The sequence below is a fragment of the Aythya marila genome (assembly GCF_965140915.1).
Source record: "Aythya marila genome assembly, chromosome: 6".
Lineage (NCBI taxonomy): Eukaryota > Metazoa > Chordata > Aves > Anseriformes > Anatidae > Aythya > Aythya marila.
In genome coordinates this window covers 23,047,534-23,322,234 of record NC_139047.1, presented here as the reverse complement: position 1 = coordinate 23,322,234, position 274,701 = coordinate 23,047,534, and the positions used below count along the sequence as shown (strand labels likewise).

General features: G+C 54.8%; 17 protein-coding genes across 24 annotated transcripts in view; 7 read left to right on the top strand and 10 right to left on the bottom strand.

The window, feature by feature from the left end:
- The window catches only part of SNX4 (sorting nexin 4), a 33,249-nt gene extending 25,234 nt beyond the window's left edge, over nt 1-8,015 (bottom strand). The window contains exons 1-2 of the mRNA XM_082763456.1: nt 7,667-8,015; nt 6,603-6,718 (exon numbers count right to left, since the gene is read on the bottom strand). Of these exons, the coding sequence (XP_082619582.1) occupies nt 6,603-6,718; nt 7,667-7,753 (203 nt within the window). The 5' untranslated portion in view covers nt 7,754-8,015. The remainder of the gene's footprint in view (nt 1-6,602; nt 6,719-7,666) is intronic.
- Nucleotides 8,016-15,208: 7,193 nt separating this feature from the next.
- LOC309879383 (TGF-beta receptor type-2-like) lies at nt 15,209-42,839 on the top strand (the record flags this gene model as incomplete). The annotated part of the gene is given in 9 exon segments (XM_082762997.1): nt 15,209-15,321; nt 15,323-15,392; nt 15,395-15,455; nt 28,786-28,936; nt 31,836-32,038; nt 34,432-35,246; nt 35,593-35,734; nt 36,808-36,935; nt 40,509-42,839. Coding segments are annotated over 9 exon segments (1,896 nt in total). The 3' UTR covers nt 40,722-42,839.
- Nucleotides 42,840-44,938: 2,099 nt separating this feature from the next.
- On the bottom strand, nt 44,939-78,396 carry OSBPL11 (oxysterol binding protein like 11). The gene is made up of 13 exons (XM_082762996.1): nt 78,135-78,396; nt 64,580-64,648; nt 63,860-64,035; nt 62,948-63,027; nt 61,945-62,127; nt 58,447-58,648; nt 56,274-56,419; nt 54,123-54,263; nt 52,882-53,380; nt 51,134-51,320; nt 48,112-48,294; nt 47,349-47,502; nt 44,939-46,023 (listed from the first exon to the last, which is right to left on the bottom strand). The coding sequence occupies exons 1-13, from the start codon at nt 78,263-78,265 to the stop codon at nt 45,946-45,948; spliced, it is 2,229 nt and encodes a 742-aa protein (XP_082619122.1). The 5' UTR covers nt 78,266-78,396; the 3' UTR covers nt 44,939-45,945.
- An 8,832-nt stretch (nt 78,397-87,228) lies between these two features.
- LOC309879515 (glycerol-3-phosphate dehydrogenase [NAD(+)], cytoplasmic-like) lies at nt 87,229-103,553 on the top strand. Its single transcript, XM_082763270.1, has 8 exons — nt 87,229-87,371; nt 93,017-93,194; nt 94,563-94,703; nt 95,906-96,044; nt 97,908-98,020; nt 99,526-99,759; nt 99,952-100,058; nt 101,372-103,553. Exons 1-8 carry the CDS (start codon nt 87,331-87,333, stop codon nt 101,466-101,468), a joined length of 1,050 nt encoding a protein of 349 aa, XP_082619396.1. The 5' UTR covers nt 87,229-87,330; the 3' UTR covers nt 101,469-103,553.
- Nucleotides 103,554-103,614: 61 nt separating this feature from the next.
- On the bottom strand, nt 103,615-120,339 carry LMLN (leishmanolysin like peptidase; the record flags this gene model as incomplete). Its single annotated transcript, XM_082763268.1, has 17 exons — nt 103,615-107,812; nt 108,784-108,994; nt 109,723-109,853; nt 110,502-110,661; nt 111,297-111,429; nt 112,112-112,222; nt 112,855-112,931; nt 114,521-114,628; nt 115,311-115,428; nt 116,153-116,247; nt 116,480-116,585; nt 117,225-117,394; nt 118,567-118,684; nt 119,158-119,240; nt 119,873-119,903; nt 120,010-120,107; nt 120,211-120,339. The coding sequence occupies 17 exons, from the start codon at nt 120,337-120,339 to the stop codon at nt 107,718-107,720; spliced, it is 1,974 nt and encodes a 657-aa protein (XP_082619394.1). The 3' UTR covers nt 103,615-107,717.
- Nucleotides 120,340-120,672: 333 nt separating this feature from the next.
- LOC309879332 (protein mono-ADP-ribosyltransferase PARP14-like) lies at nt 120,673-142,627 on the bottom strand (the record flags this gene model as incomplete). Its single annotated transcript, XM_082762919.1, has 17 exons — nt 120,673-121,905; nt 123,552-123,726; nt 124,586-124,731; nt 125,274-125,882; nt 125,971-126,177; nt 127,418-127,585; nt 128,778-128,840; nt 129,539-129,688; nt 130,630-130,693; nt 131,176-131,397; nt 131,657-131,893; nt 132,915-135,214; nt 135,705-135,941; nt 136,481-136,711; nt 140,170-140,203; nt 140,295-140,434; nt 142,441-142,627. 17 exons carry the CDS (start codon nt 142,625-142,627, stop codon nt 121,616-121,618), a joined length of 5,460 nt encoding a protein of 1,819 aa, XP_082619045.1. The 3' UTR covers nt 120,673-121,615.
- Nucleotides 142,628-144,906: 2,279 nt separating this feature from the next.
- Nucleotides 144,907-152,545, bottom strand: GLB1L (galactosidase beta 1 like). 2 transcript variants are annotated; one of them, XM_082764005.1, is made up of 18 exons: nt 152,164-152,545; nt 151,376-151,548; nt 151,104-151,254; nt 150,913-150,973; nt 150,697-150,791; nt 150,434-150,614; nt 150,295-150,353; nt 150,084-150,205; nt 149,942-149,982; nt 149,566-149,684; nt 149,378-149,452; nt 149,212-149,301; nt 149,009-149,122; nt 148,659-148,790; nt 148,250-148,465; nt 147,678-148,182; nt 146,881-147,026; nt 144,907-145,264 (listed from the first exon to the last, which is right to left on the bottom strand). In XM_082764005.1, the coding sequence occupies exons 1-16, from the start codon at nt 152,509-152,511 to the stop codon at nt 147,964-147,966; spliced, it is 2,196 nt and encodes a 731-aa protein (XP_082620131.1). In that variant the 5' UTR covers nt 152,512-152,545; the 3' UTR covers nt 144,907-145,264; nt 146,881-147,026; nt 147,678-147,963. The 2 variants fall into 2 exon arrangements, with proteins under 2 accessions (XP_082620131.1, XP_082620132.1); XM_082764006.1 differs by having other exon boundaries at nt 151,376-151,521; nt 152,164-152,534.
- STK16 (serine/threonine kinase 16) lies at nt 152,443-154,117 on the top strand. Its single transcript, XM_082764007.1, has 7 exons — nt 152,443-152,553; nt 152,758-152,977; nt 153,060-153,193; nt 153,272-153,392; nt 153,467-153,562; nt 153,635-153,756; nt 153,835-154,117. Exons 1-7 carry the CDS (start codon nt 152,468-152,470, stop codon nt 153,971-153,973), a joined length of 918 nt encoding a protein of 305 aa, XP_082620133.1. The 5' UTR covers nt 152,443-152,467; the 3' UTR covers nt 153,974-154,117.
- Nucleotides 154,118-154,415: 298 nt separating this feature from the next.
- LOC309879798 (tubulin alpha-5 chain) lies at nt 154,416-158,657 on the bottom strand. The gene is made up of 4 exons (XM_082764003.1): nt 158,597-158,657; nt 157,186-157,408; nt 156,662-156,810; nt 154,416-156,460 (listed from the first exon to the last, which is right to left on the bottom strand). The coding sequence occupies exons 1-4, from the start codon at nt 158,597-158,599 to the stop codon at nt 155,489-155,491; spliced, it is 1,347 nt and encodes a 448-aa protein (XP_082620129.1). The 5' UTR covers nt 158,600-158,657; the 3' UTR covers nt 154,416-155,488.
- Nucleotides 158,658-160,577: 1,920 nt separating this feature from the next.
- LOC309879799 (tubulin alpha-4A chain-like) lies at nt 160,578-164,517 on the bottom strand. Its single transcript, XM_082764004.1, has 4 exons — nt 164,092-164,517; nt 162,251-162,473; nt 161,930-162,078; nt 160,578-161,745 (listed from the first exon to the last, which is right to left on the bottom strand). The coding sequence occupies exons 1-4, from the start codon at nt 164,092-164,094 to the stop codon at nt 160,774-160,776; spliced, it is 1,347 nt and encodes a 448-aa protein (XP_082620130.1). The 5' UTR covers nt 164,095-164,517; the 3' UTR covers nt 160,578-160,773.
- A 5,298-nt stretch (nt 164,518-169,815) lies between these two features.
- Nucleotides 169,816-174,638, top strand: DNAJB2 (DnaJ heat shock protein family (Hsp40) member B2). Of its 5 annotated transcripts, none has more exons than XM_082763398.1 (10): nt 169,816-169,967; nt 170,898-170,987; nt 171,629-171,738; nt 172,159-172,212; nt 172,325-172,441; nt 172,568-172,657; nt 172,765-172,870; nt 172,985-173,055; nt 173,304-173,525; nt 174,448-174,638. In XM_082763398.1, the coding sequence occupies exons 1-10, from the start codon at nt 169,843-169,845 to the stop codon at nt 174,456-174,458; spliced, it is 996 nt and encodes a 331-aa protein (XP_082619524.1). In that variant the 5' UTR covers nt 169,816-169,842; the 3' UTR covers nt 174,459-174,638. The 5 variants fall into 5 exon arrangements, with proteins under 5 accessions (XP_082619524.1, XP_082619523.1, XP_082619520.1 ...); XM_082763397.1 differs by having other exon boundaries at nt 172,322-172,441; XM_082763394.1 differs by lacking the exon at nt 174,448-174,638 and having other exon boundaries at nt 172,322-172,441; nt 173,304-174,441.
- A 424-nt stretch (nt 174,639-175,062) lies between these two features.
- On the bottom strand, nt 175,063-183,492 carry PTPRN (protein tyrosine phosphatase receptor type N). Its single transcript, XM_082763392.1, has 23 exons — nt 183,386-183,492; nt 181,941-181,991; nt 181,673-181,786; nt 181,393-181,498; nt 181,116-181,287; nt 180,689-181,013; nt 180,449-180,565; nt 180,307-180,374; nt 179,937-180,223; nt 179,743-179,829; nt 179,570-179,649; nt 179,416-179,480; nt 177,916-178,128; nt 177,595-177,804; nt 177,359-177,506; nt 177,152-177,225; nt 176,903-176,980; nt 176,685-176,804; nt 176,390-176,556; nt 175,925-175,978; nt 175,763-175,827; nt 175,599-175,672; nt 175,063-175,506 (listed from the first exon to the last, which is right to left on the bottom strand). Exons 1-23 carry the CDS (start codon nt 183,462-183,464, stop codon nt 175,435-175,437), a joined length of 2,826 nt encoding a protein of 941 aa, XP_082619518.1. The 5' UTR covers nt 183,465-183,492; the 3' UTR covers nt 175,063-175,434.
- Nucleotides 183,493-184,047: 555 nt separating this feature from the next.
- On the bottom strand, nt 184,048-188,025 carry DNPEP (aspartyl aminopeptidase). Its single transcript, XM_082763393.1, has 15 exons — nt 187,996-188,025; nt 187,775-187,862; nt 187,598-187,686; nt 187,401-187,514; nt 187,168-187,293; nt 186,921-187,051; nt 186,677-186,761; nt 186,289-186,396; nt 186,025-186,102; nt 185,643-185,726; nt 185,322-185,482; nt 185,194-185,233; nt 184,738-184,839; nt 184,493-184,660; nt 184,048-184,156 (listed from the first exon to the last, which is right to left on the bottom strand). Exons 1-15 carry the CDS (start codon nt 187,999-188,001, stop codon nt 184,106-184,108), a joined length of 1,431 nt encoding a protein of 476 aa, XP_082619519.1. The 5' UTR covers nt 188,002-188,025; the 3' UTR covers nt 184,048-184,105.
- A 5,512-nt stretch (nt 188,026-193,537) lies between these two features.
- Nucleotides 193,538-198,833, top strand: DES (desmin). Its single transcript, XM_082763077.1, has 9 exons — nt 193,538-194,196; nt 195,725-195,785; nt 195,893-195,988; nt 196,080-196,241; nt 196,320-196,445; nt 197,142-197,362; nt 197,481-197,530; nt 197,779-197,861; nt 197,978-198,833. The coding sequence occupies exons 1-9, from the start codon at nt 193,646-193,648 to the stop codon at nt 198,017-198,019; spliced, it is 1,392 nt and encodes a 463-aa protein (XP_082619203.1). The 5' UTR covers nt 193,538-193,645; the 3' UTR covers nt 198,020-198,833.
- Nucleotides 198,834-200,360: 1,527 nt separating this feature from the next.
- On the top strand, nt 200,361-234,291 carry SPEG (striated muscle enriched protein kinase). 3 transcript variants are annotated; one of them, XM_082762995.1, is made up of 41 exons: nt 200,361-201,152; nt 211,785-211,874; nt 212,061-212,253; nt 213,537-215,017; nt 215,356-215,499; nt 216,008-216,190; nt 217,827-218,038; nt 218,161-218,249; nt 218,452-218,633; nt 220,672-220,932; nt 221,783-221,941; nt 222,020-222,209; nt 222,309-222,538; nt 222,623-222,742; nt 222,868-222,972; nt 223,045-223,251; nt 223,385-223,508; nt 223,627-223,799; nt 224,434-224,546; nt 224,738-224,906; nt 224,998-225,091; nt 225,226-225,426; nt 225,537-225,597; nt 225,717-225,794; nt 225,909-226,081; nt 226,173-226,199; nt 226,384-226,536; nt 226,883-226,925; nt 227,020-227,088; nt 227,184-229,428; nt 229,516-229,662; nt 229,742-229,858; nt 229,941-230,108; nt 230,373-230,495; nt 230,675-230,839; nt 230,967-231,585; nt 231,670-231,909; nt 231,989-232,212; nt 232,434-232,509; nt 232,698-232,847; nt 232,988-234,291. In XM_082762995.1, exons 1-41 carry the CDS (start codon nt 200,723-200,725, stop codon nt 233,193-233,195), a joined length of 10,236 nt encoding a protein of 3,411 aa, XP_082619121.1. In that variant the 5' UTR covers nt 200,361-200,722; the 3' UTR covers nt 233,196-234,291. The 3 variants fall into 3 exon arrangements, with proteins under 3 accessions (XP_082619121.1, XP_082619119.1, XP_082619120.1); XM_082762993.1 differs by having other exon boundaries at nt 212,061-212,439; XM_082762994.1 differs by lacking the exon at nt 230,373-230,495 and having other exon boundaries at nt 212,061-212,439.
- Nucleotides 234,292-234,746: 455 nt separating this feature from the next.
- Nucleotides 234,747-238,922, top strand: GMPPA (GDP-mannose pyrophosphorylase A). The gene is made up of 12 exons (XM_082763933.1): nt 234,747-234,861; nt 234,943-235,040; nt 235,519-235,622; nt 235,709-235,901; nt 235,982-236,041; nt 236,119-236,249; nt 236,920-237,054; nt 237,138-237,235; nt 237,343-237,389; nt 237,462-237,554; nt 237,645-237,813; nt 237,898-238,922. Exons 1-12 carry the CDS (start codon nt 234,819-234,821, stop codon nt 237,996-237,998), a joined length of 1,272 nt encoding a protein of 423 aa, XP_082620059.1. The 5' UTR covers nt 234,747-234,818; the 3' UTR covers nt 237,999-238,922.
- Nucleotides 238,923-239,689: 767 nt separating this feature from the next.
- Nucleotides 239,690-243,339, bottom strand: LOC309879637 (rac GTPase-activating protein 1-like; the record flags this gene model as incomplete). The annotated part of the gene is made up of 15 exons (XM_082763561.1): nt 239,690-239,811; nt 239,897-240,011; nt 240,086-240,218; nt 240,324-240,429; nt 240,506-240,707; nt 240,786-240,881; nt 240,974-241,135; nt 241,216-241,403; nt 241,529-241,652; nt 241,904-241,981; nt 242,367-242,420; nt 242,529-242,607; nt 242,759-242,883; nt 242,960-243,162; nt 243,255-243,339. 15 exons carry the CDS (start codon nt 243,337-243,339, stop codon nt 239,690-239,692), a joined length of 1,872 nt encoding a protein of 623 aa, XP_082619687.1.
- Nucleotides 243,340-274,701: the final 31,362 nt, after the last annotated feature.

The following is a 274,701-nucleotide window of genomic DNA, read 5'->3' as shown; positions in this document are numbered from 1 at the left end:
GCAGCTATGACTCAGTTGCACGGACTTACAACAGAGGCTTCAAGAGCACCACTTCTGTATGGGTTATTGCTGACACTTAAGCAAGATTGCTACCATCAATACACCACAGGATTACGTAGACCCTGCCTGAGAACATACTGCACAAGCAAACAGGAATAGGAAGAGAATAAAAACACAGGCCAGGCCAGCCCTGAGAATGCAGCCGTGTTGCAGAAGGGTTCATCCACGTTGCAGACACATCCTACTGCTAGGGCAGCAGTGTCCAGCAGAGACTTGCCTGAAGTTTCTGGTCCAGACATTCCAACACCATTTTCAAGTGCTCTTCTTTAGAAGTACAGCTTCACAAGATGTTTGAAAAGACCTATCCAGAATTCTGGTAGCACGCATTTGGAAGCGGTCTCAATATAGCACTCTCATGCCAATATAATAACATAAATAAGTTAAGTCACTTGTTTTCCATAGCTGATCTGCCTTCACATACCCAGCTCAGGCTTGCCATTCCTCCCCACAGCCATCTTTGCCAAGTCAGCTTTATCATGAAGAATTTGACCCGTGTTTTCCTTAAAACTCTCAATTCCTGCACTTAAGAGTCCCATCATCATTTGTTGTCATTAATTCTAGCACCACAAGTCTAGGAAAAGAACTAAAAAAAGCACTCTGCTACAAACAGAAGAAAGAGAAATGAAATCAAGAAGAATCTATTTATAAAATTTAAAGTTCCTTCATACACTTGGGTCTACTTGATAAAGAGCGTGTCCTCTACATCTGTAACACAGACTGCAGGTCAGAAGAGAACGCACTTATATTCCAGGTTCCCATCCATTCCTACAAATACTGAAGGAAGGCAAACACATCAATAGGATCATCGCATATTTTAATAGCGTAGCACTTCATTTATCACTTGCAATGGCTCAGGTCAACACACCATCAGTAAGCTGTCACTGCAAGAGAGAGCAGCCTTCTGACAGGAGAATGCTCCGGTGTAAATTATGCCCTTAATGCTTCATGGCTGCTTTGCAGAGTTAACTATACACTAGAAGCCACGGAGACAAACCATTTGGAGTCTTAAGCGTGTTTTTTGCTTTTTCAAGCAGCCTGCTACACCAGCTTTCTACCTGTCAGAATTAACAACACATTTGTTATCTAAAAAGGAAAAAAAAAAAAAACACAGTAATCAGTAGTAACATCTCAGCCTACCCACCAAAAGAAAAAAGAATCAAGAGATTAAATAGGAATTAATTTTTTTCTGAAAAGCTGTCTAGAAGTGCAGGGCTTCAGCAGGGAAAGACCACAGCTCTGTAGATACCTAGCCCTAAGGCACAGCCAACTCGTACCACCACAGCAGTGACACGGGGACCCTGATACTTTAGTTTTTTGTTCAAGAGAGGCCTTGAGAACTCAAGGAGGAAGGAAGCAGACTGATGATGCTACACAGATCACGCTGCTCACCACATCTTCCCTGTCCACACTGAAGTCTGGTCAGTTGAAGGCCCGGGCCCAGTTTGTTTTGAGGAAATGGATCTGTGTACAGGAGGCTAGGCTACCCTAAACTGAAGTTAGTCAAGCTTTACAGCTCTTATTAGGGGCACACAAACCTCATTGAAGAAATAGATTAAATTGCAGTTTAGATGACTACTAGAGAACCTTGCAGGACAAACTTGCCTGGGTAGTTTGCTCTTTTTTTGCAGTTCTTTTGCAGTACTTCTTTGCCCGAATTCCCATTGCAAAAAGCAACACCTCAGTAAAAAGTACACCTCAGCAAGAGTCTTCCACGCATGTACTACACTCTGCCTTCTCTGCACGATGGGGATTGCTGATGCCTCTGCCCTGGCAGCACCCACCCCAGTTGTTCTCCAAGAGGCAGTGAAACTTCCCTGGTAGCAGCTGCAGTGGGAAGACAACAGGACAGCTGTGCAACATCCAAAAAAAGCAGCTATGCTTCTCCAATTCACCCATCTGAATACGTTTAAGATGCATTTTAAAGTTATTAATACTAGCTCAAAATCCCCCTTCCACCCAAGCTTTGACAAAGTAAAAGCAACCAGATTTTGCACAAGACTGCACAGCTGAGTAAAGGACAGGAGCAGCAGTTCTTTGGAAAGCTGCGGCAGGAAAGTACTGGACAGCCCTCAATTATAAGCCTACATCCACACAACTGCCTTTTAAACAAGGTTTAAATAAAAAAAGGAGTTTGAAACTGCAAGGATGGATTTGGGACAGGCAAGCACAATGAGAGAAATCCCTTTTTTTTTTTTAATTGCACCAAAAAATGTCCCCACCTGGCTACGTTATGAGACCATAAAATATCACCAATTACAAGAGTGTTTCTCCCCAGGAACACCGCTCCAGAAAGGAAGTGGAAATCCACAAAAGTACTCGTTACACTTAATACCTTCATTACCATCTAATTTTTTAGACCACATTATGAACTCTACCATTAAATACAAGTACTGCAGACCAGTTTCAATTAAGATTATAATCACTTGTTGACGTTCAGTCAAACTTCTCAATTTGTTTTGGTTTTAAAAACACAATATAATACTTGTACAGTCTTCAGGCAGGAAAACCATATGTTTCCCCTCTAAGTACAGTTTTAACAATGCACGTTATTCATTGAATGAACCAACCTGCCTGAAAAAAAAAAATTAAAAGACAAAATTGAAACCTCCAGCTTTTACATTCATAACTGATGTTATCGTAAGCGATTAGAAAATTACATTACTCCAAAAGCCGCGTTCATTTGCCTTAATTTGACGTGCCAATGTGAAAACTTCAGTCCATCTAATTAACCTCTTCCCATTTGCCATTTAAAACTAATTATCTTAAATGAGCCATTAAACAATTCCTAATGCAATAAAAGGAGGAATGGCTGCAAAACATTAAATCAGAAGAGAAGGAAATACATTAGTTTATTTCCCTGTAAAGCCAATCACCGCTTCGGTTGGGGAGGCAGCACCTGAGCTTTCAGCCTTTGACCTTCCAGCTACTTCCACTCCCCTGCAGTGGACAACGTTCACGCTCTGTGAAGACGAATACCATCCAAGGACGCCTTTTCCGTTCGATATCTAAAAACGGTCTATGCATTTCAGCCTCTCAACAAACAGAAAAAGGATCGTTACAGATCGACTCTGTACTTTGTGAGTCACCCAAAGGTACCTGGCAAGCTGTAAGGCAAAGAGGCAGTTCTCCTGTCAGAAGGTGACCAAAAAACAAGTTACCTCATCATGAATATCATCAGCTAAAGAGTGCTGTTTTTAATTAAAATACACATCTTCTAGGCAGGCTAATGATTCATAACATCAATTGAGTAAAAACCAGCAGTAAACTGAGTTTTAACTCTTCCATCTTTTTTCAGCTTCCTGACTCTTCCCTGTTTAAGCCTCATACTGAATTCAGACTTTTTTCCTGTTTTGTTTTGTTTTTTTTTTCCTAACACTTCCTTTGGATGGAGCAAACAATATTCCCGGCTCTCAATGAGCAGAAAACTGCATTTTTGCAGTTATACTAGAAGACAGCATGCCCCTTTGGGCATTTGTTCTGTGCTACCCCCAGGAAACACATGCTGGGCAACATGCAACAGGAGACTTTGGGAAAGGAACTCCAAGAAAGCACAGCAAGGGATAAATTCTTGAAGTCCCATGGTGCTACATCAGTGCCACTGAACTCTGACCTAGCTGGCTACTGGTTTCCAAGCCCATTTCTCTCAGAGTAGTCTTCATGTCGTCAACTACCAAGCTGCACAAAGTTGTGTTACTCTTTCCTAAAGCCACACACACAAAGGAAAAAATAATTACATTCACTATCTTCACCCCAAGGACAAGGCTAGAGATCTGAAAGCCAGCAAGGACAGAAGCAGAGTTAGCTTGATGAAGTGCCCTACTACTACAGGAGAAGCTGTTTATAGAGTATGGGGAAAGAAAGGCATCCCTGTGTGGACCATAATTAAATAAAACAAATTGCAGTTTATCAACACAGAGCATTTAGAGGTCCTTTATATCCTGGTTAATTTTCAGCCCCGTCACAAAAAAACAAGAATGTACAAGCCAGGGAGACAAATGCTCAGTTTCATACCATCTCAGTTCTTGCAGCTTGAAGATTCTGGTATGAGACACAGATGCCTAAATTTCTAATAAGCAAACAATTGTGAATTTAGAGGGCCTGGATATTTGCATTTTCCCTTATAGGAAGGGAATGATACACTGAGCACCTGCATTGCAAGAAGGAATATTTAGTTACACATCTTAATTATAAGAATTTGTATTTCCCTTAATGCCATTTCACACAAAGAGGTGGAAGTGTTCATCTGTTCTCACAGGGAGAATGTAAGAGCTGAGTTATTTTTAAATAACTGTATAGTTTAACGGAAGCTGGGAAACAAACTGACTTCAAGACTAATTGAACGGAAATAGCTCACCACAAAAATCCACTAAGCTAATGCAGAAAGGTGTAAACCAAGACTGAAGGAGATGCTTTCAGGAAGCATGACCCTTGGAATTTGCTGAGACTCCGGTGGTCTACAGCAGTGAAGTTTGTTTTGTCTCATAAAAAAAAAAAAAAAAAAAAAAAAAAACCTACATCGAGGTGCACTATCACTTACAAAAAAAAAATCAACAAAGCACATGAAAATGTGAGAGTAGTAATAAATCTTCTCATTTTGAAAAGAAAAAGGAAGCAACATCATCAATTATATTCTGAAAACAGCTTTGTCTGAGCTAGCAAAACTAACGTGTTAAAAGTTGAAGTAGTCAGCTCCTGTTCTGTAACAAATATATGGTGGTTTTAATTGCACCCATCTTGTGCCTCATTCACCAAGATGCACACAACTCTTCGATTCAAATCAGAGTTAAATCCTAGATAGCAGTAACAGCGAAAACCCAGTTCACACGAGTGTAACACAACCATTAAGCGGTCGTCCTTTTATATTCCTATAAACTGAGTTTTATTCTTCAGCTCCAAAATATCCTATTACCCACAGACAAATTGCTGTGAAGCCCACCTACAGCTACAGGCTCAGCAGGAAGCTCATTTAATAGCCAGCAATTATATTTATGCAAGAAATTTTGCCTTCTCAGCAAAAGGAATAGAGTACCTATTTTATAAGAGATGTGACAAACCCACATTTTCAATAGCGCTGTGACAAACATGTAATTGGTCTTGGTATTTGCTGACCACAGAACAAAATAAATCGTAATGAAAGAAGGCAATCTGGGCAGCAAAACACAGTTTTGCCACTAGGAAGGAACCACTGGGAAAGACCAGCAGGAGAGAGTTTAAAGTAATGTAAGGATGATTGAGAAAGGAGATGCAGTCAGCATGTTCTAGGGCTGCATAAAGATGCCCCCAGAGTATACTCCATATCACAGTTAGATACCAGTGATTCCAATTTCCTTCCCTTCTCACTTACAAATACCAGTAAAGGAAAAATAGCATTAGCTATGTGAGAAGATTTGGTCTTTGATATCAATACACTGTAAAAGTATTTTAAAAACATCTCAACAAGTGTCAAAGAGCTACAGTATTCTAAAAACACAACTAAAATCCAAAGCAGAAGTACAGTATGAAGTTCAGCAAAATACAGTAAGTGTATCCCCGTAGGTCTGCACCATGGTCAGTACGGCTGCTACGACACTTCATCAGCTAAACAAATTGAGAAGCCCTTGAGCTAGCAACTAGAAAACTCAGGCTGCATTTTGCTAAGGCTGTGAAGAGTTCAAACTTTTTTATTTCAGAGAGTATTATCCATACAGCCCATCATTCCTGAGGCAAGGCCCAACAGTTAAAACTGTTAATGTAAAGAAGACACATACAAAACTCCTAATAAAGGCAAATTTGAAATCCTTGCTTCAGCTGAATAACCTGACTCCTGTTGTGCAGGATCATCTGTGACTGTTTGGGAAGGAGCTATAAGAAAGATTTTTAAGCTTTGTTCACTACTCGATACTTAAAATTGTGAGTTGTATTTGGGTACTGGGTGTGTTAACCATACTTGGTATTATTAATCTTACTAACAGAAGAGGACTGAAAGCAGTAAATTCTCCAGTGAAAGTTCAAACTAGTATGAAGGAAGGAAATAATTAACCCTTACCCTAGAACATTTACAAGGAGTTCTGCTTGATCTGATCACCACATACACTTCAAACACTAGTGGAGCAGTAAATTCTGACCACATGACCTAAGTCAAGAGACTTCTTTATTTCCTTGTGATCCCAAACAAGTCTAACCATTACTTTAGACCACAAAGCACAACCTCTCTCACACGCAAGCTGCATATACAACCTTATATATACAGATATAAATTTATCCAACCCAGTTGTTGACACTGCGTTAAAGCAATACCTTCCGAGCACACATTTTTCCACCTAGCTTCAGATGTAGAGTTACAGTGCAGAGTTAGGCAAAACCAGTGTTAGTACTGAACTGCAGACCAGATGCCAGGTTTCTGCAGGAAAAACTCCTCCAGAGCACGTTGTTATCACGTAACAAATCATAAACCAACTAAACCCCCTCATCAGCTGTACCTGAATGTTTTCATGGGGTAAGGAGGGAGAACGGGTTTGGAATGGCACATCCAGGTCAATTGCGAGCAAGTTCTCATCACCCACCTTGTCTCAATGAGGTAAGCAGTGTACGTTTCTTGCATGTTCATGGCATTTCTCCCAGTCCGCTTTTCTGCTTCCGAAACAGTGATTTCCATTTTTTTTGCTAAACAGTCTTCCATCTTTTTAGAGGAGAAAAATAAAGATTCATGTAATATTAGCAACACAAAGCAAAAGCTACTAACCCTACCTCCCCTTCCTCACACCACTATCATTCAGTAGCAGGTCTCTACAGAATAAAGGCTCTGGCAGTGTTTTGTTTTATACATATGTTTTGTGCCACATGTGCAAACAAACACAGAAAACCCGCTTTGGGGATGAAACTAAGTCAACAAACAGCTTTGAACACCTTCAGTCATCAGGAGCCGGGAAGGCAGAGAACGAATAAATATTTTTCCTACAAGTAACAAAGTAACTTTTTTTTTTTTTTTTTTAATGCAAATAGTTCTCAGTACTTCCTACCCAGTCACTTCCCTACCACCAGTGAATTCCTCCTCTGAACACCTGAGATGCACACAGCCCCTACTCCCCTTCCACAGGGAGGAGAGGACATCCTGCATGAGATTTCCCTGTTTTTTCCCTGTTATTCTTTAAATCTCAGCGAGGACGATGGTTATCTCCCACACAACCAGGCAGGAGTGGGTTCGGACCGCATGCCCCCCCGGGCAAGCAGAGAGTACCGGGAACCCCCTAGGCGAACCCAGCCAGGAGACCGATCCCTTTGTGCAATCCGTGGTGTGGGGGCGCAGGCCGAGAAGCCAAAAATAATAATTACAATTAACACCACGGAAAACTGGCACCCCCTGCTCGGAGCAGCAACCGAGCAGGGCTCTTCCCACCTGTAGCCCCGCGGCGAGCAGCGCACAGCCCCCAAGGCCTCACCTCCCCCCCGGGCCCGGCCTCCCCGCTCCGCCCGAGCCCCGCGCCCCCTCCCCGGGCCGGCGGCGCAGGCGGCCGGGCAGCGCGCTCAGGAAAGGCCGGTGCTCGGCCCCCCGGGCTAGGCCGCGCCGAGGCCGAGGGCCCCGCGGCGGGGGGCAGCCGGGCCGAGGCCGCCACCCCCGCACCCTCACCGTGTCCGGGGGCTGGGGCTCGCTGCCGGGCGCGGCGCCGTCCTCCTCCGGGCGGCTCTCGCTCGGCTCGGCCTCGGAGCTCTCCATGGGGATAAGGGGCTCGGCCGCCTCCCTCCGCGCAGGCGCTGAGGCCGGCTCCGGCGGGCAAACTCATCGCAGGTCCTAGAGAGAGCGGCCGGGGCGGGCTCACGGCGGCACCGGGGGAAGGTGGCGCCGCTGCCCCGGCCCGCCCCGGGTGCCGGAGCTCGGGGCTCCAGCGCCGGGCTCGGCGGGGCCTCGGGCTCCCTGCCCCGGCTTCGCGGCCGCCTGCTCAAGTCCCCTCGTGGAGGGCCCGGCCGGGCACCGAGAGGCTTCAGCCGCTTCGCCCTGAAGCTGCTTCGTGCCTCCCCTCCGCGGGGACCGGCCTGGAGCTGTCCCCTGGGTGGTCGTGTCTGCGCTCGTCCTCATCCAGTTAGATGTTTGTACCACGGAGGTGCTGCTTGCCTGCCTCTCCTGGTGCTCAGGTCATCGAGGAGTTTCTGATGCACTCACACGGGTTTTCCATGCAGCATCCATCCTAGCTGACCTCTGTAGCAAGACAACTCGCCACTTTGCTTTACAGACTTTCACTAGCTGTCAACTTTCCCATGAGATGTTTGTTAACATTTGGCAGCTCGATTTTGTTTTCGTTTTTGTAAAACCCACCAGCCGGTTATTTTTCTGCTCTTACTCCTTTACGTCACCTATTTACAGGCACCAAAGGACTCCATGCTCTGTTAGCTTTTACTTAGCCTCTCTTCTGCCCTGTGTTCTCTATGGGCTCTTTTCAGGCGGTGCTGTGAAATCCAGACAGGCTTTTCCCTTCCCATTGTGCCTGAAGCCTGTCCTGTCATGGACAGGCCGCCACCACGCTTACCCGAGAGTTACCTGAGTAGTTAAAATCCCCTGAGTTCACCTTTTGGGAAGTCTCTGCTGTTATTTAATAAAAGTTTCAGCTATCTCCTTTCTTCTCATTGAGCAGGAACAAGCCCTCACCGTGCTTTCATGTGATTCCGTCTTTTCAGAGGGATGTTCAGCAGCTCCTCCTGAACATACATCCATACTATTATTGCAGCCTTTGGGTTTGACAGATCCATACCATTATCACAGCCTTTGGGTTTATTCCCTCAGAACCCCATGGTGCCCACACAGTCCTTGTCCAGCTGGCAAACTGGGCAGAGAGGTTCTTCCCATCTGCCCCTTGTAGTTCAAACTTCATTTCAGACTCTCAGGAGATGCCTCGCCGATCCCCTAAGGTTTTCCATTTTTGCACCAGATTTGTGCCTTGATTCAGGCATATTTTTAATATACTTTTGTAGCTTTTTTTTTTATTTTTCCTACCTGCCCTTTTCAAACCCAGGTTAAAGGCCACTTCAGGGGACTGAAGAACTGATGCTATGAGTTTCTTTATTTTGCTTTCTTGTGCTTTAATGAGGAACCATTTTTTTTTTATCATTGACCAGGGCTGAATTTGCATACATTTTTCATCCAAAAATTAATCTTTCTCTTTCAACAACAATTAAAATAAATCACAAAATCCCCTTTGAAGATCCCATGAATGAATATTTGGCGTCTGGTTTCTATTCTGTTGTCTTCAGTGTTTATTCAACTTTTTCCTCAGATTGTTTGAACTGATACCTCTTTTCCCACCCCTCCACCACTGTAGCTGGATGGAGTTTCCCAAGCTTTTTCACAAAAGGCTTGCCTAGAACAAAAGTTTTTTTACAAATATGTGAACTCTGGTTTGTCCTTTGAATAGGATTGATTTAAGATTTGTTTTCTAAACCCAAAGTCCAGTTTAGATGTAAAAGCATGATTGCACATTGTAAGACAAAGTCTGTTTTCCATTAGGGTATGGTCTTCTTATGTTTACTCAAGATGTACATTAAGATACATACCTTGTATCAATTACACTCGCATTTGCAGGATGTGCATACTGAAATTTTTCAGATCCATATCAGCAACGTAATGGAAATATTTATATGAAGCTCATACAGGATATCATACTTTGCATTAAATATTTTTATTATGGAAACAACATTATCAATAACATACAGTAATATTTTGCAGTTGTAACATCCAGTCATTTCAAAAACTATTTTCAGCTTTGATTTTTCTTATTACTCCTAAAAAGTAGAGACGTGGCATAGCACAGATTTGGACAAGAATGAATTCACTGCATACGTTGGAAAAGGGTACCAGAAAGAGTATCCAAATCAAGATGACCTACTGCCTGGGAAACCCTCATGTACATTATATCCTGGGGAGCATTAAAGGGAAGTGTGAAATGTCCTCATGACAAACTAGCATGCAACAAAGAGCTCTTTGGTAAGCATTAAAGGCCCCACAGCTGTACAGGGTGCTCCTCCTGAGCCACGTTTCTCCCACACACAGCCTGCAAAGTGGGCTAACAGTCTTTTCTTACAGATAAACTGGGACAAAGTGAAAGGTCTCTCCATCTGGGTGATCATCAGACCTCTGAATAAAACTCAACAGTTAAGAATGTCTCCAGGTCTAACAAGCCGATCGCACAACTTTTCCTGAAGGACCTGAAAGGCTGAGAGTTGGTCGGAATTTATCACCAGTGTCCAGGTTGGGAAGGTATTTTTTCAGTGCAGTGTCATGGCAGGGCACCCAAACCTTAGCCAGCTCTGGTTTCAGCACAGTAGTGCTTCTAAGAGTACTTCCAAGACTTCTATTTGGTCAAAATAAGCTTTAGTGTTTCCCTCAAAGCTAGACACAACCACTCTTGCAGTCAGGCTCTCTTTAGACCTGGCAACCATTCCATATCTATTTTAGGGGATGTTTTTTAGGGTTCCCCCAGCCAGCTCCCTGGGACTGGGCACCCTTTGCACCTCCCAGTTCAGCTGCTGCTGAAATAACCCCAGTCTGTGCCTGCCCTGAGCCAAAGCAGGATGGTCAGGAGTTTCCCTTCAGAGGCACATTTCTGATCTGTGCTTCAGGCTCCTGGATCCTATGATAATTTCACAATACAAAGATCATGATTCAGGCTGTCAAACTGTTCATGCCTCCCTCTGCTAGCTATTCCCTCAGAGCTGAAGGTGCTTGCTAACCGGAGGCCTCCAGCTGTTGTTCTTTTGGTCTCCAAAGCCTGATTCTCACTGAAGACCCTGGTGTCTGTCTGCAAATGGTGTCACTGGTATGGATGGAGCAGAAAAAGGTGTTTGTGTAGGTTTCCCAAGAAAACACAGAGGGGAAATGGAGAAAGTACCACAATTGAGTAGCTGCTTTAGCATGGAAGAGTGTGGGAGGAAGGAGGAAAAGTAGGTTCAAAAAGAATAAAAGGGAAATCCTTACCTCATATAGGTCCGTCCTCCTCGTAGACATACTTCTATATCATCTAAATAGCTGTGTGAAATGGCCATTAAACAGTAGAAAAGCAATATTTAGTTAATTATTCAGAGAAAGAAAAACTCATCAAAAAGAAAGTGGAGAGTGGAAAAGAAATTTCGGTGTTCTTGGGGGGGGGGTGGGGGAAGCAATTGAAATTGTTTTCCATTAACTTTACCAATGGCAGAACTGCATCCATGCATACAAGATAAAAAGCCAAAACTAATCCACATTTTTGAAAGAATCTGGACAAGAACATCAGCAGTATGAATCAAAAATTACTGAAAGTAGCTCCAAAAACAGCAAAAAGAAAGCAGTGAGAAAAACCTGAAACTTAACAGGAACAAATACACAATTTGGTTCAGAACTGAACAAGAGTAACAACAACAACAACAAGGTAGTAATGTTGTAAACAGTAGACATAAGCAAATTACGCATTTACTTAATCTTGATGCACCTTTGGTCAAGAAGCCTGTTGTATGCAGCCTAGAAGTTAGGTCACCTCTGGAGGTGTCGCTGCCTATGGCATGGGGTTGGACTGGATGATCTGGAAGGTCCCTTCCAACCCCAACCATTCTATGATTCTGTGATTCTATGATCCAACGATTCTATGACAAATGCCTTCAGCTCTCACCAGGCAATGGCATCTGAATTTATTAAACCCTTGAGAGTTGGAGCCAGTGTCCTTATGAACACAGGATGGGGATGCCTGCTGAATCAGATCTGCATTTCAGGGTGCACATCCTCCTCAGGTGGCTGCTGCTGGTGGCACAGTAAAACTAATGCCATGCTTATAAGATTGAGGAGTGATGACACTGAAATTCCCATGTTTAATTAACTGTAACACAACTGAGTAGTTGTGATGTTTCAATACAACCACACAATACGTGCACATAAATTAAGAGTATGAGCATGGATTTGTGTTCACTAATAGAAACAAAGTCCCTGATCCAGTCAGGTAGCCATTGTGCTTAGGCCTGCCTTTGAAATTTTTGAAGTATAGAACAAACCTCTCAAACCAAAAATACTCATGGACCTTATCCAAAGCCTTGGGACTCAGCATCACCACTGATTTCTACTGATATCAACAGATTAAAAAAAATAGGAGAAAATTCAACAGATATTAGTCCAGTCACACAACATGCAAACAATCAAAAGGGCTGAAGTAACACCTTCTGATGCAGAAGTAAACCCAGCATCTTTTTGGGGGTCTGGCAAAGTCCCTCATGATGGTGCCCTGCACAGGGGAGTTCAGTGTCCATGTTGAGAGCTTCCAATCCATTGATGGATTGCAGACCCTTGCCTCCTGCAGTGGAAACCCAGGCAGTTTGAAACCTTTGTTTAAATATATGCTGTATTGTTTCAGGTGGCCACAGTTTTATTTTACTTCTCCAGTAAATATCTTCCAGCTCCTAAACGAGAACTTAGGGAAAACTGCTCCCACAATGCAACTTAAAAACCACCCTGCAGAAACCTTACATTGCTCAGCTTAAATCCAGCCTTCAGTACGTCTTGAGTTATGAGGTTGTCCAGATCACTAATAGAGAAGCAGGGGAATTTACACCAAAAGGCATAAACAAGTCAACAATAAAAATAACCATTTATCTCTTCTTCCTCCCCAGTGCCTTATTCCAAAGGTCACTGTGTTCTCTTGTTGAAGCAAAGCTCTATAACGTGAGTTTAGACACTTCAGGCTAAATCCCAGAGTTCTTGCTAACTTTGCTCCAAGTAATTCTGGTGGATTTTTAGTTTGCAGTCTTTCCTTGGATAAGGTCTGAGAAACAGGCAGGTGCTCTGGAGAGGAGCTGTTGGCCAGAGAAAGGCCTTGTTTGGTGGGGCACATGCTGGGGGGGCTCCCACCCAACCCTGGGTGACACCACAGCGTTAGGAAAGAAACAAGCTCCCAGCCCCATCTTCTTCCTGTTTCGCAGTTGAGGATTGCTTACAATAACCTCAGCTAAGCAGATTGAAAATGAGCCTTATTGGAGGGTGGGTACAGCTGTTTAGGAAGAGCAGGACAAACATCATTGCCAAGAGCTTCCCCTCGCAGAGCTTCCCATAGAAACCCAACTGTAAATTGTAAAGATACCACCACATGGGGCAGCTGTTGCCTTTCCTCTCATTTCAGTGGGCTCAGGCCACAGATCTTTCCCTAAGATTATTTTGCATAAATGGAGAAGCATCACAGAGGATTTGTGTTGGCCCAGAAGCTGTCTGGGATGCACTGGGCACCTGGAAATCTCCCTGCTGCCCATGGCTCGGGCACCTGGCTGCAGGAATGCTGCTCAGGCTTCCTGCTTCCCAGGTCCTGCGGCTCGACAAATAATATCCAGCACTTCAGCCTTCCTGCACTCACACTTCCAAGCTGTACAGCGTGTTTTCTCAATGTCCACCATTGTTTAAAGCCCCTCTGGGCTCCTGCTGAGGACATTATTTCTCTCCAAGTTTCCCGGCACAGCAGGGGATCCTTCCTGGTTTTAAAGAGGCTCCCATTGATCATGAATAATCTGTGGTGTTCCCAGCAAAGGCCTCGTCCAGCTTCCTCATAATGCGCAGAAGGGCTCCCATTTGAAAAATCCAGCTGGCAGCCTGAGTGAGCTGTGGGCATGCTGAAATGCTGTAAGCCAGAAAGAGAGCTGGCAGGTCACCCAAATAAAACCATCGTGCAAACTGCAATTTCAATATTCTGATTGGAAAATAATGTCTTTCTGAAAGTTGACTAAACATTTGCTTGTCCTTTATTCCTAAACAACCCTACCTCAGCTGTCGTAACTCAGGCCAACCCATCCCTTCTACATTAAGACTACTTAGTGCATACAAAGATGTCCAGCTTGATTTAAAGACAACCAAGTGATGGAGAACAATTTTGGACCTTTCCCAGGATGTGAGCCGATGGTAAGGACAGAAGGCATCCATGAAGGACAGGCTAAGCCATGTCTGGGCACTCTGAAACAACAGGGAGCACACCAAGCAGCTCTCTGCAGAGATGTGCTTCTGTGGCCATGGCATAGCCATGTATTTATTAGCCATATCTATACCCCACCTAACACCCCCCTTTTTGTTAAAAGTACAGATGAAAGGAAAAGATACTGTAACTTAACTCCCTAAGAGCACAATTTACATAAATAATACACAAAACAGTTTATTGGAACGATTCATACAAAGAAAGGACCATACAAATCCCAGCACTCCAATTCCAGCTGAGCAAAATGCTCACGGGTCACGCATCCACATACATGCAAGCACATGTGTATCCACATCGCGTATACTCCACACACTGATTAATGAACTAAAAAATGAAATGTGAAATGGACAAATAGAAAGACGGAGACTCACTGACACAGAATTCTGAACGATAGCTGTATCTATCAATAGCTGTAAAAAATTAGCCGTACCCTAGGGCAGGCTTTCAGCTGCAAAAAATCTTAATAACATCATCTCTCTCTCTGCCCCACTCGATTACATTGATCATTATCTTAACATGCTCTGAAGGATGGGGATAGATCATAGGGCAAGAGTTTGAGGATTTTACTCTTACTTTTGCTGCTGATTGATTGTGTTAACAACCAAGGCCAGTCAAATTTCTGCCATGTTTCACAGTTTCCCTTTTGTAAGTGGGGATAATATTTCTCACAAGTTTTTGTACAGCAGTTTGAGATCTTGGGGAGAAAGCAGCTATTTAAAGGCTCCAAGTTATTATTTTAGGCCCTGATTCAGGAAAACATATAAGGATATGTTTAAATCCTGCTGCTTTAATGGGTTGAAAGCACCTACTTTAGGCTAAGCTCATAGTGATGTGGTCTTTCTGAAGAAGTTGCCCTAAACCTTCCAGTTATCCCTATGAAAAGCAGAGCCCGTTGAAGCTTACTTAAAAGACAGAGTTTATGTCTAAAAGGGGAAAAATCAGCAAATTAATGACAGGTCAAGATACAGAAGCGTTCCCCTCCGTGTTTTATTCCGATGAAAGAGGTGTGCAGCTGTGCCCATGCTGCTCTGATTAGATGCGGGCAGTAGGCATGAGGTCCCCTCCGAAGTTCCCTGGGCTGCTTGAAGCAGCTCAGTGCCGTTGTTGGAGAAATCAAACCCTTTTCCCGGAGCCGGAGCTCTTCCCCCCAGCTCCCCCCCTCCCATATCTGTATATATTTCATGAGGAGAACGGGGCTGAGTTTCTTCATGAGCTGCAGTTCCTGGGCGGACCCCACGCACAGCTGGGTTTGCTGCGCCTGGGTCCGCCTTCCCAGCCAGCCCGGCCAGCAGCCTCGCAAGTTCGGGGCTGCTGAGTTGACAGCAGCGAGGCAGGAGAGCACGGGAAGATGAACGGGTCAACACCGTGAAGCCAGGCTCCTGGTCACTGGCGGGATCCAGAAAATGGGTTGCTGGAGGAGACTGGGTCTGCTTTCCTTGCTGCTGCTGTCCTTCTGTGAGTAGAGATATGTTTCTGCTTAGGCGTCGTTAACCAGCGTACGCAAAGAAGTCGTTTATTTTTCCTTCCCCCAGAAAAATAGCAAACCTTTGATTTGTCCCCTGATGGCAGTTAGCTGGAGGGTTGGAAATAAAGGGGAATTTCGTAGCGAGCTGGTCATAGCCCTGCTCCGACGGCATCAGCTGCGGGTTTGTCGTACAGCAAAGGGCGAGCGCTTGGCTTGGTGGAGATCGCTGCGTGCTCGCCGAGAGCAGCTCCCAGATGTCAGTGTTTACAGCGCAGGAGTATATGCGTAGGTCAGCATGACTTGGTGGAAGTTTTTACTTTCTCAAGGGAGATTAAAGGCGACTAACGTGCACCATTGAATGATCTGGCTTCAGCGGTGTCCAGATGCGGTGGAGTTTTCAGCTTTATCAGCCCCAGTTTATGTGCAAAGTTAATCGAACTGTTAAAGTCAGAAAGAAGCAGGGAGAGGGGGAGGAGAACTGTCTCTGCAACAACATCTGGCTATTCGGCAAACCTTTCCAGCACTTACGTAAAGACTTCTTTGTAATAAGTGCCCTGTTTAGGTTTTGATAGCACTTCTTCAGGACTGTAGATAAAACCCTCCAGCAGCACTTGAAAATGTGCCCATCCATGGCTTAAATTCTCTTGTTTATATCTCGATGATTGTTTCATAACAGGGAATAGATTTGTATATAAGTGAGTGTTATATACACATCTCCTAAGTATGTGTGTGTGTCTTTCTGTATATACAATGCCGATGTATGTGTATACACACATATATCCCTATATAGTATCTATTTATGTATTTGCACGGACAATGGCACTTTTTGCAGTGAGCTCTTTTACAAACACAGACCCGTTCTCCTCACTACAGAACTTTTGATGCAAATAAAATTGCTTTTTGGTCAAAGCAATGAAGTGCTAGGATTATAGCGCCCGTATATTTGCATGCAATTGAAATAACTGGGGGCAGGGATCTGTATCTGCATCCACTTTCCATGGGTCCCCCTATCTACTGAAATAGGGAATCAAGGCATACGGTCAGTCAGTAATTTGCATGTATTAAATACAACCCTTGGTGAGCCTGCTGAAGCAGGGAGACCCAGATGGGGGGATTTACAACATAAGCCGAGGCTGACTTTCCAAAGAGTTGCAGAAATATGTAGTAGTCATTACTGTAGATAATACCCTAAAGTATGGGTTGAAATGTAGGATGCTATACTGATAACATCCTGCTAAATTAATCACATTTGGAACAGCACTGAAGGAATTATTACAAGGCATTATTTAAAGCACAGTCTTGGGTTGTTTTTGGTAAGAAAGAAGACCACTAATTATCCTTCAGAAATACCTAATTTTGGAGTTATTTAACTTATGGTTTCCTTTTTCTGAAAGGCAGGGTTTTAATCTGTAAGAAGCCAAACCAAAACATATCATGATTACTAAGTTCATCTGAAAGGTTACGTGAATGATATGATGACAACATTTGTCTTGGTACGGTGAAAAAAAATAAGCCAAGGCGCACTCTCTCACTGTCTGATTCAGCTCAACTGTGATAAATGTTTACTGGGGTTACCTCCCATCCATCACATATAGTGTTAGTATCAACCCTACAGTGACTCTGAGACAATAGAAGTGCCTGGGGGGCCCACATTGCATTGGCATTAAGAGAAGAGGAAACAGCAAGTTTCCCAAAATGGCAGAAAATGCACATTTGGTTGTTCTTCACGCAACAAATCCCACCAGTCATTCAGCAAAGAGTGACAGCGGTGGGTTGGTGACAGCAGCAAAGTCACTCGTCCTAGCACAGATTTAGGAATTACTGCAGAGAAAATGGCCATGATGGTGTCCCAGCTATCCCAGAAGAGCTCCCTCAGCACCAGCTGGGTGTCCTCAGGGACCTTGTTGTTCTCTCTAAGGGGTCACACCAGGATGGCTGAGACAAGGTGGGCTCTGTGCTGTCTGTCTCTATCCTTTCAATCACCAGCAGAGTTGAGCGGTCATCAAGCAGCGTCTCCAACCGCTTTGGTCCATACATGGTGGAAAAAAGGGCTATAGCCTGACCACAGAAATTTCAGCTGCTGGATTTCCCTGACTCCTCCAGTCACCTCCAGCAAGTGGCTCTGGATTTACCTAGCAGAGGGACCTGCAACAAAATAACACAAAGATCGTTCAGGATGGGAAAACCTGTCCTACCATAGGGACTGAAAGCTTTAAGTGCCTTTAGTTGTTGCAGGAGGGAGCTGGGAGGTGAGGTAGTCATTGCTCACAAAAAATTCCCAGAGAGATGCTTTCTGGCAGAGGGTTTCCTCTTCTATCGGACAAAGGAAAAGCAAGATTTACATGCTGGAAGCTGAAACCGGGTGCTTTTGTGTTAGATCACAAAATAGCAAAGTTGTTCCAGCAGGTAATTACTCAGACTCAGGATGTGGTGGGGTTTTGTTGCTCAAAGCCTTCAGTGACTGCAAGACTATCTGCTAGATGGACTACAACCCATCCAGAAGTCACAGACTGGATACGGAGATTACTGTACTGAGCACACAGAAACACTCTGGCCTCATAATTAGGAGTTTTCCTGTCCTGTTTTGCATCAGAATCTGGAAAGCCTCCCTCGTCACCACTGTGACGACAGCTCAAGGAACCCAGCAGCTCGCCTTTGGGCATCCAGCCTCCAAAGGAGGATATGAAACTCAAAGCCTGCCAAGGCACGTAGCACTCGCCAAAGGAGAGCTGTGCCCCGTGGGATATGCTAGAGCTCCGAGGAGAACATCTGCCCAGGAATTTCAGCAAGTAGTTCACTCAGGACCTGCGGTTGTACCTCAGATCTGTGGTGAGGAGCACAGTGATGGCTGCTGGATGAACACCTCTGCACTGCGATGGCTCTGCAGATGTGGAGATGGTACTTCTTGGTGGATGGTGGCTCTCTGAAGCCACACACTCATTCCTGCTTGAATAAACAACCCATGTTCTCCCTCTGAGTCTCTTTGGCTAAAGATGTGGAGCATATATAATTCATAAATCATGACAGGGAGCCCCAGGGCTGTTAGAAAAACATCTCTGCCTTTTGATCTGCCCAAGAATTCTCTGACCTATCCCATGCTCCTCAAGCAGCTTGTTGAAGAAGTTGGTCTCTTATTTCTAAGATCACCAGAGCTAAAACTAGGGGCTGCACTGTCACCAAAAGACCAGCCTGGTCCTCAGGCAGGAGACCTACCAGGATTACACCCCAACAGCAACACACAATAACTCAGAGGCAGAAACCTGGGTGAGAAGATAAGGGAAAGGAGAAGAAGTCACCTGCTGCCTCACAAGCAGATTCATCCGTATGCAGAGAGGGTCTTTGTGGCCCAAGGCTCTTCTCCCAGGCCATGTAGTGTGTGAACATGGGCGCTGCCCACCTCAGTGGCAGGTCTGGCTACACCAGTCCTTCTCAAGAAGCACTGTGTTCTGCTTTGACTTGGTAGCAATATATTTTCCAGTAAATAAAGGGGAAAGCACAAGGAAAACCCTGACAATCCCAAACCAAAGTCCTCTGCAATGTTTTAACTGGCATGAGACTCAGCAAGAGCGTGATTCATCCACCTTAACACTTCTCCAAGCCTGATGCTGCTTTTTCGGTTGCTGGTACAAGTTGGATGGAGACTCAAGGCCAAGAAAGTTTGCAGCGTACAGCTGTGTCAAACTTAGGAAAGTGGGCTCCTTTCTCCTTGCTTCTTAAACTTTTCTCAGACTTGAGGCAGGCCAGTCGTCATTAGAGCTGCTCAAATCTACATTTTAGTGTTGTTTTTTTTTTTTTTTTTTTTTTTTTTTTGCTTGTCTGTTTATTTGTTTTCAGGGGAAAGTCCTTTTTGAGATATAATCCCATGGCACTTGGAATTAAAACACACTTTAAAAAAAAAAAAAAAGCAAAACTGATTTTTGCTCTTGGTGCTGTTGTCAATATTGGACGATGATCACAAAGACATTTTTGTGTAATGGTGGTAAAAAAAGTTCAGTCAGCTGCAGTCGTGATATTTGCTGTCCTATTAGAGGCGGAGTCCTGAACAGATGTGTCCCACGTATTCACTGAACAGGCAGAGAGCAATCATTGGCATTAAAAACAGATGACTGGGGGCTTTCACTCTGAGGAAGTATTCAACTCTAGTGCCTGTCCTCTATAGCTTTATATTGTTCCACTTTTTGCTCCATCGAGTTTATTTCCTTGGGACATGTTTTCCTCTCCCCTTAGTGATAACTCCTTGCAATAACATTTGCTTTCCACCAGCTTCCTCAGTGCTGCAACTTGCCACAGACTAATGAACTCTCCCGTGGATTGCCATGTTTTTAGGGAAGTGCCACATCTGATCTCACTATGAAAAAAAACAAAAGAACCACCAAGAGTCCCACCAAGGCGATGAAACCAGCAGCTCCCCCACACTTTGCTCTTTCCACATCTCACACTTAATGCTGTGTGCCAAGTGGAAGCCTCAGGTGGGAAGAAGCTCTCTTGGCTGACAAGGTAACACCACAGATGGCTGCCTACCTTATCAGCCCTGGGGGGTGGAGCGACATCTCCTCGGTGCTGGCCCCCAGCTGTGGGATGGCATTTCCTTAGGGACCTTCACGGGAAATGAAGGGGTGGCTGCAAGCTGCCTCGTCCCACATGCACATCCCTGGATTCGGAGAAGACCACTGTGATCCTGCTTCCAGAAGGGCTCTGTAAGGTCCATCAGAGTCGTATTTCTTGTTCTCCTGTTGGTTCGTCTTCTTATTACAGCCCATGTAGGGCTGGAATTCTCCTGCCAGCTGCTGGTAGCTGTCTAGCTTTTAGGAGAAGTGGGAGAGCCTGCTTATCTTGTAATCCCCTCTGCAGCCTGTGCCCCCACCAATTGTGCCGCTCCAGGACATGGCCTTTCATGGAGCTGCTACGCCGCAATGTTTTGCTTCCCATTGATAAGCCAGGAACATGCCTGACAAGCGACAGCTGATTTATACCACAGCAAATGCATCTCATCTGTGGGGCAATTAATTCATCCAGCTGTGCCCTGCAACCTTCCATCTACATTGAACGCAGGGCTACTGCCCACACGGGCTCGAGAAGCTCTGGGAATATACCTTAACCCAAGTCTTACCCTTCATTAGACAGGATTATTTACAGCTGGATTCAAGATTTAAAAGGAAAGAGAAAAAAAACACACCAACCTTTTGACATTTCCAGTGTGCAATTTGCAGCTATCAGCAGAAAGGAGCTGCAGAGGAGAGCTGTGGGGGTCACTCTGCAGAACCCCAGTTTGACCCACACCTTGGCCGGGACCCCCAAAGTGGTTGGAGCAGTGTCATGCTGGACATGCTGGCCCTGCTGCTGTGCCTTTCACCTTGCCACACTATGGATGGAGGTGGTCCCTTTAACTCCATGGTTCCAAAACTCCTTTTGGGAACAAGAATCTTTTCTTACACCTCTTCTTCTGGGAAGCCCAGAGGCATTTGCTGAAGTTCCTGGACTGCTGGTTATTACAGTCCTGTGGGGCGTTTTCCTACAAGCAAAAATGCAAACACTGAGCATTGGTCCCCTCAGCTTCAGCCATCCCAAACCAGACAGCTATCCTGTGCCCGTGCAGAGCAAACCCCCGTGTCCCTTTGACAAGGGTCTGATGCAATGGGTCGCTGCTCGGCGCAGCTGGGACACGACGTGGGACATCTGCCTGATGTCGCTGGATAACTCTCACTGCCTGGGAGCATCTGAACACCAGCATCCAAAGTGGAAGAGGCTTAATCAGCTGCTGCCTTGCTGCATAAGCTATTTTTTTCCACGCTAGATCTATCCCAAAATTAGCCCCAGCCAGTCCACGATAGCAGACAAGACCCCTCGCCCTACAGTGGGAAGTGACACAGAGCCCTAAGCAATGAGAAGCCGAATGAATCATTCTGTTCCACATAGACCCAGGGTATGGGCATCCACAGAAATCAGACCAATGGATCCCTCGGGAGCCCAGTTCCTGTTGTGTCTTTAATATGTCAAAAGACACTTGGTGGTGCTGGTAGAAAATGGTGGCAGAAATTCCCACCAGAGGCACAGAGAATTTCTGGGGGGCTGGGCTCATCCCACAGCACACAGTCACATTTTCTGACTGCTCTTGGCTCTCTCCTGAGGCAGTGCACACATGTATGAGCTCCCACTGCTTTCATGTGCAGGAAAAATGCACCTCAGGCCTCATCAACAGCTCTCCTGCAAAGCCCTGGTCCCACTCCTGCAAAAATCCTCACAGTCTGCATTCAGCCCAAACCGCATCCCCTGCCAGGTTGTGAGTGGTTTCTTCTATTTCGGAAAAATATTCAGGTTGAATTCAACCTTATTGGACAGTGTTTTTCAAGAGATTATGATACTGTTGTCATAAAAGAGATTTTTTTTAAGTCTTCAGGAAAGAGATGAAAGAGGAGACCAGACCAATTTACGTACCTACATGCTAAAGAGGAGATGCCTTCAGAAAAGCGAGGAAGATTTTAGCATCTGTATCCAGGCTACCCTCAAGTTCAAGTTCCCTCTGACAGTACAAATTACTTAATTACTGTCAGATCCGGTCTAAATGAGGGCATAACTTGACTATACATAATAATGTTAGCAGACATAAAGAACAGTCAGTGCTGGAACAAGATGATGACAGCACACTGGCGGAGAACGAGCAGCACATCTCTGCTCAGCACCCAGCCCCCTGCACGCCCCGCTCCCTCCAAGCACTCAGGGAATCAGAATAATGCAAACACAAAAAATGCAAACTGGTCAGTCACAGGAGCCCACACGAGATATGAAGTGCAGCTCCGGTCAAATGTCTCTTTGTGGGCTCATCAAAATCCTCCTAACAGATGGCAAATCGAACATGTGCCAGGAATTTCAAACACTCTTCAGGAAGTTCAGCTAAACCATCAGCAAACCATTTGCACTTAAAACAGAGTGAGCCCTGTCACCCAAATGTGACCCAGATAATGTTTCTGACACATTTACCTATTTGGATGATATCTTTAAATTGGGCTTTGATCTGCTCATGGAGATCCAGGTTCCTGCAGAGCCTGTAAAACATACACAGAACTAAATTTTAAGGCATAATATGATGATAATTGTAAAAAAAAGAAAGAAAGAAAAAAAAAAAAGCTGTGCTTTTTCTTGGATAGCAATAGTCAAAGGCCGAGCAATGTCTGCAACAGACTCACAGATTTATCTTGCTGTCGGCTTTGTCGCTGCTGCTTTTTCTGTGTAGAGCGGGGACTCTCTGCTGCATCTTCCTGAGGGAGGGGTGCAGAAGCTGCAGTTAAATAAAGCAGACAAGATATGCTGTTGATGGTCCTGGAGAAATGAGAACAACAAAAGTGATGACAACAACGTCACACAGTTGGTTGGCTCTTACCTTCCACCACCTAGCTCCCAAGCTAATGCTCTTATGTCCTCAGCGGTCTCTGCGGTGGCTCGTGACACGGTGAGCCCAAACCAGCCCTGCATGGCCATGCTGTGCCGGGAGGCACCTTCTTGTCCTGAAAAATCTGCTTCCATCTGCCTCGGGGAGGCAGCTTCTTGTCCTGACCTGCCTTTACCCATTCCACTTCTCTGCATGCAAACTGGCTTTAGTGGCAGGGACGATGTCTGTGGTCTCTAACAGCAGCAAGAAGAGCCCCTGGAAGAGCTCCATGCAGATACTTGCCAGTACCAGCAACGTTTTTGCCTCACCTGATGCTTTTGGAGGCATCATTATTGCCTCACCTGCTGCTTCTAATCCTTCCAAAGCTGAGCAATGTAGAGTGCCTCCCTGCCACTTTGGATGGGGTCCTGCTGAGCTCCAGGACCCGAGGACTTCATTTGTTTGTTTCTTTTTGAAACTTTAATGCCAAACCTTCTTTGGTGAGTGATTTTCATATTCAGAGGAATCGCCCAGCTGAAAGACAAACAACACGCCAGCACAACCCATTTCAACGAGTATCAGAAAAATCCACAAAGATGCTTAAAAATAATTAAGTGAAATAACCTTTATCTTAATCACTTCGTGCGGAGAGTGACCAGAGAGGATTTGTTTATAACACCCTGTTGTGTGCAACACGCAATCTTTCCATAACTCTTTTCTGATGGGTTGCAGCAGAGCCAGGATGCAAACTGGTGGTGAGGAGATGGGGAAAATCCTCCACGGGTTGCTTTGAACGTGGAAATGAATTTCAGCCCTGCCACTTCAGAACACTTTTTGTTTACTTTCCACTGACATGAAATCAGCAGCGATTTTGTAGCATGCGGGATCGGTTAGCTGGTTACATAATGCTTAATAAATCCAAGAGAAATAATATAAAACACATCGCCCAGTCTGGGAAGAGTAACGGTATCTCAGCTGTGTCACCAGCCCGCCCGGCCACTGGCTTTTGGCAAAAGGCCTGACCTGGTGCTGGGGGCCACGAGCTGTATGAGCAGGAAAAGGGGCTGTGCTGGGCTTGGGAGCCCTGGGGACGCACAGACTGCAGGCAATGCTCAGGGGGCATCCCCGTGCTGCTCACCCGTCCTGCTCTCCCAAGCACGTGCTTGCATGCCCAGCTCCAGCTGCATCTGCTGCCCCTGTAAGCGGCACCACTGCCCCCACTGATTGTCCTCAGGGTGCTTTGTAAAGGGTGTAACAGCCCTGTAAGCAGCAAGAGTGGGATTTGGTGGTTGGTTAGCGCAGGCTGTGGCCGCAGGGTGGTGTGGAGAAGAGGGGACATTTGGCCAAGGTGTCAGCACTGGTGTCATCTGCCTTCCCCGAGCTTCCCTGCCCGTTCTGTGCCCTGCTCTGCCTCCTGCCACCTTTGCACCCTGGACATCACCCCGCAAGGTGCTGGGGCTGGCGTTGCCTCTGCCCTGCGGTGGTTTCGCAGCAAAGAGAGCAGAGCTGGGGACGCAGGGGTTAATCCCAGCAGGCGCAGCGCTGGGGCCAAGTCTGTAAGTGACTCCCTTTGCTATTTCGAAAAGAGGCTGCCTGGAAAGGGAAAGGAAAAAAAAAAAAAAAAAAGAAAGAAAAAAGAGAGAGAGAAGGTTTACTTTACAGCCATCGTTATTTCATCTGCACAGTTTATACAATGGAAAATAAAAGCCAGGGTATGCGAAGGCAAGTCATTTCTGTTTCATTAATGGTATGGAAATCGTTTTGTTTTTATAGGGGAAAAACAAATGTGAACTTGATGTGTGTGTGTGTGAGTGTGCATGCAACTCCCCTCATTGCAAAGGGCAGAGCAGTGAAATCCAGAAATAAGAAATGACTCAGAGGCCGTAGGATCTATGAGTCAGTTGAGCTGTTGTTGTTTTTAAACATGAGCGAGAGCACAATATGGGCGACGATCGCCCGCGCAGCCCTCCCAGCCGGCCCCAAACCCAGCTCCAGCAGCCCCGGGGGTGGAGAATGGGGTCTGGGGCAGGGAGCTCGAGGTCCCCCACAGGGAACGTGCCCTGCCCAGCTCGGTGCCTTGGGCAGGAACAAGATGGATGTGGAGGTGGCCAGAGGAGATGAGCAGCTCCACGAGCCGATGGAGAACCGCTTGCCCTGTCCTCACCCACAGGCAAGACACTGGCTGACCAAAATTGAAGAGAAACCTCTCCTTGCTGGCTCCAGGTACCTCGCCATGATATGACCCAGCACCCCAAAACAATACAAGGTCGCTGTGCCAACACATCGCTGGTTTGCAAAAGGTACCCCAGCAACACCGGAGACTGCCCCAGCAGAAGGACAGACAATATTCGGCAGAGCTCGTCTGTCCCTGGGGAGAAGTTTGATCATGATGTAATTCAAGCATCTGAAAGAGATTTGAGAGGTCAGCTGGTACAGTCCATACCCAATTTACTTTGTAATAGGACTAAGCATTATTTGCTAAACACTTAATTTAAGGGGTTATTTTTACAAAGAAAAAAATAAGTGGTAGAATAAGTCAGTTACCAGCCTGTTTGAAGAAGGTCCAAATAAACCAGAAATGTATACTGTGTGTCTTTTTGGCACGGGGAAGCACTGATGTCTAATGCAATCAAAATCAGCCCCTTTTTATTCACCAGGAAACGTTACTGGCTCGCTCCTCGCTCCACACGTCCGCTGCCAAGTACAGTATTTGTTCTGTGGGACTGTGCAGGACCACAGACCTGAGGGCAGAGCTGCTCCCCCGAGCCCAGTGTGTGTGCTGCCGCTGTCCCCGCAGAGCCTCATGTGCAGAGAGAGGGGTGTTGAGTTCTCTCAACTCAATTTGGGCTCCCCAAACGAGGAAACCCAGGGTCCTTGCTGGGCAGATCACACCGGACAATTGCAATGGGGATGTCTGGCCCTGTAGGGATCCCCTGGAAATCAGGGATGTAGGAATTGCCCTGCTGCATCCTGCCCGTGGCAGCTAGGAAGTAATGGGGGCAGATCCTGGAGGTCTCACGTGTGGGTCAGCGAGCAACCACAGCACATCAGCCCCGCTGCTGTTCTAATCTCAAAAACAAGTACTGTATATAATAGGGAAGGAATTTGTTTGTTCTCATAATAATTTTATGAGCGGCTCTGTTATTATGCAGTCATGTCATTAGCTGTGGACGACAGCCCGGCAAAAAGCCTCGTCCTGAGCTGGGAGTGGATGGAGGACTCGTGGCTGAGCCTGGCATCCTGTACTGCACCCACGTCTCCAACTGCACCCGCCGATCTGCCCGGGGGTCCCTGCCCCATCCCAGCCCTGATATGAACCCCCAAAACAGTGGGCATTCCCACCGGGTACACCCTCTGTGCCCAGCCCTCCAGCTGTGGTGCCAGCTGAGATGCCAGAGCTCCAAAATCCCACTGGTTAGAGTGGGATCTGTCTCCCCCCAGCACAAAGTCTGGGGCTCAGGGCTGACCTGCTGTAGAAAGAGGATGCAGAGAGCTCCTGGAGCAGTGAGGAAGCCTTGTACAACTGCTGGCTGAGCACCAGCTGCGCCCCAATGCACACAGACACGCAGAAAGGAAGAGGCCAGCCTCCCTGCGAAGTGCTTATGACCCAAAATGATCAGTTGTTCTTTGTCCTTGAATATTAAGTGCAATTTAAGTGCAATTTAGTACTGAAAGATGGAGCGTAATGGGCATAAGGAGGAGACCTGAGCAGGTCCTGCCTGGCAGAAGCCTTGGTCCCTTCCACCTCGGGAAGAAGATGGACAGTGTGTGCCTCAGCATCTCGCACTGAGTGCCTTTGCTTACACCCCTCTGCTGTTGGGTTGCCACAAAACAGCTCAGCAGACACAATTTGAGAATGAAAACCACTCATTCCACTCTGCAGTGAAGCGAATTGCCTGAGCATGCCATCACTTTGGCTAGAAAGCGCTGTCTCCTTCGCCGTAACGAACATGCCGTGCTTCCACCTCCTCACACCCAGGCTTGCTCCTCGCCAATACCACTCACATCCCAGCATCCATGCTTCAACTGGCCCTCCAGGAGAGCGTGGATGCCCTGTGGGCAGCAGCAGGCAGGAGGAAAGACGTCCCGACATGCTTGGATGGTGGTATCAGCCCTGCAGCTCTCGCAGGCACTTTTGGTGTAGTTTTTCCCTTCTTTTGCCTGCTTGAAAATTGTCTTGTATTCCCCCCGTCGCCTCTCCGGGGTCCTGGTTATAGATAGCAGGAGATTTGATGCCGTTCTCGTGCACAGGAGAACAAGCCTTCCTATTGATAAGAAGCCAAACTCACTGTGAGCCCACCTCATCGGTGACTTCAAACCGTCTTTCCAACCCTTGTTCCACAATAACTTTGACTAACTGTACTATTTATTGGCTCACATCACATCCTTATGGCTTCAATTTATTTTTGGAAAACTCAACCCACATTTAATTAGTTTATAGTTTGTTCCAAGTTTTGCTTATCCAGCTCTTTTTTTTTTTTTTTTTTTTGAAGTTTATATTTTGATGTTTAGCATTTGCCTTGGCAACATCTGGAACCCCTTTATGGAAGCGTATTGTTACTTTTACTGCTCGTGCAGCTTTATTAAATCATCCACGTATTAATATTGAAAGTGTTCATCTGGGTCTAATCAGGGCCAAGACGAGTGATGTGGCAGCTAAATTGTACCTACGAGCTCGTGGTTCAAGGACACGAAGTTCTGAGGAAACTCACAGTGGGCTTTGTGCACTTCTGTTGAGGAGAATAAGGAGGGGGGGGGGGGCGGGGAAAGAAAAGATATTCCTGCTCTGACCTTTCTCGCAGAGCAGATAACAGCATCGCAGGCTGAGCTCGTTTAGAACAATTTGTCTCCAAAGAATTTTGTCCAGTTACTGCTGTATTTCTGGCTCTTATTTCCACATTTAACTCTTTCATCAGCCCTTGCTCCTTGTAGTGCAGGTGATCGCAAACCCGGATCCTCACCGCATGCCGGGCATTGTGCTCACACCCTGAGCCCTCCAACAAAGCCTCACATGGGGTGTTAACGGGTAAATGACAGCCCCATGGGTGTGAATAAATGAATAGCAAAACCCTAATGGGCATCAAGCAATAAGGGCTTTGCAGGCAGGGGAGGAAGGGACTCACCAGCGGGCATGGATTTGGCCACGGCCATCCCCATTATGCCACCAAACCTTCACGCCTTGGCAGTCCAAAATAAACCCCAGCAGCAAGGCCAGTGGGGAGCAGCCCATTTTTGCTGGGGCACTGCATGAAGGAAGCCCTGGAGAGAGCAGAGGTGCTGGGCTCCATCTCTGCATACAATGACTGGGCACCAAAAGTTGTCTTTCTGGACAAATCCAGATGGAAAATAACTTTCTTTCCCCTAGACCAACAAGATTTATGAAGCAGCAACCTAAAGCTGGGCAGACTTTCTATAGAAATGACTATTTTTAAGCCCTGTTTGTGGTTAAAACTTCCCATGCAACCCTTCTCTGCGCACAATAAAAATTCTCCATGAGGAGTACAGGTAGCCCACACCTCTGAAAAAGAGCTGCTGTAGTTCAGGTTCCCACCTGTGCACTCCTGCATGTATTTCTTAGACTAAATGTTTATTAGTATGTACTTCTACATAAGCCATTTAGTGGCTTCATTTTTCTTTTTTTAGTGGGAAAAAAAAAAAAGACATTTAGCAGCCTTAACAGGAAGTTTAAATTTAGCTGGGATTTATTCCTTAACTGAGAATAGTTCCTATAAAAATAGAGATAACTTGCTCCCGTCCGGTGGGAGCTGCTACCGTGGGGCCAACAGAGCAGCATCTGCTTGCTGTGAGCTTTGCCACCAGCTAGAGCACGTTGGACTGAGCAGCTGGGCAAAACAAAAGCTACAAATCCACGTGGAAATAGTCATTTTGGGCAGCTTCCCCAACAACGTGTGAATTGCTGAAATCAGCTGGATGCTGTCCTCTGTGCCCCGCAGCCTGGTGTGCTGGTGCCCGCCGCAGCCTGAAGACCAACCTGTGCAAGTGGTGCGACTCCACGCCGCCGGCCTGCGAGCAGGAGGTGTGCTACAGCAACTGCAACCTCAACTCCTACTGCGAGGACCCCTACGAGATCTGCGTGGCCATATGGTGAGCTGCAGCCCCAGGGAACAGGGGGATGTGGGGAAAAAGGAGTTGTGGGAACGCGCTCACGGGGGTGCTCATGCTTGAGCTGTTGGACATCAAAATCATTCAGGGCTTTCTATTTCTCCCCCGTCGACTCTGTTGTAAGCATAATTGCAATGTGATTTGATCTTTCCCATAATTAGTACTGGTTTATTTTCTAAATAAATTATGCGTATAAATGCCTGATGCAGTGCTGCAGTCAGGACCTCTGCACGCATGCAGACCTGAATTGAGCTTTGCAGGCTGAGCCTGTTGGGCAAAGCCAGCAGACCTGACCCCAAAAGCCGTGATGTCCTCCTGCATCAGGCTGGGAAAAGCCCGGTTTGGGGCTGCAAATCCTCATCTGCACCCGAAGGTCTGTCCCCATCCAGTGAATTGGGAATTGGAGCTGGTACAAAGCTGCTGGTATCATCCCCAGGGAAAAACCCTTTTTTGCTTTTCCTGGAAATGCCTGGAAAGGAAACACGATCCAGCATTTGGGTCAAACGTACACCCGGATGAGCGCCTCCCACAGCTTTTTGGTCCCCATGAGCAAAACTAAAACAAAAGTCCATTTTGGGTCTACCCAAAGTGATTTTCTTCTCCGTCCCTTTTAATTTGGCTGCCAGAGTGAGAGCCAGCTAAGCACATATCACTGGGCTTTATCTCAACCTGCTAATTAGTGTGATCACTGGACTGCCCCACTTTCAGCAGGGTTTTGCCTCAACGTAATTGTTGCATTATGGACTGAAAAAAAAATAACAAAAACACAAGACCAGCAAGAAACCCAAACAAACAAACAAAATATGCCCCTTACCACCCCCACCCCCAAAACTAGAAAAATCTGCCACTCTGCCCCAACTACCCCTGCACACAGATGGGGAGCAGACCTTAACCCCTGCATAGATGAGCCAATGTCTTTCAAATTACCTGGGCTTCCCAAGAAAATGCCAGGAGCACTAAGGCAAATGTTTCACTCACTTTAGTGGGATGAGGATGACAAATCTGGGTTCTTCGGTTTTATTTCCAGTTTCCCAGCTGACCTGTAAGGCATTGTGAAATCTCCCTGTACCTCCATTTTCCTCCAGAAACAAGGGTCACACCCTGGTGTTCTGCCTTGGCAGCTGCTTTTAGCTCCTCATTAGCCCTTAATTACACACTGGCTCTAGAGGAGTACCCAATGATCCTCCTTAGGTGAAGGTCTGCTGGGCCCAGTGTAGCTGCCACCCCTTGCTCACCATGCAGACCACCTGGGTTAGCTCTGCTCCAGCTCTCCATGGCAGCTCATCCCATCTCCTGGCTCCAGCTCCTCACAGCTGCCACCAAAAGCTCTGGAGGGAATATACTCGGCTGTTGGGGGAAAATTGTCACCCAGGCTGCCAACAGGACTGGCCTCAAGGTGCCCAAAGAGCCATGCAGTTTGAACATGCTCCTTCCCTGCCCAGCTGGCTCTTCTCTCCATCACCCCGTTGTCCGTGCTGCCCGTGGTGATGGCTGCTGGTGGTGCTCCATGACCTTAACCGAGGGGTGGAGATGAGCTCGCGCCTGGGGTTTGGATGGTGATCTGCATTTTTCTGGATCTGTGGTGGGAGTTTCACAAGTGTGATTCTAGCTTGGGCTTATCTCCCCATAAACTAATGCAGAGGCCAAATACCACAGGCCCAAGACAACATTATTAAAAATAACATGTGCTCTGTACCTTACCCCATCTTGGCCGTCAGAAGCACGCATCCCCACAACCCCCACACCCGAAGCGAGCTGCCTGCCTCACGTGCTGCACCACTGCCAAAACCCGCTCAGGGCACGGTGAGCGTAGGAGACCTCACAGCAAAGCACTTCCCTGATGGCTTTTCCGGGCTGCTAACCAGCAAGGATGGCTTCACCGTGCTCTGAAATAAGGGGCTCCCGTGTGCCAGGACACAGTTGGGTTGGACCCTCTTGTTAAGCCAATGCAGCGACAGGGAGAATGGGGGATCTCCAGCAAATGAGCAGGAACATACATGTTATACATTTCCCTATACATGTGGCAGCTTTCCACAGCTTAGAAACAGACACAGCCCTACAGTTCCTACGTGCCCAGGAGCCGTATCATCATCACGTTATTTCTATAAAAGTTCTGACCTTTGGAGCTGCTAAATTATAGTCCCTACCAGCTACCCGATGGCTCTGCTCCTGCAGGTGGGCATAAGTGGTCACCCAAGGACAGTGCTTGAAAACCAGCATTTAGCCCAGGAATTCATCAATGAGATGGGGCCAACCAGCTCCGCCAACACGTGTATGCCGAGGGGATGGAGGCACACAGCCAAGCCATTGCTCGAGGGCAGGCATCGCAATCACCGTGTCCCCTGCCTCTCTCCTGCACAGGTGGTGGGGGTTTGGAGCCCTGCCAAGGCAGGGATTGCAGCAGAATAATGCGCTAGTTGGGAAGAGGCTGTCCTTGCTTTGGAGGTTTCCCTTGGACCGTGCAGCAGCAATGTGGAGGGAATAATTCCACCTGCACCTGACCTGGCTGCTGGCGCTGGGAAAGGAGGGATTTTGCCCCAGATCCCACGCAGGGCACTGAGCCTTAGGGCTGGCACTACCTGATCCAACACCTATTAACTTGTGAATTATCTACAGGAAACAACAGAGTCCCTGGCTCAGATCCTACTCTTGGCATGCATTACAAATTTCTCTTCCACCATTTGGAAGAGATAAAGAGATTTAACAAAGCCCCCCACAGGCACATATAATAAGAATTATACCAGAGTCACCACAAACAGGTCATTCAATACACAATTTAAAACTGATGCTCGGGTGATGTTGGGCTGGAAACCCCGTGCTGCCTGCTCTCTGAAGGCTGCACCACTAGGCTAACCCTTGTCGGTTCATTTGGCACCTGCAGGAGACAGGACAATGACAGCATCAGGATCAGCACGCTCTGCCACAACCCACACCGTCCCATAGAAAACCTCATGGTCCCAAACTACAACACTTCGCGCTGCATCATGACCCACCAGCCCAGCGAGGAGGGGATCATCTACATCTGCGGCTGCGTGGACGAGCAGGAGTGCAATGACAAGCTTATATTTGAAAACCACACCGATGGTGAGTAGCTTTGCTAGTGTTATGTAAAGTGGGTAGGAGCACTCAAAGCTAACAATAAATAAGTCATGTGTTGGGCCTTTGCATTTCCAAGAAATGGGGTAGCAGATGCAGCGTCTTCTTTGACCTTCTGTGTGAGGTAGGTAAAGTTTGTACCCCCTCACTGAGCCCAGCAGTTTGCCAGTGGCTCAGCCATCCCTCCAAGAAACACGTCCTGAGAACACCAGATGGAAAATGCACCGTGTCCTTCAGTAGGCTGCGCCCTTTGACATGAGGCAAATCAGCCAGGGAACCCAAAAGCTGACGTAACCCAGAGTGAGTCAGTCTAAAAGCTTTGAGAAAATCACACCAGATCAGATCCTGCACCAGCCTGTGGCCAAGCAGCGTGGTGGTGCTGGGGAGATGGGGCTCAGCAGGCAGTGGTGCTGGGCATCACCTTCCCAACCTCTTCTGGGGCTTCTGCAGCAGGATTCTCCCTGCACACAGCTGCAGGCCCTACAGCAGCTTTAAATGCACGCTGGGGAAAACAAAGAGGCAGCTTGTGTCTGTTGCTCAGGAGGGTGGTGTGCTTTGGAAAAGCTACCAGCTAGATCGTCAGCCTCTGGAGCCTTGTCCAGACCTCCAGAGCTCCAACTGGACCACGTCTATCCAAGCGCCCATCAGGCATCTGACCCATAATAGAGGCAAAGCAAATCCCCTCTAATTTTCCATAATTCATGAGATGCTGAAAATGATACTAAGTATAACCTACGATCCAGCAGCACAGCTTCTCCCACAATGCTAGAGGGAGAAAAAAAAAAAAAAAAAAAAAAAGCATATAAAATGCAAATTCTCAGAACAAACAAGCCACTTTTAATGAAAGTAAATGATACTAAATTTGGCAGTCCTTTGCTGCTCGCTGAGCCAAACATAACAGGTACACACACTTCTAAAGAGAGATAGTCAAATCCCAGAGCCGATGCTGGGATATATAATTTCACACCAAAATGACAACTGGCTCATTGGAAATGCCGCCCCCAGCGAGGACTTTCACAAACAGCCTCCTTTTGCCAACCAGCACGTAAAACACTGAAACCCAGAGCTGGGCAATGCGTGGGCTGAGACCCAGGGTATTTTGCAGAGAAAGCAGAGCCACTGCCTCTACTCTTGGTGGCAGGGGTGGGAGCCGTGCTGCAGCCCCCTCATCGCAAGGGGTTTGTGTTGGGAAGGGGCATCCTCACAAAGGAATTTGCTGAAGCTGTGGTAACTCACTGCTTTCGGGACAAGTCCACAAGTCCACGCGACGCCCTTAAAAATATCTCCTCTTTCTTCAGCGTTTCAGAGATGGGATCTTAAGCATCGGGAAAAGCCATTAAAGCAGTAGGTGATATCCAGGCCTCGCGCTTTCCAAAATAAACATATTCCTGAGTTAGTTATTGATTTATATCAGTTTAGGTTGATCTTGTGGTTTGAACCTGATGCCTATTTTAGAAACGCTTTCACAGCCTCGCAGAAATTAGCTGCAGCACGTTTTTTGAAATTTGCCAAGTAAAATAGCGAAACGCTCTGTTTTTCCAGAACCTGAATTATGATCTGCACACACTGAGGTCAAGCAGCAAGAGTTTTGCTTATGGAATGATTCTTATCCCTCTTCCCCTGGGTTATTATACTTGGCAGAAAAACCTCTGAGTAAGATTTTACTTGAATATCTCTACTGAAGTCAGCATGTTTATTCCAGGAATTGCGAACATCAAAGCATCAGACATTTACACGTTGCGCGAGGGTTAGGGTTTTTCCCCCCACACTCCAATGAGCTGAAGGCGGACAGGGGCTTAGAATACATAAAACAAAAGCGAGCGTGCCCAGGGTCGGTCGATGGGTGCCAGTGCTGCAACGTGATGATAAACACCACACGGACAGCACTGAAGCGATGCTCCTTTACGGCAGCATCGTTCGTGGTCCTCCATGCCATCCCGTCCTCCCCTCTGGCATCCCTCCTCACCCTCCATGCACAGAAGGGCTCCAGAAAAAAAACTAAAAACCTAACAATCTCAGATATTTGATATGTTCAAGCCTAGCTTCAGCTTTACCATCATTATTTCTGCCCCGGCACACAGAGGCCGTGGCTGCAGTGGGGTCCGGCACCCCCAGCCCATTGAGTGCAGGCCGGCCTCCCGAGCCCTTGCTTGACAAACAGCCCTGAATTCGAGACCTAAAATGAACAGCCCTCGCAATAATTGCATACATCTGGGTTCTTACCCTTTGCTCAGATGGGATTTGTGTGCAGCCTGCATTACCGCCCCGCGAACGGCTGCGCCTTATTAACCGCTCCACATATTTTCCTCCTACCCGCGATCAAAACAAGATGTCGCGGGCCCCTCACGGCAGCGCCTTCCTCTCCGCTTCCCTCCCCGCAGGCTACTCCATGCTGCAGAGCAAGGAGGTCATCCCGGTGGCTGCCATCAGCCTCCTGCCGCCGCTGCTGGTGGCGGTGATGATCACCGTCATCTTCTACCTCTGCCGCACGCAGAAGCGCCGCAAGAGGGCCAAGGCGTGGGGTGGGAAGCAGGGGCAGCCCCCAGCGCTGCCGGAGCCAGGCAGGGCGGCAGAGCGGGATGAGAAGCTGTCCGTGATGATGGACGATGGCCCTGCCGGCTTGAGCCCAACTTGCGCCAACAGCCTGAACCACAACACCGAGCTGCTGCCCATCGAGCTGGACGAGATGGTGGGCAAAGGGCAGTTCGCCGAGGTGTGGAGGGCCAAGCTGAACCACAGCAGCTCGGGGCAGTACGAGACGGTGGCGGTGAAGATCTTCCCCTGCGAGGAGTACTCCTCCTGGAAGAACGAGAGCCAGATCTTCACGGACGCCAGCCTCAAGCACGACAGCGTCCTGCAGTTCCTCACAGCCGAGGACCGGGGCTCGGGGCCCCGCAGGGAGTACTGGCTCATCACAGCCTACCACAGCCGGGGCAACCTCAAGGACTACCTGTCCAGCCACGTCCTCAGCTGGATGGACCTGCAAAAGATGGCGGGGTCGCTGGTCAATGGGGTGGCCCACCTCCACAGCGACTACACCGCCTGCGGCCGGCCGAAAATCCCCATCGCCCACCGGGACATCAAAAGCACCAACGTCCTCGTGAAGAACGAGCAGGAGTGCGTGCTCTGCGACTTCGGCATCGCCATACGCCTCGACCCCTCCCTGACGGTAGACGACTTTGCCAACAGCGGGCAGGTGAGTACGACCCCTTGGCACCCCCCTGGATGAGGCCCCTTGCAAGCCACGCATGCCATCAGACACGTGGCACTGGGTGGGAGATGTGGCCTTTACAGATGGGACCTGGGGTGGTCAAAGCTTAAACCTATGGGATGAGCCCCATTACACAGGGCAGCTCTGCCAGGTGCTGCTTTTGGGGCCATTAAGGGAGCGCTCACCTCCAGAGCCCACAGCGAGGGCAGCCCCACAGCCACAGCAGGCTGGTGGAGGCAGAGCAGTGGTCTCTACACTGGACCATCCACACCAGGAGACCTCACCCGCGTGCTCCCCTGCCCCTGCTAACCCTTCTCTTCTTTGTGGGCAGGTGGGCACCGCCAGGTACATGGCTCCTGAGGTGCTGGAGTCCAGGGTGAACCTGGAAGATCTGGAGTCCTTCAAGCAGATGGATGTCTACTCCATGGCCCTCGTTCTGTGGGAGATGGCCTCCAGATGTGAAGTGGTGGGAGGTAGGCTTGTCTTGTCTCGCCCAGGTTTGTCTTGTACATCGTAGCTCCCTTCCCACACATACAGCGACCATCCTAGCCCTCATGTCCCTGCTGGTGACACTGTTCCACCTTGACGCAGGGCTGTAGGCACAGGGTGTGGTGTCAGGTGGGATCTGCCACCAGCTTTGATGACCACCAAGGGCTGGCATTTGCCCAGGCACTCACTGCATGTGTTGTGGCTCAAAAGGGATGGCACTGTGGTTGAGGAGCAGCAGAGGGGACCCCAACACCTCCAGCTGCAGCTGCAGAAAGGCTTAGCGGGGGTGGACGGCTCAGGGAGGTCTCCAGCTCAGGTCTTCAGGACGAGGGGGTGGTTGTTCCAGGGCTCAGCATTTCCTGGTAATGAAGTGTTACAAAGCAAAGAGAATGGGAACAAGGGGGGTAAATTCAGCAAATGCAGACCCAGAACCCAGAATTTCACTTAGGGGATCAGAAAGCCCCCAAATCAGGCTTCAGCTGCTGTCTTTAGAGTATAAACACTCCCCCTGTGCAGCTGCATCGTGCAGCTGCCGCAATGTAAGCAACCGAGCATCTTTGCTTGGCCCACAAGGTGCTGGTGAGTGGCCAGAAAATTAAAGCTAATTAAAGCTATTGGGGTTGGAAAAGACAAAGGGTGGCCTCTCACCTCTGCAGTGCAGGGCTCCTCAGTGGCCTGCCATGACTTGGGGCTGCTCTTCTGCAGGGGCCATTTCTCCTCTTGCCCAGCCCCTGCCCACAGCCCAACTGGGGTTGCCTCTCCTGTCTTTCACCCCCATGACACATCTTACCTGCTGAAAACACGCTTCACCCAAAGGAAGACCAAGTCCTTTGCAGTACTCCTACGTTCAGAAAAGTGGCCAGGCAGATCGACCAACCTGTCTGAAAACCACCTTTAAAACCTGTCACTATACTTTTGTGTTCAAATCCTAGATTGTTTCCAGAATGGTTTTTGCAGACTGATAAAAACACATTTATTCCCATCCAGTAGGCCACACCAAAGTAAGGCAGTCAGTGTGCAAAAACCGTCCTATTACACTGCTGTCGCTTCCTTGCAGAGGTAAAGAATTACGAGCTGCCTTTTGGGTCAAAAGTCCAGGAGCAGCCCTGCGTGGACACCATGAGAGACATCGTGCTGCACGGCAGAGGGCGGCCTGAGATCCCTAGCAGCTGGCTGGTACATCAGGTAAGGCAGGAGCAACCCACCTTGCCCCACCTTGCTGACCCAGCCTGAATATTAGTAAAGCTGCAATCAAATCAGCACAGCTGCCTGGGCTCAGATAAGTCCCCTAGACCCACTTCAAACCATCAACAAGGGGTAGAGAAACATTAGTTGGTGAATAAATGGCCACAATCAGGAACTAGGAACACCAAGTGATGGCATTCAGCTATCCCACGGATGCTGTAGTGCAGCAAAACAGAGCACTTCAGCACAAGTCTCCTGAAACAGCCACTCCTGTGCGTCTGCTCCAGTTCTGCCATCACCACTGCATCCAGAAACCCGTGGCTCAGGGAACATGCCATCCCTCTCATCAAGCCTTCCCACAGCAGGCAGGGCGGGGAGGAAGGTGCATCCAGGCCTCTGCCCTCAGAGGGTCTGAGAGCACAGCATTTTAGCACAGGAAGCATAGTCCAGCGCTCTAGAACAGAAACACTTCAGCAATAACGAGATACGCTGTTAAAGCCATCCACAAACACACCCAGAACAACCAGCTCCAGAAATATTGCTCCCGCATGGCTCCCTCCTGGCCCTGACACGGTGTCCTCTTCCCCACACACAGTACTCTCTTTCCCTGCATTGAGGACACGAGGGGTAACAGGCACACTGAGTGACATTTTCAAATCTTGGCCAAATCGGCACTTCTTAAATTTCACGTCTTATAGAAGAACACCATAAACTCATCAACATTTCAGCTCATCTGCAAAACAAGCTGAAATATTGGAACTGCTGGCTCACAGAGCCCCACAGCGCTCGGTCATTGATCATTGCAGATCGTTTTGCACCATCTACCCCTAAAGCACACTGCTTCCACTGACTGCACAGCACACAAAGCCAGATTTTTGAGAGGAAAGATACAGTTTCGTGATTTTAGAAGGCTGCGTATTCCCTACGTCTCTCTCAAAAAGGTGTTTGTCCAAAGCCCCTAGGTACCTGGCTGACCAAAGCTGCAGCCAGCATCAAATGAATCCGTGGTTTCTGTTGGACCATCGGTGAGTTTATCAGTCAGCAAGTTCACAGCTGAAGTTCACCCAGCCTTTTCCCTTGAAGTAGTAAAAATACACGACCTTAAATCAGCAGTGCTACATGTTTGAAGCCTTTGAGTATTCATCTCAAACATTCACCTCCCAGGGTCTCTGATAAACTCTGAAACCACAAGAAAAACATACAGAGGCTTGGGTTGTCAAAAATCACACTCTGATAGAGCCTAACCATAACTGCGCTGTTTGCGGAGCTGGAGAAGGGCTGACTGCAATTACCTCCGAGAAATAATGCCGCTGTAGTTGGGTCGGTCTAGCACGTAAACAGAGCGAGGTTTATAAGTCAGTGACTTTTATTAGACCACCTAATAGCCACTGGGGAAGAGGAACAGAAAAGCCACGTTGTGTTCCTGAAAGTTTGCCTCTGACTAATATTAGCTGGTCTAATAAACATCTCCCTACAAGCCCGGCTTTAAGAAATACTCCCAGCCTTTCCCAACCAGCCTCCCCAGGATGCAGACAGGGCAGCACCATCTGCTGGGAAACAGCAGAAGTCCACCAGCTCGTGCTGCTTGGTGCCTCCAGCCCCTGCTGCTGCCTCCAAGCTGACACCAACATTGGGGAGACAAGGAGCTCATCTGCAGGGGAAGCACCCGCAGATTGTCCCATCAAAGCAAACCAGTTTCTTACATTGGTCTAAAGGCTGCTTCTGCATTTCAGCATAGGGCTCCCTCAAGTGACTGCTAGCCATGGGTTAGGATTTTCAGCTGACATTGGGGTCACAGCACTAATTTCCCCAAGAGCTGACTCACCCAGTGTGCTGCACAACTGCTTGCAAGGCTGCACAACAAAGCCCATTAAAGAACGTTATCCCCGAAGTATCCCATACAATTTGTAAATGCCCACGCTTCTACCTCATTTTGCCATTAAAAAGAGTGATTATTTAGGTCAGGTAAATTCCCAGGGCTGGGTCATGAGGCAGCTGATCAGCCTGCTGTACTGTCACTGCTGAAGGGCTGGTGCAGGGCAGGAAGGAGCACTGGGAGCTTAAGTCAATATTGCTGCTAAAAATACACTTGTAAAACTAACTATAGCCAGACAGAGCAAGCAGCATCCCTCAGAAACCCAGGGTATCAAGCACCAAACCCAAACTAAGCCCACTTCACAAGCGTTACAAAATGCAGCAGTCAAAAGAGCATCACCACATTTATGAGGCAAGCTGCAAATAAACGTCCTGATTCCAGGGTAAAGCAAGCACAGGGAGAGCTGGTGACTGAGCAATCTAACAGTGCCATCTCCTAGCTGAGGAGCTTCAGCTAAACTAGCTCATTTTCGCATGTTAATCAATTATCTTCAAATCCTCCCAATTAGGCTAGCAAATGAATGATGTCAGGCACACTGAAATGCACCATCTGTCAGTTTTAGTGCATGAGCCCGTTCCCTCTAATCTGGGTCCATTAGGGAAGATTTAGTACAACATTTAGTACAACAAACATTGGCACAGAGCAGCGGGTTCAGAGGAAGGTGCAGGACAGATGCCACTTGTGGCACACCGCCGTGAGACCCACGGTTTTTCTTTCATCTTCATGTGATTTTCTTTGTTGTTCTCTTAATTGCAAATTAAGAAATGCACAAAGCCACTGAAAAACATGACGCTTTATTTAGAATAATGATTTTTCCACTGTGGTGCAAGCTCGGTTGACAATGATGAGAAAAGCAACAGCACATGATAGGAGTCAGAGTCAAAGGGAGGTGCAGTATGGCTCCTGGTGCAGCTGCACTACTGGCTAAAAAAGGGGAAATACCAGCAGAACAGTGCTGTTTAATTAAAAATAGTGGGACTCTTCACATCACTACACCAATGGAGAAAAAAAAAACACACGTTACTGGGAGTTGTAACCACTGCAGCCAAGAGGAACTGAACGTGTTCTGAAGCACGCAGAAAAGCCCCCAGCCCCACGTAAGACGCTGTTCTGTGGTGAGAAAAAAAAGTTCAGCTGCATGCTACAAGGAGTATTTGGCATGGCTGGCCCTCTGAGGAAGCCGCTGAAACAAGAAGTCAGTTTGAAGAAGTTTAATTCTGAACTTTTAATTCCAAACTTGCCTTCAAGCTGCCCCTGCCCATCCCCTCCGCCCAGCTCTGTGGGTCACCACCTGCACCTCCCCTCGCCCTCCTGGTTTTAGGGTGCTCGGCCAAGACTGAGAGCAGATGGAGGGCGTAAGTCCCTTGGGGCCCTGGTTAAGCCCCGCAGTGATCGCACTCCAGCTTTCAGGGAGGATTTCCTGGCAGGGTGAAAAATGCTTGGGACCAGACCCCATGTCAGCAGAGGATGCTGCTGCGACCCAAGTGGTGCCAGTACCAGTACAAACATTGGCACTTGCCACGGATTTCCAATGCTTTTTCCTCCTGTGCTTAAGCTTAGCAGAAAAAAAAAAAAAAAAAAGAAAAAAAGTATTTCCGCAGGAAGCTGTCAAAAGCCCACTAAAATACTGCTTTACTGAGCTTTTAGCTTCTCTCCCTCCTGCCTTCAGCCCTTAATTTCAGCCCTTCTACCCACAGGGGATGCGTTTTCTGTGCGACACCATCACCGAGTGCTGGGACCACGACCCCGAGGCTCGCCTCACCGCCCACTGCGTGGCCGAGCGCTTCAACCTGATGGCACAAATGGATTGCGACGACATCCTCAACAACAACACGGACAGCGAGGCCGACAAAACGGCCTCCCCGGGCGGGGAGCACCAGGACAGCGATGGGAGCAGAAACGTGCAGTGACCCAGCAGGCAAGAAGCCTCTGGAAAGAGAAGGATGCACCAGGAGCGTTTAGCTCACCGGGAAAAAGCCTCCCTTTGTTTTTCCAAACAGAACTAAGATCTAGTACATAACTTATTTATGAGATCTGTTTCCTCCCACAGATAGTGAACTGTGGAATCAATACTGTGGTTAAAGTGCAACAGTGTATATGAACTGATTTTGTACTTACTTTAAATGTATAATGATGCAAAGCATTTCTTTTATTATTTTTTAAAATAATAATCTTTTATTAATAAGCACCTGAACTCCAGGTTCATCTTTTGAAGTCCTTCCATTCAGTCACCACGAGTTTCTCCTCTAGTTTCTCCTCTAACTGCTTATTCCACAGAAGTCAAAACACTTTCACTGTTTTTAATGCCCCTTCCCCCAAAAAAACAAAACAAAACAAAACAAAACTGTTGTAGCAGCAGTAGAAAGATGAGGTAGTGACTTGAAATGATTCTCAGTGGAACAAAAGCCAGCACCCAAGAAGTAGTTCAGTTAATCGGGCAGTCCTTAACACATTGTGAAGATACCCGATAATCCAGTTCATCAAAGCCTGATTTGCTGCAACTCCCACACACACTTTTTTGTCTTTTCAAATGGGGAATTCCTGGGTGTCCTTAGTGATTCAGGTGGCCACGTGAAATTTCTTCAATAGAAGAAAAATGTGCATGCACAGGCACTGCTGCTCCAGCCTCAGAAGCCTCCATGCAGGCTGTCAGGACAGTTCTGTGCACCACCACCCCTCCCACCCACCGGTACCCAGTCTGGTTTCCAGCCACCTCCAAGCAGCAGGTCGGTACCACAGCAATCCTGCCAACACAGGCACCTTGGCCAATTCTTCTTGCAGCTCTTTCACACACGCCCCGCCGCGTTACTCAACCTGAAGAAACATGATCAGGCAGGGCTGGGACCTTTCTTTCCCATAACCACTGGACCAAGCCAGATGGACTCTGCCGTGGAACGGCAATTAATCCAATGCGAAAGGTAAGTCACTCCTCAATGAACCCTGGCATTGCAAATCTTAATCCTTGCAAGCAAAAGGCAATAAAAACCTCAGCTGCTACCAAGAAGCCCTGCAAGCCCATACCTGACACACACCTACACAGAGGTTCTCCCAGGAGAGCAGGAAAGAAGAGCAGTTTGCTTGCCAGCACGGCATGGATCAACCTCCAGACGCAGGGGGAAGGGACTAAAGCACGTAAAGGCCATGAGCAGCCTCCAGCCAAGGCTCCCTGATATGGAGCAGCAAAGCAGATCTGCAGGGCTGCTTTGGTTTCTCAGAACACACAGCTATGACAGCACCAGCCCATACAAAAAGCTCTTCTCATCTCACAGTTGTTTCTGCCTTTTTGGGCCATTTCCACAGCCCCTGAATTAAAGGTAGCACAAAAATGTCTCTAATTCCCTCAGAAGGGGAATGAATTAGGTTGCATCAAATCTAAATAACAAAAAGCTGTATCAGCTGTGATGTACAAGTTTCCACCCGCAACTGTTACCCTACCTGTCATTCTCAGCAGTCACCCACCTGGTTGCTGCCTCTGTCACCTTACAATCTCCAAGTCAATCCTTTCTCTTGAAGCAGATCTCTTCTGGTTCACCACAAACACCACCCTTTCCGCCCACCCAACTTCAGTCTTATTTATTTAATGCATTAATCACTGCTCTGTGTGTATGCCCAGGAGGAACAGAGGGCATGATGCAGCTTTTCTAATAGTGACAGAAACTGAGAACACACCAAACTCCCTCTACGCTGTCAAATCCTTCCTTCCTGCAATATTCAGTGCAAAGTTTCCCACTGATGTTTTCATCGAGCTGTTTGGATATAGCACTGGTAAATATATTCACTTTTTCTTCCAAGTTCAGTTCAAGAGGCTTTAAAATGCACTCTGACCTGGTCTTCCTCCAGAGGCGACCAGGACCAAGAGGGGATCAGCCTGTGTGAACTGAAAGCTGAAGGCTGCAGCTCCCATTCTGAAGGCTGGAAATTCTCCCAGGGAGACAGACTTTGCCCTAGGCTTGACAGCTTACACTGTAGATACTCCACTCAAAAGAGTATTTTAAGAAATGCCTCCTAATCTATTCCCCTCCCCATGCCTGGAAACAAACTCTCCCATTTACACATTCATCCCCCCACCCCCCAATGAAAAACAAGCCAATAACCAAGCTTTCAGGATCATACACTCGCATTCCCACATTAAACAGTGACACACCACACTCAGCTCTCCATGAGCAGCAGGACACCCAGCACCTCTGAAGAGGGCCAGTTAACCTCCAGGATCTACTTACATCTCCAGGAGCCCAAAACCACTAAGATCAGTAAGAATCTTGCTCTTAAATTCAGTAGCCAAAAAAAAAAAAGGGGGGAGGGGAAAAAGCCAAAATCCTAAATTTTGCCATGCTCCCCATTTAACGCGCTGTGGTTCTACACAATACCTATACAGTAAGCAGCAGCAATCCCTTGCCTTCACTCCAGAAATCACACAATGGGAACAACAGTAGTTATGCAAGAGAATCAAATCTGGGCAGTGTGAAAATACATGGCAGTCTGCTGAGTACTTGCAACTCTTAGAAGAATCAAATAAATGTCACATAATTTATGCTGGATATTGGGTGGCTACATTTAAAAAACAAAAACAAAAAACTGTTTTCATCTAAACTGTTTCCAGAAATAACAAGAAATCTGCATCATTACTAAACTCACACCATGAAGCCATTCCAGTTCTTGTGATCATCTGAGCAAAGGAAGATTTTTCCTTTTCCCCCCCTAGCAGCACTCACATGTTAAAAGGATTCATCTCATGTTTTAAGACTACTACTTCAGCATTGGTGTATTTTTTTACATAACAAAATTAGTAACAGCTTTCTCAATGTGAAACCATAAGCATCCCAGACAAGGGTGGAAGAGAAATAACTTGACTTACATTATATAAGGAATGCAAATGAGTTTAGGGTCAATACGTGAGCTTTCCAGTCTGCCTCACAGCTATCACCTTGACGCACTAACAAATCAAAGTTTCAACCAGAGCTCAGCAACTGAGTCATGGATCTCTATTTTAATAAGCACAAGTTTATCAGCTGAGCATACACCAGGGGAATAGGTTTGGACCTTGCACCAGAGCCCTTGCTGTTTATTTAAAGAGCATCCACCATGTGACAGAGATAAAACACCTAGGAAACATACAAAGCATTGTCAATCTATGTTCCTCCCCTCTGCCCACCCCCAGTTTGGCACAGGTACTGAAGAACTCCTAGGCAGAGGAAGCCCACATGCTGCCACCATGATTCCTACCCCAAATCCTTGAGTTGCCTGAGAAGCATGTCCCAAACATGCTGCAGAACCAGAAACAAGGAGGAACTAATCCCATTGTTTTCATTTTTATTTTTATTCCTGGTTGAACATGAAAATGCCCAATAGATAACCAAAACTAAGAAGACAGGGTAGTTGTATAGAATATCACAAACAAGACAGCAGGGTCTAAAACACATTCTTCTGCTGGAGAATAGAGTTACTACTGAAGTGCACAGTGCCAAAATATCTCGCTTTAAGGGCCAGTGAAAGCCCCAACAGACAGATCTCCAGCATAAAAGACACCAATCAATTCTTCCTGGCCACCTGATCTCTAGGAAAGCAAACAGAACAAATTTTTTATTTTGTAGTTTTATTACCCCCACCCCCACCTCTCACAAAGGGACGGTAACTCGCATGGAGATCTCAGTGCATTTCACAGAAAAAAAAAAAAATCAACATAGTTGTGCATAAATCCAACTTTTTCTTTTGCACAATTTACAGTTTGTGTGAAAAGTTAACATGGTTATTTAAACCTTCTGATGCATTCTTACACTTGTATCTTCTCCGCAGAAAACATCTTACCAGATCACAAAGATGTGAGTTCTCATGAGGATGGATCAGGTGCAGCCATTGCCATGGCTGGGAAGTGGCAGATAATGTTATATACACTGACTGGAAGACTACATCAGAAGAAAAAACAGAGTAAGGCACCACTGTTGGAAAAATTAAGGTAGCTTGTAGTTACAACAATAATGAAAGCCATAATAGGTACTATTCTTAATTGCCAGCAATTCTTAGACCTCAATAAAATAGTTATAAAAAACAAAGGATGTTTGTACCTGAATACAGTTTCCTGATATCTGATTGTGTTTCAAATCAATACCCAGTCTTCAGCATAATCAGCTTTTTGCTTTTTTTTTTTTTTTTTATGGTAAGATGAAAAACCAAAGCCTACAGTCCATGTATTCACAGGTCACATTTCACTGCTTTGTTCTGAGTAACACCACAGGAGAAAAACCAAAACAATCCAAAGGATAGTTTGTAACACTGATACTTCACCTTTGCGATGATTTGATGGGTAGAGAAGTTTAAATACAAAATTGTGTAGTTTCTGTTCTGTTTGAAAGCCTTAGTCCTTAGAAGGGGAAGGTGGAGGAGAAAAGGCCAAACCTCAGTACATTACAACGTGAGAAAAAAATCAAAGTCACTCAAAGATTTAATAAAATTAGGAGTTGAAAAGTGTTCAAATTACTTTTCCAATTCAAGTCAATTATTTCAAGTATATTAAAATGTTTCAGAGGAAAAATTTCTCCATGGTTACAATTCTAATTGCTTTTATAAATCCATAAAAAAGAAAGGTAGTCTCTACGTATATTCCATATTCCTCCGAAGCATGCACGCATTCTCTCTGAAGAAAAAAGTTGTCACAATCCAGTTGTTTCTTAACGCTGATTTCAGGCGTGTCTTCCAAACACCTCTCCAGTTTTTGCCAAAAAAGGTTTAACGCCGGGCATAAAAGCAGCAATTTGTTGTTGCTGTTGTCTACATGGGTACTGAGCATGTTTCAGTTATTAGAGCTTGATGTAGAAAAGGGTTCCCACGTCACTCCAAAAACCAAACAGTTCTTTCTCTTAGGCAGCTTTTGCAATCGCACCTACTTAGAAGAATCTTATAGAAGTTGGATAAAATCTTCTGGATCATACAAAAAAAACAAGTTGGTTGGATGTATCTGGCAAGTTTGTCTCTACCACCTCATTTTGAATAGCTTTAAAGTGCCCTAGTTTATTTCTTTATGCTCATTTAAGCTTTCACTATTACATAAAAAGGGGACACTCAGTGTGATTACTGTGTTTCGAGAGACAGGGAAAGAGAGAATATCAGAAACAGGAAACTCATCTGTAAGCAGCTTTTCTAGTTAGTGTCCGTTTGCTGAGCTTGCACAGCAGAGACTGCTTTCCAAAGGGGTTTATGATAAACCCAGCCATCTCCCTGCAATTTAAAGAGAAAACACAGTCATAATACAGACACTGCCTCGGTAGAAGTCTCTTCACAGAACTAGTAGACTGATAGCTGTGAAAACTAGAGGGACATAGCTTCTAACTTTAACTCCTACAGACTAAGACAGATCAACTCTGCAGGCTTCTGAGACTGCTTCAGAACATGCACGACTCCCGCTGAGCTACAGCGCACTCTGGGAACTGGCTGCACTCGCAATTAACCCAGATAGAAAGCCATTCTTCTCAACTCCACGATCCAGATTTCTTTAAAAAGGCAAAATAAGGCACCAGCAGAGGGGCAGCTATCCAGTGATTATTAACTCTAATACAGCCCGTTTTCTTGGAAATAAGTGGCTCTGGACTACATTTAAAGTTTTCTGGCTAGATCTTTCTCATATTAGTGACAGAAGTCGACCTCATCTAAATCTAGATACTAACAGCATAAACATCTAAATCAGAGCTGATCATGCTAACATAGCTTTATGGAACAGAAAAGTTTATTGGAGCTAATGGTCCTCAAAAAAACAAAAACAACCACCACCACACACACCACTTTTCTAACCTATACTTTAAAACCTTGCTAGACCAGATACCTTGAAGAGAAAGGCAGGGGGGTCACACTACTGCAATTTAGTAGGTAAAGGTTTCACAGTTAGGTTTTAGCTGAGTCCTAACCTCTTGCATGGGGCTCAAAGATCTTGATGCAGTTCCATTATCACCTGGATCACTAGGAAAGCCTATTTTAAAGTTACCACATCAGCTGTCTCCTGTCTTCCTGGGCAGCCTGCAGTTCAACTCAAGTCTTACTATATTATTACTACTACCATTACTGCAATGCAGGATAACAGGATAAGCCGCTGAACAAATAAGCTCCATCCAAAACGTAACATGCAAGAACAGGAAGTTCAAAATACAGAATAAATTTGTTTTCCTTCCTAACAATAATATTTTGCGTTTACATGGATGCAACATAAGCACATTTAGTACAGCTGATTTTTTTCCTCAGGTATTTACGGTGGCAGTCTGCTTGTACAGCAGTGTAAAGCCATTTTCCACACGCCATGGGGAAGAGCTCAGTAAAAGGGAGAATCACAGAACAGGCAAATATCTCATTGCACAGTATTACAAAACAAGAGCATTTGGGAAATGAAAGGTAAAGTCACACTTGGCAGCTGGTATGTCACCTTACTCCTCTGGATCCCATGGAGCTAATCTGTAAGACCCAAGGCCAGATACTCTGTTCTGACAGGACACATACCCACACATTCACTTGCTTTGCCTTTACCTTCATCAACAGCTATCTACTTCGGGACTTACTTCTTTGAGGAAGTATTTAGTACACCAAGGTGTTTCTGTTTCAGCACGAAGCCTCTCTTCATTCCTCTGTCGTTCTTCAAGGGCTCGCTTGTGCTCTGTAGCTTTATCGATGTCTCCATCCCGCAGAGACTCTGTTACATGTTGCCACAGCCTCCTACAAACGAAGTTTATAACTTTAGTTTTCAGAAGTTTTCTCAGTCTGCAGCCTCACACTGCAGAGCAAAATCACTGCACGCTCCCCTCCACTTACACAGGACAAAACATAATGGTGCAGCACAGATGGAAGGGCTTGTGGCCAAGCCTTACATCTGCAGCAGCAGTATGGAACAGATAGAATGGCTCTGAGGCTTTGGCTGTGCCAGTCTAATGTCTGTTTGCCTTTAGAAGCTGCTGTGGAAGTGGAATTCAACAGGCAGTTTCTTGGGAGGACCTCCCTTGGCAGGAACTGCCCAGATGCATAGCTGATGGTTAAAAACAGAGCAGATAACAAGGCTTTGCTCTAGCAGCACTTCAACTCATAAGACTCTGTCCATGAACAAAAGGGACAAGGTAAACAACCACATGCCTGTGCACACTGATTTCTCATCACCATTATGCACTTAATTTGGGGGGCTTCGTTGTTGTTTTGTTTTTTAAAAGCAAATAAAGATCAGTGCTGCTAAGCATTATTCACAAATAATATCTCCATTTGTAGGTCTTCCCAGAGTATTCACCAGACTGCTCAGGACAAAAAGGGTCAGATGGCAATAACCAGATATTTTACCTAGATTCAAATGGTCCTTGCTTCTCGATGGGCCGGACTCGCTTTCTTGTCACCAACAGTTTTGTCAAGTCCACATGTTTTGTCTCCCCGTTGCTGTAGGTGAACTCGAGCATGCTGTTCCACTCTCCTTGCACTCTGCACACCACTGTGTTTGTCGTGTTCTGCTTCACTTCACCCGTGACTCTAGGGAACGTTAGTTTTTATTCTTAAAAGGCCATGGCTAAAGCCACCTTAAGACTATTCATTGCATTAATCACAGCTCCATTCTGAATGAGTTTGTACACTTGTCACACTGCCTTTACAAATGTCAGTTACTTGAATTGCATTTGCATGGAGAAGCTCAAAGAACAAAGTGACTTTCACTCATTGCTCCAGTTCTCTTCACGTTACTCAGGAAACTCAGTTTTTGGCTTCAGCTTAAACTTGTTTCAAACCTTTTAGCGGGATTTGAAGTGAAAAAGGAACTAACGCAACGTATATCACATGTCACAAGGAATTGATCATTTCCACTTGAAATACCACATCAGGTATATAGTTCAAATTTTAAAAATACAAATAAAAATGCAGCTTTTTACCGGGACTATCTCACTACCTGCTGGCACTTTATTTTATGCCACTGTCCTCCATATGTAAGTGGTCTCATATCTATGTTGCTCATATAAGCATCACACACACAAAGGCAGAAGGCAAGGTAGGAAATTCCACACTACCGGATGAATCAGGATAACAAGGTATTAAAAATGTCTTTCTAATATCCAACATCTCATCCAAAGTCTCGCTCAGATGAAGTTCAAGTATTGCCATAAGCACACACACACATTTTTCTTTTCAACATCAAGACCTGTCCAAAGGCCACCTGACACCCATTTCATCATGAATTAAAGAGCAGAAATGTACCGAGCATATTGCAAATTGCCACGTTCAAGTAGAAGTTGTGATTCTTCCTCCCAGAAAGAGCAAACTAGTGTGTTCACAAACTCTGCAAACAATGCTTAAGACATGCTCTCACTTGTCAGGCGCTGCAAGTTTCAAAGGACACTATCTCCAGCTTCAGCTAAACTCCAATTACCTTTGCACAGCTTCTATAATCATATCCAACTCCACACCACTGGTCTGCTCTCACCCTTAACAGCTGCACACAATGGAAAGCAGCTCCTCTGTGCTCCCACCTTGCCCACACAAAAGCACCAGAAACTCTGAGGAAGGAGGAGAGCAGCACACAGCTGTGCCACGTTCCCTCTTTCATATGCACTGGTCACCTCCATCTGTATCTACCCATGCCCTAGTGCTCAAGCACAGTTTTCTATTACAAAAATTTAAGATTCATTCATGAAAAGAGGACTGAGTTAGTGTAACATGGGCAATAAGAGCACATTTACATTCAGCTGTTTTTTCCTGAAGTTAACAAATGGTAACAGTTTCTGAAAATAACTGAAGGAGCAGGCCACAAGCCAGCAGCCTTCATTTTGTCTTGCCTTCTCACCGTGGGGCTCTCAGCCCTCGCTGAAGCCCCTTGTCCTCCTTCCTGCAGATCCGCATATAGTCTGCATCCACAGCATGGCAGAGACCTGCACGTCCAGGCTTTGCACTTACACCTCCCCAGGACTGAGCTCTTCATCTTTCCAAGTGCTGTGTGGTGACACTGACAACCCAGTACTTTAATAGCAGTCATAAAATTGTTGCCTCTACTTAGCTTAAAGCAAATAAGGTTTTATCACTCGTGCAGCATTACAAGGTGCAGCGCTGAGCAGCTAAATGAAACTTATTGTGACCTCTATTTCCTCCTGCTGTATTACTCTATGGCATACAACCATTCCCAGCATTGCAGATGATGATTATCTGCCTGAACTAATGGTGATTAAAAACCTGGTAGCGTTTATTTGCTAACTTGGCATGATTGCTATACGCCTAGTTATTACTAAATCCTCAGTTTCAGCAAGCTAAAGGGGTGCAGGACCAAGGAGCCGATACCTAGCTGAGCTCTAACAAGGGTCACTACAAAAATCTGTAACATTGCCATGGCAACTCACTCACGTTCTGCATAACCATGACAACGCTGCTGCCTCCCCATCAAGAGGTTCCTTTTGGAAATGTCCAGTCATAGCCATGTCACATTTCCAGGAGTTCCAGCACCTTGAACAGATCTGGCCAAGAAAGCCTCTATATCCATGAATAATTTCATCGACACAAATAACAAAACATTTTCCGAAACCAAATTATTAAAGTGAAATTTATGGCTTATTTTTATGGCATAAGAGGAGCTATTGAAAGATGTAAGGAATAGTCTGAACAGTGGAAATAAGGATCCCAAATGATACATTTTTGCTCTGTTTCAATCATGATGCTTTTTCATCACACAAGCTTCAGTTCTCCAGATGCCACTGGGCTGGGGAGGTATGTCTACCTGGAGGTTCTCCTTAAGTTGCTTAAATTTGATAGAATTTCTGTATGAGAAGCATAAGAGGAAGACCACTAACTAACAGAAGACTATTTACTCACATTCTCTGTAGTGTTTTTACCTTTTCATTAAATGCCAGCTGGGGACTCCTTCCATATGACAAGTAACACTGCTGAGGTATTCAGCGAAGAAATGCAAGGGAATACAACTACAAAGCACGTTACAAACACACAACCCTTTGTGGCGGTAGGATCAGCCTCATTTCAAGCAACATGCAAATGGAAAACCAAGAAATACTAAGTCAGCATTAAGAAATCTGCAGCAGCCAGGAAGAAAAGTCAGGAGCCCTGTTTTCCCAGCAGTTTGAACCAAGAGTCAGACAAACATGGAATTCCCTTACTGCCTCTACAAACAACCTAACTTTTCCTTGAGGATCACAAGAAGCAGGGATATTAAGACCACAGCGATACCTACCTCAAGTATTCATGAGCAGCAAAAACAGCTAACTCTCAGACTATCAAAACACTGTTACTCAGCACCCAGAACAGGGCAGTTGCATAGCTACCGGAGTTCTAGAGCACAAAACTATGTAGAAAAATAGGGAAAAAAAAGAAGCGTCCTCACCGATGCAATTTGCCACCATACAAGGGCTTGGTGTGGAAGTTGATACTTGCAGAATAGCCAGTCTTTGCACAGTTGATGTTGACTTTTCCTCCCAGTTCTACCCAGGGAACGGTTAAAATTGATCGAGCGTATGCACAGGGCAGAGAGAAAGTATATTCCTCCTCATGTTCCAAGAGACTTAAGAGACCTGTGTGAAGAAATTTAGGACACCTTAAATTAGCACCATTTTAGAAATGATCAAGTTAGTGATTGAAATATATCCAATACTGCATCTGACTACATTTCCTCACAGACTCCTCACACAAATGACATTTATTACAGATTCAGGAAAATGTTTCTCGATAGAAAGTACTAACCTGAGTACCACAATATTTCAAAAAAGAAAAATGCATTTATCCTAACAATATTGATCTACAAAGTACAATACTGTGCTGTGCAACATACTTTTCAGTCGTATGTGAAAGGGCTGTTGCTGTCTTAAAAGCAGTTCCAGAACACAGCAACACAAGATTTACGCTGCCAAAAGGAAATAATGAGTGAGTACCCTGAGCTGCAGTTCTTGAGGGAGGGTAATATTCCTGTTCCATTTCCTCTCTACTTAATAGATCCTACCCTATCTGAAGGCAGATAGCAGAGAATCTTCCCTGCTACACTTACCTGCCAAGATAAACTCAACTCTTTCCTGACAGTAGCTTTTGCAATAAATGTCAAGAATCTCATAAAAACTAGAATTTTTCTTTGGGCTTTAAGATACATGGTTTTGTTTGAGTCCTACCAAAAAAAAAAAAAAGACACCACACAAAATCTACCTCTCAGCATTACAAAATCATAGCATAACAACTGACTGCTGTCTGCATCGACCATGCCTCTGCAGCATGCCATCACTGTGCACCTCTGACATTACTTTTCTAAGTTTCTCTTGTTTTTCAGACTCGTGACATGATTTGAGAAATACCCTAGAGGAGACATGAGCTTGTGAAGTTACCTGCTACAGGCAAAGCATCGAGATGTGCCTTCCACATCTCCTGCCGTGCTCACTCCCTTGTCAGGTATGCAGTTTGCAGTTACATGCCTGTCCCCTCACGCCCCCGTGGCTGTGCAATATACACGAGGAGCACAGAGTGGGCAATGCTGTCTCATCTCTTGCAGGAATTACTAGCACTAAATGGAAATTACAGTTACCCTCCTCTGTCCCTAACAGATCCAATTAAAACTTAAACAGTAAGATACATAAGAGCAATACATGCAAATGAATAACACTTCTATTTAATAAATATCTGATGGAAGTTAATTTGTCCAATGCTTGGGAACATTCACAAACACCGATTTGCAGTAACTGCTCTTTGGTTTGAAATTCAACATTTTATTTCCAAATACAATCCTGATTTTTGGCAAAGAGTAAACTTATGTAGTGTGTCATCCCCCCTCTCTCCCAGTATGAAAACTGCTGCTTATAATGAGAGCTTGCAGTATCTTCTGTGCTTTGTAAAGTACTAAATCACCAAACGACTGTACATTAAGGCTCTCAGATCTGAGATTAAAGGAGAACCAGAAGTACAAGAAAAAAATGAAAACCCACAACAGCAACTGACACCTCCACAAGCAGATTTTTCTGAAGAGTCTTTGAAACAAAACTACCAAGCAGCATTCACTTGTTGTGTGCCTCTGGCAAAAGTACATCAAGTTTTTCTCTCAAATTAGCATTTTTAACAATATTCTAAAGTGAAAAGGAAAAACATTATGCTTACCCTCACCAACCATTGTCACTCCTATTGACATTCCTAAGAATTTACTTTTTGTCCAGACGTGAGCATTGACACACATCTTCCTCTCTACACACTCAGCATAAAACCCTGAGACGGGAGGATGGTGGGACACTTGCTCAGCCACAAATTTTACTGTATAGTAGTCCGACTCTGTTTGGCCTTCCAGATCTTTAGACAGAGTTACTTGCTCTGAGGGGGAGTGAGCAGGTAAGTTACTGCCAGTGTCAGCAGCTACTTCACTCTTCGGCATCCTCCAAGAGCAGTGAAACGTTTCCCCGATGATGGGATTGTACGGTTTCTTGGCGATAGCTCCTTTGCGACCTTCATGAAACGAAGTGAGATAATACTCAACGAAGCGGATCATCCTCTCCTCGGGGGTGGTGCCGTTTGTGATTGCAATGAAGAGATCCGGGTGGGACATGAAGTCCGCATACATCTCCAGCAACGATCGCTTCTCTAAAATAAAAGTAGGAAGAACCACCTGAAATAAAACAAAACCCCAGAACACCTCGTAAGTGAAATGAAGAGGCAGGCATTTTTATAAGGGAAGTTTTCAGGTGTCAGTTTTCATTCCGTCTTGCTTTGGACACTGCACTTTCAGACTGAACCTTATTGTCCCTCTTCAAAGGTATGAGGGAAACAGAGCTGATCTGAGGTCTCAGAATTAATTTACAAGGAAAAAAGAACATAATAGGTACAATTAGGACAGAAGTGTTTGAAAGGGACTGAGCACCCCTAGCATAAATAAATCAACTGCAAAGATATAATGTGTTCCACATGTCTGCAGAGGAGAAAACAAGCAGGAAGGAGCTCAAACTATAGCAAGGAAGGTTCAGAATAGAAGTTATGAAAGGTTTTGTCTAATGGAGAGAAAAGCATGCAAGCTATGCCAATACGCTTGACAGCCTGCAGAGTCTCTCACCATAGAAAATAGGACAACCATCAATCAGAAATTAAATTAATCCTTTACCTTTGAGCAGAGGATCTTATAACTTCCTCATATTTATCCACCATGACAAAAAAGAAGTGGTATCTCTTGCTGGGCCATGAAAATATTTTAAAGAAAGAGGCTATATCAGTCTTTTCCTTCCCCATAGTGGCAACTAACCTCATGTCATTTACTGTGTTGTAATGAGCAAGACAGAGTGTTTCAACCATGAGATCCAACAGTCCATTTAAATCAGCTGCATTCAAAGAGGTGTCTTCACACTTCAGTTACTTACTCTTGTTAAGTCCATGCCAAGTTTCAGCTGAGACAAGAGATGCAAGATAACACTGCGCTGCTCCTCCACTGCTCCCACGTTATCTTCTTTATCATCACCGATATCCTCCAGCTCCTCATCTGGATTTATTTCTTCAGGTTCCTGCAATAAGAGCCATAAACATCAGCTCAGAGATGGGACTGTCCACACAGTATCCGAAAAAGGATTTAATATTGTAACTATCCCTGCATGATAAAAGAGACTAACCAAATCCCTGCAAAGGCCTACAGAGTAGGATATTCTCCGAGGCTGCTGAAGAACTCAAAAGGCCATTGAGATCAGTCAGTGCAGATTTTACTCAGAATATTCTGGCTAAGATTTCTCATCATCTCTCACACAGGTCAGAAAAGAGCATAAAAGCAAACATGACTTGTTTTCCTGTAGCTTTGTGAACTAATAGAATGGCAAGCCTTTTACACATACGAAAATAGTGAAGCAAAAGCTAGCAGGAATTCTGGCCACCTTGATGACACCCTTCCACCTCTACACTACCACCTCAACTCCTTCCAGTGTTGTTGCCATCATCGTTTCAAAGGCTGCATCAAAGAGTAGTTCCTAGTTACCTGCTTCCTGTCATGCAAGATGACAATTAACGTATTTACAGGCCTCTGTTAGTACAACTCAAGTGCCCAGACAGACTAGCAGAAATAAAATGAGCACCATTTCAACAACCACCATCCCGCAAGCAGGAAAGATGAATGCTTCAGTGGAAGGGAGGTGCATTTCCAGCTCTGAGTAGCGTCTTCTTAGGACAAACAGCTGGAAGGAGGCAGGTGCAGAGGGGAGATGAACTGAATGCCACCAGAGGGCAGCGATATGCATCTGCCCAAAGGCAGACCTTCTCCCTTGGTCAGCCGCCATCAGCTCAAGGAAAATTTTTGTCACACCCAACCACGACAGAAAACACCAGGGTCCACAACCTTGTGCAGAGCCCATAACCTGACGGAAGACACAGTATCACACAGGTGAGTCCTTGCCAAGGATGCGACACCATTCTGCTATTGTAAATAACAGAGCTGAAAATATGGAGTGTGATAATACTAGGCATACCTCAACTACAGACAGGAGCACACATTAAGCACTTGGCCTCATAGAATGGCTCAGGCCGGAAGGGACCTTAAGGATCATTTAACTCCAACCCCTGTGCCATAGGAAGGGATGCCATCCACTAGATCAGGTTGGCCAAGGCCCCATCCAGCCTGGTATTAACTCCCTTCACTATTATAAGAAGGAAGGAATCAAAGTGATAAATTTGAAAGCTCTTGGTTCGTTTGCTTTTTGTTTGTGGGTTTTTTTTTTTTTTTGTATTTCATGAAAACTAGTCTGAATTATTTAAAAACATATAAACTATGGCAACCGAAAAATCTTCAGGTTTTATATTGCTAAAAGACAGCAAAGTGAAACATGCTGCTGCAGGGGCATACAGCACATTGCCTTTTCATAATGATACAGTCTTATGCAAAGAACTGTGTGAAAACAACTGGTATAGAAATAATGTAATTACGATTTTCTACCTCAGTTGGGAAATCATGTTCTTTTTAAATAATCCTGTTCTTTTACTTTAGTATTTTGCACTTCATATTCTTTTTGACAGTTATAATGATATAGGCTATAGCTGTATTTCAAAACAGTAAGCCATCCTGAAGTCAAGTGATGAGAGTTGCTCAGATTAAAAAAAACAGATGCAGTAAGAACTGGAAAAGAAGGACAGGGAGATTTAATAGCTGGAGACTGGCAATTTTGTCTCTCATCTACTTAGGCAGTTCTTCTTGGGTTTATTTTGAGAGCATCATGAATTCCAATTAGTTTTTTTTTGCACTTCAATTTCCAGTTGTTTTAGATCAAAATGCGAAGGAATAGTGACTATTTCAACACCTTACATTCCCTCCCAATTGGCTCCCTCTTTTTGACAGCTTGTTCCAGAAAGCAGCAAAATGTATTGAAAAAGCAAGGTATGCAACTTTAATTTACTGCAACTCCACTCACTCGTCCTCTAAACCAGCTAATTGAAAAGCATAAGAATTGTATTTAAATCATATTCACATAATATGATCAAAACAGATATTCCTCAAAATAATTCCCCACAGAAAGAGGATTTTCACATTACCTTACCCTTGTTAGCTGGCAGGGCTCTGCGATGCACTGCTCTTCTCTGACAGATGCTGGCTTGTTTATCTCTGCTGGGAAATTCTGAGCTGCTCCATTTTTGAAGTGGTTTGAAAGAGGTATCTTTGGTTCCAGCCAATTGATCGTTGTTCCTGAAGCAAAAGAAAGTTTGCGCTGAAACTTGTTCATCCTCCGGAAGGTCAACAAACAGCAGTTTTCACAAAACAGCTTTTTGAAGAAAAAGCTGAAAGCAGATCGTTCCTTCTGCAGCCAATCCCTTCAGCAGCCACCGAACAAAGGTGGTGCAATGAGACACCACCTCCAGCGATCATTAGCACAAACCCTGCGATTGGCGAGCTGTAATATGTGCAACTTGTACTGGAGGAACTAGTTGGTGTCAGGAAAGGTGTAATCAGACACTTCAGGAAGAACCCAATATCACCCGAACGTAACCCTGACAGTTTTCTTGAACTGGAAGTAAGCGGTGCACTTTTTTGTACCTTCTCAAACCCAGCTCGATTCTAGACTAAAAAAAGTTGGAGCAGGAAAAGTTTCACTGCCAATGTTTTCTCTGGAGAGGGCAGTCGCCTTTTCTTGGCTGCAAAGGAGGCAGGCACACGCTGTTGAATAAATAATAGGTGCTTAAAAAAAGCTGCAGGGCTTGGAAAGCTATTACCCACTCAATGATTCCAGCATCTCTAGTTACTCCCGGCTAATTTATCACAATGGATCAAGTTCCTCATCAATAATGCAAATGTTCCATTCTTTTTCAAAGGCTAATAAGTGTACAGGTGACTCCAGTAGGGTTTGATGAAGAAAAACAAACTGTGACAAGCCATCTCAGTTAGGTTGCAAACGCAGAAGTTATTAGGAAGCCAGAACTTGTAGCACCAATAGAGCAGCTCCCTGGGCTTAGGAACCAACACCAGGAAGGTTGCTGTCCCTTCCTATCTTATCCACAGTCCGTCCTTTCCAGATCTTCTGCTTTTAATGTTCAGTTTTTAACTCCAGCCTCAATTATGCATCATCCTATTTGCTGGTCCTCCCCTCTCCACCCATCTCTAGGATTTACCTAGATAACTTTAGCTTTAACTATTTAACAATATAAATCCTTTATTTCATGGTAAAAGCTAAATTAATTACACCTTTGAACTAATATGCACTGGCAAAGCAAGTACTACAAATACAATAAGAATATGGGAAAGGTAAGAGACTAATTATGAGTGTACTTTTTGGCATACTTATGTCTGACATATCTGTTGTATAATACAAGCATGAGTATCCACAAATCTTGTTTACAAAAAGGCACTGAGTAAGCTCTTGTAAATTCTTTGCATCTTATTGTGATTTTTCAAATAGAAAACCAGATGCTCAGTTCCGTATGCTGCACACAAATTTGGTGGAACAATTCTAGTAAGCACCTATTCACTTTAAGCTATTTGACTGTGCAGGCATAGCAACATATTAGGCTTTGGGTTTTGTGGTGTTGTTTTTTGTTTCTGTGTTTTTGTTTTGTTTTTTGTCATTTGTTAGTTGTAGTGTGTTCTTTTTGTAGGTGGTAGGTAGTTTTTTTTTGTTGTTTTAAACTTTAGCCAATTTGCATTTGCCTACAAGGCTGTCCACACCTCAGAAAGGAATTCAATATTTATTTTAGTTTGTGTTTTAGACAAGTATGTTAAGCCAAAATATGAATATTGATACCTAAACAGTATTAGTAATATCCCATTCAAATTCAGAGTTTTGTATTTGAATGCTTAACTAGAAATGAAAGCTACACGCATGTAAATGCTTACAACAGGCATTAAGTATGTAAAAAAGTCATAAGAGCATGAGATTCAGCAGAGCTCTGCTAGACAACACATATCCTTAGAGTCTTCGACCCCCATAAAGTTCCCCCTCCACTATTACTGTTCCCAAGCTGCCAGTTACATCCCAAAGGCAGCCACCTTTTCGTTGTGCCTTAGGTACTTTTTTCTGTTGTGAGATGATCCACAGCAATTAGAAATAAAGAAATCCAGAGAAATCAAACTCTACAAAAGCTCAGAAGAAATGAGGCAGCCAGCAGTTTTATCTGCCCATAGGAAACTGGATTTAGTGGAGCAAGCATTTTTCACAACTGAAGAAGGAACGGCTTCTTGTCTGTGATAGGGTCCAGCTCTCTGTGAACATCTATACCCACCTGCTGGTAAGGATCCCTTTTGTTGTGAAGCATGTTGTAACTGGAGAATATGGAAGCAGTCATTTAAGCAGTTCATGGTTGCCATGGAAGTTGCTTTGAGCATTAATAGGTCTTGATCCAAGGACGTAAGGTGACCGGAGACAGGAAGGCATTCTATGCTCCTGATCAAGTCTCTCTGCTGGCCCTCAGCCTGAGACATCATCTACCAAACAAAGTAGGTATTTATCAGAAGGTGCTGGAAGCATGCTGTGTGATGTGGCAGACACACACAAAAGGAACCCAAATGATTTTACAATGATAAAACTACCTGGTAACAGGTGTATATAAATTTAACCATACTTTGTTTCTTCTTGAAGCCACTAAAACGTCATTAAATACATGACAAAATAAGCACTAAAATACGTGGCACCTTGTTAACGAGCAAAAGAGTATCACAGATTCTTCGGTAATACATGGAAGTGAAGAGGAATCTGAACACAGTACTTGCTACAGTAAATAGCAAACACTGTCAGGCTTGGCTGGTAGGGACACACACCAAAAAAAAAACACTTCACACACACCATGTGAAGAATAATTAAGCTCTGTGACTTGCTCAGCCTGCAAGAGAACCTTAGATCCTTTCCATGGGTACCCAGATCTTTTCATTCCCTACAAGAACGGATCCAGCCTTCTAAAGAAAAAGAGCTCTACCACTCAGTTCAGTTCAAACTGCACAGGATTCTCCTTTATCATCAGCACTGCCATTATGCTTACAGGACCACTATCTCACTGTTTACTTTGCAGAGGGAGTAAAAAGAGTGGCAGAATTGTCACCTTAACTACATGTTGAAATTACAACTTTCCTCTTGTCATTTTTGCCCTTGTTCTCCCTTCAGTCCCTTTCCTGCTTCCTCTGGAACATCACAGAACCTGCAACAGCACATTTGCCTGCAAGAGGTAGAGCTGTAACGCACACCAGCTATCAAGCATTAGTCTTCAGAAGAAAATATATTATTTGAATTCCTCTTTGAGCTTACAGAAGCAGAAGATTGCCTGACTTTGAATCATAGGGATGAAAGCAGACTCCTCTACCTGCTAGTCACTCTTCCGAGGAGGAACAACAAACAGCATTAATGCAACTGGATACCGCTACCCCTGTGAGCATTATGCATTCTGGCAGGTAAGTTAAACATAAAAACAGATTGATTAAGCAGAGCAGAAGAAGGATCTCTTGAAAGAATCCAAGATGCATTCATGCATTTAACTGCTACAGTACTATTTAGGTTTTTAATTTAGCAATTCTGGCAGTATTTCACTATTTTTGCTGTACCATTGCCTGCAATCTCCTCCAGGAACTGCTTTTATGCTTTTAAGGTTTTACACTACTCAAGCAATAGGTATTCATCCAACTTCACGGTATGTGGTATTTGGAAAATTTATGGGCTTGGCTACAGAGCACGCTACGGCGTGAATTTGCATATCACTTGGCTCTTTGGAAGTGGAGTTCACTGTGCACATTCAGACTGAGCCTGTCCCAAGTGTCACAGTGCAGAAAGCTAGCAAAACAGTGATGTTTTGCATGGACAAGGCTGTGTAACTAGCACAATACTTGCCTTTTTTCCCAGTCATAAATGCAATTCAAGTCTTTGTCTTTCTTTCTAATGTTTTAAAAACTTCTGCTGGGTTAACAAAAGGACACAAAATTGATTGACAAACAACCACAGCCCTTTTTGTGACCTTTGCTCTTAAGTCATTCACCATGCAGTAGCACCCAAGTGCCTGATTCCAGGATCAGGTCACACAACAGGACAACCCATGTCATATTCAGCACTAACATCCAAACAGACATCTCCCCTTCCACAGAGCATACTTGAAGCAATCCTAAATCCTTCCTGCTTATTCAATCAGATCTGTATAAAAAAAGAAATGGTGCTGGGGGTGGGAGAGAGAAGCACGGCTGTTGAAAACTGGGTGTCAGAAGCATGCAAGCTATAGCTCTCATTTTACAAACGCATGCACCTGTATTTACTCAAAGTCAGCACAAAGATCCTCTCAGAACTCCTGTTTTGCAAGGTGTTCTTTTCAAGTCATCAGCATGACATGTACTCAGTCAAGAACAAGGGAAAGAAGAAGGGAAAGGGACTGACAGAAGAACCAGCTACAGTGCAACTCATGGGCAAATTAAAGAATCTCCCCGCAGCAGGTAATTTGAAAGAGAAGGGTTCTTCCCATAGCTTCTCAAACTGCATTTGCAGTATTTGTGCTGTATGATGCTCAAGTGTAACAGGCACGCACCTGCCCTTTGTAATTTCAAGTATTTTAACTGCATCTAAAAAAAAATTGTGGGTGTTGTATCCAAGCATTTTATCTTCAAAATGGTAAGCAAACTAACTGACATTTACAAGGGGTATCATTACTGAGCGTTGTCTCTACAGGTCAGAAATTAAAACTGATACATAATGATATTGTGTCACTAAACTCAGTAACAAAGTGTTCTGCACTCTTCAATGTTAAGAAAATTCACTCCACTTTGAGAAAACCTCCATGGTGAGAATCCCAATTACAGGACACAAGGCACTGCTTCAGTGTTCCAACTCACACAATCTCCTCTTTCCTCCCTTGAATCTAGAAAGCTGTATTGCCATCTGAAAAGTGAAAAATGTATTTCTGAAGCAAGTCCTCACCCTTCTAATTATCCATGCTTGCCAGACGCTTCTTCGCTAAATTAAAAAGCCTGCCATTAGAGACTTTTTGTTTTACCAAGGAATGTATCATGCTATGCTAATTACACTGCTAACATTAAAATATGCATTAATAGCAAAACTGCTACAAAATCACACAGGTCCACAATTCAGCAACTAACTGTTTTAGAAGGAGCTTTATATTTGTACACTGTCAATACTCATGAGTTAAATCAACCAACAGTCAGTCCATTCTGTCAGACAAGATGGACAGGTAATCTCCATTCCCGGAGGAATGATAATAATCAGGTAATAATCCCCAAGAGATACTACATCTGAATGTGAAGTGGGGAAAAATGTGTATTTCTAAATTGCTCATTTTCTTTTGCTCTTTTTCAAATCATATCCATCCCTGGACGTGAATTAGCATACCAGATAGCAGTACTAGTATTCTTAAGCATCAGTCATGACCAATTTCTCTTTAGCCACACAAAGTACAAGAACAGCATAGCCAATTCTTCTGTAACTCCAAGGAAGAGCTCAGTAATTGACGTAACAGTTAAACCCTCATTACCTACCCTGCTAGGACTTGCAAAGATCAGAATACACAAGTCCATTTTGAGCACAAGGATACTATTGCAGTGCGTGAAAGTCACAGACTATACACCACATACCACTACAAGCCAGGGCAAGTTAACCTCACACAGCTATGCAATAATAGTTTGGGACATACAACTGACAATGTAAATGTCCAACTAAGAATAGCAGGCTTCTCCACAATCCTAAATATAAGATGATAATTCCTTCAAAAGATCATTAGGTAATTTAGAAGACAAACCTCTCGAACATCTACAAGGTGATCTGGCTGCAGAATAGGAACTCTTTTTCCAGTTGACAATCTGTGATGTCCAACATTGAAAAAAGAAACTGCATTTTGACTGGGTCTTCTTTGCACACCAGGAGAGCTGCCACTTCCTTGAGATGCAAGAGAGAAGCTGCGAGATTTCAGAGGAGGGTTGTTCTAGTGAATAAATAAGCACATGAAGAAAGAGTTACTTCCTAATAATCAGCAAATATTCTGATTTGAGCTGTACAGCAGAACATTTAATTCTAAATTTGTATAGAGCAAGGACAGATGACAAAGTCATAGTAATGTACTGGCAGCAATTTCTAAGCAGAGTATTTTGAATCATCTGTTGACAGTTGCCCTGTTTTACAGTCTAATTATAAACAATCAGTGAAATGAGATGAATCAATACTTTTCACTTCTGACTGGAAAATTAGCCCTTGATCTGCAACAGTTCTAGAAACTGACAGCTAATGGATTCTGCCAGGATAGAGTTCACATTTGAGAGAATGGAATTTCATTCACAACTATTAATTGAAGTAAACATTAACTCAAGATCAACCTCTTGTAGCTTGCTCTATCTTAAAAGCATGATTTTATACAGCTACAATATAGGTTTTGTGGTTACCAAGAGTTTCTATAAAATGTATTATGTTCTCAACCACCAAAAGTCTAGTCTAGTCTAGGAAAACACTGGACTAGTTCTCTAACCTTTAAGCTCCACTTCCTTATCAAACACCAGCTGACCAGTACCCGGTCAGGGAGGGTTAGTCAGCTTTTCAGTGCAAAGTGACTTCACTTTGTCTCATTCCTAAAGCATACTTCTATTACAAGTTAGCTATTACTCAGAGAATTTTTTCTTGTCATGAGTTTCAAGCAAAACCACACACCCTTTTTCTAGTATTTGTCTTAGATAACAGAACAGTTCGTTTGCAACTACCTCTACCACCACCCTAAATTATTTTTGCCCGAGAAAATATCAATCGTACAATACCTTTCCAATAGCTTCTGTGTGATGCTGTGTGCATATTTGTAGCCTGCTAACCCAGTGTTGCCGTTCTTTAGCATCAGTAGCTGAAAAAAGCAAACCAAAAGAATTACCTACATGAAGACATTTTAAAGTATGTGCAAAAAACTGCTTGATACTCCAAAATAGACACGGACATTAACAGTACAAAACTTTTTTTGTTCTAAAATTTGCTCAGCTGATCTGTAATTAGCTATGACATTAAATCACGTTCAACAGAATTAGCAGGTACTTTTTTTTTTTTATTTTTGTAACATAGAAAGAACTGTAACACAGAAATAACTTCTGTATATAAAACTAAAATAACTTCAACAATTACTCCCTACACACATTTTAATTTAACAACGTGCCATATTTTCCTGGAAGCAGAATAAGGTGCCCTGAATTTAAAAAAAGACAGCATATCTTCAAAGAAAGAAGTACTAAAATATATTAGCCCGGATTTCAACAGCCTACAAAATCAGAGAATGGGCTTCTCTAACTGCCACAAGAAAACTAACATACAGAACATTAGGAATAACATAATCCTTTACAAGTGTCAACACAGTAATGTTACCTACAATGAATTAGAAAACTCTGTATCAGTACAGTTTAAAGGACACTATACATGAAGATTAACCCCCCCACCCTACATGTCTCAAATTTGTGGTCTTCTGGACATCATCAAGCCCAAAGAGTATGGAACCATCCGAACAGAAGGACAGCTCTTAACTAACTGAAGAGCAGGCTGAAAGTTTCACACACAACACTCATTACAGCAGTCAGTCAAACAAATTCTTTTGCTTTTGGACAGGCAGCCAAGCCCAGAGCGGCAACCACAGGTGGGAGCCAGGAGTGCCTCTAGTGGAAGAGTCCCCTGGCCAAGAACAGAGGTCCTACCTCTTAGTTTATACTGCTCCCCGCTGGCAGCATTGACTGTAAAGGTGTGAGAGTCTTCATCACTGGGCGAAATTACAGCTCCTGCCAGCTGCAAGGTACCCCTGGGCTTCAGATGTCTTGACTGCTCATTCACAAAGTACTCCAGTAGGCCAGCATCATTGTTTAAAACAAAAAATCTGCAATGGTGATAAAGCAAACACACAAAACAAAGTCAGCATTTTCATCTTCTTTTAAGAAGGGATTGTGAGAACAGATAAAATGGAAGTCTTGATTTCTCACAAGTTCACAAGAGACTGGACTGAGACTTAAAAGACTTGTGTCAGTACAACCCTAAACACATGAAATATTTTCCCAACATGTCTGCAGACAAATTAAGTTTATACTAAATTTTTCTCAAAGATTGGGATGGATTTCTATAGAACAAGAGAACAACTGTGCTCACAGAAGAATACTACTGCAAGATTTTAAGACTTAAAAGAACATTTTTTAATAATTTTTTAACTTCTTAATCATACTTTAATACAAATATTATTCATCTGCATGACAGCTCAACCTATATAGAGAAAAGGATTAAGACACTTTCATCAAGTTTGCCTAATAACATTGGATTTTCCCATTTTCTACTTAAAAAGACTGAAATGCACTCATTTAGGCAATGCCAAGAGTCTTTTTTACTAAAAACCACCAGGGAAAAAAAAAAAAAAAAACAAAAAAACTTACCGATATTGCCAACCAGTGACAAGATTGGTGTATTTCATTAAGTAGCCATAAATATTTTCCATGTGATCACTATCACAAAAAGAAAAAGAAAAGCAATCAGATAATATCAAGTAGTAAAGCTTCAGTTTCTAAGCATCATTATCTATTCCCTGAAAACTAATTTTCACCTTCATTTTTTAGAGCGGCGCTATCTTTAAAAAAAAAAAAAAAAAAAAAAAAAAAACACACACAAAACAACTACCAATACTTAACAGATTTGAATCTAATTTCTGAGATTATTTCATAAGACAGTTTAAATGGACTTACTGAACTCCAAACAGTTTCCAGGCATGATTAGTTTCACCAACACTTAAGATTCATTCAACAGTCACTCTGGCCTAGTTTCAGGTAAATATAAACTATGCATGCATACTTATTTTGTGTTCCCCCATTTAAGGAAGCTTTGTAAACAAAATTAACTTTCTTTAGCTTATTAAGAGAACCTCGATCATGGTCACTAGCCAAAACCCGCCGCTGGGTACTCCTATGGATGGTTCTGCTCGTCCTTAATTTCCAGAATCCTTCCAGACCATACAGGTGCTGTGCAGAAGACAACATGCATGTACAGGCCATATCAAGATATTCTGAAATATAAAGCAAGCCTGAAATGTCTCCTTCTCCGGCCTGGCAGGAAAATCCAGTTGTTTCGAAGCCTGAACTTGCAACACCCACCAGAACTACGAACCCACAAGGGGCACGTAGCATGGAGACTTAACATCGCTACAGACAAAATACATTAGCGCTTCTGAAAATCCATTGTCCAAAGAAAGGTTTACAAGTCTTACGGCAACAAACTAATCTCCTTAAAACCACAGCTTGAAACTCAACTTTATACAGCACATTCCCGTAACTCTAGAAATGCTGCTGGAATGAACCCAACTGGTACAGCGGAGCACAGTCCTATAGCAAAATGAGCAGTCTGAGACAGAGCGCTCAGGTACAATGTGAGAAGTTCCTATTTTATCCCAACAAAGAACTGAAACAACAACCTAAACATCAGATGTTAACCATTTGCTTTTTAAAAGAATCTTACATTTAAGCTATTTTATTAGATTTTAAATTTTCTGTAGTTTGCAGTATATTGAAGATTAAGGGAAAATTATTTCGAGTCCATGGGAGCAGCAGCCTGTGCCAGTCATTAGGTGGTCAAAGTGCCCCCCTATCAGGGAGAGTGGAAATGTGGGGACACACGGGACTGCTAGAGCCAGGGGAACACCTCCATTCATGGATTTTGGTCCCAACAAAATTGGGCTAAGTATCGGTGGACGCGTTACAGAACAGCTGAAGCTGCTGCCCATGCTTCATTTCTAAACAGAGGCAGTATCACCAGAGTACACTTACTGAGTCGTCAGGTTTTTGAAGAAAAACCAAGTAGCTGATTTTTCACGTTACATTTAAAAACAGCAAAACGCATCCAGTAGCTGTCAGTATGACAGTACTGCCCTGCAATGGAAAGCAGCCAGTGGGACTAGCTAGGAATTTAATTAGGAATAGCTCATTAAGCAGTACTATGCAGACAAAAACAAACCGTAGGAGAGCAGAGAGCATCTTAAACTCATAAAAATGCTAAGGAGACATGACCAAACACATCCCCATCGGCTGTTACTGCGTACAAGTGAAGTGCAGTTTAGACTTATTCATTGTCACAATTATGCCGAGAACTGTGAGATTGCAGTCATAAAAGTGCACAAACTTGTCTTTAATGTTCTGAAAATCGTCTCTAGTCACAGCTAATTGCTTTCCATTTTGCTTAGCCGTCCAAGCTTCACCCTTGCTCTGCGATCACAGCCCACAGAGCTCAGGGAAGAGCCGCTGCCCCGTCCCACTGAGGGACCCAAAGCAGTGGCGCGCTCAGCAGCAAGTGCACGCACGTAAAGCCTTAATTTTGACCCCACATCCCAGGCATGAACTGTTAACTCAATGCAAAGCTGATTTTCTGTCAGACTAGGCAATATTGGTCACATTGTCTCCCACCTTAACTGTGCCCGCCGACAGAGCTGTGAAAATCATCGGCACAATGCTGAGGTTTCACCCCGTCAAAGGCCGAGCAAACTTTGAGCAGCCACGCATGCCACAGATTAACCTGCCCAAAGGGCATGAGAAACTCGGCCGGTATTTAAAACATTTCCTTGACAGTGTAAGAGCCTGGAAGCAAACACAAACTAGTAGAAGAGCAAGAACATAGCCCTCGTAGGCATCAATCACACTCTCCCAGCACAAGTTCTCCAAGGCCCATGGTGTGTGTTTTCAACACTTGAAGTAAGGCTTATTTCAAAATCAGTAACACTAAAAAAAACTTCAAATCCAGACTGAAAATCATAATTCACAAAAGAGAGATGGTTACTGTCTTGTAACTGTCCACCCCTCTTCCAGGAGCAGAGCTAACCTCCTAATCTCCTTTTGTGTAAACACGAGTACTTCCCTGTAAACACAGCAAAACATGCTCAACATTATTAACAGCAAGGCCACAGAATTGTAACCAGGGCATTCCCTTCAGTAATGTTAAGGTAAGTGCCTCCAGAGCAAAATTAAATGTTGTAACATCAGCTAAAGCAGTGTCATAAGGCAGAAAAAACCCTGTTTAAAAAAAAAAAAAAAAAAAAAAAAAAGGAATATTACACAAGAATGGAATAAGCAGGGCTCTTCTGGGAGCTACAGAAAGCTTCTGAGATGGCAGATTTTGAGAGCAAAGTGGTTTGGGTGCTGGCTCTGCTCAGACAACCACAGCACCAGCAGTGGTAAAATTAGTAACTTCCTTAGAAGTTACTTGCCAGCATTTATTCCAAGGAAACAATAGTGAAACTTGTTTAAAGTTGTCTGCAGAACTTCGGAAGCCCCTATCATACCCCACTTTGGGGTTTCTGACTTTTAGAAAACAGGTTTTGGAAGTGACCAAAATCACTGAGCAGCGTTGCACAACGCTCACAGCAAGGCCTGGCTGCGCTGGGATCCTCCTCCCTTTTAGCAAAACCTGCTGCTAGCTAGGTGCATGCACATGTACCTACGGGTAGTGTATCTTTCAGTAGCCAACTTGCTGCTGCTGCTACTCAAAATGCTCCCAGCAGTTTCAGATTGTCAAAGGAACAGGAACAGTTCAGCCACAATGAGTCAACAACTTCATAAAAATTTGTGTCCTTCTTTGAAGTGAAGGCAAAAAATGAGTGCAAGTGTTGCACCAGTTAGGCATGTTAAGAAAAAATAAAGTTGACACTTACTGTACTGCTTTAAGTAATGACTCCTTGCAAATCATAATCCAAGAAAAAGTTATGCAGGAACTTGTGGTACAGCACCCGAACCTCAGCCCAGCACATCTACCCCTCAATAAATACATGTTTTTGGTTGTTTTTTTTTTCCCCTGAAGGCTGAGCACTATTGAACTTTGCTGCCCACCTATCTCACTTTTTCAGCCCACTCGACAATATTTATAAACTAAAATTGTCCCTGTAAGCGAGTGATTAAAGTTTATGAGAAATTACAAAATGGTCTGTACTCTTCTCAGAGGACAAGCCCGCCCCATCTCCAGTGATGTCTCCCACAAGCCATATTTTTAGATACCCAAGCACCACTCAAAGACGAGAGGAATAAAACATTCAGATGTTTTGCTTTTGGGTTTCTGCTGTGATTCACCAAGGATTACTGTTGATTTATGTATCCTTTCTCCCCTTACTTGTCCTTTTCTGCTACGCCCCTCAAGCTGCAGCAGCTGTCGGTGCCTTGCAGGCTGGTTTCCTCCTCGGAGGAAAAAGAAGAGCGGGTGATGGCAGGGCCAAATTCCTCCTGTATCCTGTTTACATGCAGCACCCAAGTCTCGAACACAGATGCTGAGGCACAGCAGCCCCACGGTGACGTCCTGCAGGAGCTCCAGCCAAGCCAACCTGCACCTGACAGGCACAGGGCCAACATCTTCGCCAAGAGGCAGGCTCTGCGCAGGCACCTCCCCACCTCTTCTCAAGCAGGGCATTGCCAACAGCAGCACAAAAATTCACCTGTCCACCAGGACAGGGCTCGGAGCACGCTTCAAGGCTGTCCCTCTGCCAATGTTAACTTTGATGGGGCCCGGGCAGCACCATGGAGGACACTGAAAGCAGCCAGGCTTCTGCAGCTGCTTGAGGAGCAAAGCAGCAGCCAAAGGCTTCCCTGCGGATTTCCGTAAGCTCCAAGCAGCTGCTGGCTGCACATGGATCTGAAGACAGCACGGTCATAACAATGCAAACCAATGAATGGCTCTGACTACACAGTTTGAAAAAACAGCAGGAACCATTTTTACTGAACTTGGTCTGTAACAGCTTGCTTATTCCCCATATACCACTGCAACATGCTTGTCTACAAGGTATTAATTCCCCTTTTCGTTAAAAGGAGGCGGGGAGAAGGAAGAGAAGATAAAGGGGGGAGGAAAAAGCTATGTCAGCAGTGGAAACTGTGCAAATTATCTTCTGTGACTGCAGAGATCTTGCCAGCACACCCAGCAAGGCAAGGCGGAAGCCTTCATCCAGCTCACAGCAACACATTAGCTCCGCTTTTCCAAATGATTTTGGAAGAAATAAAAAACTGACCTGGCCATGCAGCTCACCACCAAGACCATGCAGTCAGCTGTGAAGTAGCCGCAATAGCTCCTGTTCGTCAGTTCATCTGTTTCCACCGTGTTCGACTGTGAGTTTAGAAACCAACAAGTGCAAAGAAGAAATGTCCAACAACATGACAACACTGACTGTAAACCCCGTGAACAGAATAGCTGGCTGCAAGCATGAAAACATGCTAGCAACACACATCTTTGTTAAATATAAGAACTTCTCCGCGTGTTCCTGTAAACCTTTAGGAGTGCACATGAACTGGAAGAGAAGCACTGATCTGCCATGGAGGACCCAAAATGAGCCCAAGCCCTGCAAGCCCAAGTTATCGACAAGGCAGTTGCATTTGCACCTAAATTTTCTCCTGGCACTAAGTTCTCCAGGGGAACATGACAAATCTAGCTTACAACATTTTCTGCTGTTGTTGTTTTGTTTTTTTAAGGCATACTAATTAGACTTTCAATTCTTTTTTCTGCATTAAAAGGCCATGGATCAATTATACACAAATGAAACAATACTGTAACACTTCTGCAGGGTAGCAATGGGAAAAAGAAAAGGAGAGAGACCATTTAATGAATGAGAAGCAAAATACTGCTCTCACTGGGCTACTGTAAAGCTGGTAATATTTAACTACTTTATCATTTAAGGAGCTCTTTAGCTCTCATCTGCCTGTAAAAAAAAAACTGCAGTGAGTTTCAGCTAAGCAATTTCTCTTGCATGTATGTGAAGAGCTCGAGTCAGCATGAACTCTACCCACACACAATTTATTTGTGGGTTTGCATCAGCATAACACAAAAGAAGCTGGACCTGAGAGTCAGCAGCCAGCCCTGCAGATTATTCTGCAAGGATAACCAGTACTCAAGCTACTGCTGAACAATTAACTGTGGATTTAACTCACAGCAATATCTTAGAGGTGAAAGGTACAAAAACCAGGCAGCTCAGGAGGTATGAACTCTCCACCTTACGCCCTTGGAGCACGGCTATTGCTTCCTGTAACTAACAGCATTCACGTTGCCAGTTTATGGCTGCACGCCATAACGCACAGCTTCATGTATTATTGTTACCAGAAACCAAACCATTCCCTTCCAGTCCAGTTTCATCAAGCTCAGGCAGCTGACAGTTAAAGCTGCTCTGCTCAGCAAACAGCAGCAACGTAACATAACAATGCAACGCAAGCTGGGCAAACACACTGATGGATGAGCACCTCTGAAATGCTGCAGTATCTGCTGTCTACAGCTCTTCAGAAAGTGGCAGACCCTGGCAAGTACTAGTCACAGACACTGGTGCTAAAACCAGTTAGTTACTCTAAGCACCCTCCAGCATGTTTTAGCTCATCAACTGCTATGCATACTTTTCCCTCAGGCATTTTGGTCTGCTTCTAACCTCTTCTAACCTAGGAGCTCTTAAAATGTAGGTATGGACACTGATTAGCTATCCAGATAAAAAGTAGAGACTTTTTTTTTTTTTGAACAATTTTTGAGACATTTTAGGTTAAATGCAGGATAAAAATTACTATTTCCAAGCAAGCACAAACACATCCATCGCCGGATATGCTCAAAACTCAGCTGGAGAAGGCCCTAAATGACCTGTTATAACTGTGAAGCTGGCCCTGCTCTGTGCATGAGGCTGGACTAGAGATATCCCAACCCAAACTTATCCTATAGCTTTTAGATATATGGAAATGAACCCAGAATATTCCTACATTAAACTTGAGGCATGAGGTACTCAGCAGGTTTAAGCGCTAATTAAGAAAGCATCTGTGTTAGTTTAACCACTTATGGTCATCACAACAAACTAAAATATCAGGACTACTTCCTTGGTCAGTGCTTTAAGTGGACAGTGATCCCCACACAAGAAATTACTCAAAACCTTTCCTGTTCATCGCACAGTGAACATCAGGCGTTATTCATTTGATATTCATGCTCCCACAAAAAGCTTTCCTATGAGTTTCTTCTCCTGTGCTTGTTAGCGATGTTTATGAAGGAGTGATGCACCAAACAATAAAGAAAGAGGATACTGTCATTCCATTTTACTGACAGGGAACGGATGTACAGTGAATTTTCAGCCCTTCTAGCTTTGAGCTCGCTGCGGCCCATTTTTTTCCCTACCATATTTTTGCAGTTGATATTTTCAAATCACAGCTTCTGGTGATTTCAGCTGCAGCTGTGACCCTGCAACAGTTCTGCAAAATCAGAGCCAACTGTTCCAAACTAGGCCTCTGAGAAAGAGGAACATACAATTAGTGATTACAGAGGAAGAACAGTTTAAAGAGCGTGACTGTTAGCACAGAGGAGGTCAGAGCCAGGGTGAGAAATGAGCACATGAACACAGCATCCTGCAGCTATACCTTGAAGACTTTTGGCTTTCAGTTGCAGACCACTCGCTCATTGCAGCTCCACTGCAAATGAAGTCAGCTTCAGCAAACTGAGCTCTGTTGGAAATTAACGTCAGTGCCTAAACACTAAGCACATTTTTAAAGATTTTCAGACTCAAAAACTTAGAAATTCACACGTGAAAGACAAAAAGGCACATCCAAGGCAAAAAGCCTTCCCCATGACACTGATGTTCCTGCTCCAAAGCAGAGAGGCATCCCAGGTTATCAAACATGAGGTTGCCAGCTTAACACACAAAATACCAGCACTTCTCCCCCCCCATTTCAGCCTGCTGCATTTCATCATTAGATGTGCCATATAGAAAACCTGAAACCACATAAGCTTTGCAAGCACCCTAAAATGAAAGTTGCCAGACAGCGTTATCAACAAGCAGTGGTCCCTACAATAAAAACACATCAGCACCAGCTGATGATGGGCATGTGTGTCAAGGCAACATCCCTAAGTAAACAGGGTGCTGTGGTTTTCATGGTACTGTGAGTACAGCATGAGAACCAACCTAGGACAATCTACCAGCAGCAGCTGGCACTTTCTGCTTGTACATTAAGCAGTGTGATTAGGTCACACACAGTTTGTTTTTCATCTTCTCTCTAGGGAGAGAGCGTGTGTGGCAGAGGAGGATGTTAATATTGTAGGCGATTTTAATTAACATGCTGCTACACGATTACATTAGAAAAGGCAAGTTGAGAAAGTACCCTTTGCACTTCCAGGATTGGCGCTTGTAATGGCCATTAGCTCCTGGAGAGATCTGTTCTAGGGAAAGCACAAACTGTTGGATGGTTAAAAGCTATTTAGAAGTTTCTGCTTCTTCAGTTCAGCTTAATTTTTAACTCTGAATGAATATTCCAGTATTAAGAAAAGTATCCCGCATGTCAGAACCAACTCCCACGTTTGTTGCTCCTGCCCCAGCAGCTTTTACAGCCTGCTCTGGGAAGCAGGAGAGGGATACGGCTCTTGAGAGCTGCTCACGGAGCAGCCACAGGGCTGGAGACAAACTCAGAGCTCACCGCCCCAGTTCAGGTCTCTGCTAGAACACCAGCCATCACCACGACCTATTTAAGTTGCCCAAACCTGTTTCCCCAACTCTACCCACTTATTACACGCTCGCACACACACTTCTCTCAATTCACAATGAATCTGGGCTGTCATCTGCTCTATCTCCTTTCTTCCAGTCTGTGAGCGCCAACGCTCACCTGCCTTTTGAGAAGTGCTTGGGGCTTTATCAAGGACAAAAATAAGTGCGATAAATAACAATCTTAACATTTTATTAACAATGAACAGATCGGGGGGGGGGGGTGTGATATAAGCAGCTGAGCATTTTAAACATGGCCTTCTTGTGTTGTGAAGAGACAACTACGTTGAGTGCAGTGTTTCTCAGTCAGTGCTATGAGTACAGTATACTCGTTAAGGAAGGCCTCAGATGAGGATAAATAAATCCAGGCACGGGGCTTTTCAGCCACTTCCCACCATCATGGTGAATGAACGTGACATCCACCCGTGTCTGACTGCTGGTACCAGAACGGAGGGCAGCTCGCACGACCACTGGCACCGTGAGATCCCCAGCAGCCAGGGCCTTCCACCACCAGATGGCCTGGGCGCCATCACAGGCCTCCAGAAACAGGCTGAGGTCACCGTGACACAAGCGTGACATCAGATCCATCATACAATCAGCAAAACCCTCCATAGAAACGTAATTAAGTAATAAATGGAAGCTGTGGGTGCCGCCCTGATGTCACAGAGCCGGGCGGCAGCGGGAACCTGAGGGAACGCCACAGGAGCTGAGGAACCTGAGGTAACACCACCTTACGGCCTGGAGGGGGTTTGGGGACACCCAGCACCAAAACCCCACGCGTGACCCCAAATAATTAGCTCCAGACAGCACAGGAAGAAACCCCGGGACGTGGGAGATGGGGAATAAAAGTGCTTGCGCTCCTGGTACTTCCTTACTGGGAGCTGTCCCAGCATGACATTTGCGTAACATTTCTTTTTTTATACTTTTCAAGTGATAGGGACTTAAACTCCAGCCTGTTCTCAGGAGTCCAAAGTTAATTAGGCCAGCTAATACACCGTATGGCAGCCTAAGCAAGAATTAGATGCTTACATTAATGCTATAATGAGAAACGCTGGTCAGAGACAGGAGTGAAGGATCAGCAAGGGAGAGGCTCTCCGTAGGAAGTGCTGTTAGACATCGCATTGCCATTACCCAGTTTATCTGCTTCTGCCAAGCTGCTTTCAGCTTTAAAGGGCGAAACGCATGAAATTTATCCTCTGCATTCCAAGAATGCTTAATCTTGAACAGAAAGACACAGAAACTAGAAAAACTCTACATATTATCCTCACAACTAAGACCGACATTAACTCCACCCTCAATAAAAAGGGCTCTTATCAACATCTGCTCAAGACGATGGTATCAGTTTCAAGACACTTCCCTTTGTTGGAGCTAATTAATTCATTTCACAAGACAGCATGAAAAAAAAAAAAGTAATTAAGTACTTCCACAGCCTAGCTCAGTCTCACACACTTTGCTTCCACTTGCCTGAAGTGCAGCAGATTGTCACCCCAAGTCAACTGAGATCAAACTCACAAGTGCAACCACCACCCTCTTTAAAACATGTTTCCCATGGTATTATTTTATGGGGAAGGGACCACAATCATCTTGAAACACAGAATTAAAAATATACCCATGTGTTTCAGCTGCCTGTTCTGTTGCACTACTGCATGCTCATCTGCTCCAATAGAAGACTGATTTAAGGTCAGTAACTCTTCACATTTTTTTGGTTGGTTGTTTTCAGGGGAGAGCCTTTGTTGTGGGTGTGGGTTTTTTTTGGTGTGTGTGTTCATTTATGAAGAGCAGTCAGTGTCAATTGCAAAACAAAGCCTTTCAAAGACAACTGTCACCCAGCATTCAATTTCTTAGATTTTTGAATTTGACTTTTAAAAGAGTTATGATGCTATAATGCTGCTCTTTTTGCCAAAGCCCTCTGTCCACTGTTTGTTTGCATTGCTGTTTACTCACTCTCAGCCTCTTTTACTCTGGCCCAAAGGCCTGTGGAGTAATATAACAAGAGAAACCATCTTAAGCTGATAAACTAAGAGCACACAGAATGCATCCAGCATGAGGAACTCGCTTTCCTGTCATTGCCACCCCTAGAGGAAAAAGTCTAGGAAACCGACTCCCTGCCTTAGAAACTGCCTCCACTGAAATGTTCTGATATACTAATTCACAGCCCGGCAGCATTTAGTAAACTTTCAAGAACAGATAAAGTTAACTTGCTTCCTTGAAAAACAGCAAAAGACATCTGACCTGTAACACTTCACAGACATCTGTGGCAACATCCATAGTGAACAGATGCTTAAGCTGTTTAAGAAATAAGGAACAAAGATAGTTACCAAAAAGAAGACATGAGGAACTAAAAAGCAAATAAGTTTTGAAATATAACTTGTAATCTTAAAATCAGCTATCACTAGGAAATTAATGAGCATGTACATATATTTCTACCAGCAAGGGAAGAAGTGCTGTGAGCCCTTTTAAAAGAAACTGAATTGATTTATGCATTTGAGAAAAGAACCATGAAGAAAAATGTGAGAGGACGGCACATTAGCACATCTCCAATGGAGAAAGACAATCTCATTTCTCTAGTCAACTGCAGTGCCTTGAACTTTTATCTTCGGAGATAAACGAGAACCAGTTATTGCAAGTCATTTCTCTCAAAATTATCTGAAATTCCCTCAAGGCAGGCTGAGAGGATTTGTTATATTTCCTTGGCAAGTACTCTGACCAGCTTTCTATTTAGCTCACAGATACAGATTCTGCTTGTGAAATTTTTATGTTATTTGAATGACTATGATTCACACATCATACGAGTACCTGCCAAGGCTGTCGCCTTTCTCTCACTGCTTCCAAGCTACTCTGTTCACTCAATCTAGAGCAGTGCAAAAATTAATGAAGATGATCAAGACTAAAAGTAGAATAGCTGAATGCAAATGGGCAATGCCACTTCCTAACTTGATAACTGCTGAAAATAAAGCAGTTTAAAAACAAGAAGTTATATATCACTTTGCCAAGTAAACTTCAGTAATTTGAGGTTATTCAGCAGTCTCATCTCATGTTAGCTTTTTTTCTAAATGGAAATAGGGATAAGAAGTTGAGCATGCAGCACAGCCTCTCAGGCTCTTTCTTATCTACTTCACTGTAACGTAATGTTCACACTGTTACTGCTATCAGTCAAGAAAAGGCAGCTCAGCATTGGCTGCTCTCAGACACACTCTGAGACTCATCACACATCCATAAGTAAGCAAAATAACTTCCTGTCAGATGTCTAGAAGCGCAGTTTCTCCAGACTCCCATACTCAACAACTAAGTCAAAAAAATAAAAATAAAAATAAAAGAGTACCTTCCTTCACTCCAAAGAAACAGAGCCATACAAGCCACAGGAGGCACTGCTGTGTGGGCTGCCCAAACTCATCACACACAGGCTCTGAGTAGAGCATGTCTGCAAAGAGATTTATCTGTACTTCTACATAACTTGAAGCATTCATCTGCCTCTGGTGGTTTCTTCTCCACTGAAAAACATTAGGCCTAACCCTTTACTACAGCTCTCTAAAAAACCTCCATACTACTTCCCTACAAAAACATAAAGTTAGACTTTCTGCTCCATTTTTTAATATTCTCTGGACACGCACCATACAACAAGGAAGTGTGACTTTCCAACTCTTTGAGATTCAGTTGTCATTATTTCAGGTTCCAGCAGTGCTGAAGATTTCTGTCCCCTTCCCCACACACACACCATCGTGATTCCCCATTCATAGCAGTGAAGTATGAAGTACTGGCCCCATTTGTCTTGCAAACATGCTCCAGCTGCTTTGAAAAGACACTTCACCAAGTACAGAGTTACACTTCTGCACCACACAGTCTGTGCTGACACAGTGCTTTGGGACCTTACTTCTGCTACAGTGCATGACCACGCATTGCCCACGCCCTGTGCCAGGAAAGTTAAAAAGAGAGAACTTCCACCATCAGAAATGTTTCTAAACCCACTATTTTAGGTACTGACCCATTTATTACTAGAGAGATCTTCCTTTACTTGACAACGTTCCGTAATAAAAGTAAGCATGCAAAAACTAAACTGCAGCATCCCGACAGGAAACCATCCTAGGGAGGCAGGGGGAAAAGGTGATCTTTTGTCCCTGATTAAACATAAAAAGTCAAACAGAGCTGTAAATAGATTCCCAACAGAGCGGAGATTAACAGCAAGGTAACTCAGTGTAGATCATAACACAATTAATATATTAAACTCGTCCCAAAGACCTACAAAATAACAAGCTTCCACTAGAGCAATTTCAGCCACGTAGTGGTAGTCGCAAGGCATATCCTGCTGGCTGCAGTGAGGCTGGCAAGGCGCGAAGCAGGCAGGCTCAGCACAACCTCTGCCCTGCGAGCCACAACAGCGAGCATGAGCAACAGAAGAGCCGGGTGGGTGATCCTGAAAAGGGGTCATTCAGAAGGAAGTTACTTAAGACCTAGGTGCTCAGAGACGCCTGCACCGCCCACTCCCTGTTAAAATCATTAGGCACGAAGCACCCTTGCCAGCTGGGCCTAGGTGTTTGTTTCTACAAGGCAAGTGGGTGACCCCCCAACATCCCGTGCAGAAGCACAAGGCGCCCCTTCTCCTGCCCCCAGGAGCAGGACACAGCAGAGTGTCCACTGACTGCTCTGGAGGGTCTCCATTAGCAGGAGAAATGCACAAACTTCCCAGAATTGCACTACTTTCAATGGCAACACAGCCCAACTCCAGTGGAGGATGAGAGCCCTAAAGCAGTCACAAGTCCCTCGAACCTTAGACGTCCTTGATCTGGATGGGAGCAGCGACTCCTTGAACCAGAAAATACATTAGGAAAAAAAAAATAAAATAAAAAAACAACACACAGAAACTCCTAAATCCCCTTAAAACGCAGGCGGATGGCTCGCTCACAGGAAGCGTTTTAATTTGAATCTATTTCTAATGAACCCTCTGTGGCCAGCTTTCCCCACGCTCCCCTCACCCTAGCCAGGCTGGCGGTGAGCGGCCACCACAGCACGCCAGGCAAAGCTCGGGGAGCTTCTGGCAGGGACCGAAACACGCCAAACAGCGAGGTTACGGTCCCAACGCAGGCAGGCCACGCTAGAGTTCAGCACAAAGTTTATTTTTTTATAAGTGCTGGAGGGAGGGAGGCACATCCCCGACAACTCGGAGTGTGTGTCCGTAGCCTACCGGGGGCAGCAGCAGCCAGCAGGGCGCGTCCCCCCAGCACCCACACCGCGCGGCTCTGCTCACCCCCGGCCACACGACAGCCGCCTCCAAGCGACGGCGCACACCCCCCCCGAAGCAATCTAAGCAAACAAATAATTAAAAATAATACCAATTAAGAACTAAACCACGCGGCGGCTTGCAGCTGGCAGCCACCCCCGGGGCGCTGCCCGAGCTGTCCCGGCGGAGGGCACCGCCACCCGCCCCGGGCTCTCCGAGCACCGGCGGCTCCCGCAGCCCCCCCCCCACCTCCCGGCCCCGCCGTGCCCACCTGTAGTGCCAGCCCTTGGCTCCGCGGCCCCCGCCGCTCTTGCCGCCGCTCTGCCCCGCCGCCGCCGGCGGCTCCGCCTTGCCCTCGCCCTCCGGCCCCTTCATGGCGGCCGCGGGGTCGGCGCACTGCATGGCGCCGCGCCTCCCGGCCCCGCTCAAGCCGGCCCCATGCGGGCTGAGATGGGAGATGGCGGCGGCGGCGGCTGCCCGCGCCCCCCCGGAGCCCCGCTCGGCCCGGCTCGGCTCCCCGCACGGCCGGGGAAGGCCGGAGCGCTCCGCTCTGCCCCGGACCGCCCCGCTCCGCCCCGCGCCGCCCGGCCGCCCCTTCCGCCTCAGCGTCGCCGCCATCTTTGGTGCGGGCAGCGCCCGGCGGGGGCGGCGGCCGCCATCTCCCCGCTCCGTCACGGGCGCTGGGTAGACCTGGCGTCCCTCAGGAGAGGGCGAGCGCGCCTGGGCGAAAATAAAGGAGTTTAAACAAACATCGAAGTGCGCCCGCCCGCCCCCGGGGATGTGGGAGGGTTGTTACAGGCAGCACCGTGACAGACAGACCCCATACTGCTCCTCCAGGTGGGTTATCCAGGAGGAATGCAGCTCTCCTCTGTGTGCATCCACTGCAAACAGAAGAGAGAGAATCACTCCCAACTGGGCAAAGCCAGCCTATTTGGTCATTACTGACACAAAGAGTTTCGGGCTGTTTAGGATATCTCGGTTTAAAGGACGTTTCTGTGGTAGCCTGCCAAACAAGCTTCTGTCAAAGAGCCGGTGAGCAGGCTCAGACACCGCTCAGGTACCAGCATTTCTTTTCAGGAAAAGGTTTTCTGCCCGTGGGAGCGGTTCTCCCGGCCGGCTGATGCCCTCTAGTGAAAGATTTCGGCAGTCCTGGTGGAAGAATATTTCATTTCAAATCAAACGCCAGACTTGATGCCAAGTTTGATACCAAATATTCAGAGAAACCCACATCTGTCCTCCAGTTCAGCTTCTGCAGAGACCCATAAAACAGGGCCAAACTCAGAAGTTCCCAGAGCCTTATTCACCAAGCAAAGCCTGACCTTGAGAGGAAATACGCACTTCTTTCTGTTTTGCCACTAGATACTGCATGTGGGCAACAGTTAAGCATTTTTTTTCCTTCACAGAATGACACAAAGCTAACTGGGAAAAGTAGTTTTTGGTTTGTGTATTCTTTCAGGCCAGGCATCACTTTTGCAAAAGCAAAATGCAGTCGATTGTGGCTGCATTACTTCTTAAAATCAGGGTTGAAGGATACTTGCCTTGGTTAGCGAGGCTGTGGCTCTGCTCCACATCCCATTTCACCCCATCACTTCTTCGTCCTCTCCTCTCCAGCTCACAGGCAGGGTGCCTGGACACACAGCCACCTACCTTTTTGTGGTCTCACTTTCAGCACTGCTATATTACGGTAAACAACTGTTACACAAAAGATGCTGAAAGTGCCCTCCCTATATGACAATATGTGTAGGTCAAACAGAAACAAAAATGCAACGTTATTTCAAACAGTTCGTTTGGCCAGTTGCATCCCTTCAACACAGCAGCTTCATAACCCTGGAGGCTCTCTTGGTCTCTCCCATCAGCACATTCCAGATTTCCCAGCAACATTCAAAACATTTTTGCCTTTGGCCATCAGATGAGGATAGGATTTTACAAGTATCATGTCTTTAAAATGTATTTATAAGTACCAAGCCAGCTTTAAGTTAGCCCATATTATTCCTCCTTGCCAAGCACGCACACAAAATCTGACTAACAGACCACAGTGAGGCAGTGAGGACTGCCTGTTGCACCTACAGCTATAATATGTCTTACAGAGACATAATATATTACCACTGCACAGGCATAAAATCCCCCACTTCTGCCTTTTTACAAGCACACTCATCACTGCAGGAAAATAAAGGCTTTTTCAGCTGCATGTTTCTCCCATGGAACCAAAAGAGAACAGATCAGCAGAGTCAGATTGTCCATTGAAGAACATTTGGGCCAGAATTGCATTCCTCTTGTCCTCTAAACATGTTAGTTCCTCTCCTGCTGATCACTTGCAACCATAACTGGAAATATAATACCATTGTATTGTATCATAATGCATGCCAACACCACTGAAATGTTCCTGGGAAAATGTGAAGCAAAAGCAACTCAGGCAAGAGTCCCATGTGTGTCTTTTATTTCCCCTTGCTTGAGGACTACTGGTCCCAGCAGAAATGTAACTTTACCTGTGCCAGACCTGTTGCTGTCAGACAGGCAGCAGGACATTACACCACCTACAACCTCCCCAACACAGCAGACAGGCTGGTGTTTTTACTGTGTGTTTCTGCAGCCTCTCAGGATCTAACCCGAGAGTACAGAGAGTAAACTCTGATGGCAAACCCCATGCATTTGCATTTTTCTTTTTAAAAAGTGCTGCACTTGTAATACCAGAGATTATCGTAAGGTGGCATTGACAAAATGCTTAACGACTGCATAACCAGTTTTGCTAAGAAGGCACTGTTAAAGGTGTCTTTTACCTTCAGTTTACATTTGTTACTAGTTATAACCTGTGGTCAGGTTCACTGATCTTAGTCTCCTTCCCCACTTGTAATTTAGTGGCTCAAAATGACTAAAATCACTGCCGAGCACCCTGCCACGAGTACGCCTGGCCCTTACCCATCACTGTGATTTCTGGTGCTGCCAGTTTCTTTCCTGGAAGAACTCAGAAAGAGTTGCAGCTTTGGGGGAGGAAAGCATGAAAAGGATAATACATGTTTAGCACTATTTGCCTTTGTAGGCCTGATGATGGCTACAAACTGAAGTGAATAGTATTTTATCGTAACTCATGTTAAGAAAACTTGCCATATTTTCCATACTTTATCACTCTGATACTCTTAGAAAATTGTCCAGGATCTGATGAAAACCATGTACCGCTCCTGCAGATTTCTTCCAAAGCTTATAGTCTGGCTATATGCTCCACCTTTCTTCACATCAGAATCATTTCTTCAGAGTAGCAAAATCTATCCATGTTCAAAGACTAAAGCTCTAAAACCCAACATATTTTCTCATCACTTGTATTCCTAAATATATGTGTGTATATATATTTATTTATTTATTTTCCAAATAGGAATGATAAGAGTTTTCTATCACCCCCTTGTTAGTTGGTTAGCACTTTTTCCTGTCCTAAAAACTATCTTTGGATAAGACCAAGCTTAACATAATTTTAAACCTGTATCCTAGCCGGTAGGCGGTGCAGGGGAGATAAGCAATCACTGCTGCTATCTGCTAGGGGAACTACATCCCCTACAGGCACATAGAGAAATAACAGAAATCCTGGAGAGTACCGCCTGCCTTTCTTGCACGAGGAGTGCTATTTCTCATAATCATTGCTGAACTGGAAAAGCTTCAAACTACTGAGAAACCGCCCCAAAAGATACTGTTGCTAATAGTGCTTCATATCTGGTTAATTGTACAGTCAATGCTTCTTAGGGTTAGATTCTTGCTCAAGGCAGACCCTTTGAGAGAGTCTCGATTCTGGAGCTTTACAGATATCGCTGTGTTACTGGATCCATGGCTTCGCTGTAAGTGAGCATGTATGTGAAATGCTGAACTGTTTGATGTGCAGAATCACTGGTGCTTGCATTTAATAGCTATTCATCACTCCTGTAGTCTTAATGAGTCAAAACCTTTATTTGTTTGGGCTTTTCAGTCACCATCAATCATCTCATAATTTCCTTCCCCTTCTCCATCCATTACTGTGCATCGTATTCTGCTCTACCACAGCTCCACTGAATCTCAGATGTCCAGCTGAAAGGACCAGAGTCACAGACGGCAGCAGCTCAGGCTGCCTACAAAGTTTCCCTTGCTGCCTGCATCCCCCACAGTCACATTTGGCACCATTTCCAGTTCCACGCAGTGTGACTTTGCATTGAGTCATGCTCCAGCCTCCCGCGTTACATCACGCAGCACAGCCCAGACTTGGAAATGCAAACTGGGGCTCAGTCTGGCTGGAAGCCAGGAACCCGGGCTGGAATATTGTGTAATCCCAGCAGGGCACCCTCTGAGGAAAGGATGGTGCTCTGGGAGCTCGGGGAGGACAGGACTGAGGGGCCCTGATTCTGACTCTGGAAGCAGGCACTGCTGGAAGCAGGGTGACCTCTTGCACACCTACGGCCTCCGTGTGGGGAGGGAGGAGGCCAAGCACATCCCCTTCTCACCAGCGTGCTCACCAGGCGCAAGGGAGCGAGGGCTGTGGCTGTGCCCCAGGGCTTCCCACCCATTTCAGCCACCTCATTCACCTCTGGCCTTTTTCCAGAGGCTTTTTCTGCCCTCCCCTATGGCACAACATGGCATCGCTGCCTTCTGCAGCTCACCGTTAGGACTCCTGCCCTCCATGGCTCTCAGTCCCCTGTAAAACTAATGTGTTTTTGTTAATGTCTCGAAAAACTGAGTGAGTTCAGTTCTTCAGTCTCTAACCCCTTCTCTTTCTGTGCCTTGCTCCACTCCTACATGCTTTTTCTGCATGGTTTCTATGGCAACCTGCGTCTCTCTCCATCTGCCATAGATCTCCATTATCATGGTTTGCTTCTTGTTATCTCAGTCAAATGCTATTTCCAGGTGCATCATGATAACAAGATCAGTTTGGAAACCAAGCCAAAGCACTCAGTAATTTTGGAAGACAAAACTGTCCTTTGTAATCTGACTGCTCCATCACTATATATATAAGATCTGCATATGGGAGACTGGTACTGAGCTCTTCTTGCTACCAGTTGTCCTACTTGTACCTGCACACTCCTCTAATCAATTCTGCATCCACTTCATAATTTCCAGACGATATCCTTCCTTCTCATTGCAGCCTCTGCTTCCTACAGAGGAGGTATATTTGGATTCTGGAAAGTCTCTGTAGGTCTGCCGTCTGGGGTTTGATGTCTGTTTTGAAGACAACTAACAATAAGTTACCAGTACAGTTTTCCTTGCAGCAGAAGCATTTTTCACTTCTGTTACAGTCCTGTAATATTTTACTTCTCCTGAAAACCTTATCCATTGAATTGCAGAAAGCCCTAAACAATACGGACTGTTTACAGCTGGCTTCTTGATCCATTCTGCTTGGATTATGAAAATTGCTTGGAGTTGACTTAAGATTTCTATACGGCTAAAATTCAGTCTAATTTTCTGCTAAGTACCTTTTTGGAGAACTTATTGAAGTGTGGAAAAACAAACAAACAAACAAACATTCTTGCTATCTAATCTAACCAGGAGGTGCAGCAGAGAACTCAACTGAATAAAATGAGTGGAGTAAAAACTTCACTGTTGATTTATTTTCTGTATCCTGTGAGCTGGTAAAGCCAGACTGCAAGAAATCCATGTTGAAGCTGGAAGTGACTTGGACTGTGAGTTCTTAAGGACATGAACTGGCAGTGTTTGTTTGTATCCAACACCCTGGAGGAGCTACACCAAGCTACAGGCTGCCTCAGTATAAATGGCTACTACTTAATGCCCACAGTTAATAGCAGTTATGCATACAATAATCTAGTGCTTATACATACATTTTAAATTCTGCAAACCTTCCATTTAGCATATAATTCAGGGAAAAACTGTGCCCACAATTTTTCCACTGGAAAACAAAGAGGCCCGTGTTATATTTGTAATTTTGATGCTAATGCCAGCCAGCAGGCTGTCTGCTACAAGGCGTGGGGCAGGTGTGGTGCTTGCAGTTAGGGTAGAGGCAGAGTATTAGCTCGAGCTCCATATGCCCAGCTAGGATACAAACTGCAGTGCAGACAGAGCTGGACATCTCAGAAAAATACGGGAAGCCTAGTTTAAAAAAATAAAAATAAAAAGAGAGAGAGAAGAAGGGAATGATATACAAATAAAACTATCCTTCAAACATCAACAGTTAAAGGCACAAACTTAGAACTGCTCAAAATCGAAGCAAATCAAAAGGAAGAAGATCAAGAGGAAAAGGTTTTTAGCTACATCAGTACAAAGCAAAGGAAAGGATCACCAACAATGACAGCAGGGTAGAGAGCTGGATAGCTAGAAGCTAAAGGGATGTGTTGCTTCAGTTCCATAGGGAAGATAATGCAACCCTGGAAGGCAGAGGCAGCACTGTCAACAGGCTTGAGGGCACGGGTATGGACATTGCCACGTGTAACACAGCCACAAAACTCAAAGCTCCTCCCTCACCCTTCAGTTCTGAAGGCTGAATAATCGCCATCAGCAAAATCTATAGGCTGCTTAGCACAAAGTCTATAGGCTTTTTAGCACAAGGGCTGTAGGACAAATGAGTAACAAAAGTCGTGGAGGGAAGGAGAAAATGGGTTAAAGTGCAAGATAGGCATGTTATGTGCAGACCAACCCAATATCTTTCTTTGATAAGATAATTGCTTTTGTGGCCAAAGGAAAACTGGTAAAATCTTATCAGTGTGGACTTTGGTAAAACATTTGATTTAGTATTACTGGGAAACTTATTAGTTAAACTCAAGAAGATGAGGAGTAACATAAACACTATAAAATGCTGAAGGAATCTAGTACAGGGGTGAAAACTGCTGATGGTGCTGATAGCAAAGTTACGGGACTGGAGGGATCTGTCTTACTGAATAATGCCATTAAGTCAGCTTGGTGTAAAAAATGACAAGTGGGGTAATGAAGTTTGGTAATGACAAAGTTGGGAGATGTTTTCAATGGAGAAGAAGTCTTACAGGGAGAACAATATGGTTGCTATGCCCTGGGAACAGACATGGGATGAAATGTAACCATATAAAATGCAAGGACGTGCACTGAGAGACTAACAACCTTTCTGTAAAAATTAAAATTCATCAGCTGTGAACAGAAGAGGAAAAGCCACATGCCCAATGTAGTTATTAAAATAATAAATGCAGTCTTACATGTAGCAAGGCGAGTATTTCCAGGAACAATAAGTAAATACATACAAGGCACAGGGTGAAATTCCACTGAGATTTTAGGGTATCATCCAGGCTATCAGTGCTCAGCAAGCCAGGGTTCGTGCTGGAACAGGTACAGAGAAGCATCACCTGAATAAACAGAGAAACAGCAAAGAGGTGATGAGAGAGCATGAGCTTAGCAGAATGAGTGCTGGGAAGGGATCTGATTCCTCCCCGTAAACACGTTTGGGGTGGGCAGAGAGGGAGGAAAAGCACCCGTGGGTTCTGCACTTTACCCTGCCCTTGGTTTGCTCCCCACAGAGCAGCCAGCCCCACATCTCCTCCCTCCCCACCTCCTGCCCGGTGCCTGCCACGTTTGGCATTTCTCAGTCACATCTCTAGGGACGTTCAAAGACCACATCGTCCCCACAGAAAGAGTGCACCACTGACAGCAAGTCTGTTTTTTTCTTTTTTTGTTTGCAGCAGCTGTTCAGCTGATGAAAACCTGCCGGCTTTGTAAACTCCCAGTGTTGACATGTGCACAGCCTGTTAGGTGCTGAACCAGACCAGGTGAGCGTGGGAGGGGGTGCCTTCGGGAGGGTTGTCTCTGTCCTCCCTGCTAAGCGGCCCAGGCTTTTATGTCTGCTATGCACTAATGACTCACACTCCAGGGCTCTCCTGGGCTTATGTGGAAAACAAACACTGTGCCTACATCAGCAAGCACAGATCCTTCTTCTCGCCCGAGGAAACAAGTCATCAGCATCCACTGGTGCTCCATGGCTCCAGGGCTCGAATCTGAGAAAGGCCCCATTTCTCGTGGCAGTTCTGCGTCCCCGGTTAAAACTGTTCGCCCGCTGTCAATCACACCCCTGGTCAGTGCAAACCCCATGTGAAGGCCTCACAAATCAATTGATCGAGAGGCTACTGAACTGATACGGCAGCATTTTGTAATTAAAAACTTTAATTTAGATGAAAACATTACAGTTTGCAGTACTCAAGTACTCCACAGACCAGGGACATCTTATGGGGAGGGACTCTTTATCAGGGAGTAGTGATAAGACACAGAGTAACGGTTAGGTAGATTTAGATTAGATATTCAGGATAAATTACTGTGAGGGTGGTGAGGCCCTGGCACAGGCTGCCAGAGAAGCTGTGGGTGCCCCATCCCTGGAGGTGCTCAAGGCCAGGCTGGATGGAGCTTTGGGCAACCTGGGTTGGTGGGAGGTGTCCCTGCCCATGGCAGGGGGGTGGAATTAGATGGTCTTTAAGGACCCTTCCAACGCAAACCATTCTATAATTCTGTGACCTTCAGTTGCATGGATTACATCCAGAAGACAGGGCTCTGGTGATTGTGCCCACACCCCAGGGCTTGAGGACTCACCAGGACTGAAGAGGTTATGACAGAGAAGTGTCAGGAGGGTTGGTGGCTCCTCCTCGCCTCCACATGAGATCTTCACAGAGAGGGGATAAGCTAAAGGGAGAAGAAAGCCACGAGGCACAGAGGAGCTATCCAGCCAGGGGAAGAGCTAACTGTGGTGAGCAGGCAGGAGAGTGAAGGAAGGTGCACCTAGAACCTCACAGAACCCCCTGCAGGCCCCACACGTGCCCAGGGTGGGCTTTACCTTCACCTTCAGGAGGTTGTACCCCCAGTGCATCATTCTGTGGTGTTTTCTGTGAGCCCCCAGGCACTCTCCCCACCAGCAGGATGCACCAGGCAAGCAGCTGAGCTGCTGGAGCTGAGAGCAGCAGGCAGGCTGAGCCGATGCCTCCCTCCATAAACCACCCACAGGCTCTTCTCAGGCTTTGGCAGCCAGCCTGCCTCTCCAGACCCCTCGTCGTGGAGCCAGGCGCCGCCGAGTCGGGCCCGGTGGGTGCAGGGCACAGAGGCTTGGAAGGGTGGGAGTGCTCTTGGGCTTGAAAATGGGGGAGAGGGCTGCTTTGGAGGGCAGAGAGGAGACAATCAGCAGGGAGTGATGGATGGTTAGACCATGTAGGGAAAAAAACAACGCTCTGCTTCGTCCTGAGGACTTGGATTTGCCGTGCCACCCTGAGAGCCGTGCTGTCGGCTGGGTTTGGCTCTGGGAAGGCGCTCCAGGGTGTGAGGGATCCGTGAGCTCCCCACCGCGCCCGGGGCTCTCCGGGTGCCCACCCGGGGGTGCCGCAGCCCAGCCCCCGGAGCCGGCGGGGCGCAGGGCCGGGCCGGGCCCTGGCAGCTGCCTGACGCCCGTCTTCTCCCGCAGGGGCCGGGCCGGGGGCGGTGCTGGCAGCCCTGCCGAGCCGTGCCGAGCCGTGCCGGGCTGTGCTGTGCCGAGCCGAGCCGAGCCGTGCCGCGGGCACAGCAGCATGTCGCCGCTCCGCGTCTGCATCGTGGGCTCGGGGAACTGGTGAGTGCCGCAGCGCGGGACCCCCCTCCCTTCCTTCCTACCTCCCTCCCTTTATCTGTCGCCTTTTTTTCTTCCCTTTTTCCCCTTCCTTCCGTGCCCTCCTCCCCGCTTGAGCCCGGCAGGGTGTCCCCTCGCTGCCCGGGGGGCTCCGCAACAGGTGCCCGGGGGTCTCCATGGTCCTGAAACCTGGCCCTGCCCGCTGGGGTCCCGCCTGCACCTCGGCCCTCCCCCGCTCCGTTACAAGCCATAACCCCGCCGAAAGAGAAGATTGGGAGCCAGGGCAAAAGCTCCGCTTGCTTTTGGGGCCGGGGGCTCTTTGTTTTGTAAGCTAAACGGGAACGGTCAGGATGCTCGCATCCAGTAAATGCCAGTAACAAAGAGCTGCCTGAGCCAATGGGAACTGCACAAGCACGAGGCTACAGTTCGATTTAAGTGTATCACAGCTTGATTTAAGTGTATCACAGCTTGATTTAAGTGTAGCAAGCATGACCAGCCTGGCACCAGGACAGCTAGAGCCCAGAGAGGACCCGAGCTGTGCCTCTGTGGTTGTGTTTGTGGCAGAGCCCAGGCACCTCTCATACAGGCATGGAGCAGAGCGGTGATGCTGCTCGCACTCCTTTGAAAGAACCAGGACACGGGTTTCATTTAAAACCGTGACTTAAACGTACCCTTCACTTCTGTCATCTTCAGCATGTAGTTTTGCATCCTTCTGCAGCATTATAAAAGCATTGAGTCCCCAGCTTATCCCTGCCCACCTTTATAAGAATATACTTGCTACTGCCTGGTTCTTTCTAGCCTGGACAAAAGCACTGCTTGCAGAAGCTCCTTGGCTCTGGCAGACTTCAGTGAAGTCAGTAACCCTGGCTGAATGGACTTCGCATCTTACAGTTTATATAACCTAAGCCCAACCAAACCGAACAACATGTATATGCATGTGCTTGTGATTAGCAAACCCAGCCTCCAGGTAGTTCTTTGATTGTTTTTCTACAAGGAGGGCAAGTTCTTTAAGATTTTTTAAATACCTGACAGCTATGTGGAAGCAAATACCAAAAAAGTCAATAGGTGAGGGAGTGGTTGGTTGCGAGCTTCTGAGAACACAGTGTAGTTACGGTGCGGCTCTGGACCCTCCTGCCTTGCAAAACCAGCCCACAGCTTTTTGAGTCCCCGCACCTGTGACATGCTTCCAAATCATGGGTTCCCCGTGCACATCTCTAACATATGGTCTTTCACAAACAACCCTACAGCCAGGCCTTCCTGGGAAGCCACCATCACACAGCTGGCTCACTGCAGCATCCCCTTCCTTGGCCCTAAGGGACCCATCGCTCCTGCACCCTGCTTCCCTGACTGCCACTGTCCCCAAGTCATTCCAGCGCTTGCTTCCCTCCCTTGCCACACTCCTCTTCCTCGCCTTAAACACAGCCTGCACGAGCTGCTTCTTATTGCTTCCAAGCCCCTCAAGAGCCACGGCTGAACATCTGGGAGTCAGCTTTTACCTTTGATCCGCCAACAATTAAAGACTCAGTTACTCTCTTGCTCTCATCCTCAAGCAAGCATCTCCTGCCTTTTCCCAAGCTGTTCCCTTTCCATAAAACATTCTCAAAAGCCAGTTGGTTGTTTCTTTTTTTATTTTTTTCCTTTTTTTTTTTTTTCTTCTTTTTTTCCATAATGTGTATCTACAAAACTGAAAAGAGCTATGCCCTGGAGATACCGAGACTCCAGCCCAGCAAATCGCTTAGTACTATCTGCTTACTTGTACTACCTGTCTGCCTGGGTTCATCTCTTACTTCCTACCATATGGACAGACTGTAAAATCTTTGTGAAGTAGATAAATGTTGTTCTCTAGTGTTTAAATTACATCTATTCATAGCCTCTATGGCAGTACAGGTAATCTTAGCACAACACGGAAATATGTTTTTCTTTGGCAAACATTGTCTCCTTATATTCCTCCCGAATATTTGTGCGACAGCTCAGATAACTGCACGTGAGGCTTTCCTGCAGCTCAGAAACGTGGCCAACATGTGACACAACATTTTGCAATAGCTAATGTCAGCTGCAGAAGTTCAGCAGGTCACACTGGCTTACTAAGTCAACACTGTCAGGAAACTCATGACTGATGTGGTTAAGTAAAGCAAGTGCCACATTGCATCTTGTAGTTGTCAGCCAGGTACAGGAGGCTTTGCGTTTGTTAATTACGGTCCAGTTATCTGGTTTTAAAAATACGGGTTTATTTCACTGCCTGACCCTTCAGAACCCAAAAGCTCTTCCAATCTAATTAGATTCATTTGGACTCTCCTCAGTGAAGATTCAGCTTGAACTAGGCATATGTCCTTACCCTGCACAGATGGCCAGGCTTTTTACTGAGGTGCATGGAAGGAAAATGAGTCAATGGCCATAAACTGAACTGGGGAGGTTCCAAATGGATATACAGAGGGAGGTGGAAATCTATGAGGATGATAAAGCAGTGGGACAGGTTGCCTAGAGAGCAGCTGGTCCTTGGGGAGTTTTTAAGACTTGAGTGAACAAAGCCCTGAGCAAACTGATCTGAATTCAGTGTTGTTCCCACTTTCGAGACCTCTCGGGATCCATTCCAACCTAAGCAATACTACAATTAAAAAAAAAAAAAAAAAAAAAAGAGGTGGCTGGCTAAGAGAGACTGAAGAAAGATATGATCCTCTTCAAGTACCTAAAGTAGAGAAACAATATCTCTCCCTCTTAGAACAGAAATTCTTAAACTGCGGTAAGATTTCGGTTAGATGTAAGGACAATCTTACTAATGCTAAGGAGAAGGATAGCAAAGCCCTAGGAGGCTGTTGAGGGAAGGGAAAGTATCGGCAGTACCTGAGCTCTGTAAGCCCTCCTCGGAACAGCTCCTGTTAGGAATGGCACAAGTACATTTCCTATGCAAGGGGCAGTTGACAGGGATTAGCTGGTTTCATGGAGGCTTTCAGCTGTTTTTCACCAGTTCCAATGTATGCCACAAATACTTTCATATTTGCATATATAAATCAATGGGTCTTATTTAAATTATTCTTCACCCCTCCCCCTTCCCCCCCAAAAAATTCCCATTGTACCAACAGGAAACCTCCACATAAGAAAGCTTTTTTTCTTAGCAATATGTAAATCAATTCCACCCTGATTCAATGTAATTGGAGAAGAAGAATGATTGGCAGTTTGCACTTACATTTAAAAATGATCCAAGCGGAGTTCTCAGCCATCTATTAATCTTCACTAAAGAGAATTTTGGAGAAATAAAATAGAATGGCGAAGTCTTCATGTGTGTGTCCTTGGTTTTGTTTGCATAAGCAGAGCTCCTCTGCCAAGCCTGTGTAGTCTACTGAGCACTGGCTTCACAGACAAAGCAATTCTTCTTTCCAAGGCTGATTAGCGGTGACTGCAAATTTTAAATGGACCAAATGAAACAGTACGTCAGTTTTTGAACTGCTTAATTGTTTCGTAGAGAGAGTTTTTCCCTGATAACCAGTGAATGCCTTTTAAACATTACACCTTGTCTCCCCAAGATTCCTAGGGAAACCAATCAAAAACAAGGTGATTTATGAAGCTCGCTTTATGCGTGAGATACCTTCATGGGTATCTTGTCAATGGGAGGATGGTTGGACAGAAACATCCAAGCACATTGGCAATGACAGCTCTGCAGAAAGACAAGCTTTACCTACTGAAAGTTGCAAGTCCCAGTCAGGATTTCAGAAGTTAGAGCTGGAACCTGCATCTTTCAACAGAAAATCACAAAAATTTGGTACAGTCACAGGCTATAAAGCACCACCCCCAAAAAGTCACCTTGATGCACATTCTATACACCTTCTAAACGTTTCTACATTGCAGTCTTTTTAGGTTTGTCTTCAGCTTTTCAGAGTGAAAGAGAATGTTGGGGCTCCACTGAGACTGAAGCCCCTTTTTACTCTCCTAAGTGCCTTGTAAATAAATAGCAAAAAAAAAGTCTCTACTTTCAAGAAGTTCTAGTCTAAGGAAAGAAAGAAAAATGGATAGGTGATGCTGGGTGTAAGCGGGGAAAGTTGTTACCATTTTGTAGATAATAAGCGGGTAAAACTCACCTCTCACAAAAGAAGACTACAGCACAACCTGGAAAACGTATTTAGATCTCAAGTCTTAGTGTTTATGTGTAAAAATAACTTTTCTTATTATATTTATGATAGCAAGCCATAATTCCTCCTCAGCTCAGGCCTTGATTGTGCTCACTGTTGGAGAACAGGGGAAGCGAACCAGAACATAAGAAATTTTACAGATAATACAAACATGTGATGCAATTGTACACCTTTCAAAAAATAATAATAAAGGTTTACCCTGGAGATGCTTACATATTTTACACTTACAAAGGACCAGAACAAATTATCCCCCTCCCCCCCTTTTTTTTTTCCTTTATCAATTTGAAAGAAAGCATTACAGCAGCTCAGGATATAGCAAGCAGTCAACGCTGGGAAAGTGAAAATTGATCTCAGTAGGATTTCTTTGTAGTTAAAGATTAAGATGAAACCCTTATTCTTTAATTATTTATTGAGCAATTAGCCTTGTGCAAACCTGTTGCATCAAAAATCGAGTTGAGCCAAGGAAAGCCAGTTACAACATGGCTTCCCTTTGAACCATTCACAACACAGACCTCACTGGACTTCGTCTTGGATGTACTTAAGACTTTTATCTGTTACAGAAAACAACTAAATCCTGTTCATGCTCCTAATTGCAGGTATATCACAAGTGAGTCAGAGAACAAGAACGTCATAACTGGAACCCCTCTTTCAGTTATGTTAGCAAAACAGCCAGTACTTTAAGGTAGTATTAAAGCAAAAAGAAAGACGAGAGAAAATAAAAATCACGCTTTTCTACTCCCGAAATAATTTAAAGTGCATCAAGCGATATTCTCAGTATTTTTTCCAGATTTTTAATTTTCCTCTTGTTAAGAGAATAAGTGAAAGTTCACAAGGCTGCAGTGCTGGATGGTGTAATAAAGTTATTGCCTAAACTGAGATAAAAAATGCTCAGCATGACCAAGAGTAAATGGGATGGTTCAAATATCTTCAGATATTCTGGATCTTGTTACACTGATAATTAGAACCACATCCAAAGAGAAACCACCAGGTTGATTTTTTTTTTTCCTAAAGATAATTTCTTAGTTTTTATATCTTACATAAAATCCTTACTGCAACCGTTTGGTTATTGGTAGGAAATTGGCATCCATTTGTTTTAGATGAGATGCACAAAGACTGGCACAGCAAGATCATTCAGGAGTACTTCACTGCCTGGATTATTTTGGAGTTGGTTTTCAGAAAATCTCAGGATGAAGAGATATTCAATTAGCCTCAGAGTATATTTTTAGTGCTGTTGAGGGCGTATCACACTTCTACTCTGTAATCTTTCTTATGACTTCAGATTCCTTATAACTGTAATGTTTTACCTGGTTCTACTTTTTGTGATATTAAGCTAAGGCTTTTTTTTTGTTGATGTTTGTTTTTTGATGGAGGGTAGTGGATAAAACTTTCGGATAAATTTAGTAGGCAGATGAAGCTTTGTAGCACAGGCCTTTTATGAGTTATTATGTTGAAAGTAACTTGTGGTTCCAATTGGCAAGGAAAGTTTGTGTCCTATCAGTTATTTCTTTCTTTCTTTTTAAAAAGGGGTTCAGCCATAGCAAGAATTGTTGGCCAAAATGTCCAGATGTCCAACAGATTTGATCCTACTGTCAAGATGTGGGTATTTGAAGAGATGATCGATGGAAGAAAACTCTCAGAAATAATCAATCAGGAACATGAAAATGTTAAGTATCTTCCTGGATACAAGATACCTAAAAATGTGGTAAGTTGGAAAAAAAAAACACTGATTTTATTTATTTTAATTTTTGACAAGGAAGGCAACAACTGGCAATCTTTAAACTAGGAAGTAATTCATCGCCTTGTTGTGGTTTGCCACCTAACTCACTCCAGTATTTTAAGTATGAAATATAACTTACTTCTGGGACTTCAGCTCATCTCTTGTCATGCAATTTCAAACATCCAACTGTGTCGAATACTGATACATAATATGCCATCCTCCTCCCCAGCATAAAGCAGCATCTCTCTGTTTGCTATTTCTAGGGCTGTGTATACACAGAGCAGAGAGATTTTTAAACCCACAGCATCTTCTGGATAAAGAGGGGAGGCTACTGCTCTCCCTTCTTCTAAAAAAGGGAATCAACAGCATGGCTAACAAGGAGATGAACAGTGAGCTACCGGTTTTGGGTGATGTCAGGATAGCAACACGTTACTAAATAATAATGCTGCAAGTTCCACCAGAATATAGGGTATTTAATTTTTAATTCATTTACATTTGAAATACCAAATTATACCTCACTATTTAATCAGCTTGGATCATTTAGAGCTACTGAAGCAAGCAAAGTGAGGCTTTTGGGCTGTTCAAGACTTTACCAAACGACAGAGCTCTGTGAATTAAAGAAAGTAGCACTGCATTTCTAGAATAGCCGTAGTTGTAAAAGGAAGTTCAGATGCCGCACGTGGTGGGTCTCCTTGCTTGGAGAGTGGTTATATTTAGAACCACATTTAGTGCTGGGATTGCAGTTTTGCACTCCCATGGCTTGAACTTGGCATGCAGCTCTCCTGGGTTCAAACTGAATTGCCGCTGTTATTTTCACAGTCCTGTAACAGATCAACAAGCTTGTTTTCCTCACTTGAGAGCAGCCTCATCCTACCTATAACAAAGCCTCTGAGACTTTACCAGCTGAAATCAGCTGGTTGCAGTAAGCCTGGAGGGAGGGCCCCTCACATCTTCAGCTCCGAGGAAAAAAAATATTTTTCCTCGTATTGTTTTTCTACATTTTGGAGAGACAGAAAGGCTGTCTGTACAGTGCTATGGGCGCGGTCCTGGCCTTGCTTTGCTATTTGCCTTTAGAAGCAGCCTTGCTGGTAGCAGCACTGATTCTTCTGTAAGGAATCATACTTGCTCTAAGGCTGAGACTAAGGGCAATATTTTCTGATTTTAATAGCAAACTTAAATTCACCTGCCGTTTCCTTTGTAACCTGGCTTTATTTGTTCTGAGTCACACTAGCATTGAGAGGAAGCTACAGCTTGCTGATTATTAAGGATGTCGCAGGAATGGTGTAATCCTGCAAGGTGTGAGAATTGTTGCCTGGTGTGAGGGGCTCATTTCCATTGTTCCACTTGTCCCAGGTGGCGGTACCAGATGTGGCTGAAGCAGCAAAGGGGGCAGACATCTTAGTATTTGTTCTACCACATCAATTCATCGGACGGGTCTGTGAACAGATTGCAGACCAGATAAAACCTGGAACATTTGGGATTTCACTGATCAAGGTAAGTTGTTCTCTCCACAAGAATCAATGTGTAAAGAGTAAATAAATACGTTCAATTTAGGGATAGGAACTCCAGCCCTTGCTGCATGCTCTGTGTGAGTATGAGCATTTCTTTCTGCAAGAGTTAAAGCCTCCAAGCCTCCAATAGTCCTTCCACCATTCATGTGACCGGAGGGGAAAGGATTGGGCAACCCTACTGGGTTAAGAGTAACCATTCTTGTCTCCCATCTTTAGCCTGGATCAGTTCCCACTTGGACCAGCACAGGGGTGAAAATGCACAGAGAGAGGGCTGCATAAACTGGCGCAGCTGCCAGAAAAAAATATTCTGACTACAGCCTCAGTTAACTCATACCTGGGCAGAGCACTGGGTCTGAGCAACCAGCCTGAGTACATGCAAAGCTGTTCATGGCAACATTAAAACTGCACCGTATCATCAACAGTTTTGCAGAACTGAAGCAATTTCAATTTGTAATGAAATGAGCAATCTGTTTTTGAAGGTTAGAGATGCCAGGTTATCATAACTTTAAAAGGAATTAATATTTATAAGAGAATCTCAAACTAAAAGCTGGAGGCAAAGTGTAGCAATATAGTCTACTGCTTCTTCTGTTGATTGTGTTACAGGAAGCATCCTATTTAAAATAGGAATGAAATAAATTTAATTCAAGTTTTCAGATTGGAATATTGGCTCCTCCTTTTTTTTTCCCCCTATAGAAATGATATCTTGCATGCAGCAGTACGCAGAGGAGGGGAGGGGAAAGAAAGGAAATTCATGGAAATTTACTTCTTTCTTAAGCTCCAAAAAAAAAAAGTGACAGTTCAGTATACCTTTTAATACCAATGAAGCACTCAGATTAATACTTAAGATCTTGCTAAAAAGCCACTGCTTGTAAGCTTAATTTAAAAGTATGGTTCCTTACCACAGGCACTTAACACAAGGGAAAAATGCAGCTTAAAAAAACCCTCAGGGCAGTAGTGTTGGGTGTGAGGCCTGTGGCAGGGTTAACTCAACTGCACCTTCTCCCTGAAATTTAGTTGAGTTTGCAGAACATTTGTACTAATGGCTAACGCTAGTGAATATAAGATCTGAATTCTTCCAATTAGAACCAGGGAGACCTGCAGGCAATAGGACACCTCCTGCTTTACCAGTGCTTTGCTGCTGTTATTTTCCTGTTCTAATAACTTTGACTATCGTCTTTTATTCAGGGGATTGATGAGGGTCCTGAAGGCCTGAAGCTCATATCTGACCTCATTCGAGAGAAACTGAAAATAGAAATCAGTGTGCTTATGGGGGCCAACATAGCCAAAGAAGTGGCTGATGAAAAGTTCTGTGAAACCACCATTGGTAACTATTCCAAAGGGCAAATTATAGCCGCTATCTTCAGTTTGGCTTCACCTGGGGCTGGGAAACACGATAGGGCCTAGAGACAGCCAAGGGACCACACTGCATGCTGAACTCATTCAAGGAGGCAGCACAACTTCCAGGGAGTTTGGTGCTGGCAGGGTCAGATTGCAAATGAGAGCAGGTTTCAGTACTGAGAACCGTTCGCTAATTTCATCCATTAAAAAATTGCAGCTTACTCCTATTCCTGTAGGAGTTATCAAAAGCCACCTGTCTGCACAGCCCAGTGCTGAGTAACTAGGCAGTGATACACTATGTAGTTTAGCTAGAAATGCGTAATCAGAATCTCCTATGTGCTCACACCCCCTGAGGTGTATTTCTCCATCTTCAAATGTCCTTGTTTCAAAAAGCAGCAGTAACATTCTGTTCTTCCCTCTCATTCGGGCTGCTTGCCAAGGCACAGCCTCAGATGCTCCCGGAACTGGGTCTGACCTGACTTGGAAAGTTTGGCCAGCAGCTTTTAAAATCCACTTGATTTTTGACTTGCTTTTTGAAGTCGGCAGATATTAAAGTTACATTCTTCAATAGCTAGCGAAGATAAAGGTTGTTATTGCAATACTGCTCCATTGCTGTCCAGAGGTTATAGGGAAAACCATACCATTTGCTGCTGGCAGAGAAACTAGACACAAATAGGACTAGACATGGTTAGGGGAGTTGAGCAATATTCATTTTCTTGGGGATGGTTCAGTTTCTGCTGGCCCAGTTTTAACCCATGCCATGATGATGACTTTGGAAAGAGGCATGCTTGCCCCTTGGCTTGTGGGGCCTCAAAGTGTTTCTGCATTTGGAAAGCAACATAGCCCAGAAACAGTCACCTCAAAGAAAACCCTACCATTAGTTATTTTTAAAAGATGAGAAACAAACACAAAGTTTCTCATGAGGTGGGGCAGAAACCCCAGAGCCACCCACAGTGGTGTTACCCTAGAACCCCTCCAGGAGCAACAACTGGAAAAAGCTACAGAGCCTTGCTGCTGAGCTTTCTCTGAAAGAAACAAGACTGCCTCGCATAAAAACAAGTGAAACTCCATTCAAAAATCTTTGCCTGTTGGCCAAGGGCTCTTTGGATAAAGTCAACCTTAACCACTTCATCAGTCAGGGCTTTCTACCCTTCCTCTCACTACCTAGGGCTAGCGCTGTGATGACATGATACATGACCCTGGTAGAATTGGTAACAAAATTGCTCCAGCAGAGCAAACGTTCCACTTCATTATCAGTGGATCTCCTCGTAACTGGGAATTAATTTGGCATTAATCATTTTCTCCCCACAATAATACTTAGCAATTATAGCTTTTTACATTTTCAAAGGAACAATTATACTGGGGTGCTGTACAAAGCAATCTGTAAATATTATCCTGTTAAACCTGCAGTAGGGTGGTGCAAGGATTGTGGTGACCAGCTCATGCTCAAAGTGCGAGTCGCAGTAGCCCCTGTGGCTCCAGGGCAGGGCAGGGCAGGGCGAGTTGAACACCGGTTGGCGCAAAAACCCTGAGGAGTCTCATTTTTAATTAGGTCCGCCTCAGTTTAATCACTTGCAAGGTTTGTGGTTATACAAGCTCCCTCAGGCAGACATCTGCACTAGGGGCTGTCTACTTTTAAGCTCTTCAAAACATTAGTAAGCAATACTCAGTCCATGTACAAGGACTTCAATATATTCACCCTGGCTTCCAGCAGCAGTGTTATTTCCAGTTACTGGGACCACAAAACCTAAGTGGTCCCTAGGACCTTACTTCGGGTTTCAGTTAGTTGTGCATACTAATGTCACTTAAACATTACAAATGCTCTAACTTTCATCTTTCCTTCCCGCAGGGTGCAAAAATGAAAACCAAGGGCAGATCTTTAAAGAACTAATGCAGACCCCCAATTTCAGGATTACCGTGGTGCCTGACGTTGATACAGTGGAGATCTGTGGAGCCTTAAAAGTCAGTGATTTCAAACTATTTTGTTTTTATTAGGGCTAAATTCTACCCTTACCTGAGTCTTCTGTAAGCCATATGGTCTAATGTTAGTCCTACCATTGTAGGATTGAGTGAGCACAGACAAGACATGTAGTTCACAGGCCAGCTTTCCAATCTGAAAAAAAAAAAAAAAAAAATTGCTGGCAAAACATTTCAGAATAGCCATATTTTAACTTATCGCTCACCTCTGCTTCTGAGGGCATAATTTAATCCCCTATATTTTCTTATGTTGTACATGCATGGAACAAAGTCTTTTACTATGTACAGTAATTCCGCTAATAACTTATTTTCACAGTTCAAGTAGCAACCCACTAGCAAGTTTGCCTTAGAAGCACCATTCAGTGTTGGAAGCACACCCGTACAGTGTTTAGCCACGTCCACATACAGATCCCAGACTAGGTCAAAAGAAATACCAAAACCATCAAGTTTCCATGGCAGGGGCACTTTAAGATTTAGGGGTTGTTTTTCTTAAATGTGTCAAAAGTGTCTCCAGGCTACAATCTTTGTAGTTTGCATAAGTTCAGCCATTTGTACTTTAATGATTCACCTTTCTTTGGAGGAGGGATTACCAGCTAGTAAAGAACAGGTCCCATTTAACCCAGATATGAACAGATTATTTACATAGAAATAACCAAAGACTTTGCTTTCATCTACAGACTGGAACTGGGAGTAGTGGAGGGCATAGAGAGATGAGAAGTTGGTTCTGTTTTGTGGAAAATGTTTGTTCTTCCTGAAATCATTCCTTTTGCTAAAACAAACAAACAAAACAAACCTGCACTGGGGCACATGCATGCCTGGGAGTAAATATTTCAATGGCAGTACTACCAACCTATAACTCAAATGAAATGAGCTATGCTTCTTCAAGGGACTGCAAGCTGGGGGATGAGGAGGGACGTATGCAGGGCAACACAAGGATGTTTAGGATCTGAAGACAGTTGTTTAGATCTGTAGAAAATGTAAATTCTACTGACCACTCTTGCAGGCAAAAACAAGGTTTGATCTATTACAGCATCATTATGTGGAACCAATAACTGTTTAAGCTACAGGCCAACAGAAAAAAGATAGAGGCATGTCCTCACTGAGAATGGTTTAAACAGTTAAAACAGAAAGGTCAGCAAGCTCCAAGTTGGAAGTAGCAGAAAAACAAAACATTAATTGCATGCATGCTACATGATTGCAATGTTACAATATTAAACAAGCTGCTCTGCCTTTTGCCCACTGGAATAACTTTGCAAAGTGGATACTTTATAAAATCTTTTATAGTCTAGCAAATTTTCTTCAACTGTAATGAGACATCTGCCTTCTTCATAACAAACTCATAGCCTCTGCGAATTGAACCTGGGGTCTTATTCCAGTGAACAAAGTGCAGACAGATTGATGGAATTTTCTTAAAGTTTGATGTACAATGATGAATTGCATGTCTTATCTGACAATTTCCTTTCATTCTCTATGCACTAAACTGTTTTTAGAACATTGTAGCAGTAGGAGCTGGGTTCTGCGATGGACTGAATTATGGTGATAACACAAAGGCAGCAGTTATACGTTTAGGCCTTATGGAAATGGTGGCCTTTGCCAAGATGTTCTGCAGGGGACCAGTATCAATAGCCACTTTTCTGGAAAGCTGTGGAGTTGCTGACCTAATCACTACCTGCTACGGAGGACGCAACAGAAAAGTAGCGGAAGCCTTTGCACGCACAGGAAAAGTAAGGAGGATTTTGAAATATTTTAAACTAAAAAAAATGAATTCCTGTGTTTTAAAGTAAAAAAAAAAAAAAAAAGAAAGAAAAATCCTGTGTAACGATACAAAGGCATCATTAGCTTTTTACCTTCTCAGTAACTGCTGGTATGGCAGCAGGATTTCCTCTGATGCAAGTAATCAGTCTCCTCTCTTTTAGTCCATAGAGCAATTGGAGGATGAGATGCTGAACGGACAAAAACTACAAGGTCCTCAGACTTCGGCTGAAGTCTACAAGATTCTGAAACAGAAAAGTCTGCTTGATAAGTAAGTGTTTTGATTTAAAAAGACAAACAAGGGAAACACCTGACTCAACAGGCATCACCAAGAATTATGAGTGATTCATAAACACGAGTCCCATTAAGGTTAACTACCCCATCATTTCCGCAACAACCGGTTGCTACATCTTGGGCCACCATTAAACTTAGCAAGACTCCTCATTACTGTGATCAGTAGAATGGGATGAAGGCAAAACAGTGTTAAAAGAAACAAGCCACAGACGTATAAGACACCAAGAAAGTCCAAGGGAGCTACCTAGATATCACTGGTCCACCCTGAACAAGATTGATGCACGCTTACAGAGTAAGTTTAGGAACATGATCAAAGGGTTTCTCATTCTCAGTATGTCAGCACTGCAGCTTGCAGCAATACTGCTCTCAGTGCAAATACGAACTAAATCATCTCAGTATAAAATTCAGGAGTATGCTTACAATCAAAAAAACTGTATACAAATTGATGTCAGCACATATTATATATTCACTGCTCTGGTTCCACAAAAGAAGCTGAAATAAACTACTTCTAATTGTTTGGGGAGAGAGGTAATAAGATTATTCATAATTTGAAGCCTTTGTCTCAAGTTATACAAAGGAAAGATTAAACTTTCCCTCCATCTTCTAGCCTGATCTATGTTAGTATTATATATAGAGGTCAAACACTACTAAACAAATACTTTTAAAAATGTTAGAATATTAACAGATAAAGCAGAATATAAAAAGAAAAAAAAAAAAGCTTATTTTGACAGGATGTACACCTATGTCAAAACTTAATCTAATGAGTATCCCTGTAATTACTGCCAATTACAGACTCAGCTCCACGTCATTCAGTGATATCATTTATACCACATAATAATGGTAAGACAGCTTACAAGTGTGCTGTTGTTTTGTTTTTTTTAAACACCTTCAAGCCAAGAAAAGGAAATCATTAAGACATTTCCATTGTTTTGAGTCCTTTTTAGCCTTTTAGATATCAGTTATGAATACAAATAATGCATGCATTTTGCACACAGAAGGGAAAGGGTGATATCCACCTCGAGATTTTTTCAGTGAATGAAAACACTAGATAACAATTTTGTCTCCAAAACAGATTTTCTGTTGTCACCTTCTCTGTGCCCCTCCCCCCAAATTGCCCTTAAATTCCTCTTCATTGTCCTAACTTCATTCCTACTGCTTTTTTTTTTTCCATCTACAATTTACAGTCTTTCAGTCAATGCAAACAACAAAAAAGAACTATTTTTCCCCCCACTATAAACAAAATGGATTTTTATGTAAACTTGAAAAACTATTTTTACATGCTTCTTTTAGGTTTCCATTATTTACAACCATCTACAAGATCTGCTACGAGGGTAGATCGATCCAGGATTTCATCTCATGTCTGCAAAACCACCCAGAACACATTTAGAAGTTTGCTCTCCTCATCTGGTTGTGCTCTCATCTTTTCAGGACTTCTATCCACTCCACAGCAAATAAAGTAGACAAATAGGTTGTGTGGCAATGCTTGCTGTAAAAGCAACACAGAATGTATTTCAGTATCCTCTTTCTGGGGGTGAAAATCTGCCTTTCAGTACCATATCCGAGAACAGAAATTGAATGTAGAAGTGTAACAGACTTTGATTTGAGTTAGCAATTTAAGCATTTGCCTACAGTTACTTTCATGTTGATTTCCAACAGTGCCCATCGTAATTTTCGTAACAGGAGTTAATTAACGCGCATGAACCTCAGCATTGTGCCTACTGATGTTAGTTACAGAACAGCACAAGACGCTGAAAAGTTGAAGATCAAAAGAATTACAGATAAAGTTCTTACAGCAGTAAGATCCAGTCACATAGGCAAATATGGGTTTTCATAATTCTTCTCAAACACAAATAGCATAATATTTTGTATTTGGTGACATTTAGTCCTTCCTTGTTTTTGTTTCAAAGTGTAAGCCACTTTGGAAAAATAGGTATTGTTACTGTGCTCAGACATACGTGAATGTTTAGCAGATGTATAAATAAAGCAGTTTAAGGGGTTGTGGTGGGGAAGGAAAGAAGGGCTTTTTAAATTATTATTATTCAGGACACTAGGGATTTTCAGTAGTGATCTGACTTTCATTGTACTTACTGTATTCTGTTGAAATACACAGAAAAAAAATGGAATAACCAAATACATTTATGTGAGCGTTAGGATTTCTGAGCAAGCATAACCCACTAGTATTTATACTAGCTTGGGGAAAACTGAAGAAGAAAATGATGACTAGTATGCACGCACAGCTCAGCTTGTATCTTGTATCACACTTAAGGATGTAAGAAGCAGCAGTGAAACACCCTCTGCATTACTTGACTTTTTATACGTACATGAAAATGACCGCTACAGACGCACAGAATTCCTATAAAATTGTATTTGAAACCTGGCTACATTTCAGCGCTACCAGGAAGCTCCACTGGACTGACATCAGTGCAACTCCAAGCATCTTTCCACAGACCGCAACAAACAGACTAATTCCCTGATCCTGCTGTCGCTTAAGCAATTTATCTTACACGCTGCACTCCTGAAGGGAGAGACCTCTAACTATGTCTGAATTTTACACACAAACTGGTTCCTAGACCAGTTTAATTTTGCTACCAATGGCATTAATTTTAGAAACATAAAAGTTTTTAAGCTAACTATATTGGGTAATTTTACATACCTGATGTTTTTCAGAGTTAAAGCCATCTATGAAATAAACAGTGTCACATTTTCTAAGCTTTAATACCCTGTTGAAAATACTTGTATTTAGAGAGAATGCAAGCAAACAGGAAGAGTAAGCTACTTTTGTTTCATCTGATTTTCCAAAACAGCAAGTGTTTTTTTAACCTCTCTGTATTCACTGACATTGTTTAGAAAAAAGAAACACATTATAAAATCCTCTCCACTCTATATGTTAAGAGGAATGTTGTTGTCTTTCACATTTATCAGTTCTATATATATATGTATAAAAATATTACTTATAAAAATAAATAATTTTTAAAATCTGTTTTCAAGCTAGCAAATCTAGCTCTGGTACCAGAAACAGTGGCTGTAGCATCCACTGCTCTTCAGTGGAGATCAGGAAGGTAGCCCACGTGAAGACTCAGCTGGAGGAAGAGAACTGCCTGTTCGTGGCTAACAGCTCAGGGCTCTGCAGGGCAACGGAAACATTCCTTCAGCTGAAATGGGAACCACATGGCCAAATCCTTTATGCAGAATTAGGGGAAAAAAAGAAAACAAAAGTCATGACCTTTCATTTCAAGTAAGAAAGCCAGATATGTAATTCTTAAATATCAAATATATCAGGATGGGATAAAGAATTCAAAAACCCCCTTGCTTCCCAGGCAGGCTGAAATTCTCATAAGTGATTTACGAGCTATTAATACAGAACATTTTACATTAAAGGTATCAAACAGTTTAATAAAGTGGTCAACAAATGCAGGTTTGATGTAATTTCATTTTCAAAGTTCTCCCAAAATAAATTACTGTTCTAATAGTGGTCCGTTATTGTGCTTATTCCTACAGCTCTCAAAGAAAAGGACAAGAAGAGTCAGTTTTCTACAGACATTTTTATTGATTAACATAGTTTTTTCTTCTGTATGACATACTTTTACACAGTAAAATAAGACAACTTTGACTTCATAAATAACAAAATTAGCCCTTATATCTCAATCCAGTCAAAATCTAAGTAAAATAGTTTGTTCTATATTTACATTCTGTACCAAAATAGGAAGCATATTCAAGGTCAGCCAGTTCTCTCAAAACAGTTGTTTTATCTCCAAGGTAAGCTTCACATTAAAAAGGCAACATTTGCACTTGGAACCCTGGTGACATAAGATCACATCACTTAATATACAAAATAGACCCCAGTCCCAAAGAGCGATACGTGCAAGTGTTCACCCAAGCACTCAGCCAAGCAAAAGCTGGTTGTTAGATCTTGCAGGGGAAAGATGTTGACCTGCTTGGCTGAAAGTCATTCACAGGAAACGTGGGGAAGAAAGGACACATGCGTTCCTCTCTAATGAAAGCAGAAAGATTTACAGGACAGATTTAAAAACAACTGGCCCTTGCAAGCAAGGAATTGTTGGTGTGTCTGCTCGCAGGTGACATCAACCTTCCTAATTTACTAGAGCACAACAAAAATAAAGAGTTATGTTACACCAGCAGTTAATTAATGGGGGGGAGGGTGTCAAAGTTCCATTTTGGTAGTTCACCTATATCTGAGGCCTTAACAGTCTCCCAAGACCTCATTTCAAAAAGAAATTAATTGCCTGCTTTTCTGTGTTATTTCCTCACTGCATACTCCAGCCAAAAGCAATCCTTCCTTCTTGTAATTGTTTGAAACACTAGAAATTTTTTTCCTGAAGTGTTAATAGCCTTGACTTCTAATTGAAATATTAGAAACGTGAACTGATGGAGGGGGGAACAAAAAAAGTCTGCAAGACTAATTTACTTCCATAGAGAAACATGGAACATGTTCTCACATTAAAGCAGTGGGCATGGTTTGGCTGCAGATAAACGATTTGTTTATTTCTTAGGGCAGCAAAAGTCCTGGGAATAATGCTAGATAGTCTGGTGAACACACAAAAGCCTATTTGGGCTTTATTTAAAAGATTTCACATATAAGAGGTTCAATATGATGGACTTGCCCCTATATGTTCAGGAAACTGAAAGTAGCTGCCTGCAATCTTTGTTTTTATTTAAAACTGGTGTTTACTTTTACTGGGAAATTGCGCTTAAGGCTATACAAATGGTTGCTTTAAGCTACAATTTTAGCTGCGTTCTACACTCAAAAATGGCTTATGCTCCCTACTGTTTTGCTCTTAAAAACCTGAGACATATTTTTACTTAATTCATCTTAAGACTTGGAAGTTCACAACAGCGGGTTAGAAGCTTAAGTGAAAGACAAACAGAACTGAGGTAGGCAGCTTTACTCGAACTTGTTTGACAGTCACCAATTCATCCGTACCTGAAAGTGAACGTGACACATTTCTTGGCAGTTCCTACAAGGCTACAGCTGCTAGCTTACTGACAGAAGGTAACCCGCTGGATTTTGCAAACCTTAACCTTCCCTCCCCAGTCCCCTAAAGTCACTTCCAATTCTGCAGTTCGCAGCCAGTTTAAGGACTGCATGACAAAGAAATTACAACTGAAATCTCAGATTATTAAGGCTTTAGTAGTTTTACTTTGCTGGACTCACTAATGCAGCTATTCAGCAGGTACCGGTAAAGCTGACTACATGGACGCTGACAGCCAGACAGATTTTCCCTGTAGGTACAACGCATTACAGCCTCTTTCTTTAATTGAATGTATACAATTCAGAAGTAGGTAAGCATCAATGTTTCAAGCCATCTTTCAATTTTCAGTTAATTCTCAGGAAGAGAGAAGAAAAGCCCTCAAGATAAACAACTGTGTAGAAGATAAAAAAAAATTCACTTAAATATAACACTTCACTTATACAGACAGGAGACTAGCATATCGAATACCAAGCACAATAAATAAACACCATTTAAAAATGTTTAACAGTTATAAATTTAACCAGAAAGTTCAGACAGTGCAAATATTCCACAGTAAGAAAAAATAACCAGTAATTTCTTTTCAAGTATAAAAAGCGTTGTTGTTGAGTGATACCATTTAACCTGTATTATTGCACACCAGACAAGAGACAATCACAACCTCTGGGACCTAATATATATTCTCAAACCTTTACGCTTTCAATGAATCCATTTATACTGACTGTTGATTGTGCATATATTAAAATTATCAGTGTTCACCTACTAATCTGAGTGTTTCTTAATTCAAACTTGTACACGTTTAAAGCATTTGATCCCTAATTTGTATTGCTTCTCAGAAACACCTATTTAAGGCTAATCTAGGCCTTGTTTAATGCAAAGCAAACTGTGCATAACCTGCAGTTAAGAAGGGGAACTAGCCCAGTGCAAGGTACTCTCTCAACCATGATGCCCTCAGACAGTTTTATGTTGCAGCTTATTCACCTCAGCAGTGTCATAAAAGCGTCTTTAAAAAAAATCTGGTAGGCACAAAGATTTTCTTCAGTGTCCTTATGATTACAATGGTAGTTCTTATTAAACAAGCTTAATTGTAGCTACAGAAATTTTACTCCCTACCCCTTCCGTATTAGAAGGGGATCAAGCCTTAAACAAGTTGTGTATCATCATCCTTCTCCCCACCTTCTCACCCACATTATCAGTGCACGTGGCCCATCTGCTCCCTCAGGTTTAGTACCTTCTCAAGAATGAAATTGGACAAACAGGACAGACAATGGATTGGACCACATAACTTTCTTTTATGCTAAGCAGGATTATTTGTAACATGTCGTCTAGGGTCAGAAACAAAGAAAAACACCTTCACAAGTGTTGTAGAGAGCAGCTGTCCTCAGCAAGACAGATTTTGCTCATTTCCTACCTCAGGTAGATTTTGTCCTCCAAAAGATGACTTTTGTACCAAGGTGTGCCCTTGTGTGGTTCAAAATGTCTGATTCTCTAACATAATCTAAATACTATGAATTATTTGAAATAATCAACTGTATGTCCAAGAAAAGGGGGAAAAAAAGACAGATTAGACATTTCTTTACATACTCATTTTTGGCCTAGAAGAGTCAGTATAGTTCTATAACATTATAGCTGCCATAGCTACTGGCTTGGCCTTCAGCAAAAAGTGAAACAAATGTATTTATGATCATATTATTAAAGAAATAATGCCATTATTAAGAAAAATAAAATAAAACCTACCCCAATTTTACAGACTGGCATCAGTAATAAAATGCATTTGCCTAGCAAATTGAATTTCTGAATATCCTCAGAGTAATGTTATTACACTGTACAGTAGAACTGGCACATGCTAAATGAAAATGTGATTTCTAGACAGTTGTCATGGTTATCAGTCTGAAAGTCTACTTTGTGCATTCACTAAGGTTTACATGAACCTCAAGAAGTAAATAACTTACTGCAAACTAACATGAATTCTGAGAAGTCTCAAAGCTACAGAATCCAGTTGTGGAAACAATTCCCAACAACCAGTCTATTCCATTAAATTAATTTTACTCATATACATTGTAATATGTTAAATAATAATAATTGTAAGAATTGTAATTTACTCATATACAATGTAATATACATTGTATACATTGTAAGAATGGACAAAACCCAAACAAAAACCTCCCACACCTGTTTGGGTCTGAGTTATTCGCAGTAACAGTAACTGATTTTCACATGGCTTTTGACTAAACCACTGAGGTATATTTCCAGTTTGAGGATGCTTTGCTACCGGTCACACAGAGAACATAACAAAAAAACAACCCAAGTTCTACTACAGAAGAGTTCTCATTTCAAATCTTGATCAAGTTGCCAGGTAGTCTAACAGAGCTGGCACAGTGGATCTCATTACTGTGACAAAATCAAAGGTTGCAATTCAGGAAAATACTGGCACTTATTGAGATGACAAGGTAAATTTTCCTCCTCTCAAACTCTGGCTGCTTTTGTCAGTAACTCCCCGACTACTGTCTGCACTGATACTTGCCAGGAGAGATGAGGTTCAGGAGAAGACAGCTGCCTGCAGAGACAAAAAAAACTCAGTGCTCCACAGTAAGAAGTACAACACTGTGGTATACCATCTTGGAACATCTTCTTGCTCCCTGCTGAAACTATGCGCAGAGAAATAATCCCGTTAGCAGGGGAATTAAGTTAGCCATCAACAGCCAAAGGGTTACAACCAGGTTAGATGAGCAGGAGCACAAATCTAAAATAAAAAACAAGACAGCATGAAGCTTATATTTCATATTTAAGAGAAAATAACCAGAGAGCAAAAACATATTTGTAGTAATCTGAACTGATTTACTTTTAGTTTTCAAGGACAGCAATTCATAAAAGCTGAATAACATGATTTATTCCCTTTAAGATTAAATTAATTTCTGCAATAACTAATAATAGTTAGGAGAACAAATGAGCTGAATGTATCAGTATGGCAAGAAAAGGACAGGAAGTTTACTAATGCATGACTGGGGATAAGCAGCATTTCAAAATCACAGACTCAAAAGACTAGATACATAAGCATTTTATATATTATGTTATATAAGCGTATTATATGTATGCACATATATAAGCATATATATTAATATATTTTAAAAATACCCCCCATCTCCTAGGATGTGAATCTGTTTGAATTCACACTTGCTGTTTCTCTGGGAGAGGGAGATGTCAGTCTCCTATATTACAGCTTTCTCATGCTAAAATCTGATCTGTAGGAGTCATTCCACCAACCCCTGAAACGTTCCCATTTCAAAGACTTGAAATGGTACACACAAACCCCAGAACATGTTGAAAAAAAGAATTAAATGTACAGGTTACCTACACAGGTTTATTTTTTTCCCTCAAAACCTGCAGTAGAGACAGCACATCAACAATTACAAAATTGATTAAAGGCTTAGAAATTAGCCTCTAGAGAAAAATACTGTAAGGACTGTTCTCTTTCACTAAGTGGCTTTTTACACAATCAACTCTAGACAAAACAGTAACTGGTAGTCAGCAACTTAAGGTTCTTTTCTTCCTTCAAAAAGCAAAGTGACACCTGTCATTTGTGTCCTGGATTACTGCATTAATATTGCCAATAGGAACTTATATAAGCGAATACTCATTTTGCACCAAGGTGATGATTCTGAAGGTTATTAAAATGATATGTTTTCCAGAACAGGAAATCAGGAGCCAACCTACCAATTGGTGCAACTCTTGATAAGTTAGAAGCTGGAGGATCCCGCTCTGGGGGACAGGAGTCACAGAAGTCCCAGCAGGCTGGACAAACCAGATTTCCAACGTGGATCCAGCCATTCATCTGAATGCTCACTGTTAATACTTGACCTGAGCGGCTGCACAAGTACGCAGTGTCCTTGACCCAAACGTGCAGTCCTTGTGGAGAACAAGAAACCTTAAAAGAAAGGAATAAAAGTAAGGTCTGTATTATGATTTATTGGAAATATGCCTGGGGGGTTGGAAGTTCTTTCAATAAGGAAATAAAATATTCAGTAAACAGCCTTCATACAGCATAGATTAAGTGCAGCTATTTTAATGCACTCAGAGCAGCTACTCGTTTAAAAATGCTTTAAAGCACTGACTGTACCCTTTTCATGCAATTATATAGATAATCAACTGAGACAGAGTAAAATTCTGTTTCTGCTAATGAGCATGCTTTTAGAGTTGTGCTGCCTTTGAAAGAAACAGCTTTAAGTGAGATAGCCCTGAGAGGGAGGATAATGAAAAGTGACACGTGCACAGTGCTTTCTACAGCAGGAAAATCAGAGTGATTTAACTAACGTAAAACTTCAACAGAAGATTCCAAAGTATTCTCACTTATCCCTGTGACACTTAGTCCTCAGGTAAGACAGGTAAGTCCTAGCAAGACTGGAAGTAACACACAAGTCTGCCCAGTGGCCACGCGCTTGACTTGATGCATGATCTGAACTACAGACTCACAGTTGGAAAATACTTATTTCCAAAGCATGTCATAATCTAGTGACTTTCAGGAAGAGAATATCATGTACGGTGTCCAGGTGCATAGTTTTAACAGCCATAGCCTGCATTTTATATTAGATTTCTCCCTTTGGTGTTACTACAAAAGTGAAGCAAGCAAAGAACCCACACAGCACACATACTTACTTGGTAACACCCACTACCCCAGTCAGGGTAACTGAGTTTCCTCCTGCATTGTTCCATGACAAAAGCTGACTTCTGAATAAGACATACAGAGTTTGGTCCATATTCTTCTGCACCATAGTTTTTGGTAGGATCTAAGGTGGAAAGAATATATTGAACCTCAGTTTACCAGGCGAAAAGGAAGTCCACACTAAATTAATTTGCCATAATTAGTCAGTCTCTACAGGCAATTCCAGGTTTACTTTTGGAATGTTTCAGACCATTAATCATTATATTCAAGACAATAATTCTCAGACTGAGTAAAGCATGAAGAAAACCAAGGTTTTAAAAATACACTATCCACACGCTTCTACAGAAATGTTTGCTCCCAGGGAGTGCCAGCTGTGGTTGCTGGCTTGAGGGGAGAGCGTGTTTGTTCATTTGGCTTTGAGAGAATTGCACACACAGGTAATATCCTGCAGTGTCCTGGAGCTCTGCTATATTGAGACTTCATGTGCTATTCCAGGAGGTAGGCCCATGCTCTAGTAATTTGCCAGGCTCCCTGCTTTGGATGGAAGACTACAAAGGTGAAAAGTAGATTTGTTTCCAGAGAGACTCAAAAGCAACTGAACAACACTCCCCCTGTAACCTCTGTCTTGTATTTGGATCATTTGAGGATAATTTCTGTTCAACTCTTATGCCATTTTTGTATTTCATATACACCTAGGAAGCAAACGCTCACAAGGTAATCCAGATAAACAAATACAGGCCCTTAAATACAACACTAAATTCTGGAAGCTTACCTGGTTGGTTTTCAATTATTCTGCAGTCTGAGCTGCGTTGAAATTCACCACTTAAATGCCAACTGAATTCTTGACTGAACGGACAATAGTCAGCAATTTCTACTGAGCCACCATAATAAGGCAAGTCTTCTGCTGGTACTCCATTAAGATTGTCAAAATACTGCAAAAACAAAATAGGCAGTGAGACAGCTGGTGCAGAGAAAAGGGTACAGCTGTTATTTTGTCGTTATTGCTTTTATTTATTTAATTTTTTAATAGAACCAATCACTAAAGCTGTAAGAACATCCATTACTTCTCAGGAGCGCTTTTAACAGCGACTCAGAATACCCCGAACAGATGAGCATAGACTATTTAAGAATACACAAGTAATGCACAGAGATCCATATTTACATGTATGGTTCCCTAGCCCTGCACTGCCCCCTGTCTCCTCTTGCAATCACAGTCATCTCTGGGAAGCAAATGTTTCAGTGCGCAGTAACACGAGGGCACAGATTAGCTGAAGAAATACCTCAGACAAAACATTATGGGGGACTTCTGTTACACAGCAACATTTTCAACTGAAACGTGCTTAGACAGTCAAGCAACATCCCTATTGTTTTATTAACAATCACAAGGCTTTTTTTTTTTTTTTTTTTTAAGCCTCCAGGCTTCTTAGAATAGAGTAAGCAGACATTTTTCACAACATCTACTCTCATCAACTAGTTCAGAAGAAAAAAAAAAAAAGAAAAAAACACATCCTGGCTGCAAAACACAGTAATGCAAATACTTAGTTATTTAGTAAATTACAACTCATACCTGATATTCCTGAGGTAACCGCTTTGGAAACTTCTGTAAGTTGCACACTGCTACTGCTCTTTGGTCCTGTCTGCAGGTTAACTGCAAAGGATTACTTCTCAAAGTGTCACAGTACGGACTGATTAATTGCCTCCTCAAAAAAAAAAAAAAAAAAAAAAGTAACATAAGTTTACAAAAAGCAGTTAACCTAAACTATGCAGTTTTGTTGACTATCCCTGCTCTTCCTAATACTTGAAGCACATAAAGAAGCAGCAATATCTTGTCTGTAGGCTAATTATTGTTATTTGGTTATAAACTTCCTAGTTTAAAGAATATCAGATCAGCAAACAAAGTCACAACCTGCTTAGTTATGTAGTTTCAATAACATTGTTTTGTAAACTTTAAAGAAAAAAATACAAACAAAACAGGGCTGCAATGGAGCAAATTTACAAGTACTGAAATGAACAAGAAGTATGATAGCTAAAACAAAGCCTATTTCTGGAGCTTTGGGTAAAATCCAGTAATGTAAATGCAGCCAATAACATTTTACAATTAAAAAGGACAAAATAAAAAAGCAACACTTAGACAAAGTCCTTCCACCCAACTCCAAAACACAGTTCTCTTAAAGAGCAAATACATTCCTATGCTTGTCTTTGTATTTATTGGGTAAAATAGTACTGTTCCCAATACATTCGGTGTGCTCCTTCTTGGGTGCACTCTGAAAATTCTTACGAGAGCATTCCTTGTGTATTACTTTTTACTGAGTTGCATTTGAAAAAAGGACAAATGTGAACAAGCACAAGTCTTCCACCTCCTTATATAAAAAAATGGCTTACTTTTGTTTCTTTTGGTCAATCCAGAACTTACAGCTCTTCATTACAAAGTCACAGCCTTTATTACGTCCCCAGTCTAATTTCTCCGCCATGCTATAATTTGCTTTATACCAACTGCAAAGGTATTTTAAAATGAGAATACAATTTAAAAATTAGAGTTATAATTAATAAAAGAGCAGTTCAAAATAGTTTATACTATGCCTAAAGGTTTTCAAATGATAGAACAGGGAAATAACTCCTTGCTGCCTAATAATAAAAAAGTATGATAATTTCACTATTTTTCAACTCACAATGAGCTAAATGAAAACTTCATTGTCTATTTGTTTGACAGCAATGCATATTGGTCTACAAAGGACTAATGCATACAAAAAGATGAAATTTTAGGCAATTTTGCTTTTCTTCCATATATGCTTCCTGTCTACAAAAAAGACAAAAAAAAGTGCTATGTGGAACTGACAAAAGACTTACATTAAGAGAAAAGAGAAAACAGACTCTGCAAACAGAACTATGCATTGCAGCACATGCTTTTATGGCTATATTAAGAGTGGATTTTTTAATATATGTGAAGAAAAATTAACATACAAGGTATAATTCCTTGTTTAATGTCACGCTGGTTATGCCAATTATTTACTGTGTGGCAGATGAATAAACACAAGTGCATCAATTCCAAATAACATCAAGTGCAACAAACACACTTGAACAAACAGAAAAACCACCACACCATTATTATTCCTATTAACACTTACCCCGTGTCTTCCATTAATGCTAAGGTAATCCTGGAAAAGACTCGGTTCTGCGTATGGGATCCAGTCATAGCTTCATTCTGAAAGTTACAAGTTACTATTAGTAAGCTCCTGAAAAATCAGGAGCCACGCATTCAAGGGCATAGAAGTTCCAGTCCCTTCTTATTATAGACGTTCCATTTCCAATCTCTTTCATAAAAGGGATCAAAAGGTATAACGCCCTTTTCCCAGTCTGCCCTACAAAGTCTCATGAGTCAGAAACCTTATGCCAAATTCCAGCTGAACCTTATTCATGGCCAATCTATACTTATTTTTTCTTTAGGTAAAAGAAACTCCTCCTTGCATATTTATTTATAGCAATCATGCCCCCTTTTCTGTCCCCTTTTCTGTCCTTTTTTGGGTAAGTTGAAAGCCAAGCTCATGTAGTGGTGTGTTCTTTTGGGGGGTAAGACTGACTTTCAATTTTCCCAGTATTTCTAGAGGTCCTTTTCAGGAGAGAAGAACACAGGACTAAAGGAACACAGAACTCTACGTGAAGATTTACTAGTCCAGCAGTGATATTTTCCACCTTACTTTAAAAGCTCACAACATCCTCAAAGAGTAACTCTGGACACTTCTGAGTTTCCTAATCATCAACTGACAGTTTTAACACCCATGTGTCTTCTTCCAGCTCAGTCATTTCCAGCTAATAAGCTTCTGGCTTACAACAAAAGTTGCTCACCCTTAATTACACAGCTCTGGGATTCCTACTACCAAACTTTTCTCACTTACTATTTCTTCAGAGTGTAGTCTTCCAGCCTTCCCTCTCCACTAGCATGGCTGGGAAGAGTTACCATCTGCAGACAGCAAATTTGGTACTATCACTAAAATATTTAATGAGAGAATGATCAAGACCAAAACCAAACCATACGGGTTACTTTCCAGATACAAACTTTCTCTGGAAACAAGACTGCTAATAGTGTCCCTTGGGCTGATCTTATTAAATCCTTTAGATTATCCTTACTTTAATGGCAGCCCTTCTAGCTGACCCTGAACAAGAAACATTACCAGATGTTTCTACAAGAAACACTACCAAAAAGCAGGAAAAATCAGCTGTTGTGGTCTCCTGAAATACATATTTTTTCATGTTTACTTCCATGAAAAGGTCTGTCCTGATGCATTTACCTTATGGTTTACCTCACTTCATACAATAATTAGAAACTATACTGCTGCCCAAAATATCACATAATGTTATAAATAAAAATAAGCTTAAGCGTCAGGAGGAAAATAAATGTTTCCTTGATCAGATGAGGTTCTGGAATAGGGATGGCAAAACCTAACCCTAACAAGACATGCCAAAAGATGAAATCCAGACAGTAAACAGACAGAACAATCAAGAAGCATGACATAACTGAATTTTCATTTTTTTCAAAAATCAAGAGATTTCATTTTCCAGCAGTCATCTTATCTGAAACTCATATTCTGAGATTTAGCAAGGAAGTAAAATAATATTTATCTAGCAATTGGACATTTAAGTGTTTCCAGTTTAGCATTGTATGTGATATATTTCAGTGAGGTATTTCTCATACCTATGTTTTCAAGGCTCTGGTGAATACCGCTATAAACCTAAAAATAAAGACGGGGAGCAGGCTTTTCCAAATCCCCCTCCATTCCTAATATTAGCACCAACCTCCAACAACCTCTTCTCCCAGTGATTGAGCTCCGTACCCATGCCACCTTGATTTTCAAGCTCCATTCCCTCTAGGATTGGACAATTAAAATGTTTACGAGCTTCTTCCTAGAAAGAAAACATATCAACACAACTCATAAGTATTCATGGACAAATATGATTAGAAGTTATTTTCAATACCAAATATATTACACTTAGTATATGTTTAGTTGGGGTAAAAAAAAAAATTTAGAGGTGTGGGAATCAAGAAGGATTTCCAAAAATATTTAAGTACTCCCTTTTTAAACATTACAAAATGTTCAATGCATTATTTTGTAATGCATAAAACTACAAAGAAAAAAAATAAAGAAAAGTTTTAAAAGAAAAATATTAAATTGGATGAAATTAAACTAGAAAAAAAGTAGCAGCACTATCTGTTAAGGCAACAGGAATACGAGGTGCCTAAGTCTGCAGGAAAGCCTCTGAAGAGTAGGATTAAGGCAACAATATCAATTTTGCTCAACCGTTTACAATTTACTTCCCAATCCCTTCATTGTCTCTTTTATTGAGTTATTTATTTCAAACTGCCAGCCATTTTCCTTCACTTCTTTTTCACCTTGGATAGCCCCTTCTCAACTAATTAGATCATCATAATTATATAGTCTTTGGGCCATACATTCAAAAAAATAAAAAATAAATAACACAACACTATTTAAAGTTAACTTATTACTGCTTAAAAAGAGTGAGAAATAATTGTGACTCAAGAATGTTATGACATACATAGTGTACAGCTAAGTTAATCAACACTTACAACTACACGAGGTGTTACCAGAAGGTGAACAGTATGGCGAAGCATTTGGCCACCACGTACATCCCATAACCTCACTGCTTTATGAACAACCTTATCGCTCCATTGATACAAACCTAGACTGTAAGAAGAATGTGTTAGTTATGGATGTTTTGATAAACACACGCTACTGTACAAAGCTTTATTTCCATTAAAAACCAGAATTAAGAATTTCCATTTCTCTTTCTTTTAAATTGACTGTGCAACACTTCTCCTTTGTAAGATACGTTATAATCTTTGTAAGATTTATTACATAGCCAGCTCTGATCTAACATGCTAAAGTAAGATTACTAAAAAGATGTCTGTAGACTCAAGACTTATTTTCTACAGTTATCAAAAACGTACTGCAAATTGTTTATTCAATAACAAGGGAGAAAGATCAAGCAGCAGACTACAGGCATTGCCGTTTCTGCACAATTATAGACCTCAAATGATACGTGCCTGAAAAAAAATCTAGCTCCGCTGACGTTACACAGACTACAGAAAATATAAGTGCCAGTTGAGTGCGGTGCTCAGAAAACCTCTAAATTTAAGCAATGGTTGTTGCAATGCTTAACTTCAGGCTTCCTGACAAAAATCGTTTCTTAAATCATCTCCGTGCATTACAAGGTAAGTGTTTAATGCCAATGTAAAGGAAGACTAAAATAAAAATAGAACAGTGTTTGAACATAACAAATACAAAGAATTCTAATAAAGCTATTAAGTTGGATTTTCAACAGGCTAACAGCAAGAATATATCTAAAAAGGCAACCTGAAGACATCCCTTCAGCACTGAGAATACTGAGAGGTCCAAAAATATGAAATACCTTTCATTAAAAGGAGGGAGTCCATCTGCATATCTTGTTGTCAAAGGTTTTCCATCATCATCACGATAAAATGCAAACAGTCCAGCAGAGAAACCCTGCAAGTTCAAAATCAAACAGAAACCTTCGGTAAGACATTTACACACCATGTCAAATGCCATGAAAAGTTCTTGTATGCAGCAGGTAGACTATTAACACACGAGTTGAGAGAGGCAATGCAAGAGCTTTACCCTCACCAGACACGCTTCTCTTGCAACAAGCAGGAGAGATGTGAGGGGGAAGGCACAAATTTCAGGGCAGGGAAATGTGTTCTATAATACCAGCCCTTACCAGTGCATGGATAATCTCGTGTTTCACTGTAGACAACATGCCAACAAATTCCTGAGCCTGCGTTGAGATCATGTTTGGACACAAGTTAGCATATCCTGCTATTGGCCTGGAAGACAGTTTTAAAATTATATTGTTTTCAGTAAAATACTAGCAAATTCAATTCATATTCACTTGAAGAGGCAGAAAGCAACACTGGAAACTAAAGACTAATGTAAATATAAGTGCTTCTAGATAACTTCCCTTAACTAATTATAACTAGTCTGTTAACAATCCCGTGACTTTATTGCTACAATAGGGGAAGAGGGATGGGATCAGTCTGTACACCAACATGCAGCACAGATATTACTGACAATAGTACAGGAGATCTGAATTTCAGGTGTAGTCATTACAGAGGTACAACATGTCTGTTGAAGTGACTATAGCCAAATGAGAAACAAAAGCCATGTAAGCAGGGGCTATTTGCCTTTTTCTTTGAGTTTTTGGAAGTACGACCTTTCCTTCAACAGAAGCAGGATTGTGAGATAAAATTCAGGCAGTAAAAGCAGAAGATTACTTTTGACTTAGATGTCTCAGTTTTATGAGTTAAGTGTTATTCGATTGTTCTGTGCTTTTATGTGAATACAGCATTTGGCATTATTTCAATGATTTCTGTGTTAGCCTATACACAACACAGGCAGACAGTTCAACTCCATATATACAATTGAAAGTTTAACTAAAGAAAGTTTGTACCAGACAGAATACTTGCCTGTCCATTTCAGCTTCCAGTTGGCAGTAGGCTGCATATGCAATGATGTTTTCATGGCCACACCTTTCAGTAGTGAGAGCACTGACGTAAAGCACAAAGTCAGCATCTCGAACCCCTTCTTGGTCAGGTAAGCCAAAGTGCCGTTCGTTCTGATTGTACACCCTGCATTGCTTTGACAATGTTCAAAGGAAACAGTTAAAATACATCAGCTATGATAGAACTTCTGTAGAACAAAACACAACTAGCTGGAAGCCAAGAATAAACCCCAGCCTATGACAGCTGAAGATGAGAAAATTCCCTGTGACAACAGTAAACAAACCCAGAGCCAGGGAACAACTTTCAAAAGATTAGCCATTTTGATTAAAAGCTAGGAAGGTGGCAGCTGTTGAAAAAAAGGTGCTTGCCAAGCTAGATTAATTTAAAAGTTTTGGCTCACAGAAATAGTATATACATAAGCAGACATTGCATTTCACATTTAATGCAATATATTTTTAATGCTGAAGTTGAAATGTCAAGCTAAAAGAAATCTGGTGATCACATACTGTAGTCGATTCAAAAATTCATGCAAGAAAATAAGTTAGAAGCATTTCCTGCACCGTGCTCCTTGTTCATCAAAAACCACTGTTTTGATTCAAAATTTATGATTAATTCTGTGAAAATCTGACTCACTGACCAAGGAGAATAATGAAGCAACTAGATGACATTTCATAAGCTTTGAATGTCATTATGTGTGTACTTTTCTATATCACAGACTTAAAGAACAGTAAACATTACATTTTTCCATGACTTTTAGTTCAACATCATAAACTAAAGACACTAACTACATTGACGCTAACTAAATTTGAGTGACAGAATAGAACAACTTAAGCTATCTCCTGCAAAAAGAATTGTAGAATCACAGAATGGTTTGGGTTGGAAGGGACCTTAAAGCTCATCTAATTCCAACCCCCTGCCATGAGCAGAGACACCTCCCACCACACCAGGCTGCCTAAAGCCCCATTCAATCTGACCTTGAGCACTTGCAGTGATGGTACAGCCACAGCTTCTCAGGGCAGCCTGTTCAGTGTCTCACCACCCTCACAGTGAAGAATTTCTTCCTTATATCTAATCTAAACCTACCCTCTTGCAGTTTAAAACCACTACTCCTTGTCCTCTCACTACACTCCCCGACAAAGAGTGTATATACCTTTAGGTATCAGAAGGTTGTCATAAGGTCTCCCCAGAGCCTTCTCTTCTCCGGGCTGAATCACTTGTGAGTGTACTAGCAGTACTAACATTTTAAGTAGTTTCCACAAACTGCACTCCTCCAAAGGTTAAGAAGCACCTGGATGGTTCAGCTTACCTGGAGGTGTTTTTCAGGAACTATAACTGGTCCACACCTCGTATGGTTTGCACAGGCCACTCGGCAGTATCTGTGAGGATCAGCTTTCCTCCTTAAATATTGGTTTGTTGCACACTGCCTTCAATCAAACATGAAAGACAGTTAGCATTGTTTTAGAATTAAAATAAAACTAGCAGAATCTTACAGCACCCAACAACACTGTAATACACGTTTAATATAGCACTGTTGTAACTTCCATGCTGAAAAACGTTATGCTACTCTGGAAGACAACACTTCCAGTTGTTAACGGAGTATCTACAGGTGCAAAAAAAAGATTTGGAACAGGTTCATAAACAGGGATACACATAAAAGGAAATAAGCAGCATGATACTCTAACATCTCTGATAAAACAAACATAGGTGTTGATCATGGAAGGTCAGCAAACTTGTGTGTTCTCCTTCAATAGCATCTCCCAACACTGGGCCAGATGGATCGCTGGTCTGACCCAGGAGAGCATTTCTTATGCTCTTATTCTATTCTTACTTTAATGTCTACACAATGCAATGTTAAATATTGAATGCAGTAAGTGATTTTCAACAAACTTTCACATACCTGCTTAGCAATATAGTACCTGCTGATTTGCGCACTTGGAAAGTCTTCTCCAAGTAAGATATAGCTTGTGGAAAAAGCTTGTTCTAAATAGAACAAAAATAAAAGTCACCCAGTGGTAGTGCAGACATAACTTACAACCACTAACTGCCTAGGTACCTGAAACTTGCTAATGCTGTGGTATAGCAGAATAGCAGAGATCCAGACTTCCAAGTTCGGAAATATTTAGTTCCAACATTTCTGTATTTTGTTATTGGAATGACAAAGCAAGATGGAAGTCAGTATTAATTTGGATGTACAGCTTCAAAGAGGCTGACTTCATTTCAGCCCCGATCTTACAGGTCACTGGGAACTGCCCATCACAGATTCCCCTGCAGCTTGTCTCTGCGACCTCCAAGCCTGGCTGCTGCCCTCTCTTTTACTGCCTACTTGCACAATAAATCAAAAGACGCCAGTAGGCATATTTAAAGTACTCCTAAAGAATTTTAATCGTTTCTTAGTACTGCTAGAAGCTATGTAGGTCCTGCTCATCGACAGCTTTGTGCGCTGGGATATAGCAAGCACCTATTAAATAATATTTAACATAGCAGTGGGAGGATTTGGGAGAAACAGTCTGTACCCAAAGCCTCGCTTCCCTGACCAGAGGATATGGAAGCGCCTTAATCACATCAGTAAAGTCTTGACTTACGTATAAATAATAAAGAGAAGGAACCCATACCTTTATAAGGTGCCTTTTCTCCGGCAGCAAACTGTTTAAAAAGAAAGAAAAAAAAAAAGAGCGTTAGCCACTAGGGTTTGCATTGCGGGATGAGGACAAAAAGGGGTCACCGCCACAGCACAGCACACCGTACTCACTCCTCCACGCTCCTGTCGTACACGATCTTAATCCGCAGCCGCTGCCCCACGTCCCTCCTGACGAGGCGATCCTCGGCCAGGGGCACCCCGTACACCACCTGCCGCGGGGAGCACAGCCGTGGGCGCCGCCTCACCCTCCCTCCCCGCCCGTCCTCCTCCCGACCCCAGCCCCCGAGCTGCCCCCTCCCGGCCTGGCCTCACCTCCCCGCGGCCGGGCGGCCGGTGGTGGCAGGGCGAGGAGCGGGGCGAGGCGGCGGCGCCCAGCAGCAGCAGGAGGAGGGCGGCCGGCAGCGCCCTGCCCGCGGCCCCGCACCGCCCGCCGGCCGCCATGTTGGCTGCCCCTCCGCCGCGTCGCCATGGAGGCGGCGCCGGCCGCCAATCGGAGAGCGCCGAGCGGCCGGGAGGGCGGGGCGGAGGCGGGAGGCGGGGTGTGATTGGGCGGCGGCGGCCGCCTCAGGGCTGTGGTGGAGGGGTTGGGACGGGGGGGGCAGTGCTCGGGTCTGTCACGCAAATTCCCGAAAATTTCTCTTTTAAGCTTCTTAAGCTTCTTACTAAGTATAGCACCGCTATATATATACCATCAACATATTCCAAAGTAACGCAGCACTTCTACCCGAAGCGCGTTCCCTCATGTAAAGCACGACCCGCCACATCAGCTATTTGTATCTACCTTTATTAAAACCGCGTATGCAAGGGGGGTGGTTGGCAGCTGTAAGGTTAGAGCTGGAAAAGTGCAGGTTGCGAAGAGTTCAGGTGTGCAAAGATCCCTACTTACTTGCTTTACAAAGCTTTAAAAATTTCCCTACAGTTTGGGCAGGGTAACTAAGTAGTACGTCCCTACAGGTGAAAGTGCAGAGTTCTACAGTGGGGTTAATGGTGCAATACTGTCCCAAAGAAATTACAGTCTCTCTTTACTACCTCGAAGATTCCAGGAGCAATGACTTTGTACGTGGTTGTACGTAATGCAGAGAATACGTAATGTCCATAATGCCGCTAAGAAACAGGTATGAATTCAGGAAGTTCTATCTAGGGAATCACAAAGTATGCCATGACAAGATAAGGCAGCAGTGAAACAATGAGTGCAAATTCAGAGTTCCACCTTGGATTTTTGTTTTCATGACTTTTAGCACCCACGGTCAGTGCATCCCCAAGAATGACTGAAAATTCTGCTGGAGGACAAGGTTATTCCCACTGACACCAAGAGTTTTCAATAAATCTTCACAGGCAGCCACTTGGTGCTTTCTGGTGAATAGCAGAAGTGAGGGTCTGTGTAGATGCATCACCTACTTCAGGCCATCGGTGAGGCAGAGCAGCTGCCTTTCCCACCAGTTCCCATCTGCCTTGCCTCGGAAGAAGTTCAGGCTGGTGTCACAGCTCTTGCCTACATCTCTGCAGAACTGAATTTCAAACGTGAGTACTGAAATAGTGCATTCTAAAATATTTGCTTGCCCTGGCCTCATTGCACTGATCATTTGAAGACTTACTTAAACACATGGATAGATTAACAAACATTTCAAAAAAACTAAGTGTAGAGAACAATCAAGAATGGCCCTGTTACTTTCTACACATAAAAGGCACCACAATATTCCAGACTATTAAGAATATTCTATCTCCTGAAAGTAATAAGGTATTCTGGATATGCCTGAATGTCATTAAATATGACAAACATCTTTGGTGAATTGATGTTATCAACCACGCTGTCATAGAGGTTGGTAGGATCTGCTGAACTTTTTGGTGGTGGAATGATTAGTCCTCCACTCCCAACACAATATTCTCCAGTGAGGACACGAGCCTGGTACATGTATTTTCTGCCATTCGTATCTGGTCTTGAATAAGTATCCTGAGCAGAGTAACTTGCATCAACAGCAAAGTAGGTTCCATTCCCAATGCTTGCAGCTGTTTGAAAAGACATTTTCAAACACAGTTAGTATTCTTATTCCTATAAGAATAATAAGAAATATTCCTATTTCTCCCCTATTTTTTTTTTTTTTTTACTCTGTAGAAGTTATACATTGGCTACAGTTTACCAACACAGGTCTAGTAATAATCCTTTTTATCAGAATCAAACATGAAGCCCCTTAGATATCAGGTAAATATCAACAGAGCTATCAATAACCAGGTTTTCACTGCCCTTTCCTAAGGGTAGAAGAGTTCTTCTGTCTGTTTAGCCTAGTACAAGCTAACCAAATCACAATTCTTCAGAGTCTTTTCAATTTAAAGTGACTACATAATTGTAATTACGGTTTTCTAGTTACACTTCACAGCAGGAAGTGAGAGGAATCATGTTGCTTTGTCTGATCTGGATTTCATTTTTCCTGACATTGATAGAAAGCTGTTTAAGCCAGGTAGGTCCGTCCTATCTGGGTGCTCTAATCTTTGGTAATTTTAGATGGCTACCCAGTCTGACAGAAGAAGGAAAGCATGCCTTTCCTATTGCAGGTCATGGCTGAGATGGAGAGGTAAATGTCAATACTTGCAGGCAGAGGGAGGACATGAATCTAGGTCTCACATCCTGAGTTAATCTAAGTTCCTGGCACTAAAAAGCAGGAAAACAAAACTGTGTTTCCTCTGGTTGTGTTTTGAAAAGAAATGGTGGCAGCTATTTCTGTCATTCATTGTGTGCATGTCAGGCTTCATTTTCTCAAGAAAATTTCAGCGTAAAGGATCCAGACAGAGAATAGCTACTTTTTAACACTTCAGCCTGGTCTGAGTCCATCAGATCTGAGTTAAGCTGTCCAGGTCTCTCAAGATCAAGTCAGCCCTAGGTATCTCTTAGGCTGAAAGTCTAGTCTTATGGCTTTCTAACTAGTTTCTCCTAATGTCTTAAGGCAGAAAGCATTACAAACAAAAAGTAAGGACTTTGGAAGTAAGGTTGCAGAACCTTTAAGAGCAACTGGCACCTTGTAGGCCAAGTTCCACTTCCTTGGGTCCCATCCTTCATCTTTGAATGCCACCAGATTAGAAACATTACATGACTGTACTAGAGGAACTGGACAAGACAATCTTTAAACTGATGCAGACAGTCTTTCAGCTAAAGGTTTAATAGCTGCCCCGAGCAACTATTAAAGGGGACTAATTAATTCATTAATTTCAATTGATTTAATTTGCATAGAAAAGGTAGGGGAATATGATCTTCCGACTGCTTGTGCTGTCATCTTTGGAAGCAACAGAAGTATCTGCACCTCTACTTTGCTAGCTGGATTTGTCTAAGATGAAAGGAGATACCAGCAGCTAGTTGGTATCTTATCCAAGGATGCAAGACAACAGTCCCCATTCCTCTCTGCAGGTAGATAATACAAAAGATTTCTCAAAAGCTGCCTAGGGTTGATTTCAGCATGGGAAAGTCTTCTCTGATACCCTGTAAACAGTGAAATTCACAAACAAGGGGTTAATTGAACAGGTTATTTCCTCTGTCCATGCAGACTGTGCTCTGGTGTTTATTTTGCTCTCCAACTTTATTTAGTTTTCATGTCATGCTGACAGCACTATAACTAGCACTGCATACAAATTTAGGAAATTAACTGCTTTGGATAATGACTCACCATTCAATCCAGCAAAACCACGATTAAATCCATTGTAGTTGATTGTGCTCAATGAGGATACAGCTGTCCCATGGAACAGCAACTTCTCATTATCTTCCTTTTTGTTCTTCAAACACAGAGATTTTTTTTTGATTTGGTAGCTCTGCCAGAGGAAGGGATTTTGTATTCTTTCAATCTGCAAAGTTCCAAAAAAAAAAAAAAAAAAAAAAAAAAAGAGCTATATTTTTGCTAGTAGGGATCAATATTTATCATGACAGCAAAACAGTAAAAGCAAACCAAACTGAAAGTACAACAGTAATTTTCACTACACCCCCTTAGTGCCATTTGGGTTAGGGGACTGAATATATGAGCCTGGAAAGAAGAAAGGGAAGTAGCTTACAGAAGGGCTTTGAGCTTGGTAATTTTTGGCATACATTTGTTATGTATGGTAGATGTGCACTGGTATTTTTAGAATAGGATGCTTTACCTCCACGAGAGGAAACAGGGCTTTGATGTGAGATGCATCCTATACATCCTAGTCATCTGTACTGATGAAAAACACTTCAGTTTAAACCAGCACCCTAGCTTGAAAGGCTCTGTCTGGGACCGACAGAGAAGAAGTCTATTCCTCCAGCAGTAAAATAGTGAAAAACTTTATGACCAGCCTGCAAGGACAGTGCTGCAGAGAGCTAACTGGGCAGCAGGCTCTCCCATTAGGAAGAAGACCTGAAGAATGACCTCTCTGCAGCCCCAAATGTTTCCCAGATCTCCCACAGGACAGATTCCCACCCTACAGATTGACAGGCATATGTTCTGCATTTGGTGATTAAATCTTGTCAACTTCTGGCAATGACATGAACTGCAGAAGAGGAGGCAGAAATGGCTGTGCAACTCTTAGGAAATTTCATTTGATTTATATCCACACTGTACAGTGTCGAGGAGACTGACATGGAAGGTGGTTTAGGTTGCAGACACTTTACAAACAGACATTTAGAAAGCATATAGATGTTTTTAGCCCCAAAGTTCACTTTTTTTTTTCCCCCAAAGGATTTCACCTTCTCTATGACAAGGTTGTGACAGGTTCTCTGAAACCTGGTCTGAACATCCACATATTCCTGACACGATGGCTTGAGGGTAACGAGTTTGACCCGTTCATCTTTCATATCTTCCCACTTTGAAGGGAGCTCTATTGCCTGCGCATCTGCAAAACAGGACTTGAATTATTATCAGAAATACGTAGCTTGGTTTAGTAGGTGTCTTACAAACTCGATTGCTTGCAAGGAGCTGAGAGGGCAGTACATTATGCAATACTTCATTCCAAAAATGTTTTCTCTCTTCAGTATATCATTGGTACCATTAAGATTATATTTTTCTAGTCTAATTATCCCTATACCAATACATAACTAGAACAAGTTTGAGAACCATAAAAGAATTACACTAATTCTTCACGCTCTACCTCCTTTGTCAAACTTTAGCATGAAAACTATGCTCACCAGTCACATACATGTGGATAATTTTTGTATTTAAAATAAAAGTTCTGATTTGGATCATACGTACCCCTACGAATTACGAAAATAGAACTGCTGGCTATGGCATGCCCAGCAAAATAAATAAATAATAACTGAATAAATAAATAAATAGGGAGTAGCCTACTTCTTTGGAATACCTACATTTGTAATTATCAGAATTATCATTCAATAATCTCTATTAAAGGTTTTCCTGATCAACAAAGCTGTAAGTTACCTTCATTCTTTGGCACACGTTGAATGTTTATAGTATTTCCTTGGTCATCACTAGCCTGTAGAGTATTCAGATCCACCACATAGTTCTTCTTGATAATTTTGACAGTAAGATGTGTTTTTTTAGCTATTTTGGCATCCTCCAGCTGCATATTTGTCAGTTTATCAAAAGCAACATATTTATCATTGTTTCTTTGATACCTCCATTCTACTAGATTATAAACAAGTTCTGACTTGGACTGTTCTTCTTGAGTATCCTTTATCTTTTTGATCATTTTCTGAATTTCCACAGAAACAGCAAAGACATCCCTGCTAAGACCAGAAATTTTAATGCAAGGGGGAGAACAATTCTTCTCAAGCTGAATGGTAACATGTTTTCTTCTCTGGAGATCTGTCAAAGCCTCAACTTGTTGATCAGTAAAACTTTCGATTAGCTCATCTGAAATACAGTTTTCAAATTGCTCCTTTAAAATTAATTTTATTATCCAAGACTCAGTTGCATTCACATCTTCTTGGCTTTCTCCACAAATTTGAAATGTAACGATGTCAACTTTATTCTCCAAAACCAAGGGCTTTTTCTTCTCAACAGATGTTTTTCTGCCCCAGAAAAATGCTGCAAAGAAATATATGTTAATTATTAGTTTCATTTAAAATATCTTTAGTTTTGTGAGCCCAGGCACATGGAAAACCCACCTACTTACATTTTAACAAAGAGATCAGTGATTCTGGCGTGGATGAACTTGAATCTTCTCTTTTCTTCATGCTTTCATAAAAGTCCTTGAGCATATTTGTCTGGAAGATGACTATTTTAATTTCTTTCAAGTGCTGTACTGTTCTTTTGGTTGCAAATTCCACTATAGCATCCAACATCTCATCAGCTACCTTGGCTGGACTCTGTCCTGCCTGACCTAAACAAAAATAAAAGACACATGTCAGACAGTGAGCGATATTTAAATCAAGGCAGCACTCAGAAAACAGATCACATCCCCAGCTCACACAGATCGGTGTCACTGCTCTCCCACCATGCTTTCTGACTAAAGCCCAGTGCCTGACCTCAGCATTACATCTAAGTCTGGGAGCTCCAAGAGCTGACACCCATCGCACACTTGGGAAGACATTCTTGGACTCTCCCTCAGTTTACTCTGAAGCTTCAATGAGCACTTCAGCCCTAGTATCCCCTAGATTTCTAAGCCCCACCTTCATCTCCTTCATCACTGTCTCTGTCTGCATCTTTAAACTGGGTACCAAAGCCAAGCCATATTAAATTCAGTGGAGGATTTTGGCACAAGCCTGCAGCCTATTTCAATGTAGAAATGGGAACATAAAGCTTGAAACTTTCCCTCTCACTCCCATACACCAAACCTGAAATGCAACCTAAAGCTTACCCTGAAACATTGCTGGGATCCTTGCAAATTTCAGCCACAACATTCCTTGGAGATCCGCTGTGGCACCAGCACACAAATGATGTTGGAAGGCCAGGGGACCTGCTGTAACCATTACTGTGGAGTCCAAACACTGACCCACAGACCAAACTCCTACCCTACACTAGAACACTGAGCAAAGAACAAGTCAAAATTTCTTTTTCCAGTCAAGAGAAACTTTGGGCTGAGAAAGACACCCTACTTTCTTCAAGGCCTGCTTCCTAAACTAACCACAAGCATGAGGCCAATAAGCTAGCCTGCCTTTAGCCCTCTGGTGGAGTAGGTAGGCTGAAAGAGAGCCTGCAGGTATTCTGCACCCAACTCACTGTTTCTGTAGTCGGACAGGGAGGGTTCTGGTCTCAGAACTCCATCTCTCTTCATATACAACCACCAGCCCCAGACCTTCTGTGGGGCTGAAATCCCAAATCTCTATGGGAAGTTTGAGGAAGGTAGCCAGCTGAGGCACACAGTCTCTTTGGGGGGCAGAATGTCTTTTCTGAAGCAGTATCTTTTCTTTGCGTGTTCATTTTTTTAAAAAAGCAGCAGTTTTTAAATGTGCTGGTGAAGTTTGAACTGACCACAATGAACTTTCACAAAATAACAGTTTACACAGTTGTAAAAGTCTTGTAAAAGCCTACATAACACCTCTATCAGAGGTGTTAATTTCATCCCATTTCTGAAATATCCCCCAACACAGCCCTGATCAGTTTCTCAAGAAAATACAAACCTGTTCCGATTGCTGGGAAGGCAACAGATGTGTACATCCTTAGCTCACACTCATTAAGCACTTTGGAGACCTGATTCTTCACGTTGTTATTGTGAATCAAGTGGATGATTTTACTGCACGACAGTTTGCCAGAATTTGTAGTAATAAAACCATTTTGAACCTGCCCAGCTGGATGAGAGAAGATAAAGAAGGAGACACAACATTTTCAAAGGCTATTTTCTGATAAGACAACTGTTTATGCTGATGCTAGTGTACAGTGCAGTAATAAATACTAGGAGTGGAAAAAGTAGAAAGAAATCCACTGCGTGCTTTATTATCCTGGTTTTAGTTGCTTCAAGTTTTCTCTGTAAATACTCTGTTTTCAGATTTTCTTCAGACAGTAATTCAAGTGATTGTGTGTTTTCTGTTTGACTGCAATATCCTGGGTTCTTTCTTACAAAGTAGTTTTCTATTAAGTATGACTTAACAATTCACGTTCAATTTAAATACAGCTTACTTTTATTTAAAAGCATACCAATGGAAATGTGCACAGTTCATTTATAGGTGGAACTTTTTCTTGTGTCACTTATTCCTTGAAAGCTCAAACTGTTATTCCGCAGAAGAGCTGAATGTTTAAAATACTGTCATGAAAATAATGACCAACTGATTTAAGAGTCATGGTATGGAATCTTTAAAAGACTTTTGTGTTTTTGAGAGCGATAAATTTGGTTATGAAAACCTACAAATGGCATCTTATTATGAGGATGAATGGACCCATGAACACCGAGTTACGTACCACTTCACTGGTCACAAAGGCAATGACTGACTGTAAGATGCTCTGCATGTACTGAGATCAGACTGACGAACAGGGAGAGTCTGCAGAGTCAAAAGTGGGGAAAAATATCCAAGAAACTCCATCCTGAAAGTTATCTTCTGGACTCGCAACAGGAACATTTTGTTTTTGCAAGCAGAACACAGTTTTGCGATCATTATTTCAATTAAAAGTAACTGTGTATTTATGAATATAAAACCAGATTTGCTATTAACTCTTAAAGAGCAAGTCCTGCACCTGCTTGTCAAGGGGGCTTTTTCTGTTCTTAAGTGAGGAACATGCCCAAGTAATTTAAGAGGACAAAAACTTACATTGTGTTCTTTTCCAAGCATTTATTAGCATCAGAAAACTGTATTGAACTTCTGTTTAGTTGTGAAAACAGAAATTCTCAAAGTATGTGTAAGGGCAACAGGACTTTTGACAATTCCTAGAAATGCAAACTTATCTTTGTAAGACAAAATAATTATGTTATCAGTATAGAATTATAACAACAACATTAAGTCTTTGGAGAGAATATACAAATTTAATTTAAAAACGCATTTAACATACCACACTGAGCACATTCTTCTTTCACCTGGGAACCAGCAGCATCCATAACCGCTTTGAAAACCCCTTAAATTATACCAAAAAAAAAAAAAACATACACATTAATTAACTGAGCTAATTCTACTCAAAACTCTAGCCAAATTCTGTATTCTATGAACCCCCCCAAATTCTCACAGTTCAAGATCTACCAAAGTATAAAAGCTTGTCAGTTCCTCTGAATTCCCTCTATGACACACTGTACTGAATGCAAAGAGAACACTGCCTTCATTATTAATAAGAAATCATTAAAAATGACTCGTTTCATTGTTCTACCAGACAACAGTATGCCCTTCACCAAACCCTCCAATTGCTTTGAATTGTATCATTTGGTGTCCTTCATTCTCACAATTCACAATGTCACCAAAGAATCTTCTGCTTTTTACAAGTGGATTTACTAAAGCAGAGCTTTGGCTTATAATGAAACATATTAGAACAAGAGCATTTTTACAGAATTATATCTGATCTCAATAATCTCTTTTTTAACCATTTTTAGTTTTAACTAGAAAAATCTCCACATACCTCTTCTGTGTAGTTTGGAATTTACATGGAATATTCAGAATATGCTAAAACATTTTACTATCTATTTCCTGACAAATCACCACTTTCTATTTCACATCTGAAAAATACTTCAGAAATGTTTCATATATGGACAATTATTTCCCTTTCCCCCTCCTAAAAGCTACCACAAATTTAACCACTAAATAAATACATATTCAGTGCAATACCTGATGTGGCATCAAATGTCGGATTTGATATATTTACAATAACCTCTGTGTCCTCCTTTGTAATATCTCCACTATTTACTTGGAGCATAATGGGACCAATCTGCATTTCATAAACTCCCAATTCTTCAGTTGAAACAGACTTAATGAAACCTGCAAGGAAAAGAAGAAAATCTTAAAACATTTCAATTCTAGTTTGGGGTGTTATTCTCATTCATTTATGGAAACTTTAACTTATCCTTTTGAGGAGTTTACTGCCTACTTCTCTTTATTCCATTTCTGAAAGCAGGAAGGTGCAGTATGCTTCCCATTTAAATACTGTGATAGCAAAACCAGTTTGATTCCTGTAAGTTCATGCAATATCAATTCAGAAAGGACTGTTGGGGTTATCTGATCAGACCAGCTCTGTAAGAGACTTTCCTGCATGAACTCCTAAATGACACAGAGCATCCAACTTAAGCATTACCAGCAGTGGAGATCCTACCACACCACTTTTCTACATTATTTCATCTTTACCCTTACAGAAAGAATACCATTCCTTATTTCTAGTCTGAACTTATCCAATTCATATTTTATCTGCACACTCTTAACATTATCTCTCTGATATTCCCAGTAAGCGAGAAAAAAAAGAGTTATATATTCTTAAGAATAATTGTCTGGTGTTGATGCAGTTCACTCCTATGATTTTGCTACTGTGTCATGCTACTGTCAATTAATGAACAGAAAGGAAATTATCCATTCTGTATTATCCCTATACAGGAGAAAAAAGGTACAGAAATACATGTTATTTATGGCTTACTTAGCAATGTGATGCCAAGTTCTCATACCCTTTGAGTTGGAGTATTATTGGTTCTTCTACCAGGATATCCTCTTCCATGTAAAAAGACTGGTCTCACTAAGGGATAAGCGTGCCCTCAACAAAATAAATTCCTCTTCAATATTTTAACAATTAGAATTTAAGAATGATGGTCCATTAGGAGGAAAAAAACACTCTACTTCTGATGACATTTTGTCTGTTTCCTAGTAAGAATAAAAACACTTTGCAGTATTTACATTCTCCCCTGTGTCCCACCTTCTGTCCCTACAAAACTTACTTGGCTGTGGTGCTGCATTACTGCAGTTCTCAGTTGCCCTATGTTCTAGTTCTCTGGTAAAAGCCTAGGAAGAGAAAAAAAGGTACTAAAGATAGTATTTCAGGGTTTATATACCAAATATTTCTAAAATTAAAATTAACAGTCACGTATCTCTTGTTGCATTTTACAGTAGTAAACACTACTCTTATTATTAATTGTTAGGTATCATTAGCAATAGTGGAAGCCTCAGTGTGGACAGCGTGAAAACAGATACGGTCTTTGCATTGCCAGAACTGGCAATTGCTCCGTGAAGAGATTAGTGAGCATCTTCAGGTGTTTACAGCGCCAACAGTGAGGCAAATTTTATCTGCAGCTTGTGCTTGCTGAGAGTTTACAGTTCAGAGATGCAGAATGAGACACTGGAGTGCCATCCCCTTTTCATTGGCCCAGAGTAGTAAGAAAGTGCTAAGTTATTACCTTAAGAAAGCAATATATAACTAAAATACATTGTTAAGGTTGGACTAGAACAGTGTGTAACACAGATGGCTTTGCCCTGAGAAGACCTACCTGAATGTTATCCGTATCATCTGGGTGCAAGACAAAATGAACTTCCTGCAGTGTCTTCAGAGTGTGACTGCTACTGAACTTGAATACCTCATTAAACATTAACTTAGAAACAATCGTTTTAGGAAATCCAAATCCTCCAGTTCCAATAGCTGGGAAAGCAACTGAATTCAGTCCAAGTTCTTCAGTTTTCCTCAAGCAGTAATTGATTATGTCTTCTAGGATCTGTAAAACACAGCAAAGACCAATTTTTTTTTATTTTTTAGGAAAAAAAACAAACTTGTTTCATGTGTTATTAGATCTTTAGAGACTATGCTGGTGTAAGAAAATGTTTTTAGTCCATTAGGGCATCTTTAGGTTCACTGAAAAGGAAGTAAATGGAGTCAGTTTGCCTAAAATAACTTTTAAATACTGAAACTTCAGGATGGGGTGCCAAGTGAATCTGTTTTCTGAATCAAATATTGTAAAAATAATTAAACTGTACCTTCAGAGACTTTCCTTTTCCTCTGTCCCACCCAGGAAGTACAGCATGAAGCACAAACTTGCAAGCCAGAGCATATCCACTGGTGCAGAGCACATTCACTTGCCCAGATGTATGTCCTTGTATTTTCTTGTCAAACTCTGCATGGAGTTTTGGTCCAGCCTTTTCCAGCAAGGCTTTGCAAAGAGGCCCTACACCAAACTGCAAATCTGTGCCAACGCTGTTGACGATAACATCCGTCTGCAACAAAATCACAACAAAAATATCTATAACCAGGAGAGATCAGGTCGTCCATTGCCAGTAAATGCCAAGCCAAACGCTGAGCAGAGGTTAGGCTGTGACTCACCTCATCTCGAGCAGATGCCTGTGTCAGGGAAGGTGAAACAAACCCAACCCCTGCACTCTGCCTTATCCCCTCTCCCCAGAGCCAAGTCTTTCTGACATTTCCTTGTTGATGAACTGCGGCTGCACTGCTCCTTCTGCAGCATCTCCACAAGATGTACGTATCGTATAAAGCACATGTAACATATAAACTTTAATGCATCTTTCCTTCCTTTCACTGAAGTGGGATTGTATAGTCCTGGTCAGAAAAGCAGCATCTCACACACATAAAAAAGGTGAAAGAAGGTTGCTGTGCCTTCGTGAAGTAAAATAGACAGATCTCCAAAGTCTGTTGTTTGCTTTGCAGTTCCACTGGAGGTGTTTTATTTACAAGTTATTTAAAATTTATGTCACATTGAGATTTTTTTTTACATCTAGTATTGCTCTTCTGTTGGAACAGGCTTTTACAGACACCAAAATGACAGGGGAAGCAACCAATATTGGAAAGAAAAAAAAAGTCTAGACTTTGGCAAACAAGCTAAGCATGGACTCTTCTATGGGACTGCTTTTCTGATTTCCCTTAATATCTAGCCTAGCTAGCTACAGGTCACATAAATACTCCAAGAAAGTATTATAGTATTTCCCTTTTAGGAAAAAATCAATCATCTGTTTTACATGTTGATCCTATATCTGGAGAACAAATAAAACCTGGCTAGGAACTTAACATTCTGAAATTCATGGCTGCCCTCTAGAAATGGCTTCGGAGTCTGAAACCTGTCAATTCTGCAATCTCGATTCCTCATTTGGCAGGCATGTGGTCTCTGTTTCTCTACATAGCAATTATTGTGTAAAACAATATAGCCTAATGTACTTCCTCTTCTACTAACATTTCAAGAAAATCTTCACATGAAGTTAGAGAAGTGGAAAATTAAAGACCTACCGTGGCGTCCTTAATGTTTTTCTTCTCCACTCTAATGAGCAGTCCTTCGTTTGTTGTGACCACCTGCTCATTGTCTCTAGCCTCCTGAAGAGCCTCTTTTCCCTTCTCCTTCTGGCCTTCCGGCAGTCTAGGACTTGTAGACTGTGTTGGCAGCACGAACAAGGAGGATGACTTAGTTGTAAATACTTTTTTTACAATCATACTCAGAACCTGTACCTTATCCTCTGTGATATCCACAAGATGAATCTCCTTCAAGCTGCTTTTCCCCCTGGCTTCTTCCAAGGTTTCCTTGATGGATGACACAATTGAATTTGCAGACATCTGCAGCGGGAAGCCAAGGATCCCTCCACTTACAGAAGGGAAAGCTATAGAACGATGATTATACGTTTCAGCTAGTTCTAGGCTCTTTTTGACCGCTTCTTTCAACAAATGCGTGCACTTTCCTGCTTCGTCCGTCCTCCACCTGCACACAACAGCATGAATGATGTTTTTGCAGGGGAGTTTGCCAGCACCTGTGATAACCGCACACCCAGGCTGCAATCCCTCATTCTTCCTCACCAGCTCGTCATACTCCATTTGCAGCTCTGGACCAGCCGCTTGTAGCAGCGCCTCAGCAAGGCCACTGATGTGTTTCAAGTCTTCGTTTGATGCATTCACCACAACATCAACTGGGTAATTGCACAAGTTACCTTTATACACTGCTACTTCAACTCCATCTGGCAGGGTTTGCTTGTAGTGGAGCTTTCTCTCCTCTTTATCATCATCAACTTTTTCACTCTCTTGTTGATGTTCTTTTTCTTTCAGAGTAATCAAACAGTTAAATTTCTGCTTTGCCTCTAAAATGAATGAATCTTCCCTCTCAGTAAAGAACTCTTTGGCTCCTGGTTTATCAATTGGCACATCCTTCCAGTAGAGGGATGAGAGAATTTTTTCAAATAGGGTGGCTGCTTTTGGCACTTCTCCTTTTGGTCCACTCAGGGAAATACACAGTGTCGCGCTGTGAAAGTGCACTGTCACACCTTTTTTTCCCAGTTCTTGATAAACACCAGATTTTTCCTTCTCTACAAACTGCAGTACAGCCAGTGACTTAGTTGGGATTACTTTTTCCACGTGTGTGTTTCTATCTATAAAATCATAAAGATTCTGATAGACTTTTTCTACGGTCTCAGAAAAGCCAATAATAATCACTTTATTTTCTTTTCCAACAGGTTCATCAATGACTAGAGTTTCCTGGGAAGAATTGTACTTCTTACGCAAGAAGGCAAGAAGACGACTCCACTCCTTCTTTTTCATGACTGCATGGTCTTCCATGTCAATGCTTTTATATGCTAAGCCTGTCTTTATTTGCTTTTCTGCTTCTAAAAGATCTTTAGGAGAATCCCCATATAGCACCACAGCATCATCTTCAAGCTCATAAAAAGCATTAATATTTTTCACAGTAAATAATGTCTCTGACATTGCTTTATTATTTTCACGCTGTAGATACAAGAAGACATAGCGGTCGATGTTAATTGATGTGCATGGCATATTCAACACCCTTTCCAGTAAGTCAGCTTTGATTTTATATACTTCTGCAGGTAATCCACACAACTGAACAGTTTTTTTTGTGTCATCATAGAAGATCTTTAAGTGCGGATATTCTTTGTGAATATTCTTTTCCAGCCCAGCATTGCGCAAAAGTGCGTATTTCCCTGGGATCACCGACACAGAAATTTCTATACTTCGTTTTTTCCTTTCACTTTCCTTCATTGCTTTTTCCATGCTTTTTCTCACTTCTTTCTCTGCACTGTCCACTGCTGCTCTGGTGCCTGCTATCACCACCATCTCATCAGAAATATCAGTTTTGATCAAAACGCTGCCTTCCACCAATTTGTGTTTCAATTCTTTCCAGTCCACTGAATTTACTTTACACTTTATAGCTGTGTAATGTGACATGATACGTGAGAATTCAGTGGTAGCATCTTGCTTCCATGTCTTAATCAACTTAACCATTAGCTTCTTCTGCTCAGACATAGATGATGATGGACACAACATAATTTCCGGGTTCACGCAATCTGTCTGGGGCCAGTTTATACAACAATGGCAAATTGCCATTTCCTGGTTTATGTCTTGTATCAGTCTATCTTGCCGTTGTAAAAATTGCCAGACATAGGGATCTAGTGGTACCACAACAGGGTCTGGCATCTTGATAACTGGTCTTTCTTCTCCATACAGAGCTGTTCCCAGGGAGTGGTAATATGGATGCACAGAAATTGGCGTCTGTTCAAGTAAATGCTGCTTTTCCAAAACAGTCTTGAGATCTAAAAGTTAAATAAAATAACTCATGGGTTCTTTGCATTAGAAGAAGCTGTTTTTATGTCTTTCTAATTTCCCAACCACTCTCTAAGTGTGGCTCCAAGTAATGTAGTAAATATGCTTATGCCTTTATTTTCCTGTATAGCTGTGCCTGGCTTTCATTTTCTAAGGAAATCCCAGAACAGAGCAGGGCAACTCAAGTTATTACTACGAAACGTACCTTACGTTCAGTCAAAAATAAAACTCATTGTCCCAGTACTTCTTTTTTTTTCCCCAGTTGGAACAGACAAAGAAAAGGAATTATAAGGTTGACAGGGAATTAAAACCACATTACCACAAGCCAATTACATATTAACTTAATGTACAAAATATTCATATACAAATACAGAATGTCAGAAGAAAAGCAATCACCTGGCATTTAGTTAATGCTAAAGGAATTTACTAAATCAGGAGTCAGCTTTCTCAGCTTAGTTAAGAGACAGAGACAGCCATTACCTTTGTGATCACAGAAAGTAATGATAGCTGCGTTCTCCTCGGGGAGGAGCTGGATGTCTGACACAGGCCCACCTCCGCTTCGTGCACTCTCGAAATAAACTGTGATATAGTCCGTGGAAATGTTATCTGGTATGTTTTCAGCCTTGATGCTGCAGGTCACTTCAAGACGCCTGGCAGTCATGTTTAATTTTTTGAATCTTTTGTTCTGCTCACATTTGTTGACGAATTCTTGAGTATCTGTAGACAGAAAAAGCAGTATTAACTGAACGTGTTTTCCTGAACCATTATCAGTCCCAGCTATCACTTTCTGGCATGGGAATGAGCTGAGTCTACTTCTCCTGGTATGTGAAACAGAACTGCCTTTGGTGCCAAATAACTCTGTGTTGCAATAAAAAAGGGGAAATGGACAAAGTCACATTACTTTCTGCTATCAATTACTGCTATGTCTCTGGTCCACTCTTACTCATCTCTCCCTATACAAAGCACTTCTCACTGTTTCATTGTCCACTGGAACTGAGACAAGGACTGAAAAGTAAGACAAAAACAGTGAAACTTCCAGTTTCAGTTTATGAAATTGTCGTAGTCTTTTCTTTGTAACATTTGGAGCACAGACATTTTCATGGAGCTGTATATAAAACTTCCATCTTCCTTGAGAGACTACAGCCCACATTTGTTTTTGAAACTGTTTGAATCTCTAACAGGATAGGAATTAGGCTCTTAAATCTACTACCCATACTCATACATGGAAATAATTAACAGAATTCACAGTGACTTACCAATATTTTTTAGAAAAGTAGCTACAGCAACATTTAATTCAGGTATCATTTCCACAATGAACTCATCATCTACAGCTAAGCCGCTGATGTTCTCCAACAGCATATTTATGTATTTTGCAGTGCATCCTTGCACATTTTCAAGCACCACTGAAGACGACATCTCTGCAGACTTTTCTGCAGTAAGGTCCCTGTCTGGAAGAGAACTCTCCGTCTTCTGCAAGACTTCTACATCTTTTTTAACAGAAAGAGAAATAAGCCATATTACATATCAGTTCACACTTCCAGGAATAAATATATGTTACTTTCTCTCCTTCCCATGAAGAGATATTGTCTAACCAAACATATACTGCAGGGCACCCTGGGACATTTTGGGATCTAAAATAGCCTAGAGGTGATGTTCTCTCTAGCCCCAGTCATAACTGGAGGTCAAGGTTGCTGCTGAAAGGGATCTGAGTGAACAGATTTTAACAGGGATACACGAACACCAGAATGGATATGGAGAATACACAGAAGCTGTAAATGAAACATAACCAGACTAACCCAGGCCACGATTTTATATGGGTCAGGTAATAGCAGTTCAGCTTAGAAGAAGGTTGCATCAAATGAATGCGTACACCAGACAAGCAAACAGAGTCCTCAGCATCTGCTGACATCTAGCTGTGGAGTGCTTGTGAGCAGCCTTTGCTTTTTCCATCTGCTCCCAAAGGGAAAAAAAAAAAGTCTACGCTGCAGCTGCTCACAGGAGTACTCAGGAAAACCCTGGAGAGTCACCACAGTAGGTGGGTGATCACAGAGAAGAAAACCACACTGCACATAAAAAAGGGACCACTGTGGGGAAGAGGGGACACTGCTAGTACGGGCAAATTCCACCAACCGTAGCAGGGGTACCCAGTCATCGTGGTGGTAACTGAAATACCAACGGAGACACTGCACCATCTGAGGGGCTGCAGGCAGCCTCCTTAGTGGAGCAAAAAGATCCACGAGTAAATGAGTCCACTGACACAAGCACTGCTGCGTGCCCCCAGGATGGACGCAAGTCTAAAATCTAATGCAGTAATTTGCCACAGCCCCTCAAGCATTGGTGAGGGCTGTAAGAGACCCTGCAGGTTCTGCATCGCCCTCTTGGCCCAGGTGCAGATGTAACAAGCCCCAACACAGCTCAGTGAGTGTGCATGCACTACAGGCAGCTCTGTGTGACTGGATGCAAAGCCTCCCGGTGAGCACCATGCCCCGCTGTCAGCACAGCACAACAGCACTGAAGGACCTGTGGGCACAGCATTTAGCAGGGACGTACAGCTGCTCATCACAGCACACCCAAACATCCTTTTCCTGCAGGTCCTCCGAAGTATTCCCCGCCCCAGCCTGCACAGTCAAAGGATCACCAGCCATCACGCGACACACAGAAATTAAAAAAAAAAAAAGCATCAGCTGGTGCAGCCACAACAAAATTTTGCAGAGAAGAAATGATAGGGGGGGGCAGATTCGCCTCAGCAGCTCTTTCTGGGGCTGCTTGATGTTACGGGGCGTGCACCCCACCGTTCTGTTTGCCAGGGCTATCCGCAACAGCAAACAGGAACTGAGGGAGAAAAGGTGCCCCACGAGCCTACAGGGGGCAGAGGGGCTCTTCAGGTTGCTGACACACTCCCGATTCCAGCAGTCGGTCCTAAAGAACCGAAGATGGCTCAGCAGGACCCACCAGAAGATGCTTCCACCCAGCAAGAACCCCTGGGGCCACCACCCATGCAAATGGAGGCAGCTTTCCTCTCACCGTCCCGACAAACAAAAGCTGCTTTGCTTATGCTCAAAAGCATCCAAAAAACATCCTAAACCCCGGGACAGTGCCTGACAGATGGCTCCAGGGGCTGACCAGAGCCCCACACCACCACTGCCACAGGCCCCCCCAGGCCCCCAGCGCCCCCACCCCTCAGAGCAACCCCTACAGCTTCTCCCTTGCCTCACCCAGCACAAGTCCCGGCCCTGCAGAGTCTTCTGCCCCTACACCCGCTGTGGGGGCAGACATCTTCGCCCTGCGGTCCCCTCGGGGGTCCTTGGTGCTGGCAGTGGGAGCAGGCCGCAGGCAAGAGGGAGAAATCCAGGGTGATGGGGCTGGAGCTGGCGGACGCGCCAAGAGGCTGCGCCCTGCTGGCTGGGCGGTTTTATTCATGACCCTGACGTACAGCAACAAGTGATATCACAGCCATAACATTTACAGAAGATAGTCTCCTTCAAAGGCTTACCAGCATAACCCTGACAAGAGGAAAACAAAAGGCACAGCTGCAGAAGCCACAGCTCTGTGCACGTTACTGTGATTTGGTCACTGACAGGAATCAACCATGCCACCGGGCCCGGTGTGAGGAAGTGCGAAAAAAGTCGAAAACGAAAACTAGGCTGATGCAACCAAAGAATTAAATGCAGCATCTGGAGTGTTTTTGTAACACTCATACCGACTTTAAAGGTCCTTTATGTTATATAACTTAAAAAAAAAAATAGCAGATGTCAACTTTGACATTGAAAAGAGAAGAAACATACAAAGCAGCTTTGAACAGGAAGCAAAATGTACGAGCATAAGCTCTGAAAAACTTTCTGATGAACTCGTCTTTCTTGGTGGCCAAGCATTTACTTTTCACCAGTGCAGGTGTATTTTGATGTGCAGTACTGTTTTCTAGAAGCACAACTGCTTCTAGAGCAATAAAACTTGCTAGAATATTGCTGAAAGAGGATCTAGCCAAGCTCACTGAGGTACTGGTGAGATGCTCCATTTTACAAAGCCTCCTAACTGCAGGGAGTGCAAAGACATCAGGTCTGGGATTAAGACCTTCCATATAGGTGCTTATATGTATGTCTCATTTTAGAGAAGTTATGCAGGATATGAGGACTAAATCCCTCTCTAAAGATGCTCCTCTGGTGAAAATGGCTAAGCCTGGCAAGGTGAACTCCATCCTTGGTGAACATGCCTGGCTAGTTATGCTTCCTTGTATCACATGAGCCAGGTTGCCAAACTCAGAAATAAATATCAGCACAATTCCTGCCCCAGTTCTGGCTGGGATAGAGTTAATTTTCTTCCCAGTAGCTGGTATGGTGTTGTATTTTGGATTTAGGATGAGAATAATGTTGATAACACATCGATGTTTTAGTTGTTACTGTGCAGTGCTTACACTGAGTCAAGGGCTTTTTTGCTTCTCAGCGAGGAGGCTCGGGGCGTGTGAGAAGCTGGGGCGGACACAGCCAGGAGAGCTGACCAAAATGCACCAAAGGGACATTCCATACTACATGATGTTGTGCTCAGCAATAAAACTAAGGGAGTTGGGCAGGGGGGCTAGCATTGCTCAAGGACTAGCTGGGCATTGGTCAGCTGGTGGTGAACGATAATGTTGTTTAACACTTGCTTTTTTCTTTCTATTCCTCTTTTCTTTGTTCCCTTTCTTATTAAACTGTATCTCAACCCACAAGTCCTCACTTTTACGTTTCTGATTCTCCTCCCCATGCCACTGGGGAGGAGTGACTTGAGTGCTGTGTGGTGCTCAGCTGCCTGCGAGGTTAAACCACAACACACAGGGCCTGGGCCAGGTTGCCAAACTCAGAGAGAACATTTCAGCACAACTCCCCACAGAACGGTAGATCTTTGTAAAGAAAAGCATTGTTTTTGTTTTACAAAGAATCATCACACAAAGTGATGGATAACATTTTACCTTTTCTTTGAAGGTTGCTCATGGCATCTGGAGTCTAAAATAAAATTAAAGCAAATTATGAATGACTGATTTGGCACTCACATCATTGTTTCAAAACTCTAGTTAGGATAACAATTTGTATTCACCTGTTTGTGAACTATTTTTTCTTCAAATGCTTCCTCTTTGGTAGCTACTGCTGTTTCAAGCTCCGTGACAATCAACTTCAATTTTCCTTGTGTTCCCAAATCCAGCTCATGAGTCTGTCTCTCAAGAACACGTTGCTTCACTGAGGAAAATCAAATAAAACAGTAACAATGTGAATAAAAATACAATTTTACACTTTAAATAATGTGGCACACTGCTGCATGTTTATGTTTTATATTTCATATTTCTAAAATATATCTGTAATCATATGTTAACTTCTATTAATAGTTTTTTTTTATTCCAACTACAATTCAGGGAATATTACTGTGCATCAAATTTAATAAACGTGTATCTATGGATCTATATAGAAGATTCATAGAACCACAGAATCATTGCAGTTGGAAAAGACCCTCAAGATCATCAAGTCCAACCATCACCTAGTGCTACCAAGTCTATCACTAAACTGTGGTCCAAAGCACCACGTGTCTCTTAAATACCTCTGGGAATGGTGATTCCACCACTTCCCAGCTTGTGCCAATGCCTAACCACTCTGTGACGAAATTCTTCCTGACATCCAACCTAAACTTTGCCTGAGGCAACTTGAGGCCATTTCCTGGCATCCTGTCGCTTGTCACCTGAAAAGAGTCTGAAACCCACTTTGCTACAACCTCCTTTCCAGTAGTTATGGAGAGCAATGTGGTCTCCCCTCAGCCTCCTTTTCTCCAGAAACAACAACCCCCTGCCACTCCACATACATCATTTGCCAGTCCCTTCACCAGCTTCCTTGCTCTTCTCTGAATGTGTTTCAGCAACTTCATATCTTTCTTGTAGCAAGGGGCCCAAAACTAACGCAGTACTCAAGGTGCAGTCCCACCAGGGCCGAGTACAGAGGGACTATCCCTTCCCAGGTCCTGCTGGCCATGCTGTTTCTGATGCAGGCCCGCATGGCATCGGCCTTGTAGGCCACCTGGCACACGGCTGGCCCACGTCCTGCCTGCGGCCGAGCAGCTCCCCCAGGTCCTTTTCTGCTGGGCAGCTTCCCAGCCACTCTTTCCTGAACCTGTGTCGCTGCATGGGGTGATGAGCCCCAAGTGCAGCACCCAGCCCCCAGCCTTGTTGAAGGCCGTGCAGCTGGACGTGGCCCATCAGTCCAGCCTATGCAGGTGCCTCTGCAGAGCCTCCCTCCCCTCAAGCAGGTCAACGCTCCTGCCCAGCTTGGTGTCATCTGCAACCTTACCGAGGGGGCACTCGATCCCTTCATACAGATTATTGATAAAAACGTTATGCAAAAACAGCCCCAATACCAAGCCCTACGGAACACCACCAACGAATTTAACTTCATCCACAACAACTCTTTGGGCCTGGCCATCCAGCCACTTTTTTACCAGCAAACACTACATCCATCCAAGCCATGAGTGGCTGGTTTCTCCAGGAGAAGGCTGTGGGAGACCATACCAAATGCTAAGTCCAAGACCATGACACCCCCAGCCTTTCTGTCATCCACTAAGCGGGTCACCTTATCATAGCAGGAGACCAGGGTGGTCAGGCAGGACCTGCCTTTTGTAAAGCTGTGCTGACTGTGTCTGATCGCCTGGTTGTCCTGTATGTGCCATGTGATAGCATTCAAGGTGATCTGATCCACGACTTTCCCTGGCATCAAGGTCCAACTGACAGACCTGTAATTCCTTGGATTTATTAATTTGCAGGCTACTAAGCATTAACCAAGAAACCACCTAGAGGATAGTACTAAGCACTAAATTTAGACGTACGGATTTATGTAAATCCATATATTGTATAGTCTATATTACATGTTATAGGGTCCATATTATGCATTATACAATATATATCTCTGTAGTACATATGAGATGGTGAATCATGGAGTGGCTCAGGTGGGCAGGGACCTTAAAGCCCCCTTAGACCCCAGCAGCCCAGGCTGCCCAAACATCATTCTGCCAGGCCTCAGGCACCCCCAGGGACGGGGCACTCCCAGCCTCTCTGGGCAGTGCCCCACAACTTACAGTACAACCTACAGCACAACTCAGAGCATGCACGTACCTAAAAACCCTGCAGAAAGCCACCGCTCCTGAGCTACCCCTCACCTCCCGGTCCCCTCGCTCGCCCCCGGGCCCCCTCAGAGCAAACCCTCACCGTCGGGGTGAGCGAAGCAGACGAGGAGGTGGCCGGGCCCCCCGTGCAGCTCGCACTCGCCGCCGCCCGAGCGCTTGTGGCTCTGGAAGTAGAGGAGCAGCTTCTTGCGCAGGGCAGCTGGCGGCTCGCCCGCGCCCCAGTCACCACGCACCAGCAGTGGGAAGGTGGCCGCCGGCAGTCCCGCCATGGCCACCCCACGGCCCCGGCCCCCTGCCTTTCCTGCCTTTCGCTTTCGTTTCTCCCCAGGGCGGGCCCCAAACATTTCCCGGCACGCAGCGGAGCCGCCGCTGTTGTCCATCCGGGCGAGGCCTGAGGTGGGCAGCGGCTGGGCAGGGACCACCATGGAGCTCAGCCCCTCAGCGACCCTGCGCCTTCACCCACAGCGTGCCTCAGGCATGGTCAGAATCACAAAACTTGGGTTTCTCCACCATAAACAAGTTGCTCCAGGGCTGCTAACCCTGGCACCTGTCACGCTGCTGAGACAGCGACCGCCTGCATTTCTAAGAGATCTTCCTTTAAGTCTCTTGGCTTTGAAAGGGAAACTTCAGGCATTTGGGTCCCTGGCACTTTGCCCTTGGTGACTGCTCAAGGGGAGCTCCTGAGCCTGCACCTGTACAACCCCCCACAGCCTCCCCCTGAGAAAGGGGCATGCTGCTCCTCGCTGCTACGCTTGCAAGGCTTTTCCTTCACCCGGACTTGTTTTTCTTCACTAATGCCATAACCTCCCTCGCATCGCTACAGCTGGAGTTATCTTCTTCAAGGTCCCACACTTGGGCCTTGAAAAGGAGTGTTTTCCAGTTAAGAGCTGCTGAGTCACTGCACATCCAGTAATGGGCAAAGTTTTTCCAGTCTTCTGAAGTGCAGGAAGTGTCCCCACTTCTGCAAGTATAAAAAGTGCAAGTTTGAAAGACTGAAGAAAAATTGCAACGTGAAAAGAGTTTATATCATGGCCAAGACAGGCTGCAAGTGCTGGTGTTGTAAGCCGCACTCACTTGAGGGTTTTTTTCAGCACTGTTTAGTTAACTGCATTACTCTCTTTAACCAGAGATAAATACATATCCTTTCAACCTGCAAAACAGTATTAATTCTTAATAAAATCTTAATAAGCCCTTAATAACACTGGAGGAAAGCTAGTCACTTTCAGAACCCCAGGTGAAGCTTCATTTTTGAATGACTGCTGGGGGCATATGAAAAATATATTAGCAAAAACTTTCAACTAGTAGCAACCTATTAAAAAGAAGTAATTGATAATTGTCTCCTAATCATCCAAACGAATAACAAGACAAACCTGATAAATTCAGCAGAGCCAAGAACTGCTAAAAAGTTGGAGGTGCTGCAGCACTCTGCTTTCTCAGTTGACCTCATGACACCTGATGCTGTTCAAAGTATTTATTTTATTGTCAATATGCTACAGAAATTATATTGCTCTGATTCTCCCCCCACTCCCAATGAAACTCTGAACTTTGGCTTGGTTAACGATTACCTCTTTGAAATAAACTATTTCCTCATGCCTTGTCAAATAGTCCTTAGCCCAACTAACCAAACACACAAACAAACCTCCCCCCCCTTTTCCAACACACGCACCCCTTGCCTTTCTTTGCCCTGTTCTTTTCTCCTTAAGATCACAGGAAGGGCACTACAGATAGCATACAAGAGCAGGGACACCTTCCTTACACTTATTTTCATGGCTCTCTTAGGCTATACCTTATTAATTTGGGTATTAACTAATTGCAGAAGGTTGGGTGGGGTTTACAAATCCTCTTACTGACGTGCCCGGAAGGGCTATCGTATTAAAATTAAGCAACACCATATTAGAGAATTCATTCCCCGGGTAGCTGCCTGTAAGTGAACTTTTGAAAACCAATGCTAAATATCTCGAGAGATTGTTTTAGATAAACACAAGCCATTAACTACAATTAGTTCATTTATTGAAACCCACAGTAAATGACAGTCAGCATTATAATTTATGATAGCTTCTCATACTCATCAGAAATGCAACACCATGCAGTCAGTGGTTGAGAGAATGTCTTTCAATCCCCCAACAGCACTACCCACTCTTTATTGCAACTAGGATGGCCGGGATGCTGCATGGAAAGGCCAAGATATTATAAAGGGGGTGGACAGGTGTAGGATTTCTACTGAAAACTACAGTTAGGTTACATGTCAAATTGAACTCCTGTTAGATAGGTTCAACTGCTCCAAGTGGAAAAAAGTAGTCTATGGCAGTGCTATCAAAAATTGCCAAAGGTTGCTTAAATATAAACAAGCTTTAAAAAATGAATTTGATAAAACTATTTGTTTTCACTGATATATATATATATATGTATACACACACATATATACATATATACATATATGTATATATACATATATGTATACATATATATATACACATGTATATATGTATACACACACATACATATATACATATATATATACATATATATGTGTGTGTATATATATATATATGTATTAATGTGCAGGACAGATTTATAAAATGAAGAGACATGCAAACTTGGCTGCAGTCAAAATGCTCATCTAGTGAAAGTGATAAGGTATTCTGGGTAAGCTTGAATATCATTAAATATGATAAACATGGATGGATTGTTTACGTTATCAGTTGAGCTATCAAACAGATCCATGGAGTTGCTAGCACTTTTTGCTGCTGGAGTAATTGATCCTCTTGTCTCTTGAGAACATTCTCCAACAAGTACTTGAGCCATGTGCATGTATTTCTTTCCATCCACATCTGGTTTATAATAGATGTTGTGGGCAGAATAGCTGGCATTAACAGCAAAGTTCATTCCATTTCCAAAGTTTGCAGCTATAGTCAGAAAAAAAAAAAAAAAAAAAGTGTATTTCATTAATAACAATCACTTATCTACCAAGAGATTCACATGCTCTAATGATGGCAATAGGGAGATTTAACAAAATAGAACATTTTGCATACAAGGCAAGACTACACAAAGAACATGAGTTACTAGCCCTATTCAAGGAAATGAGCAGTTTTGAAATTCACATTATTATGCATTTCAACATAGCTCCGATTAAATCCAGAGTTGTTAATTAAGGTTAATGACTTGTCCCATGACACAAAAGCTTCTCATTATCTCCACTGACATTTTTCTCAGCCATTTGATGCTTTTTTATTTGTTAGGTCTTCCACAAAAATGGGTTCTGTACCCTTTCAATCTGCAGTTTGAAATTAAGACTTTTTTTTTAGCTTGTTGTCATAAAAAGCATCCGTGTATCAACAATTCAATGTTCCAAGATTCTACTCCTAGCTACAACACATGTAGGCTACCTTATAAAATAAGTTAGGCACATCACTCCAGACTTCAGCACAACAGACAGCATTACCCAACCCAAAATGCAACAGGGAAATAATGTGGGATAGTTTTGTGTATGACCCAGAAACCTGAAAAACACCCACCTGCCAAGCACATATGGGTTAAGGCAGCAGATGCTCTGCTCTACTGTAGCAAAAGTGATCTAATGAAACTTTAGAAGCAATTGCTTAAGACTTGCTCCAGATACCTTAACTTGATGCAGCATCAAATTGATGCTGATTAAAATTGGTAAAACAGATGGCATTACTGCCACTGATCTCTTATTCTTTGGGGAAACGTCCTGAATAACCTCTCATGTAACTTGACTGCTGAGTAGTTGATGCCTATGCAAAAGTGACACTTACATGCAGAGGTATGTAGCCTTGTCACTTCAGGAGTAGCTAATGCTTGAAGCGAATAGCTTGACTGCAAAAAAATTACTGGATACCAACATAATGTCAAAACTGGCTTCACATAATCAAGCCAGCTCAAATCAGGGGTACCCTCTCAAGGATTAACACACTGGCAAGCAGTCTGGCACATGCTTCTACACTACCAGAAGCAAACAGTCAGTAGTGCTCAAACAGAAAGTTTTCTAGGAAGAGTATTTATGTAGACCTAAGCAATAGCAGCCTTCATTAGCAAATTGCTTTTCCCTTGTTTCTGGATAGGGAATCCCTGCTGCTTGCTGAGTTTTGACACTGGAATAAGCAAAAGAGAAAAATGCATAGTAGCTACCAGAACAGAGACCATACATGCAGGCACTTCCATTAAAATCACCTTACTTGGCATGTTTTCAGCATCCTAAGTCTTGGTGTCAGAAGCAAGCAGCTTCTTCTTGAGAGTGGAGATATTTTGCAACAAGTTTGAAGGTCATAAGCATCACATTAAATACCTGTGCAGGTATTGAAAGTTTTGTGCATCCTCTTCAGACAATTAATTATAAACATATTATAAGTTAATTAGGAAAGCAGATAAAACTGCGTCTGCTTCTTTTCTCATAGTCTTGTCCCACAGGTCCTAACAGGATTTATTTTTCCACTATTTACTAGTCGTTATTCATGAGTTGTTATCAAAGTGTTTATGCTTAGAAACAATAACATACCTTTACCTTTTCATGTTTTAGAAGCCGAGTGGTCTTCAGAAACCTTTCTGCCGCCTCTCTGTAGTCCTTTGTTTCTGGTTTTAGTTCCACTACCTTGAGTTGCTGGGTTTGCATAGCATCCCACGTTTCAGGGAGTACTGTGGCTTCTTGATCTTCAGGAGAAACACAATCAGTTACTCAAATCCCCTGCCTAAAGAGAAACATGCTCTGCCACAACCCCCTATGAAAAGCTTATCACTAGAGCCTGCTGGCTTTTGTCACCCCAGAGTACTTCTTTTAAAACCAACCATCCAAAGGAGCAGGGTGTTTCAGCTTCCAGGTTGTCATTGCTCTGGCAGTTGATATGCCTGAACGGGCACATGTCTTCTGAGTGGACCTCCACAACAGACTCTTTCCTACTTGCCTTGTTTTGCAGGCTTTCAGACCACATACACGTAGTTTTTCATCCTTAACTCTCCATTCACTGGGTTTGCTGTTCACTAACTGAACTTGGTCTACAGATAAATGCCTCTTCTGAGGCAAGAACCCAAATTCACCATTTTTCCCTCTTGGTCACACAGAGAATATGGTAGTGGGTTGCTAGTGAAGACAGCAGTAAACGTGTATTTTCTCCCTCAGGGCGGAGGAAAGTTGCAGGTAGAGCGCTGCTCCTGATGAGGGAGCTCAGCGTATGGGCTGATCCCCTCCTGGTGACCGGGCAACCAAGTTTTGGGGTGAGGAATCATCCTGACACTTACACCTGCATGGCACTGAGGAAGCAGGAAGGAAGCATAGCAGCAGCAGCAGCAGTGCTCAGCACACGCCTGACCTGGCAAGAAACCACTGCAGCCGGGGGGTTACTGGCAGACACGGAGGCTCTCAAACGGTTTATTGCAAAGGGCTCCTGCAAAGGGAGGCCCGCGGAAAGGAGCAAGGTCCTGTCGGGCCGCGGCGCCTCTACTCCTCGCCCTCCTCTTCGTCCTCGTAGGAGTCCAGGCCCACCTCCTCGCAGTCCTTCTCCAGGGCAGCCATGTCCTCGCGCGCCTCGCCCACGGACCATGGTGTGCACGAGACGCACCAGGAACGTGACAGCGCCCGGCAGCCCCGCGTTTATCCTGCGGTCCAGGTGCTGGGGCTGAGGGTGCTGTTGAGAAGGGGCTGGTCGAGGAAGAGCAGGAAGGGGCTGGGAGGAGCTCCCTCCAGCTCCAGCACCGTGATGTTGTTGGGGCAGCCGACACGCAGGACTGAGCCAGGCACAAAGAGGGTCTGCTGGGGCCCGCGGCGGGGCCAGTAGCGGCCCAGGTTGAAGCCGTTTATCCACAGCTGGCCCTGCAAGAGGGAAACAGGACTGAGCCCTGCCCCTCTCCACCCCCTCATCCGCCCTCCTCGACCTTACCTTGCTCCAACCTGGGAACTTCACAAAGGTGTCCCAGGCAATGCCAGGGGTCTCAAAGGTGCCGGTGTAGAAGGCTGGCCCTGATCTGCCCCTACCGCTTGGTTGTGGCAGGGCAGCGTGGGGCCAGCCCTGCTGGATGGCAGCGTCTATGGCCAGGGGGTAGATGAGCCAGTTGCTGAGCGGGCTGGAGTCCAAGGAGAGGTTCCCCAGCAAGCCCTGAGGTGGAGGAAGGAAAATGAGGCAGTGGGGTTTGCCCTGGGAATGGGATAGGATCCCATGGGAGGGGCTGCACGATCCTGGCACCATGGGATGGGTGCAGAGGAAGGGGGAGATAGTGCAAGGTTAAGCAGGGAGCAGGGCTCAGGGTGCCCAGATGGGGTCTGTGTGGGGTTTGGCTGTTCCCCCTCACCTTGAAGTCGCTGAAGTTGGCCCCGAAGCTGAGCCTGCCCATGTTCTCCAGGAGCACGTCCAGCGCGTCCCCTGCCCTGCCCATCACAGGCAGCGTGCTCTGCCCGTCCCGCTCCAGCGTCCCCTGGTACTCCTGCAGGCACAGGGTCAGCGCTGCACCCCAGCCCCACCACCCCAAACGCTGCCAGCACACCATCCCGCTGCCTTCTCCCCCCAGAGCCAGCACAAGGCTGCCCCCAAGGGGACATAAATGGGACATTGGGGTGCCCTTTGGGGGCTCAGTGGGGCTCTCAGCACCCTGCCTGTCCCCGAGGTCCTGGCCCAGCAGGTCCCTCCGCAGAGGCACCCCACCTTCTGCAGCATCACGTAGCCGCGATCGCAGACACCGTGGGGAGGAGCGCTCAGTGGGGTTGGGGCCGGGACGTCGTGGGGCAGCTGCGTGTGGTACAGCACGAAGCCGTGGGTCTGCGGGGCAGCACAGACAGGGGAAGGGGGCTGCCGTGAGCCCCTTTCCCCCACCACAGGGTCTCCCTCGATGTGCCCCAGCCCCTCACCTGCTTTATGGCCTCGAAGGTGAGGGGGAACTGGCTGCAGATGGGCCCGGAGGGGGACAGGACATCCAGGACGTCCAGGAGATCAGCGTACTGCAGGGAGGGAGGGCAGCTGGGCAGCTGAGCAGCACCGGGCAGGGGCCACACAGCCCCCAGAGCCCACACTCACCTTGCGCAGATCCACCCGGCCGTAGGCATACTTGGGGGTGGCGGGGGGCATGGGGCCCACGGGCAGGGGCTGGAACTGAAGGGCGGGCTGTCAGGGGGCCCGTGGGGCTGAGGGACCAGCAGGGAGATGTCCCTGCCCCGCCAGGTCCTCCCGTGCCTGCTGCTTCCCCCTCCTGCCCTGCTCAGCACCTGGCTGATGACCGTGCGGATGGCAAACAGCTTCTCCGTGGGGTCGCCGGCCTCCGAGAGCGGCGCATCGTAGTCGTAACTGGTGGTCACTGGTTTGTACTGGGCCTTTAAGTCAGCACCTGGCCAGGGAAGCGATGGGCGCTGCAGGAAGGGGCTCTCCGGCACAGCCTGGCCCCCAGCCCCGGGCTGGCCGCAACGCAATGGGGGCACGACCCAGCACTGGGGGGCTCGGGGTCCCTGCCCAGGGACAAAAGGAGTCCCCAGGGGGACAAGCTGGGGCTGGGGGCCAGCCAACCCCACAGGGGTCACCTGGAGCAGTGCCGAGGAAAGCCCCCCACCCCAGCACCACTGTGCCCCCTGGGCAGCCCCCACTCACCGCTCCAGTAGGCGAAGTTGGTGCCCCCGTGGAACATGTACCTGCGGGACACCAAACGAGTGCACTCAGCACCCACACCGACCCAGACCCCCCACAGCCCCCGGGGCCCATGCTGTGCCCCCCACCCCAGCTGGCTACTTGCATGTTGACGTTGGCTCCCAGCCGCAGCATGTTGGCGAGTCCCCGGGCCACTTGCACGGCACTGGTGCTGGCGTGCGCGCCCCCCCAGTAGTCCAGCCAGCCCGTGTAGTACTCGGAGTTCACCTGGGGGGGCACGGGGCTGTCACCAGGCCTGGGGACCCCCTCCCCAGGCAGCCCGGCTCCCCAGCTCGCCCCCTCCCGCGGTGCCTCACCAAGGGGCCCCTCGGCTCAACGCCGCGCTGCGCACCGAACGCCTCCGTCAAATTGGAGCCTGCACGGGGAAAAAGAAGGGAGGTTGGAGCAGGAGGGGGCCAGGACCCCGCTGCCCCCTCTCCTCCACCCTGGAGGCACCTGGCCCGAAGTCAACGGTGGCGTAGAGCCCCTGCAGGGTGCCGCAGCGCAGCTCCTCCGCCTGCGCGCCGTCGGTGGTGAAGAGCAGCACCTCGCCGCCCAGCAGCGCTCGGAAGGAGCCCAGCAGGTGCCGCAGGTAGTTGTAGTCGCAGGCGTAGTAGCTCCCGTATTCGTTCTCCACCTGCGAGCCGGGCACCATGCAGCCAGGCCCCCATGGGCACCCAGCTCCCCCCCATCCTGGGGGCAGCCCCGCAGCACCCCACCTGCACGCTGATGATGTTCCCCCCGTTCTGGTAGAGCCGAGGCTTGATTTTGGGGAGCAGGACGTGGAGCCAGGAGTCGACGGCTGCCAGGAAGGCTGGGGGACAGGGTGCAGCTCAGCCCAACTGCAGCCCCCCTGGCCCAGCAGATGGAAATAATCCGGGGGGGTGCTGGGAGAGGGGGCAGCACTGCTGCTCCAGCCCCATACTGAGGCTCACCGGGGTCGGAGGAGCGCAGGACGATGTCTGATTGCCACAGCAGCCAGGCAGGCAGGCCGCCCTAGGGGAACACCCGCGGCAGAAGGAGAGACAGACAAACTGCTCGGAGAGCCCCAAAAGTGGGCATCCCCCGCCGCGCTCCCCCTGACCACCCCTCAGCCCCAGCACGGGGCCATGGGGCCGGGGCTCACCATCTCCCACTCGGCACAGATGTAGGGCCCCGGGCGCAGGATCACCAGGAGCCCCAGCTCCGCCGTCAGGTCCAGGAAGGCTTCCACGTCCCGATCCCCAGCGAAGTCATACACCCCCGGCAGCGGCTCGTGGTAGTTCCAGGGCACGTAGCTGGGGGAGACGGGGCCAGGCAGGGGAATCCCAGGGGTCCCAGAGCTCAGCGTACGTGCTGATCCCCCTCCCGGTGACCATACAACCTGGTTTTGGGGTGAGGAGTCTCCCCGGCACTTACACCTGCACGGCATTGAGCCCGCTCATGTACATCTTGAGCAGCCGGTCGCGCCAGGCAGGGCGCGGGACGCGGGCGTAGTGGATGCTGCCCGAGACGTAGCGGAAAGGGACGCCGTCCCTGCGGAAGCAGTCGTGCTCGTAGTCCAGCTGGAAGGAGCGCGCCGGGGCGGTGGGCTGCGGGGAGAGGCAGGGCTGTGCAACCCCAAAACCCCCTGCACGGACCCCGAGGACCCTTCCTCGACACGGGGTGAGCGGCAGGGCCATATGGGAGAAGATGTTTAGGGGTTGGGGTGCAGGGGGGCGGGGTGTAGGGGGTTGAGGGTCAATGGGATTAGGGTGCAGGGGTTGGGAGTCTATGGGATTAGGGTGCAGGGGTTGGGGGTCTAGGGGACTGGGAGTCTAAAGGGCTTGGGGTGCAGGGGGTTGGGGTGGAGGGGGTCGGGGGTCTATAGGATTAGGGTGTAGGGGGTCTAGAGATTGGGATTCTATGGTGTGGGGTGCAGGGGGTTGGGTGTCTATGGGATTAGGGTGCAGGGGGTGGGGGTCTAGGGGACTGGGAGTCTAAAGGGGTTGGAGTGCAGGGGGATTGGGGTCTATGGGATTAGGGTGCAGAGGGTTGGGGGTCTATGGGATTAGGGTGCAGGGGTTGGGGGTCTAGAGATTGGGAGTCTAGGGGGTTTGGGGTGCAGGAGCTGGGGTGCAGAGGGTTGGGGGTCTGTGGGATTTAGGTGCAGGAGGTTGGGGGTCGAGGGGCTTTGGGGTCTGGGGGTTTTGGGGTCCTGCACCGACCTGGGCACGCAGCAGCCCCGCGGCCAGCAGCAGCAGGACGAGGCCCGGCAGCCCCATAGCGGCGGGCAGGGCGCGGTGCGGAGCCGAGCCCCGCTCCCCGTTCCCCGCGGGGGGCTCACAATGGCGCGCCCACCCCGCTTGGCCACGCCCCCTTCCCCACAAACCCCGCCCCCTCTCCAGTATCTCCTGCTTTAACAAACCACGCCCATTCCGTGAGGCCCCGCCCCCTTCCCCACTAGCCCCACCCACCGCGGGCGGTGGCGCGCCGGTGACGCGCGGCCCGCGGCGATGACGCGCGCGGACGATGGGGCAGGCGCTGTGCGTGTGCGCGCGCGGCACCGTCAGCATCGGGGGCGCGCGCTACCTGCTGCTGCACCGCCTGGCGGAGGGGTGCGCACCGGGGGGGGAGGGGGGGGGCTGCGTTTGGGGGGGTGCCGAGCCCGCAGGGGGCCGGGGAGGGCTGCGGGGAGGGGGGTACCCCATAAAGGGCACCCCATAAAAGGCACCCCAAAAAGGGCACCCCATAAAGGGCACCCCCTGCTCCCCTGCCCTGGGGGTTGCCAGCCCCAAACGGTGCCCGGGTCCCCCCCGCAGGGGCTTCAGCTGCGTGGACCTGGTGGAGGGGCTGCGCGACGGGCGGCTGTACGCCCTGAAGCGCATCGCCTGCCACGACGCCGAGGACCGGCAGGCCGCCCTGCGCGAGGTGGAGATGCACGGGCTGCTGCGGCACCCCAACGTCCTGCGGCTGGAGGCGCACTGCCTGCTGGAGAAGGGTGCCAAGCACGAGGCCTGGCTGCTGCTGCCCTACGTGCAGGTGAGCAGGGGTGCAGCCGCCGCCCCCGGCCCCTGGGCGCACGGCGGGGCGGTGGGGGCGAGCGGCTGCTTGCTTTCGGCAGGGGGGGACCCTCTGGGGTGAGGTGGAGGCGCTGCGAGAGAAAGGGGTCTCCATGCCGGAGCAGCGCGTCCTCCGCATCCTCCACGGCATCTGCTGCGGGCTGCAGGCCATCCACAGCAAGGGCTACGCGCACAGGTAGGGGCCCACAGCCCTGCCCCGCCAACAGCTGGGGGGCTGCAGGGTGCCCGGTGATGTCTCCCCCCCTCCCCGCAGGGACCTCAAGCCCACAAACGTGCTGCTGGATGAGGACGACCGGCCCGTGCTGATGGACCTTGGTTCCATGAACAGGGCCCGCATCGAAGTCAACAGCTCTCGGGAAGCCATGGCCGTGCAGGTGGGTGCCCCATAGGGGGGGAGCAGCCCTGCCCCGAGCCCTTCATCCCTTCACTCCCCTCTGCCTCTCCGCAGGACTGGGCTGCCCAGCGCTGCACCATCTCCTACCGAGCCCCGGAGCTCTTCACGGTGCCCAGCCAGTGCGTCATAGACGAGCGCACGGATATTTGGGTAAGGGTCCGGCCCCCAGCCCCATCCCCATGCCGTGCGGTGTGGGGCTGCCCTGACCCCGACACGCTCCAGTCCCTAGGCTGCGTGCTGTACTGCATGATGTTCGGCGAGGGCCCCTACGACATGGTCTTCCAGAAGGGCGACAGCGTGGCTCTGGCGGTGCAGAACCCCATCACCGTGCCCCCATCTTCCAGGTGAGGCAGCAGGGTTTCAGGCCAGGTCCCGCTCCCCACGGCAGGGCCGTGCTGAGCCCTCTCCCTCTCTCTCTGCAGGTACTCGGCCGCCCTGCACCGCCTGCTGTGCTCCATGATGGCAGTGAACCCCCAGGAGCGGCCCAGCATCGACGAGGTCCTGCAGCAGCTGGAGGAGCTGCAGCCCGCGCCGGCCGGCCAGGTCACCACGTGCATCTGAGCACAGCCCACCCCGCGGCGGCACAGGCCGAGCCGGGAGAGGAGCAGCTGCCCTCGGCCCTGCTTCCCTGCAGGGCTTGTTTCAGAGGGATTTCTGCACCCTGCACCAGGGGGAGAGCTGCTCCGTGCTGGAGGTGTGTTGGACTTGAAGCGTGGCCTTTGGCGGTGTGCTGGGGGCTCGCACAGCCCAGGGCTGAGCCCCAGGACTGGTACACAGGACCTGCTGCTAAACACAGGTGCTTCCAGAGGAGCAGGGTGTTCGGCATGGCACCCCGAGGGGGCACTCCTGCCCAGGGCAGAGCCGTGGTCAGGGCCCAGCCTGGTGCTGGAGCGAGGCAGGGGGCAGGCGAGACACGGCACCTGCTCCACCGCCGCCCTCAGCGCCTACATTGCCTTGTGTTTTGAGTAAAGGATGTTTATTGCAGAGGTGTGGATGGTGTCCCTTTTCCTGCCGGGGCATGGGGTGAGCATTAGTGTGTTCTGGGTTGAGAAGCCAGCCAGAGCCCGCAGGCACTGCCAGAGGGGAAGGGCACGGGAGGACAGCCCTGGCGGGTCGGCGCAGCCACAGCATTAGCATTAAGCAGGGAAAATTAATCTCCAGCCGCAGCGTGCCTGATGGATGAGAGTTAACACAAAGCTCCCATCCACAGCTGGGGCCGGGCACTGCTGTGCAGGCCCTCCGAGGCAGCACCAGCAGGGGAAGGGGGCTCAGCACAGCGTAGACACAGGGCAGGGAATGGGCAGAAGGAGCAGCAGCCCAGCTTTACGGGACAAGGACAGCCTTGGGACAGCAAGGCCTGCTCTGCAAACACCCCAGCGCTACGAGCGCCCGCAGCCGAGCAGCTGGGAAGGCTCACCGGGACACAGGGCAGGTGCAATGCCCACAGGCAGGGGGGAAAAAATAAAAAATAAACAATGCAGCCAAGTGGTTTCCACAGGGAGCATTCCCCTCCTTTAATCCTCCACCACAACACGGCAGTAACGCAGCCACAGGGACTGACAGGCTGGATGCCCTCATGGCATGCACCTGATGCACCGCAGAGCTTGGGCACGGCCCTCGCCCTCTGCTGTGGCTGCAGGGGCGCAGGGGTGTTCCCTCCTTCCAGCCCAGCCCACCTACCCCTCTGGCTGCACGTGGGGGGATGGCCCAGCAGCCGCAGATGTTTTCCTCTCAGGCTGAATCTGCTCCTCTGGGTTCAAGGTACGATGCAGGGCCATCCACAGGGGGAAGCGGTACCCACCCTGCCTGGACCAGGGAGTGGTACGGGATGTGCAGTGCGGCCCTGGGGACACTTACCTGCGTGGGGAGCGAGCTGGAGCAGGAGCAGAGCATGGGGAGCAAGCATAGCAGCAGCAGCAGCAGCAGCAGCGCTCAGCACACGCCTGAGCTGGCAAGAAACCACTGCAGCCGGGGGGTTACTGGCAGACACGGAGGCTCTCAAACGGTTTATTGCAAAGGGCTCCCGCAAAGGGAGGCCCGCGGAAAGGAGCAAGGTCCTGTCGGGCCGCGGCGCCTCTACTCCTCGCCCTCCTCCTCGTCCTCGTAGGAGTCCAGGCCCACCTCCTCGTAGTCCTTCTCCAGGGCAGCCATGTCCTCGCGCGCCTCGGAGAACTCGCCCTCCTCCATGCCCTCACCCACGTACCAGTGCACGAAGGCGCGCTTGGCATACATCAGGTCGAACTTGTGGTCGAGGCGAGCCCAGGCCTCGGCGATGGCCGTGGTGTTGCTCAGCATGCAGACGGCGCGCTGCACCTTGGCCAGGTCCCCCCCCGGCACCACGGTGGGCGGCTGGTAGTTGATGCCCACCTTGAAGCCCGTGGGGCACCAGTCCACGAACTGGATGCTGCGCTTGGTCTTGATGGTGGCGATGGCGGCGTTGACGTCCTTGGGCACCACGTCCCCGCGGTACAGCAGGCAGCACGCCATGTACTTGCCGTGCCGAGGGTCGCACTTCACCATCTGGTTGGCCGGCTCGAAGCACGAGTTGGTGATCTCGGCCACCGACAGCTGCTCGTGGTAGGCCTTCTCTGCGGAGATGACGGGGGCGTAGGTGGCCAGGGGGAAGTGGATGCGAGGGTAGGGCACCAGGTTGGTCTGGAACTCGGTCAGGTCGACGTTCAGGGCCCCGTCAAACCTCAGCGAGGCGGTGATGGAGGAGACGATCTGGCTGATGAGGCGGTTGAGGTTGGTGTAGGTGGGGCGCTCGATGTCCAGGTTCCTGCGGCAGATGTCGTAGATGGCCTCATTGTCCACCATGAAGGCACAGTCCGAGTGCTCCAGGGTGGTGTGGGTGGTGAGGATGGAGTTGTAGGGCTCCACCACAGCGGTGGAGACCTGTGGGGCAGGGTAGATGGAGAACTCAAGCTTGGACTTCTTGCCGTAGTCAACAGAGAGTCGCTCCATCAGCAGCGAGGTGAATCCGGAGCCGGTGCCACCTCCAAAGCTATGAAAAACCAGGAAGCCCTGGAGGCCCGTGCACTGGTCAGCCTGCAGGGAGAGAGAGAAGCATGAGATCGCTCTGGCACTGATCTCCCTGTCAACACCTGACTGTCCAGAAGTCCTTCAGGCCCTGCTCCACCCCTGCCACGAGTAGCTGCAGACCCCTCCCAGGGCACAGGGGGCTCTGACCCCAGCAGGACGGCCCAGCCCAGCCCCGGGAACACGTCCCCGCCAGCAGCAGTTACCCACCAGCTTCCGGATCCTGTCCAGCACTTGGTCGATGATCTCCTTGCCGATGGTGTAGTGCCCACGGGCGTAGTTGTTGGCAGCATCCTCCTTGCCGGTGATGAGCTGCTCGGGGTGGAAGAGCTGCCGGTAGATCCCAGCCCGCACCTCGTCTAGGAGAGATCGGGGAGAGCTGAGCCTGGTGCAGGCTGCTGGTCCCTCATCCTCCTCCCTGCTCCACCTGCCTGGGGCACAGCCCAGGACCCGGGGCCACCGCAGGCAGCAGGTTTGTGTTCCAGACGGAGGTGGCTGCCACCTCCCCACGCAGGAGCTCGGCTTCTCCCACCCATGGGAGCTGCTGTGCCGGTTGGGCTGGTTTCTCTCCGCACACACGTGCAGAGCGGAGGCTCCCAGCACCGCTGCCTGCAGGACATTTCGGTAATCAAGCCTGCGTGGAGCTTTGGGGCTTCTCCTGGGGTTGCGGGTTGCAGGGTCGCCTCTGGTTGCCCACCCAGCCCCGTGCCACACAGCCCAGCCCCAGCACGCACCGATCACGGTGGGCTCCAGGTCCACGAAGATGGCCCGCGGGACGTGCTTCCCGGCACCGGTCTCGCAGAAGAAGGTGGTGAAGGAGTCGTCCCCCCCGCCGATGGTCTTGTCGCTGGGCATCTGCCCGTCGGGCTGGATGCCGTGCTCCAGGCAGTACAGCTCCCAGCACGTGTTGCCCATCTGGACGCCGGCCTGGCCGACGTGGACCGAGATGCACTCACGCTGGGGAGGGGAGGCAGGGTCAGAGCCTGGCACGGCGCCCTCCAACCCACCCCATGGGGTCCCTGCACAGTGACGGAGCCCCACGGCCACCTGCCGGGGAGCACCTCTTCCTCTTGCACAAGCTACGTGCTGCCGAGTGGCCCCACTCTGCCCTCGGGTTGGGACCTGGCGTTCCTCCCAGTGGCCCCAGCACCGCTGCGTGCCGCCAGCCACGCTCACACTGCCTCAGGCAGCCCCGGCAGCCCCAGCCCCTTCCCCACGTCGTGGCAGCCCGACGAGCTGACACGGGCACATTCCTGTTCCGGAGACACAGCCAGCCCCAAAATATCCCTGCTCCAGGGCTGGGCAGGGGGCTTTGGGGTACGGGGGGAGCAAGGGGACTCCCCTGGGGTCCTGGGGTCACACAGCCCTGTCCCCAAGCTGCAAAGCCCTGGGGTGGGCAGCGGGCAGGGGATATGCTGGCGGCTCCCTGGCACCCCTGCCCCGGCTCTGGCACAGTTTTGGGAACGGGGACGGTGCGGCACCACCACAGGCACTCCGGGGAGGGCGAAGGGCTCCAGCCCCGGGGCACGGTGCCGGGGGGAGCCGGGGCCGAAGGGCAGCGGGGCCGGCCCGGGGCAGGGCGCTGCGGCTGCTGGCACGGCCCCGGCCCCCGCCGGGACTCTAAATATAGCCCCGGGCCCCCGGGACAGGGCGCAGGCGGTCGCCCGCTTTGGCCAGCGGCCCCTGCCCGCACCGCCACCGCCACAGCCCCCTCGGTTGGGACGGGACGGGACGGGACGGGGCGAGCCCCCCGCTCCCAGCCCCGACGGGGACCCCCCGGGGCAGCGGGGGGGGACCGAGCCTTGCCCCCCGCCCCGGAGCCCGGCTGTCGCCTCCCCCCGGCACCTGTCCCCGTCCGTCCACCGCCACCGCGCACCGGGCGCCACCGGAGGGGTCGCGGCCGCCCCCTCCAAACCGGAGTCCCCCCCGCGGGGGCAGCGGGGACGGGACGGGACCTGGGGGACACCGGGGGGACCCCGGGGGGACCCCGGAGCGGCGGGGGGCGGCTGCCCCCGGGCAGGTCCCGGTGGGGCTGCCCAAGGTCACGGTAGGGAAGGAGGGGACGCGTGGCGGGGGCTCCGCCGTGCGCCCCCGCCGCTCCCGGGGCGCCCCCCCTGTGGTGCCCGGTGCCCGGTGCGCACTCACCATGCTGCTGGGGGGGCCCGGGCTGTCCCGGCGGCTCGGTGCGGCGGGGCTCGGTGCGGAGCTGCGGCTGCTGCAATCCCCGCCGCAGCGAACTTCTTATAGCGGGGAGGGGTCTGGTGCCGCCACGCCCCCCTCATTTGGGTACATTTGCGTGCGGGGAGGGAGGAAGCTCCCCCGGGGCAGCGGGAGCCCGCCTGGGTCCCTGCGCACCCATGGGGGGGGGAACTCAGGGTGCCGGGGCTGTGGGCATCAGCAGGCAGGGCTCAGCCATGGGGCAGGGTGCAGCAGCCCTATAACTGCTCGGCCACCAGCCCCCCTCACCCCAAGCTCTGCTGGGAGCTCATCCCCCACCCCCAGAACTCCAGGGCTGTGGCACCTGGGTCCCCAGAGCAGGAGAAAAGAGGAGAAACAAGTGAGAGATGAGGACTGGGTTTGGAGACCGGGGTGCCCCAAAACAGCCCTTGGCCATCTCAGCACTTGGGGATCCTCTGGCCAGGGGCTGCCCTTCCCTGAGGGTTATCAGAGTGACTCCTTGTGCCTGCACACAGAAACCCCTCGGGGGGAGTGCAGCCCCCCCGGGGCCAGGGCTGGTGCTGCTGCTGGGGATGGGTGAGCCGCCGCCAGCCCGGCTGGCTGGGGAAAAGCAGAGCCCAGCACTCCAGCCTGGTGCACTGAACACTGCAGGGAGAGGGCTCTGTCCTTGCCGCCAGGACACGGTCTCACACAGCACTCCCCGCCCTTGGAGACAGGGGCTCTGCTACCTGGGAATGTGCCAGGATAAACTGCTGGGTACCCCCTGCAGCGGGGTCTAAGGCAGAGGCGCAGGCTGGCCTTCAGAAAAAGAAAAAAAAAATAAAAGGAAGAGGAGCTGTGGTTGTGTCTTTTGTGCTTCTGGCAGCAGTCAGGTCTCTCCGAAGGCACGGGGAGAAGTTACCGATGCAGTGGGATCACTCCTGGGGAAGCAGGGTCCTTCCTCGCCCCACACCCAGACCTTGGCAAGGAGCTGTGGGGAGCAGAGCCCAGCACGAAGGGCAGCAGCTCCTGCCCTGGCACAGCAGCCGGCACCGCTCAGTCTGAGCCTGGCGCTCCGGACAGGGGGCACAGCGCCAGGAGCCACGGGGCTGCCCTGCGCACTGGGACGTGCGCCTGGCCCCGCTCCAGGTATCGGTGCGGCCCGCTGCTGGCTCACACTTTCCCCTCCAGCGGACACGGGTGCATGCCGGGAGGAGGAGAGCAGCGGAGGACAGCCCCTGGGGGTCAGCGTAGCTGGAGCGTAAGCGATAAGCAGGGAAAATTAATCCCAGCATGCTGGATAATGGGTAACACAAATCTCCCGTTTGCAGCTGGAGGAAGGAGACGACACTTGGATGTTCTGGCACCAGGCAGCACAGGGAGAGGTCTCAGCATGAGGCCAGTGGCAGAGCCAGGCTGGGGGCAGGCAGAGGCACTGCGTGATGGAGAGCCAGAGCCCGTGGGTGCAAGGAAAAGGCTGGCAGCAGCACTGCCCTGTGCTGACAAGGAGGGAAGAAGGGAGCTGCTCCATCAGGATGTGCCTATGGCACCCCCAGAAGCTACCGTAGGAGAGGCATAAAATGGAACCGAAAGTCATGGGGGCTCCTTTGAAACCCTCTGGCATCAGCTCCAGCACAAGAACAAGGCCAGGCTGTTCCTACTTTAATCCTTCTTTCCAGCTGAGTTCAGCCTCCTGGGGTGCCTTCCCAAATCCCTGCTCACAGAGACCAAGAGCGCACTGAGAAGACTCAAAACTATTGCAGGCTGCTCCAAGGGGAGACATTTCCCTCTTCTTCCTCGCCCTTTGGATGCAGGACCAGAGCTAGGTTTCGTTCCCATTAGAGCATCAGGTTTCCTCCTGATCCCTTTGCTGGACATGGCTGGGTTTTTAACCAGAACATGCTGAGTGTCCTGTCCTCATCCCCCAGCTACGGGGCTCTGAGCTGCATGGGGAGTGAGCTGGAGCAGGAGCAGAGCATGGGGAGCAAGCATAGCAGCAGCAGCAGCAGCAGCAGCAGCGCTCAGCACACGCCTGACCTGGCAAGAAACCACTGCAGCCGGGGGGTTACTGGCAGACACGGAGGCTCTCAAACGGTTTATTGCAAAGGGCTCCCGCAAAGGGAGGCCCGCGGAAAGGAGCAAGGTCCTGTCGGGCCGCGGCGCCTCTACTCCTCGCCCTCCTCCTCGTCCTCGTAGGAGTCCAGGCCCACCTCCTCGTAGTCCTTCTCCAGGGCAGCCATGTCCTCGCGCGCCTCGGAGAACTCGCCCTCCTCCATGCCCTCACCCACGTACCAGTGCACGAAGGCGCGCTTGGCATACATCAGGTCGAACTTGTGGTCGAGGCGAGCCCAGGCCTCGGCGATGGCCGTGGTGTTGCTCAGCATGCAGACGGCGCGCTGCACCTTGGCCAGGTCCCCCCCCGGCACCACGGTGGGCGGCTGGTAGTTGATGCCCACCTTGAAGCCCGTGGGGCACCAGTCCACGAACTGGATGCTGCGCTTGGTCTTGATGGTGGCGATGGCGGCGTTGACGTCCTTGGGCACCACGTCCCCGCGGTACAGCAGGCAGCACGCCATGTACTTGCCGTGCCGAGGGTCGCACTTCACCATCTGGTTGGCCGGCTCGAAGCACGAGTTGGTGATCTCGGCCACCGACAGCTGCTCGTGATACGCCCTCTCGGCCGAAACAACCGGGGCGTAGGTGGCCAAGGGGAAGTGGATGCGAGGGTAGGGCACCAGGTTGGTCTGGAACTCGGTCAGGTCAACATTCAGGGCTCCATCAAACCTCAATGAGGCCGTGATGGATGAAACGACCTGGCTGATGAGGCGGTTGAGGTTGGTGTAGGTGGGGCGCTCGATGTCCAGGTTCCTGCGGCAGATGTCATAGATGGCCTCGTTATCCACCATGAAGGCACAGTCTGAGTGCTCTAAAGTACTGTGCGTGGTGAGGATGGAGTTGTAGGGCTCCACCACGGCGGTGGAGACCTGTGGGGCAGGGTAGATGGAGAACTCAAGCTTGGACTTCTTGCCGTAGTCAACAGAGAGTCGCTCCATCAGCAGCGAGGTGAATCCGGAGCCGGTGCCGCCTCCAAAACTGCGAAACACAAGGAAGCCCTGGAGGCCCGTGCACTGGTCAGCCTGCAGGGAGAGACAAGGGAGAGTCTTCCACGCACTGCTATCGCTAGGGGGAAGTTTCAGAGTTTTGCTTGGGCTAATGCTGACCCCTCCCAGCACACAGCAGGGCTTGCTGCACGCTCCCACCTCCACCACAGTGATGGATCCCAGCCCAGGGGACATATCCCCGCCAGCAGCAGTTACCCACCAGCTTCCGGATCCTGTCCAGCACTTGGTCGATGATCTCCTTGCCGATGGTGTAGTGCCCGCGGGCGTAGTTGTTGGCAGCATCCTCCTTGCCAGTGATCATCTGCTCAGGGTGGAAGAGCTGCCGGTACACTCCTCCCCGAATCTCATCTAGGAGAGGTTAGCACAGTATCAGACACCCTGGGGAAAGGTGGCAGGAGACACGCTGGGGTGCTCCTAGCACTAGTGACCGCCATCACTGCCCACCTGGGGTGCGCAGAATGGAGCAAGAGAGCAGTCAGTGGCTGCCCCCCGTGCCACACAGCCCAGCCCCAGCACGCACCGATCACGGTGGGCTCCAGGTCCACGAAGATGGCCCGCGGGACGTGCTTCCCGGCGCCGGTCTCGCAGAAGAAGGTGGTGAAGGAGTCGTCCCCCCCGCCGATGGTCTTGTCGCTGGGCATCTGCCCGTCGGGCTGGATGCCGTGCTCCAGGCAGTACAGCTCCCAGCACGTGTTGCCCATCTGGACGCCGGCCTGGCCGACGTGGACCGAGATGCACTCGCGCTGGGGAGGGGGAAGCACGGGACAGAGGTCAGCAGGGACCATGAATGCAGCTGCTGCAGGCGTTGAGGTGCCCGAGCACCCCAGTGTGATCTTCATCCCTGCCTGCTGACCTGACCAAAACCCCGAGCTCTGTCTCCCATCACCGCACTGCCCACCTCAGTGGGATGGAGACCCATCTGCTGGAGCCGCTACACCAGGCCAGCACATTCCCTGCTCTGCCCCAGCCAAAAGCCCTGGAAGCACCCAGGGCGCACCTTCTCCATTGCACGAGCGCTCGTGCAGCTGAGGCTGGGGTCCCGCAGCAGCTGGCATGCCCCCAGCCATCTGCTGCTCCTACAGCAGGGCTGCGGGCTGAGGTGGCACAGCACTGCCTGAACCCCAGAGCTGGGGGGTGGCAGCGTTGGGAAAGGAGCCCAGCACAGGGGGAATTTGCAGCAATGAATGGTTGCCATGCTTGGAGGCTCCGCTTCCCTAAATTAGCTCTGGAGTGGGAGGCGTTAGCTCACTTTGCAGCTGAGCTGAAGGGCTGATGTGGGAGGGTCCCCTGCAGCACAGTGCCTTGGGGCAAGTGCAGCCGAGGTCAGTCCTACAGCCTCCTTCCTCCCCTCCTTCCCTCCAGGTGAGGCACCGCGGAGGCTGCAGCCCTCTCGATGAGCACCAAAACACTCGGTGCCTCGGTCCTGTTGTTGCCAAGGGTTGGATGCGTCATCAGGCACAGCCGAGGCAGAGGAGCATCCAAACCAGACCGGATTTCCAGAGCAGCCAGTGCCCCGCTGTGAGTCAGCTGGCAGGAAGGCGCTGGAGCCATTTTGTGCACAGGGGTACGGCAGCGACGGCCGCCCTGGGAGGCAGTGCGGGTCACGGCACGCACAGCCAGGCTCTGAGCATCTGGGGAGCTGTCTGAGCTGCTCTCCCGAGGCTGCAGTGGCAGGGATAAGCCTTGGTACCCTTGGTGAGGACCAGAAGTCCATCTCTCCTTCCTTCCCAAACCTGAGGAATGAGGAGTTCCCCTGTACCCCCCGGCAGGTCCATAAATGTTTGGTATCACAACAAGCCAACGGGGAGGAAAGTCCAGGACCCCAACAGAAGCGTGCAGCCAACACCAACACCGCTGTAAGCACCCTGGGGTGGCCACGAGAAAGAAGACACGGGACAAGGCTCCTCGCTCTGCCTTCCCTCCCCAAAAAGTCTGGGGCAGCAGGCAGGGCACCGGGGCACCCCGCATGCCCTACGCTGGCACCACAGCGGCAGGGCAGGGGGTGAAGCCGGGGCTGGATCCCAGAGCTCAGCTGTGGGGTTGCAGCCTGAGCCCGGCAGCTGGGGCGCAAAGCCAGCACGCCGTGGGACCAGGGGCTGTCAGAGGATGGAGGAGGAGGCACGGTGAGGGGTTCGGCCAAAACTCGGGGCTCCCCGCACCTTGCCCAGCAGCTCTCAGGGCTGCAGGGGGTGCTCGGAGGAGCTGGGGCGCGCCTGGGTGCGCGCAGGAGCTGGGGACAGGATGAAACCCGGCAGGGGCAGGGGGGGCGCGCCGGGTGCGGGACACCCCCGGCCACTGCCCGGACACCCCGGGGGGACCCTGCCCGGGCTGCCCGGCTCCTCGGGGCGCCCCAGCACTCACCATGCTGCCGCTCTGCTCCGCACCGCTCCGCTCCGCACCGCCTCTCCCGGGGCTGCCGCAGCTCCGCACGCCCGGCCCGGCCGCGCCGCCGCCTTATACCGGGGGCGGCACCCTGGGCTCGGGGCGGGCGGCCCCGCCCGCAGCTTTTGCATAAATTCGTGTGCATCGCCCGTATTTCTCATCGGTTTGCATAGGTGAGGCTGGGCGCAGAGGCAGGGCCGCCGAGGGGCAGCATCCCCAGCTCCCCGCCTGGGGAGGGGACACGGGAGGGCTGCGAGGCTGCCCCTGCACCCATCCGGGCTGCTCCTGGCAGGGGGGCTTCCAGTAAGCTCATGGGGGGGTTATTTACTGGGTCTTTTCTTTGCTGGGACTCAGTGATGTCTGCTCCATCCTACCCCCTGCCAAATATTTGCAGCATCCACCGTGATGCAGAGCCAGCCCCGCCTCTGGCTTAATGAGTTTTCACTGAAAGGCGCTGTCATCTCGCAGCTCAGGCGGAAAGCCGAAAGCTGGACGTAAATCACCCGCTCACAAGGGTCCTTCTGTGTGCCTGAGTCACCTGCAAGGTGTCACCTTCGCTGCTGGAGAGGTGCCGAGTGGCTGACGGTGGCGGTGCGGCTGTGAAGGCTGTGCCAGTGCGTCCTGAGCCCTGCTGGAACGGCTGGGCCAAATGATCACAAGAAGCCAGCAGGAAAAGGTGTTTTTCCACACATACCCTTGGTTGTGAGCGCTGCTGGAGCTGAGCAGGGCACTGTGGTGACTGGGTGGCTCTGGAAATGCCCCAATCCCCTGTGCTATAAATGTCCTTTGAGTGACCTCAGAGATCAGCAGCTAACACAGGGCTTGCTGATGCACACAGTCCAGGGGCGTGAGGCAGTAACAGCAGCGTTTGAGCCCAGTAAGTTAACTGATGTGAGAAGGAGCAGTGGGATCATCTTTCCCCATGAAAACCTCTGCCAAGGCACTGGCTGAATTACGTCCTAGATGCCAAGGCGTCGGTGCCGGCTGGGTGTCTCCTGGCACTGTCCCGACTTTTGCCAATTAAATCTGGGGCGTTCATAGCGTGAGTCTTCGCAGCACAGGTTGGAACACAGGCAGCAGAGCTAGGCAGCGAGCAGCCTTTCAGGAGAGCAACAGGACTTGGGCAGTTCACCCAGCCTCGGAAGATTTGTTTGATAATCCCCTGGCACCTCGGGGTGTTAAATGATGCGATACGTCTCCGAGAGGTGCCGGGATCTGCTTCTGGTAGGGAGCTGGGGGTGAGACTACACTGATTCATCATCGCTGTGAGTGTGTGCTCATGGTGAAAAAATATCATTCAGCTGCTGTTCTGTTAGGAGCAGGCTGGCAGCGAGTGACGAGGGAGCCATGAGTGATTCCGAGCCACGCACGGCCACGCACCTCCCATCTGAGAGCACCGAACAGATGTCTGAGCCTTTCGGAAATGCTGCAGAGCAGCTGGATAAAGCCAGGCAGCAGCGATCAGCCGGATCATCGGGGCTGTGGAAAGTCACCAAACTGACGTTGTGTTTGACTGGGAAACAAGCAGAAGGTGTAATGACAAGCCCAACAAAAGGCTAACGTGTATTTATCCCAAGGATGTATTTTCAAGGAGCGAGATCCAGCAGTGGAAATTTTTTTCTTTCATCAGTGAGTCAGAATTCAGCAAGCTCTTGATGGAAGAATGAGAAAAACAGGTTGGAGGTAGCGCAGGTGGCAGAGCCCCTGCTTGCTGCTGCCCGCGGAGCCTGGACACAGCTATGTGAGGAGCAGGAGGAGGAGGAGGAGGAGGAGGGGAGGCAGCATAACATTTTGCAGGTCTGCAGTGCCTCCAACAAGGGCAGACACTGCCAGGGACTCGCCACTCGCAAGTGCCTCGCAGTCCTTGCAGCAGCCCCCCGTTGTTTATGGCACTACATTTAGAGAGTAACCGCATTTCTTAGTTCCTGATTTACACTAAACAGCCCTTTGTTGCAAGTTATTATGAAAGGTTGTCTCTTGGTGTGAAAACACACTTCTCACCAGAGGAGAAGTGTTGCTGCAGTAGAGGAACCGCTGCCAGCAGGGCTTGCCGGCCCCAGCACAAAACCTCTTCCAGAACTCTGCTAGCTGATCCAAGTGGACCAAGCTGAGACTCAGCAAAGGCCTTAAAGTATATTTAAGGCAGATGCAGATAGGAAGGGACCTGCTCAGGTGAGAAGATAGGTGTTTAAGACCTGCTGGCTGTAAGGGTATCAAAGCACTATCATGCCCGGGGCCAAGGAGCCGTCCTTTGTGGATGTCCTCAGTAACCAAGCGTGGCTTCTGCTGCAGAGGAGCGGATGGGCTGCAGAGCACCGAACTGATCCGGGAGGAGCTATCTCTGCTGGGGCTGAGCTGGAGCAGCGTAATTGCTGGTTCAGATCAAATGAAGTCAGTTGTGAAATGCCTGCTGCATGGCCCGCAGCGTGTGCCGCGTTACAGGAACAATAAAGCTAATTCCAGATCTCGCCGCAGTCCTAAGCCCTGAATCACCGGGCGGCAGCGAGGGCAGGGAGGCGCTCCCAGGGCCGCAGCCTCTCACCCGTGCTCGTCCCCAGCCTGCAAGGCTACGAGGGCCGGGCGGACGAGTCGGGACTGGCCGTCCCCGGGGTGCACCAGCCCTGCGTGAGCAGCCTCCCTCGCTCAGAGGCTGGCTGCGTGTCACCGCCTTGCCTCACGTCCTGGGAAAAGCGGCTACACACCCACGGGAGTGAAACAAAACCCAGGCTGGCTAATTGCTGTGACTTCATGTTGGGGCTCTGAGCATGCCTGGCATGAACCAGCTGCCCCCGGGCAGGTGATGGAGGGGCTGAGCCCGCCCAGGTGCCCTGCGCTCATGGGTATGGGCAGCAAGGAGGAGTCAGCGCTGCTTTCCCCTGCCCTCTCACCACTGGGAATAGGAGGGCAATGAATCCTGCACGGCCAGGTGATGCTAGAACCCCTGGAGGGGCTCATTGAAAGGGGTTTGGACAGCTGTGTGTAAGGGGTTTTTCACGCTGTGTGCAATGCAAGCAGCTTGTCAGCCAGCGGGCACGCTGCGAAAGCAGCCTGGAGTCCCAGGGATTGCTGCAGAGTCGTTAAAAGCGGAAGGATGGTGCTGGCGGCTGGCCAGACACCAGAGGATTTCAGAGGGAAACAGTTAAGGAGATAAAAGATGCATTTAATAACCGGAGCAGGCAATGGCTCCCGGGGCGCTCCCCTCTCCAGCACGGCTCCAGCCCGGGGTGTCCGACTGGGTCTGTGTGGAGCCAGGAGCTGGACCCCGTGATCCCTGTGGGTTCCTCCCAGCTTGGGATATACTGCCACCACCTCACCAAGCTGTGTTATCCCGTGATTTTCTTAGCAGCCACTTCCTTTCACTGTGGGCCGTGAACCCTGGGGACTGCCCACTACAAAGGCCCCAGCAGTCCATCTTCTGCCTGACAAGCACAGATTTGCTATTGATGCACCCGGTGCATCCTTAGCAGTGCAGGATAATAAACAGGCTGGCTTGGCATGTCTAGTAAATCCTCTGGTAAAACACAGAAACCAGCTCTGGAAGGTGAGGATGATGCCTCCAGCAAGCTGCTGTGCTCCTCTGCTACCTGCACCGTCCGAAAGCATCTCCTTGAGGAGCCTCTCCTGCTGCAACGTTGTCCTTTGCTTCTTCCGTGGGACAGGAAAACAGATTATTCTAGTCCTCTCTGCAGCAACGTTGGGATTTATTTGATCTCTGTCACCATCATCTCCTGCCAGCTCCCAAGTAAGGGTGTTGTGCCAGCAGTGCTGATCTGCATCAGCCAGACGTGTAATCATGCTGGAAAAAGACAACACATCTGCATTGCAATACCTGCCCTCCCCGGGACAAGACTGCTCAGTATTAAACACATTTCTTCAGTCTTTAATTCTTTGCTGACACAATCCAAACTAATTCTTCTGCTTTTTTTTTCCCCTCTGGCTTTATCAGTAATCTAGAGTTTTCTGGTTTGACTGGCTTATTTTCCTAACTCTTGCAGTGATGTCAGATTCACTTTCTGATTTACTAACAGCTCTCCAAGACCCTCAGTCAGGTCCATTAATAATCCCAGTGTGGCCCTGATGAATTGGAAACATTAATTTTAGCAGGTGATGCTTCACTTGCTGTTTTGTGACGGGTGGTATCAGAACTACAGCCTTCTCCATCGCACCCTCAGCATTGCACTGATGTTTAGGCACCAATGGCTACGGAAAACAGCAGAATGCTGAAAATCCCCCTCACCTCTCCTGGCCCTTTAGGGATTTAAGGATTTGAAGGGGCTTGGGAGCATGTGGGCACGAGCATGTTGGTGTGTGCATGAAATCAGCTGCGGTGCTGCCTGGGCACATGTGTGCGCTCATGGCAGATAACCTACTTAATCACGCGCTCCTGCCACCTCCGCCTGCCGCAGACTCTGCTGATTTAAAATCTGCAAACACCTCAGTTTTGCCTGGGCTTGGCTCGGGCAGCAGCCCTGGCGTCAGCGCACACGAGCAGCCCCGCGGGGTGGTGCCTCGCGTGCACAGCCTGGGTCTGTCGGGTTGCTGAAGCCAGCCCAAAGCAGGGCCCTGCTGGAACAAAAGTTGCCCTGCCGCAGCTGTTTCTTGCTTCTCCATCCTTCTGCACTTGCTCCTGCTGAAAGCACCAGGATGACTTTTCCCTCCTAGGTTTGGGGAGAGCAGGGCATCGGGAAGCATGGGCACAGCTGGCTTAGGGTGCTGCCATCAGGATGGGTGGCACTGCCTCCTGAGATGGCTTTTCTCCTCTCCTGGAGCCCACCAAACTGCTGTGGCTGTGCTTCCCAGTGCATTGCACGTGGAGCTGGCAGAAGGGAGGGGAGATGGCTGGATGCGATGTGGGACCCTGGGCATGCAGCTCCCTGCGCAGTTCAACCCCTCCCGACTACAAATGCTGCTTTGCAGCCTGCAATAACACTGTGATGTAGCACATAACCGCCCGTTTTGAGGAGGCTGTGGAAAGGGTTGTGTTCTGAGGCAATCACAAGCTGAAACGTTGCGCAGTGCTGAAAAAAAAAAAAAAAAAAAAGAAAAGAAAAAAAAAAGTCTCTTACCGTGTGGCTTGCACAATTATTATAGCAAACTTTCTGATGCAATTCAGCTGACTTCCTGAGATAAGGGGCGATCGGGACTACACAAAAAAGTTCCGTTGGGGTCAGGCCCCACTGCCCCCCAGCCCTCCCTCCCCTCTCCTTTTCGCGAGGGCAGGCAGGGTGCTGCGGCCGCAGCGGGGCGCACAGCGGCGGCCGGGTCCCGGCACCCCGGGCTCCCGTCCTGCGGCTCCCCCTGGTGCCCAGGCCGGCCCGGTGCCGGCGCTGAGTCACCGCAGCTGTCCCCAGCGCTGTCCCCAGCGCTGTCACCTCCTGCCGGTGCCAGCAGGGGCTGCGCCGGGCGGTGGCTCGGCACCACGGGCCGCGGGGGTACCGCGGGGGGTGTGCGTCCCGGCGGGGCGGCCGCGACCCTGCTGCGGGACAAGGCTGGGGCAGCAGCACCGAGGAGCCCCGTCCTCTATCCTCCGGTCCTCTGTCCTCCGGTCCGCCCGTACAGCGGGGAGAGCCGGGGCCGGAGCCGGAGCCTTGCCCGGTGCCGCCCCGGGGGCGCAGGGACATGGGGATGGGGACAGGGACATGGGGACATGGGGACGGTACGACGTAACACCCCGAACCCTCTCCCGCACCAATTCTTCCCCATGACCTCACCGACGTGAAAGGCGGCCCCATGACGCCACAGGGCGGCGGCGCTTGGGTTGGCTGCGGCCGCTGCTCGTCAAGCAGCAGGACCCGCCTCCAGCCCCCGCTGCGGCCCGGGCCGGGGGACGCGGGACGCGGGGCGCGGGCGGCCCGGTACGGGCGGGGAGGGCTCGGCTGCGGCAGCGAGGTGGGCACGGGGACGGGGGGACCGGGCTGCGGCAGGGAAACGGGGGGCCGGGGGCGCACGGGGGCACCGGGGCGCACGGGAAGCGGGGACGCACTTGGAACAGGGGCGCACGGGGAGCGGGGCGCACGGGCACCGGGGCGCACGGCGGGCACCGGGGCGCACGGCGGGGAGCGGGGACGCACGGGTCCGGGCCCTTCCCGTGCAGCCGGTGCGGCGGTCCTTCCCCTGCCGGTGGCCTAGATCCGCTGGCCGCAGCCCAGGGCTGCCCGCCGGTGGCGGGGGGAGAGACGGAAACTTCCAGCAGCTGCGCAGCGCCCGTCGCACCGGGCCGGGCCGCTCCCCCCGCGGCTAGCGGGCAGGGCGCCGTGGTTACAGCCCGGCCGGGGGCGGGCCCCGTCCCGGTGCCGGTGCCGGGCAAGGGGGAGACGGAGCCGCCGGCCCCGGTTGCGGCTGTGCCGGGGCGGGGGGGCACCGGCTGCTGCCGTGCCGATCGTGCCACCCTGCTGAGCCCCTGATCCGCTAAGGCCTAATAGCCACTAAGCGCCTTATAGCGGGGGGGGAACAAGGGCAGCCTCCACACCACCCCCAGTCGGGGTGCAGTGCACCGGCATCCCTTGCCTGGGTGAGCTGCGGGGCTGGGGGGGGCACCCGGGGGGGGGCAGGAGGGTTTGGGGAGGGCACAGCTGGGGACAGAGGTGACACAGCTGCTGGGAGCGGCGTGTCCCCGGAGCTGATAGGGGTGCTGCTGGGTTAGGGGGTGACAGGGGCGGTGGGGAGGGTCCGTATGGGACCTGGGGCGGGCAGCACAGCCCGTGCGTGCTTGTCCTGGTTTCAGTTAGAACAGAATTAATGTCTCTCGGTGCTGTGTGCTGCCTGACCCTGCCGTTCCTCCCCAGCGTCCCCGCGGGACGGCCGCGCGCCATGGTGGACTACTACGAGGCACTGGGCGTGAGCCGCACCGCCACCGCCGACGACATCAAGAAGGCGTAAGCCTGTGCCAGGCGTGTGCCGAGCCCCGGCGCGGCCCCTGGCCTCAGCCTCCATCCGTGTCCCGGCGCGGGTTGGCGCTGCCCGGCCGTGCAGCACAAAGGCTGCCCTTGTTGGGGCCTGGTGCCGCTGGGAGAGGGAGAAAAGTCGATGTGAAGCCGTGTGGCTGGGTGCTGGGAGAGCTCGCAGAGCCCAGCCGTGCCCCCGGCACTGCCATGGCTGCGTGCCCAGGCGCCCTGCAGCGAGCAGAGCCCAGCACGGCTCCGGGGACCCATTAGCCCCCAGGAAGGGACAGGGTGTGGGGACCGATGCCCGAGCTGGCGTGCGCCATCGACCCGCTTGTCCTGCCCTGCCAGCGGGGGGGAGCGGGATGCCTGGGGCCAAATGAGGGGGTGGGGATAGGAAACAGCTGCGGGAGGGTTTGTGGCAGTGCGGGTGACATTGCAGGGAAGGCAGGAGCAGCGAGGCCATCTCTGTGTGCACGGGGCCTGGGACAGAGCTGGGGCAAAGGGCTGAAGGGAGAGGCTGTGAGTCTGAAGGGCACCAGGGGCTGGTGTAAACCTCGGGGATGCTCAGAGGGGCTGGGCTGGCGCTGAGGCTGTGGCTGTGGCGTGCCCACCGCTGACTGTCCCCTGTGCAGGTACAGGAAGGCAGCGCTGAAATGGCACCCGGATAAAAACCCAGACAACAAGGAATACGCCGAGCAGAAGTTCAAAGAAATCGCCGAGGCCTACGAAGTGCTGTCGGACAGTAAGAGGCCACGATGCTGCGCTGCGTGTCCCCCCCTGCCCTTGGGGCCGCTAACCCTGACACCCCGCGTGCCCTGCTGGGCTCACCTGGCGGGCACCCCTGGGCTGTGTGAATGCCCCCGTCCCCAGGAGGCAGCAGGGCTCTCCTGCAGCCTGCGGGGCTGGGCTGCCTCCTCAAAAAAAGCCTCTCGTGAGCGATGGTGCCCAGGGGAGGTCTCCCCACTGGGGCTGGCGCAGCCTTGAGTGGTGCTGGTGGCTCAGGGGGAGCAGCAGGGGCTGGTGCCACCCCCCTTCCCTCGCTCCCCACTGCTCTGCACCGCCTTTGGCTGTGGGAGCATCACCGCTCCGTGCCCCTGCTGCTGCTTTTGGGGCCATGCCTGGCTCCCGGCTCCCCCCCAGCCTCCCTCTCTTCTCTTTCCAGAGCAGAAGCGCGATATCTACAACCGCTATGGCAAAGAGGGCCTCATGGGGGCAGGTGAGTGGGGACAAACGAGGGCTACAGAGGGCTACAGAGGGCTACTGCACCCCCTGGAGCTCCCACCCTCCTGGGGGTCCCCACTTAACCCCGTGCCTCTTCCCTGCAGCAGGACCGGGGGGCTCCAGGGCCGACGCCGGGGCCCCCGAGTTCACCTTCACCTTCCGCAGCGCCCACGACGTTTTCCGGGAGTTTTTCGGCGGGCGAGACCCCTTCGCTGACTTCTTTGGTGCGTGTGGGGTGGGAGGGGAACAGGGGCCGGGGCTGGGGTCCTGGGGCGGCCGTGGAGCTCGGGGACGGTTGGATGCTGTGGGGTCAGGGAGCTGCTGCTGACGGGGGGCTCCCTGCCTTGCAGACGAGATGCTGCCCTTCTCCGAGCTGCGAGGAGCCGGCCACCGGCACCACGGAGGGGGCCACTTCTTCTCCCCGTTCCCCGGCTCCTCAGGTAGGGGAATCACCGCCTCCTGGTGCTGCTCACGCCTGGGCAGCACCCGGTTTATCCCCGTGTGCCCCAAGCCCCCCGGGCGCTGATGCTGTGGCTCCTTTTGGCAGATTTCTTCGCCTCGTCCTTCAGCTCCGGCGCCGACGCGGGGCTGGGTTTCCGCTCCGTCTCCACCTCCACCACCTTTGTCAACGGCCGGCGCATCACCACCAAGCGGTGAGGTGCTGGGTGCTGCTCGCACCCTGCGGCTGGCTGCCGGGGTGCCGGGGCTGCCGGCTGACTGTCTGTCTGTCCGTCTGTCCGTCTGTCTGTCCGTCTGTCTGGCTGCAGGATCATCGAGAACGGGCGGGAGCGCGTGGAAGTGGAGGAGGACGGGGAGCTGAAGTCGATCCACATTGATGGTGAGAGGCCGCCTCGGGGCTGGCCGTGCCGCCTGCCCCCTCCCCTTTTTGGGGACCCCCTCCTCCTTTTGGGGGGGAGCTGCGGGGTGCTGCGTCAGGGCTTGGATTCGGGCAGGTTCGGGATTTTTGGGGCAGGCGTGGACGCGACCCGGCTCTGCGCTGGGGCGCATCCAGCAGCGGGGGGGACACCGGGATTTGGGGAGGTTGGGACCCGCTGCCAGCAATCCCCCTTCCCTCCCGCCCCGCAGGCGTCCCGGACGACATGGCGCTGGGGCTGGAGCTGAGCCGGCGGGAGCAGCGAGCCTTCCCCAGCCCGCGCCCCCCCTCGCCCCCGCCGCCCGCCCCGCAGCGGCCCCACAGCTCCTCGCCCGTCTGCCTCTACACGGACAGCGAGGACGAGGACGAGGACTTGCAGCTGGCCATGGCCTACAGCCTGTCCGAGATGGAGGCCGCGGGGCACCACCCAGCAGGTGGGCACGGCCCCAGTGCCCCCCCGGCCCCGGGGGGCAGCCCTGGCCCCCCTGCCGCCGGCACGGCCCGCAGGAACCGGGGGGGACCCGCGCGGGAGCCCCCCAGGGCTGGCAGCCCCTCGGCAGCGGGCCACGAGCCCGTCCCCAAAGCGAAGCAGTGGCACTGCCACCTCCTGTGAGCGTGGGGCTGGGGGCTGCGCCCCCCCAGCAGGAGCAGGGCCCTCTGTAGGGCACGGAGGGGAAAGGGGTGCCGGGGTTCAGCGCGGCCCCGTTACAGTGGGGTTACCCGTGGCTCGGCTCCTGCCTCCCCCAGCAAGGGCTGGGGGGCTGTGCCCTGCCTCCTTGCTCTTTTTTTTGGGGTGGGGAGGGGGCTGGGGGCGCCGCCAGGGTTGGCCTGGCTGCTGGGTCCTCAGTGGGGTCACAGTAGGACGGGTGAGGTGAGTGCCTCCTGCTGCCTGCAGCCGGGCAGGGGCTGGGACAGTGCCCCCCTGCTGCTGCCCCCCCTGCCTGGCCTTGGGGGGGGGGGCTGGGGAGGGGGCTTCGGGGGTCTCCCTGCTCCCAGGGAAGGGTGTGTGCGTGCGTGGACTCTGCTTGGTGCCTTGTGTCCGGCTGGATGCCACCGCTCCCCCTGCACCTCCTGCTGCCGACCCTGCCTGCCCCCCGCTGCCTCCCCACCACGCACCCCCCTCCTCCCACCCCCATGGAGCACTGGCACCCCCCTGCCTTGGCCTTTTGGGGGGGGCACCCCAAAGCTGTGCCCCCCCGGCGAGGTGGGTGCCAGCTCGGCTGTTCTGTGCCTTGGCTCTCCTCATCATCCTCCTCCTCCTCAGACCTTCCTCCCTCCGTCCCCGTGTCCCCCGCGCCCCCCGCACTGGGTTTCACGGGTCGTGTTGTGTCCCCCCCCCTCCGCTTGTCTCCCCAGGTGTGTTCTGAGGCTGCTGCGCCCGGGGGACCCGCGCACACCCAGCCAGGAGGCTCCCCGAGCCAGGACTCCGCTTTGCCCCTGCACGGCCACCCCCTGCCACCCCCTTCCCCGGCACCCCCTGCCTCCGTGGGGTTTGGGGGGGCTATGGCCGAGCACTATACCTGCGGGATTTTGGGGAGGGGGGGGACCTCGAGGGTGCCCTGGGGAGGCAGCGAGGGAGCTGCCGGGGGGGGCTGGAGCAGGGGGGCTGTAGCTTAGCCCCAGCTGGCTGCTGGTGGGGTGCACCCAAGGGGGTTGGGGGGGGGTTATGGGGAGCAGGGGGGGCAGGCAGCGATGGGCAGCAAGGCAGCAGCACCGGGCTGTGCCCCCGTGGCCCCCCCAGCCCCCGTCTGCCCGCAGCAGTCAATAAAGCTGTTTGCAGGAGCTGCCGCCTGTGGGGTGTCTCTGGCGTGGGGGCAGCCCCAAAAAGGGGGCGCAGGGTCCCCCCCCGGCCCTGCTGGGGGCAGCTCTGGGCTCTGCGGCACCGGCTGTGCTGCTGGGGGTGCTTTGGGGCCCGTGTCCCCCGTGTGTCCCCCCCCCCCCGTACCCACACAGAGGGAGGCCAGGCCGGGCTGCAGCTGCACCAACGCGACACGAGAACTTTATTCACAGCCAGATACAAAATTATATTTCTCTAGAAATTTCTTTCTGCTCGAGTGACGAGGGGGGAACCACACGGAGGGGAGCGGGGCGGGGGGCAGGACCGGGACACCCCCCCTCGGCTGTAGGGGGGACACACACATATGTCCCCATGGCACCATCCCAGCATCGCCCCCGCGGCCCCTGTGCCGTGGGGCTGGGGGCTGTGGGGCAGGCAGCGGGGTGGGGGGGCAGCGAGCAGCACAGACAGCATCCTACAGGGCAGGGAGAGCGCTGGAAGCCGTGGGCACGGGGTGGGGGGGGGGCAGAGGAGGAGACGAGAGGGAAGGGGGGGTTTGGTGGCCGTCACTGCGGCAGCGCCTTCAGGATGGCGTTCACCTCCTCGGCCACCGCCGTCAGCGCGAACTCAAACTGGTCCTGGGGGAGCAGGGGACGGGGTGAGCAGGGGATGGGGTGAGCCTGGGGGTGGCCCCCCCCTCTCAGGGAAGCCAGGGAGGGTTTTGGGGTACCTTGGTCTGCACCATGCCGGGCCGCTGGTCGCGGATGTGCTCCAGCGTGGCGGCGATGTCGATCTCCTTCACGCCTGGGGGAGAGGCAGGAGGAGGGGGGGGTCAGGGCTGAGCCCCCCCCCCCCACCACCACCACCACCAGCCCCCCCGTGGCACCGCCCTACCTTTGGCCATGCGGTTCAGGACCATGTCCACCAGGATGTAGGTCCCGGTCCTGCCCGCGCCGTCACTGCAAGAGGCAGGTGCTCGTTACGGGGTGGGCAGCTCCGGGGGGTGCCCGCCCCCACCTCACAGCCCCCCAGCCCCGTCCCCATCCCCAGGGGTACCTGCAGTGCACGATGATGGGGCAGGAGCGGCCCCGGTAGCACTTGTTCACCTTCCTGCAAGGACAAGAGGCGGCAGCACGTCAGCGCCCTGCCCTGCCCTGCCGGGGGGCAGCGGCGTGGCACGGGGTGGGGGGTCCGGCCCTCAGCTCCCTCCATCCCCCCCGGTATGGGACGGGGCCGGCAGTGGTGGCAGTGGGGTGTGGGGGGCGGCTCCGTCCCCGGCTGCGCTCCCGGCACGCTCCATGCGGCAGGCACGGCTGCCAACGATCACTTTTGTGACTATGCAACTGGAGCCAGATTACTAGCTGCAAATCACAAAAATGACGCCGGCAGCTGCGAGAGAGGGACGGACACACAGACACACAGACAGACAGACGGGACGACCTGCCCGGACACCCCCCTGTGGCACCCCGAGCCGGTCAGCGGTGCCGTGTCCCGTCCCCACCCCGGGGGCCGTCAGCTCACCTGCGGAAGTCGAGCAGGGGCCGGGTGGTGGCGGGGATGCCGTCGGCCGGCCAGCTGAGGAAGTGGAACTGCGTCAGGGTGCGGGTCTCCTGCGACTGCACGTTCTTCAGGTAGAAGCTGCGCACCAAGAAGTCCTCGCACCAGATGTGCTCCGACACCAGGTTCACCTGCCCGGGTTGGGGGGACACGGGGTGGGGTGACAGGGGACGTGGAGGGGGGTTCCTCGCACCCCACAGCCCCACGCTGGATAAAAAGGACGGGGCGGTGCCCCCGGGAGCCCCCGGCCCTCGCTTGCCTCGTAGATGTGGTACAGGGAGGAGCCTTCGTCCGGCCAGTAGCGGTCACACTGCTTGACGCTGTCCTCGGCCAGGGGGCTCAGCATGACGATGACGGTGCAGCCGTGCTCCCACACCATCTGCACGCACGGCACCCTGCCCGTCACCGCCCGGGGACAGCCCAGGCACGGTGGCCAAGGTGTTTTGGGCAGCCCCCAGGCTGCTGGGGGACGCTCACCTGCCAGAAGTCGGCGATGGTGTGGGACAGGGGGCCCTGCGTGGCGATGTACGCCGGCATCCGCGGGTCGTGCTCGATCTGCAGGGGACAGGGGGGTCACGGGGCTGTGCCAGCAGGAGGGGCTCCGGGGGGAACAGGGCTGAAAGGGGGCTCCCGCTGCCACAGCTTGGGGGGAACGGGTTTTAACACCCGGGTGCTGGGATGACTGTGTTGTGGGATAGCCCCCCTGGGACCCCCCGTCTCACTCACGATGGGGCTGGCGTTGATGAAGTCGCTGCGGGACGGGTTGCTCTCGGCTTTCAGCTTGATCCGCACGTGGTCATCTGCGGAAAAGGAGCCGGGGAGGCCGTCAGCACGCGGGGCAGCACCCGCCAGCTCCGTGGGGCGCAGCGCAGCCTGCCTTGGACCCCCAGCATCCCATTGCCCCCCCCGGCAGCGGGTCCCCGGGCTGCTCACAGGGCACGTAGTCCGGGTTGCGGTTCTTCTTCAGGTTGGCTTCGCTCTGGGCGATGGAGCAGACGCTGGGCTCAGCCTGGTACGCACACAGGGCCTGCCACTCCTTGGCCAGCCGGTCCCGGTTGCGCAGGTGGTCCTCCATGTAGGCCTGGCACGGGGGGTGTGGGGGTCAGCGCGGTGCCAGGGGGGGTCCCCGAGGGGTCCCGTCCACGCTGGAAGGGTGGTGGGGGTCTCACCAGGATCATGTGCCCGGTGGAGATGTCCATGTTGGACTGCACGGGCTCCTCGCACCAGGAGGGCGTGCTGCTGTGCGAGCTGGGGCTGTGCTGCGGGGCGTCGCTGAACTGCGACGAGACGCTGCTTACCCGCGACGTCTCCGCCGCCGCTGCGGGGGCCTCGGCGCGGCCGAACAGCGACTTGGTGGCCATGTGCTGGCGGCACAGCTCCTGGGGACGCCGGCCAAAACCACAGCCCTTAGTTACAGCGCACCCGCTGCTCCCCTCCTGGGGTGCCCCCGCTGCGGTTTGGCCGCCTCCCGCGGCGCCCAGCACCCCTACCTGGTACTCGAGGGTGCTGTCGGCGGCCCCCTCGGGCCCCAGGGCGGCCAGGCGCTCCTTCTCGCGCTGCTTGGCGTGCTGCCGCAGGCAGAAGGCGGCGGCGGCCGCAATGGAGACGCCGGCCACGCAGGCCAGGGCGATGAAGGTGAGCAGCACCGAGTGGAAGCCGTCCCCGAAGCGGGAGGGGTGCGGGTAGGCGGCCGCCTCGTTTCGCTGGGGGCAGAGCCGAGCAGGGGTTAGCGGGGGGGGCATGGGCACGGGGGGCAGACCCCGTTCTGCAACGTTTTGGGGGCTAAAAGCTGAGCGAGGGTGGCTGGGGCTGCGCTGCTGCTCCCAGCACACGGCTGGGGCAGAGCTGGTGTCCCCATGGGGACACTTGTGCCACTGTGCACCCGCCTCACACTCGTGTCCCGGGGGGTGCAGCCTGCTTCCTACTGCTCCCAGCCCCCGGGGGCTGCTCCCCAGGCCCCCCCAGCCCGGGCTGCCCCGTTCCTGGCCCTTCTCCCCCAGCTCCTGCCCACCCACCCCACGAGGCTGCACCTCCTCATCCCGCACGCTGTGCCAGCAGGGTGCTGAGCCCTGGCTGGATGAGCCCCCCAAGGCCAAGCCCCCCTCCTGCCCTGTCCCCCTCCAAAAAAACAAACCCCAGACACCCAATGCGGCGCCGCAGCCCGGCATTACCTCACTGCCTCGGGCTGCCATTGGCCACGTACCGCCGGGGTTAGCGGGGGGATGCGGCGTCACCGCCACCACCACCCTCATCCTCACCGGCCCCACGGCATCCTGCATGCTGCCAGGGATGCCCCCACACCAGGGGACAAGGGGGAGGCCCCGGGGGGACCCAGCTTTTTGCCACCCCCTCCCCAAGGCTGCGGCGAGCACGGTGCCCGCAGCCCCACGGGAGGCCCCCACCGCTCATCCTGCCCCGTCCCCGAGCCCACAGCGGGGCTGGGGACCGAGAGGGGGCCCAAGCTCGGCCAGAGCAGGGGGGTCCCCACAGCAAAAGCTGCTCCAGCCTCCTGCGAGCGCCGCTGCCTCATCTCCCTCATCATTGTCACATCCAGTGGCGTTGCCATAGCGATGCTGATGGAGATGCTGCCTCGGTGCCCAGGGCCCCCCTCCATGGTCCCCAAATCCCCCCCACCCTACCCATGGGGCAGGAGGGTGGGAAATGGGGACCTGGGGCTGGCTGTCCCCCACCTCTGGCCCCACTCCCCTGTCCCAGGAGATGGCTCCCGAGGCCCCAGAGGAGCACGGGGAGGGGGTGCCCCCTTCTCAGCAGATGGCTGCTGCTCCGTGCCTGCCCCCCGCTGTTCCCTGGGGGGATGGCATTTTCCCTGCCTGGTCCCCAGGGTGCTCGGGGCACAGCACAGGGATAGGCAGAGCCTGTAGCCCCCCTGACCCTAGAGGACGCTGTCCCCTGCTCCCCGGGGATCCCCAGAGCCCCACGCTCCCCGCTGCCCACCCCGGCCCTGAGGGACGGCCGCGCCGTGCCCCTACCTCTCCCACTCCCGTCTGCACGATCTTCAGGCCCAGCTCTGCCTCCAGCTCTGCCTTCATTTGCTCTGTGGATGGAAGATGCTCAGATAGAGGGGAAAAAGAAAAAAGAGGGGGTGGTCAGGAGCAGGGGAACCCCATCCCCGATCCCACTCACCTGCCCTGCTGGCCACGTCGGCCAGAGAGAGGTTCTGGGCGTTCTGCCGGACACGGAAGGTGAGCGCAGGACCCACGACGCTGCCGGGGGACACAGGGTGAGACCGGGGCGTGCAGACCCCATCCCCATCCCCTCCCCTCCCCAGGTGGCCACACAACGCCCCGCTCCCTCACCTGATGTTGATGAAGCTGGCGGTGGAGAGGTGCACGCGCTTGGCGAGGAGCTCCAGCAGCCGCACGCCGGCGGCCAGCCCCAGCGGCCTGCGGGGAGCAGAGGCAGGGTGAGGAGGGGGCTGCGGGGGGGTACACAGCCCCTACACCAGGGCTGGGGTCCGCACAGGCTCGGGGAACCCCGACATGGCTCTCACTTCTGGTCCGTGACGATGTAGCCGTACTCATCCGGTGGCCGTGTGCTGCGCTGCGCCCCACCGCCGCCCTTCGCCTCCGTGTAGCTCTTCTTCTCCACCGCCACCAGCGACCCGGGGCCGAGCACATCCCCCCCGTGCCCCCGCTGTGGCTCTGCTGGGGGGGCTGGCGAGTAGCCTCCCCGGCCCCTGGGCACCTCCACGGGGGAGCTGCTGGTGGTTTTGAGGGGTGGTGGGGTGGAGGAAGGGGGCACCGGCTCCTCTCCGTGCTGCATGTCCCCTTCTGTCACCTGCAGGAGAGGAAGGGAGGTGCTGGGACCCCCGAGGAGGGCTCTGGGGGGCTGCGCCCCCTCCCCGTGCACGCACACCCCACCTGGGGCACGGCGGCGCCCTGCTGCAGGCTGACACGTTTCACTGTGGGCGCTTCGGGGCTGGCAGCACCTGGGAAGGAGAGAAATGGAGATCCTGAGAGGAGAGGCAGCACCCCACGCCCGGAGACCCCACGCCCTACTCACCAGAGCTCTGGAGCAGCTGGAGCAGGGCGGAGAGGCTGCTCAGCTGCTGGGGGCTCAGCTCGGGCAGCCCCAGCCCGTAGCTGGCCAGGAGGGAGGCCAGCCTCTTCAGGGAGGCGTCTGCAAGAGGGCACTGCGTCAGGTGGGAGCCCTGCAGCGCCCAAGGGCTTGGGAAGCAGCAGGCAGGGGGTTGGGGTGGGATATGCTGCACCAGGCGTGAAGGCAAACGGGATGGAGTTGTACCTGTCTGCGCAGGGTTTGGCTGGGCGGCCAGGGGTGCCGGCTGCTCCCGCTCCTCCACGTCCCTGAAGTCCCCGGGGAGCCGCAAGCCGTGCGGGAGCCGGGTGCCGGCGGGGTCCGTGCGGCCGTTCTTCTCCCGGGGCAGGGAGAGCACGGCCAGGTCCTGGAAGAGATGCCCCCCGTCCGCCCCCGGCTGCCCGCCATAGGAGGGCACGGGGCCGGCCCCAAAAAGGGCCTGGGCAGGCACCCGGCCCAGCAGCGGGGCAGTTTCGGGGCTCTGCCTGGCCGTGCCGCCGGGGAGCTGGTGCGCGCCGTCCTGGTAGCCAAACTGCAACCAGAGCCGTGCCCGAGGGTCAGAGCCTGCCACGCTCCCACCGCCCCGTCCCCAGCACTGGGAGCACAGCAGGGGGACAGGAGAGGGGGTGCGCACCTTGTGGTAGGAGTAGGGGTGCAGCACGGCCTCCTCGTAGCCCAGCTGGGGCGGCGGGGGCAGCAGGAGGTGCTCCAGGTAGCGCTGCAGCAGGGCGGCGGGCAGCCCCGCGGGCACGCCGGGCTCCGGGGGCAGCGGGGCTCGCCGGGGGGAGCCGCGCGGGGGCAGGAACCTGGGAGGGAACAGCACCGGTGATCCACCCCGCTATGGGGTGCCCCCGGCACTATTTGGGGTGAAGACCCAGCGGGGAGGAGGCTGGAGGCTGGCCCTGCCCTACCTGTCCCTGGCCGCGGGCTCCAGCGAGGGCGGCGGGCGGAGGCGGGGGATGCGCTCCATCTCCTGCGAGATCACGTACTGGGTGACGCCGTCCTGCCACGACAGCCCTGGGCACGGAGGGGGCCGTGAGGCACCACGAGGCTGCCCTGGGATCCAGCCGGCCCTGCCTTGGGCCCCGTTCCCCCCAGGGTCAGGCCAGCAGGACCCCAAACGCTCCCGCGCCCCACAGTGCCACTGCAAACGCGGCCCGGTGCCCTGTCCCCGCGGCGCTGCCCCTTCACCTTGTGCCATGAGGTGCCGCAAGACATCCTGCAGGCGCTGGAGCACCGGGGAGGTGACCTGGAAGTAGGGCCTGTCCTGCGCCGAGCCCGCCTGGCACTGCCCAAACAGCCCATCTGCAACACAGCGGGGGCAATGGGGCACGGGGGGCAAACAAACACCCCGGGGCGGAGAAAGGGGGCACCTTTCTCCTGCCGTGCCCCCCCAGCACACCCCGAGTCGCCCAGCGCCTTGGAAAGGGCAGGGACACGGGGCCCCCCCGGCACTTACCCTGCACACACACCTCCTGGGGGGCGCACAGCCTCCGGTCAAACAGGCAGCCTGGGGCGGACAGACAGACAGACAGGGGCAGGGCAGTCAGGAGGGGGGGTCCCAATGGGGTTTGCTCCGCAGCAGCGGGACGGACACCTGCCTGGGGACCTCTGCTCGCCGCCTAAGCGCCACGGGGACGCAGAGGTGTCTGGGGGGGCAAAACCTGGTGGCACAGGGCCTCAGCGCATGGCTTCCCCCGTCCCCAAAGCCACGAGGGGAGCTCTGGGGACTGGGGGAAGCCTGGAAGGTTTTGGGGTGCCCGGAACGGTTGGGAAGGGACGGCTGGGAGCCGCGAGACCCCGTCTGTCGCCCACCCACACGTGGCACTACGAGGCGGGGACCCCAGGCACACGCATATGGGGCGGGGGGGGGGCAGAGGGGGGCTCCACGCTGGTTTCGGGGGGCAGCGCTGGGGCGGGGGGCGGCTTCCCCCTTCCTCCCCCCCTGCATCTCGGTCCAAGACCGTCAGCAGCGAGACGGCAGCAGGCGATGACTCAGCCCCGGATGGCGAGGAAGGAACGAGAAAACAACCGGGGGGAGGGGAGGGAGGGGCCCGCCGAGCCCGCCGCGGGGGGGACGGGGGCGAGGGGGGGGTGCAGGTGTAAGGGGGGACCCCAAAAATACCCCAAACCCCGGCACCCGCCGGCTGCACCGCGCCAGCTCCCCGGGGGGGGGGGGACGACAAACGGGGGGACGGGGCAAGGAGCGGGGAGGGGGCGGCGGGGGGCGCGGGGCTGTGGTCCCGGAGGGGTGAGGGGGGGGCTGAGAGGGGGGGCTCCGGGGGGGGGTTCCCGGGGCGGGGGTCCCCGGGGGTGGCGGTGCCGGGGCGGCGGGGCCGGCCGGGCGCTGTCCGCGGTGCTGAAGCGGCGGCGCCGCGTCCCGCCGGGGGAGGCTCCGGCCCCGGGAGGCCGCCCCGGGCACGGCAGGGCTCGGCCGCCGCCGCTCCGGAGCCGTCCCCGGTTGCTCCCGGGGCTGGCGGGACCCCGCGGGGCGGCCCCGGGGCCCGGCACCGGCGGTGAGTCAGCGGCTGCCGCGCTGCCGGTAACGGCACCCGGTGCTCGGCAGCCCCGGGCGGGCAGGGGGGCGTGCAGGGCGGCCGGGCGGGGGCACCGGCAGAGGGCGGCCAAAGGGCGGGCGCCGGGGTCCCGGTAAGGAGGAGGAGGGGGGGGGGAACCGGGGAACCGCCGCTCGGTACCGCTGCCCGGCCTCCATCCCGGCGGCACCCCGGGGCCCGACCGGCCGCAGCCGCGGGGCTGTCCCGGTGCCGGTGCCGGTCCCGCCGCGCAGGGCCACCCCCGGCGGGCGAGCTGCCCCCGTCCCGTCCCGGTGCGTCCCGTCCCGTCCCGTCCCGGTGCGTCCCGTCCCGTCCCGTCCCTGTTTGTCCCGGTGCGCCCCGGCCTCACCGTGCGCGGCGGTGGCGGTGGCGCCTCGTGCCAGCAGCAGCGCGCAGAGCAGCGCGGGGAGCAGCCGCCGCCGCCCCATGCTCCGCTCACGGCCGCACCATGGCGCGCCCGCCGCCAGCCCGCGCCCCCGCCGCCAACCCGCGCCCCGCCGCGCCGCGCCGCCGGACACGCCCCCCGCCGCCGCCCCGCCAATCGCGGCCGGCCCGCCGCCGCGCCTCGGCCAATGGGAGCCCGCGACTTATTTCTCTCCCCCCTCCCCTCCCTTCCCGTCCGGCGGAGCGGCGCCAAATCGGTCGCGCCCCGCGCCGCTGCCAATCGCTGCGGCCCCCGAGGCGAGCCACGCCCCCCTGGGGGTGTGTCCGCGCGCCGCGCCGCGATTGGCTCCCTCCCCTGACACGCCCCCCTGGGCTGGGCCAATGGGCGGCGAGCGCCGGGCCACGCCCTCACACCCCGGTCCCGCGGGAAAGCCGGCGTGGCGCGCCCGGGGCTGGAGCGCGGGAACGCGGCACGGGGGGTGCGGGGCCGGGCGGGAACCCCCTGCCCTGAGCCCCCCCTGCCCTGAGCCCCCCCTGTCCCCTCCCACCCTGCACCCCCACTGCTGACCCCCCCCGGCCCCCCCCGCCCCTCCTTTCACACCGCAGACACAGGCAGGGACACGCTGCTGAGACCAGAGGAGCTTTAATCGGGGCTGAGCCCCCCCGGGCAGCCCCCGCGCCGCACTCAGTCCCCCAGCAGGCTGCCGCCGACCGATGGCAGGAGCTCGAAGAAGGCCTGGAAGGAGGCAGCCCATCAGGGGGAGCCCCCCTGCCATGGGGGGGCACGGTGGCAGCGCAGCCCCCGCCACGCAGGGAGCAGGACCGCGTCGCCATGGAAACCCAGCGCTGAGTCAAGGCAGCGCCGGTTGCCATAGGAACCGTTTGGGGATGGCAGGCAGCGGGGAGGCCGGGATGGAGGGGGGGGAGAGGGGGCACCGCTGGAAAGGGGGGGGCACGGCAGGGTGGGACCCGAGCCGGGGGGTGGATGGGGATGCAGGAACATGAGGACATGGAGCAGTGCGGATAGGGCTTTGTGGGGTTAAGGGGTGTGTGTGGGGGGCACCGGGCTCACCTTGAAGAGGGTGATGCTCTGCAGCACCCCCGAGGTGCAGCACATCTCGCGGATGGAGTGCATGGCCAGCTGCGGGCAGCCCATGTCCAGCACGCGCAGCCCCAGGCGGGACGCCAGGATGGGGCCGATGGTGGTGCCGCAGGGCGTGTCGTTGCGCACCATGAACTCCTGCGGGGGGACACGGCCTCGGCAGCTGCCCCCGGCGCCCCGCAGCCCCCCTCGGGGGGCTCGGCAGGGCCACTCACCTGCAGGGGGACGCCCACGCGGGCGGCGATGTCCCGGATGATCGCCTCGGTGACGGCCGTGGAGGCGTAGCGCTGGTTGCTGTTCACTTTGATCACGGGGCCCTGAGCAAGGGAAGGCACAGTGGGGTCTGGGCTCCGACCAGGAGTATCCCGTGCATCCAGGCTTAGGAGTGCCCAGGAGAGATGCCCAAACCCATGCCCCTGCGCTGTTCCCTCCTCCCCGGGTCAGCCCCACGGGGCCAGCCCCAGCTCTGAGCCAGGAAGGGCTCCAGGGCGAGGGCTGCATTTCCAGGCAGCTCAGGATAACTCAGGATAAATGGCACAGCCGGGCCGTGCGGCAGGACAAAGTACAAACACCAGAGTTGGACCCTGGGGCTGCACTCTGGGGAGCGGCCGGGTGCCTCGCGGTCCTGCAGGACAGCAGCGGGTCTGGCACGAAGCAGAGGCTGCGCTCACCTTGTGGAAGGCTGGCCGGTGATTCTCCTCGTGCTTGTCTCTGCAAAAGAGCTTCACGCTGCAGCCCTCCCTCCTGCCGCGGGGAGAGAGGTGCCCCCCGGCGAGGGGCAGGGCTCCCGCGTACTCACACGTAGTTGGGGTGCACGGCGTGGGCCATGTCCGCGCTGATCATGTAGGACTTGGCCACGGCCTCCTCGAAGGCCGTGAGGTTTTGCGGTGTCGCCGAGATCCGGCGCAGCACCAGCTCGGTCAGCAGGGACTCCGCGCCCTGCGCGCTCTCCGACCCCACCTGCCAGGACAGCGTCAGCACAACGCAGCCAGTGCCACCCCAGGGGACAGGGTGTTGTGGTGGGGTGAGCAAAGCCCGTCTTGCCCCTCAGACATAGGCGAGGGAGAGCAAAGAGGACGGAGCCCCTCTGTGTGCCAGCCCCCCCCGGCTGTGCCCTCACCTCCTCGTTGTCGTAGAGCGCAATGAGACGCACGTTGGGCTCCTGGGAGAGGGAGGAGGGAGCTGTGCACGAGTCGATCAAGGCCTGGAGGGACGGAGGAGGAGAAAGGGCACCAGCCTGAGTGCTGCCCCATCCTGGGGAACTCAGCGTGGAGCTGGTGGGGATTTCCCCAGGAGAGCACAAAGCACCAGGGAGAGGAGCTGTGAAGCTGGCACCCTCGGGAGCTGCTGGGAACACCTCGCACACAGCACAGCTCCCATCCAGCCCTGGGTCCTCTGATGGGCAAAACCCCTCTGGGAACCAGCTCATGGCCCTGTGAAGCCAAACCGAGTCCCACGGGGGACTCACTGCAGTCCCAAGGCTCCTTTCCCACTCCGCTCACCTGCAGGGCACAGTAGCAGCTGTGCAGGTTGTCCAGGCGCGGGGAGAAGATGAACTCGTCAAAGGCACCACCGAGAGTCTGCAGGCCGAGAGCGAGGAGGAGCAGGACATGAGGCAAGACAGGAGCGTGGGGTCACCAGGAGAACGCTGGATGCGTCCCAAACCCGGCCCCTCGCGAGCCACCTCCTCGCAGCGGGCTCTGCTCCCAGCGCAGCCTGTGCAGGCACGCTGCGTGCGGCCAGGGGAGGCTCCTGCCCCGACTCACCGCCGGCTGCGTGTCCGCCAGGCACAGCTCCAGCTCCACGATCTGCTCCGGTTTCACCCCCAGCTGGGAGCAGAGCAGGGAAAGCAGCACAGGGCTGTGCCGCTCTGTCTGGGGAGGAAGCAGGGCTGTGGGCAGGCTGCCGGGAAGCCTCCCCACCGAGCCACCTCCCCTGGGAGCACAGGGAAGCCACCCGTGAGAGCTTTTTGGGGGCTGCCCCCCTGTTTTTTTGATGGCTGGGAACAGAGTGGAGCAGGTGTGCAGTGTACGTGGTGAAGCTCGGGGTAACCAGCAGGGAGTGGGGAGAAGGGGAACCTGAGTGCTGGTGACCAAAAGGTGGCACATGGAGGTGCTGGCAGGAGCCTCCTCCTGTCCTGAATGCCTGGCTCACCTGGGCGGCAGCGCTGCATGGCGTGCCCTCCATCAGCACCTCCTTTTCCAGCTCCTCCTGCACAGCAGTGGCCAGAATGGGGACCCTGCGGGGAGACGGTGCCATCAGCAAACGGGGCTTTGCTCGGCCCCCCTGCCCAGGTGACACACCAGCGTGCCCTCCCGGCGTGCCCGCCCTGCTCCCAGGGAGTCGCTGCCTCACCGAGGGCAGCCAGGAGGCACCGAGTGCTGAGCCCAGGACTTACAGGTGGTGCTCGGTGTTGGGCCCGAAGCTCTCATTGACGCTGCGCTGCAGGTGGATGGCCAGGTGGGGGATGCGCAGGACGGGGCGCTCCACGTGCACCAGGCGCTGCTCCAGGTGCCCCGTGCTCGGCTCCTGGAACACACGGAGGGAGCGCTGCTGGGCCGCCCTGTGGGGCCACGGGGGCGGCAGCGGGCCCCACTGGGGGCAAGGACACACACCCCAGCCACCACCCCCGTGCCAGGGCTCACCTTCACGATCACTCTCCCTGCCACCGTGAGGTCGCGGTCGAACCAGGTGTTCCAGATGCCCCCTCCGTAGGTCTCCACTCCGACCTGCACCGTGCCCACCTGGCCCCGCTTGGAGCGCCGCTTCACCTGGGCGAGGGCAGAGATATCACCGGCACCGCAACGCCCCGGGGGGCTCGGGGAGAGCTCCCCTTTCGCCCACCAAACGTGTCCGGGCGCTGCTGGTGCTCGCTCACCCTGAGGCAGGGGCTGTCGGTGTGCGCCCCGAGCAGGCTGAAGCCGTTCCCCGGCTGGAAGCGTCCCCCCACGGCGAAGGCGATGAGCGTCGAGTGGTTCCTGGTGACAAAGTACTGCGGGCAGAGGCGCACGGGGAGGCTCCCCACCTCGCCGCCACCGCCACGGCTCCCCCGGGGGCTGCGAGCCCCCAGCCCACCTTGCTGGCGGGGCGGATGTCCCAGTGCTCCGTCTCCTTCAGCTCCTGGAAGCCAGCCTGCAGCAGCCGGCTGCGGCACTCGGCCACGGCTGCGGGGGGAAAAGGCGCCGTTACCGGGGGGCTGGGGGGATTTGGGGAGGGGGATGCGGGAAGAGGGGGCGGTTTAGGGTTCCTTACCATGGTAGGGCGAGGGGCTCCGGTTCACGAACCTCACCAGCTCCTGCGCCGCCGCCTGCACGGCCTGCTTCGGGGCTTGGGTCGCCGCCTGCGGGGAGCGGCAGCGGGGTCACCCCGGGGCTCGGACACCCCCAGACCCCCCCCCAGCCGCGCCCCGACGGCGGCTGGAGCCCCCCTCCCGGGGGGGGACCCCGTCCCCGCAGCTCCCTCCCGCCCGGTACCTGCATGGCCGCCGCCGCCCCGGCCCGTTCCGCCCCGCGCCCGTGCGCCCCCCGGTGCCGCGGAGGAGCGGAGGCAGCGGGCAGCCCTGCCCCGGCCCCCCCCACCGCTCCCGGGCAGCGCCGTGCCTCCTGCACCGTGCTCCCTGCACCTTGCACCGGGCACCGGGCACCCTCCCCGTGCACCTTGCACCGTGCGCCCTGCGCCCTGCGGTGGGAGCCACGGGGCAGGGGTGGGGGGGCCCCCCCCGGGATGTGATACCCAAGGGTGCTGCAGCTCCCGGCAGCATGCGAGCAAGGGATGCCCTCGCTGGCACCCCTGTGCCCATCCCTGTGCACGCTGGGTTGCTCTGGGGTCGGTGACTGGGGGCACTGCTCCCCGTGGCGCTGCTTCAGCGCTGCCCTCGGTGCCACATCCAGCAGGGGACCGTGGCGGTGCTGCCCGCCGTGCTGTGCCAGCTGGGGCAGCCCGGAATGGGACCAGTCAGGGTGGCTCCTGCCCTCACCTCATCCCCCGGCACAGGTTGGGGTCAGCAGCATGAGGGATCCCCCCAGCACTGCCGTCAGTTCCCGGCAGGGCTCCGTTTTCCCTGAAAGCAGCGTGGCCCAAGGTGGGACACACGTGGCAGCCTGCGAGTGGCACGCAGGGGCCAGGAGCTGGGTGCCAGCCGGATTCCCAGCTCCTGAGTCACCAGCACGGGCACCGTTAGCCTGAGACGTCGTCCGTGTCTGGGGGACTGGAAACTGGCGGTGCTGCTGCCCCTGACCCCGGGACCCGCCGTGCTGGCAGCTCACGACAGCTCCGGATTTATGCTCCCAGCCCCCAGCACCTGCCTCTCCCCCCCCCGGAGGGGAACAAGTGCCCCCACCTCCTGGCACCCCGCGAGCAGACAGCTGGGGGGTCTCCATGTCAACCGCAGCCACCACAGCAAAACACGGGGCCCAACGCTGCACCAGGGCAGGGCTGGGCGCCCAGCACCTTGCCCTTCACCCTCCTGCCGAGGGCACCCTGTGCCACCACCCCCTGCTCCTCCTGCCACCATCGCCCCCACTGCTACGGGCACCCGGCTGCTTGGGGCCCAGCTCTGGGGACATTTCCGAAGTGGGTGCCCGGATCAGGTGTGACCCCAGAACCCATGGGGATCCCGGGATGGGGGTGCCTGTAGGGTGCGGGTGCCCTGCATGGATGTGTCCCCAGTGGCTGGGTGTGGGATCGGGGGGTGCCTTGGGGTTAGGGTCCCCAGAGTGGGGGTCCCTGGGGGTGGGGGTGCCCGGGGTGGGGGCGTGGGTGAGTGGCAGGGCCGGGTGTGGCCCCTGCCCAGCCCCAGGAGCGGCGAGCAAAGGGCAGCGCCTTGGCATGCGGCAGCTATTCCCGGAGCCACGGGGGCTTCCCGAAAAAGCTCCCGGAGTCTATTTCTGGGCACTCTCTGACTCACCCCTGGCTGGGTGCTGGGGTCTGTGCCGCACCTGCCGTGGCCACCCCCCACCCCATCAGGAGGATCTGCTCCTGCCCCCGAACCGCCGTGTCCCACAGCCCCCCCGGTGCTGCAGGAGCCCCAGGCAGCCCCACCAGCCCCCCGGAGCCGGCTCCGGCTCCTCCTTGGGGTGCTTGCAAGGGCTCATGCACGTCCCCAGGGGTGGCTGGCGGGCAGCAGGGTGCTGAGCAGTGCAGGGAGCAGCAGGGTGTGGGCTGGGCACCGGGAAGCCTTCCCCGGGCTGGCTGGTGGCTCTGGGAACGGGCAGGCAGAGCTGAGCCCACAGGAAAGAGTTAAGGGAGAGATGGCCCGGGAGGGGTGTGTGAACACAGCGGGAGCTCCGGGAAGGGGAAGGGAAGGGGAAGGGGAAGGGGAAGGGAAGGGGAAGGGGAAGGGGAAGGGAAGGGGAAGGGGAAGGGCCGCCCCTGCTCCTGCAGCCCGGACCCCTGCTCTGCCAGGACCCGGGCAGGGACGGCACCCACGCAGCGCAGGCCACGTGCCCGAGCATGGGGAAGCGCCGTCACCGCCCGGCATTGCTGCGGGCTGAGCGCACGGCCTCTGCCTTACGTGAGCCGCCAGCCACGCGGCGTGCCGGGCAGCAGGCACTACCTCATCTCACTGGCATGGCTGATGCCAGCGGGGCCGTGCAGGCACCCCCAGCATCCTCCTGGAGCACCGGGGCGGCCGGTTATCGTGGGGCCGTGCGGACTGAGGGCAGCCGGGCTGCGTCCCCATGGCCACGGGGGGATGGGACCACCCCCGAGGACTGTGGGGGCAGTGGGGTATCCACAGCATCCCCACGGGATGAGGGTCAAGTGAACATTACCAGTACCCATGCGGATCATGAGGGTGGCTGGGATCACTGCAGGCATCCGCACGGGCCCTGGGGGCAACAGGTCCTCCCCCAGCATCCTCATGGGCCACAGAGGCAACAACTGGCCCCAGATACTTATGTGAACTACGGGGGACAAGCGAACATGCCCCAGCATCCCTGTAAATTATAGGGGATACCTGGCCATCCCCAGCATCCACACGTGCCGTGGGGTCAGCCAGGCACCCCCAGCATCTCCGTGGCGCTTGGGGCAGGCAGTGACCCCCAGCATCCCCAACCCTGGGGGCAGCCGAGGGGAGCAGCGGGCGGTGGGCTGCAGCCTGTGGTGCACCCACAACCTCTGGGGACCCCGGCACGCTGCCTGGGCCGTGGTCCAGGCGGGGCAGGAGCGCGATCTCCTATTTAGACAATAGCACGCGCCCCGGGCCTGTCAGCGCCGGGGAATGGGCGCACGGTCCTTCCCTCTTAGGGTAAAGGCGCCGGGGAGGCTCGTGGCTGTAAAAGGAGCGGGACGCAGGGAGAGGGCCGGGGGCCAGCAAGGAGGGGGTGGACGCCGCCCTGGTGCTTCATTCCCATCCACCCGGTCACCCCTGCTCGCCGGGGGCACGCACAGCCGGGCGGCCCCGGTGGCACGCGGCGCCGCGCTCGGGCACCGGGATGGAGCCGGCGCCCCGACCCCGCACCCTGCCCAGCTCCGGGCCCCCGGTGCCCGCAGCCCCGGGGAGGCTGTGCCCGGCTCCCCGCGCTCCTTAAATCCTGGGGGAGCAGCGGGGAGGAGGGCCGGGGAGGAGGGGCGGCTGCGGGATGCAGCTGGCTTGGCTCACGGGCCTTGTTTGACGTTCCAGCTCCCGACGTCTTCCCGCTGCGGCCCCGTCCCAGGGCCCTGCGGGAGCTGGGGCCAAGCCAGCAGCGAGGCTTGGGGCCCCGTTCCCAGGCTCGGGCTGGGTCAGCCTGGCCCGGGCTGGAGCTGCACGGCCGCTGGGTGATGCTGGGCATCCTCCCCAACAGGAGGGACCCCACAAGCCCCTGCCATGCCCCTGGGGTGCAGAGAGGAGTTAGCCCCTGGGTGCAGTGGAGGGTCCCTCTCTGGGGGTGCCAGTGCACCCCGACCCCTCCTTCCAACTCCTCCCCGCCCCTTTCCTGTGCCTGCTCCTCGGGGAAGGGGATTTCCTAAGAGGCGTCCGCCTGTCCACGCCAGCCGCGGGGCCTCTGCCCTCGCAGAGATGTCCCGGAAGGCTGTCGGGGCGGCTGAGGAAAGGCCACTTCAGAAAGCTTCTCCCACAGCAGGATCAGCGCCACGCAGCTCCTTAACCCCTTGGAGCCGCTTCCCCTGCACCCAGCGGCGCCCAGGAGCACCCCAACCCTGCAGGGTGGGGTGAGGGGAAGGGGCAGCAGAGCAGTGGGGCAGGGTCCCCGTGCCACCGTGGGGTCCCCCGTGCCCCTCTGCGCCCGACCCAGGGGCTGGCGTCCCACCCTGCCTGCCCGAGGCGCCGTGGGGCGGGCAGGGCGCACGTGCGGGGTCAGGGATGCGCCGGGCACTCCGGGAGCAGGGCCAGGAGGAGGAAGGATGCTGTATGTTTTTCCATCTTCCCCCCCCCCCCCCCCCCACTCACCCCGTGCTGGGATGAAACAGCCCCATCTGGAAATACCTTCCCTTTTAAAGGCAGGCTCCGCCAGGCAGCGTGCACCGTCCGGGAAGCCACGGCATTACGCTGTGTCTAAGCAGCCTGGAGGGGCTCCAGAGCTTGGGAGGGCTTGGGGGGGGGGGGGGCACAGCCTAGATTTGGGGCCTCCAGCTTCTGCCCACCTTACGGCCACGGCACCCAGACCCTCGCTGCCCCCCAGGCTGGCAGGGAGCCGTGGCAGTGCAGGATGCAGCCTCCAGGCCCTGGCACCGCTCAGTGCCCATGCTGCAGCTGGCACAGGGGGCCAGGAGGTGTGCGGTGTGCGAGGCTGAGCACTGCTCCTGCTGCTGAGTCACCACGCGCCCCGTGGCACCGCGGTGTCCACCCCCAAGACACCCCAGGGACGGTGGCACTGGGGCCGTGCCAGCTGCTGCTGGACAAAGCAGCCTGGTGTGGGCAGGGCAGGGGGTCAGCGGGGCTTGGAGAGGAGGGGGTGCCCCCAGCACAGCCCCACCCTGGGAAGTTTTGGGGAGTTAGGCTGGGCGTTCTGCTCCCCAAAGCACTGCAGGGTCAAGGGGAAGGCTGAGGAGACGGGGCAGAGCCTGCTGCTCCTGGGGACCTCGCCCTGCTCGTGGGGTGACGGGGACCACGGTGTTGGGGCTGCTCCAGGCAGGGTCCCCGTCCACGCTCCCGGCACAAGCAGGGTTAAGAGGGTGCCTCCCCCGGCTATAAATACCACGCATGTCCCACGCGGATGAGCAGGGAGGCTATTTTGGTTGGGTGCCTGCTGCTTCGGGAATGTGCCGGGGCCGGGACCCGCTGATGTCACCGCCAGCGAGCGCTCCGCACCCCGGCACCTGCTCGGGGTCACTCAGCACCTCCCCATGGGTGCCCAGCCCCACCCCGGACCCCTCTGTGTCAGAAAGGGGGGGTCTGCCCGGGGGGGTCGGCCCAAGCACACTCAGGGCAGGGCCCCCCATGTCACCCCCTCCAAAGGGACCCCTGTGTCCCCCTCTCTGTGGGGCAGGTCCTCGAGGGGGGTCACTGTTATCCAGCCCCAAGCAGGGAGCCGAGCCTGCGCCTCTTGCCATGGGGCAGGTCAGGGTGCTAATGCGGACATTTTGGGGTGCCCGGGGACATTTTGGGGTGCACAACACCAATTTGGGGAGTGTGCCCACTGGGGCATGGGGTCTGGGCTCCAGGAGGGGCAAGTGATGGTGCGAATGGCTGAGCCCCCATCCTTCCCCCCCGCATCATCTGTCTGCATGGACACCCCTGTGGGGGGGCACTGCGCCCCATTGGGGATCTGGGGGGGTCACCATCCTCTGTCCCCTGATCCTCTCCTTGTTCCCCTGGGGACATTGCCCAGGGTGGGGCAGAGCAGAGGGGGACACGGGGGCTGTCACTCCAACGGGAGGTTTTGGGGTGCCCGGGGGTGCCCAGGAGGGGCTGTGAGCTACTGGGGGCTGTGGGGGGGCCGTGGCCCGGTGGTGCCCGCAGGTGAGCGCCGGGGGGCGGGGGCTGTCGGCCGTCCCCCCCAGCATCCCCCAGCTGTCCCGAAGCAGGAGGGGCCGGTGATGTCAGCAGGATACAAATAGCGGCGGCGCTGGTCCCTTCCCGACGCCTCGCCGAGCTCCGGCCGCTCACCAGCCCTGCTCCTGCTCCTGCTCCCTGCTCCCTGCTCCAGCCTCGCCGCCGCCGCCGCCTCCACCGCCGCCACCATGAGCCAGTCCTACTCCTCCAGCCAGCGGGTCTCTTCCTACCGCCGCACCTTCGGCGGCACCTCCCCGGTCTTCCCCCGCGCCTCCTTCGGGAGCAAGGGCAGCGGCAGCTCCGTCACCTCCCGCGTCTACCAGGTGTCGCGCACCTCGGCCGTGCCCACCTACTCCACCTTCCGCACCACCCGCGTGACGCCCCTGCGCTCCTACCAGAGCGCCTACCAAGGTGCCGGCGAGCTGCTGGACTTCAGCCTGGCCGATGCCATGAACCAGGAGTTCCTCCAGACCCGCACCAACGAGAAGGTGGAGCTGCAGGAGCTCAACGACCGCTTCGCCAACTACATCGAGAAGGTGCGCTTCCTGGAGCAGCAGAACGCCCTGATGGTGGCCGAGGTGAACCGCCTGCGGGGCAAGGAGCCCACCCGCGTGGCCGAGATGTACGAGGAGGAGCTGCGGGAGCTCCGGCGCCAGGTGGATGCGCTGACCGGCCAGCGGGCACGCGTGGAGGTGGAGCGCGACAACCTGCTGGATGACCTGCAGAAGCTCAAGCAGAGGTGAGGGGGGCCCTTGCCTCTCCGCCCCGTGGCTCCGTCCCTGGGGACGGCTCCAGCCCTGGGTACGGCTCCCCGGCACCCCCTCGGGTGCTCGCTGCCGTCGTGGCCCCTTCTCCATCCCCGTGTCCTTGCCCCATCTCCCTGGCCACAGCCCTCGCTGGCTGGCCGCCTGCTGGGTCTGCACCACGGTCCTGCGAGTTCTAGGAGGGAGGAGGGCACCAGCACCCCCTGTTCTGGTGCTCACCAACCCCTGTGAGGTGCCCAGGGAGCACCCAGCGGGGAGGACGTCCCCGGCAGCTGGGGGTGTCCCCTGCGCCCTCCCTTCCCAGGGAACCGGGCTGCGATGGCACGGGGGACCCCCAGAGCTGGGGGATCGGGGAGCCCTGCCCTGCTCCCGCCAGGAAGGGGCAGCCAGCCCGTGAGTGTGCTGAGCTCTGGGGGATAGACAGATGGAGAGATGGACAGACGGACAGGGGCAGCCGGGCAGGCGGAAGCAAGACGGGTGTGGGGGTGCTCCACCGGCTCCGGATGCGAAGGAGGGAGCGGAGGAAGCGGCCATGCTTCCGCAGGCCGGGGGTGCCAGGTCTGCCGTGGGTGCCCGTGGTGCCAGGGGAGCTGCAGGGACCCCCCGGCCTCCCCAGGGATGCTGCAGGCCCTGCTGGGGGGGCCAGCCAGAGGCATGGCTGTGCTGAGGGTCCCCCATGGGTCCCTGTGGCACCAGGCAGCACCCCTGATGCTGGGCGCAGCTTCCCCCGGCTGCTGTGCCTCTGGGGGGACGTGGGCGAGGGGGCTGGTGTACCCATCTCCTGGGTGACCCCCACCCAGAGCAGCAGCCCCTGCCCCACACGGGCAGGAGCAGCAGCCGGAGCTGGGACCCCTGTTGCGGTGAGGCTGGGGGCCGTGGGGCTCTCCTGCCACCCTGCTGTCCCAGCTCCTGGAGGGATGACCCCAAATCTCAGGGGAGGAGCAGGGCGCAGGGCAAACGGGTGTCAGGTTCCTGCTGCCCTCTGTGCCAGCATGGCTGGGCATCGCTGTCCCCCTGAGGCTCCGAGAGCCACGTCCTGGGGCACCTGGACCCCTCCCCGGGCACATCCCAGAGCTGTCCCCAGAGCACTGAGGAGATCCCCAAACCCAGCGACCCTCTGTGCCTCCCCCCGCTGCCCCGTACCCCGAGCTGCGTGCCCAGCTCACTCTGCTGCCGTCCCCACGACGGGCTCAGCTGGTGGCCGTCCCTCAGGCCCCCCGTGCCCCCGGCTGCCGGCCACTCGTCCCTATAAGGGCCGGGGCAGTGAGTGTGGCACCGAGCTGACCTCATGCCTTTGTGCTCCCGCTGCCGATGACTATAATAGGGAATGGGAGGAAGAGCCCCTGGCCCCCTGCCAGCCCCCCCTCCGCCTGCCGGGAGCGCAGGACAATTCGCCCTGTTCCCACCAGGCCTCGCTGGGCTCGGGGACAGCAAGCAGGGACAGCAAGCAGGGGGGACGGGGCTCCGGCCGGGTCCCCCTAATGCCCCCCTCTCTGCCCCCAGGCTGCAAGAGGAGATCCAGCTGAAGGAGGAGGCTGAGAACAACCTGGCCGCTTTCAGAGCTGTGAGTACCCGCACCCCGCAGTGCCCTGCCACTCGGCACAGCTGGGACCCCCGCCCTCCCCGTCCCCCCGCTGGCACTTGTCACCACAACCTCTCCGTGCCCCCCAGGACGTGGACGCGGCCACGCTGGCACGCATCGACCTGGAGAGACGCATCGAGTCCCTGCAGGAGGAGATCGCCTTCCTCAAGAAGGTGCACGAAGAGGTAGGTCCCGCGCAGCCCCGCTTCCCGCGGGCACCCCTGGGGCTGGGGACACGGGGAGGGTGCCCTGACGCCTCACCCCGTGTGCCCCCAGGAAATCCGGGAGCTGCAGGCCCAGCTGCAGGAGCAGCACATCCAGGTGGAGATGGACATCTCCAAGCCCGACCTGACGGCTGCGCTGCGGGACATCCGCGCGCAGTACGAGAGCATCGCCGCCAAGAACATCGCCGAGGCTGAGGAGTGGTACAAGTCCAAGGTGCGGGCGCGGGTGGCGGCGGGTGGCGGGTGGCGTCCTGCCCGCTGAGCGCACCCGCTGAGCCCTGAATCTCCCCAGGTGTCCGACCTGACGCAGGCGGCCAACAAGAACAACGACGCGCTGCGGCAGGCCAAGCAGGAGATGCTGGAGTACCGGCACCAGATCCAGTCCTACACCTGCGAGATCGACGCCCTCAAGGGCACGGTGAGCCGCGGGCAGCGCAGAGCAAAGCCTGCCTCCCGGGAGGGAAATGCAGCTCCGGGGTGCTCAGGGACCTCGGGGCTCCTCCCAGCCCTCAGAGCTGCTGCTGTGGGGGCTCATTCCTGAAATTTGGGGCAGCAGCGCCTCGCCTGGCTCTGCAGCGGGTTTTGGCAGAGCCCTGGTGTCCGCGCACGCACTGCAGAAGGTGCCCCAGCCCGGGAGGCTCCAGGCAGACCGGAGCAGGGCACGGGGTGTCTGGTTGCAGGGTGGGAATTGCAAACAAACAGGGCGCAGCGGTCCCGGTCTGGCATGGACACGGTCACAGGAGCCAGCCAGGAGCCACCAGGGTGGCAGTGCCCCCCCCCGGCAGATGTCCTGTGCTCCTGCACCGCTCCCCACCCTCCGAGGGTGGCCTTGCCGGGAAGCTGGGCTCTCCTCCCTCCTTGGAGCCCTGCGAGGGGTTATTTTGGCACCCTGGAGGCTCTGGGGCACCCTGGGTGGGACTCTCACCCGCCCCCTGCCCAGCCTGCTGAGGGTGACAGCCCCACATCAGCTTGACCCGGGGGCCCCACTGCTTGGGGTACCCCAAAAGCCAAAAAGCCCCAAAGACTCAATGCCCAGAGCCCCGGCACCGAGCCCAGCTCCTACCCCAGGTGCCCCCCAGCCCCCCCCAGCCCGCTGACCCCGCTGTCCCCCCAGAACGACTCGCTGATGCGCCAGATGCGGGAGATGGAGGAGCGCTTCGCGGGGGAGGCGGGCGGCTACCAGGACACCATCGCGCGGCTGGAGGAGGAGATCCGGCACCTGAAGGACGAGATGGCCCGGCACCTGCGCGAGTACCAGGACCTGCTCAACGTCAAGATGGCCCTGGACGTGGAGATCGCCACGTACCGCAAGCTGCTGGAGGGCGAGGAAAACCGGTGAGGGGTGCAGGGGGGCAGGATGAGACGGGGCAGCGGCGGGGTTGTGGTGCCTGGGGGGCTGCCACCCCGCTGTGAGGGCTGGCGCTGAGCTCTCCCTGCGTCTGTGTCCCTGCAGGATCAGCATCCCCATGCACCAGACCTTCGCCTCCGCGCTCAATTTCCGAGGTGAGTTGGGGAGGGGGCTCAGCCCCCCCGTGGGGATGCACTCGGGTGGGTTTGGGCAGGTCCTCGAGGGTCCCGTGGGTGCTTGCCATGAGCTGGGGGTGAGCCTGGGCTCCCGGAGACCCTGTTGGTAGCAGGGCATGTGGAAAACGGCCCCACTGCCCCCAACCCAACCACCCCCCCCCTGTGCCACGCATTCCCCACGGTGGCCGCCACCACCCTGGTGCCACCCCCTTGTCCCCTGCCTGCAGAGACCAGCCCAGAGCAGCGCGGCTCCGAAGTGCACACCAAGAAGACCGTGATGATCAAGACCATCGAGACCCGGGATGGGGAGGTGAGCACGGGGCCGGAGGCGAGGCGGGGGCTGCGCTCGGTGCCTGGCCCCCTCGTGGGGCTGGGGGCTGGCGCCGGGGGGGCCGCCTCAGCTCCTCACGCCGCCTCTCCCCGCAGGTGGTGAGTGAGGCGACCCAGCAGCAGCACGAGGTGCTGTAGACGACGCTGCCCAGCGGCACCTTCCATCCCTTCCTCCGTCCCGCCGCCCCGGCGCCCAGCCCCTGTCCTGACCCCTTTCTCCCCAATCCTATCCCCCCATCCCCCCCTCCCCAGCCCCCCGGGCACGGCCCGGGCTCCCCCCTACACCCCCGGGCTCTCTCCTTCGGCTTCGCAGCGCTTTGCAGCTTGGCAGCCAGCGTCAGGATCAGGGCCGGGCCGGGGGGCGGCAGCAAGGGACGGAGGGGACAGGCAGGACGGGGTGGGGGGAGCAGGTGGTGGCCTCGGCCAGCTCGCCGGAGAGCCGGAGGGTCCCAGCAGCGGGTTCTGGATCCCCCCGCGCCCCGCAGCCCCCTCCCAAACCGGGCACAGGCTCGGGGTCGGTCCCGCAGGAGCAGGACCCGTCTCCCCGTGCCGGCACCGCCGCCCGCCCCGGAGCTGGCGTTTCTCCTGGGGGGGCCGCAGCGGTGCCGGGGATGGGGAGAGGCTGGGGTGCACCCAGCCCGCGTCGCCCCCCCCTGCCCCAGAGGCAGCCCCGAGGGGCTGAGGGCAGCGCCCGGCCCCCACCCCATGCAGGGGGTCCCCGGCAGCAGGAGGCTGCGCAGGGACGGCCGGGCTGGGTGAGCCGAGAGGAAACCCGTAGGTGGACACGGGAGAGAGGAGGAGTGAGTGAGTGGGAGAGAGGGGGGAGAGGAAGAGAGGAGCCGGAGAGAGGCCCGGGGGCCAGGGCAGGCGCCCCCACCCCTCGCCCCACTGCACCCCCACCCCACCGCGTGTACGTGACTCTTCAGGCGGCTGAAATAAACAGCGGAGCATCGCCCGGCCTCCGAGTGCTGCTCTGGGGGGTTGGACGGGTGGGTGGGGGGGTGGCGGCACCCGGGGGGCATCGCCGGGCCCCCCATGCTGGAGCAGAAGGGGCGAGGGCCGGCCTCACACATCCCCCTGCGCCATCATCCAGGATCTCCCCAAAAAAACGGGTCGCTCACACTGCAGGCACCCCAAAACATCTTGCTGCTCATGGTTGTGGGGTCCCCAGCCCCACTCCTGGGGTTGTCCCGAGGGTGCTGAGCCCTGCACAGGTTCGCAGGGGCTCTGGGGTCCCCGTGGGGACCAGCCAGCTGCGGGGTGCTGCTGCCAGCAGCAGGGACAGGGCTGCCACCAGTGAGGCAGCGCAGCCCCACGGCCTGGTGCCAGCGTGGGGATCCCCAGATTTGGCCATGGGGCCAGCGAGGGCTGGAGGGGGTCGGACCTCAAGGGCTGCGTCCAGCAGGTGGCCCTGTGGCATCGGGCACTGTCCCGGGGAGGGATGACACCGGGCAGCCCCGTCCCTGCCCGGCCAGCAGTGCCCCAAGGCTCTCCAAGAGGTGCCCCAAGGCTCTCCGGCTTTTCCTCCAGCCCCCAGCCCCATGGAGGTCTGGATGTGGGTAGCAGGGACCCCCACCCCGGCACATCCCGGGGCATCCCGGCTGCCCGCCAGCCCCCCTGGCACTCTGCACGCCAGCCCTGGGGCTGTGCCACTAATGACAGTGCCCTTGGGCTGGTGGCCGCGGGCTGTGGCGCAGCCAGCCAGGGGAAGCGCTGTGCCACGCTGCTCCCGTCCGCTCGCCCAGATTTACAGCCCCTGGCGAGGGCGGCCGGGGCCAGGTGACGAGGTTGGTGCCATAAATCCGCCGGCCGGGGAAGCCCTGCCTTGCCCGGGGGTGGCGAGGCGCCACACGGGGCTGCTGGCTGTAGGGAACCCAGCTTTTGGGATCCCCAGGGGCACCCCAAAATCCTGACAGCGGGGTGCTCCTCCTCTGCTGCGAGCCAGGGCAGAGAGGCAGGGCGCAGAGAAAAGGGGTTTTGCTGCATGCACAGGGCTGGTTTGGGGACAGGAGGGACTTGGGGACCCTCAGTCATTGTCCCTCTGCTCCCCATGCCCACGGCCCCCTTGAGAGCCCTGCGGGGCCGGATCCTGCCCGGCCTCACCGCCAGCCGGCCCCCGGCTCCCGCGCGGGGTCTCGCGTTGCAGGAAGCATTAGGGTGTCCTTTCCCTCCGCATGCCACCAGGGTCTCTCTGTCCTGATCCGGTGACACAGCCGGCGATGGGGAAGGCTGCTGCCCTCCCCCCCGGCCCCGCTGCTAATATGGCAAGGCGCTGGCCCCTTTCTATCTTTGCAAGCGGAGCTGTGCGGCAGGGCCGGCGCGGCGGGCGCGGAGAGGGGGAGCCCGGCCAAGGAATGTGACATATCAGAGGCAGCTGCCACTTGAGGAGGGGGGGCAGAGGGAGCGCAGCTCTGCGGGGGCCGCGCGGGACAGGCGAGGGGGGGACGCCACGGCCCCAGCACCGGGGCAGGGCCGGCACCCGCGGGACCCGCACCGGGGCAGGCGGCGGAGCAGGTGCCGAGGCGCGGGGAGGGCCGGGGTCGCGGCGGAGCATGGGGCGGGGGTGCGGCACCGCCCAGGGTGCTCGGTGACCGGCGACGCAGCGAGCAGCAACCTGAGCCCCCGGCCTAAAAATAGCCCCCAGCTTGCCCACGGCGCTGCGACCTTCGGGGCTGCGGCCGGCCGGGGGGAGGCACCGAAGCGGACGGCACCTGGAGCGGGGAGCCGCCTCAGCACCGGCACCCCTTGGCAGGCACCCAGCGGCCCGAGAAGAGGAGAGGGGCGCGGGGCTGTGGGGTCGGGGCTGCGGGGCTGCCAGAGCGCACCGGGGAGCCGTGCGCCATGCACCGGGCGCGGGCACGCGGCGGCACGAGCGGGGCCGGTGGGGAGCCCGGGCGGCCGATGGGGAGAGCAGGGGCGGCCCCGCCGAGCCCCGGCATCCCCCCGAAGAGAGCCAAGGTCACGGCGGAGCAGGGGGCGGCCGAGGGGGGCCCCGCTCGCCTGGCGGCGCCGGCCTTCGTGCGGAAGCTGAAGAACGCGGCCATCGGCACGGGCTGTGACATCCGGCTGCGGGTGGTGGCGGTGGGGAACCCCCGGCCCAGCCTGCGCTGGTACAGGAACGAGGAGCAGCTCGCCCCGCGCGAGGAGGAGTACGGCACGCTGTGGATCCGCGACAGCAAGAAGGAGGACGCCGGCGTCTACACGTGCATCGCCGAGAACGAGCGGGGAGAGGCCATGACCAGCGCCGTGCTGGCCATCATTGACATGGAAGGTAAGGGCTGCGCCGCCCCGGCATCGCTGCTCCGGCTTCCCCACGGACACCGGCTGCCCCGTGCCGAGTGTGGTGGCTGTGCTTTGCAGATCCCCCGTGCTGCATGCCTGGGAGCCAGCCGGGGCTGGGCTCCGCCGTGCCTGCCCCGACGCAGGCTGGGGTGGCGGTGCCGGTGGCAGCGGGGCAGCTTGGTGGCTTGGGAGCGAGCATGTGGCTGCAGCACCCGCTGCCAGGACAGGCAGGGTGCCAGCGCTGGGCATGCGGGTGGCACGGGCACGTGGTGGTGGGCCTGCGTGGGGCAGCAGGAGAGAGAGACAGAGAGACAGAGAGACAGAGAGACAGAGAGACAGAGAGACAGAGAGACAGAGACCCCACGGTGTGGGCGCACGGCACCGGCGGTGCCACCTCCCGTGGCCCTGCCACCCACCCGAGCCACCCCTGTGGGCACAGGTGGCCGTGGTGTCACTGGGGGAACTGGTGGGACTGGGACACGAGGTGTGGGGAGCTGGGGGAGGGGGCTGATGAAGGGGGGAGGAGCCTGTGCTGTGCAGTGGGCGGGGCCTGGTGGTTAATTAGCAGTGGGAGGAGCCTGTCATTGATGAGTTTTCAGGGCCCCATGGCTACCTTGTGCTCGTAGATGCAGCCCCTGCTGCCTGGGGACAGATGCCACATCCCTGGGGTGTGGGGAGGCAGCGCTGTTGGGGAGCACGTGGTGGTGCTGTCCTGAGACGTGCACTGCTGTGGGGACTGCGATGGCACTGTCCCCACGTGCCACTGTCCCCTGCTGTGAGAGGGCGGCCGTGTGAGCCTTGGGGCTGTGGGCGAGGAGGGTGCCGGGGTTTTGCCACGGGGAGCATCCCTGCAGGACGGAGGAAGGCGCTCCTGCTGCTGCGGAGCCTGCTGTGGGCACAGAGGTGCACAGGCACGGCCCTGCCCTGCAGCGGGGAGCTGTGGGGTCACTGCATGCTGCACCACTTTGGGGATGGTGCTGGGGGACATGGAGTGCAGTGCTGTGTGGGGGGGTGCCCGAGGCTCTCTGCACCGTGGGCTTCACCCTGCTCTCGTGCTCTGACAAGCAGCGTGTCTGCCTGGTGCCACCAGCCCTGCCTCTGCCTTGGGCACTGCCTGATTCCCCTGGTGCCCGTTCCCGTTGTGCTGACGCACTCCTCCCTGCTCCCGATTCCCAGCCTCCGGCCCTGGTGGCCACATTTCTGGAGCAGCCGGGGCTGCGAGCTGGGTTAATGTCACCCTGCCCCAGGCGCTCCTCCGAGCCAGCACTGGGGCTGCGGGCATGCTCTGCCTGGAGCAAGCAGCCTCCAAAAAGCCACCCTGGGGTGGCCACCCTGGAGGTGGCTGAGCCCTGCCCCAGGGCACTGCGCTCTCTGTGCCATGCTGCAGTGGTGCCCGAGGTGTGCCACATCCCCAGGCTTTGCTGGGGAGGCTTCAGGAAGCAGTGGGATGGAGTTCAATGCCCAGGTGCAGAGGGACCCGTGCTGGGGAGGCCGTGCTGAGGGGGTTTGGTGGGGGTCTGCAGGCGCAGCACCCCCAGGAGGCAGCAGGCCAGGCCCTGGCGCTCGGCGTGCTGTTCCCCTGAGTCCATTTTGTCCGTGCCGGGAGCTGTGCGGTGAGACGGGGCGTCCTGTGAAATGGAGGAGCCGTGCCATGGCCCTGCAGCCCCTGCCCTGACACCCTGCCAGGCCCCGGCGCCTGGGCTCGCCAGCACCCAGCACCGAGGCTCCGGCTGCTCGGGGGGCTCCCCTCCTGGGGACCTGGCTCTCCAGGGGCCGTGGGTGTCCCACTGGTGGCAGGGCCAGGCAGGGACACCCTGTCCTTGTTCCCTGGGTGCTCTGTGGGTCAGGCTATGGCCAGACGGGTGCAAGGTGCCCCAGCAGGACGGGGTGCTGCTCTGGGCTTGGGGGCCCTGTCCCCGGTGTCTGGAGGGTGCAGAGGTCTCCGGTGGGTGCAGAGCCCTGTCCTCCGCCTCCTCCTCCTCCCCCTGAGCTGCAGCTCTCCATGGGGCTGACGCTGGCTCTCCCAAGGTGGCTCAGGTCACGGCTGGAGGGGTGGGGGGGCTCTGTGCTGCCCGGCTCCACGCTCAGCCCCGGCAGGTCCTCCTGCAGCGGCTCTGCATTCCCCCTTGCTCGCACGAGCCCGATTTAGCTCTTCTAATCCCTTGCCCTGAATCTGTCGCTCCACCCCACTAATGATTTTCTCCTGCTCTTCTCCCTGCGTGTGTCAGTGCCTGGCGTGGGGATCGGGGAGCACACGCGTGGGGCTGGCCAGGAGGGGTCCCCGGGGTGGGCTGCCCCCCCTGTGTCCCACCTTTTTGCCCCTGCACCACCAGTGCAGGTTCTCCCTCGTTTCCTGGCCCTGTGGGTGCAGGTGGGGTGGGGTGGGGTGGGGTGGGGTGTCCCCTCTCCCACTGGCTCCAACACCAGGCTGCTCTGGGGTCTCACGGGTCTGCAGACCCCAGATCCTTCCCAGGTCCCCACCATAGTTCCATCATTCCCAGGCCCGCTAACGCCTGTATCACTTCTCGGCTGCATTTCCTGAATTTTTCCCCGTAAACCGGATTAAATCACCTCTCAAAAACTCCAGCTAATCTCCTTTTCAAGAGCCGAGCCCCCCCTCGCCGTGCCAGCGCTGGGGCTGCGTCTTATTTCAAGGTTGGCTTTGCCCGTCCCGGCTGCAGCGCAGGGTCTCTCCGCTCGCCTCCACCTGCACTCAGCAATCAAGGCGCCCTGTAACCTTTCCTCCTCGGGGAGCAGAGAGGCTGGGCGCAGGGGCAGGGGCAGGGGAGGCACACGGGGCTGTCCGTGTGCGGTGGCCCCGCACGGCCCCTTCCCTCTGTCGGTGCTGGGGGTGAAGCCTTCCTGCAGCGTGGGGGACGCCCTGGGGGCTCCGTGCGTTTCGGCACAGCCCGTGCAGCTCCGTGGCTGCAGTCCCAGCCCCCCCAGTGCCCCCCCAGCCTCCTGTTTTTTTCCCCAGCAGTGGGGCCTCTGCGGTTGGCGTTGTGCGGTGGTGGGAGCCCGGTGGGGACGGCCATGCTGACAGTGTCCCCGGTGGCTCGGCACCTCTGGCCGTTTATCTCGGTGCCTAATTTTAGGCCCTTACTTCGCAGAGCTGTGTCTGCGCCTCGTGCCAGGTGCCCCTTCCCTCCGGATCCCCTGCCAGCCCTGCAGAGCGTTTTGGGGCCGCACGCAGTCCAACGCCTCCCTCTGCCTTCACCTCCTTCCCGTGGCTCTCTCCGGGGCTGCCTCAGTTTCCCCTCGGAGCTCTGCCCCATCTCCCCTCCGTGCCCACCCCGGCCCCACCGTGGGGTGTGCACCGTGTCTGCAGGGGCTGCCACATCCCACCTGAGCCTGGCACAGCTGGTGCCACCTCGGTTTCAGGGACAGGTCCCCAGGCTGGGCCGTGCAGGGGGAACGGGGCCTCGGGGACCTCCCCGAGGTGGCTCTGCCTGCAGCCACCTGGGCAAGGGGCTTGCACGGTGCCCCCCGGGGCCGGGTCCCCTCCTGGGGCTGTGGGGACCGGGCAGGGGAGCAGCGTGTGCAGCTGTCCAGTCAGTCACCTCCACCCCTGCCCTCTCTCCCGCTGCCGGGGGGTTATTTTTGCTGAGGAATGTGCCGTCCCCTCAGATTCTCGCGGGCTGCAGGGCTTGTGTTACATGCGAGAGGCCGAGACCCGGGCCCGCATGCAGTAAATATAGCACCGCCGCTCGGGGCTGCGTGTGGGACCGCGGCCCCTTCCTCCTCCCGGGGCTGCCCCCCGGCTCCCACTGCTCCCTGCGCTGGTGGCACTGGGGACAGCTTTGCTCCTCCTGCCCCACAGCCCTTGCTCCTCCGGCAACGTGTCCGCTGCCCCCTGTGCCCTCTGCGCCCTGTCCCCCAGCCACGGGGTGCCGGCAGGGCGGGGAGGAGATGTCCCCTCCCATCCCACCCCATTCCCAGCACCCGCAGCCAAGGTCACATTGCTGTCCTGCGTCCCCGTGTCCTCTGCCTGCAGCGGGCACCGTGCACTCGGCATCCTTCTAGTGGCAGCGATGGGAGGTGATGCTGGGGAGCTGGGGTGTCCCTGCCTGTCCCCGCAGCCAGGCTGTGCCACACCGTGCTCCATGGCGAGGGGACAGCCAGCAGAGCAGTGGTCTCTGGTGCTGCGAGCTGTCCTGCCCTGTGGCAAGGGCAGGGGGACAATGGTGACAGGTTATAGCCTGGGGGAGTGTGTGGCACACTCAGGACCTGCTGCCTGCTGCTGGGAACATGGGCACTGCTCGTACCAGGCGTGGTGACACCTTTTCCCAAAGGTCTGTCCCCATGGAGATCTTACCTGTGCAACGCCTTCGCATCCCATGCTGGCCCCAGCCTGCAGGATTCCCCTCTCACAGCCCATGAGCAGCCCCGTGCAGAAGCCTGCTGTGCTTATTTCCCCCTGGGAAAAAAAATAAATCTCACCCCCTCCTCGCATCCCAGCCGGCTGCGTGCACCCACAGCCACCAATTACTCAAGCACCCAGCGCCACCGAGGCCATGGGGCTGGTGGCCACAGCCGGTGGCCGGTCGGTGATGCAGCGTGTGGTGGGGACAGGATCCGTGCTGGGGAGTGCAGGGGAGACCCAGCAAGGAGTGGGGTTTGCAGCTGCCTCTGGAAAGGGGATTTTGGGGACCCAGCTTCTCCCAGGGGCTCCATTCCTTGGGGATGGCCAGGCAGCAGATCCTCAGCGGCAGGAAGGGCTGCGTGCCTGGGGAACCAATGGGACTGCAGGTGCTGGGGGGCTGTGCGGCAGCAGGGTGGCACCCAGATGTGCGGCCAGCCCCCGTACCCGGGGGCTCCAGCTCAGGGGTGCCAGGCTGCGGGGGACAGCAGCGTCCCCCGGCTCTGGCAGGAGGTTCCCTTTGTGCCAGCTCTGGCGTTCGCGTGACTCGCCTGACGTGCGGGGTCTCCGTGGAAACCCCGCAGCATCACTGGGATCGTGGGGCTGTCAGAAATGTTGTATAAACAGCTCCCTTTGTGCTGGCTAATTTGCAAGTTATTATGAAGCCATGAAAAGCTTCACGTTGGGAGGCAGGGGCTGGGAGGAGAGCTGCCGTGCGCCCCGGTGTGCGTGATGCCCGCCTGCAGCGCGGCACGGGGGGGCTCCTCCCCGGGGGACAGGTGAGCAGCACGGGGACAGGGAGGCTTCCAGCCGTGTCCCCACGGGGGTCCCGCGGTGGGAGGAAGCAGCGTGGCCAGCTGCTGGGCTGGGAATTTGGCAGCCTCTGCGGGAACCTGGCGGGCAGGGCTGGGGAGGGCGCGCAGGGGTGGTGTGGGCACCCTGGGGACGCTCAGCAGTGCCGGGACCCAAACCCACAGCGTGGAGAGGGGCCTGGTGCTGACACCCGTGGGTGGAGGGCTTGGGGGGTGCTGAGCGGGTCTGGGCTGGGCACCAGAGCTGGCCTGTCTGCGGGCACACTGGGGACGGTGCGTGGACATTATCTGCCTTGGGGTGCGCGTGGGAGCCCCGGCGTGGGCTGCGCCCCAGGGTGCTGGGCGCAGGAGGGCAGGGAGGGAGTCCGTGCCCCGGGCGGTGGGGCAGGGCGCAGCGGCACGGCAGGGCACGGAGCAGGGCAGGGGGCTCGGCGGGGGCCGGGAGGGGGGCGCGGGACGCGTGTGTCCCTCGCCCCCCGCCACCTGCGCCCCGCCCGGCCCCCGCCATGCCGCTGCGTGCCAGGGCTGGCGGGGAGGCGGAGGCGGAGGCAGGCGGGGGAAGGATGGAGGGAGGAGCGCTCGAGTGATGCTTCATGCTCACAGCCCCAGCCCTCCCGAGAGCCCGACCTGGCGAGCCCCTTCCTCTCCCTCGGCCGTGCCCGGCTGCCGCCGGGGAGGATGCTCGGAGGGGCCCCGGCCCCGCGCCGCGCTGAGCCCCGGCCCCCCGCCGGCAGCGGGCGGGCGTCCTGCCGGGCCTGAGCCGCCGGGGCCGGGCCGCCGGGGCTCTGCAGAAGCATGAAGAAGATCTGGGTGAAGAAGCGCTTCCAGGTAAGGGCTCCGGGCTGCCGCGCCGCCGGGCGCCCGCAGGAGGAGGTGGCGCCGGCGGGGAGAGGGAGCGCGCCCGGCGCACGGGGGGTCCCCGGCCCCCGGGGCTTCGCCGGCCCCCGCCCCGCCTGCAGAGCCGCCGGAGAACGGGGCCACGCCGGCGGCGGCCGGGAGGAGCGGAGGGCAGGTGCTAGGCACCGCTCCGGGCACGGCCCCGGGCCCGGCTTGGCGGCCGTGCCCCCCCGAGGTGGGGTCCCCCCCGGGCGGCCGCTCCCCTCCGCGCCCTCCGGAGCCAACGGAGGCGGCTCGGTGCCCCCCCCGGCCCCGCCGCCGGTGGTCACGGAGCTGGAGCCGAGGCTTTGCATGCGTCATCCCCTCCGCGTCAGGAGCATGCCTGGCACAGGCAGAGCTCCTCCGCGGCCTCGCCGCACGCTCCGCCGCTGAGCAAGGAGCAAGGACGTCACTCGGCCTCGGCGGGGGGAGAGGATGGGGGGCATCCTTCCAGGGAGCCCCCCGTGGGGCACGCCGGACCACCCCGCTCATCCACCCGGCGTGGGGCACACAGCCACCCTGCTGTCACCCCGCCCGGTGCCCCGCAGGGGCCGGGGAGGGGATGTCACCGCAGCCCCCTCCGAGGGGTGCAGGATGTGTTTGGGGACGTGGATGCCCCGTGCTGCAGTGGGGAGGTGGCAGCCCTGCCCAAAAGGGGGCATCCTTCCCCCTGGGGCACCGCCTGGCTGCCCCGTCTGCCCTAGAGGGCAGCGAGCCCAGGGCCACCTGCATGGCAGGGCAGGGTCCTGGCTGTGCGCTGGGGACACCAGGAGGGCCACCCGCTGCCTGTCCCTGCCCCTGCCCCGTCTGTCCCACAGCCGGTGGCACCGGCACCGCATGGTGCTGGGCTCCACATGCCCAGCTCTGGCAGGCTCCGAGGGCCGTGCTCCGTGGCCCCAAGTGCCCCTTCTCCCCCTCCAGTCCCCATAACCCCATAGCCATAGCTAGGGATGGAGAAGCCCCCCCGCCAGGCCCCCCGTGTGGGCAGGGGGGGTCTGTGCATGATGTGGGGAGAAGCGAGGCAGGGCCAGGTCTCACCCCACTGCACAGCAGGGCAGGGCTGCAGCCAGCTGCTGATCCTGCTGGCTCCTTTCCCCCTCTCCGTGGGCACAGAGCAGGCTCTGGGGGGGCTCCCCCACCCCTTTGTGCAGGCTGCAAACGAAAATCCCCGGCAGGGCACACAGCCCCCGCTCACCACTGGCCCATTCACCCAGATCCTGGCCCCGTGGGGTTTGTCCCGAGCTGCTCCTGCCCCCTTTCCACCTCCTTCCCGGGGCTGCTCCCCTCCTCGAAAGCAGCAGGGAGGTGACCCCGCGTCACCCGGAGCGGGGCTGGGTGCTGCTCCCTGCCGAGCCACGCGGGGCTGCTGCACCCAGGGGGGCTCCGGGTAGGGGGGGACCTGTTGCAGGGCGGCGGGGGGCACCCCACAGCCCTGGGGTGGGGAGCCCAGCCCGGCCCCGCTGGGTGCAGCCACCAGACCCGCTGGGGAGCCGGTGGCGCCAGTCCCCGGGGAAGCCAGGAGAGCACCCGATAATGGCACTCAATTGCATTTTCATTTTTTAATGGGGGAATTATCCGCCGATGGTGCAGTTAATCACTCATCTATCTTTCCCTGGCCTGGAGGACGGGCTGCCAGCCAGCACCGGCACAGTCAGCCGAGGAGGGGAGGTGAAGCCTGGCTCAGCCTGAATACAAATGTGTCTCGTGCAGCCGCTGCCCTCCGGCCAGCGCCGCAGGCAGGGAGGGGGCCGGGGGAGACCCCTCGGGCTGCCCACCACCAGGGGCTGCCGCTGCAGTGGCAGCAGCCCGGGGGGCTTGCAAAATGAGCCTGCTGCCCTTGCAAGGACAACTGACTGCTGGCCATGCCTGGCTGCCTGTCCCCGGGGGCGTCTGTCCCTGGGGCTGTCTGTCCCTGGGGATGTCTGTCTGTCCCTGGGGCTGGCTGTTTGTGAGCTTGCTTGCGAGCTGTGGAGAGGCAGGAGAGCCTCGCAGAGCTCCAGGCAGGGAAACAAGGGCACGGGGTGTTAGTGTCCCAGGGGGACCCCGCTGCCCAGACTGCTGCTGGCAGCCCAGCCCTGCCCGTCTGCACATCCCCTGCCCCGCCTGCTGTGAGCTCGCCGGGCACGGCAGAGGGTGGCCCGGGCTGGTCTCTCCCTTGGCAGTGTGTGGCCAGCCCCGAGCCATGGTGCAGAGGAGGGCAGGGAGCTGGCAGGGAGCTGGCAGGGAGCTGCTGGCACCTTAGCCCTGCGCTCCCATCCCTCCTGCCCAGACAGCGCGGGTGAGCGTGGCTCCCACGCCTCCGCCCCTCGCAGGCTGGCCGTCCCGTGCCACTTGTGCCAGGCGGCCTCTCACGGCTGGCACGGCCACCGCCAGGCTGGGGACGCTGTCCCCGTGCTGGGCCCATGCCCGGGGCTGAGTCTGGGCCAGCGCCTGGAAGGTGCTTGGCTGGCTCGGGCCCCGCGCTGGCACAGGCGGTGGCTTCGAAGGGGCTGCGGGGCGTTTGGGCACCCGGGGCACGCTGTCACCCCTGGGCACGGGCAGCGTGTGGGGGCTGCCGGGCACCCGTGGGAGCACAGGACAGCCTATAGGGTGGGCTTCGGGTGGGCAGCAGGGCCGTGTCAGGGGCTGTGTGTGTGTCCTGAGGGTGCCCAGGTGTGTGCCAGGAGGGGAGCAGCACCGTGGGGTGTGTGTGTGTGTGTGGCTGTGTGCACAGCCGGGCATGCGCCGCACGTGCCCACCTACACCCGTGCAGGGCTGCGTGCGGGGGGTGTGCGCCTGGGGGCGTGCGCTGCAGGTAGCCCGGGGGCGTGCGGCGTGCAGTGTGCGAGCGGTGCCGCGTGTGCCCGCGGGCGTGCGCGGGGGGCTGCGCCACGCCGTGGGTAACGCTCTTTTCTCTTTTCCTTTGCAGAAGACCGGCCACTCGCGGCGCTTCGGGCGCTTCACGCATGGTGCGTTGAGTTACCAGGAGCTGGCCCCGCCGCCCTGCCGGGGAGGGGGCGGCAAGCAGGGGCTGTGCGGGGCAGGGCACAGCCCCTGAAATGGGGCTGGGGGCTCCTGGTGTCCCCCCGTCAGCCTGCTGGTGTCCGGACACATGCTGGGGATGCGAGCCGGTGGCAGGCAGCCTGCTGCAGTGGCAGTGCCGGGGCAGCTGGGGGTGTGCTGGGCTGCAGGCGGGGGGAGCAGCGTGGGCCCCCACGATGAGAGCTGTGGCAGGGCAGGGGACGTGTCCCTTGCCAGAGGGCTCTGTTTGGCAGCTTGTGGGGGCTCGGGTGGTGGCGTGGAGGAAACACCAACCCTCTGCTCCTGGGATGGGACATGGCGGTGGCTCTGAGCTGGCATGGCCCCATCCTGCCTCTGGGGGCTGCCACTGATGCCCTGGGGCACACAGCAGCACACGGCCTGAACCCGAGAGCAGCGATGCCAGAGCCACGCTGCAGGGCATGGCAACGCCTCGCAGCATTTGCTGCACATGGCCTCAGGGATGGACGTGTGTGTGCGTTTGCACGCCAGCCCCTGGACACACACGTCCCTGTGCACCAGCACCTCCAGGAGTGCCCAGCAGGGCCCCGGGCTGCGGTGCCCTGCAGAGCACGGGAGGTGCAGGTGCTGCAGCACAAAGCCAGCCAGGGGCAGCAGGAGCAGCAGGGGCAGGAGCTGGCTGCAGCACGGGCAGGATGTGACCGAAGGGTGGGGAGGGGTGATGCCATGTGCTCCGCAGGGGGGATGCTGCACAGGGGGGGGGGGGGAAGGCAATGGTTAGTGCTGGAGAGGCGTGTGGTGGCCGTGGGCATACAGCAGGCGTGGTGGGGAAGGCTGGGGGTGCCAGACCTGTCTCCATGCCCCGTGGGTGCCTGCCCCCTGCCATAGCGAAGGGCAGGGCGTGGGGTGCCCAGCGTGGGTCCTGGGTGGGGCAAACGCCCAGCCCCAGCCCTGGCCCCCGAGGCCAGCACACGGTGCCAGGCTCCCCGAGCCGTACGGCCACCCGGCTGCTGCCCTGGCAGGTCAGTGCCCCGCGGCAGCGCGGGGACGTGCTGGGGACAAGGCCCTCCCCAGCGCCCCACGCGTCTCTGCAGGCCGGGCCGATAACCGGGTGTTGATGTCTCTCTCTCTCTTGCTGCCCCTATGGAAGCGAAGTTTTCCGCTCCTGCAGGAAACAAAGCTACGGTAGGAAGACGCCCGCCTGCTGCCAGCCCCGCTCCCAGAACGGGCCCCGGGCCCCCTCCCTGCCGCGATGCCCCCCCTGTCCCCCTGTGCCGCCTCCTCGTCTCCGCCACCCCAATTTCAGCCGCCTTCCCCCGCATTGCAACCCCGGCACCACGTCCCCTCCTGCCTCCACCCCAAAGCTGACCAGTTACTGCTGCTCCTGCCCTTGGCCCCGCCGGACTTTCCAGCCTTGGTTCTGCCTTTCCCCGCTGGCAGCTTGTCCCTTCCATGTCCCCAGTGTCACAGTCATGCCTCTCCCACCGCCTCAGCCTTCTGCTGCCTGGAGCTGCCCGGGCGCTGCTCTGCGAGGAGCAGTGCCAGCCTGCCCTGTCATCCCCCTGTCCCCTCACCCCCTGCTCTCCCTCCCCAGACTCGGAGACCGGCGAGGATGAGCCCAGCGACCCCCAGGTGACGCAGCGCAGCGAGCTGCAGGATGAGACGGCCTTCAGCACCCCCACGGGTGAGCCGCGGGGACACAGGTGGCACCGGGGGCTCGGACACGGGTGGCACTGGGGGCTCGGACACCACAGGTGGCACCAAGAGCTCTTCCAGCACAGCCCTGGGGGTCCCCGTGCGGTGAGGGTCAGCAGGGTGCTGCTCGGGACCCCTGGGGGCACCCGTTGGCGGCTCACCCCTCTCCTTCCAGGTGGCTCCGACACCCTGGTGGACGCCTCCATGAACACGACGCCGACCTCGGTGCTGGCCCTGTCGCAGGCGGAGGAGCGCTCCAGCTGGTCGGGCAGCCAGCAGACCGTGGTGGAGAAGGAGCCGGATGCCAGCCTCCCCGCACGGGGACCCTACCTGCGCCCCAGTGCCTGGCAGCCGCAGGGAACCCCAAGGCAAGCAAACGCGCCGGCCCCGCGCGGCGCCGAGGTCCGGCACCTGGGCGTGGAGCCGCTGGTGCGGGCATCACGGGCTAATCTGGTGGGCACAAGCTGGGGGTCGGAGGATAGCCTCTCGGTGGCCAGCGACCCGTACGGCAGCGCCTTCAGCCTGTACCGAGGACGGGCGCTCTCGCTCCACGTGTAAGTAGCCCGGGGAAGTGCGCGGAGGGGACATCGCGCTGGGGCCATCTCCTCCCCGCTGCCATCTCCTCCCCTCCGCCTGGGCTCCCTTTGCCTTCTCCACGGCCGGATGAGGAAAGGAGGCTCTGAGCGGTCGGCAGCCCGGCCCCGGTGAGGTGGGGACAGGCCCTGGGGTTGGATACAGGGCACGCTTTCCGTGGGGTGGGAGCGGGGACACCTTGTGCCGTGGCCAGTATGGGTTTGGGGTAATGCCCGTGCCGCTGCACCTCCAACCTGGACCCTCCTCCTGCCTGTCCGGGGGGCTCTACACGTGGATACAGGGGTGCACAGCAGCCTGGGGCACCTGCAGCAACCCGTCCCCACCACCCATGGGTGGCAGCAGGGACGAGGGACGTGCTCCCTCCCCAGGGCCCGCTGACATGCTCAGAGCCCCCGTCCCTCCCCACCGCCTTTGGTCCCCCCCCCTGCAGGCCTTCTCCTTCGACCTCCATCTTCCCCTTTGTGTTCGAGGCTGCTTGTTCCACCAGACCCTCATCTCCACCCTCTGATTTCTGCACCGTGCACACCGAGCGGGGCGCTGCCACTCGGCTGCGCTGCCCGTGGGGGCGGGTGGGGGTCTCGGGGGGGTCGGGGGGACGTGCTCGCAGCAGCATGTGCACGGGGGGTGGCTCGTGGCCTCGGGGACCTCTCTGCCTTGCAGAAGAGTGGGAGTGCACTGCGTGGTTCCAGCATGCTGGGACACCACAGGCAAACTGGGGCGTACCCCTCTGCCCTGTGCCCCAGTCCTGTCTGCATGGTGGCCCTGGGAAGGGGGCTGGCTGGGTATCCTGGCGTCACAGCCCCAGGTGTCGCTGTCCCACTTGGGTGTCCCTGGGGAAGGGAACCCCCAGCAATGAAGGCACGGCTGGGTGACATCAGCCAGCCAGCTCCCGGGGGTCTTAGGGTGGCTGGATCCCCCTGCCATGGCCCCTCGAGGGTTTTGGGGCTGCCCTGGCCACCTGCCCCACAGGGTGCCATGGACTGGGCTGGGAGCCCTGATGCAGCACGGAGACAAGGACGGGCTCTGACCCGCTCTCCCCTGTCCTCTCCCCTTGCAGCAGCATCCCCCAGGGGGGCTACCGGAGGGATGACCCCCACAGCGGCCCCGTCTCTCCGAAGCCCGGCGCTGAGCCCCCGCGGTCCCCCGCTGCCCTGCCGCTGACCACCAAGCCGCCCATCATCCGCTCACCATCGCCTCGACCCGGCGCGTGCCCGCTGCCTCCCTCCGGAGCCGCCCCCCAGCCGGCCGCCCGCAGCCCCGGCGTCCCCTCCTGCACGCCCGTCACCCCCCGCAAGAAATCCTCGGTGCCGACCGAGTACCAGGACACCGTCCCCGAGGAGTACGAGGAGAAGATCAAGAAGCCCAAATCCTCGGGGTACTCGCAGGGCAGCACGCAGGACTCCCGGCCCCCCACGCCCATGAGCGACACGTCCGGCCGTGTCTCCGTGCGGGCGTCCCCCAAGCTGGTGCGCGCGGGCTCCAGGATCTTGGAGCGGCTGCAGTACTTCGAGGAGCGCCGCAGGAGCCTGGAGCAGGCGGACAGCCCCTTCCCCGCCCGGCCCTGGCTGCCCCTGCGCAAGACGCGCTCCTTCGACCAGCCCGGCTCGGAGGCGCGGCGGCCGGGCACGCCGGGGGGCTGGCGGGACGAGGCGGGGGGCAGCAGCGCGGCGAGCCGGCGCCTGGCCTTCCGGCAGAAAGCCGCCTCCTTCGACGAGCGGGGCAAATTCGCCGGGCGCGTGCAGGACATCGAGCACAAGTTCTCGGAGGAGCTGACCCGCATCAAGAGGACGGTGTCCAAGCAGCAGCTGCGGCGCTCCCAGGAGCTGGGCAAAGCCCGGGCGCCCTCGCCCCAGCCGGCCAGCGAGCCCCCCGCTGCCCGCGCCCCCCGCACCCCCTCCTTGCCGAGCACCGGCGGGCGCAAGGTGCAGCCGCCCAAGGTTTCTGCGCCGGCGGAGAGCACGCACGTCATCCAGCACCTGGCCCTCTCCAGCGTGGCGCTGGTGGGGCCCAACGGGGAGCCGGAGCCGGGAGGGCAGCGGGGGCGCAAAGCCCCGGCACGGGGCGGCACGGCAGCGGAGGAGGCGAGGAAGAGTGTGCAGCAAGAAGGCGTCGGGGAAGTGAGGAAGAAGGAGCAGTGGCCGTTGGCACAAGCCACCCCGCAGGGGCGGACAGCCCTGCCCCAAGGGGGGGCCGCCGAAGGGACCCCGTGCCCGGATGGGGGCCCTACCGGTGCAGCCAGGGCCCCTGGGGCGGCGAGCGAGGGCCTGGCCGCCAGGCTGGCCGTGCCCCACGGGCTGTACCGGAGGCCGGAGGCGCCCACGGAGGTGCGGTTCCTGCCCTGGGCGAAGCCGGGGATGGAGCAGGAGGCCCGGCTGGAGAGGAGCTGGGCAGGGCAGCACGGCACGGGCAGGGAGGCGGAGAGAAGGCAGACGAAAGTGACGGAGAAGAAAGAGAGCGTTCGGACAGCGGCTCAGGAGGGCAGGAGCACGAGGAGCAAGGGGAAGGGGCGCCGAGCCCGGCCCACCTCTCCGGAGCTAGGTAGGGCACGGCTTACCACCTCCTGCGGGCACAGCGATGTCCCTGAGCGGGGTGCGGGACCCCAGCCTGCCCCTGGGGGGACACGGGGGCTGGGGAGCACCGAGATGGGATGAGGGGATGCAGCGTGATCTGGGGGCTGGGGGCTCTGGCAACAAAATGAGCCTTGGGGTCGCGATGCTTGCTGATGCCCCTGTCCCTCCTACCCAGCAGGGGAAGGTGCCGGGGGGGGCTCTGTAACCCTCCTGCTCCCACACCCCGGGGACGGGCAGAGGGCTGCGTGGCACAGGATGTGCCTTCTGCGCCCCCTCACAGCCACGGGGCCGTCTCTCCCTGTGCAGAGTCCTCCGACGACTCCTACGTCTCGGCGGGCGAGGACCCCCTGGAAGCGCCCGTCTTTGAGATCCCCATCCAGGACACGGCGGTGGCCGTGGGGGCGGAGGTGCTGCTCAAGTGCATCGTCACGGCCAACCCCCAGCCAGAAGGTGAGCGACCCCGCGGCTCGGGAGCATGATGGGCTCTGGCACAGCCACCCCCTGGCATGTCCTTGTCCCTTGGGGCCACCCGAGCTGGGTGGCTTGGGGCTGGCAGAGCTGTGGCTGTGCTCCTCAGAGAGATGCCGTGCCCACCTTGGGAGCATCCCCAGACAGGCAAAAAAAAAGGGCTGGGGCACTGCATGCTGGGGCAGGGTGCAGAGGGCAGGGGGTGGGCGATCCCCCTGCATGGGGCTGGGCTGTGGGGAGAGAGGGAGAAGGCACCAGGCACGGCACAGCCAGCAGAGACAGGGAATGAGCAAAGTGGCTCTGGTTCCCTCCTCCATCCTCCACTGGAGGGCAGGAGGATGCCAGGAACCAGAGAGGGGCCAGCTCTGCTCTCACCAGGGGCCTTGGGTACGTGGGGCAAAGGGGTCCCCAGGCTGGGCAGGGACGAGGGGGTCAGCGGGGGGCTCTCGTGCCCTGGGATGGTCCGGAGTGACCCCGCGTGTGCCCGCAGTGTCCTGGAGGAAGGACGGGGTGCCGCTGCGGAGCAGCACGGCGCGGCCCATCAAGGCGGAGGGCGAGCGTCACACCTTGCTGGTGCGCAGCGCGCGGGTGGCCGACGCCGGGCTCTACACGGTGACGGCGGCCAACGAGGTGGGCGCCACGTGCTGCAGTGCCATCCTCAGCGTGCGGCCCGGTGAGTGCCGGCGGCCGGCCCGGAGGCGGCGGGGGACGGTGGGAGGGCCGGCGGCAGGCAGGCAGGCAGGCAGGCAGGCAGGCAGGCTGCCAGCTCGGCCGCTGCTGTCGCTGGGAAGAAACCGGCTTCCTTACCCTACAAGGCTCGGTCTGAACCAAAGCAGCTGACGCGCTGCCGGGATCCTGCCGTGGGGGGAGCGGGGTCAGGCTCTGAGCATCCCTCAGCGCCCTGCGAGCGGCCCAGAGGCTGGATGCCCCCCAGCCCCCCAGCCCGCCCCAACAAGCCTGCCCCGGCTGCGGGGACACCCCAGCTTGCCATTTGTGGGGTCACCCTTTCCTCCCACCCCAGGGGACGCCCGGCGCACCCCGCACCCCTCCATCCGCGGACACCCTTCCCACGCATCCCCAGGGCTCTCCCCGCCCCATTTCCCCCGGGGGCAGCGCGCAGAGCCCCCCCAGCTGCCCCGGGGGCCGGCGGAGCCCCGTGCGCCCCGGTGCCGCGCCCTGCGCCCCGGAGCCCCCTGCCCGCCGCCGGGGCTTCGCGCCCCTGCCCCCGGGAGGGAAGGGGCCGGCAGCCCCCGGCCCGGCTCTGAGCCCTCCCCCGCGCTGCTGGCCCAGCCCCGGGGGCCGGGCGGTGGCGGCAGCGGGCCCGGGGCGGCGCTCGGCCGGGGAGGGCGCAGCGGCTCCGGGCTGGACGCGCGCCCGGCGCCGCAGCGGCCCCGGTCCCGGCAACGGCGGCGGCCGTTCCGCGGTGCGCTTCGCTCCGGCTCGGGGCGGGGGTCGCCGGGGTCGCCCCCCCTCCGTCCCCATCCCCCGGTGAGTGCGGGGGGCACCGGGGGGCTGCGGGCGGAGGTGCGGCGGGGCGCCCGGCGCCGCCTGGGGGGGGACGGGGAGGGATCCGGGGGGTGCCCCCCCCTCATCCCCCAGCTGTCCGCCCTGCTGCTGCCCGGGGGCACCGCGGGGGCCGGGGGGGGGCGAGACCTCCCCGTGCACCGGGCAGCCCGCCCGCCTCCCCGCTCGGGCAGCGCCGTAAGGGGATCCGCTGCTGGCTGGGGGGGGCACGGGGAGGAATGGAGCACCCGGGCTGGAGGGGGGCCAGCCCCCCCACCTCGGGCAGGGCTCCGCACGCTCACCCCCGGCCGCTCGCACCCGGCTCCGCGCGCATCTCGCCCCCCTCCCCGCTTTTCCTCCCCGTGCCGTGGCCCCAGGGCCCCCCTGCCACCCGCGGGGGCTCGCTGCAGTGCCGGGTGCGGGCCCCCCAGGCCGGGCTGTGAGGGGAGCGCAGCTGCAATGTCACCTTCAGCCCTCCGCCGGCTCGGGGCAGGGGCAGCCATTCCGGGAATCCGGGCGGCTTAAGGATGGGAGCGTGGCCTGCTGCGTAAGAGCCACTTGAGCCCTGCTGTCGCCTTGCGGGATATCGCGTCCCCTTATCGGCCCCGTGGTGTGCTTCTCACCCCCTCCCCCTGCACGGCCCGGCACCCCTTCGCTGCCGGCCGCCGTGCCTCTGCCCCGTGGGATGCGCAGTGGGGTGGGTGTCCCCAGGCACCCCGGGGGCGCAGGGTGGTGGGGAGGGGGCTCCGAGCCCCCCACCCGGCTCTGGCTGCTGCCAGCTCCTTACCCGGCCTCTCCTGCGCTAGCCCCCGCTGTGGAGCGGCATGGGAACCTGGCACCCCCCCTGGGCCAGGCCAGCCCCATCACGTCGGACGAGGAGTACCTGAGCCCGCTGGAGGAGTTCCCCGAGGCCGGGACGCCCCAGCACCGACCGGCCATGAAGCTGCAGCCTCGAGCGGAGCACGGGGCTGCCCACGGCTCCCCGGAGAGCAGCTTCAAGGCTGCGCCCACCTTTGAGGTGAGCTGGCAGAGGGGGAGCCCTGACCCGTGGCCGCAGTCCTGAGGGGCTGCCCTCATTTTGGGGGACGTGTGGCCCTGGGGTGGCGGGTGCCGGCTGCCCCCTGACCCCTGCTTCCCCAGGTGGCCCTGTCGGACCAGTCGGTGCTGGAGGGGCAGGATGTCAGCATGAGCGTCCGCGTCCGCGGGGAGCCCAAGCCCATCATTTACTGGTGAGTCCGGAGCTCGCTGGGTCGCAGCCGGGCAGGGAAGGAGGGGACGGGCACGGGGAGGGACCTCCCCGTTTGGGGTCTGCCAGCTCGGAGCGGCACCAAGGCGCGGAGCTCTGCTTCTGAGCAGGGGTTGGGGTAGAGGAGAGGGGGCTTGCTGCGGGGCCGGGCGTGACCGTGCTGCTCCCCTCATGTCCCCGGGCAGGCTGCGGAACCGGCAGCCGGTGAAGTACGGCCGGCGGCACCACGCGGAGGAGGCGGAGGGGGCGCGGGGGCTCTTCACGCTGCACATCCTGGCGGCCGAGCGCACCGACACCGGCTTCTACACCTGCAAGGCTGTCAACGAGTACGGCACCAAGCAGTGCGAGGCCAAGCTGGAGGTCAGAGGTAAAGCTCCCATGGGACTGGCCGGCTCCGGCACCCTGCATGAGCTGGGCGGGGAAGGGGCCGCTGCAGACCCCTTCTCGGCGGTGCTGCTTCTCACCCCTTCCTGCCGCAGAGCAGGAAGGGCCCAGCAGGGCCGTGGACCTGCATGCCTGGCCCTGCAGAAGGTGGCAGGGAGGGGACACGGAGCAGCCGTGGCTTGGCCGTGCTGCCCGCAGAGGCCGTCCCTGCAGCAGGAGCCAGGCTGTCCCCCTGTCCCAGCCAGACGTGCGGCCCCACAGCATGGGTCCCGCTGCCCAGCTGTGCCAGGGGTCCCCGGCCTGACCCAGAGCCTGCTGCTCCCCCAGCCCAGCTTCACCCTACGTCCCCCTGACCCCGCAGGCACCTGTGCTGGGGCCAGGTGCTGGCTCTGGCTGCGCAGGGAGGGCTTATGCCCTCGGTGGTCCTGCAGGGGACATCTCCCCCCAGCACACCCACAGCTCCCTCCCTCCCTGCCTGCAAGCTGTGCCCAGCCAGCGGGCAGCTTGGAGAGGTCTCCTCCCTGCTTCTTCCCAGCTCAGAGCAGGTCCCACATTAGCCCAGGTGCCCGGGGCTGGGCTGTGCCTCCCCAGCCCTGCTGTGGGCTCAGCATCCCCCTAGGTCCCCCGAAACGCGCGCGCAGACGGGGCGGGCGGCTGGGGACCACGTGCCAGGAAGGAAGGAGCCCGCGGGGACGAGCGATGCTGCCTCCTTTCTCTTGCCCTTTGCTTTGTGTGCCCTGCTCCCCCCAGCCCTCCCTGCTGACGGCTGCCTGAGCCCCCCGGGCTGTCCCCCCCCGCCCCAGCCTTCGCTGCACCGCTTGCGTCCTGCCAGACCCCGCTCCAGCCTCCGGCACAGCGCAGCGGCGCGGGGGCGGCCGCAGGAGCCGGGCACGTGCCCGACGGACGGACGGGCACCGGGCTCAGCGTGGCCCACGTCTGTGCCCCGGGGCACGCGGTGCTGCGTGCCGGCGTGCGCTCACACCCCTCGCGCGTGCACACCCCTCGTGTGCGCGCCGGCCCCGTCCCCGCCGCACTAACCCTTCCGCTTGCTGACTGCGGTTTTTGTCTGTACGCAGGGGGAGTACGATAAGGGGGTGCATCTCTCAGAGCCGCGGCCGCGGGGCTCTTAGTTGGACACCTCTTAGGCAGTGGACCTCACCTTGTGTTATTACCTTCTGCTCCATCCGCCGCCTCGTCCTGGACGCACCGCGGGGACGCGCGGGCCCTCGACGGCGGGCGCGGGCGCGTCGGGTGGCCGGGGGAGGCGGCACCGAGGCCGGGGGGAGCGGGGGGAGGACGGCGGGGTGGCGCCAGGCACCCCCTCAGCCGGGCCAGGGCGGCCGCACGGTGCTGTCTTGTCTCTCGCTCCGTCCGTCTGTCCGTGTCCGTGTGTCCTGCTGCTCCTCTCCTCGCCGCCCAGGGGACGGGGAGCGGGGAGCCCGGCCCCGCCGTTGGCTCAGCTTCCATAGGGAAGGGGACGCGGCGCGGTGGCGGCTCCGCAGAGGTCACCTGGGAGCGTGGGGGACGAGGGATGCGGGGACCCTTGTGCCGGGGCGGGGGCTGGTGGCACAGAAGTCCCTCGCAGCCTGGCCGCGTCCCCAGGGTCCACCCGGCTCCTGGCCGCAGAGGCAGCCCCAGCTTGGGTCTCTTCTCCCCGGGGGGGGGGGGGCTCGGTGGGGGGTGGGCTGCGAGGCCGTGACCCTTTTTGTAGCTCTAATAAAATCTGTTTGGTAAAGCGCTGTGTGGTGTGTTCCTGGCACGGACACCTCCCCTCACCCCCACACCCCCCGGCCCCCCGCCCCGGCTCAGCTCCGCTTTCCACATCTCGCCCCCACCTCCTCCCCGCTGCACCCCCTGCCTGCGCCCTGCGCCCTCGCCCGCGGCGCCGGGCCCCCTCCCCGCATGCCCCTGCCCCGCACGGCCCCCTCCCCGCCACCTCCCATGGTTGCTTTTCAGTTGCTGAGACGCGTCTCTCTCTCTCTCTCTCTCTTTCTCTCTCTTTCTCCCCCCTTCCCGGGCAGCTCGCCCCGAGTGCCAGTCCCTGGCCGTGGTGGTTCCCCTGCAGGACGTGGTGGTCGGGGCGGGGGAGCTGGCGCTCTTTGAGTGCCTGGTGGCTGGCCCGCCAGACATGGACGTGGACTGGTTGTCGCGGGGCCGGCTGCTCCAGCCCGCCCTGCTCAAATGCAAGATGCACTTTGACGGGCGCAAGTGCAAGCTGCTGCTCACCTCCGTGCACGAGGACGACAGCGGCGTCTACACCTGCAAGCTCAGCACGGCCAAAGGTAAGCGGCGGGCACCGGGGGTCTCACCTGGGGGACGGCCCCGGTGTGGTGGTCGATGAGGCCGTCACCCCCGGGGTTTGGGGCTTCAGGGTCCCCCCAGCGTGGCTGTGAGTGCTGGAGGGGGTGTGGGGATAAGAGAGGGATGTCTGCCCCCCGTAGCTGGTGTGTGCCGCTCCCTGGCTCCCTGTGGGAGCTCTGGTACCCAGGGAGCTGTGTTTGCACTGCGGCAGTGCCACGCACCCTGAGCTGCTGCCTTCATCCCAGCTGTTCTCAGCCCAGCTGGCTCCAGAGCCCCTGGGCACCCAGCTCTGGTTACCAACGTGTCCCTGCTGGCCTGGCAGGGGCCATGGGCAGGGAGCAGGGCAGCTGCCCTCTCCCCACAAGCTGGCAGCTGCGGAGGGGCAGCAGGATCCAGCCTGCTGCATGCTGCCCTGCCCTGTGCCTCTGACATCCCGGTGTGCCCTTCATCGGGCAGGGACATCCCTGTCCCATTCCCCTCCTGGGGTGGCCGAAGGTCAGTGCAAAGCAGTCCCTGCAACAACCTGGAGCACTGCAGCTGCACCGCGCCCCATGGCACCGTGCTGGCACTGCCTGCTTCAGCATCACCTCCCTGTCCCCAGGGCTGCGCCCCCCTGCCCAGGGGAGGACAGGGCACCCTCCCATCCCCCTGCATCCCCAGCATCTCTGCTGTTCGAGGGGAGGGAAGAGGCACCCCGCTGCCAGCAGAGCACCATCCCTGTGCACGGGCACCTTGCACGGGCACCCCATGGCACCCAGGGGTGACACCCCCGGTGCGTGGCTGTCCCCCCCCGTGCCACCCGGGGCCCAGCCCTGCCCGCTGTCCTTGCAGACGAGCTGACGTGCAGCGCCCGGCTGACGGTGAAGCCCTCGGTGCAGCCGCTCTTCACCCGCAAGCTGGAGGACGTGGACGTGGTGGAAGGGCGGACGGCGCGCTTCGACTGCATGGTCAGCGGGACGCCCCCACCGGCGGTCACCTGGACCCATTTCGGTAACCCCCACGCCCACGGCCCCCTGGAGCCCCCCACGGCACAGGGCCGGGGATGCTGAGGGCCGTCTCTCCGCGCAGGCCAGCCGGTGCAGGAAGGGGAGAACGTGCGGATCCAGCGGGACGGGGGGCTGCACTCCCTGGTCATCGTGCACGTGGGCAGTGAGGACGAGGGGCACTACGTGGTGACCGCCAGGAACGCCCACGGCCACGTGGAGTGCTCCGCCGAGCTCTACGTGGAGGAGCCACGGCCGTCTGCTGCCTCCCAGATGTAAGACGGGTGTCCCCCTGCTTGCTGCCCCCTGGGATTTTCGGGGGGTCCCTCCCCTGGGGCCGGGCTCCCATGGTGAGCACGTGTGGGTGGTCGCAGCTCCAAGCTGGAGAAGATGCCGTCCATCCCGGAGGAACCGGAGCAGGCGGAGACGGAGGCGGAGTGCTTCACCATGCCCGACTTCCTGAAGCCTCTGCACAACCTGGAGGTGGTGGAGTCGAAGGAGGCGGTGCTGGAGTGCCAGGTGGCCGGGCTGCCCTACCCCTCCATCACCTGGTTCCACAACGGCACCCGCATCGACAGCACGGACGACCGCAAGATGATGCAGTGTAGGGCCCCCCGCCCTCTCCATGGCACCCGGGAGGGGAGCTCGGCACCGTCCTGCTGACGGGCTCTTTCCTCTGTCCCCCCAGACAAGGACATCCATCGCCTGGTGTTCACGGCCGTCAGCCACGCGCACGCCGGCGTCTACAAAAGCGTCATTGCCAACAAAGTGGGGAAGGCCACGTGCTACGCGCACCTCTACGTCACGGGTAGGTGACGGATGGGGCTCGGCGTCCCCGCAGCACGGTGCTGGGGTGGCAGGGGACGGGACCACAGGGAAGTTCAGCTGGTGAAGAGTGGGGGGCTCACGCTGCTGCCCACCTCTCCCATGCAGACGTGGTGCCCACGCCGCCCGACGGGCCCCCCACGGTGTCCTTGGTGACCGGCCGGGCCATCACGCTGACGTGGAACAAGCCCAAGTGGCTGGACACTGCCATAGGTGAGGGGGCAGGGGGTGGGCAGCAGCCTGGTGGGGTGCCGGGGGCTCCGTGCTGACCCTGTCCCCACGCAGACCCCAGCTCGGTGACCTACGTGGTGCAAATGCAAGTGCTGGGCACAACGCAGTGGGTGGTGCTGGTGAGCGGCGTGCGGGACACCACCTACACGGTGCACGGGCTCACCAAGGGGGCCCAGTACCTCTTCCGCGTCATCACCGCCACCCCCAAGACCAACAGCAAGCCCTCCCCGCTCGTGGGGCCCGTGCAGCTCCTGGATCGGGGTGAGAGGGGCAGCGGGGCCAGGGTGGGGTGCTGGGGTGGGAAGTGGGGGCTCTGCGTGCCCGGCGGCGTGGTGAGCTGCCCGGGGCTGGGTGACGCGGGGTGCTGAGGTGGTGGTGACGATGTGCGTGGCAGGTCCCTACCTGGAGGAGGCCCCGGTCATCCTGGACAAGCCAGACGTGGTGTACGTGGTGGAGGGCCAGCCGGCCTCCGTCACCATCACCATCAACCACGTGGAGGCCACCGTCACCTGGAGGAGGTAGGTGGGACGCGGCGCGGTGCCCCACGCCCGGCCTCACCCCTGGGGCCGGGCACGCACCCGAGGGCGACATGCAGAGCTCCTGGGGTGGCCACAGGCTGACGGCGTGTGCCCACAGGGGCGGGCAGGTGCTGGGGGAGCAGGACGGCACGTGCGAGGTGACGATGCCGGATGACGACCAGCACTGCCTGCGGCTGCTGCGCGTGGGCCGGGGGGCCGCGGGGCCGCTGGCCTGCGAGGTGAGCAACCGCCACGGCTCTGCCCGCTGCACCCTCCGCCTCCGCCTCGCAGGTAGGTGCCCCCGCGCCGGGGGGCCGTGCCCCTCTGCCATGGGGGGCATCGCCCTACGGTGCCCCGAGGCCGTGTGCCGTGGGGGTGGCGTGGCTCCACGGGGTGGCACTGCCCCTACGGTGCGCCGTGGCCGTGTGCCATGGGGGCACTGCCCCACAGCACGGCGTTGCTCATCCGTGCGCCCTGCGTGTATGTCACCCTGTAGGGCTGAAGGCCCTCAAACCATGGCACCTACCTTTAGTACTGCCTGGTAGTGCTGCCTGGTGTCCTGCTCCTCTGTCTGACTTGGGCGGAGGTGTCCTGTGTGCCCCATGAGTGTGTGCAGGGGGTGGCACTGTGCCGTGGGTGGCACTGCTGCAGGGTGCCCCATAACCACGTGTAATGAGGTGGCACTGCCCCCGGTACCCCACACCCATGTGTAACGGGGAGATGCAGCCCCACTCTGCCCCATGCCCACGCCTGCTGAGTGGCACTGCCCCACGGTGCCCTGTTCCCACCACATTGTCCCAGCCCTGCGGCACTCCACGTCCCTGTGCCACGGGCTGGCACTTGCTCTCAGTGCCCCCCAGCTCCCCGTGCCCGCGGCAGGGGGGTGGCAGTGCCCCATGGTGCCCCACGCCCCATTTCTCGGCAGAGGCGCCGCGCTTTGAGTCCATCATGGAGGACATCGATGCTCAGGAAGGGGAGACGCCGCGCTTCGCCGTGGTGGTGGAGGGGAAGCCGCTGCCGGACATCATGTGGTACAAGGTGGGGTGGGGCCCACCACCTCCCCCCGACCCCCAGACCCACGCTCCCTGCTCCCCTCCGCTGCCTCGGGGTCCCCGGGCGGGGGCTTTGGCTTTGTGCCACCCCAACTGGTGCAGGGTGCTGCATCCGTGCCGGTGTGGGGAGCTGGTGGGGGGTGGCAGGGGCCCCCCTGATGCCCGCTGTGCCCCCAGGATGGGGAGCTGCTGGAGGAGAGCAGCCACCTGAGCTTCGTCTATGAGGACAACGAGTGCTCCCTGGTGGTGCTGGGCGCCGCCGAGCCCGACAGCGGGGTCTACACCTGCACAGCCAGGAACCTGGCCGGGGAGGTGTCCTGCAAGGCGGAGCTGGTGGTGCGCTCAGGTACGGCCGCCCGGCTCCCACCCTGCCCGGCCCCACGGGGCAGCCCCCAGCCCCCTGATCGCCGCCCCCCCAGCCCCTCTCCTTCCCCCAGCCCAGCCTGCGGCCGATGCCAGCATGGAGGAGGATGCGCTGCACAAGGCGCGGCGCCTGACCGACTACTACGACGTGCACGAGGAGATCGGGAGGTACGGGGCCACCAGGTCCTCTAAGGATGGTCCTGGTCCTCCTGGGGCAGCTCCCTGCAGACCCCAGTGCCTGCAGGGACGGGGGTGCCTCCAGCTGCCCTGCCAGCCCCTTTCCATCCCTCCCCACGTCGCAGGGGGGCTTTCTCCTACCTGCGGAGGGTGACGGAGAAGAGCAGCCGGCTGGACTTTGCCGCCAAGTTCGTCCCCGGCAGGACCAAGGCCAAGCAGTCGGCGCGCCGGGAGCTGCACATCCTCTCGCAGCTGGACCACGAGCGCATCGTCTTCTTCCACGACGCCTTCGAGAAGAAGAACGCCGTCATCATGGTGATGGAGCTGTATCCTCCGGGACTGCGTGGCCGGGGGGACACGGGTGGGCAGGGCGGGTGCGTGGCAGCGGGGTGCCGAGGGGGGCACGGCGTTCCTGTGCTCCTTGACCAGCGCCCAGCTGTGCCGAGGATGAGCTGCTGGACAGGATGGCGAGGAAGCCCTCGGTGTGCGAGTCCGAGGTGGGTGAGCCCTGGCGGGGCAAAGCCATGGGGTAGAGAGGGCGGCTGGGGACATGGGGAGCTGAGGGGACCGTGATGGTCCCCTGGGTGCCATCCCCACCCCGCCTCTGCTCTCACAGGTCCGCTCCTACATGCGGCAGATCCTGGAGGGGATCTGCTACCTGCACCAGCACCACGTGCTGCACCTGGACATCAAAGTGAGTGCTCTCCCCATGGCTCCCAGCTCGGGGGAGAGCCCCCGTGTCCTGCCCTGCCCCTCCCTGCCCCGGGAGCCTCCCGCCAAGCTCCCAGCCGCCCCGCATGTCCTGTAGCCAGAAAACCTCCTGATGGCGGATTCGAGCAGCGAGCAGGTCCGCATCTGCGACTTCGGCAACGCGCAGGAGCTGACGCCCGACGAGCCGCAGTACTGCAAGTACGGCACCCCCGAGTTCGTGGGCCCCGAGATCGTCAACCAGAGCCCCGTCTCCAGCGTCACCGACATCTGGTAAGGGCAGCCCCCTGCTGGGCTGCACCCCGGCATCCCCGCTGTGCCGGGGGGCTCGTGCTGTGCAGTGACCCCCCTCTCCTCTCCGCAGGCCTGTGGGGGTCATCGCCTACCTGTGGTAAGTGCCCGACTGTGGCCCCACATAAGGGATCCCATTGCTGCCCCCTTTCCAGCTGGGGCCACGCTCGCCTCCTCCCCAGCTGTTCCTGCCCCGTGGCACTGGGGCTGGGGTCCCTCCCTCGGTCCCCAGGGCTGGCCGTGCGGCTCCCCCGTGTCCCGGTGACCGTGTCCCCTCCTCGCAGCCTCACGGGGATCTCCCCCTTCGTGGGCGAGAACGACAAGACGACGCTGATGAACATCCGCAACTACAACGTGGCCTTCGAGGAGAGGATGTTCCAGGGGCTCACCCGGGAGGCCAAGGGCTTTGTCATCAAAGTGCTGGTCAACGACAGGCTGTGAGTGCCACGGGGTCCTCCTGGGGGCACGGCACCGGCTGTGTGCCCCCTACCCATGTTCCTGGGCGGTGACGGGTGCTTGGGGCTTCAGGACACCCCAGATGGGTCCTGCTGGGTCTGGACAAAGCCCCCATGTCCCCACTAAGGGTGATGCCCTCCCTCGCCATCCTGCTGCCCCATTGCATGACCCTGGTGCTCCAGGGAGGGTGCTGGTGGTGGGTGCACGGCTGGATACAGGCAGGCTGGGCGCACGGCTCTGCACCACAGGGTGCTGGGGTGAGGGGGCTGCAGGGGACGCCAAAAATCCTGGCTGGGGTGGCCCTCATTTGGTGGTGCTGCTTCACAGGAGACCCAACGCGGAGCAGACCCTGGAGCACCCCTGGTTCAAGGTGAGTCTGGGCAGGGAGCAGCACCAAGGGGCAGCAGGGTCCCTCAGGGCTCGGTGAGGGGTCCGTGTGACGCTGCTGTCCCCTCTCCCCGCAGACGCTGGCCAAGGGGAAGGTCATCAGCACCGACCACCTGAAGCTCTTCCTCTCCCGTCGGAAATGGCAGGTGAAGGCAGGGGCTGGGGCGGGGGGCTGTGCGCCGGGCTGTAGGGTGCCGTGCCACCCAGCGGGGCCTGATCCAGCCCTGTCCCCGTGCTGCAGCGCTCGCAGATCAGCTACAAGTGCAACATGGTGCTGCGTCCCATCCCGGAGCTGCTGGAGGACACCTCCAACCACCTCTCCATCGCCGTGCCGCGCCACCTCAAGGAGTCCCCGGCGCTGTCGTCCTCCTCAGACTCGGACGACCTGGACGAGCTGCCCTTCATCCCCATGCCGCACCAGGTGGAGTTCTCCGGCTCCCGCATGTCCCTCAACGAGATCCCCACGGACGACGAGACTCCCGGGCCGCCCGAGGGCCCGAGGCAGGAGGTGGCCGTGCCAGGGGACGGCTCCGCCATGGAGTGGCAGAGCGAGGGCGCGGGGAAGCCCGGGGTGGCCCTGGGGAAGAGGCCGAGGGCTGCAGGGCCACGGCGGCCGTGCGCGGAGGCAGAGGCACCCGGCTCCTCCGACGAGGAAGCCCCCGAGGCCCAGAAGCGGACGGAGTACCCCCGCAAGGCCATGAGGAAGGGCTCCAGCCTGGAGTCCCCGGAGAGCGCCCGCAGGGGCGAGTTGAAGCGGGGCGGCTCGGCCGACAGCGCCCTGCTGCTGGGGCAGCCCCCAGGGGCCGAGGAGGGGGCCGAGGTGGGCCGGGAGCCCCGCCGAGCCCTGGCCAAGGCGGCCTCCATGGAGCTGCCGCGGCGCCGGGGGGGCGAGGAGGAGCACGCCCAGCGCCTGGAGCTGATGCGCCAGCGCCTGCTGCGGGGCGGCCCTGCCGACGGCAAGGTCAGCGGCTTGCGGGGTCCCCTCCTGGAGACGCTGGGGGTCAGCCCTGACAAGAAGGGGCTGCGGCCGCCCCGCATGGAGCAGCTGGCGCCGGCGGGGCCGCGGCTGGTGAGGGCAGCCTCCAGCGAGGCCGCCTCGTCGCAGCATCTGCCTGCGGAGCGCGTCCTGCAGAAGAGCAGCTCCTTCAGCCAGGGCGACGCCGAGCCCGTCGTCCGGCACCGCCGCTCCGGCGCGCCCCTGGAGATCCCGGTGGCCCACGCAGAGGCCCACCGGCTCAAGGAGTCCCCGTCGCTCTCGGCGCTCTCTGATGCCCGGCCCCAGGCACCGGAGGCCACCTTACCCCGGCCCCCCACGGCCAAGGCTGCCCAAGAGAAGAGGCGAGTCCCCGAGGAGCGGGGCCAGCCCCCTGCCAAAGCATCCACCACCGCTGCAGGGAAGAAGCCGGCAGCCGCGGGGCAGGAGGAGAAGGCGACCACCAAGGCTGAAGCCACCAGAGCCGGTGGGGAGGGGGCTGCCAGGGTGAGAGCAGCCACCCCAAAGCAGCCCGCAGGCCCTGGCACCCGGGCCCCCAAGGCGTCCTCCTACGCTGAGGTCATGCAAGCCATGGGAGCCACATGGGGCGGGGAGACGGCCACCGAGGAGACCCCGCAGCCCCCAGCTGCTGCCCCTGCCCCTGCCCCTGCCCTTGCCCCTGCTGAGCCCCCCGCGCCAGCACCAGCAGAGAAGAAGGAGCCGAAGGCCACCGGCTCCTCCAGCTCCCTGCTCATCGAGGACATCGACTCGGAGGAGGTGTTTGAGGCCAAGTTCAAGCGGAGCCGCGAGTCGTCACTCAGCCGCGGGCTGAAGCTCCTCACCCGCTCGCGCTCCGAGGACCGGCACTTGGCCAGCCCCGCGGCGCACGACGAGGGCATCTACCGGCCCACACCAGCCGGCGTGCCCCTGGAGCTGCGCAGGAGCCAGCCCGATGGCTTGGCGGAGAAGTCCCAGCCTGGCGGCTTGGCGGCGAAGTCCAAGTCGGTGCAGGACCTGCACGAGGTGCAGAAGGACAGCGGCTTCCTCCGCAGGATGTCCGTGCTCCTCAAGCGCACGCCGCCTGCCGAGAGGAGGAAGAGCAAAGGGGAGGAAGGGGGCGGCGAGACCCCGACCCGCGGGCGCCGCTTCTCCTGGAGCCTGGGCCTGGGCAGCTCCAAGGAGCGCAGGGACTCAGAGAGCCTCCGCTCGGAGCCGGGGGGCGGCGGGGAGAGCGAGTCGCCAGTGGTGGCGGTGCGCAGGAAGATCAGCGCCACCATGGAGCGCGTGTCCTCGCGGCTCCGCAGCCTGTCGGACGAGCGGCCGGAGGACGAGGAGCCGGGGGAGCCCGGGCAGCGGCGGCCCTCCCTGCTGCGCCGCTCCATTTCCGAAGGCGACAGCCTGCGGCGGGTGGGCGTCGCGGCGCAGGACCAGGTGGGCCCCCCCCCGGCACCGGCGCCCTCCTCCGAGTCCCTGCGCTCGGAGGGCAGCACCCGCTCCTCCGCCTCCAACAAAGGTGAGCTGGGGGACGACGGCACCGCCGGGGCGGCCGGGGCTGTCCCCAAGCCCCCTCCTGAGCCACCCCCTGTCCTCGTCCCCGCAGGCGAGGGGCAGAAGCGGTCGCGCTGGGAGCGCTGGGGGCTGTCCCGGGCTAAGAAGGAGAAGATGTCCTCGCAGCCCAGCATCCCCTCCAGCCTGCTGCGGGAGGAGGGCTCGGCGGCCGGCCGGCAGCACGCACCCAGCGAGTCGGGTAGGCACGGCCGGGGCGCAGGGTGTTCAGGGCCCCCGCTGGCACCCCACAGTCCTTACCCTGTCCCCCCGCCCCGCAGACTTCCCCCCCGTTTTCCACATCAAGCTGAAGGACCAGGTGCTGCTGGAGGGCGACGCGCTCACCCTCTGCTGCCTGCCCGCTGGCAGCCCGACCCCCAGGATCGTCTGGATGAAAGGTGGGGGGCTGCTGCCGGGATGCCGGGCCGCTGGGTGCCGGGGGGGCCGCGGTGGCATCGCTCTCCTCTGCTCCCCCGGCAGACAAGCGCTCGCTGCAGCCGGACAGCGCGCTGAACATCGTCTCCTGCAAGGACGGCCGCCAGATGCTCACCATCGCCAAGGTCTCCAGGAAGGATGCGGGGCTGTATGAGTGCGCAGCCGCCAACACCCTGGGCACAGCCATCAGCTCCTGCACGCTGGCGGTGGCACGTAAGGATGTGGGGGGGGACCTCGGGGGACAGGGCATGCACCAGGCGCTGGGGATCGCCTGCTCCGGCTGCTGGGGGCTGGCTCTGGCAGGAGGGACACGCTTGGGCACTGCTGCTCGCCTGGTGGCACAGCCCCGGGGCTGGGGACGCACCGGGGCAGGGCACTCGGTCTCTGCTCTCCACCTGGGGCTTTCGAGGGGGCCACGCTGCTGTTGCACAGGCATCTCCCCGTGGGTCCCAGCCTGCCCTGTCTGTCCCCCGGCAGGGCTCCCTGGGCGGCCGGGCACCCCGGAGATCGCCCAGAAGTACAAGAACACGGTGCTGGTGCTGTGGAAGCCCGCAGAGAGCAAAGCCCCCTGCACCTACACGCTGGAGCGCCGGCTGGAGGGTACGTGGCCAGTAAAAGAGTGGCCACACGCTGCTTGGGGACACCCCCTGGCTGGGCTACAAGCCTTGCCCTTGCATGGATGGGTGCTGGGGGCCTGGGGAAGGGTCCTGGGGGGGGGACAGGAGGCTGCGCCCTGCCTCACCAGCTCCCTGAGCCTCACCGTGCCTCCGTGCCGGCAGGGGAGCACGAGTGGAAGCTGGTCAGCACCGGCATCGCCGACTGCTACTTCAACGTGACGGAGCTGCCCCCTGGCAGCACCCCCAAATTTCGGGTGGCCTGTGTCAACAAGGCCGGGCAGGGGCCCTTCAGCACCCCGTCGGGCAAGGTGCACCTGGAGGCAGCAGGTGAGCAGAAGCCCTTCCCGCGGGGCAGCACCCACAGCGAGCTCAGGGACGTGGGGCTGGCTGTGGGGCTGCAGCCCCTGCTGCCCGCACCCCGCTCCTGGCTCACGGCTCCCCTTCCTCCCCGCAGATTCCCGAGCTGCCCCGGCCAAGGACGTCGCCGTCCCTGTCCCCGACAAGGTGGCCTCCAGCCGCTCGACCCAAACCCCCCAGGCACAGCTGGAGCCCCCGGCCGCGGGGCTGCCCCCCACCACGCCGCCCCGCAAGCACAAGGCAGCGCTGCAGCAGCCTGAGCGCCCACCGCAGGCCGGCGTCCCCGGGGGGCCGCGGCCAGACCCCGAGCTGCCTCCCAACATCACCGTCTGCGAGCCCCCAGAGCTGGTGTTCACCCCCCCTCGGACTGCCGCCGTGCCCCAGGCCAGCTCCCCTGCCCGGGGCTCCCCCACGGACACGTCCACCCCCGCCTCGCCCACCCAGGGCTCCCCCCAGCCCCGGGCACCCTCCCCATCCAAATCCTCCCCCGCTCCCCCGGCGTCGACCACCTCCAACGCTGCTCCCCCCAGGAAGATGCCCCCCTACATGGTCACCTCCTTCGTCTCCATGCCCCCCGCCTCGCCCCCTGCCCAGGAGGCCCCCGCCTCTGCCCCGTCCTCCAAGGAGCCCCCGGCTGACAGCGGGGCCCCCGACGGCACGGCGCTGCGGCAGGGCATCCCCCAGAAGCCGTACACCTTCCTGGACGAGAAGGCGAGGTGAGGATACGTGGGATGGGGTGCTGTGATGGGATGACCCCAAAACATCCCGCCCGGGGGGCTGAGCATTGCCCGGTGCTGCAGGGGCCGCTTCGGGGTGATCCGGCTGTGCAAGGAGAACGCCACGGGGAAGCACTTCATAGCCAAGATCGTGCCCTACGAGGCGGAGAGGAAGCAGAGCGTGCTGCAGGAGTACGAGATCCTGAAGGCGCTGCACCACGAGCGCATCATGGCCCTGCACGAGGCGTACATCACCCCCCGCTACCTGGTGCTCATCTGCGAGAACTGCGCCGGCAAGGAAATCCTCTACAGCATCGTGGACAGGTCCCGGCGGGCGGGCAGGGGGGGCACCGGGGTTTGGGGACTGGCGTGGGGACCCCGCTCACGTCCCCAAAACCCGCAGGTTTCGCTACTCGGAGGACGACGTGGTGAGCTACGTGCTGCAGCTGCTGCAGGGCCTCGAGTACCTGCACGGCCGCCGCATCGTGCACCTCGACATCAAGCCCGACAACGTCGTCGTCTCGGGCATGAACGCCCTCAAGATCATCGATTTCGGCAGCGCCCAGACCTACAACCCCCTGGTGCTGCGGCAGCTGGGCCGGCGCGTGGGCACGCTGGAGTACATGTGTGAGTGGGGCAGGGGGACGGGGCACAGCCCGGGGGGCTTTGGGGAGGCTGGGGGGTCTTTGGGGAGCTGGGGGTGTCTGGTTTTGTTTCTTTTTTAGGGTTTCTGGGCTCTGTTGGGGTATGGGGGTGTTGGAGGGTGGAAGTGGGGGTGCTGGGGGTGCTGTGGGTAGGGGGTGCTGGGCTGGCCACCCCATACACGTGCCAGATTTGCTCCCTTGCAGCGCCGGAGGTGGTGAAGGGCGACCCGGTGGGCTCTGCTGCGGATGTCTGGGGTGTCGGCGTCCTCACCTACATCATGTAAGAGAAGGGCTGCACCTGGGGTGTGCTGAGCAGGGCTCGGTGCCATGGGGGACACCGGGCTGGGGGGACGCTGCAGCCCCGCAGACCCTCCCCAGCCGGACCCCTTTATGGGGGGGTGTGGGTGCGGGGTGCCCTCCCTCGGCTGCACCCCGTCCCGTGCCACCTCCTCCCTCCCTCCCTCGCAGGCTGAGCGGGCGGTCGCCGTTCTTCGAGCTGGACCCCATTGAGACGGAGAACCGCATCCTGGCGGGGCGCTTTGACGCCTTCAAGCTGTACCCCAACGTCTCGCAGAGCGCTGCCCTCTTCATCCGCAAGGTCCTCACCGTCCACCCCTGGTAAGTGCCTGCTCCTGGAGAGGGCCGGGACCCCCTGGGGCCAGGGCTGGAGCGCTGGCATTTGGTTTTGGGATGCTGTGGGGCACCGAGGTGGTGGTGGGCACCCTGTGGCCCCTGACCGTGCACCACCCCTGCGCCAGGAGCCGCCCCACGGTGAAGGACTGCTTCGCCAACGCCTGGCTCCAGGACGCCTACCTGATGAAGCTGCGCCGCCAGACCCTCACCTTCACCACCAACCGCCTGAAGGAGTTCCTGGTGGAGCACCAGCGGCGCCGCGGTGAGGCCGTCACCAAGCACAAGGTCTTACTCCGCTCCTACCAGGGCGGCCAGCCGCCGGGGCCGCAGTAGCCGCGAGGGGCGAGGAGCCAGAGGAACATTCCAGGGGCCGCGGGATGGGGCGGCCGAGGAGCCGGGAGGAGCCCACGGACCCCACGTGCCGGGGACGCTGGCGGGGCAGGACGGGGAAGGGGACGGGGACAGGCGGCGACTCTTTAGGTGGAGACGACGGAGAGGGAAAACGGAGCCCCAGCGGGGGCCGGGCAGCGATGCCGGGATGGATGGATGGATGGAGAACGTGTCAGAGGGTTGGGGGAGGACGGCATGGGGACGGGATGCGGATGAGGAGCTCGGAGAGCCGCCAGCACGCCGGCCAGCCTGGGCCATGCAGTCGGTGGGATCTGGCCCCACAACACGGGTCCTGCCACAGCTCAGCCGCGTGCCTTACACCACAACCCGCGGCTCCCACCGGCCACAAGCACAGGGGGCGAGGGGCACAAGCCCTCCGGCACAGACTGAGGATGCCCGGCAGTGCCCGAGGTGGGGGGCTGTGCGGAGAGGGGCCAGCCTCCAGCACGGCCCTGTGGGTCTGCAGCCCAGGACCCACGCCGGTGCCTTCCCCGGGGCTGCGTGCCACCCCCGGCAGCCCCGTGCCACGCACACTCCTGCGCCTGCTCAGGCCCACGCTGCTCGTGCTCCCTGGGGGCACCCCGAGCGGGTGGAGATGCTCACCCACGCGCCTGCTCCTGCAAAGCCCCCCCCGGCACCCCCTGCAGCACCTCCCACCCCGCAGAGCGCTCACGCACGGCCCCACACGTGCCTTGCTGAGCCACGCACCCCCTTGCACACGCGTGCCCTTGCACACGCACACACGCCACCCGCACCAGGGCTGTGCGGGGTGCTCCGTGCTCCGCACCCCTCCCTGCCCGGCCCCCCTTTGCCTCCCCTGGGTGCCCCGCTGCGGGTCGGGGGCAGCATTTGGGCACCGCCTTCCAGCTGCTGCTGTAGCGCTCGGGCTTTATTTATTGACCTGGGGGAGAAGGCTGCTGCCCCGGCTCTGCCCCCGTCCCCACGCCTGCCCCCGCCTCTCCGCCGGGCTCCGGCATCGCCACCGTCCCCGTGGCCTGGAGCAAGCGAGGTGCCAGAGCAGCAATAAAGGCCCTGAGCAGCCGGATCCCGTCTCCGTGGTGTTACTGGGGGGGGGTGAGCCGTGGGCGTGCAAGGTGTGCAAGGTGAGGGGAGTGTGGGAAGTGGGGATGGGGTGGGCTGGGATGAGGACAGGGGTAGAAACAGTGGTGATGGGGGGTGGCCCCATGCACCTGGCTGCACACACAGCCCTAAAGCGTGCACCGTAACACACACGCGTGTGCAAGGGCACAGCTGGAGAGATGCTCGTGCAAAGGTGCACGTGTAGCTGCGCACCTGGGCGTGTGTGCAGGCACGAGGGCTTGTGCCCGGGCACCACCCCATGCCCTCAGCACCATCCCATTCCCAGACGTGTGTTTGCACACCCACACACCCCCCCCACGCGCGTTCCTGTCCAGCGGGGCGCGCCCTGCAGCCGTGGCGCGCCCCAGGCCCCGCCCACCCCCAGAGGCCACGCCCCCCGCGGCGCGCCGGCGGGCTCCGGGTGACGCGTCCCGGCCACGTGTGCGGAAGCCCCGGGTGGCAGCGGGCGGGCCGTGCCGGGCAGCGATGCCGCTCAAGGCCGTGATCCTCATCGGGGGCCCGCAGAAGGGTGAGTGCCGGGGGGCTGCGGGGGGGTAGGGGCCCGGCCCGGCCCCGCTGACCGCCCTGCCCGGCCCGACCCTGCCCGCAGGCACCCGGTTCCGGCCGCTGTCGTTCGAGGTGCCCAAGCCGCTGTTCCCCGTGGCCGGAGTGCCCATGGTGCAGCACCACATCGAGGCGTGCGCCAGGGTACGGGGGGGTAAAAGGGAAGGGGGGAGGCTCAGGAGGAAAGGGAGGGGTTCAGGGGGAAAGGGGGGAGTTGGGGGAAGGGGGTGTCAGGGGGAAAGGAGGGGGGCTGGGGAGAAATTAGGAGGTTTGGGGGAAAAGGGGGGTGTTAGGGGAAGGGGAAGTGTTGGGGGAAATGGGGGGGCAGGGGGAAATAGGGGGGTTTAAGGGGAAAGTAGGAGGTTGGGGGAAAAGGGTGGTGTCAGGGAAAATGGGGGACCTAGGGGGTAAGGGAGGGGGAGGGGGGAAAGGGGAGGCTGGGGGTAAATTAGGGGGTTGGGAGGAAAGTGGGGGTGTCAGGGGAAATGGGGGACCTGGGGGGTAACAGGGTGTCAGGGAGAAATTAAGACGCTGGGGAGAAAATGGGGGTGTCAGGGGAAATGGGGGAGCCGGGGGGTAAGGGGGTGTCGGGTCCCAGCGCTGCCCCCCCGCTGTGCCCCAGGTGCCGGGCATGAAGGAGATCCTGCTGCTGGGCTTCTACCAGCCCCACGAGGCCCTCAGCCGCTTCCTGGTGGCGGCGCAGCAGGAGTTCAAGATCCCCATCAGGTGGGTGCCCGCCTGCCCCGCTCCCTGCCACCTTCCCTGGCTGCTTCCCCCTCTCAGCCCCCTTCCCCTTGTCCCCCCGCCCGCAGGTACCTCCAGGAGTACGCGGCGCTGGGCACGGCGGGGGGCATCTACCACTTCCGAGACCAGATCCTGTCGGGCGGCGCCGAGGCTTTCTTCGTGCTGAACGCGGACGTCTGCTCCGAGTTCCCCTTGCAGGAGATGCTGGAGTTCGGGCAGCGGCACGGGGCCGCGCACAGCTTCGTCATCCTGGGCACCACGGTGAGCTGGGAGCGGGGCTGGGCGCTGCGTGCCTCTGCCCTGGGTGCAAACTCCAGCGCTCAGCCAGCCTCGCCCCGCAGGCCAACAGGACGCAGGCGCTGAACTACGGCTGCATCGTGGCCAACGCTGACACGCAGGAGGTAGCTGAGGGGCAGGGGGTGGGCGGTGGGGGCCACGCCGCTCCCCTGGGCAGCGCCTCACCTCTCCCCCTTGCCAGGTGCAGCACTACGTGGAGAAGCCCAGCACGTTCGTCAGCGAGGTGATCAACTGCGGCGTCTACCTGTTCACGCCTGCCATCTTCCAGCACATCGGCGAGGTCTTCCAGCGGCAGCAGCAGGAGCTAGCGCTGTGAGAGCCCCCCCTGCCCCTGCCCCTGCCCCTGCCCCGCATCCCTCCCACCCCCCCGCTCCCCGGGGCTGCAGCGGCACGCTCATCCTCCATTCTTTCTCTATCTTCTCTCCTCCTCTGCCATCACTCACTTGTTTCCTGGTCCTGCACCAGCTGTCCTTACCTTGGGTAAGTCCGTCCCGTCCCTCTGTGTCTGCGCTGGCTGCTCTCCGTGCTGCCCTGCCTGCCCCTGCGGCGTGCTTCCCTCCTCCTCCCGCTGCAGCCCTGCCAGGCTGTCCCCTCTGTGTCTCCCGGCCAGCTTGAGGCTCCCCTTCTCCCTCCCTGTCCTCCCACCCCATCCTCATGCAGCGCTGTGCAGGGGGCCGAGGGAGCTGCTCAGCAGGGAGCGTTCTGCTTCCCCTCCATCCCTTTCACCCTGCAAGCACCCGGCTGTGCAGCGAGGGCAGGACCCAGCATATTTCCTCCTACCCGGGCCAGGTGCAGCTCTTGCACCATCCGCTTCTGGCCCCGAGCTTGTTTCAGCTGGCAGAGCAACTCCGGCCCTGCCTTTGGGAAAAAGTGCACGGCCAGGAAGGAGTCTGGGGAGAGCCCCGTGGCCAAGGAGCCCCTCAGTTTGGGGTGGGGGGGGTCCCTGGCTGGGGCGGGGGGCTGACGGTGCTCTCGCCTGCAGAGAGGAGAGCTCCAACGGCTGGCAGCGCGCCGAGGTGATCCGGCTGGAGCAGGACGTCTTCACCGCGCTGGCCGGCAGGGGCAAGCTCTACGTCTACAAAACCGACGGCTTCTGGAGCCAGATCAAATCGGCTGGGTACGGGCGGGGGCTGCGTTCGGACCCTCCTCAGCCCCGAGGGCCCCGCAGCCACAAGAACAGCCTCGCTTTCTGTCCCCCAGCTCTGCTATCTACGCCAGCCGCCTCTACCTCAACCAGTACAGCAAAACCCACCCCGAAAGGCTGGCCCAGAACAAACCCGGAGGCCCCATCATCCGAGGTACCCCCTGCCATCCCCCAAGGGCCCTGGGAGCTGCCCCGTGCAGGAAAGGGACCCACTGGGCAGCTCCCCGCTCACACAGCCCTGACCCCCTCCCCGCGTTGCAGGGAACGTCTACATCCACCCCACGGCCTCCATCGACAGCACGGCAGTGGTGAGTGCCGGGGGGCCCCGCGGGGCTGAGGGCGCCGTTTCCTGAGCTCATCGCCTCCCTCTGCCCCCGCAGCTGGGCCCCAACGTCTCCATCGGGGAGGGGGTGACGGTGGGAGCCGGCGTGCGCGTGCGCGAGTCCATCGTGCTGCACGGGGCCGCGCTGCACGTAAGTAGGGCTCGCCCCGGGGAGGGGGCGTCCCCCCCAGCGCCTCGCTGCCCCTCTCTCACCCCATCACCGCTCCCTGCTGCCCCCCAGGACCACACCTGCGTCCTCAATACCATCGTGGGCTGGGACAGCACCATCGGGCGCTGGGCGCGGGTGGAAGGGACGCCCAGCGACCCCAACCCCAACGACCCCTATGCCAAGATCGACAGCGAGAGCCTCTTCAGGGACGGCCGCCTCACGCCATCCATCACCATCCTGGGTGAGTCCCAGCTGCAGCCTGGTTTCTGCAGGACGGGGCAGGGTCTGCTCCCCTCTTACCGCCCCCCCGGCGCTGTCCCCGCAGGCTGCAGCGTCACCATCCCCGCCGAGGTGGTTATTCTCAACTCCATCGTCCTCCCTCACAAGGAGCTGAGCCGCAGCTGCAAGAACCAGATCATCCTCTGAGGTGGCTGCCTGCTGGGCTGGGGTGGCCTCTGCCACCTCTGTCACCTCCCGGGGGGTCCCAGTGCCCCGGGGGCGGGTGAGGAGCCCCCTGCCAGTGCCTGGTTCCTGCTCCCAACAGACATTAAAGCTGGTGAGCATCAGCCTCGCTTGCTGCTTCTCTCGGAGCACAGGGATTTGGGTGAGACGTGGGGACAGCACGTGGCTAAGGCACCAGGCCAGCTGCTGCCAGGGGAGCTCCTGCTGCCTGCGGGGTCTCCGGCCCTGAGCTTCGGGTGCCTCTGTACCGAGGGGCAGTACCCACGGGGGCTTGGTACCCCGTGCCTGGCTGCCCCCCAGCCCGTGTCTCCAGTTCTTGGGAAGGTCTTAGAGTCATGGAATAGCCCCAGCTGGAAGGGACCCGTAAGGATCATCGAGTCCGACTCCTAAGTAGGAGTTTTGACCCATCTAAGAGGCGGGGGAGCTCTGACTGCCTGCTGTGCCTCCGCACCCCACCCAGCACCAGCCGGTTGCCAGACTCCTGCTGTCAGCAGCGGGATTGCAACAGCCTGAGCTGGGCTCCTGCCTCCCGGGGCAGGGACAGCAGCGCCAGGCTGCTCCCAGGGCACTGGGCAGGAGGGCTGGCAGGGGCAGGCCAGCCCTTTGCCTTTCCCCCCGTCCCTTCCCCGTGCTGTGCGCTCTGTGCTGAAGCCCCGGCGTGCCCCGAGCCCCTCACAGCCCCTGCTCTGCAGCAGGCACGGCATTAGGGATTCTCCATCCATCCTGCACCCCCCCAGCTCGGCGGATTTGCAGCAAATCCTTGCTCCCAGCCCTGTGCATTCCCGTGCCAGCTCTGCTGTGGTCCTGGGCGGGGATTAGCTGTTCCCTGACTTTAAGCACATTAAAACTCCTTCAGTTTTGCCTCTGCCTTGGATGTGCTAATTTCCGTGCCCTCTGGTGAGCACCCCTGCGCGGAGGGAAACTGGGCCAGCAGAGCTGCTCGCTGTCAGGACCGTACTTGAATTCTCTCCTCCGGCTCCCACAGCTGCCCTGGGTTTTTTGGTACAGTTTTCGGGTTAGTTTCCAGCCCTGCTGCGGGGCAGGCAAGCCCTTGCCCCATCCAGCTCCCCCCCGCACACCTCCGCTGCGCTCCAGCTCCGTGCCGGAGGGGAGGAAGGAGTTAAAGGGGCCCCAGCCGAGGTGCCAGGAAGTCTGGAAGCGCTTAGGGTCGTCCTGCCCCAGCAGCTCTGATTACTCGGAGGCCAACATCTGGGCTGACAGGGGCCCCTCGCTGCAGGGGGACCCTGCCTGTCCTCCCCCTGCCCACCCAGGCGGGTGGTGGTGCCGGGAAAGCAGGGAGGGCTGCAGGGAGGGCCGCTCACCAACCCAAAAACCCAAGCCCAATCCTGCCAGGGAGGGATGCACACCAGTCCCAGCCCGGCTGGTTTTGCTGCAAAACGTTTAATCGAAGTATTTCATACCGACACTTAACACGAAGCAGCCCCTGAGCCCTGAGCTCAGCGCCGCAGTCCCACGCTGCTCCCTGCCACAGGCTTCCCTCCTCCTCCTCCTCCTCCTCGCTGCCAGCTCGGTCCCCGGGGAGCACAGCTACACAGGGGAGGGGAAGAACCGCCCCACCTTCCTGGGGGAGAGGAGATGAGTCAGGAGCACCAGTCCTGCCCGCCTTGGTTCCCCCCAGCCCCCTCCAGCAGCACTCACGGGGGCCGTGCGGCCGTGCCCACGCAGCTCCGCAGGGCGCCGGGGAGGCAGCAGGTCCCGGGGGGGCTCAGCTGCCCCCCGTGGGGCTCCGGGGAGGCGACAGGGTGGCAGAGGGGCTCTGTGGGACAGAAGGCAGATATGGGGTTAGGGTGTCGCACCCCAACCCTGCTATGGGCACAGGAGTGGGGGTCCTATGGGCTCACCGCGTTCACCCTCTGGGTCCGGGGCGCTGGCAGGCGTTGGCACCAGGTTCTCCTGCTCCGTCCCCACGAAGCCTCTCCAGAAGTCGGGCGGCAGGGCGAGGAGCCGAGCCACCACCTGGGCACGGAGGGATAGAGCTTGGGGCTGCTGGTGGCACCAGGGGCACCGCCGGCACCCGGGGCCCCCCTCACCTTGCTCTGCCGCGGCGTGTCCTCCATGATGGCCAGCGGCGTGGGGGTGGCCGAGCTGTGCCCCACCAGCGTGGGGCCGAAGACACGGGACAGGTTGAGGATGTCCATCTTGCAGTCGGGGCTGCGCGACACCCTGCAAGAGGGGACGGGGGGAGTGTGCTGCCCGGCCCAGCGAGCCCATCCCCAGGGGATCCCATCACCACAGGGAGGTGGGCGCAGAGCCCCCTGAGCCCCTCACCTGAGCAGGTGCAGCATGAGGAAGGCCAGCGTGTCCCTGTTGGCCGGGGGCAGCTTGCCGACCACGTGCCGCAGGGCCGTGCTGCAGGCGGTCTCGTCGGGGATGTCTGCGGTGGCAGCGGGGTTTTAGCCAAGGATCGGCCCCAAACCCCACCCCGAGCCCGTGCTCGTCCCCCCGCTCACCAGCAGCCCGCAGGAAGGCCGGGTGCAGGCTGAAGGTGACCAGCGGCTCCTTGAGGCCCCGCAGGAAGTCCTTGAGCACCCCGCACACCACGTGGATGTCGGACACGTCGCCCAGGCTGGGCAGTGCGCCGCCGGCACGCAGCAGCCGCTGCTTCCACTCCCGCACCAGCGGCTCAGCACCTGGCACCCGGTACAGCCCTGCCTGGGGGAGCAGAGGGGCTCAGCCCCGTGGGGAGCACGGCCTCACCGTGCCCCCTGGTGTCACCACCCCGTCCCCTACCTCGGCCAAGCCGCGCGTCTCCACCTCGGTCACACAGTGCACCACCAGCGCCGGCACCAGCGGAGGTGTCGGGGGCGCGAAGTCAGCCAGGACACCCTGGGGAGGACAAGGAGAGGGGAGGGCAGTGCTGGACCCACACAGCCCCAGTCCCCAGCCCTACATCATGCCCTAGCCCGTGCCGCCCTCACCTCGCGGGGCCAGGCGTGCTGGTGAGGCCGGGGTCCGCAGGGCCCGGGGCAGTGCGGGCGGCACTTGGTGTGCAGCAGCAGCTGGCAGCGCCGGCACTTGAGGGCGGCCTTCCCGAAACGGAGGCGGGAGCCGCAGGCACCGCAGGGCTCGGGGCGGATGACCTGGCGGGGGGAATTTGGTCAGCACCCCCCTGAATCCCTCCTGCGTGCCCCGGGGTCAGAGGTGGGGAGGAGGCACGCACCGTTTTGGAGGTGAACTGGTGCTGGGGCTGCAGGAGGCTGGGTGGAGGGGAGGTGAAGGGGGCTGGTGCTGGCTGCCCCACAGGGCCGCCCTCGGTGTGGCTGTCCTGCCCCGGGGCACGGCCACCCGAATCCTCAATGGTGCCCCACGCAGTGGCCGGCTCTGCAGAGAGAGGAGGCAGTGGAGGGGACCCCATAGGCAGGGGGCCACAGTCCCACCACAGTGGGAGCAAGCATCCCCCAGATCTCCTCCCTCCCCTGTGATGGCAGCACCCCCAGGCTGGCCCCACACCCCCCTCCCATGCCCCCATCCACGACCTGCACGCGTGGAGACGCGGTGTCCCTGGCGGGAGCGGCGGGGTGGCACCAGCACGGCGGGCGGGAGGCTGCCAGCAGGCTCCGGGACCTCAGCAGGAGGGGGTGCAGGGGGCACAGTCACCTGCTGATTCAGGGGGGCAGTGAGGATGTGCCCAGCTGCAGCCCCACAGCGCTCCCCATGAGCTCTGTGGTCCCGCACAGCCAGGGGTGCTGTCACCCAGGACAGAGGGACAGGGACTGCGGGGACCGAGGTGCACCCCAAGCCCTCGCAGCCCTGCAGGACCAAAGGACGCGTCCTCCTGTCCTTCTGGCACCGGGCCCTGCATCCCCACCGCCCCCAGCCCTGCCCAGGCTGCTGGGGTCCCTACTCACGCTGCTCGGGGGTGCCACAGAGGAGCGGTGCCGCTTTGCCACCACCACGGGGCCGATCTGCGGGGCCAGGGACACACGCTGGGGACAGAGAGAGAGGGAGGGGGTGAAGGGTGGGCAGGGAGCCTGACTCTGACCCTTGAGGCCCCCAACATCCACACACCAAGAGCCCAAAACAGGCGCTCTCAGCCCCACGGGGTGCATCCCGTGCCCTTGCAGCACCTGCCCCACAGCCGGTACCGTGGGGGCCGTGCAGGCCAGGCCTGCAATGCAGAGGTGCGAGCGGAGCTGCGCGCAGGATGCCCGCACGTGGGGATGAATTATTGAGGAGCCCAGCTGGGCCGCGGCGCAGGGTAATGGAGTTTCTATTGATCCAGGAGGTTTGCTGCGAGACGACGCTCCCAGCCCAGCGCCGATAAATTACCCCCCCCGCCAGCCTCCTGGCAGCCCCACGCTCCCCTCCTACCTGCCTCTCCTGGGCTTTGCGCTTCAGGGCCCGCGCCACCGTCACCTCGACGTCCTGGAAGGCAGAGGGGGTGCTGGGGGCTGGCTGGGCCATGTGGGGCGAGCAGCACCCCGGTATTTGTGCTCTGCCACAAGCAGGACAGGGAGCGGGGTCGCTCCTTACCACGTCATCCTCGGTGCGGTCGTAGCTGATGTCCGAGTGGGACAGGAGAGACTGGCACGAGTCGTCCACCGCGGATGACCTGCGGGAAGAGCTGGGGCTCAGCACAGCTGGGGCTCCCCCAGACCCCAGCCAGCACCTGGGGCACCTCCGCAGAGCCTGAGCGTGCCCCGAGCCCCCCCAGCCCCTCAGAGGAGAGGGTCAGGGGATGCAGGGCCACCAGCTTTGCTCACCTCCTGCCTGGTGCCAGGGTCATCCCGAGGCGCCGGCCAGCCAGGGCTCTGAGGACAGAACACTGCTCCCCATTTCCCCATGGCTCCTGCATCAGCGACTCGAAGACCAACTGGAGTTTGCGCTCCTGCAAGCCGAAACGGGGCAGCGGTGAGGCCGGCAGCCCCCAGTACCCCGCTTCACCAGCCGCCGGCCCCACCGACCTGCTTCTCCAGCTCAGCCTCCGCTCGGTGCCGCTTCTTCATCTCCACCTCCACCTGGTTGCGGGCGTGCTTCAGCTTCACCTCCAGCGCCGCCCGCTCGGCCTCGGCACGGGCCAGCTGCTCGCGGGCTCGCCGCCCGTCCTGCTCCAGCCGGCGGCATTTCTGGCGCGTCGCCTCGAAGCAGCGCGCGATGCGGATGTAGTCTGGGGGCAACACCGCGCGGCACGCTGAGCGACCCCGCACCCACACCCCGCACCCCGTGGGGAGCCCCCACCCGGGGGCCGCGCGCTCCCACCTTCCTCCAGGCTGCCGCCCAGCTCCAGCAGCTGCAGCGCCCGCTCCAGCTGGGCCAGCAGCCGCCCGCAGCGCTGCCGCAGCATCCCCGCACCACGGGACGGGACGGGACGGGGCGCACCGGGGGGGTCCCCAGCCCCGCGGGTCGCAGGCTCCGGGCAGCGGCCGCCGCGCTCCGCCGTGCGCCCCCGGGCTGGCGCGGGCTGCAGGGGGCCGGGGGCCCCTCCCGGCCGGCCTATGTGGGCCGGGGGTCGGGGTGGAGCCCGGCCCGGCTCCGCCTCCCCCCGCCCCGACGGCTCCCGGAGCAGCGGGGCTGGGGGTGCCCCGGGCCCCCCGGGAGCGGGGAGCAGGGGGGTGCGCGCTGGGTGCGGGCTGGGGGTGCCGGGCGAGATGGAGGTTGGAGAAAGGAGGTGTGGGGTGTCCCGGGGGGGCGGCCCCACGTTTGCCAGGGGGGGGTGCTGCTGGAGGTGTGGGTGCTGCGGGGAGAGCGCAGGCGATGCCCTTGGTGGGGGCGGAGGAGCGGGTGTCCTTGGCTGCCTCGCGGCGCCACTGTGTGCTGGCACATGGCGCGTCCCCAGCCCGCTGTCCCCACGCATGCTAAGTGGCTGGTGGGGACATCAGGGTCACCCCGGCACCCAGCACCCAATACATCCTCCTGCCACTGTGCCACCTCTCCACGTCTTGGTTGGGGGGGTGTCTGAGCCCCCCCAGGAGCACAAAAGCCCACCGGACCTCTGGGCACGGCTGGGCCTGCCGCCACCTCCAGCTGTGCCGGCGAGGGGCACCCGGAGCCCCCAGCCTGCGGGGCTCCTGGCCAGGGCCATGTCCTGCAGATGGAGCCACCTCCCTGCTGCAAAGCCCGGCTGCTGCCCTTCCAGGCCCTGAAGGGAAGCTGTGCCCCCCAGGACCCCAGCCAAGAGCGTCCCCACACCCTCCCGGGCACAGCCCCCGGGTCCCCCCCGGCCCTGAGCCCCCGCGGGGCTCCAGGTGGGTTGGTGGGGCCCCGCTGAATGGCAGCCGCCCCTCCTCAGCGCCTGTCCCAACCTGCTGAAATACCGGGAATAGCAGCGGGGCTGGCGGCAGGGCTGGGCGTGCAGGGAGCCCTGCACACACACACAAACATGCACACACACACTCACACACACACTCAGATCCCCTTACGTGCACCCCCCAGCACCCCGGGACCCAGGGACTGAAAAGGACAGTGGGGACAGGGCAGGGAGCACCCCCACGTCCCAGGGATGTCCCAAAAACCACTAGCTTGGGCTAATCCTAGGCTGGAAAATCCAGGGCTTAAACCAGACCCCCCCTCTCCAAGGGCTGATGCTCGTCAGGGTCACTCTGGGGCTGCACGGTGCTGGGGACACCAGCCAGGGCATCTCTCAACGGGGTGCTGCTGCCCTGGGAGCAGGCAGCGTGGGGACAGAGCTGTCCCAGGGCAGCCCCAGGACGGCCACCCTGTGCTGGGGAGGCGCACGGGGAGCTGAGGCTGTTTCTCCGAGAAGCTCCTTCCTCCCAAGGTTGAATATGAGTCAGGTTTTGGAGCGACTTTAATTACCGCTGGATCGATAGGCTTGGCACGGCCAAGCAAAATCCAATCCCAGCCCCAGGAGCCTTCCTGCTCAGCCCTCTGCTGCCTGGCTCCCCGACACCTGCCTCCCCGTGCCCAGCCCCACGTGGCACCCATCCCGTGCACCCCAGCATCCATCCAGGCACCCCAGCACCCTTCACACTCATCCCTAGCAGGGGACACGGGGGTGTTTGTTCCCCTGGGGGGCTTTGCCGTGGCCACGACACGGGGCAGGGAGCTGGGAAGCCCCCAGCCTCGCACGCTGGGTTGCTGGGACCCCACACACCTCCCAGCCCCTTCCCCACCTCAACGCACAGGGCAGGGTCGTGGCCCTGGGGACACCCAGCCCCGGGGACAAGGGACACTGTGGGGAGCCCTTCACATGCCCACGGACGGGCAGGGGGCACCCCCCACCCCCTGCACCCGCCTGCCTGCTTCCCGGCTCGGCCAGGCGCTGCATAAATAGCTGTTTGTGTCTCCGCTCGGCCCCTGCGTGGGAAATAATATCGGCTGATGGAACATAATGCCCTGCTTCACATGTTCAATTTTATCATTTTCCGAGGCAGGCAATCTTCGTTTAAAGCTGAATGGGCTGGGGAATGTTAATGAAGCGCCGGCGCTGCTCTGCACCGCGCTTTATCTCTTCGAGAATAATTTGGGTGAGCTCGGAAATAGAGTTCCCAGTCCCAATTCAAGCGGCGGCAGCACCGCGTGCCGATAAAAGTGTAATTCCTGGCCAGCGCGTGGCCCTGAATACATGACAGCTTAACCCTTGGGGCCCCGCGGGGATGGTGCTGGGGAGCCAGAAATGCAGGCACCAAGAGCTGGAAGCTCAGACCACAGGGCCTGCACCCATGGGTGCTCTGCCTGCTCCAGCTCCCCGCCCAGGCTGACCCCAATCCATGCCTCCAGGTGCCACGGACGGGTGTGCCCAAGCAGCCAAGGCCCCCAGGCCCTGGGCCACCTCACCCCGAAGGTGCTGAGAGGCTTTGGCCCAGCAGATGCCAGCCCGAGGGGGCACTGAGGCCCCTCCGGGGGGTGCTATGGCCGGACCCTTCCTCCAGGAACGAGCGGGGTGGGCAGGTTTCCAGCACCGTTAATCAGGGCTGTGAGAGCCGGGATTAATGTGCACTCCAAGGCTCTCCAGTCCCAGCTGTGATCCAGCCCTCTGCTCTCAGCCAGAGCCGCCTCCACGCGCTGAATTATCAGCCTGAGTAATTAAGTGGAGAGCTTTGTTTTAACGCAGACATCTGATGCCTTCACGCCGAGAAGCACAACAACTGTCGCGGGTGTTTATGCTCCGCGCAACACATCTGGCTCGCAGGGAGGGAACCCATCGCCGCTGCTGCGCGAGGTTGGAGGGGAGGCAGCTGGGGACGGGGAGGCAGCGAGCAGAGGGCAGGCTTCACCCCGGGGCATCCCCCGCTGCCCCTGGCCGCCCCAGTGCCTCTGGCAAGGTGCTGTGCTTCAGCGCTGCCCGCCAGGCAGGCGCCCACTCTGCTGCCGCACGCGCAAGGCAGCCCGGCGTGCGGTGAGATGAGCGATAATTGCAGGCTCGGAGATAAAATGGAAATAGGACGAAGCGAAACATGGGTTTATCGGAGGTAGGTGGTGCCTGGCTCACCTGATACCTGCTGCTGATAAGGGAGCCGGGATTTGGAAGAGGAGGAATGCAGATTGCAGCTGTCTGGGCCTGCGAGGAGCAGCCACGTGCCACGCAGGAAATCGTTGCTGCGCGCAGATTAGGGGATTAGCACGGGCAGCAGGAGGTGGAGGGAGGCTGGTGCAGGGAGAAGCCAGGCTGCGGGGGGAGAGGAGACAGCAGGACGGGGAGACGCTGCTCCTGGCACTGCTGCGGATGCACCTCGCTGCACAGCTTCCTCTGCAGCCCCCAAAATGAGGGGCACCGGGGGAAGCTGCTGATGCGCCAGGGACACATCCCCGGAGCCACAGGGTGGCACTGGGCACATGGAGGTGGTGGTGGCCCCCAGGGGGCTGCAGTGGCTCTGGCCACCAGCCCCCTGCTGGGGGCCATGGGGCCGGGTCCCCAGGTGACAGCAGCGGAGCAATGCCACCGCGCTCCCCGTGTGCGCCAGGGCGGCCCCGTCCCCCTGCGAGGGCTGCCTGTCCCCGCCAACGGGAACTAATTCCACCAGATACTACATCAAACGCTTTAATAAAAGCCAGATATATCACACCTCTTGTCTCCTCTCCATCGATTCATTTAGCAATTTTACCCAAAAAAGGCAATCAAGTTGGACTGGGCAGATTTATTCTTTGTGATCTCCGCGCACATCTTTATTGCTCCCCATTCCCCTGCCCTCGAGGTCCTCAGAAGCATTTTTCTCTTAATATTTGTTCTATTATTTCACTAGGGATGAAGCTCTGTTGATGGGCAGTAATTGCCTGGACTGCCCTGCCTCCCCGTGATGAAGATTGGTACCTTACTGCCTGCCGCCTCCCCCTCCCCTGCTCTCCTGTCCTTCCTCAGCCGCGTTATTGACTGGGAAAGTTCATTAGCAACCCCCTTAATGACTGCGGCCACTCCGACCCAGCCCATGAAGCGAACCTCTCCTGTGGTTTCCCTCGGTGGCTGGCTGCAGGAGATGCTGCAGGATGTTTTCTGCATCTCCGGGGCCACGTGGGTGCTGAGCCACTTCTGAGTCCCCGCCGATGCCCTTGCTGATGGACGCTGGCCCTGCAAGGGCCGTCACAGCCCCAATTTTGGGTCCATCCCCGCAGCTCTGACCCCTCCGTCCAAGCTGTGCTGGCCGGGCAGCGCAGGGGAGGTGTGGGCAGGCTGGTCCGTGCTGCTGGGGGGTTTTCGGGGGGTCCCGGGCACGCAGGGTGCTGGAGCATCCCCCGGGCTGCCTGCCCCCAGCGCCCACAGCCTCGCGAGCCAGGCTGGCGCCGAGCCAGGCGCGATGCTGGGATTAGGCACTGCCTCCTACAAATGAGCTGTTAATTATCATAATCTGGTAATTGAGAAAAATCTAATTATGCAAAGCTAATGGATTTAGAGCTGTGCTGGGGAGCACAGGCCACGGGAACACAGCTGGGCAGGACCAGAAGCACAGGTCCGTGAACCCCAGCGCTCACAGAGCTCTGTGCTCTGCTCCGGGACGCGGCCGGGTGCCAGGCCAGGGCTGAGCACCCACGGGAGAGAGCCCAGGCCCTGCGCCTCCCTGCAGCTCCCCAGGTTGGGCACCACCTCCTCCCTGTGCCCAGGCATCCTCACCCTCTCTTTTCCCTGTTTGCCCTTCCTGCACCCAGTGTGGGGGCAGCCCCATGGCAGCTTTACCCCACAGGCACAGCTCAGCCCCGTGCTCCCCCTGCCAGCGAAGCCGTGCTGCTGGACCTGGCCAGGTGGATGCACGCGTGGCGAGCCTGGTAGGGAAAGGCAGTGCCTGATAGGGAAAGGCAATGCCTGATAGGGAAAGGCAATGCCTGATAGGGAAAGGCAATGCTTTTGATTAGACCAGCTGAGATGGGTCAGAGAGGGACGGCTCAGACAGGGAGATAAGCTTTTGGGCATGAAGGCGCTTCTCTCTGCGCTCGCAAGCGGCTGTGCTTCCTGCAGCTGTATCGCTGGCCTAATCAAAGAGACTGCCTCTGCCTGCACGCCTCCGGGCTGAGGGATGTGGCCCCTGCACCGTGCCGGGGCTCCTGGCCTCACGGTAGCCAGCACATTGCAGTGACACGGCGGTGGTGCCACCCTCACAGCCCTGGGCTCACAGTAGTGTGACCCCACTGCAGGCTTTGGGGAGGCTGTGGGTGAGCCCAAAGGTGCAGATGTGACACGGGTGACACCAGGCACTGCAGCTCCTCGGTGTCAGCCCAGTGTCATGGCACTGTGCTCCTGCAGAGCTGGGGCTCCTGGGGACCCCGTGTGTCCACGGCCACCTCCCCACAGGGATGTTACCCCCATGCACACCCCTCTCCCAACCCCAGTGCAGCCCTGCCTGGGCACCTTCTCCACGTCCTGGCAGGGACACTCGAGGCATTTGCCCACTTCTCCCCCCTGGGGATCCCACACTAAGTGCCCGGAGATGGAGGCAGCAAGCAGGCCTGCAGCTAATTGCCCGGGCCCCCGGGGGATGCGGGCTGAGAGTGCCCCGAGCTTTCCAGGGATGCTTCATTCTCTGGCTCCGGCTGGCTAAGTACGGCTGTGGTCTCAGCACTTAGCCAGCTTCCTGCTCTCCCCGCTCGGGCAGGGCGCAGCACCACGCCGCCCGCACAGCGCTCAGACCTCCCCCGCCACCACCTCGCGCTCACACGCAGCATGTGGCCGGAGGAACCCCGCGGGCTCTCCCCGCACCCTTGGGTGCCCGCGGGGCGCCCCGTGTGCCGTGCCCACCTCGCCGAGCCGGCGGCCGAGCCCGCAGCCCCGCGGCAGCGTCCGTGCAGCCTGGAGGAGTTCGCCCGGCGCTGCACGCTGCACGGCATCCAGCACGTCCTGCGGCACCGGCGCTACACCGCCCGCAACCTGCTCTGGCTGCTGGCCTTCCTGGGCTCGCTCGGCCTCCTCGTGCACGTCTACGCCAAGTGCGTGGGCTTGTACTTCCAGTACCCCCACAGCACCCAGCTGGAGGAGGAGACGACGCGCAACAAGACCTTCCCCGCCGTCACCTTCTGCAACCTCAACCCTGCCCGCTTCTCGCGGCTCTCCGGCCACGACCTGTACTGGGCCGGGGAGCTGCTGGGGCTCCTGGACGGGGCCGGCCGGCCCCTGGCCCCCGAGGGCACGGAGAGGAGCACGCTGGCGGCCCTGCAGGGGAAGCTGGACCTGAGCGAGGAGGAGCAGAGCCGCCCCTTCCACCTGGAGGAGTTTTACGGGCGTGTGGGCCACCAGCTGGAGCTGGGCGAGATGCTGGTGTGCTGCACCTTCGGGGGCAAGGAGTGCACCAGCAGCGACTTCCAGACCGTGAGTGGTGGCGGGGGGCTCGGGGACAGGAAGGGGTGGGCACGGGGCACCCCGGGTGGTGGTGGCCTGGATTTAGGGATGGGACAGCAGGCAGGGTGCAGGTTTTGCAGGCACAGCCCTGGTGTGTGGCTTGGTGGGGCTGTGCAGAGCCGGGCTGGGGATGCTCGGGCAGGGCTGGGAGCTGCGGGGAGAGGCTGGGTCAGGGAGCACAGCCCCGGGATGGCTGCCCTGGGGTCAGACCCCAGCAGGGACGGGACGGGATGGGGCCTCTCCATCCTGTGCTTCCTCCACTGGGGTGCCCGCTACCGCTGTGCTGCGCTCCCCAGGCTGGCAGCTGCAGCGCTGCGTGGCGGGAGGGTCCCTAATTAACCGTGACGGCTCCGCTCACAGCGCTAATGAGAACAAAGCGCTGCTGCCGCGCGGGGCCCACGGCCAGGTGTCACGCAGCTGGAGGGGGCCAGGAGGCCACCGCGGGGACACGGCCGGGCTCACACCATGGTGCCACCATCGTTCACCCCGCTCTGTCTCCCCACCGGGGACAGCGGTGCCCAGATGGAGCTGCAGGGCTTGGGCATGTGTGCTGGGGGGCAGGCAGGGCAGAGGCGATGCCCAGAGCCAGCCACCTCCTCCCCTTCTCCTCCCGGCTCCTGAGTCAACAGAGTGAGGATTACGGGGCTGTAAACAAGGGGATCAATGGTGCTGATAGGAACATTTCCTGTTAATAGCTCCGGCCTGTAAAACACAGCGGAGGGGGAGGATGGGGAGGCTCCACTTTCAGAGCCGTTAACCCTTCCCAACCGCGGTCTGGCTTTTGGGTGGCGAGGGTGAGCAGCGAGGCCGGCAGCGATGGGTGGTGGGATGGATGCCCAGCGAGGGGCCTCCAGCACGGCTGGGAGGTGCCAGTGCCATGGCAGGAGGATGCTCGGCTCTGCCCAGGGGCAGACAGGGAGCTGGGGCAGCCAACCCTGCGCCCTGGGCAGGGCACACGGTGACCCCACAGCCCAGGCAGGACCCCTGCATCCCTCCGCAGGTATGGCCCGGCCACCGTGCCCGCCCCGCTCGGGGCTGGCAGGTAAATGTCAGCCTATTTTTATCCATTCCCCTCCTGGGGCTGTCGTTCCTTCCATCTGGCTGAGCAGCGTTCCCTCTGTTTCCTGTCCCGCTGCGGCGCAGGGTTAATCTCCCCAAAATTACCCTTCCCTGCGTCCTGGGGGGGCCCTCCCAGGGCTGGGCAGTGTGGGACGGGCACTAATCCTCCCGAAATGAGCCGGGCTGCAGCAGCTCTCCCTGTGGCAGCGCGATGGCTCCTGCGAGCCCCACGGCACGGGGGGAGCCTGGTCCTGCACGGCGCTGAGATCCAGCCAGCAGGAGCAGGGTGCGGAGGATGGCGAGGGCTGCAGGAGGGCTTTGGGGTCGGTGAGGATCACTCTGACCTCCCTGCCTCAGACAGCAGCGGGTATTTGAATGCTCTATTAATAGTTTTGCCCCCTTAAATTATTGATCTGAATTTACAGCCAGGGCTGCCAGCTTAACAGCGGGCCTCCTCAGGAATCAATCCTGGGCCGGATCCTGTGCAGGAGGCCGGGGGGAAAGCAGCAGGGCGAGAGCACGGCACAGGGCTGGGTGCGGGGTCCCCGGGCACCCTGCTCACCTCCCACCTCTGCTGGGCTGATGCTCTCAGGGCCTTTCCTCTGTGAACGCCGACCCTTTTCCTTCCCAGGCGGAGGTGCCAGCAGGCTCGGGGCAGCACTGGGGTCGGCACAAGGCAGGGTGCTGGCGGGGCTGGCACCGCTATCTCTGCCACCCAGGCACCGCCTGGCTCCGTGTGCCCTGTGGCAGCCTCTGTGCTGGAGCTCACACCAGAGAATTATTTAAAGCTTCCCCCGGTGCCACGGGGAGATGATAAAGTCGGACAGGGGGATGGATGGGGAGCAGGGGCTGATCCCTCTGGCCCCAGTGCCAAGCCCTGCAGAGGAGCCAGCGGGGGGCTGCGGCCCCCAGGGCACCCGGAGCTGGGGGGGATGTGGATGGAGCTGGAGAGGAGCCTGTTGTCCCCCGTGAGCACCCATGGGTGCCCCCGAGGGTGCTGCCAGGCAAGGAGAGGGCCGGGGGCTGAGGCAGGAGGGAGAATGGACAAGGTGCCCGGAGCGGGGGCTGGTTGGGGGGGGGTGAGGAGGTTGGGGGGGGACGCAGGTGGGGGGGAGCCCCGGGCACTCGGCGCTGATTGCGGATCCGCCTGGCAGGGGATGCGGAACCTGCCGAAATAGCGGATTTAATTATCTCCGCGGAGCAGCAGGAAACCAGCGAGCGGGGAGGGGGTGCGGGCGGTCGGGGCTGGGGCATCATGCAGAGGAGGGGGGGGCGAGGGCTTTATTTAGCAGGGCTCTGCCCCCCCAAACCTCCATCCTGGGGGTCCCCACAGCAGCCACCCACCTCCAGAAGCCCCCGTCCTGCCTCCCTTCCAGCAGGGGCACGGCCTCGTCTCATGGAGCGCCCCCCCTCCAGGCAGGGTCCCCGTGCCGTGCTGGGGACCCCCTCGCGGTGCACCCCGCTGCGGCTCCCCCCTCCCCAGCCCCTGCTCAGTATGCTGCTCGCTCCCTCTGGGCACTGGGCAGGAACTCTTCATTTCACACATCGTTTCCTGCTGCTGCTGCTGCAGAGGCACCCGCAGTCCCCATCCCCACCCCTCCCAGCCCCCCCGGCTGCCCCCAGCCCCAGCCCCTCAGCGCCTGCCCCCCGGGGGCTGCTCCGTGCTCCCTGCTGTCCATGTGCCCTTGGCCGCTGCTGGCCATCGCGCCCCGTCCCCAGGTGCCGTCCCTTTGTCACCACCTGCCACCCTGTGTGCTCAGCACCGCTCCCTGGCACCATGACCATGCCCTGCACACTGTGCCCTTATCGCTGCCCACCATCCTCAGCCCTTTGGCTCCCCAACCCTCTGGCACCAGCCCTGCTCCTCCAGCCTCGCCCCTTGCCAAGGGACGTCCCCGCTGCCAGCGCCACCAAACCGCCCCTGCCTTCAGCTCCCTGAGCCCTGCTCTTCTCCTAGGAGAAGGGCCCTGGCGCCCCTTTTCCATGGGGCTTTCTCAGCAGAGAGCTGCAAGGGAGCTTGGGGAGGGAGAATCAGGCTGTGTCCGGGTGCCCTGGCTGCAGCAGAGCAGAGGGGAGCCCGTCCCCAGCCCCCAGGTCAGGAAGAGTTAACAGGCAGGGCTGAGGCAGGAGGGGCTGCGAGGCGAGGGAGCAGCGGGAGCAACCAGGAGTGATCAATACCGTGTGCTTGAGCCGCGCACAAATCGCAGCTTGGAGCCATAAATCTCCCTCCCGTCACACACAATGAGGATGAGAGGGGAGCTTATCTCCTGGCTGCCGCGCTGCCAGCCGCTCCTCCCACGCGCACCCGCTTCTGCTGCCAGCGGGACCGTGCCAGGACGGCACCCTGCCACGGGCACCCCACCACGGGCACCCCACCACGGGCACCCCATCATCGGCACCCCACCATGGGCACCCCATGATGAGCACCCCGTGATGGGCACCCTGCAATGAGCACCCTGTGATGGGCACCCTGTGATGGGCACCCCATGGTGAGCGCCCTGCAGCATCCTCAGGGGGAGGCTGGCAGCTCTAAATGGGGCTGGGGAGTGGCCGTGGGGTCCCCCAGCCAGGTGCTGGCTGTGCCTGTCCCAGCTTTAGATGCTTTGGGCAGGCTCAGCCGAGGCCAGCAAGCAGCCTGCCGCTGGCTGCTGGCCTGGCTGGGTTTAAGCTTCCAACCAGAGGAGAGCCAGCGCTGGAGAGCGCTGGAGCGCAGAGCAGCAGGCACGCACGCTGGGCTGGTGACCCTGTCCTGTGTCCCTGGCCAGCCTCCAGCTCCTCCTGTCACGGCATGTCTGGGAACAATCCCGAGCTGGGCTGGGCACATCCATCCCCTGCTTGCAAGCTGCTGCCCAGAGCATCCCACGGACAGGCTACATGCACCCTGCGCCCTGCCCTGCTGCGTGCAAGCCCAGGTGCTGCCAGCCAAAGGACAGCCCTGTGCGAGCAGTGCTGGGCAGGGGAGCCCTGCAGGACCAGGAGCCATGGCTGGGCAGTGCCCAGACCCAGGCAGGAGGTGGTCCTGGCCACGGGGGGCTGGCAGCTGGACCCATCGTGCCCAGGAGCCCAGCATCAGCCGTGAGCCGAGCCCCGCAGTGCTCGGTGTGCTGGGGTCCTGTGCCTGGCGGGATCCCCCAGACAAGCCCGGCTGGCAGCAGAGGGCTGTGCAGTCAGCAGCTGGGCAGGATCGATGCATCGATCCGGCATCAATACGGGGAGGGAGCTGGGAGGAGCCCTGGCTTTGATCAGGCTGGCACCGAAGAGGCAGACATCAGCCATCAGAGGCCGGTGCGAGGCAATGATGGATCTCCCCAGGACGGAGGGGGAACCCGGCTGCCATCCTGCCAGGGAGGCAGGGATGCCACGGGGCTGGGTCCCAGCCTGGGAGGCCACACAGCACGGGATGGGTGCCCAGGAGGGGCAGGGACTTGGCCCCACAGCCATGCAGGGCTCTGCCCCGAGGCGGAGGAGCGGGAGAGGTGAGGGGAGCGGGCAGATGTTAGCGCAGCTGCTAAGCAGGGGTGACAGGTGGGATAAACGAGCCCGGGCTCTCCAGGGGCCAGTAAATTAGAATCAATAGGAAGCAGGAATAATTTATTTGTTTGATATCGCGTGTTAATTAACTGGGCTGATGTGTGTGATGGGAATGGCACGGGGGGAGAGCGGCCCCTCCATGCTCAGCCGCTGCCTCTCATTGGGGCTGGGAGCGGTGTTGCAGAGCCCCATCCCCACCTGGGCAGCACCCATCCCCACCCTCACCGTGCAAGGGGCCGGGCTGGGCATGGTGTGAGAGCTCCCACAACACACCGACCACCCGAGGCCGTGCACGAGGACGCCGGGTGGCCAGGAGCAGCGCCGTGGTCCCCATGCTGGGGGTCCCCTCCTCGTGCCCGGCTCCTCGTGGGATCCGCGCTGTCCCCAGGGCAGCGGGTGGCCCTGCCGGGCACGTCCAGGCCCCGTGGCCGCTGGCTGAGCGCTCGCACACGTGCTGCCTGCTCCGTCTGCACGCGTCCTTGACAGCTCCCTCGGCGGCGGCTGGGAGCGCAGCTGGCTCCAGATGTGTGCCACAGGCACCGCCACCAACGCGGGGGGCACGGGCGCACAGCCACCCCCGGCGGGGTGCGGGGATGCACCAGGACCCTGCGCCCTGGCTGCACCGCCCCGACTCGAGCCCCCTGCCCCCAGGCAGCGCCATCACCTCCCTGTGTTTTTTTTTTAAAGAATAACATTTCTGCTAAATACTTTAATCAGATTAGTAGCAGTGTGTCTGCAGTGCTGTTAAATCAATGCTCCCCAACACATCTCGGCGGCTAGAAATCAATTACTGTTTAAGCCGTGCCTTGGTCCCTGGCCTGCGATCAATATGGGAGATGTATTACTCTCCCAGAGTCTTTCCCACTAAAAACCTTTCATTTGTATAACAGGAGCCCAGGCAAAGTGCCGCTGCCCTCCCCTCCGGATGCTCTGCAGGGGCCACGCAGCCCCAGCCCAGCCCCTGATGGGGTCCCAATGTGCCCCATACCCACTGCCCAGCTCCTGCACCCCCTGGCAGGGCACGGCCAGATCCAGGTGCCCCCCTACACCCCCGGCCCCCCACCGCTCCCCAAACCCCCCAACGAGGTTACCTCTGCACCCCTTGTGCCCCTGCCCCACCACTTTCCACCTCTGCAGCCCCCTCTCCCCACATTTCCCCCCCCCTCCTCCATCCGTGTCCCATAATTTGGAGCCTGAGCTTCATTATTCATGATAAGGATCTTTAATTAGCTGTGAATATTAATGACTTACTCTGTAATTAATCACGCTTTGCTTGCTGGGGAGGGGGCAGCTCCCACCGACACCGTGACGGAGCATGGTGGGTGGGGAGGCCGCTGGGACGGGGGGGCTCTCCCCACCCCGGGTGAGATGTGGGGCCTGGGGGGGCTGCATGGGGTCAGCACCCCGCTGTGATGATGGGGAGGAACTCGCTGACCCTCTGTAAATGCTGAAAATTCCCTCCCCAGGAGCTGGGAAAGGTGAGGTGGGTATCACCAGGGCTGCGCTCAGGGATGCTGCAAGGCAAGACAGGGTGCTGACCCCACGGGGCTGGGCTGGGGGCTGGGGGCAGCCTGGGCCAGTGTCCCCACCCCATGCCCTGCAGCTGGGGAGCCTGCAAGGGGGTGAAAAGGGGCTTGCAAGGCATCGCATCCTCTTCTGCCCTGTGCCGTGCGCTCAGGCAGGCTCCGGGATGGGAACCGGTCTTGTCCCTGCGCAGCTGCGGGTGCACGGCGTGGGGCAGAATGAAGGAGAGGGGCAGGAGGATGATGAGGGGCAGGATGAAGGCGAGGTGCAGGATGAAGGCGAGGGGCACCCTCCCGCGTTGGCAGCGGAGGCACCCCCTGGCTGCAGCCCGCAGCCTCCCTCCCGCGCATGGCCCCGGGCTGCGTGGCACCAAGCGCTCCCGCGAGGGCACAGTTTGCTTAAACAGAGACAGATTTAACTATTTCCATTACAGCTAAATGATGAGGCCCATAAACTTTATGGCTCCGTGCGCGCGGGAGCGGCTCTAATGGCCTTCGCCATCTGGAGGAGACGGCTCCGTGGGGGCCCCGCCGCCCGCCCTCCGCCAGGACCCGTGCTCCCGGCCAGCACAGCCACGGGTCCTGTGCCTGCTCCGGCACCCCCTGGGTCATCCTGCACCCATGGGTGCCCCTGACACACGGGGATCCTCTGCACAGGGCTGGGTTTTCGCTCTGGTGCTGCCCGCACCTCTGGCATGCTCCCTGCTTTGGGGATCCGTCCCTGGCAGGAGCAGGCGGGCTGCCCGCGCTTTGCACATCCCTGCACAGCTCCTGCCTGAAACCTGCTGCTTTTGGTCATGGCAAGGGGATGGGGGGACCGTGTGCCCCGCAAAGGGCTGTTGGTGGCATCACAGATCCGTGTGGGGATGCGAGGCTGGGCGGGTGGCGTGGGCACGGCCCCATCCTTCGGATGGATGGGTGGGTGTGTGTGTGGGTGGGTGCACAGGAGGACACACAGCCCACCTCCCACCCCCGTGGCACAGCACGGGGATGCAGCTCACCCCTCCGGGAGCTGCGGGCGGGCAGCAGAGCTGTGTGGCTGCCAGCAGCAGCTCTCCCAACCCGCCAGGCCCCGCTGGCAGCCGGGGCTGCTGGCAGGGTGCTGCAGCGGAGGATTAGGTTTGGTGCAGGGAGAGCTGGGCGAGATGCTTTGAAGTCTCATGAATATGAATCAGCGGCTCCGGGCGGGAGAGGACGGTCTAATCTCTCCCTTGTCACGGTGACAGGTGTGACAAACACCCCGACGCCAGGCCAGGGAGCAGGAGGGGGACGAGGCACGGGGCTGTCCCGCTGACACGGGGCACCTCGGGGCTCCCACCCCGCCGGGCTGCGGGCAGGGGGGCTGCAGGAGGGCAGGTGGCCGGTCCCCATCCCCGGCTCGTGCCACCCCCGTGGTTTATTGGAGCCCCACAGGGCCGGGATGGCTCCCCCAGGCAGCGGCACGGCTCCCATCGATCCAGGCCGGGTGCCATCTGCTCGGTGGCACCGTGTCCCTGCCTACCATCCCCTGGGCTCCATGGAGATGTCATGCTTGGGTCCGCTCCTCCTGTGACAGGCTGAAGTCCTCGGTGCTCTCCTAGGAGACAGTAACTAGAGCGGACGCTCGCTCCTAGCAGGACGTGACTGGGGCTTGCAGAGGAGTCTCCGGGATCAATTTGGAGGTTGTTTTGATGCTCTCCTGGCTGCAGGTTGGCCGTGGCTGCTGCTGGCTTGGCCCAAGGGACCGTGCACGGCTGAGCGCTGGCCAGCCATGCATGGAGAGCCCCGGAGAAGCTGCCCGGGGATTGCAGGAGCCACAGGGCAGGCTCTTGGCTCTGCAGCCCTGCCAAGGCTGCGGGGCTGGGGGATGCCCCGGTGGGCACCTGCCTCCAGGCGTGATGAGCAGGGTGAGGACAAGCCCTGGGGCTGAGGCTGGGCAGCGCGCTGGCCCCATCCAGCCTCACGGCTGTGCAGGGCACTCTGTCACCATCACAGCACAGCTTCTGACCCCACGTGCACCAGCAAAGGCTGCCCGGAGCTGCCCCGCTGCCCTCCTCCAGCACCCGTGGCCAAGCCGTGCATTTTGGGGGCCGGGGGGTGGTGAGCAGGGGACGGCACCTGGGGACGGGCAGGGGGAGCGAGGCTGCGTGCCCGCAGCTGGAGCTGGAGCGCGGCAGCGGCAGGAAGGCAGACAAATGCAGAGCAGATGTTTAATTATCAGCACAGCGTTCTCAGATCCCTGGAAATCTCCTCATCCAAATGTAGATGTTTTACTACGGCATACGCTCCTGCCGAAAGCTGGAGCTGGAGCACAGCACCCACCGCCCGGCCTCCCCACCTCCCCGCGTACCGCTTCTCACTGCTGGCACGGGGTGGCTCTGCTGGGGGTGGGGAAGGAGAAATGCACCTGGGGAGCTGGAGCTGGGCTGCAGAGAGCTGCTAGGAGCTGAGGGGGGCTCTCGGGGACAGGGTGCTGCCGTGGGCTGAGTGCCCGTGGGACAGCAGGGCTGGCACCAGCACCCAGCTGGGTCCGGCCAAGCACCAGGGGCAGGACGGACAAGGTGTGAGGGCTGCAAACTGTCCTCTCCTCACATCCATCACCTCTCACAGCCAGTCCCCGCTGGCCCAGACAACTTGTAGACATCTCTTAAAATCCCTTGAGGCCTTTGAGACCCCTGTTTTACACCGTGGGAAGAGCTGGGTGTAGGTGTGAATGTCAGCCTGCTGATGGGCTTTGAAGGCCCATGGCTTGAAGACCCCTCTCTGGCACCCCGGGGGTGTCCCCACAGCCCAGGACTGCCCCCAGATCGGAGCCTTGCTGCAGGGACAGGCTCGGGGTGGGGGCACGTGGCATCCCAGATCCTGTCCCACTGGTCCCACAGAGATGCACAGCACGCAGGAGGGCATCCCAAAGGCACGTCAGGGATGCTGGTGGTTCCTCCATCCCTGGTGGCTCAGCGCTGCGGCCGCCGCATCCCCTGAGGCTGTAAACGCTTTGGATTCCCTGCTCTGCCTGCTCAGCCACCTTGCAGATTCAGGGCATGTTGCTGTCTTAAAACCTATCAGGTTTCCTGTCACCTCCCGGGGCCCATGAATCTCGGTGCTGGCTGGCAGAGCTGTTACCGAAATGACCCTGCAGGGGAATGGCTCTGCGCACCCCGAAGAGGGAGCACCTCCATCTCCCAGCACGACTTGTCAGCCTGCGGATTTATCGTTGTCCTGGCACCACGGGAACGGCTCCGGCAGCCCCCGGAGAGCTGTGTGCGCAGTGAAGATGCTGCTCCTCGCTGCCTCGACCGTGGGGACAACCCGGCCACCGGGTGCCACCACCGGGGCAGCACCACCGCCACCACCCCATGGAGGGGACATGGCGAGGGGGGACCCCATCACTGCCAAACCCATGGGGCGAGGGATGAGGGGCCACCCTGGCAGAGTGACGGCGGGCAAAGTGTCACCACTCCTGCCAGCCCAACGAGCCAGGACATACAAGCAGGGGCATTTTTCTTCCTGCTGTCACTCCAACCAGCCGCGTGGACACCTGTGCCTGGGGAGGGGGGAGCAGCCAGGCTGCGATGCCAGAGCCACACCGGGCAGTGGAGAACACGGGCTGCACGAGCAGCCGACAGCCCCAAACCCTCATAAATCTCCCTCGCATGGCCCATGGCTCACCTTAGTAGATTTGATTTGTCAAATATTAAAATTAATTTAGGATTGAGCGGTGGCCTGTGCGCGCGCCGCGCTCCCCCGCCTCCCCCCCGCCGCCACCTCTGCTCCTGCCCAATGCATCATCCCCGAGCCCCCGCGCTCGCCCCGGCCGGGGTGCCCGGAGCCGGGATAAATCATCCTGCTGCCGCGCTCGGAGCCGAGCCGATTGCTTGCTCGGCGGCACGGGATCACAGGGGAAATCACACCGCGCGCCCGCGCAGGGGGCGGGGGAGACGCCGCGCTCAGGCAGAGATTTATTTATTTGATTTTACTGGGCTCGGGGATTTTTTTTTTTTTTTTTTCTCATCTCTCAAAAGCCCGCCGGGGAATTGCAGCCCCTGGAATATTAATGCCACGCAGGACGCCAGCTCGTTAAAATGTCACCTGGCTGTAATTCCTCCTGCGCTTATTATTCCCTGGGGAGCGCGAGCTCCCATCCCTCTCCGCCCGCAGCGGTGCCGGCGCGCGGGGCAGCCCCAACCGTCCCCTTGCCGCAGCGCCTGCACGTCACCCAAATGGTTCCTGGCCCTCTTCCACCACCGCAGTGGTGGGTGCTGAGCTCCCAGCACCTCCCGATGGCAGCGCAGCGCAGACCCAGCCCGGGCACGGGCACGAGGTCGGCCGGCGGGCATGGCCGGCGCAGGCTGGGGGCAGGGTGGCACCAGGAACAGCTGCCTTAAGGAAACTTTGGCTCAGTTCCTGCAAATTAATGTTTTTTTCCCAAACAGTTTCCCGGCGCTAAGCGCGACGCGGGGAGCAATTATCTTTAGTGTCGATGTTATTACCATAAAAATTGCATTGAGGACTTTTCTCCTCCGATTAGAAAGTTAACGATCATCACTGCCTTCATTGTTCCCCGCACCGTGCTCACTCTAATAAAGAGTCTGTGCACTTTACTTTTCACTTAGCATGAAAATTACCCAGCTGCTGCTGCGAGCGGCTGTGCAGCCCCCGCGCTCCGCTCCCGTGACGGGGCCCTGGCATCCACCCGTGGGGCGCAGCCGCCGGCACGCTGCGGGCGGCCGTGCCAGCCCAGGGCTTTCCCGTGCCCTGCCACTGCACCGGGTGCAGGCTGGGCTGTGCCGTGCCGTGCCGGGGATTTTTGGGGGGCTGGCAGCAGGATGGGGCTGTGCCGACAAGCTCAGGGATGGAGGTGCCAGCATCCAGGCTGCCGTTCCCATGGGCGCACCCGAGCAGCAGGGATGCTTTTCCATGTTCCTTTCTCCAAGGATGTGCCATCTGCAGCACCTTCCCGCTCCACCCTACACCCAAATCCGCCAGCCTGGCCTCCTGCCCGTGGTGCTGGCTGTGTGCTCTCCCTGCTGCAAGCCTCCAGGGGGGCTCCAGCGGTGCCAGCCAGGGCTCGCTCTCCTCTCCGTGTGGACATCCAGGCTCCAGCACTCGCTGTCGGCATCACCGCGTGCGCTTTTCACAGGGAATATTTGTATCATTTTGCTTGATGCCGGCATAGCTCTTTAAATTCTCAAAGTGCTGTAAAAATCTTAGCTAATCTTCAGAGAGCTTTTTTTTTTTTTTTTTTCCGAAGCTCTTCATTACTCCCTAATTGTTCAAACTTCTCTTCTTTTCCTTCTGATTAAAAGCAGATTTTAAAAGTGCAGCTCAGTTTCTCAGCTATTTTCAAGTCAAATGGATTCCATCCCCCTCTCCGTGTATTAATAACCTGTTCTCGTGCATCCCCCAGTGAGCCAGTAAAAGCCCTTCTGAGCAGAGACAAGGTGACAGCAGCGCTCCGGAGGGAGCGATTGGAAGGGGGTTACAGCTTGGAGGGAGAGCGATCCATCCATCCAGCTATCTATCATCCACCCCGCTATCATCCATCTACAGGAGAAATAACATTTGCAATTCCGCTTTAGCTCTTTGTAATAATCATTAATATTTTTTTTTTCTACCTTCCCAACCAGTCGCAGGAGGGGATGCAGGGCTTTGGGGCGCAGGCAGCGCCGCGGGGCTTGCGGGGGGTGCGGAGGGGTGCTGGTTGTGTGCCTTTGTGTGGGCCCCCAGTGTGGTGGCCAGGCAGCGTGGGGACAAGGGGACCATGGCCTTGCCGGGAGCAGGTGCCAGCTTCTGATGAGGGCAGGGAGGGGGAATCCTGGGTGCCCCAGCCAGGCTGGTGCCTCCTCCTCCATCCCCTGGGCACGTCGGCTCCTTTGGGCGAGCATCCCCAGCCCCGCTGCTGCCTCGGGCCCGCTCTCAAGGGGAGGTGTTCTGGGGGAGACAGCAGCACAGCCCACGGGATGCCCCACAGAGGTTAGGGCTCCTCCTCGCCAGCCTGCCTCAGACTTTCCCCAGGCTGCTTGGCACCATCTTCAAGCCGCTGCTTGACCTTCACCTGGGGATGACGTTTCTGCAGCTTGTGACCCATCTCCTTGGTCAGCTGAACCCGTGGCCAGCAGGTCCCTCAGACCTGGCTCAGACACTCGACTGCATCTCGAGCTTCAGCATCCTCCAGGATGTGCTCACACAGCCCTGGACCCCAGCCACATCCACGACAAGTCCATGATGTCCCCTCTGCGTGAGACAGTGTCCTCCTCAGAGTCACCTTGTCCCTCTGTGCCACCCCCACAGCAGGGCGCAGGCCACCCTCGTGCTCCCCATGGAGCGATGTGGGACAACCTGCGGGGGGCTGGTGGGGTTGGGCTGGCCCTTACCTGGCCTCCCACACCACGAGCCCCTTCAGGAGGTGCTGGTGGGCTCGTGGCCGTGGCTGTGCCATGAGCAGAGGGGTGCTGGTGGCCCAGGCGTGGGGACAGCCACTGTGCACGATGGTGCCCATGTCCCTTCGGCCACCCTGTCCCGGCAGATGGCAGCAGGGACGCGTGGCAGCCCGGCAGCGCGGGGGGACCTGCCTCGCACCCCGACCTTGGAATAATCTTCAGTAGGATTAAGAGCTTAAACGTATCCGTGTAATTGCCAGGCCCCTGCTGAGCTGGAGAGCGCACGAGTGCCAGCGCGGGGAGGCAGCACCAGCCCCCCCGCTGCCACCACACGAGGCAGGCCCCACGGTGACGGAGGCACGGCTGGTGGTGACAGCATCTCCTGGGCACTTTTTGGTGGCCGCCAGCAATCAGAAGAGGTTTTGGGTGCCCGGAGGTGCTCCATGGTGTTTCAGACACCCCAAGGGCACCCAGGCACTGGGCTCAGGGCACCCCAAATGCCAGCAGAGCCCCTGCCCAGCTGCGCCCTGGGGTGCCACCAGGTCCCCAGGCGGCCGTGCCCCAGCAGGACAGTCCAGCCGGCTGGCACGGGGCTCAGCACCAGTGGGGAGCTGCCGTCCCAGCCCCCTCCCTGTCTGCCTAATGGTCCCTGACATTTAAATGAGATTTAGTGCTCAGCCCGACGCTGAATATTCATGAGCCCATGCGGCCCTGACAGCCCGGCTGGGGCTGCTCTCATGATTAATAATTTGTTTTTCCCGTTACTGTAAACCTCACCTGCACTCGCTGCTTGCTCCAGCCCCGCTGCTGCTGGGAGCACCCACGTCCCCACCAGCCGGTCCGTCACCTCCGCCCCGGCCCTGGGACACCCCCAGGACACAGCCGGGGTGGGGGGACAGCGGTGCCAGGGGCAGGGGTGCAGAGCAGCTCCCCTCCAGCTCGGGAACCAGCCCATGTACCCCGGGGTACATGCACGGCCCCGTCTGCCCCAGCTTGTGGTGGGCATGGGGCTGGGAGCTGGGAGAGGAAGGGTGGGCAGGCAGACGTGGATCAGGGATGCTTGCTGCTCACTGGGCGTGCAGTGGTTTGTCACCAAATCGTGGCCGTATCACACCGTGCCAAGCACCAGGAAGCCTGTTTGTTGCTCCTTGTGGGCTGGGACCAAACACTGAGCAAACATCTGCCCAGGCTCTGCAAAGCAGCCCCAGCACCTTGTGGCCACCATCCCAGAGGGGGCTGCAGCCCACAGGCACCCCGTGGGCTCAGCCTCCACACCAATCTGCTAGGATTTCTCTGTCCATCTTCACCAACCTCCCCACTGCAAGCCTGGTGTCCCCTTCCCCAGCCACTCACTCCAGCTCTGCTCAGAGCATCTCCTCCAGGACTTGTCCTCCAAGCCGTGCTGGGGCACGTCTCTGGGCAGCGCTGTCCCAGAGCTGTCCCTCCTCCCCTTCCCGTGCCCAGAGCGGGCTGCAAGCACACGTGGGCGCCTGCTGGTGGGTCCTGGAGCAATTCCAGGTGCTTCAAAATTAGTGATATCATGGGGAGGCGCTACCGGGTCCTCCTGCTCCCTGCATGCTGGGCTCCATCCCTGCACCAGGCGCAGCAGCTCTGCACAAATTGCATAAATATTCATGGTGAACACAGAGAAATGTGCCTGTCCCGGCTGATTACACGCACCCGTCCTGAAGGCTGCGGCTGCTCCCTGGGTGCTGCTGGCCGAGCTCTCACCATGTGGCAAACCACAGCGAGGGCACCCTGCAGCGCTGGCCTGCCCCGGCACAGCCGCGGCACCCCGCACACAGCGGGATCCGGGCTCTGGGCTGGGGACAGCGCTGGTCCTCAGCCCCTCCACCAGCCCACACCAAGGGTGAGGCTTCTCCAGGGGAGGTCCCAAAATGCTGGATCCCTGCGGTGCCATGCCGTGGTGCTCAGGACACTTTGGGGACCTGCTTTGGTGACCCTGGCGCTCTCAGGTGCTGGGGTCCCTGCTGCGCTCCCCTGCGGATCCCCGCATGCTGTGAAGATTAATCCCCTGCAAACCTGACCAAGGTGCTGGGCTAATAGCCTGATTTATTCCTTCCCGTCTCTCCGGAGCACGCGAGGTTCCCCACTGTGTCCTGAACGACCTCATGCATAATACCATGCACAATCCTATTAACGCCGCCCCGCCACGCGCTCCCTGCTTAGCGCCGCCACTCGCCAATGCAATTTCCCCGTGATATATGGGAAAAATAATTGAACTATATTTGAAAATATATTGAGAATTACAGCTCACACCCAGCGGGATTTATAGGGGCCATATTTCACAAAACCATGGCCCCGCACACCCAGGGGTGCTCCCGAGGAAGCGGAGGAGAGACCTGTGGTCGCAGCGGGTGCAAGCGCAGGGCATGCGGTGGAAGAATGGGCACATCCTTGGGGACAGAAAGGCTTGGGGACACTGCCACCCCGACCCAGTGGCTGTCAGAGCTAGGCTGAGCGTGCTCCCCTCTGGGGGTGAGGGGTGAAGCACTGCAGGTGTCCTGCTACTTGCTTGGTGCGCTGGGTGCTACCATGGTGGCCAGCCTGGTGTCTGCTGGGAGGTGACCCAGACTGCAGCTGCACCATGGGAGGTTTGGCACCAGATGCATGCCCACGCAGTGGGGAGAGAAAGGAGGGAGGCAGCGAGGCCGCCCAGATGGAGAAGCCCCCTCAGGCTTGGAGAAGCCAGCCCCGTGCCATGCAGCCCCGCGGAGATGCCGTCCCTCTCCCTGCCTCACCCAGAGCAAAGCGCCCGTCTGGCTGCAGCCCGGCCAGCCTCCATCCCTGCCGGCCCCCAGCGGGATGCCAGGGGTGCCGCTGTCTGGAGGAAAGTCCCGGCGTGCCCCGGGGAAGGCAGCTATAAATAACCGCCCGGAGCGGGGCGCTGGGACTGCTTGGAAGCTGCTTTGTGATCAGGACAAAGAAGAGGCGGCTTCGCGCTCGCTCTTCATTAGCTGCCTTCCTCTGGCTGGCCGGGCCAGGATGCGCTCGCATCAGGCGACGGCAGGATGTAGCTGCCGGTGTCAAGGACGCGAACAATAAGGGCTTTAAATAGCAGCGCTGCCTTTGAAACCCGCTTGCCTGCGCCGGAGATGGAGCCCGGGAAAATTCCACGGTGCGAGGAGGAGCAGAAGGACGCGGGAGGGGGACACGCCGGCCCCTGGGGAGTGTCCCCGTGCCCGGGATCTGCGTGGTGGCATGGCGTGGCAGGCAACACCGGGCCAGGACACGCGGAGGCCGCCAGGATGTCCCGCTGCAGCGGGCTGCACCCCGGCAGCTCCCGGAGCGGCCAAGTTCAAAGCTCCCTGCCGCACAATCCCCGCAGCCCTGGGCACGCGGTTAATTAGCAGCAATTCCTTGCGCTGCCAGGAAGGTGCCCCTTGGTCCCGTCTCGTTTTCTCTCGCTCTGGCCGCAGGGCTCTGATCTCCTCCTGCCTTTATCTGGGAGATGAAAGAGCCGCCTGCTCGCCAGCCCCCCCCCGCGCAGGGTGGCGGGGGCACCTCTGCGAGGATGAGCTGAATGGCAGGGCAGCACCCGCCTCTCATTTTCCAGGCCCTGATCTCGTCTTTTGAGCCCAGGATAAATGCGCCTCATGTCTGGAGCATCGTGCCCCAGGCCGGATGGGGGACAGGGCCCCAGAAGCGGGTTTGGAAGCACTGGTGTGGTGCTGGTGCCTCCCCGAGGGGTGTGCGGAGCTGCCCGGGGCTGAGCACTGGCACGGGCAGGGTACGAGGGCAGCCCCTGGTGCCAGGCTCTCAGGATGGGGCTGGGAGCGCTTTGAAGGGCTGCAGGACCCACACAGGAGGAACACAGGGATGAGCACCCCCTGCTCCTGCCCATATACCTTATGCAGAGGAGCACAGGAGGAATCCCTGGGCTTGTCTTGGCGAGGCCGGCAGGAGGTACGGGGATGGAGAAGGTGCCCCGCCACCTGGGGGCCCTATTGCCAACCCCAACGGGCTGTCGGTCAGGGCAGCGGGCGGCGGGGCTGCCCAGCAGGCTGATGGAGAGGGATCGGCGCTGGAGAGACACGTGCGCCCGCGTGCATGTGCACGGGGGGGCCCGGCTGCGCGTATTAGCAGGCCCTTAAATCAACACAGCACTTCAGACAGGAAGGAAATAGGCTTTGCCGACGGCAGGAGCGGCACTTGCTTTGTGCACATTACAGAACATCAGGAAAATGTCAAATTTACATAAAAATGATACAAACTCATTGGAAGAAACATGCATCCAATTATCGGCCCCAGCGCTGGCACGGCTCCGCAGCCAGAGGCTGGCCGGCCGGCTGGCTGCGAGGGACCCAGCCCCGGGGCACACATTTCATCTCGGGGTGTTTAACATCAAAGCAGCAACCAGCCGCGGCTCTGCGGGCTCCTGGCTTTTGGTCCTGCTGCTCTCAGGGTGCGTGGGAGCTGGGAGGTGGCCGACACATGGGGCTGTCCCCAGCGGTGCCCCCCAGCCGTGCCCGCTCTGTGCCGTGCCAGCGTGCCACCCCGCTGCCCAGGACTGATGGCCTGTCCCAATGCTATGTTTTTATCCCAGCCGCCTGGCAGGATTGATGTCTCACTGCATGCAGGCAGAGGCCATAACTCACACCCAGGAGCCGGGCTCCCAGCTCGTTACTCACTGGGCACCGACACCCTGTGAGTTACAGCGGGCGCTGCCGGGGACACATCACCCGCAGGGGGTCGGGGCAAGGGGACGTGGCATTGGGACGGGGACAAACCCATCCCTGCGGGCATCACAGGCGCCCCAGCGTGCCCAACACCTCCATCCCTAGCAGCACAGTGAGCACAGGTGGCACCCAAGGGTGACGCTGCCCCCGGGGGTGTCACCGCAGCCGGGATTCCCCGCGCTGCACCCGCCGGAGGGTGCCCGGGCTGCGTGCGCGGGGGAGGCTGACGAGCTGTTAATTACAGGTGCTGCTTGGCTGCTGCAGCGCATCTCTGCTGCTCGGCTGGCAGAGCCGTGCGGCGGGTGACACACTCCATGATAAATTGATATCCCGTTTAGCATCAATTTTCCCTTCTCTGGTGGCAGACAGCTGTGCTAATGGGATGGGACAAGTGAAAATGAAATAACAGGCCCTGAGCACACCGGCACGCGCCGCAGCAGCAGCCCTGCTGCACGGCTCTCGCTCCCGCAGAGATGGGCAGGGCCCCGAGCACCCATGGGTGGGGGAGCCCTGGGGCTGCCCCCCGAGCCCTGGTTGTGGCTCGGGTCACTGCTGGGCACCTGTGGTGTGTTTGCTGCATGCAGCGTGCCCAGTGCCTGGGGTTTGAGGTTTGCAGAGCATGTGGTGCCTGCAGCAGGCATTGAGGTGGGTGTCAGAAGAGGGCTGGTACTGCAGCCTGCACGGCTCTGGGTGGTCAGCGTGGGGGCTCTGCCCCTCTTTGGTGTCTGCAACACACTCAGAGCTCAGTGCCCTGCCGTGGGTCCTGCTCACAGCAAGGCAAGGAGCGAGGGTTTGCTTGGTATTCACAGTGCCCGTGCCGCGCTGGGGCTTTGGAGCACACACACGGTGCCTGAGCTGGGTTTGATGTATGCAGCATCCCCAGAGCCCACGCCACGTTTGGTGTTTGCAGTAGCCCGTGGCACTCGGTACCCACAGCCGTACGGCTGCTTTCAGCGCGCTCGGCGCTCAGCACCAGCAGCACACTTGTTATCAGGCGTGTATTTGTCAAATTGGTGCCTGCAGCGTGTTTGCGCTCATGGTGTGCGCAGCGCTTGATGCCCAGGGTTTGCTTGGTAATTGCAGAGTGCTCAGCACTTAATACCTGTGGCATGTTTGTTATTTGCACAGCGCTCACCCTGTGTCTAAAGTGCTCGGCGCATGCAGTGTGCTCAGAGAGCGGGACCCGCAATGTCTGATGCTTCAGCGCCTTCAGCGCTCGGTGTCAGCTGTGGTTTCCTATTTGCCAAGCGCTCGGTGATCTCCGCAGGCAGGGTTTTGTATTTTCCAGGTGTGCCCAGCGCCTGTTCTATTTGGCATTTGCAGCGCAGCCGGCGCTTGCACTGGCCTGCTGTCTGCGCCGTGCTCGCTGCCTGGCGCTGTGCTCCCCGTGGTGTGATCAGTGCTCGCAGCAGGCTGCTGGCGCCGTGTCCGGCTCTCGGTGCCAAGGCCACCGCTGATGTTTGCAGTGGGCTCAGCCTGTGGAGCCCTCGGTGTGATCCTGCTGACCGTGCACTCCCTGCCCGCTCCCCGGGGCGTGCTGGCTGCTTGCTGTGCCCTCAGCCCTTTGGACCTGCGGTGCACGGCCCTCTCGCTGTGTGCTTTGCAACTGCTGCCCACAGTGCGGCTTTTCCCAGCTTCCTGATGTTTTGCTACTTACAAAGCCTGCTGCACACCATTTCTGGTGCATCCTGCACTCACAGCTCAGATTTCAGTGCCTGTGGCACACACGGCACGGACAGTGCCCTCAGTGCTCAGCATCAGCCGTGTGCTTGCAGGGAGCTGGTGCCTGAAGCTCTACATCTGTGATATCCCAGCACACGTTTGTGGCTGCCCCTTCCAGGATGCTGGGCACCTGGACGCTTTCTGCACCCACAGCAGGCTCAGGACGAAGCCCAGCAGGGTGTCTGCATCGTGCTTGGTGCTCGGTGCCCAGGCTTTGCAGCACGGGGTCCCTGAGGGTGCCCATCTCCGCAGCACCCAGCCTGGCACGCGCGCTGTTTGCTGCGTGCCACGTGCTCAGCAGCAGGCAGGATCCGTGCCGGCAGCGCTCGCAGCCCATGCTGGGGCTGATTGATGCCGCGTGCTCGGTGCCCAGCTGGGCGCCGTGCCGGCAGCGTGCGCAGCCCCGGGACGTGCCGGGGGCTCCTCCAAATTCCTGCTCCCCCCCTGCAGACCCTGCCCAGCCACCAGCAGGTGCTGTGGGGACGTGCAGCCCTACAGCTTCCTCACAGCAGAGGATTGGGGTGCAGGGTGGCAGCACGTGGCCCCAGCCCTGGGTCCCTGCCATGGGGGGGACAGAGGGACAGGGAGAGGGCCGTGTGTCCTCGGGGCACTGCTCCCGCAGGCACTGCTCTGGGCGAGGAGAGATAAGGGCACTGTGCTCCCGGCCACTCTGCCCAGCAGCCCAGAGGGCAGACGGGGTGCTCACGCCGTTGGTGGGGACGTGGCATGAAGGTTGAGGTTTTAATCACACAGATGTCAGGAAATCAGGAGCGATGGTTCCCATGGTAACGCTAACTCTGCCCCTTGCCCGTGGCGCGGCGGCTGTGTGCGCGGGGCCGTAATGGGCACCATGTGGCTGAGCTACGGCTGCTCGGGGACCCATAACTTTGAATTTCCTGACTTGGGTGCATTTAAAACCTCAGCCTTAATGCCGTGCCGAGGCAGCTCTGCTGGCACTTTATGGCTCTGTTGTTTTAGGGAAGGCAAACGGGAGGCAGGAGCCACCCGGGCTGAGCCCTGCTGGTGAGGCAGGAGGAGCGATCCGGGCAGGAGGGCTTGGGGTCGGCATCTCAGGACCGAGGGCAGGAGGAGCAGGCAGGCGCTGCCCCGTGTGCCATCCCCACGGCAATGACACAGTCCTGGTGGCTGCAGGGGACAGGACGGGGCCCGCGGGTGCAGCCGAGCGCGAGGGAGCAGCTGAGCAATGTCTCGCAGAGCATGAAGAGCCGATCCTCACGCTCTGCTGGCTGGGCACGCTCCCTCCCAGCTCCTCACGTCCCCGGGGCAGGGGGTCAGTCCGAGGAGACGCATCCTGCAGGTACCGGCCCTGCTGGGGAGCACCCAGTGCCGTGGCTGCCTCCCAGTGCTGGGGGCATGCTGGTCCCCCAGCAGAGCACCCCCTGCCCGTGGCTCAGAGCCCCAGCAAGCTGCATTAGGGGCTCAAGCTCCCCCACCTCCTTTTATCTGGAGGCCTCCTGCCCTGGCTCACCACCAGGCAGGGCTTTGGGCCAACTGGGCTGCCCTCTGGTTGCCTTTGCTCGCTGGTCACCCACGAGGGAGCCAAGCTAGGGGATGTCCTGCTGGCTGTGGGGCCGGGGGAAGGATGGCATCCCCGTGCTGCGTGGCGGAGTGGCATGGCTGGAGCACCCCCCGGCCCCAGAGCTGCCCTCCCCACACAACTACTGCAGCTCCCGTAATGTATTCATCCCAGGGTGCCCCAGTGCAGCTGCAATATCATTATTGGCGTTTATTACACCATTAGCTTTAAAGTTTTATAAACCACCAGGCAGGTGACAAGTGGCAGGGGGAGGCCCAAGCTGCGGGCAGGGGGCTGTGCGGGGATGGTGCTGGGGGCTGCCCCAGCGGGGTGCAGGGTTTGGTTTGCCCCCATGGTGGTGCTTTCACGGGCACTGCAAACCAGCAGCGCCCCGCAGCAGGCACACACATCGCCATGGAGCCACTTCGCACAGCGCAGCCACGTGCCTCGCTGCCCTCCTCAGGATGGCAGAGCCCACGGGGGACCAGCCAGCTGCAGCAAGGAGAGGCACACGGACAGGGAACACGCTCCCATGAAAGGGCTGGGATTTGGTCCATCATCCCACTCAGAGCCCATAGGATCCATCCTGGCTGCGATGAGGGCTGACGTCTTCCTCCCAGCCGTGACGGGCGGCCTGACACCCGGACCCTACTGAAAGCCAGCCCCTAAATTCCTGCAGGAACAGCCCCAAAGCCACAGGCACCCGGCGATGTTTTTCAGGCAACAGCAGAAGGTGCGCAGGGCACCTTGCGAGAGCTCGTGCACATAGCTCACAATAGGGACTTCGTAATTGAGGTTTTGCGCTTAATGAAGGAATAAATTGAATGGGAGTGTTGTCCTTAATTGGGGTGTTGCATTAATTAAGGTATTGCACTTCGTTGGGGTAAGGCGTTTAATAAGGAACTGCATTTAATCGGGTATTGATGTGAGCGGGGTGCGTTAACGGGGGTGTGGCACCGCAGGTGTGTCTGCTGGCCCTCAGATCTCACCTGTGGCTGTGGTGCCAACCAGGGGATGGGTCCCAACCTGAGGGGTCCAGCACAGCCCTGCCACCTCCCAAGGGATGGGAGCAGGGCAGGTCTGCAGAGGAATTGCTGCTGCCCTCCCCATCCCAGCCTGCAGCCCTGCCAGCACCACCCAGCCCCCCTGGGTGCCCCCCTGGATGCATCCTGCTTGCAGCACCGCTGCCCCCGGTGCCCCTCGGCTGTCTCCCCGGCACTGTGGCACAGCCGTGCCCCCCGCAGCAGCCCCGCTCTCCCCTAATGGGAGCGGACACCCTGTCACCCCGCATCTCCCCGGAGCCGCGGCACGCACACGAGCCGCGAGCACGCCGCCCAGCTCGGTGAAGCTGCTGCCTTCGCAGGGCTCTGGGAGCCTCCGAGTAGATAGGAGTGCTGCGGCCAGCTGGGCTCCGCAGCCACGTTTCCTCCAATTAGATCAAAATTAATGATTGCCCCAGATCCGCTCCCCTGCAGGCACGGGGCTGCATCCAGCTCCGCAGCACACGGGGCTGGCGAGGGAGGCGCAGTGGCCGGGTCCCTCTGCACAGCCCAGCTCTGTGGGTTTGGGGTGGTGGCACCGAGCAGGCAGCTCGGGGTCCAGCTGGGACCAGGGGGGTGATGGGGGTGCTGCTGGGGCTCGTTCCTCCGACAGATCCCCCTGTCCCCCTTCCTGCCGCCTCCTGTGCCCAGGGCTGGTGCTGGTGGCTGGGGAGGGGACATGGGACCCTCACTGGGGTCTGTGCGTGAGTGGCCCCTCCAGGGGAGGGCGCACAGCAAATAATCGATCTCTCCTCTCGGTGGCAAGGCAAGAAAGCCACAAACAAATCCTCTTCCAGATTGGCCTGAGAATAGAGGAGGGCAGTGGCTGTGTCTCGGAGGGGATGAATCATTGTGAGCGTGCTGCAGGGCACCAGGCAGGATCAGTCCCACGTGCACCCCTCCAGATCGGGGGCAGCTTCCCCTGTGTGGGGACTCCACCTAACCCCTGCTGCCTCTTGCAGCGTAGAGGAGCCCTGATACACCAACCCCCCCCTTCTTCTGTGCTCACAGCAGTTATTTTGTCTAAGGTTGCAGCCTCTGCTCTCGCCCAAACCCCCAGTGCCTCCAGCCGGTCTCCGTCACTGCTATCTGTTATTGCCATCCTCTGCACTCTTTCCAATTAGTCTGGATTTTTCTTGACGTCTGGTCCTGGACCAGGCACAGGGGGCCCGCCGAGGCCTCGCCAGCAGCAAGAGCTTCAGCTGCCTGGCGAATGCTGCCCCTCCTCACGCAGCCCCCAGCGCTGTCCTCCTTTCCACAGCTGCAGGGCAGCCACTCATCCCCCGTGACAGGGGCACATCCCCCCCGAAACAGCAAAGCTTCTTCCCTCCTTCCCTAGCTCCTGGCTGCTTCTCCGAACAGCTGGGCAGCTGGGAACCTGGCTTCTGCCTGCGCAGACACCCGCACCTGCACGGCTCCTCCTGCCCGGGGGTTCAGCCCCCCGCACGCGGTGCGCACCCGGCTGGAGCCGTGCCGGGTGTCACATTCGGAGAAGCCGACACCACTGCTGCCCGCTGCCGGGGCTCCTCTGCTCCCCGACCCAGCCCAGATCTTTGCGCTTGTCCTTTCGAATCGGATCTGATTGTTTTCAGGCCATTTCTCCGATTTGTCAACATCATTTCAGATTCCAGCCCTGTTTCCTCCAGCCCTCGCGGCTCCCCCCCCCGCCATCCAAGCACGGCACGCCAGGACCTCACCGCTCACCCACCCAAGCCTGGGGGTGCGGGGCAAGTGAGGGGGACCCCAATTCCCCAACCTGCCTGCACACTTGCACGGTGGCAGCCCTGCAGCATCCCCCCTCGCTGCCTCTCTCCCCCCGTGCACGCGTGCCATGCTCAGCCGCAGGTGGGGGGCTCCGGTGCAGAACGGCGAGACGCGAGATGCTGCCAAGTGGCAGCGAGGGCTGTTCCCAGCTGGTGCTTTCCTCGCTGCCTTGTCTGGTCCCAAGGAAAAGCAGCCCCTGAGCCTTGCTGCCACCCCTCTCCCTGGCCCTCCTACCCCAGCGTTAGCTGCCTGTGCTGCACTGGGAGTTGGGTTTCCTGGCTGGGTTTGTCCCCATTTGGGCAGCGGGCATCTCCACCAGCTCTCAGCCTCCCTGCCAGCTCCACCCGTGGTGCACAGCCCATGGTCCTGCTCATCGCCCTGCCCTGCAGAGCGCTGCCCACAGCCACAGGATGGGGCTTGTGTCCTGGGTGTCGCTCATTTGGGTCCAGCTTGATCCCAATCCCAGCCCAGCCACACTTCAGACTATTTCTGGGGTCCAGCGGGCCTGGTGGCCAGGCAGGAACAGGGCACAGCAGGGTAGAAGAAGGATGGGAGGAGGGGGGAGAGGACATGTCCCTGAGCACAGTGGAGGGTTTATGAGGATGTCCTGTAGTCACACAGTGTGGTTTGCCCGAAGGATCTGGGGCACAGACCCTGCCCCTACACCACGGACACAGCAGGGGCTGGCTGACAGCATGGAACCGCCCGGCAGCCCCTCGGCGTCCTCACACCCCTTCCACCATGCCCCTGGGAGACACAGGCAGGGGTCCCTGCAGCCTGGGGCTCGTCACGGCGTGGCTGGGGCCGCTCACAGTGGCAGCACTCCCTGCCACGCTTCGGTGGGCCGGGGGCACGGGGTTGGCACGTGCACGCCGCATCCCTGGGGCAGGGGGAAGCAGGCGGCCGGGGCCGTGCGTGCTCCCCGCCGGAGGCAGCCTATCATGCCGTATTGACCCGCACTGGAGGCAGGAACATGTGTGCCATGCACGGATCGATGGGAAGATTGAAGATGTGTGTGCGCTTGCCGGACGGCTGGGGGAAGCTTTGCCGTTGGCACCGGCAGCGCAGTGAAGGTCACGCTGACCTGCGGCGCGGTCCCCGGGGAGAGGCGAGGCCGCTGCCGAGCTCCTGGGGGGGTGTGGGGGGGTCTCACCGCCTGTGCTACCGGACCCCGGCCTCCCCATCGGGCTCCGAACCCCCCGGAGAGAGCCGCATCTCCTGGGGGGCTGCCTGCTGGAGGCAGGGAAGCGGTGGGGAAACTGAGGCAGGGACACCACGGTGCCGCGCAGGGGAGCGGCCGGCCCCACAAGCCGGTGCCCCCCACCCTCACCCCGGCCCCCAGCCCACCCAGCAGAGCAGGCAGAGCCCCCCCAGCTGCGGGCAGGACGGGACAGCAGGAGGGGGTGCCGGGGGTGCTGCGGGGAAGCCCCGCGGCTCCCCCGTCCCGGGGCTCGGCGCCCGCCGGGCTGGGGCGCAGCGGGCCGCGGCAGGGAGGCGGTTAACGGCCAGGGAGCCGCCGAGGCAGGAGGAGTCCGCGGGCGGGCGAGCAGGAGGGGGCCGCCGGGCGAGCTGCCCGCAGGCTGCCCGCCCCCGCCGAGCCGCCCCGAGCCGCCCCGAGCCGTGCCGAGCCGCGCCGAGCCGTGCCGTGCCGCGCTGCCCCGGGGCGCACGGGCCGGGGCGAGGCGCACA

What these genes read in the sequence shown, in the direction of transcription:
- OSBPL11 (XM_082762996.1), bottom strand. Translation starts at nt 78,265, where the DNA reads ATGCAGTGCGCCGACCCCGCGGCCGCCATGAAGGGGCCGGAGGGCGAG. An exon ending in TTGGCATGGACTTAACAAGA is followed by an intron (nt 53,381 to 54,122) that starts GTAAGTAACTGA and finishes GTTTTATTTCAG; the next exon opens with GTGGTTCTTCCTACTTTTAT. An exon ending in CAAGGACCATTTGAATCTAG is followed by an intron (nt 47,503 to 48,111) that starts GTAAAATATCTG and finishes CTTCGTTTGTAG; the next exon opens with GAGGCTGTGGCAACATGTAA.
- LOC309879515 (XM_082763270.1), top strand. Translation starts at nt 87,331, where the DNA reads ATGTCGCCGCTCCGCGTCTGCATCGTGGGCTCGGGGAACTG. An exon ending in ACAAGATACCTAAAAATGTG is followed by an intron (nt 93,195 to 94,562) that starts GTAAGTTGGAAA and finishes CACTTGTCCCAG; the next exon opens with GTGGCGGTACCAGATGTGGC. An exon ending in CCTTTGCACGCACAGGAAAA is followed by an intron (nt 99,760 to 99,951) that starts GTAAGGAGGATT and finishes CCTCTCTTTTAG; the next exon opens with TCCATAGAGCAATTGGAGGA.
- STK16 (XM_082764007.1), top strand. Translation starts at nt 152,468, where the DNA reads ATGGGGCAGGCGCTGTGCGTGTGCGCGCGCGGCACCGTCAGCATCGGG. An exon ending in ACGAGCGCACGGATATTTGG is followed by an intron (nt 153,563 to 153,634) that starts GTAAGGGTCCGG and finishes GACACGCTCCAG; the next exon opens with TCCCTAGGCTGCGTGCTGTA. An exon ending in ACCGTGCCCCCATCTTCCAG is followed by an intron (nt 153,757 to 153,834) that starts GTGAGGCAGCAG and finishes CTCTCTCTGCAG; the next exon opens with GTACTCGGCCGCCCTGCACC.
- GLB1L (XM_082764005.1), bottom strand. Translation starts at nt 152,511, where the DNA reads ATGCTGACGGTGCCGCGCGCGCACACGCACAGCGCCTGCCCCATCGTC. An exon ending in CGGGGCTGCTGCGTGCCCAG is followed by an intron (nt 151,549 to 152,163) that starts GTCGGTGCAGGA and finishes CTCTCCCCGCAG; the next exon opens with CCCACCGCCCCGGCGCGCTC. An exon ending in GGGCTCAATGCCGTGCAGGT is followed by an intron (nt 151,255 to 151,375) that starts GTAAGTGCCGGG and finishes CGTCTCCCCCAG; the next exon opens with CTACGTGCCCTGGAACTACC.
- LOC309879798 (XM_082764003.1), bottom strand. An exon ending in CCTGGAGCCCACCGTGATCG is followed by an intron (nt 156,811 to 157,185) that starts GTGCGTGCTGGG and finishes GATCTCTCCTAG; the next exon opens with ACGAGGTGCGGGCTGGGATC. An exon ending in TGGACAGGATCCGGAAGCTG is followed by an intron (nt 156,461 to 156,661) that starts GTGGGTAACTGC and finishes CTCTCCCTGCAG; the next exon opens with GCTGACCAGTGCACGGGCCT.
- LOC309879799 (XM_082764004.1), bottom strand. An exon ending in CCTGGAGCCCACCGTGATCG is followed by an intron (nt 162,079 to 162,250) that starts GTGCGTGCTGGG and finishes AACCTCTCCTAG; the next exon opens with ATGAGATTCGGGGAGGAGTG. An exon ending in TGGACAGGATCCGGAAGCTG is followed by an intron (nt 161,746 to 161,929) that starts GTGGGTAACTGC and finishes CTCTCCCTGCAG; the next exon opens with GCTGACCAGTGCACGGGCCT.
- DNAJB2 (XM_082763394.1), top strand. Translation starts at nt 169,843, where the DNA reads ATGACGCCACAGGGCGGCGGCGCTTGGGTTGGCTGCGGCCGCTGCTCG. An exon ending in AGAGGGCCTCATGGGGGCAG is followed by an intron (nt 172,213 to 172,321) that starts GTGAGTGGGGAC and finishes TCTTCCCTGCAG; the next exon opens with CAGGACCGGGGGGCTCCAGG. An exon ending in CGGCGCATCACCACCAAGCG is followed by an intron (nt 172,871 to 172,984) that starts GTGAGGTGCTGG and finishes GTCTGGCTGCAG; the next exon opens with GATCATCGAGAACGGGCGGG.
- PTPRN (XM_082763392.1), bottom strand. Translation starts at nt 183,464, where the DNA reads ATGGGGCGGCGGCGGCTGCTCCCCGCGCTGCTCTGCGCGCTGCTGCTG. An exon ending in GCGGCACCTCATGGCACAAG is followed by an intron (nt 181,499 to 181,672) that starts GTGAAGGGGCAG and finishes CTCCGTGCCCAG; the next exon opens with GGCTGTCGTGGCAGGACGGC. An exon ending in CGACGTGGCCAGCAGGGCAG is followed by an intron (nt 179,481 to 179,569) that starts GTGAGTGGGATC and finishes TTCCATCCACAG; the next exon opens with AGCAAATGAAGGCAGAGCTG.
- DNPEP (XM_082763393.1), bottom strand. An exon ending in GAGCCCCTCGCCCTACCATG is followed by an intron (nt 187,687 to 187,774) that starts GTAAGGAACCCT and finishes TTCCCCCCGCAG; the next exon opens with CCGTGGCCGAGTGCCGCAGC. An exon ending in CGCTCTACGACAACGAGGAG is followed by an intron (nt 185,483 to 185,642) that starts GTGAGGGCACAG and finishes CTGTCCTGGCAG; the next exon opens with GTGGGGTCGGAGAGCGCGCA.
- DES (XM_082763077.1), top strand. Translation starts at nt 193,646, where the DNA reads ATGAGCCAGTCCTACTCCTCCAGCCAGCGGGTCTCTTCCTACCGCCGC. An exon ending in TCAAGAAGGTGCACGAAGAG is followed by an intron (nt 195,989 to 196,079) that starts GTAGGTCCCGCG and finishes GTGTGCCCCCAG; the next exon opens with GAAATCCGGGAGCTGCAGGC. An exon ending in TCGACGCCCTCAAGGGCACG is followed by an intron (nt 196,446 to 197,141) that starts GTGAGCCGCGGG and finishes CTGTCCCCCCAG; the next exon opens with AACGACTCGCTGATGCGCCA.
- SPEG (XM_082762993.1), top strand. Translation starts at nt 200,723, where the DNA reads ATGCACCGGGCGCGGGCACGCGGCGGCACGAGCGGGGCCGGTGGGGAG. An exon ending in CGGGCGCTCTCGCTCCACGT is followed by an intron (nt 212,440 to 213,536) that starts GTAAGTAGCCCG and finishes CTCCCCTTGCAG; the next exon opens with CAGCATCCCCCAGGGGGGCT. An exon ending in TTCCTGGACGAGAAGGCGAG is followed by an intron (nt 231,586 to 231,669) that starts GTGAGGATACGT and finishes CCGGTGCTGCAG; the next exon opens with GGGCCGCTTCGGGGTGATCC.
- GMPPA (XM_082763933.1), top strand. Translation starts at nt 234,819, where the DNA reads ATGCCGCTCAAGGCCGTGATCCTCATCGGGGGCCCGCAGAAGG. An exon ending in GAGTTCAAGATCCCCATCAG is followed by an intron (nt 235,623 to 235,708) that starts GTGGGTGCCCGC and finishes CCCCGCCCGCAG; the next exon opens with GTACCTCCAGGAGTACGCGG. An exon ending in TCGTCATCCTGGGCACCACG is followed by an intron (nt 235,902 to 235,981) that starts GTGAGCTGGGAG and finishes CTCGCCCCGCAG; the next exon opens with GCCAACAGGACGCAGGCGCT.